At 45.6% G+C, this 276,073-nt stretch overlaps 2 protein-coding genes across 2 annotated transcripts; one reads left to right on the top strand and one right to left on the bottom strand.

Annotated features, from left to right (window-relative positions):
* The first annotated feature begins 104,863 nt into the window (after positions 1-104,863).
* OTULIN (OTU deubiquitinase with linear linkage specificity) lies at positions 104,864-122,557 on the top strand. Its single transcript, XM_056854606.1, has 8 exons — positions 104,864-105,078; positions 106,266-106,589; positions 110,708-110,784; positions 114,340-114,443; positions 116,451-116,594; positions 116,937-117,053; positions 119,437-119,706; positions 122,335-122,557. The coding sequence occupies exons 1-8, from the start codon at positions 104,864-104,866 to the stop codon at positions 122,527-122,529; spliced, it is 1,446 nt and encodes a 481-aa protein (XP_056710584.1). The 3' UTR covers positions 122,530-122,557.
* Positions 122,558-143,015: 20,458 nt separating this feature from the next.
* On the bottom strand, positions 143,016-263,685 carry ANKH (ANKH inorganic pyrophosphate transport regulator). The gene is made up of 12 exons (XM_056854604.1): positions 263,590-263,685; positions 177,282-177,498; positions 169,554-169,672; positions 168,728-168,811; positions 166,835-167,005; positions 164,557-164,691; positions 161,762-161,854; positions 159,802-159,897; positions 149,438-149,567; positions 148,457-148,580; positions 145,311-145,410; positions 143,016-143,132 (listed from the first exon to the last, which is right to left on the bottom strand). The coding sequence occupies exons 1-12, from the start codon at positions 263,683-263,685 to the stop codon at positions 143,016-143,018; spliced, it is 1,482 nt and encodes a 493-aa protein (XP_056710582.1).
* Between the last annotated feature and the right edge of the window lie 12,388 nt (positions 263,686-276,073).

Below are 276,073 nucleotides of genomic sequence, written 5' to 3'. Positions count from 1 at the left end.
GAAGCAAGAACAATGACCAAACATTTGAAAGAAGTCAAGGGGAAAAAAAACTATGAAAAAAGGGAAAATGTGGTTAACGCAGTAGAACAGAGGAAGTCAGGGTGAAATATGGGTATCCGGAGGATTAGGCCCACATTAAGACAATAATCTTGAACTTTTTCAGACTCAGAAACCACCTCTAACCACAAACTCCAGCGTGAGGCCCCCTTTTCTCCAGTAATAAAAATGGAATTGAAAATGCAATTAAAAAATAAAGGGGAGGGGAGGCCTCCGGCATACCACATCTATCCTTCTCCCTTCTTCGGTTGAAATATAATCCATTCGTGGGTCATGGCCCACTAGCTGAAATCCCCATCCCAATTTCTATGGGATGCTGGCAGCCTGGAAGAACCGAATCTGATAACATCTAGTGTGTCCAGGAGGCACTCACAGTTCTCCTCCAACTGAAACCGGTAACAGTTCTGGACTCCCAGCAGGGTTGCCAACCCTCCAGGTACTAACTGGAGATCTCCTGCTATTACAACTGCTCTCCAGCCTATAGAGATCAGTTCACCTGGAGAAAATGGCCACTTTGGCAATTGGACTCTATGGCATTGAAGTCCCTCCCCTCCAAACCACGCCCTCCTCAAGCTTCACCCCAAAAACTTCCCACCGGTGGCAAAGAGGGACCTGACAACCCCCCGTGGCTTCCCCACTCCTCCATATGAAGCCAGCTAAATGACCTTGGCCTAGTCAAAGTTCTCTTCGAGCCCTCTCAGCCTCACCTACCTCACAAGTAGGGATGCTGGCTCCAGGTTGGGAAATATCTGGAGATTTTGGGGGTGGAGCCTGATGAGGGTTGGGTTTTGAGAGGGGAGGGTCTTCAATGCAATAGAGTCCAATTGCCAAAGCGGCCATTTTCTCCAGGGGAACTGATCTCTGTCGCTTGGAGGTAATAGCAGGAAATCTCCAGCCACCACCTGGAGGCTGGCAACCCTACTCACAAGGAGTCTGTTGTGGGGAGAGGAAGGGAAGGTGATTGTAAGCCTGTTTGAGACTCCTTAATGGTAGAGAAAGCCAACATATAAAAATCAACTTCTTCTTCTTCTTCCCCTAAGCAGCTGCAGGCAGGAATAAGAGTCGACTAGCCAGAGTCTCATGACAGCAGAGGAAGGGCTGCTTGGTATTTACTTATAAAAATTCTGTTGTCTTTCTGGCATGCAAGATAACACACAAATGTCAAAAGTCATATTGAAAAGAATCACTAAAAGCAACGGAAGCCACAACAGTAAAATACCTTTGCAAGAGTGTAATGAATCTACCCTCTGAATCCCACACCTTATGTCTGGACAATAACAGTGCAATCCTAAAGAGAGTTACTCCATTCTAAGCCCATTGGTTTAGACTGGAGTAACTCTCTTTAGGAACACACTGTAAGACTTGCTGAGCAATCCTGAGCAAAGCTGACTTCGACGGACGTAGAAAGGCGCAGCTCACCTTAGAATGGCACTGATAGTCCTTTATTGGTGTTTTTTAGACTTTCTACACTTGGGGAACCCTTTCTACAGTCATCCCCCTGCCAAAGAGCCCCACGCACTCCTGAGGTCTCTGGGGAGCATTCGCATACAGTTCGTGAAGGGCTCTGAGCAGCCCTGTTGAGTCTCTCCGTTACTTGGTATAAAGGGAATGAGCCACTTAACACACCCCCTGCAAGAGAAATGGAGAGCGAACCAACCTTCAGGGAAACGGATCTACCACTACAGTTCTCAAAGAACACCCAGTATGCTTCCAAAATACACCGGGTCTCTCCAGACCAAATTTTGAAAATCCCTGCCCTACAGCATATTTTTTTTAAATCCCTGAGCAAGGCCGATAGAAAACAATCTGCTTTTGTCATTGGGGAATGGAGCAAGCAACCTAAACATTCAACAGCCTTGCGACAGGATTCCATTAAAAACTATGATTTAGTAGTTGCCGTGGTCTGATAGATATTATCATAGAATCACAGAGTTGGAAGGGGCCACACAGGCCATCTAGTCCAACCTCCTGCTTAATGCAGGATCAGCCTAGACTAGAGCATCTCTAACAAATGCTTGTCCAGCCTCTTTGCCATGGGAGATCTATGTTCAAATCTTATCAGGAAACAAAGTTTAGACACAAATCCTGCAGAAAAGCACAGGTGCACCAGTACTGGATGCACACCCCCCCCAAGTCAATTCGATCACCTCTTTAGACAGTTTGCCTCATATTCATTTCTAATCCCCCATGAGCAGGGGGCAAGGTTGCCAACCTCCAGGTACTAGCTAGAGATCTCCTGCTATTACAACTGATCTCCAGTCAATAGAGATCAGTTCCCCTGGAGAAAAGGGCCACTTTGGCAATTGGACTCTATGGCATTGAAGTTCCTCCCCTCCCCAAAACCCGCCCTCCCCTCCCCAAAACTTTCCAGATAGTTTCCAACCAAATGCTGGCAACCCTAGCGGTGGGGGGGGGAGTTAAGTTACAGGAACCACCACCACAATAACAAAAGCCTCTAGACTTCAACATATGTAAATCAATAAAAATGCAAAATAACTAGTCATCACATCGTACAACACTAGGGCTAGTCTGCAATTTCCAAGGCATGGAAGCAAGTGACTGACATACACATACAGTTATTTTCATCTGAAAGACAAATACGTTAGGACTTGTGGGAAGAAGCAGGGCAGCGAGATTATTTGTTGTGGGCCCCGTTTCCCTTGAGAGTGCTTTACCCAATGGGTGAGGGTCCCAAGGAGGCACTCCAAACGTTGCAAGAAATCAGAGGGCACAGTACCGAGTCACTACAGATGACGCAGTGGATCCAGATTCAAACAATTGAGGGAGAGGAGGAAAGCAAGCTCACCCACAGCTCTGGGGTTTTTTTCCTTGGGATAATAAGAACATAAGAAAGGCCATGCTGGATCAGGTCAAGGCCCATCAAGTCCAGCAGCCTGTTCACACAGTGGCCAACCAGGTGCCTCTAGGAAGCCCACAAGGAAGACGACTGCAGCAGCATTATCCCGCCTGTGTTCCACAGCACCTCATATAATAGGCATGCTCCTCTGATCCTGGAGAGAACAGGTATGCATCATGACTAGTACCCATTTCTACTAGTAGCCATGGATAGCCCTCTCCTCCATGAACATGTCCACTCCCCTCTTCAAGCCTTCCAAGTTAGCAGCCATCCCCACATCCTGGGGCAGGGAGTTCCACAATTTAACTATGTTTCGCATGAAGAACTACTTCCTTTTATCTGTTTTGAACGTCTCACCCTCCAGCTTCAGCAGATGACTCCGCATTCTGGTATTATGAAAGAGGGAGAAAAGCTTCTCCCTGTCCACTCAGGTCTCAAGGCCGGCAGAAGGAAATCTCACACCCATCACAGGGTTTTTCCTGGGCTGAAGGAAAGATAGGGGCAGGCAGTTTGCTTCTCTGTTGAAACTGTCAGAATTGGCCACCTGACAGCTACATCTGTCCGCTGCTCTCCATTCAGTTATTTCATTTATACCCTGTGTTTCTAGCCAAGGGGGACCCAAGGCAGCTCACATTGTTCTGCTCTCCTTGTTTTTATTCTCACGACAACCCTGAGAGGTAGATCGGGCTGAGAATGTGTGACTGGCCCAATATCACCTAGAAAGCTTCCACAGCTGAGCAAGGATTCAAGCCTGGGTCTCCCAGATCCTAGTGGGACCCTTACCACTATACCCATTGACTCTCTGCTGCCAGCACCCTCTCTCCACACTGCATTCTGTTCTAGTTCATGGGGCAGGTGTGTCTCTCTGTGTGTATACACACATATGCACAGCACTGGGTTCCTGCTGTAAATACAGAAATTATTCATTCATGGTGCTGCCTTTTCTCAACAGCCCCCTAGAGTGGAAAAGGTATCTGAATCTGCAGTATAACTTTCTCTCCGCACGATGAATATCAAAGCTTATTTTCAGGCAGCTTTTCAGTTCCATAAAAGCCTCGGGAAAACAAAAGGCTTTCTACAAGTTGGCCTTGGAGTCCCCATGGTGATGGTCACCAAGCTTCCCAGCCAACAGTAACTGGAACAAACTCTTAAGAGCCTGGCAAATGATGCAAGGGTCTTCCTCTCCAAGGTCACAAGGGGTCAGGTAAAGTTCTTTCTGCAACCCAGATCCGGTAAGAGTGGGAAAGACTCCTGTTGTCTGGGCCGAGGGTTCCCCGCAGCTCTACAAGCATGTTCAGCATCAGCAGGCTTCATATTACTCCTGTTCTGCCTCTCCAGCACATCAAGATCCGAGTGACCAGAAAAACGCTTTCAAGGCTGGGTTTATCTGACAACACCGTTAGGGTTGCCAATCTCCAGGTACTCAGGAAAGAGAAAGCCTATGCTGAAAATAGTTAAGACTGTAGGAAACGGCAGCACGAGGCTCACCAAGTGTCTCTAGGAGATATAGTGAGACAAAGCTTATAGATTGCTAAGAATCAATTTTACTATTAATAAAGAAGAGCAAACAAAAATACAAAAATGGAAAACGAAAAAGCACCCTCTGGTGCGCGTGTTGATGCACACAATTGCCTCGCAGGGCTTAAACTGAAACACCAAACTGGTTTGTACAAAATAGAAATTTCTCAATAATGGCAATTTACACTAATATTCGAATTGAAAGGATAGTGCCTGCCGTATAGAATAATCACAAAGAACGTAGAAACAAAGAAATGGCGGGTCCGTGGCTAAGGTCCGAAGCAAGGACGCGTTTCGAAATCTTCTTCAGCTTGCTGACACAATGGCTGATCAGAGGACCACCGTGGTACACTTTCAGTCAGTGAGGTAGCATGTATATCCACAACTTCAAGAATGGAAAAGCACAAGAGCCATGCTTCATAATTCTCAGGCAGTTTCCGTGGTTCAAGAGAATGAAAGACACCAAACCGGTTTCAAAGAGTTCTTCTATGGCATCGAAGTCCCTCCCCTCCCCAACCCCCCCTTGCTTGTGGCAAAGAGGGACCTAGCAACTCTACCACCAGTGAAGAAGCCACTGAATTCTAGATTGCAAAAGTCTCACAGTGAGAAGAATCGGAAACTCTTCACTACCCAACATGTTTAAGAGTAGACGGGTCAAGCTCTCCCAACTGTGAAGACAAGCATTTGCCCACATAGTATCAAGCATGGTATTTCCAAATCAAGGAAGGGGCTCCATTGAAATGTTCAGTGGTCGAACAATGAGTCTTCCAAGCCTAGCATAACTTACTGACTTTCCCTAGGTGAAGCTGATTAAAAACCCCACACAAGTTATATATAGAAGAAAAAGAAGAGGAGGGGAGGGGGAGGAGTTGGTTTTTATATGCCGACTTTCTCTACCATTTAAGGAAGAATCAAACTGGGTTAGGATCACCGTCCCTTCCCCTCCCCACAACAGACACCTTGTGAGGTAGGTGGGGCTGAGAGAGTTCTAAGAGAGCTGTGACTAGCCCAAGGTCACCCAGCTGGCTTCATGTGTAAGAGTGGGGAAATTAAACCCGATCACCAGATTAGCCTCCGCTGCTAATGTGTAGGAGTGGGGAATCAAACCCGGTTCTCCAGATTAGAGTCGACCGCTCCAAACCACTACACCACACTGGCTCTTAGCACATCTGCAGAATTTGCAGAATTCAGAATTTTATTAACACAGAATTTTGATTTTTTTTTTTTTATGATAATAATAGTACACATGTCCCTGACTTCATCCATCTGTTATGGCTTATCTATCTGGTAGTCAATCAGTGTCTTCAGCTTGGACTACTTCCAGTTACATCAATGTGAGAAGCCTCCAATCACTTGGAATCTAACTTTTCACCACACTGCAACTGAAAGTTGGCAAGATTTCCAGGATCAAATTACAGCAGGATCTCTAACTGGCCTGCAGATTATTAACTGGCCATCTGATCACAGTGCCTCGACTGATGCCATCGATTTCAGTCAAACACGCAACATGGATAGAACTTTTTTCTGCAAATGTCTTCTCTGACACTCATGTCTACAACTATACAATGCGGAAGCACCATTAGAATATTCTGGACTGCTGTTCAACTACTGTAGTTTGATGTTGTTTTGTGACTGTTACACGGCCCTCTGGTCCTTTTCAGACATTATATCCTTACATACCAGGACCCTGGCAACCATATGTATCTGGAGCATGCACCATTCATAGGGTTGCCAACCTCCAGGTACTAGCTGGAGATCCCCTGCTAAGTTGGGTTGCCAAGTCCCTCTGCTCCACCGGCGGGAGCTTTGCGGCGGTGTGGCTGGGGGCGCATGACATGCATACGAACCGCACAAGGCATCGACGTTGCTTCTGGGTTTACTTCTGAGTTTCATAGAGTTTCGGCAGAGATTGCTAGAGCATCTGCACCGCTTCCGGGTAACCTGGAAGGGACGTCGGTGTGGCACATTGTGCATGTTGCGAGCCGCCCCCTCTTTTGCCCACTGACCAGCTAAGGCAGGGGTCGGCAAACTCATTGGTCAAAAGAGCCAAATATCAACAGTACAACGATTGAGATTTCTTTTGAGAGCCAAATTTCTTAAACTTAAACTATATAGGTAGGTACACTGTTTATTAACTTAATAAACTTTAATTAAAGTTTTAAGTCTTAATTAAACTATAGGTACACTGAATAAAACTTGATATCATACTTAATAGTGATCTTATTTATTGATAAAAATTAAATTGTAAGTCTCTGCCATTTCCCCCTCCCCGTCCAGAGTCCTCATCTGGAGGCCTGGTCTACCGCCATAAAAGCCTATTGGTAGACCTGGCCTCCGGCTGAGTCCCATTGAGAGGCCAGGTCTACCCATTGGCTTTCTTGGCAGTAGACCTGGCCTCCGAAGGCCCATAGAAGCCAATTGGTAGACCTGGCCTCTGAAGGGGGACTTCTTCCCCTCCTCGGAGTCCAGGTCTACCGCCAAGAAAGCCAGTGGGTAGACATGGCCTCCCAATGGGACTCAGCCAGAGGCCAGGTCTACCAAAGGAAGCCCACCCCGCCCAACAGCTGATAGGCGGGCGGGGGGGCAGGAACTGCCGAGCCACCCGCCCAGCAATCGCGCGGCTAGAGGGGAGGGGAGGCTTTAGCCTCCCAACCATTGAGGGCAAGGGCAAGGGGGACCCGGCCATTCTCCATGGTGTGGGAGGGGGAAGACAGCGCGCCCGCTCGCCCGCTCTCTCTCTCTCTTTCTCAGGCGTGCCGGCGCCGCAGCCCGGCTGCTGGCGCGAGCAGGTGCGAGAGCAGGGGCTCCGAACCAACTCAACTGGCCAAAGAGCTGCATGCGGCTCTGGAGCCTCAGTTTTGAGACCCCTGAGCTAAGGGGCGGCTGGCAGCCCAGTGGATTGGTGGGCTTTGCCCACCCTCACCAAGCAATTGGCAAGCCTACCTCATCCTCCCCACATAATGTAGGTACTTCAAGCATTCAACTGACCCTGTCTACACTATACAACTTACAGGTGTCATACCAAGTTTAATTCTCATGGTTTTCCCAAAGATCCTAAGAACTGTCTTGGTGACTTGTTGAGAATTTTCTGTCAAAGATATGCTAGAGGCCCTGCTCACAGACTGGCAGCTCCTGGTTGCCTGTGAAGAGGACATAAACTGCTAAACTTGTTTATGTCTGTCACACAGAGAGGCTCCCTGAGGGATGAGGGATGAGTCGATGCTTCATTGACACATGTAAGGCAAATGCATTTGTGGTGTAGCCTAAAGGGCAATTATGAGTGAGGTTATATATGTTTTATAGGAAAAAAATGCCCTCAGATAGCAGGACACCAAGAACAAGGAAGTGAATCGCAGAGCATTAGAAACGTAAATAAATGAACAGCTACATTTGAGTCCAGTAGCACCTTAGAGATCAACAAGACCCTCGGCTTATATGCGGGTGCCTAATTTTCCCCCATTTTTGGGGTGAAATTAGGCACCTCGGCTTATACGCGGGTCGGCTTATACATGAGTATATACGGTATAACTAATCATAACTGTTCAACATTTCCAGCAGGAGTTCTGTTTAACAGGAGAGCTCTTAAAATGAGCATATTGTTTATAAATATTTTCTTTCATACACAAATCTTACCTTCAGTTTTGCAGTGAAGATTTTTGTGCTGTGGTGATACTGGCTGCTAAAGCAACCTTTTACCCTGACCTGGATGGCCCAGGCTAGCCTGATCTCGTCAGATCTCAGAAGCTAAGCAGGGTTAGCCCTGGTTAGTGTTTGGATGGGAGACCACCAAGGACTCATCTACTTAGAGGTCTTACCCAAGAGTTCCTGGCGATTCCTAGAGCTACCTGGAAATGACAAAAGGTAGCTCTAGGAATTGTCAGAAATTCCAGCATCCCTGGCCAATCTAGAGGCAAATTGCTTCCCGACCCCAAAGTGGCGATCAGCACCACCCTGGGTATGCAAGAAAGGGCCACGAGAGCCAAGCACTGACACAACCCTTCCTGCCTTCCCTCTCATGATCTGCCTAAGGTCACAGAATCAGCACTGCTGACAGATGGCCATCTAGCCTCTGCGTGAAAACCTCCAGGGAAGAAGAGCCCACCACCTCCCGAGGAAGCCTGTTCCACTGAGGAACCACTCTGTCAGAAAGTTCTTCCTAATGTTTGGCCAAAAACTCTTTTGATTTAATTTCAACCCGTTGGTTCTGGTCTGACCTTCTGGGGCAACAGAAAACAACTCAGCACCATCCAAGTACTTGAAGATGGTTATATCACCCCTCAGTTGTCTCCTCTCCAGGCTGAACACTCCTCTTGCATTGAGATCTATTCAAAACGGATGTGCGATGAAAATACACGCTCACGCGGGAGCCACTTAATAATCTCAAAGTGAAGCATGTAAACTCCTGGCACAAAACAGAACCACCACATCCCTCCCAGCCAGGTGTTACCTTTCCCAAGGTTTAGGAATCAAGTCATTGCTCCGGCTCCCCAATATTTGTTGTGGGAACAGAGGTTTCTACAGCTTGCAGTCAACGGTGACATTTCAGAGATCTGGAAGGGGAGAGGGGGGATCATATACGACAAGAAACCATGGACCTTCAGAAGCTGCTGAAGCTCTAGTGTGGTCGGCATTCAGGGAAGTTTGAGAGGCCCTCCTGTTTTCGTCTTATTGCTTTGCCAGTAATTCCTGGATTTTTTCTACAAGGTTTTGCATTTGTGATATATAGCACATAAGTTAAAAAGGAGCCTTGCGTGGCTTTTGCAAGAAACACCTATGATGTTTTACCGTAGCTCAGGTTTCAAGAATGGGTGAAAAAACAGCCATTTTCTAGCCCTACCCATTCCTTTCTACCATACATTTTCCCCAAAGCATAGGGTTTATTTGCCAGCGTGGCTAGTGTCGGCATGGCACGACTCTGCAAGTTGGGTTGCAAGTTCCAGTCCCTCGCTCCTCCATGCCGAGAGCTGCTGGGAACCCAACTGTTTAAATCAGATTACAAACTCCTTGAGGGAGGGAAATCCACCTCTGCTGCTTTGTCAAAACCTCACCCACTCCTAAATCAATAATTTGTTGTTATTAGTTCAAGAGTAACTCAACAGTTGTTTCCAGCTACCGCTGTAGTTCAAAAACTCCCATGGTACCTAGGGCTGGATTTGGGGGAAGGAGGTGGGAACTGCCCATTCTCTTACAGAACATTAAAGCAATTAGTGGGATTTTCCAAAGGTTTTTCCAAATATTCAGACGTTACCGAGAAGGCAATTCAGTACATCATACGGAGGCCCTTCTGGGTCAAGTACATACTTTATGTGACCCAAAAGGCATGCTTAGACATGCCACACACCACAGAGCGCAAGCCATCACCCATAACCAAGGTATTTTATTTATAATATTGAGAGGCAGGCATACGTAGCTCTCACCGAGGCACAACCAGCAGGCTTCATTTTATGCCTCATTTGTGACAGTATTTATTTTATTGTAGCCCAAATTCAAACACGGAGGAACTTCCAACCCGTTTATTGTGGCCGAACGCCCAGATTCAACCCCCTCTCCCGAGTTTCACATGCTACTGTGTAAGTGTAAGCCACAAACCGTTTCAGCACCAGCCACATGGAGGTCGAAAGAATCATGGGTCCCTTTAGGCCAGGAGGACTTCGGTAACTTGCCAAGTACAGATTTGTTACTTCAGAATGGCTGTGGGACTGGAATAAGACTTGCTTTACGGGAACAGAAGGCCGACAGACCGTTTTACGCCGGCTGAGATTCCGCCAGCTGAAGCCCTGTTGACTTGGCCACTTCCGCTAACCTTGGCATCCTGGAGCAATTTTAAAAGACAGTTTCATAGTGGTTTGTTCCAGTGCAAAAAGAGCATCTGCGTGCAAATGAGCATTTAGGCATAACCTGAAGATAACTTTCGGCGTATCTTCGAAGCGGCTGTTAAGTAGTAAACTACTGATAGAGTAACAGCCTTATCATTACCAGACAGCAGATAGATTAAGCAGTAGTCACGAGAATATACAGGAAAGTGGGTAATCAATGAGGCAATCAAAGAAGGTCTTATAGAAGAATATAAATCACAACTGAATAAACAACGGGTACGAGTTTCTGTCTTTGCCTTTCCACAGGAGCAAGACTCTCTGTTCGATTGGGATTTTCAAAAATCTGCCAGTTAATTCATTGAGGGGTATAAGGCATTATGTCTGGCCAAGAAGAAAAGTCTGCAAAAAGTTGGAACGGATAGGAAATCTGTAAACTTGAAAGTCTTTTGTCTACTACAGTAATTTGTTTGACGTTATCGGATCTCTTGTGCTTGATGGCTGTGGAACTCAAGCTCAGCAGCTGCCTCTTCACACATTACGGAGGATACAGGTTCAGTAGGAGTTCCTGCCCTGTGTCAGATGTAACACGATCACGTGTGAATTGTGGGTTTGCCTCAATTCCTGCGCATGCAGCACCCGATCAGGACTATGGTGCACTTGGAGATGATGTTTAAGCCTCTCCCCCCACCCCCACCCCCAAGTTACCATTTTCCCAACCTGAAACAGTCGGGGGGGGGGTATTGGGCTTGCTGGTTTCCCCTCCCCAGAAGTGTTTCAGGCTGGGAAAATGGTGACGCAGGGAAGGCATAGTTTAGTTGTGGAATTCCCTGCCCCAGGATGTGGGGATGGCTGCCAACTTGAAAGGCTTTAACAGGGGAGTGGACATGTTCATGGAAGACAGGGCTATCCATGGCTACCAGTCCAAATGGATACTGCCATGATGCATCCTTATTATCTCTAGGATCAGAGGAGCATGCTTATTATCTTAGGTGCTGTGGAATACAGTCAGGAGAATGCTGCTGTAGTCGTCTTGTTTGTGGGCTTCCTATAGGCACCTGGTTTGCCACTGTGTGAACAGACTGCTGGACTTAATGGGCCTTGGTTTGATCCAGCAGGTTTGTTATGTTCTTATGTTCATGCCTGTTCTCTCCAGGATCAGAGGAGCATGCCTATTATAGTATGTGCTTTGGAACACAGGCAGGACAATGCTGCTGCAGTTGTCTTGTTTGTAGGCTTCCTGGAGGCACCTGGTTGGCCAATGTGTGAACAGACTGCTGGACATGATGGGTCTGGGTCTGATCCAGCAGGGCTTTTCGTATGTTCTTATGAGCATGAGTATTATATTAGGTGCCGTGGAACACAGGCAGGATAAATGCAGCTGGGATCATCTTGTTTGTGGGCTTCCTGGAGCCACCTGGTTGGCCATTGTGTGAACAGACTGCTGGACTTGTTGGACCTTGGTCTGATCCAGCAGGGCCTTTCTTATGTTTATGTTCTAAGGCATTTACTCCAAATGTGCCATGGTCCTGATCCTAACCAAGCACCATGCATGAAGGAACTGCGAAGAACCCACAAAGCAAATGTGACTCTATTATATCTGACAGAGGATGGGGGCCACAGGAAGAGGCTGTTATCAGTGCCTTAAGAATTCTGGCTGCATTTTACTTCAACAGCGAGAAGGCAATGGGTACACATGCTTCCCTTCACAAGCACATCTTGCAAAGGGAGGGAAAACACTCTCAAAGCCCCCAAAGCTCAGTCGATGTGGTGGAGCTCCCATACCAGCAAAATGTCCAGGAGCTGGGGTGGTGGTGTGCAAGCTTACAACATTTACCAGCGCACACATAAGACATAGCATTTATTGACCCAAGGACATGAACCAGGATGCTTCTCACTGATGACTTATTCATATTTTGAATCTGCTGGAGAATTCTGGCTTCAGTAACTGTGGACCGTGTAGACTGATGGAGAAATCAAAACAGGAGGTATCAGCCAGCATTCCTGTCTTTGTATTGAAGAATTCTTTGTAATTGAGCTGTGTGGCTCTGCTTATATTTGTTAAGAATCATCACTTACTTTGAATTTATTTCTTGATGCATGACTTTGTAAATAGCTGTTAAGTATTTTCACACATTAGGTACTGGTGTACTGAGGAATTGTCTGTCATATTGTGACAAAAATATAATTATTTTTGTATTTCACTTTTCATAAATTTTATACACATTTTTTAAAAAAAAAACCCCTTTGAATTCTTGTTGTTGACCTCTGGTTCTGTGTACCTTCGCTTGCCTGACATTCTGAGGTCTTCCTTTACCCGATTTACCCGATTTCAGTTTAGCTTACAACGAGTTTTCTAAGAATCCTCGTTATAGGAAGAACCTCCAACGATATTTAGAGAAATAAACAGGAAGTGTCAGCCACCCAATCTGTGAGGCCAGTCAGTTTTCAAGGGGGGGGGGGCTTCCAATACATAAGAGTAATCACATTCTGGGCAGAGACCCTGCTCCACCTGAAGATCTTAACATCTAAGGTAACTCAGAGCCAGAGTGGTACAGCAGTTGAACTAGGATCTGGTCACGCTCTCAGCACAACCACCCTCGCAGGGTTGTTATGATGCTAAAATAAGGAGAGAAGTATAGAATCATAGAATCACAGGGTTGGAAGGGGCCATACAGGCCATCTAGTCCAACCCCCTGCTCAATGCAGGATCAGCCTAGACTCTAGGCCCTAGAGCATCCCTGACACGTCTTCGGCCAGCTGCTGCTTGAAGACTGCCAGAGAGGGGGAGCTCATCACCTCCCTAGGCAGTCAATTCCACTGCTGAACTACCCTTACTTTAAATTCCCACCCCCCATATCCAGCTGGTACCTTTCCTCCCACAATTTAAACCCATTATTGCGAGTCCTATCCTCTGCTGCCAACAGGAACAGCTCCCTGCCCTCCTCTAAGTGACAGCCCTTCAAATACAAAGAGAGCAATCATGTTCCTCCTCAACCTCCTCTTCTCCAGAATAAACATTCCCAACTCCTTCAGCCTTTCCTCGCAGGCCTTGGTCTCCAGGCCCCTGATCATCCTCGTTGCTCTCCTCTGCACCTGCTCAATTCTGTCCACATCCTTTTTGAAGTGAGGCCTCCAGAACTGCACCCAATACTCCAGCTGCAGCCTGACCAGTGCAGTGGGACTATGACATCTTGCGATTTGGATGTTATGCCTCTGTTGATGCACCCCAAGATCGCATTAGCTTTTTTTTTTTGTCGCTGCATCACACTGGCTGCTCATATTTAACTTATGGTCCACCGATAACCCTAGATCTTGTTCACACATACTACTACTCATAAGAGTATACCCATCCAGTATGGGTATACCCATCCAGTATGCATGTCCCTCATTTCTGTTAACTAGGCACTTAATCCTTGTTGAATTGCATCCTGTTCACTTCTTCAGTATGTTCAGATCTCGTTGAATTCTATCTCTATTTTCTGGGGTGTTTGTATATATCACCCCACCTCCTTGGAAGGACAGGGAAATATACTAGATATAAAACCATCCTTAGAAAAAAACAACATACTTCACAAGCTTCAGCAGCGCCGTCCCTAGAAACTTTGCCCTTCTTCTGTTGTTGCAGATATAGACACCCCCCTCCAACTGAAGACCCCACTTATTTGGATGGTCAAGTTCACAACTATTTGCAGTGAATCCCCAGACAAGGACATAGAAAACAAGATACAAATAGAGAATCCTTTTTAAAATAGAAACAAAACCACCAAGTGGTAGACGCCTAGTCTGAAAGAATCCAGCCTCGACTGTTTAAGGTTTTTCACAGTTCCACTAAATCGCACAGACCTCTTCAAGCTGGGCCTCTTCTCTCTCATAAGCACATTGGACAGATGCATTGTATGAAAGGATTGTAGCAATAGTCAATGCTGCAAAGAGTCACTGCCCTCGTCTTCTGAACTATATGCCTGCAGCCACTGAATATAGAAGAGTTGGTTTTTATATGCCGACTTTCTCTACCTTTTAAGGAAAATCAAACTGGCCTACAATCTCCTTCCCTTCCTCTCCCAACAACAGACACCTTGTGGGGTAGGTTGGGGCTGAGATAGCTCTAAGTGAGCTGTGACTAGCCCAAGGTCACCCAGCTGACTTCGTGTGTAGGAGTGGGGAAACCAACCCAGTTCACCAGATTAGAGTCTGCCGCCCATGTGTAGGAGTGGGGGATCAAACCTGGTTCTCCAGATTAGAGTCCACTGCTCCAAACCACTGCTCTTAGCCACTACCCCATGCTCGCTCCTTATCACCTTATTACCAACCCCAGAGGATAAGGAAAGCCCACAGGCTGCTAATCTCCTGCCCCTCAATACCAACACTGGAAAAGCTGCGTGCTTTTTAAGGTAATAAAGTACTAAATAAACACAGCGCTTTCCACCCTCTTGTCTTACCAGTTTGTACTTTCTTCAGATCACTTCCTAGTTGATCCTTCTGCTTGTGACATGACGCACACCATAAGCCACCTCGAACATGGAGTTTGGTGGAAGGACGTTTTAGAGCATGTGCCCGCAGGAAGCGCTTGATTTTTTAATAACATATTTAATTCAGCATCTGGCTGCTGGGGACTTTTCTACTGATTGATAAAGCGGCTGGTCTCTGTGCTGGTCTCAAAAGCAGCAAAAACCAGCCCACCAGCGAAGAAGGCATGGCTCACTTGGTATTTTTGGATGCTCTGGGGAATCCCTCAAGTATAAAGCTGTTAATTAATCAAAGGAAAGGATCTATATGAAACCACCAGACTGATTAGGGCTCAAGGTACTTTAGGACAGCCAGAAAGCGGAAAGCAATGGAGAGTCCGTTAATGGGGAAACGGGAGATCTGCCTGCTCAAACTCAGCATTTCTAGCATCCTACAAGGAGTTGTTGCCGCTCCCCCACTCCTCACACACAAACAATTCCCTGGCACAGCCTCAACCTGTAATTGTATTCCTAAAGAATGAAGCAAAAGTATTTAAAAAACAAATCGGGGACTTTCAGCTGTCAGTTGCTAAACCGTAGCAAGAAAGCAAGAGTCTTCTATACATGGGCACTTTGACTTACTTTCTGTGCCGGTCAGACTCGTTTTTTTGTTGAGGTTATGCATGAGTTTTCCGCCCCTTAGAGATGACCTCACGCCCAGCCTGTGCGATGTCCGGGTCTGCCCGATTCTGTTGTACCACGATTCTTTTATCTCCCCTGAGATCAGCCCGGGTCTAACCATCCCCATTTCCATGCATAAGCCAGAGCATGGGAGAGGGGAGCTGGGGTGCAGACGTGATGTTTTTCTCACAGTAAACACTACAGCCAATTACAAAGCAGCGTTTTCAAGGGGCGGGGACTCAGTCGCTTCCGGATTTCTGCTGGTGATTCTACAGTACTCAGGAAGCCCCGGGACTTTCTCCAGGGCAAACAGCAACATGCATCACATTTTTAGGATTTGAAACAGAAAAGTGTGGGTCAAGAACCCCAGGTAAAACTCCCATGCATAACAGACCTAAGTTGAGGTTGATATGGGTAGAAGAAGAGTTGGTTTTTATATGCCAACTTTCTCTACCACTTAAGGAAGAATCAAACTGGTTTACAATCACCTTCCCTTTCCTACAACAGACAGACACCGTGTGAGGTAGGTGGAGCTGAGAGTTCAGAGAGAACTGTGACTGGCCCAAGGTCACCCAGCTCGCTTCATGTGTAGAGTGGGGACTCAAACCCAGTTCTCCAGATTAGGTCCACCGCTCCTAGTCACCGCTCTTAACCACTACGCCACGCTTATAGAAAAGCTCAGCATCATTTGGAAGGAGATGTTACACAGGTTGGGTCTGCAGTTCCACACCTAGCGTCAGTCAGATGGGAATTATAGGTCCTCTACAGTGTTCATGGAGAAGGCAGTTCGTCTTCCCCCCCGAACTATTTTTTCAACCTGAAATGGGGGGGGGGGGAGGCTACCTAACCCATTGGGGAAGCTCACAAAGTGTACGTCTGTGTTTCCCCATTGAGTAGGGTTGCCAACCTCCAAGTGGTAGCTGGAGGTCTCCTGCTATTACAACTGATTTCCAGCCAATAAAGATCAGTTCCCCTGTAGAAAATGGCCGCTTTGGCAATTAGACTGCATGGCATTGAAGTCCCTCCCCTCCCTAAACCCTGCCCTCCTCAGGCTCTGCCCCTCAGGTATTTCCCAACCCAGAGCTGGCAACCCTACCAATGCGCCAAATAGTGGCCTGTCAGGATCGAGTCAGATTCTTCCTTCCCCCCCTTTCCCTTCCTTTCCTTCTCCCCTTTCCCCCTTTCCCTGGGTCTGATATGATCCTATCCTAAACCCTTCCTTCCCCCAAGTGTCCTGGGTTCATCCCCCCACCACCACCAAGATTGCTAATATGGGCACGACGTTATAACAATTAGCCTAACCATACCATCATCGCTCCCTACATAAGAAACTGGGCGCTGAAGTTAGAATTATAGAATTACAACATGCTAAGGTTTTATTATGTTCTAGAATGCTCTTAAATGTGCTAGTTTTATTTATATCTTAAGTAAGTTTGTGTATATTTAATTGTGTTGGTAACCACTTTGAGCCTGGCCTGGCCAGGGGAGGGTAGGGTATAAATAAAAGATCATCATCATCATCAATAAAATAGCATGTGCCGCAAGGGGCAAATGAACCCCCGTCTTCAAGTGTGCAACAATCGCAATCAGAACTGGGTACCACATGCATGGGAACTGAGAAGAACCAGTGATTCATGTCTGACTGACTGGGTGGGGACCCCAGACCCAATACGTCTACTCTACAATATTTAATTGAGGAAACAGCAGTGTAGACAAACGACAAAGTAATTGTGCTACAACCATCTGGTCAGTTTGTGTACAAACTGCCCCACTGTACAACAGGTTGGTCAACTGAAGTGATGCCCACAGGATGCCAAGTTGGGGGAGAATCTTCCAGCTTTACCCTGCTTATAAAAAAACCCCCTACATTTTAACATAGGAGGGGGGTGGCTCAGTGGTAGAGCATCTGCGTGGCATGCAGAGGGTCCCAGGTTCAATCCCTGGCATCTCTAGTTAAAAGGACCAGGGAACAAGTGATGTGAAAGACCTCAGCCTGAGACCCTGGAGAGCCGCTGCCTGTCTGAGTAGACAATACTGACTTTGAGGGACCAAGGGAGGTCTGGTTCAGGATAAGGCAGCTTCATGTGTTCATGTGTTCATCTTGCAATGCAGGAATGCGGAGAGCACAGAACTTGAACTCTGGCAGCATCTATGCGCTTTTAGAATCTATTTTTGAGTGAATTTGAGAAGAGCTAACCCCGTCAACTTGAGAATGGCAGACAAGATCTTCACAGTTTAAAATAAGCACTCAAATGACTCTTGATGTTGGGTTGCTTTGTTTGGACCGCAAATTATACTGCGCTGGGTTAGTCCGTTCCCCGAGTCCCTCTCCTTTTCAGTTTATTTTTAAGAGTGCCAAGTTACTCCTAGGGCCATTAACCTGAATACCCACCATCCCTCAGGCCAAACAAAACTGGTGTTTTGTTTCCGGTGCTCAAGTTGGCATTCTAGTTTTCCAGATAGCATCCCCTCCAAAACTAAAGAATAGGAAAATGGTGCAATTGTAAACAGAGTTGCACCCTTCTAAACTCATGGATTTAGAAGGGTATAACTTTGTTCAGGTCTGCATGGCAAATCATCTTTCTTGCTGACTTTTAGAGAAAGATTTCTAAAAACAACCCTAATGTTTATGGTTATATCATGGCCACGTCCTTTTGTTTCACCATGAAAGGAAACCCAAGTTTTAAAAAGGGATCCCCCCCCCCTCTAGGTTAAAGGCAGCAAAGATCTGTATCACCAAATCTTTACAGTGAAATCCTAAACAAAGTTATATCTTTCTAAAGTCACTCAACTCAATGGACTTAGAAGAAAGTAACTCCATTTAGGATTTAATTGTAAATGTCATGTTTTATGGCCAGCCACAGAAATTCCTGTTTTACAGTTATGCCCCTGCAAAATTTTGATCATCTTGAAACCTTTTTAATTTGGCATTTAACATTCAGTCTGCATTTTAAGGTGCTGCTCATCATTATGGTCGTTTTAGTTAACTCCAGTCTTTAACTTTATTGCATCTACTGTTCCTATGAAATTTATTACAGCTGCTGTTTTAGTGTAAGGGATAAGAAAGAGGAGGAGGAGTTGGTTTTTATATGCCGACTTTCTCTACCTTTTAAAGCGAATCAAAATTAAGAATTACAATCTCCTTCCCTTCCTCTCCCCACAACAGATACCCTGTGAGGCAGGTGAGGCTGAGAGAGCAATAAGAGAGCTGTGAGTAGCCCAAGGTCCCCCAGCTGGCTTCATGTGGAGGAGTGGGGAATCAAACCCGGTTCTCCAGATTAGAGTCTGCCGCTCTGTTTCAGTTGTTTATATTGTTTTCATTGCCTTGGGTGGAGAAAGTGCCCAGAAACTAATATGTAAATAGTGATTGGTCATAGCGTGGTAAAATGACATGTGAGGGGGGATCTTTCTTGAAACTCATAGAATCATGGAAGGGACCACCAGGGTCATCTAGTCCAACCCCCTGCACAACTTTGCAAGGGACCACCAGGGTCATCTAGTCCAACCCCCTGCACAACGCAGGAAATTCACAACCACCTTACCCCACACACACCCGGTGACTCCTACTCCATGCCCAGAAGATGGCCAAGATGCCCTCCCTCTCATGAACTGCCTGAGGTCATAGAATCAGCATTGCTGAAAGATGGCCATCTAGCCTCTTCTTAAAAACCTCCAGGGAAGGAGCACTTACCACCTCCCGAGGAAGCCTGATCCACTGAGGAACCGCTCTAACTGTTAGAAGTTCTTCCTGATGTCAAGACAGAAGCTCTTTTGACACTTCAGACCTTGCTTAGAAACTCAAGGGGGCTGTTCTTCAATGGATGGAAAGACATTATAGGTCAGGATCAAACCCGGCACATAAAGACACTCAATGCACAAATAACTAATGACGACTTCAGGAGTTACAATTTATGAACCCAAATCTTAGGATACCAGTTCAACTGTGAGGATCCTGATCACTTTGAGAATTCTCAAAATGTGGGGTGGTGGCAGGCACCACTTTACGGTGGTTTCGGTTCTGCCCTGAAGACAGGTTTCCGAGTGTGGTGGTGGGGAACCGCTCTAACTGTTAGAAATTTCTTCCTAATTTCAAGACAGAAACACTGTTGATTTAATTTTAACCTGTTGGTTCTGGTCCGACCTTCTGGAGCAAAAGAAAACAATTCAGCACCATCCTCCATATGACAGCCCTTCAAGTACTTGAAGATGATTATCATATCCCCTCTCAGTCTTCTCCTCTTCAGGCTAAACATACCCAGCTCCTTCAACCTTTCCTCGTAGGACTTGGTCTCCAGACCCCTCACCATCTTTGTTGCCCCCCTCTGGACACGTTCCAGCTTGTCTACATCTTTCTTAAATCATGGTGCCCAAAACTGAACACAATACTCTAGGTGAGGTCTAACCAGAGCAGAGTAAAGCAATACCATTACTTCGCATGATCTGGACACTATACTCCTGTTAATGCAGCCCAAGAACCCATTTGCCTTTTTAGCTACAGCATCACACTGCTGACTCATGTTCAGTGTTTCGTCTACTAAGACCCCAAGATCATGTTTGCACACACTACTGCTAAGACAAATCTCTCCCATCCTATAACTATGCATTTGATTTTTCCTACCTAAATGCAGAACTTTACATTTATCTCTGTTGAAATGCATCTTATTGGTTTTAGCCCAATTCTCCAGCCTGTCAAGATCATCCTGTATCCTGGTTCTGTCTTCTACCATATTTGCTAACCCTCCCAATTTAGTATCACCTGCAAATTTAATAAGCATCCCTTCTGTTCCTTCATCCAAATCATTTATAAAGATGTTGAACAACACAGGGCCCAGGAGAGATCGCTGAGGCACTCCACTAGTATTCCTCTCCAAGTGGAAGAGGAATTATTAACAAGCACTCTTTGGTTGCAATCTATCAACCAATTACAGATCCATCTAACAGTAACAGGATCTAAACCACATTTTCCCAATTTGTTAACATGAATATTATGGGGTACCTTATCAAAAGCCTTACTGAAATCTAGATAAACTATGTCTACAGCACTCCCCTGATCCAGCAAGGTACTAATTTTCTCAAAGAAGGAGATAAGAGTAGTCTGATATAACTTGTTCTTGAGAAACCCATGCTGACTCTTAGTAATCAGATCCATCCTTTCTACGGTAAATGCTCAAGGACTGACTGTTTGATGATTTGTTCAAAAAAAACCTTGGCTGTCAATGGTGCACATCAGGAGCTATCAGGACAATTCAGTCCAGGCATGAGTGCCATTTCCCTGTTGCTTCCCTTCCTAGACTTTTCAAAATCACAAGCAGCAAAAACACCATTGCACTGAGTATCACAAATGCAGCAATACATGTGAGGAAAATATATATACTCTTTGCTTCAGCAAAGCATCACTTGAGAGGAGGATCCTTACCATTCTTTATTTTTTAAATACTTCAAGACAAAAATGCATTTACAAATGTATGAGGGGTATTTTTAAGATGTAAGTTTTCAAGAGGTCTACCTTATCTTGAAAACCACAGAGAGACAAAAATGTCACATGGTTTAGGATGCTAACTGGACAAATATATGTAACTGCATAGGAATTTCCTGTTTTGAGCATGACCATGAGCGACGACTTCTTGTTTCTTTCTTTTCTTAGAAGACTTCGCTAGAAGTACCATCCACCAGTTTCCCCACTGTGTAGGCATGGCAATAATGGCTATGTATGGTTAGTACTTGGATGGGACAACACCAAGGAAGTCCAGGGTTGCTACACGGAGGCAGGCAACAGCAAACCACTTCTGTTCATTTCTTGCCTTGAAAACCCTACAGGGTCACAAGAAGGAGAAGGAGGAAAAGAAGGAGAGTTGGGTTTATATGCCAACTTTCTTGACCATTTAAGGAGAATCAAACCGGCTTACAATCTCCTTCCCTTCCCCTCCCACAACGGACACCTTGTGAGGTAGGTGGGGCTGAGAAAGTGTGACTAGCCCAAGGTCACCCAGCTCATTTCATGTGTAGGAGCGGGGAAACAAACCCGGTTCACCAGAGTCCACCACTCATGTGGAGAAGTGGGGAATCAAACCCAGTTCTTCAGATCAGAGTCCACCACTCCTAACCACTACGCCACAGTGGCTGTGACTTGGTGTCACCTTCCACCTCCATTAAGTGCCCGCACTAAGAACATGCACACATCCACTTTTGCACTTCATTGGAAAAAAGGAACGCGAAGCCGGCCTCCGTCATAAATATACAGCCCAAACAAAGTGTACAAGGCCAAGGCCAAATCTGGTATCTTTCTCAAAGAGAAGGGAGATTATATAGATGCCAACTTCATCATGTAGACCTGGAATTGATGGAATTACATCAATTTACTCTGATTAAAACATTTTTTTAAAGAATCTACACATCTGACATCTTATCAAATTATCAGACATGTAAGGCAGATGTGATCACAGAGCAAGCGACACACCGGTAAACCTCCAGTCATCCAGCTCTGTCCATTTAAGTCTGACATGAATGGTAAAAACTGAGTTAGTCACAAGTAACTTCTGACCGCAGACAAGTAAGCCCGTGGCAAAGGTAGAACTTAAACCCCACTTCTCCCTGACTGAATCCTCTCTTTCTTTGACATGGATAACTATGGCATTATTAAAAATATTTTTAAAAAACACACAGTACTAGCCAGATCTTGGGGGGGGGGGGGGTCTGGGTGGGCAAGCACCCCAGGCGCAAGGAGGGGCACCGACGCAGGCATGGAGAAGAGAGGTGTTGCTGCTGCTGCCCCACAGTACAGGCACAACTGCCCACTCACAGCCTGGCTGGTGCCAGCGCCACCCCCAGCATGTAGCCGCCCGCCCTTCCTCACCACTCCGCCCCGCCTACAATGGCTGCGCACGAAGCCAGGGGGCGGATGAGCACGCGGTGGCATCGCAGTGGCAGCCCCTAGGGCCATCAGGGCCTGGCTCCAGTGCACACTTGCACGCGTGGCACACACCCTCCCTCCCCTCCTGCCCCGGGCACCCCTCCCCCCAGCTCCATGCCTGCTGGCCATAGCTGTCAAAAAAACACTCTGACGACACTCCTGATTCATCAACTGGGGCCCACCAATTACTTCTTTTCCCCCCACCCAAGCTGACAAAGGGGTAGATGTTCATCGAGATCCATCACAGGAGTACTAGTCAAGTAGATTCCTTTGAAATGTGGTGTTGGAGGAAATGTTACAGATACTGTGGACCGCCAAAAAACACAAATCAGTGGGTTCTAGATCCAATCAAGCCTGAACTGACCCTAGAAGCTAAAAGGACTAAACTGAGGCTATCATACTTTGGTCACATTATGAGAAGACCAGAGTCACTGGAAAAGACAATCATGCTAGGAAAAGCAGAAGGCAGCAGGAAGAGGAAGACCCAACAAAAGATGGATTGACTCAATGAAGGAAGCCACAGCCCTCAATTTGCAAGACCTGAGCAAGACTGTTAAGGATAGGACGTTTTGGAGGACATTGATTCATAGGGTTGCCATGAGTCAGAAGCAACGTGATGGCACTTAACACACACACACAAGTCACTGGGCGACCTTGGGCCAGTCTCTTTCTCTTAGCCAAATCTACCACACAGGATTGTTGTGATAACACAATGATGGGGGAGAACCACATATACCACCCTGTTCTTCTCGAAAGGCAGAATAAAAACATATGACAGGATGATACCTATCTACACATAAATGAACATCAATATAAATGATGGACCAGGACTGAAGTTCCACAAAACTATGCATTTGTTATAGATTTCTACCTTCAGGAGGATCTATACTAGAGTGTATGTTTTCTCAATTTCTGTGGCAGAGATGAAAACACAGCTAACAATGGCTTCCCTCCAGAACTCAAATAAAGACGGGTGGCTTTAATTCTTCTGTGCTGAAATAATATTTCTGGCATTTTTACGCCATTCCTGCCAAGTTAAATAAGCAATAACTGGGAAAATAAAAGATGTACACATGACCAGATGTGGCCAGCAGTGCACCCATCCTTTAGGTTATGGTTTTTTAAGCCCCCAACTCTCAGGGGGAGCCATTTACAATAATAGAAGCATAGAGTTGGAAGGGACCACCAGGGTCATCTAGTCCAACCCCCTGCACAATGCAGGAAACTCACAACTACCTCCCCCCACACCCCCAGTGACCCCTACTCCATGCCCAGAAGATGGCCAAGATGCCCTCACTCTCATGATCTGGATAAGGTCATAGAATCAGCATTGCTGACAGATGGCCACCATCTCCTAAGGAAGCCTGTTCCAGTGAGGAACCACTTTAACTCTCAGGAAGTTCTTCCTAATGTCTAGATGGAAACTCTTTTAATTTCAACCCATTGGTTCTGGTCTGACCTTCTGGGGCAACAGAAAACAACTCTGCACCATCCTCTATATGATGGCCCTTCAAGTACTTGAAGATGGTTATTGTATCACCTCTCAGTCTTCTCCTCTTCAGACTAAACATACCCAGCTCCTTCAACCTTTCCTCATAGGACTTGGTCTCCAGACCCCTCACCATCTTTGTTGTCCTCCTCTGGACATGTTCCAGCTTGTCTTCATCCTTCTTAAATTGCGGTGCCCAAAACTGAACACAATACTCTAGGTGAGGTCTAACCAGAGCAGATACCATCACTTCGCGTGACCTGGACACTACACTTCTGTTGATACAGCCAAAATCGCATTTGCCTTTTAAGCTACTGCATCACACTGCTGACTCATGTTCAGTGTTTGGTCTACTAAGACCCCAAGATCCTTTTACCTAGACTGGCTGCTGAAGAACCTTGGCATGTTACAAATTACAGGACAGGCGGTAAGAGCCAGGGCTCCACAAACTCAGTGGGCAGTAGCAACTGCTCTATCATCCCTCTCCCCAAATAAAGATCTTCTTCCCTCCTTTGAGTTTTCAGCAAATTGAACAGGACTTGTCGAAGGCTTTCACGGTCAGAGTTCATTGGTTCTTGTAGGTTATCCGGGCTGTGTAACCGTGGTCTTGGTATTTTCTTTCCTGACGTTTCGCCAGATGCCTGCCACAGCTGCTGGCGAAACGTCAGGAAAGAAAATACCAAGACCACGGTTACACAGCCCAGATAACCTACAAGAACCAATGAACAGGACTTGTTGATAGGAAAGAGTCTGGAACAGGTGAGAAATGTTAGCAAATTCCCACCAATGTGTACCTTCTCTAAATCTCACCACAAATCACAGAAAATGCTCCACATCCTCTAGAGAAGGTCAGAAGAGTTGAGGAAGGAAAGGCACAGCTAACAATGACCACAAATCATGACCAGGCTAAGTTTCATGGGAAGTGTGAAAGTTGTAGAATGTGGATTCCACTGGGGAGGGGTCGTGGAGTACAGCATGGGCATGACATGCAGAAGGTCCCAGGTTCAATCCTCGGTATCTTCAGCTAAAAGGTATAGCAGCTAAATCTTCTCCCCCACTTCAGTCCCCCAGTTGAAACTTCTTCCCCCTAGGATGGGATGGAGGAGCAGATGAAAAACAACCCCATCCGGACCATAAATGGGCCCTACAAAAACATGCGAAGGAAGGTGGAAGGAAAGCCCTGAGGGAGCTCTGCATTTTGACCACTCCGAGGGAATGGGAAATTCTTCCCTCCTGGAGGGGTCTGCAGCAATATGTTTTGGCTACCTGAAACAAGGGGGAGGGGCTGACATGAAGACGGAAGACAGTTCTCCTGGCTCTGGCATGTCACAATTACCAGAAAGAGACTACCAGAAAATATTTTTGTTAGTCTTTAAGGTGCTACTGGACTCTTGCCCTTTTCTACTACTGCAGACAAACTCGGCTACCCACTGTGAATTATCCAGAAAGAGACGATTGATATTCAACTCTCTAGGGCAGGGGTGGGGAACCTCCGGCCACCAGGCCAGATCCGGCCTGCGAGATCATTTTATCCGGCCCCCGTGCTGATTCCAGGAGCTCCAGGGCCATGCCGCTCCAATTCTCGCTAGCTAGGCTCTCTCCTCGGCAGGTTGGGCTTTGCCAATTGGGTGACTGTGGGGCCCTTTCTCCCAACTCTCCTCGCTTCCTGGAGAGACTCACTTCTGCCCCAAAAGTGCAGCAGGTGAGTGGGTGGCGTGCCCTGCTCCTCCAGCTCAGTGGGCCCATACGTGGCCCTCCCTTCGCTCTCCAGCTTGAAGCTGCTTGGGCGCCCGGAGCTTATGCCACCATCTCCCCCCTTGCCTGCCTGCCACTGGCTGCTCCCTCCGCCGGCTCGGTGGGCCCCTACACGGCCCTCCCCTTGCTCTCCCCCGGGCCGAGGACAAAAGGTAAAGCTGGCTCTCCGGCCATGCCAGCTTCAGCTTCAAACTTTCCTCCCCCCCCCCAGCTTGCCTCTGACCCATGCAGCTGGGCGATCTGGTGAGTGCATGTGTGCGTGCACAAGAGAGATCCCCGGGCCGTTGTGCAGCCGGGTGAGTGCGTGTGTGTGTGTTTGTGCAGGAGAGATCCCTGGGCTGCTGTGCAGCTGGGTGACTGCATGTCTGTGCGTTTGCGCGAGACAGAGATCCCCGGGCCGTTGTGCAGCCCAGTGAGTGTGTGCGTGTGTGTGAGAGAGATCCCCGCGCGTGTGTGTGTGGGGGGAAGCCTCCCTCCCTCTCTTTCCTTCCTTCCTTTCCTTCTTTCTTTCCTTCCTTTGCTATCTGACTGAATTGCAAGTTATATACTTATCTCGGGATAAGCAGGTTTTTTTCCTGCCTGTGAAGCAACATAAGCAGTTTGGCTTGGTCCACGTACTGCCGGTCCAGCAGGCTTACTTCGCCCAAAACCATCAGGTTTTCTAGGCTCCACTCGCCTGCAATTCTTCCGACTGCACTTCAGGCTCTGGAACCCTTTTCCAGGGTCTTTTGTATACCCGCTTCGGCAGTGCTGGGAGTGTGAGTTCTTGGGGGGGGGGGGGGGATGATTCTTTTCCTGGCTTGGATTTCACTCACTGAAGCAAGTTCGCCCAGCATTTATTTTGTTCAATTGGGACTTTTTATTTAGCTTAAACATATTGTGTATATATCATGTAACATTTGGCTTAGAATACATGGTGATTTGTTTCAATATGATTATTGTGTGCCATCAGTGCTTGCTTTGTTGCTTAATTCCAATTATTTAAGCACGAGGTTTTCGTTTGAATACTAAACCTCCAGGTGGTGGCTGGAGACCTGGCAACCCTAGCCTCTCCCCGCGCGCCAGGATATCTACACCTGGTATGGCCCCCGAACGATATTATAAATGTGCAAATGGCCCTTGGCAGGAAAAAGGTTCCCCACCCCTGCTCTAGGGCAACAAGGTGAGAAATACAGAAAAACCCAAGCTTAAGAGGGAAATAATTTTAAAGGGCAAATATTTTTGCAGCCAGAACAATACTAAGCCAGAATTTCTATCACCTTTCAAAGATTTCTCTTGGTTCTGATTTAATAAGGGATGACCTTTCCAGCAGCCACTTATATTAAAAACACAAAGGAGGCCAAGTCCCTCACAACAGAGTTCTGTGGGAAACAGCCATTTGAGTGGGGACAGACTGTGCCATAGATCTGAATGCAGGAACGGGGGGGGGGGGGAGGTTTTACTAAAGTGAAATTGCAGAGGTAGCATTTATACAGAACAGCTGGAGTACATTAAACTCTGCCTCTCTCTCTCTTGCTTTGTCCCTAGGGTTGAAAAACTTGCCATCCAGCCAGGAAGCCATCCTGTAGCACACTACACAACGCAGGAATCCTGGAATACCAAGAATAAGGTACAAATATATGCGAGGCTTGTTCAAAAGTCCACAGCAAACGAACATTCGGTGCTGGCCCATCGGAGACCCCCGTGTTCCTCTCTCTGTGAGGCTGCACGGCAGAATTTGAACCAGGGCATAAGCCCGGACTAATCCTTGAACATGACTCTTGCGGATGAGAGGCAGAGGCCTAATATATGAGGTGCCGTGGATCACAGGCAGCATAATGCTGCTGCAGTCATCTTGTTTGTGGGCTTCCCAGAGGCACCTGGTTGACCACTGTGTGAACAGAGTGCTGGACTTGATGGGCCTTGGCCTGATCCAGCAGGGCTCTTCTTATGCTCTTATGAGCATGCCCATTATGTGAGGTGCTGTGGAAGGCAGGCAGGATGGTGCTGCTGCAGTCGTCTTGTTTGTGGGCTTCCTGGAGGCACCTGGTTGGCCAATGTGGGGACAGACTGGTTGGCTTGATGGGCCTTGGTCTGATCCAGCAGGGCTTGTCTTATGTACTTATGTTCTTAGAAGGGCAAGAGATGCTGTGACAGTTATGGGGATGGAAAGGCACGCTGGCATCTCTGTGACTGGGAGAAGGCGGGAAAGGTACATTCTCCAGATAGAGAGCATCCTTTACAACTCACAGGTAGAACCCACCAGCTCTTTGATGTGTTAACACCTCTTGATTGGCGGGCCCACGTTCTGGCGGGCTTGAACCACAGGGCCTGGGACCCAGATTGGAGAAGACCTCGGAAGTCCATGTGGAGAGAGGCCTGAAAAAGAGAGCTGTTCCTTTGTTTGAGTTGTGTTCATTGGTGGAGCTGGTGGACGGGGGTGGGGGCGTCTCACCTGTGTGCGTTGGCAGTGAAGGATGACAGAGAAGAAGAGTTGGTTTTTATATGCCAACTTTCTCTACCACTTAAGGAAGAATCGAACAGGCTTACAATCTCCTTCCCTTCCCCACAGCAGACATCTTGTGAGGTAGGTAGGGCTGAGAGAGGTCAGAGAGAACTACGACTAGCCCAAGGTCCCCCAGCTGGCTTCATGTGGAGGAGCGGGGAAACCAATGCAGTTGACCAGATTAGAGTCCACCGCTCCAAACCACCATTCTTAATTACTACACCACGCTGGCTCCCAGATGTGACGGGGGGGGGAGCATCATGCAACTAACAAAGACCAGATATGCCAGGTCTGAGCCTAAGGCAATGTTGCTTTAAAAAATGTTATCCAAAAAAAGCTCCCCGTGTCCACATCCACTCCCTTCTGCCACACAAACAACCAGCAGAGATCCATAAGAATGAATGTGCATATACAGATGGCCATATCCTACATCAGACCCCTAGTCTACTGAGGTCTATTACCTCCCTCCCACTCTTTCAGCTGGAGATGCCAGGGATTGAGCCTGAGACTTTCTACAAGCAAAGCCTGTCCTGTAGCCCTCAACCGCTACCTCTCCTGTTGATTTTTTTTAAAGATACATACATCAAGCATACTCCTCTCACAAAGTCAATACTCCATGTCTACAACAAGAAGCTAATCAAATACCAAATAGAGCGGAACAAAATCATTCTATACCATCTAAAACTGATCTTTACCTCTAAGCAGACCATTAAATCTTTAACTAAGCAAAAATATAATAATTTATACTCAAACCTACATACAATCTTATGTACTACTAGACTTATTTAATATTATATTATATTAATATACTAATACCCTTTTCTAAGCCTGACTATCAGTATTTCTGACAATTCAGATCTGGTTTCTCTTCAGATCATATAAATCTTTCGCCTCTCCACTTTACTGAATCAGACAAAAGACCCATCCTGTCCAGCATGCTGACTCCAGAAGAGGCCATTCTAGAGGACTCCAAAAAAAGCTCTCAGGCAGGGTATGAACCCTCATTTGGCCCAGTCTTTCATACTCTGGTTCCACAGATGGAGGTTCCACTTAAGTTAATTAATATGTCTGGCAGACTTACAGACTCTCCCCCAGCCCAGGAAATCTGTCTAATAAAGTCAGCTTGCAAAGATCAGTGCGTTGCTGTTGGTAGCGTGCCAGGCTGGAGTCTTGGAGACCCGAGTTCAAATCCTAACAATGCCCTGAAGGCTGCTGGGTGACCCTGGGCCAGTTACTCTTTCTCAGCCCAACTCAACTCACAGGGTTGTCGTGAGGATAAAAACAGGGACGGGAGGGCCATATACGCTACCCTGGGCTCTTTAGAAGGAGGACAGGATGCAAGACGTACTAGGTAGGTAGACAGACCGGATTATCAAAACGCCTGTGAAAAGGCTCACACAACCAAAACTTAGCTTGTAAACAGCCAGTGGAATAGAAGAACCACCAAGCACAGACCTTGAAAAATTGGTTCTCTTCCACCTAATCACTGTCGCAGGTACACACGGCGGGCCAGTAACTTTTAGGGAGTTGTTGACGTGACTGCTTCAGTTCCTTCACTTCGGGGCAAGTTTTGAGAAACACCTCACCCCAGACAAGCACAACCGGACACCTCCTCACCTTGTCACATTTGGCCCTAGAGTCAATGCCTGCCACCATTTGCGCCCTGACTAGGGTTATGCGCACACACACACAAAATCGGTAAATTTCGGGTTTGGGTTTACTGGGCCTGATTTTTTTTTGGGGGGGGGGAACCCAGAATAAGCCAAATACCCATACAGGTAAAGGGTATTTGGGCTTTATTTCTGGGTTTACAAAACAAAAACAAAAAACGGTCCATTATAGTCTATGGCTTCCCCACCCCAAATCTCCTGCGAGGGCATTTTTGCCTTTTAAACTTTACAATGCTTCTCTATGGAGGAGGGGGCAACCCTTTCAGGATCAAATCAAATCAGACCCCCAACCCAATCTTTACCAAACACTGGGGTGCATGCAAGGGGGGGTCCCTTGAAGCTACCCTGAAAATTTGGGAACTCTACCTCCAAAAAAGCCTCCCCTAGAGCTCATTTTAAAAGGGAAAAGCTGAAAAAAGTCGAATACTTATTGGGCTGATTCAACAATCGGCTACCCGGCTTTGGCTGGATTCCCAGGTTTTGGTCTTCGGTAAAACAGAAACCTGAATATTGCTGAAACGGCTAATTGTGGGTCTGTTTTCAGTTCCGGTTTATCGATATGCACAGCCCGATCCCTGGCTCATCTGTTTCAGAAGCAGGGCAGCAGACCTGGTGAGTCTCTCTCCTGTAGCCCAGTGCTGGTCGAGAGGCGCCAGGCCAGATGCGACTAGCAGCCAGCAATACAGCTCTGGGCCAGATGTGACTGGCAGACAGCCAATACGTGTGCCTAGCTGTCAATAATTTGCATGCTTATGGGAAATGCATTGGAAATGCATTGGTTTATGGGAAATGCATTGGAAGAGCTGCCATGAATTGGAGAGGTATTATGAGCAGACTGTGCTAACCAAAAGGATACTAAAGAAGACAAAAGAAGTACTAGCAGTGGTGCTGTTTGAGTTGTAAGACTTTTGGCAAGTATCGGAGCCTGTAAGCTGGCAGCTGACCCCACTGAGAGAGGAAGACTGCTAGTTATTGCAAGGAGAGCTGAGACAGAGCTGGAGCGAACGATAACTGGGAGGAATTGACCCCTTTCTTTCTTAAGAGCTGATCCATTTTAAGAGAAAAGTAGCAGAAATGGCTATCAACTCCTGCCTGTTGACGAGGAGAATTGGGGCAACTTGGATCACACCCAAACCCTACAGCTCCCAGAAGAACTCACTGTGCTGGGACTTGCTAGTGTCGAACACACTTGTTTGATAGCTGTTCTAAAGACTAAGCAGTTACTTCTATTGAGCAGTTCCTGTAATTACGAACAACAAATGTTCACTTCAGAGACTACAAAACTAGATTAAAGCAAAAATCAAGTACCAATGGATCAAACTACGCCACCCATCTGAAGAACAATTCAGTCCAAATTGACAAATTGGCAATTTACACTAATTAAGAACATAAGATCAGACCAAAACCCACACAGTGGCCAACCGGGTGCCTCTAGGAAGCCCACAAGCAAGATGACTGCAGCAGCATTATCCTGCCTGTGTTCCACAGCACCTAATATAATACTCATGCTCCTTTGATCCTGGAGAGAATAGGTATGCGCCATGACTAGTATCCATTTTGACTAGTGGCCATGGATAGGCCTGTCCTCCATAAGAACATAAGAAGAGCCCTGCTGGATCAGACCCAGGCCCATCAAGTCCAGCAGTCTGTTCACACAGTGGCCAACCGGGTGCCTCTAGGAAGCCCACAAGCAGGACAACTGCAGCAGCATTCTCCTCCCTGTCTTCCACAGCACCTAATGGAATAGGCAGGCTCATAAGAGCATCAGAAAACCCCTGCTGGATCAGACCAAGGCCCTTCAAGTCCAGCAGTGGCCAACCAGGTGCCTCTGGGAAGCCCACTAACAAGGACGGGAACCTTGAGCCGGTCATTTCCTCTACACCTGATTACATCACAGGGTTGTAGTGGGAGCAAAATGGAATCAGGGGAGACCCCCGTAAGCCGCCCTGAGGTCCTTGGACAGCAATGTGATCGACACACACAAGGAGTGCTTTACCTTGCACGCTTCACTCATGAAACCTTCAATATAAGTGTCGGACGGCAATTCAGAGCGGAAGCGCTTTGTTTCCTAGATCATAACCGCAGACTTACGGCGTCTGTCGCCTCCCTGACAATGAGAAATAAACACTTCCTTGTCGCGGGTTCCACCGGCAAAGCAGCTGCCTGCCGCCCCATTTCAGGGCAACCGGATCACTACAGCAGAGGTGACCAACTTCCTCCAGGAACGGCCTGGGCTGCTCTCTGAGGAACCCCAACCGTGTCACCTGAGGGGAGACCGGGAGTCCCCTGAGGACAGGAGGGCTGCCCCCTGGCAGGCTGCCTCAGATTCAGCACCCAAGTGCCACTCCACAGTGGCAAGGGAGGAGAGAACCAGCTACACAGAACATTTCGACAAATCGGGGCGCGGAGAATGATCTCCAGGCCTGGAGACGGCTGCAGGACATGGGGACGGATTCTGCTCTGCACGGGTCATAGTTGGGGGGGGGGGGTCAAGCACTTGGGCAGAAGCGAAGCCAGCAGAATGCCCCCGGCCTGGAGAGCTGCCCTGCCAACCCCCTTTCTCTTCACTACTCCCCGGAGTAGACCTGGGGAGGAGGAGGGCGCTGCCTGCGATGGCGCAAAGACCAGCCTGGGGGGACCTGGCAGGGGGTGCCGCCTTGGGGCAAATGTTCGTACCCCCCTACCTGACAGCCTTTGAATAAGCACGCCGGGGGGAGCCAGAAGTGCCGCCCCCCCCACCTTGATGGAAACACCCCCCAGAAAAACACCCCCAGCGCCCTCTTCTCGGCCAACGCAGGTTCGGGTTCAGGAAGCCCTTTTCGTCCAGGCCAGGTTGGCCAGGGATCCTGGGGGGGGGGGTTGTTTTCCATCTTCGGGGCATGGGGTAGGAGTCACGGGGGGGGGCAGTTGTGAGTTCCCTGCCTTGAGCAGGGGGTTGGACTAGATGACCCCGGCGGTCCCTGCCCGCCCGAGGATTCTCGGATCCTCCAGCCCCCTCCCCTGGGGGCCAGTCCGGAGCCCCCCGACGGCAGCCGCAGGGCGGCGGCTCCAGCTGCCAACCGGGGCGCAGGGGAAGGGGAACCCCCCCACCCCGCCCCGTTCGGCGGGGCTCGCCCGGAAAAGGGACGGCGGCTTCGCAGCACTTGGGGGGAGGGGGGACACAAAGACCCCCCCCCCCGGCCGACTCACCCTCGCTGCCGGGCTGCTTGCCGTTGCCGGCGCCCATCCCGCGCCCTTCAGGAGCCCCCCCGCCTCCTCTCGCCCATGGCGCCCCGACGGGGAGGTCCGGGCTGGGCGTTTCTTCCGCGGGACAAAGAAGGACCGGGCAGCCCCGCTGGCGGCGGAGGGGGGGGCTCGGAGACCCCCGTCCCCGGGGGGAGGGCTTGGCTTGCCCGCCCCCTCGAGGCTCCCGAGCGGCGGCGGCGCCTGGGTCCGGCTCCAGCCCCGGCGGAGGGGCGCGGGGAGTGGGCGGCCGCTCGGCAAGCGCCTCCCGCCGGCCGCGCCCCGACGGGCGGACGGAGGGACGGAGGGGCGGAGGCGCCCCCTCCCCGTCGGCTCCGCCCCGCTCCCCGCCCCAGCGCAGCCCGCCCGGCCGGCCCTCTGCGGAGGGAGGGAGGGACGGAGGGAGGGGGGCGCGGCGGCCGTCGGGGCTGGGCGGCCCCTCCGAGAGCCCCGCGGCGCCGTCGGGGCGGACAGCGCGCTGCCCGGCCCGCCTCGGACGCGCCCCCTGGCGGCCGCGCCCCTTCTGGGCAGGCTGGGGTGCGTCGCTCGGACGGAGCGGCTTCGGAACCGATGGGACGGGATGGGACGGGACGGGACGGGCTCACCTTCGTGCTCCGCTCCCACCCCTTCTGTATTTCCAGAAAGCCCTGGTCGGTTTCTGGTCGGGATCCAGCGGGGTGCGGTGTGGTTTGGAGCGGGGGTGCGTCGGATCTGGAGAACCGGGTTTGATCCCCCACTCCTCCAGGCTAATCTGGGGGGCTGGGTTGCTTTCCCCACTCCTCCGCACGAAGCCAGCTGGGGGACCTCGGGCTAGCCGCAGCTCTCTGAGAGCCTAAAGGGAAGCTCCATGTTCAGAGGCAGCACATCTGTGCATACCGGTGCCGCATCAGGGAAAGGCCTCTGCACCCTGTGTGTTGGGTTTCCATGGCCCATGGCTGGCCGCTGGGTGAAACAGGATGCCGGGTTAGGTGGACCCCTGGTCTGATCCACACAGGTTCTAAAATTCTTCTGAGACTGTATAGTCTCTGTTCTTGGTCTGAATACTTCATGGTTAAGTGGAGAAAAAAGCGAACGGAGGAGTTCTGCATGCTCCCAAGTCCATGATCCAAAAGTCCAAGCAGGCAATAAAAGTAGTAAAGACATTAGAAGTCATCACGGTGCCAAATTAAACTGAAAGGCTTTAACCGATCCTCTTCACAGGAATGAGCATGGTTGTCTTTTCTCCCAAACGGCACTCTTCATGTAGGGCACAGAACCTTCAAGATGTAGTCTGTTAATAAGCTTGGCACTTTCTCACTATCTTCTTTCATGACATGAAGAATTTTTGTTAGTGTCTGGAGATCTTCAATGGATGGAGGTCCACTTTTCTTCTCATAAGGAATAACTGTTGTCAAGTATGTTCCAGGCATATGAAATTAAAGTACCGCTGCTGCATGGTGTAGTGGTGGAGAGCCAGCGGGGTGTGGTGGTTAAGAGCGGCGGACTCTAATCTGGAGAACCGGGTTTGATTCTCCACTCCTCCACACAAAGCCAGCTGGGTGGCCTTGGGCTAGTCACAGTTCTCTTAGAGCTCTCTCAGCCCCACCTACCACAGGGTGTCTGTTGTGGGCAGGGAAAGGGAAGGTGATTGTAAGCTGGTTTGATTCTTCCTTAAATGGTAGAGAACACCAGCATGTAAAACCCAGCTCTTCTTCTTCTTCCTTGGAGAGAAGGCAGTGTGGTGTCTCCTGATCTCCTCAGCTCTCACATGAACACATGGAGCTGTCTGATACTGAATCAGACCCTTGGTCCAAGTCAGCATTGTCCCCTCAGACCGGCAGCGGCTCTCCAGGGTCTCAGGCAGGGGTCTTTCACATCGCCTACCTGCCTAGTCCCTGGCATCTCCAATTCAAGGGACTAGGCAGAGGCTCTACCACTGAGTCATGGCCCCTCCCCTCTCAGAAGCTAAGCCGGGTCAGCCCTGGTTGGTACTTGGATGAGACTCCACCAAGGAATACCTGAGTTGCTGTGCAGAGGAAGGCAATGGCAAACCACTTCTGTTAGTCTCTTGTCTTGAAAACCCCATAAGGGGTCCTCATAAGTTCCCTGCAAGTTGACTGCACTTTACACACATGTGGTCAATTTCAGCTTCAATACACTGGGGTCAGGACTCTTCATATATCAGTCTGGAGGAGCGCAGGCCAGAGGCTAGGAAGTTAGAATGAAATTGGCCAAGGCTTTCTTGGCCATCAATCAGCAAGATATCTAGAACCACAATAAGAAAAGGAAAAGGTTCTGTTGCGAAGAACAAGGGAAGAGGAGGAAAAGGGGAACTTCTGTTAGCTGCGCAGGCACCAAAGCAATTCACACAAACTCTCCAGGATCAGAGGAGCATGAGTATTATATGAGGTGCTGTGGAACACAGGCAGAATAAATGCTGCTGCATTCATCTTGTTTTTGGGCTTCCTGGAGGCACCTAGTTAGCCACTGTGTGTACAGCCTGCTGGACTTGATGGGCCTGGGTCTGATCCAGCAGGGCTCTTCTTATGTTCTTATGGAGGACAGGCCTATCCATGGCCACTAGTCAAAATGGATATTAGTCATGGCGCATACCTATTCTCTCCAGGATCAGAGGAGTATGCCTATTATATTAGGTGCTGTGGAACACAGGCAGAATAAATGCTGCTGCAGTTGTCTTGTTTTTGGGCTTCCTGGAGGCATCTGGTTGGCCACTGTGTGAACAGACTGCTGGACTTGATGGGCCTGGGTCTGATCCAGCAGGGCCTTTCTTATATTGTTATTATGTTCTAAACCAGGGGTGGGGAACCTTTTTCCTGCCAAGGGCCATTTGCATATTTATAACATCATTTGGGGGCCATACCAGGCGTAGATCTCCCGGCGAGGGGAAGGGAGGAGATGCTAGGGTTGCCAGGTCTCCAGCCACCACATGGATGTTAGAATTCAAAATATGGCACTTAAACAAAAATATCCAAATCAGGACAGTCATAATGCAAAACTTGCAGTTAAAGCAATGTATTAGAACATTAGAAACAAAGCCACTTCTAACGCAACAAATACAGTTAGAACAGAGTTCCAAAACAATTACTAATATAATTTCTAAGGATATGCCGGCAACGCTCGGCGAGATTCAGTTCGTAATCTGTAGTGTGCTAAACAGTCACTTCATGCAGCACCAGGAACCAAGAGGAGAGTAGCAATGGATATCTGGTAAAATTCCATTTCGTATAGACTTTCTCAAGCCTTTTGAAAGTTCCGTGCAATATTCATTCAGAATTTGAAGGAGTGTGCCTTTTCTTCTTTCTTGGGACAAAAGTAAGACTGCATGAAGTGACTGTTTAGCACACTACAGATTACGAACTGAATCTCGCCGAGCGTTGCCGGCATATCCTTAGAAATTATATTAGTAATTGTTTTGGAACTCTGTTCTAACTGTACTTGTTGCGTTAGAAGTGGCTTTGTTTCTAATGTTCTAATACATTGCTTTAACTGCAAGTTTTGCATTGTGACTGTCCTGATTTGGATATTTTTGTTTAAGTGCCATATTTTGAATTCTAACCTCCTGTAAGCACTTATTAGCTGTTTTTGAATACTACCACATGGATGTTGGCAACCCAAGGAAAGGAAGGAAGGGGAGGGGGAGGGAAAGAAGGAAAGGAAGGAAGGCAGGGAGGAAAGGGAAGGAAGAAATAAAGAAAGAGGGAGGGAGGAGGGACGGAGAAAAAAAGGAAGGAAGGAAGAGGAAGGAAGGAACTGGTAAAGAAAGTGAAGGAAGGAACTGAGGAAGAAAGGATGAAAGGGAGGGAGGAAGAAAGGGGGGAGGGGGAAAGGAAGGAAGGAAGGAAGGAAGGAAGGAAGGAAGGAAGGAAGGAAGGAAGGAAGGAAGGAAGGAACTAACTGGGAAAGGAAAGAGAAGGAAAGAACTGGGGAAGAAAGGATGAAAAGGAGAAAGGAAGGATGGAAGGAAGGAAGGAGGAAAAAGTGAGGGGAGGAACGGAGAGAGAAAGAGGGAAAGGAAGGAAGGAAGGAAGTGGGAAAGGAAAGAGAAGGAAGGAACTGGAGAAGAAAGGATGAAAGGGAGAAAGGAAGGAAGAAAGAGAGGGGGAGAGAGAGTGGGGAGAGAAAGGACAGAGGGAGACAGCAGGCCCTTCTGTGGCAGACGCGCGGCTGCTGAGGGGCCGCCTGGCCCTCCACGAGCGCCCTGAGGAGGAGGAGAAGGAGGAGGCAGGCAAAAACGGCCAGGGAGAGGCGCCTGAGGAGGAGGACGATGGCGGTGGCGGCGACCTGGAGCTGGACTTTTGGGAGCCGCCTGAGGGGGCCGAGGAAGGCGGCGAGGAGGAGGAGCTGCTGCTGGAGCCTGGAGGAGGAGGCCCGGCCTCATTGCTGCTTGCCTCCCCACCTCCTGTCAGCTGTTGGGCGGCGAGAGGGAGGGGGGAAGAGGAAGAAGCCAGCCACATGTGTGCAGGCGAGGAAGGAAGCCTTCAGCCCTGCTGAAGCGCATGCGGGGGGAAAGGTGGTGTGTTTGCACTCTTCCCTGCCGCCCCCCTCGAAGGCCTGCAACAGCAGCACCAAGCCCAGCCCGGGGGACGGCGGCGGCGGCGGTGGGGAGGCCAGCAGCAATGAGGCCGGGCCTCCTCCTCCAGGCTTCAGCAGCAGCTCCTCCTTGCCGCCTTCCTCCTCCTCGGCCCCCTCAGGCGGCTCCCAAAAGTCCAGCTCCAGGCCACCTCCGCCGCCATTGTCCCCCGGGCTGGGCTCGGTGCTGCTGCCGCTGGCGGAGGCCTTCGAGGGGGTCAGCAGGGAAGAGCGCAAACACACCGCCTTCCCCCCCACATGCGCACACCCGCACGGGCCAGTAGGGCTGAAGGCTTCCTACCTCGCCCGCACGCCCGCAGCTAGCTTCGTCCTCTCCCCCTCCCTCTCCCCATCCAACAGCTGATATGCGGCGAGAGGAGGTTTAAAGGGTGCCACAGCATTCCTGCATGCTGCAGCTTCCGGAACAGTTTCGGGAAGGGTCGTGCTGGGCCGCGTTTCAATGGCAGGGCCCTGGAGCTCCCACGGGCCGTTTACCGCCCGGGGGCCTCAGGTTCCCCATCCCTGTTCTAAACGAACAAAGCTGCTTTTTATAAAAGACGCATTCCATGATGACCCTGGGCAGAGCAATCAAGCATCAGTGATCAGCAGCCATGCCAAATCATGCTCCTGATGTACAAATGCGCAGTCTCGCTTACAGTACTGCTTGTGAGCAAACCTCCCCAGCAACCAAAAGAGAAAAGACAAAAAAGCAAACAGCTTGAACAAGGTGACCGTGCATGCCGGTCACAATCCCTGTGATTTTCTCAGCATCCCTGTTGCAAAAAGCTTTCCATGGAAGTTAAGAATTCGGCCTTAGGTGTGCCTAAGAGATCAGTTGGTTTCAGCCTCCCTAATTTTGCACAGTGTCTTTGCTACACAGCTGAAATGCTAAACTCACTTCCAAGGGAATAACTCCTATGAAACCAGCCAAACCTGTATAGAGCCATGCAGACAGGCTCCGGGCCTGTAGATACCTTGAGAATAAGTCCTGCTGAAGTTGGCTTGAGTTCTTTTTGAGTCGACACATGACCTCTCTGAGAGATCCATTGGGATCTCTGTGTTTCTGGCCAATCTTTTACTATCCATCCATCCATGGATATAGCTTGGGATAGATTGGTGGGTGGAAGAATGGGGACCCTTAGCTGTCCCATACATGATAACCAAGCTATCAGAGATGGGATCTGACCGAAGGAGAGATGACATGATGGAAAAGTCAGTATGGAAGACCGAGGGCTGTTTAGCTTGGAAAGAAGATGGTTAAGGAGAGACATGACAGAGGTCTATAAAATTATGCATGGTATGGAGAGAGTCGACAGGGAGAAGCTTTTCTCCTTCTCTCATGATGCCAGAATGTGGGGTCAACTGCTGAAGCTGGAGGGTAAGAGATTCAAAACAGAGAAAAGGAAGTGTTTCTTCATACATTGTGGAACTCCATGCCCCAGGATGTGGTGAAGGCTGCCAACTTGGAAGGCTTGAAGAGGGGAGTGGACATGCTCATGGAGGAGAGGGCTATCCATGGCTACTAGTAAAAATGGATACTAGTCATGATGCACACCTATTCTCTCCAGGATCAGAGGAGCATGCCTATTATAGAAGTGCTGTGGAACACAGGCAGGAGAAGGTTGCTGCAGTTGTCTTGTTTGTGGGCTTCCTGGAGGCACCTGGTTGGCCACTGTGTGGACAGATGGCTGGACTTGATGGGCCTTTGTCTGATTTAGCAGGGCTTTTCTTACGTTCTTATGGAGGACGGGACTATCAATGGCTACTTGTCAAAATGGATAATAGTCATGATGCACACCTATTCTCTCCAGGATGCCTATTAGGTGCTGTGGAAGACTGGCAGGATAAATGCTGCTGCAGTCGTCTTGTTTGTGGGCTGCCTGGAGGCACCTGGTTGGCCACTGTGTGAACAGACTGCTGGACTTGATGGGCCTGGGTCTGATCCAGCAGGGCCTTTCTTATGTTCTTATGAGGGAAGAGTCATTTTGAGCCATCTGTCATGGATTAGCACAGACGAGTGTGTGAGCCGTCAGACCTCCCTTAATGGGGTGCCATTATAGGCACAGGGGCTTGAAACTGGCATAAGAGCAAGACACTTCACACAAAATGGATGCTTCTCAGAGAAGTTCGAAGTTCATCTTGTGTGTGTGACTTGGGCAGGAAGGCAGTTGGCAGCTGGGCATTTCCCTCCTGGCCCTAAGGTGTTCCTTGTTGGACAATGGGGCTAGTTAATCTCCATTGTCTCACTCTCAGGTGATTCAATCAGTGCCCCAAGCAGACCATTCATTGCACTATCTCCACCCATCCTGGCAATCGCTCAGTATTCAGGAGAATGCTCCAAGCATTCTGTTGCATCCTGAAAGCTCATCAGGGATTCATACCTGCAACTATCACAGCAATCAGTCAATATCCAGAAGAGTCATTCAGGTATTCTTGTGCTTCCTGATGACGCATGAAGCGTCTCCTTCCCTTTTGCCTGGTCCCTGCAAAAGTAATCATTTCTTTGTCCCTGGCTTACTTACTAGTTACCTCATGTCTCCTCAAGACCCATTTCATGTATAAATACTGGTCCTTTGGCTATTCATGGTGTGTGTGTGCACCTTGGATCTGACCATACACCCCCTACTTGTGTGTAGGGTCACTGCCATCTTTACCTCCAGAAATGCAGGCAGTTTCTCCCTCTACACAGCACTGCTTTCACCGGACATTGCTCTCCTAGACTGGTAAATATCACCCATTCCCTAAATCTATGTCTCCCACCCCTTCACCCTTATTTTTCTGTAGCTCTTGTTTGAATTGTGCGTATAGTGTTTTCTTTGGTGCTTGAGATTATTATTTTGTAATAAAACCCTATTTTATTTCAGCAATCGCCTCTTTATTGCGAGTTTTCCACGGGACTTATCCTCGTATACACAGGTTAAAAGATCCCCGAGTTATCTCCCCCCCAATGCTACCAAGCTCAGTCTCCAACTCTAATTCCCCCAATAAGAGCAGAGACTATCCGATTTGGGTAACAAAAGTGGATGGGCTCAAACACAGACAACCATGCAGGTTGTGTAACTTGACAAAAAAATCCAAATCCAAACAGTTTGAAAAAGAATACAGAACTTTGTTTCTATGTATGATCTCAACAGCAAGATTGTTACATGCACAAAAATGGAAGAACCCAGCGGTACCCATTTAAGAAGAATGGCTGATGAAACCACTAGAATTAGCAGAGGTGGCAAAACTAACTGCGTTAACTAGGGAAAAGAATCTAAATGAAAAAATTGGAATCCCCTGATAGACTTCATACGGAAATCAGGAAAAATTGGCTTGATGATATGTGGATTTGAAGATTAAAAGAATAAGAGTTTAAGAATAATAGAGGAAAGTAGATAATTTATTATGACAATAAAGACAAAAAGTAAGACATAGAGTATAAAAGGCAACTAGAGAGCTAGAAATAAATTTGTTATTACAGATGTATCCTTTGCAATTGAAAGCGGAAGTCGTATGTATATGTATGTATATATCTTGTTTGTTTTTTCTTTGTTTTTATGTATGTCTATGTTTATGTAGTGAAATAAAAATTCTAAACCAAAAAAAATATGCACACCGACAAGAATTTTGTTGATGTCAAAAGAACTGACCATATTATAAGAGGCAAGTGAGGTTGAACCAATAGGCTTTGAATTTATGCACACTTATTGGACCGTAGGTTCTATTGAATTCAGTGGGACTTACCTGCTAGGTGGGTTGGACTGCAGGTGGTGACTGAAGGGGCAGGGTCTCCTTCCTGAGAAATGCTGGAGACTGGAAAATAGGTTTCATTCAGCCAGACATTTTTTTAAAAATCTGAAACTCCACATTTAAATAAAGGGCAGCCCGACTGAGTTTTCACATAGTTAGTGGCTATATAGCTGACAATTAAAATGACAGGCATGATTGACAGGCAGACAGAGGCAGGATTAATCGGGCAGTAATCCCATTGAAACCAGGCAGTTAATTAAAGCTTCTTCCAGCTGCCTTTGTCGAATCCCATCCTGGAAAATGGGGGAAGGGACTGAGTGTCTTCATGGGAGTCAGTGGAATTGCAGGCACACAATAACTTCCATTAACAAGGCCCCTGATAAATTAGAAAGGCGAATTCCTTGGGAGAAGTGCAAGGAAAATATGCAAGCGCTTGCGAGCCAACTATTTAACAATTTAGGGCAAAATTCCCAATCACTAGTTTGCACAAGAATTTGCTTTGCTAGCCAAGCTGGTGGTCTAATACAGGTTTCTGCTTTTAATTTAGGAGCCCCCCCTTTTAATCTCCATCTTCTCCTGCCGCCTGGGGCTCTGACAATTCTGCATTCTTGAACATGTAGGATGAAGATGTTTAGAACTTCTTAGTTCCCATTGAGGACCTGGGTCTGCAAGGATCCAAGCAAATTAGTTCAGGATTTGGCTTAGCTAATCTCCTCCCCAAAGTGGACTTATACTGTTTAATTAATTTATAATAAGAAAGTTGTCAGAGTTTCCCATCTCCAAAGGGAAGAAAATAAGTTCATATTGAGTTGTTGCAGAAGTTAATATTTTTAGCTATATAAGGAGGGAATACGCCTGCCATTTGCTATAAGCCCATACCCTAAGGAGGAGAATTTCAACAAGTGCATACCACCGCAACAGCATAGAGCATATATGCTTGCAGGGCTAAATGCACTACCCTCATTGATAAAATGCCATTTCCGGATAGAGTTTGCCCTTGCGGGAATGGTGAAATTGAATCCCTTGTGCATGTTCTTTTTAATTGTTCCTTTCATGCTTGTAGCCAATCCCAGTTCATTGACCCACTGTTCATTGAACAGGGAATGGCTCTCTGATTAAATCAAGACACCCTATCTTATGATCACACAAACCCCCAAAATAATTGAATCAGTTTCAAGGTTCTTACAGTTAGCAATCAGATATCGTGAATGGTGTGTAGTTTTCCTTAATGGCTGATTTGGGATGGTTTTATCCAATTTTATTTATTTGGACTCGGGTTTATCCTAATGTATGTTCTTCTTTTTATATGCCAATAAAGGCATGTTGTTGTTGTTGAACAAGTGCGTACTAGCTCAGCCCTGCATGTTCTTCTGTTTGCCATAAAGAGCTGCCTCAGAATCTCAACCTGGCATCTAAACACACTGATCTCAAAAAAATGCAGGAAGGAAGATTATTTTATTGTCCCAAATTCTCCCCAAAAAATCCCCTTCCAAAGCTCTACCCCAGCCTAGATTGGTCACGTTTTCCATCGCAAGACAGGGCAATGGCCAACTTGGAGTGAAGTTGCTTCATACCAAAGGCTAACCTTAACCCAATGGTTAAAGCAGCACTATTCACAAATAAACAATTTGAGGCTCATTGCTTAGCACCCAATCCCAAACATCTGCCTGGAGCATCTCAGGAAATGAAGTTTGGGCTCATGAAAGCTGATGCTGGAATAAATCTTGCTGGTCCTTAAATTGCTTCTGGACTCCTGCTTGAGGGCACTGCACCCCCCCCCCCCAACCATAACTCTCTGTGTTTTATGTAATTAAAGGTAAAGGTAGTCCCCTGTGCAAGCATCAGGTAATTACTGACCCATAGGGTGACGTCACATCCCAACGTTGACCGGGCAGACTGTGTTTACGGGGTGGTCTGCCATTGCATGATATTGCATTGAAATTACACCTTTGCAAATAAAGCAGTGTATGTTATTTATTTATTTATTTATTTTGTGATTTATAACCCGGCCTCCCTGGCCAAAGCTGGCTCAGAGCGGGTTATGTTATGAGTCTTCAGGGCAACCAATTTAAGGGGAATCACTGGCCACGCATGTGTGTGTGTGTGTGTGTGTGTGTGTGTGTGTGTGTGTATCAAGTGCTGTCAAGTCATAGCTGACATGGTAACCCCAGCAAGGGGCCTTCAAGGCATTGAGCCACAGCCCCTAGGGGAGAGGCTGTGGCTCAGTGGTAGAGCATCTGCTTGGCATGCAGAAGATCTGATGAGATTGGGCTGTACCATGCTGCCTCCCCTCCCTATCGCTGGCCTAAAGGAACGTTAAAAGGACACCACCCTCTTCCAGTTTACAAAACCTTCCCTGCCTGGTTGCCTGGAGGCAGTTCATCCTTGCCACTGGCAACTGACTAGACAACAGGCTATTTACAACCTTCCATCACACCAGAGAACTTCAGAAGGACAGCTCTGCTCCAAAGATCCTTTTGCTGGAGCAGCACCTCTCGTCCTTTTTGAAAATGGCTGAGAGAGCAGAGTTGGGTGGGGAGACTGGCCATGGCCAATCCAGGCTGAACTGAGAGAGCCACCGTGGCGTCATGGTTAAGAACTGATCTGGAAAACCAGTCTTGTTTCCCCATTCCTCCACATGAAGCCAGCTGGGTGACCTTGGGCTAGTCACAGTTCTCTCCGAACTCTCTCAGCCTCACCCACCTCACAGGGTGTCTGTTGTGGGGAGGGGAAGGTGATTGTAAGCTGGTTTGATTCTCCTTAAAAGGTAGAGAAGATCAACATATAAAAACCAACTCTTCTTCTTCTTCTTCACATGGCTGAACACTTCTGACCCTGTGACTGATTCATGGCATAGCAAAGGAGACTTTTAATGAAAGCCACCTGCCTTGAGGGCTGATAGCCGGCAGTGAACTCTCCTTGGCTGCTGTTAGATAAGAACCAAGTCATACAGGGGACGAAGTCCCACCTGTTAAGACACAATTCTCAGCAGAGTTGTGAACGGGATTTTACCAAAACAAAGGTGCTCTTCTGGAAATCTACAAGAGACATTATGGTGCTGGGTGGGGTGGATGAGACCCCATCCCACTTAATGTCTGATTTAAAAAACAACAACACAGGTTCGAACTGTTTTAGAGTCTGAAATCAACCAGGCAAAATAGATCTATTCACCTGAATGCAGGCATTTGTCTTGAACGTCCTCCAGAAAAATACCACAATTTTAAAAACTATATGAAATCATTCTTTTTTTACTTTTTCTTATAATTGTCTATTTCACACAATCAAATGGTGCATAAAGAGTCTCATTCCCATAATTCTACAGTCCACTTTGTTAGAACAAAAACTGTTTTGAATTTCCTACAGTGACCACATCCCTGATGAGATTGTAAATTATTGGGGTGGGGTGGGGTGGATAGCTTTTGATTGAGTCATTAAAAATTAATCCCATCAAATTCTTTTGATGTTAACACTTGCCTGGCTATGAATTTGTTTTTACTTTGTAAAACTTCCTGAAACCATTGAAAGAATTATGGATTCCCACCGTATATTATGCACAACTTCCCAATGTGACAATATTTTTATTTTGCTGCATAAGAATTGACAATAGGTCTGTGGGATTATATTACTATTATATAACCATTCAAACATTAGGTTGCAGGGCTCTGGTATTTAGAGAATGTAGTAAGCCTGAAAATTTTCTGCAGTGCTGTAAATATAGTTACATGTTTATGTTTTAATTGCTATGAGGATTTCATCTATTATCCTTCCTTCTTTTTACAGTGTGAAAGTTCTGTCAAGAAGACTAAACTTTCTAAAGACTGTTTATTTTTCATAATTGTAAATGAGTTTTATAATTTCTTTCAGGCGAGGGAAGATATCAGTGAATCCAGAAAAAAATTGCAAGTTTCAAAAACACGTGTTTGATTGTTGTTCTATAGACTAAGCAATTACTTCTATTGAGCAGTTCCTGCAGTTATGAACAACAAATGTTCACTTCAGAGACTACAAAACTAAATTAAAGGAAAAATCAGGAACCGATGGATCAAACTATGCCACCCATCTGAAGAACAATTCAGTCCAAATTGGCAATTTACACCAATTAAGACCATAAGAACATAAGAGCACCTAATCCCGGAGCGGCCCTGAAGCAACTTTTTTTTTTAATGAGTGAATTTTTCAACCAAATCAGTGGAATTTTTTAAAGTTTGTTATTAAAATAAGGCTATTTTAGTGATAAAATGATAAGCCAATGGGTTGAAGTGCTTAATATTGGCCTTAGAATATGCTCTAATACCCATTTCATAAGGCCTCAAAATGTCCCTGTAATTGGTCAGATTTCAAAATTTTCTCAGGGGCTTGAAGCACCCGAACCCCAGCTGTAAGGGCTCCCTGAGCTCACCAGAATCATTCATTCATAGCCTATATTTTGGCACCTGGATCCTTGAATCCTTCGTTGTTGCACTGCTTAATAGACCTAAAGCTCAGCCCTTAGGCTAGAGCCAATCTGAAACGTAAAAAGACATCTGAAATCTGAATTCAAGCTGCACTCATCTCGCTTGTGCATATTAGTACTAAAAATCAGATTTTAACCTCTTTACCCTATCGAACCCCCTCTGATGACTTTCTACCTCTCTATTAAAGAACGAACCAATACATCTACCATAGAACAACCCCACTGAAGAAGATAACAGCGGTTACCCAGACCTTGTTGCTGGTGGAAGGGGCTCACTGTATGGCCCATTTTCAAGGACTCCACCCCACCGCCCTGTTCTCCGGCGTTTGGGCCTCGAGGTCCTTGCAAGGGCAGCAAGGCCCTTTGGACCTTATTGGATATTGTTCTATTGTTGCTGGTTGCAAAGGGCCCCCCGGAACAGTTCAAGCTTCAGGCTCCCAAAAATGTAGGTCTGCCACTAGTTGAGCACGGCCATTAACATCAGCTCATTTTCATGGGAACTGCCGATAACATTGCAATACAGGTCGATGCTGCCCTTGTATATGACCGTCAGTCCCTCCAGAAGAGTGATCTCACTGTCTGTCCGGTGGGTCTTGTTGAAGGTTTTCTTTTCAAAGGTAGGGTTGCCAGGTCCCTCTTTGCCACCAACAGGAGGTTTTGGGGGTGGAACCTGAAGAGGGTTTGGGGAGGGGAGGAACTTCAATGCCATAGAGTCCAATTGCCAAAGTGGCCATTTTCTCCAGGGGACGGATCTTTATTGGCTGAAGATCTGTTATAATAGCAGGAGATCTCCAGCTAGTACCTGGAGGTTGGCGACCCTACTCAAAAGGCCTTTTGCTCCTTGACAATAGGGTATCGTTATAGTACTTGGCAAAGAGACGGTCTCCATCATTGTCCAAGATAAGAACGGCTTTCACTGTGCAGAGAGATGGCTCCAGGAGCAACGCCTCCGTCTTAGTCGCCCCAATGCTGACCAGTCAAAACTCACAGCCGAATGGTTGAAATCAAATACAGACTGGTGGGCCCCGATATTAGCTGTCCTTTTTACATACATCGATCAGACAGCTCAAATACCACAAGACTGAGGCCTTGCAGTGGTAGTACCAATCTTTAGGAAAGGCTGTAAATCTGATCCGTTAAATTATAGACCAATTAGCCTTTTGAACATTATAAGCAAGCTGTATACAAAACACCTTTGCTTAAAATTATGCTCCTGGTTGGACAAAGGTTATCTGGATGAGGCTCAGGCAGGCTTTAGACAGAGTAGATCGACATTGGACCACTGTCTAGTTCTAGAATACCTTACTGAAAAATACGTGCGTGTTGCGAAGGGTAGTCTATTTGCGGCCTTTATAGATCTAAAAGCCTCCTTTGATGACGTCCCCCGAGAACTTCTCTGGAGCAAAATGATGAATTCCACAATGGATAAACGGCTACTCCATCTAATTGTAAAATTACATGAAAATACAAATTTGCAGATAAGAGTCAGTTTGGATGGCCAATTGTCTAACCCTGTACCTACACGGAGAGGTGTTAGGCAAGGTTGCCTTCTAGCCCCTTTCCTTTTAAATATATATATTAACTCTCTTATAACATGCTTGCAGAATGAGAATGTAACTGCTCCATATTTATCCACTCAGAAAAGACTCCCCATTCTTATGTACGCGGACAACAATGTAGTGGTTTTTGCTAAGAAGGGACTAAAATGTGCACTAGAGAAAATAACTTGACAATGCCAGTTGGATCAACTAGTGATTAATTATGAGAAGACTAAAATAATGTGGTTCAATTCACGATTTAGGAAGTCATGGCAAATAATTGAGCAAGTTAATTTTTTCAGATACTTGGGAGTAGTATATTCATATAATAGTAAGAATAAGGCTCATACCCAATCACATCAGCACAAAGGAGTGCTAATGCTATTTTAAAGTTCGTCAGGACAAGGGGTGGGGGATGTATACCTGCAGCCATTAAGGTATTTAATGCCCAATCCCTATCCCAGCTTTGCTAGAGAGCACAATTAGGTTTTTACAATAATTTCATCATCTTAGAAATAGTCCAATCTATCTATCTTAGGGCTCTTTTTAAAGTAAATAACTGTGTACCGAATGTTGTACTTAGATTGGAGGAGGACCTTCTTAAAGTAGAAACAAAGGTATGGCTTATTATCATTAATTATTGGCTGAAAGTGTACCTCAACCCAATTGGTCTATTAAGCTATTTTCTATCAGCTACTCCATACCCACAATGGTCAACTAAGATGATTCAAAAACTTGCCTCAATGTGCATTGACCCTGTGTGTTTGATGGACCTAGGGCTGGACAGAGCAAAAGCTATGGTCCACAAACAGCTGTGTGATATTGAGCTCCAGTCAGAGATTGCACAACTTTCTGGGGTATATAAGAATTTATTATCTGGTGGTGACAAAGCCATGGCCCTGTTAGGATCTGAAACTTACTTAATTAATCTGCTACCATTCAGAGTGATGGATCTTGGGTTTCGCTATCTAAGACCCAACAGGCCCCATATCTCTTCAATATTACTTCACCCCAATTGAGATGGGCATTCTCGAGAGCACGTTTTGATGCCCTCCCTTCAGCTGTTCTCCTGGGTAAATTTTTAAATCATCCTAGAGAGATGAGAAAATGTTTGTGTTCAGCGAGAGTAGAGGAGTCTTTGTCACATATTCTATTATACTGTGAATTTTATGCGGAATTTAGAAGATCTACAGTTGATCCCTGGTTACAACGATTTGGTCATTTGCATCAATCTATAATTGAAGAAAGTTCAATTACGATATCCAATTTCTGATTGAAGATAAAAAGCCCGCTATTTCCTACAATGTAGCTAAATTTTGTTGGAAGGGCATTGCTAAAAGGAACGTGCAAAACAAAAAGAGTTATATTATTAGTGATACATCAGATGATAAGTGACAAGTGAAGTAATGCACAATGTATAATGTGAAATGTTTATTTGATACTCTATTGTGCTGATAATATTCTCAATCAGTTTATTTTATGCTATTTTACTTCATTTTCCATTTTTTTCTTTCTCCTTTTGTTTTTATTTAATGTCATATAGATACTTGTACCGCTTTGTTTTTTTATACTGGCCAATGGCTGTAACAATAAATTGTTATTATAGACCAGTCAAAACACATCTTGAAACATCCCAGCCTTGTGAGGGCAGGCAATTGATTTTTCAAAACTCATTGAGGAACATCCTCACCCTGAATGCACACACCAGAACACACAAGCCACATGCATACTATAAATGGGCAAGAGATATGCGCTTCAGAGATATTATCCAATCCAGCCAGGATGATTTAAAATGTGTGTTGTTTTTTAAAGCCAGATTGACACAAGGATAATGAATAGGGTTGCCAGCTCCAGGGTGGGAAATACCTGGAGATTTTGGGGATGAAGCCTGAGGAGGGCAGGGTTTGGAGAGGGGAGGGACTTCAATGCTATAGAGTCCAATTGCCAAAGCAGCCATTTTCTCCAGGGGAACTGATCTCTTATCGGCTGGAGATCAGTTGTAATAGCAGGAGGCTGGCAACCCTAATAATGAAAACATTAGCCAGTTAAGTGTGATGATTCAGACTTGATCCGGCCCTTGAAACTTTCTAATAAAGAGCGCATTGCATATGTGAAACTGATTGTGTTGACAGCTAGTACCTTGTGGTTTTTCCCCCCCCTTTTGTTCTTAAAAGTATTACTAAAATGTGCACATTGTCTAGTTAACAGACGTTATCCATCCATAACTGGATGTTACGATACACATTTTCCATAGGGGGAAAGACAGTCTGCAAAGTGATTTACATTGCAATCCTAGTTAAAGCCCCGCCTTTCTAAGCCTACCGACATCAATGGATTTAGAAGTGAGTAACTCTACTTAGGTTTGTAGTAGGATTGCAGTGTGATCCCAAGCACTGGTTTCCGTGAGCTCTGAAGAAACCCTGCATAGGATTGCCCAGCCAATCTTCCAGAACAAAAGTCAAATTGTTAAATCTGGGTTGCAGACAGCGAGTTGTGAAGAAGCAAAGAGAAACAGATGCTAGCCCACACCTCCCAGAAATTCCAAAAACCATCTTCCATGAAAGATACGGGCGCATATTTGCACACAGCTGGTTACGTTCGCTCGCAGTACTTAAGAAGGAGATGAACTCTGTCCACACGCTCTGCTTTGCCATACAATTTATAAGACTTTGTTTGGGTACTGTACAACCCTGCAAAGAACAATGCTGGGAAATTATTCCACTACAGCCCAAATTAATTAGAGGTTCCATTCCTTTTTCCCCCAGCACCACTCAAGAGGGGCAAGCTCCTTCCCCCACCCGTTTCAGCCCTTTCAAACCAACCAGGACAGCCCAGGCAACAAAATGGTAATTAAAATATACAGTCATATTAGATAAAACGTGACAGACCTGGCCGTTGATACATATCTTCCTTGTGTTAATGTGGAGCTGACGCCTCATTGCTTCCATTTCAGGACGAGCCCGACCAGGGCCAGATGTATCCACCATATTGGCAAGACATCCATTGGTAGAGCAACTCACTATATGCTTGGTAAATTGTTGGCTGTCAGATAGGGGAAACTAGTTAATATGCATTTTGAAAATCCACATTTGCTACCCTCAGAAAGTTACACTGAAAGAAGGTGACTCCCACTCGCACATATGGGGTGGCCAGCCTCTCCTTTGTTCTGATGAAGTGACAACCCCACCAAAAAGAGCGTGGCAGATGGTGGCTGGAGATCTGCTATTACAACTGATCTCCAGTCGATAAAGAAAATGGCTGCTTTGGCAATTGGACTCTATGGCATTGAAGTTCCCTATACCGGAATCCTCATTTAATTTATGTTATTTTTATTTACATTATTTATAGCCCACCTTAACTCACTTGGACTCAAGGTGGATTACACAGTGAGCCAATACAATCGACGGATGGGATTTTCAATAAACAATGCAATAGGATTAGGGTTGTAGAACCAACCAGAAGTCTAAAAACAGGACTGAAGCAAAGCATAAGTATTAACATGACACATGAAATGATGCAAAATCCCATAGCAGGATCCTAGTTTCAGCAAGCTAAACACAATCCCTAAGGATTGTTCAGCCAGCTAAACACACACACATGAAATAGGGTTTTTTCTCAAAGCTCCCTGGTGTGTAATTCTTATACTTGGAACGAATCTTTCATGAGAGCTAGCCCAGTACAGTAGTTATAGAGTGTCAGAATAGAATCTGAAAGACCCGGGTTCAGATTCTCCTTCTGCCATGGAGCTTGCTGGCTGATGTCGGGCAAGTCACATTACTCTTATCCTGACCTATTTCACGGGACTATTAGAAAGATAAAATAGAGGAGGAGGTGGTGGTAAGACACTGGGGGTTCCCGCTGGGGGGAAAAACAGGGTATAAATTTCTAGAAGAAGAAGAGTTGGTCTTTATATGCTGACTTTCTCTACCACTTAAGGAAGAATCAAACTGGCTTACAGTTACCTTCCCTTCCCCTTCCCACAAGAAACACTCTGTGAGGTAGGTGGGGCTGAGAGAGCTCTAAGAGAGCTGTGACTAGCCCAAGGTCACCCAGCTGGCTTCATGTGGAGGAGTGGGGAAACAAATCCAGTTCACCAGATTAGCCTCCACCGCTCATGTGGAGGAGGGGGGAATCAAACCCAGTTCTCCAGATCAGAGTCCACTGCTCCAAACCACCGCTCTTAACCACTACACCATGCTGGATATCTAAAAAAATTTAACAGATATGACACCAGTTGTATGAAATATGATCAAACATTTGCAGACCTTTCTCCTTGGGTGTTGCTGGGAAGAAGTGCAGGACCCCTCCTTTCTCTTGCTCAGTACACAAGATGGGCTACAACACTGCAGTCGTCTTGGGCTGTGAAGTACACAGTTGGCAAGACTGGTGTACTCACACAACAATTGGCATCTCCTGCAGGTACAGCCGATCCACCCAGGGTGGAAAGCCTTTCTTTTCTCTTCTGAGCCTGATGTCTCTTGTGTGCCATGATTCATTCCCCCAGAAGGGCATTCCATTCATGGGGCATGATGTCAGGCCAACCCAATTAGCATGTGTTTAACTGTTTCCCATAGTTTACGAGTGCTGTAAAAGTGAGTAATTTCTGGCTTAATTAAAATCAGGCTGTCGCTTCTGGACAGTATAGTAATGTTGCTCCATTCACTGGCATCCAAATGCACTTTCTCCAATGTATGCATTAAAATCACTTGCGTGTGTGTGTGTGTGACCTCCTCCCACAGTTTTTAAAAATCTGTTATAGTATTCCTGCAACTTAAATTGACATAGCAATTAGTCAATATGTGTAGAAAGTGAAGGGAGTTCACCATTTGCTATTCTGCGATAATCACATGTGCCTAATAGAATCCATGCCATCGTATTCCCTATTACTATGTACGGGAGTGAAAGCTGGACATTGAAGAAAGCTGAAAGGAAGAAAGTAGATTCCTTCGAAATGTGAAAGAAAGTGGAAAGAAATGTGGAAGAAATTGGACAGGGAAACAAGGAGATCTGCTATCTTAGACTTGATTCTCACCAACAGGGAAGAACTGGCTGATGAGGTTAAAGTAGTAGGCACCCTGGGTAGTAGTGCACATGTCATCTTGGAATTTACAAACTTGGGGAAAGGAAAAACTGTACGTAGTCAGACATATAGGTTGGACTTTAGGAAAGCAAATTTTAACAAGCTTAAACTGATGCTGGGTAGAATCCCATGGTCAGAAATACTTAAGGAGAAGGGAGTTCAAGAAGGGTGGGAGTTTCGTAAAAAATAAAATATTGACAGCGCAGTCACAAACCATTCCTATGAGAATGAAAAATGGGAAGAGCCTAAACAGACCCAGGGTGGCTCCATAAACAGCTTTTTAAAGAGCTGAGAAATAAAAAAGTCTCCTTTAGGAAGTGGAAGGAGGGCTTTATAACCAAAGAGGAATATAAAATAACTAGTGCTTGTAGGGAGAGTGTTACGAAAGCTAAAGCTCAGTATGAGCTTAGGCTAGCAAGAGATGCTAAACACAACAAAAAAGGGTTCTTTTCCTATGTACAGAGTAAGAATAAGAACAAGATAAGCCCATTGTGGGGAAAGTGAAATTGTAACGGGAGATGAAGAGAGAGAAGAACTCAATTCCTACTTTTCCTCAGTCTTTTCTTGTGAGGGAAGCGGTGCTCAACATGGCATAAACAGAACCCATGATGAGGGAAGGGATTTGCAGCTGAGGATTGGCATTGGGGTAGTGCACATACACCTAGTTTCTTTAAATGAAATGAAGTCCTCAGGTCTGGATTAATTGAATCCAAGGGTACTTAAAGAACTTGCAGATGTAATTTCTGAGCCTCTTACCATTATTTTTGAGAATTCTTGGAGAACAGGTGAGGTGCCAGAAGACTGGAGGTGGGCAAATGTTGTCCCCATCTTCAAGAAGGGGAAAAAGGAGGATCCGGGGAACTACTGACCCATCAGCTTGACTTCTATACCGGGAAAGGTTTTTGAACAAATCATCAAACAGTCAGTCCTTGAGCATTTAGAAAGGATGGATCTGATTATTAAGAGCCAGCACGGGTTTCTCAAGAACAAGTCATGTCAGATGAATCTTATCTCCGTTTTTGAGAAGTTACTACCTTGCTGGATCAGGGAAATGCTGTAGACATAGTTTTTTTAGATTTCAGTAAGGCTTTTGATAAGGTTCCCCATAATATTCTTGTTGACAAATTGGGAAAATGTGATTTAGATCCTGTTACTGTTAGGTGGATCTGTAATTGGTTGACAGATTGTACCCAAAGAGTGCTTGTTAATGGTTCCTCATCCACTTGGAGAGGAGTGACTAGTGGAGTGCCTCAGGGATCTGTCCTGGGCCCTGTGTTGTTCAATATCTTTATAAATGATTTGGATGAAGGAATAGAGGGGATGCTTATTACCGTATTTTTCCGCGTAAAAGATGCCTGCATGTATAAGATGACCGGTTCGCCTTATACATGGGGGCGAAGGGGAAAATATGGCGGGGAAGAGAGGGGGGACCCTGCGAAGGCTGGTCACAGGCTGGCCAGGGCCACCGTTCTCTTTCCCCGCCTGCTCTCTTCTCTGCCCATCAGCTGACGTGCGGGGAAGGGAGCGGGGACCCTGGTGAGGCCAGTCACCAGCCAGCCAGGGCAACCGGGCTCTTTCCTCCACTCTTTCCCCTGCCTGTCAGCTGGTGCACCAGGGCAACTGGGTTCTTCCTGCCCTGCATTCCATGTATAAGATGACCCCTATTTTTCTACTTAACATTTTAAGAAAAAAGGGTCGTCTTATACACGGAAAAATATGGTAAATTTGCAGATGATACTAAATTGGGAGGGGTAGCAAATATGGTAGGAGACAGGATACAGGATGATCTTGACAAGCTGGAGAATTGGGCTAAAACCAATAAAATGCATTTCAACAGAGATAAATGTAAAGTTCTGCATTTAGGTAGGAAAAATCAAATGCATAATTATAGGATGGGGGAGACTTGTCTTAGCAGTAGTGTGTGCGAAAAGGATCTTGGGGTCTTAGTAGACCAAACACTGAACATGAGTCTTCAGTGTGATGCGGTAGCTAAAAAGGCCAATGTGATCTTGGGCTGCATTAACAGGTCCAGATCACGTGAAGTGATGGTATTGCTTTACTGTGCTCTGGTTAGACCTCACCTAGAGTATTGTGTTCAGTTTGGGGCACCACAATTTAAGAAAGATGTAGATAAGCTGGAACGTGTCCAGAGGAAGGCAACAAAGATGGTGAGGGGTCTGGAGACCAAGTCCTATGAGGAAAGGTTGAAGGAGCTGGGTATGTTTAGCCTGAAAAGGAGAAGACAGAGGGGATATAATAACCATCTTCAAGTACTTGAAAGGCTGTCATAGAGAGGATGGTGCCGAGTTGTTTTCTGTTGCCCCAGAAGGTCGGACCAGAACCAATGGGTTAAAATTAAATCAGAAGCGTTTCCATCTAGACATTAGGAAGAATTTTCTAACAGAGCGGTTCCTCAGTGGAACAGGCTTCCTCGGGAGGTGGTAAGTGCTCCTTCCCTGGAGGTTTTTAAGCAGAGGCTAGATGGCTATCTGTCAGCTATGCTGATTCTATGAACTTGGGCAGTTTATGAGAGGGAGGGCATCTTGGTCATCTTCTGGGCACTGGGTGTGTGTGGGGGAGGTAGTTGTGAATTTTCTGAATTGTGCAGGGGGTTGGACTAGATGTCCCTGGTGGTCCCTTCCAACTCTATGATTCCAAGGAAAGGAAAAGAGGAAGTCCCAACATGAGATGGATCTACTCAATCAAGGAAGACAAGGCCCTCAGTTTGCAAGATCTGAGCAACACTGTTAAGGATAGGACATTTTGAAGGACATAGATTGAGAGGTTGCTGTGAATTGGAAGCGACTTTATGGCACTTAACACACACAATAGAACGATCTCGTTCCCCCTCTGTACTGATGTGGGTATCTATATGTCTGTCCCAACAGGGCAAATAGCAGCTCCCTGGGAGAATTTGAATCAGGGAAATAGTCTAGAACGGAGGCTTAACCCCGTTCGTCCTGCTCCAGTCCCAACTGGAGTCACCTCCTCTGTGTCTGAGTTTTAAAGGCCAACAGTGCTGGGAATGCCATTGTTGGGAACCCCGGCATCACGTGCTGATCTTCTTAGTGGACCCCAAAATGTAACAGACCTGGGAGTGGTATCCAATAAGATACAAGATGCAGGGACCAGCCTTAGATGGGTTTTGAGGAAGTCTCCACGGAGCAGTGGAAAGGAGATACTATCTAGCAAAAGGAAACAACGAGAATGGCTCTGAAGACGAGCAAGCAAAGAAGAAAGCTACCTGCTACATTAAATTCATGGCTACCACCGAAGAAGAAGAGTTGGTTTTTATATGCAGACTTTCTCGACCACTTAAGGAAGAATCAAACCAGCTTACAATCGCCTTCCTTTCCCCTCCCCACAACAGACACCCTGTGGTAGGTGGGGCTGAGAGAGCTCTAAGAGAACTGTGACTAGCCCAAGGTCACCCAGCTGGCTTTGTGTGGAGGAGTGGAGAATCAAACCCGGTTCTCCAGATTAGAGTCCGCCGCTCTTAACCACTACACCCCGCTGGCTCTCCACCACTACACCATGCAGCAGCGGTACTTTAATTTCTCATAAGAATTTTAGAACCTTTGTGAATCAGACCAGGGGTCCATCTAACCCAGCATCCTGTTTCACCCAGTGGCCAGCCATGTGCCATGGAAACCCAACAAACAGGGTGTAGAGGCCTTTCCCTGATGCAGCACTGGTATGCAGAGTTGTGCTGCCTCTGAACATGGAGTTTCCCTTGAGTCACCATGGGTAGTAGCTACTGATGGACCTCTCCTCCATGAATCTGTCTAAACCCCTTTCTTAAAGCTGTTTTAAAAGCCTGTTTTCCATCACTACCTCCTCTGGCCGCAAATTCTACATTTTAATGACTCGTATGAAGAAGTATTATCTTTTCTCTGCCCTGAATCTACTGCGCATCAACTTCATTGGTTGCCCTTGAGTTCTAGCATTTGGGGAGAGGGAGAATCTCTCTATCCACTCTCATTGTCTCATGCGTAATTTTCTAAACCTCTGTCATGTCCCCCCTTAGTCATCTCTTTTCTAAACTGAAAAGTCCCAGACTGTTCAGCCTTTCTTCATAGGAGAGATGCTTCAACCCTTTAATCATCTTGCTTGCCCTCTTCTGTACTTTTCCCAGGTCTGCCATACAGGGGTGTGCAAAACGAAATTAGGAAAAAATCAAATTTGGATATATTAGACCTGAAAATGTTCAGGATTCTCGAATTTTCCTGAATACCCACACTGGTATGATTTTTCTTTCTTTCAGGAATAAAAAAAATTTGGCTCCATTATAGCCTACGGAGAGTCTTTCTGGGGCTCTGGGGGGCTGTTTTTAAAGACAGAGGCACCAAATTTGCAGCATAGCTGCTGGTGAATCCCCTTTGAAGAGCCCCAAGGTTGTTAAAAATTGAATTGGGGATCCAATTTTATGGTCCCCCAAATAGGACCCCCTGATCCAATCTTTAGCAAACTTGGTGTTTCTTCTAAGGAGAGTCACCAGAAGCTACGCTACAAATTTGGTGCCTCTATGTTAAAAAAGCAGCCCCCCCTCAAAGCTCTGGAAAGATTCCCCATAGACGATAATGCGAAGGGAGGGGGAAAATAAACTTTACCGACCCTGCTTAGCTTCCAAGATCTGATGAAAGCAGGTTATACTATACTATTCCACATCCTAGAAGGGAAATATGTACAAGGAAAAAGAAATTACAGGGCATCTCTATTTGCTTCTTATTACAAAACAGAGTAGCTATATGATTAGACAAGTGTAGTTCAAAGAATCACTTCCTCACAGGAGCCATCTCTCCGGGTGCTTCGACACAGTGACGACACTATGGAGAAAACGTACAATTTTGAAAAGTTTAATGAAGGCAATTTGTCAGCAGTTCCGCACACATTTGCACACAGTTCTTGAATGTCACATTTTTACTGTGCAGTTTGCCCTGTCCCCCCCCCAAGCGAATTGTACGTTGTGTGCCAGTTCAGAGATTCATTAATCATCTTTTCAACACGGCGAAGTTCTGTGCAGCTCTCTCAGTAGGAGACCGAAAGAAGTCCTCCATACTGAAGAGAACGGCACCATGGGGAAAAGTAGAGTGTATGCAATTGGCAGAGTAGCCAGTGAATCCTTCCTGAGAAATAAATGCAGGATGCTCCACCTCTTGGGAGGCAGAAATGAAAATAAAGAAAAAAGGAGGGAGTGTGGAAGAAATGTAAAGTAAGCGTCACTTGTATTACAGACAAAATTAATTACCGTTAGGAAAGACAACTGTCATGGGTTCCATTCAGCTCTGCTTCCTTTAGCTGAGGTTTCTCCAAGCTTGGTTATATCACTTTCCCGGTTATCTTCTCCACCAGGAAGATGGTCCCCTCTCCCAGACAGATGCTACAGGCATTTTGTATTCTTTCTAACAGTTAGAGAGGTTCCTCAGTGGAAAAGGCTTCCTCGGGAGGTGGTGGGCTCTCCTTCCCTGGAGGTTTTTAAGCAAAGGCTAGATGGCCATCTGACAGCAATGCTGATTCTGTGACCTTAGGCAGATGATGAGAGGGAGGGCAGGAAGGTTTGCATCAGTGTTTGGCTCTCGTGGCCCTTTCTTGCATGCCCGGGGTAGTGCCGATCTCCACTTTAGGGTCGGGAAGCAATTTTTCTCCAGGCCAGATTGGCCAGAGATCCTGGAGGGTTTTTGTTCCCATCTTCTGGGTATGGAGTAGGGGACATTGGGGGTGTGGGGGGAATAGTTGTGAATTTCCTGCATTGTGCAGGGGGTTGGACTAGATGACCCTGGTGGTCCCTTCCAACTCTGATTCTGTGATTCTAACCCTCCCCCCCCCACAAATGCTGAGGGCCCTATAACAAAGGGTATTACAGTGCTTAGCGCAGGCAGTGAATTCCTAGTTGACCTGATGACTATGCCAAAATGTGTCCTGAGAACTGGCCCAAAGCTGACATGAAAGAGTACTGCAAGGAAGGGAAGATTTCTGCTTTAAAACAATGGTTTTACTGATCCTGTACATGAAGCCAGCTGAGTGACCTTGGGCTAGTCACAGTTCTTTTGAACTTTCTCAGTCCCACCTACCTCACAAGCATAGGCGTAAACTATGGGGGGGGGGAGCTGAGCGGCTCGAGCCCCCCTGAACTTGGCCGGGGGGGCTGAGCCACCCCGGGCAACCAGTGCCCACATGAGAGACTCAGTTACAATGGCAGCTGAAGCACAGTCCAATTTCCATGATTCTTTGGAGCTTTGTTCCTGTTTGCTAATATGTATTTGTGTGTTTATTAAGAATTTATACATTTCCTTAAAAGACCTGTTCCTATGGCCCAAACAAAGGATCTTGCCACTGAACTCTGCAGGTTTGTTCTCACCCACAACAACTTCAGGGTTGGTGAGGAGTTATACCTTCAAATCAGTAGCACAGCCATGGGCACCCGCATGGCTCCACAGTATACCAATATTTTCATGGCAGATCTAGAACAGCGTTTTCTGAACTCCTACCGATTGGCACCTCTCCTTTACTTGAGATTCATTGATGACATTTTCCTTGTCTGGACTCATGGCAAAGAAGCCCTCAAAAGATTTCACCAGGCTTTCAACAACTTCCACCTCACAACCAATTTAACTGTGAATTTCTCTGAACAAGAAACAAGCTTCCTGGACACCACAGTAAGGATACCCGAGGGACTCACAAGCACCACATTATACTGGAAACCAACAGATCAGCAAACATATCTACATGCCTCCAGGTACCACCCCAACCATGTCAAACAGTCCATGGTCAAGCCCTACGCTATAGTTGCATTTGCTCCAACCCCTCAGTCAGAGATAGTCACTTGAAGGAGTTACAACGAGCATTTTTGCAACTACAATATCCTGCTGATATGGTAAAAAAAGATGATTGGAAAGGCCAGAATGATAATCAGGCTCAGCTTGTGATGTCACTGGCTCCTCCCTATGATGTCATAGCAATGCCTCTTGCCTACCCCCACCCCCTCCCTGGGAAATAGGAAAGTCTACACCCCTGCTCACAAGGTGTCTGTTGTGTGGAGAGGAAGGGAAGGAGATTGTAAGATGGTTTGATTCTCCTTAAAAGGTCACGAAAATCAGCATATAAAAACCAACTCTTCTTCTTCTTTAATTTGTGCTTATGCCTTTGCCACTGGGTCCTGATCCTTCCTCCAGGATGCCAAGGCTTTGGGGGGGGGGGGAAATCAGACGGACCTAATTAGGGTAGCCGGGTCCACACACACACACACACTCTGGCCACTGGCTGGGGATGGGGGAGTAGGATGGCCAGATCTAGGTTGGGAAACTCATGGACATTTGGGGGTGGAGCCTGGGGACCTCAGAGGGGTACAGTGCTATAGAGCCCACTCTCCAAAGCATCCATTTCCTCCAGGGGAAGTGATCTCTGTACTCTGGAGATGAGCTGTAATCCTGCGGGATCCCCAGGTCTCATGTGGAGGCTGTCCCAATGCAGGATCTTACTGCAGTGCTTTGTTTTCTGTTTCTCACACTTTGATAATTCAGTGTTAGGGTGGCTTTTTTACTTGTTTAATTATAAAAAAACAGAAAAGAAGTTAGATGTTCATTCTTAACAGCGATCCATTCTTGCTTGCCCCAGCTAGGTCTCCTTGAACATAGCTCAGTGACGTTGAGCTGAAAGAAAACACTGTGCTCAAATGTATGCAAGGAATGTATGTATGTGTGTGTGTGGGGGGGAGCTATGTATTTGTGTTTGCTTTTAATTAGAGATGGATTTCTCATCTGCATTACTCCAAGCAAAAAATAGAGAGAAGAGAGAGAGAGGCCAACCCCTGAAACTGAGCAGAGTCTGCCCCTTCTGGGCCTCCACTACATTTATGTAAGAGTTTAAACAATGCAAAAACAGAGTCTTATTTGGACACATCAGCTGATCTTATGGCACATGCAAATTGTGGAGATTTCACATTTTGGGGGTATAAATGCTCCAAGCTATTGCTCAGCCTAAGAAAACTCATGCGCAGGAGAAAGTGCCAGCAAGGTGTTTTCAGAACATGCCATTCAGCAATTTCCTTTCCTTTCCTATTACTCGCCAATCAAATACATACATCCCTAATCTCAATGTTCTTTTGTTGGTTTTGGACACAACCCTACTTCCCACTGCGGTGTGGTGGGCCCTGTCGCTTTGCGTTGGATGCCAGGAACTGCCTTGGCTAAAAAAGGACAATTCCCACTCTCAGGTGGAATTAACCTGAGCAGTTTACAGTAGCTGTTAACAGGAAAGGACACCATTTCCCCCCAGCACTTCATGCTATGTAAAAAAGGATTGTGACAGAGCATCCTATTTGTCCAATGTTACATTTTCCACGTTTAAACTAGCTTTTATGGCAGATGGTTTTCAGGCCATGCCAACTGCCATATTAAACAGTTGATTTCGTTGACTCTTTTGGTTCAGCAATTATATATCTGTTGTGCTTCTACATTAAGAGTCTCTTTTACAATATTGCCTGTTCACTTGCTTAACCCAGAGGAGTGTCTAACAGAAAGTCCCTAGTTCAACTCTCAAGGGTTACGGTAAGTGCCTGGACCGGAGACCCTGGAGAGCTAGGGTTGCAAACCTCCAGGTACTACTGGAATTCACAAGCACTTATGGCAAAACAGACAGAAATATGCTGATTCATCAATCACTATATTGTGCATACAAACACAAAATGCAAAACAGTGTTATACACAAATCAATTCCAAAGAAGAAAGTTCAACAGCCCGTATAATTTAAGGTCCTTGCAGCTTGTAAAGGAGTCCTTGCAGCTGTGTAGGTGAACGCCAAAATAGGTTTCTGGTAAAAGTCGTATTTCGCAGATTCGCCATCCATCTTACAAGTGAGCTAAGAGCTTGTTCAGCCAGAACATACGTTCTGTGGATAATGTTATAGTGGACTGCCAATGATGAAAAAGCGGTTTTGCGAAATAGGACTTTTACCGGAAACCTATTTTGAACTTTCTTCTTTGGAATTGATTTGTGTATAACACTGTTTTGCATTTTGTGTTTGTATGCACAATATAGTGATTGATGAATCAGCATATTTCTGTCTGTTTTGCCATAAGTGCTTGTGAATTCCAGTAGTCACTTTTGGGGCACTAGTTTTTGTTTCGGTTGCACAACCTCCAGGTACTAGCTGGAGATCTCCTGCTATTACAACTGATCTCCAGCTGATAGAGATCAGTTCACCTGGAGAAAATGTCCGCTTTGGCAATTGGACTCTATGGCATTGAAATCCCTCCCCTCCTCAAACCCTGCCCTCCTCAGGCTCCGCCCCAAAAATATCCCACCAGTGGTGAAGAGGGACCTGGCAACCCTATGGAGAGCTGCTGCCAGTCAGAGTAGACAATACTGATCTTGGTAAACCAATGGTCTGATACAGTAGAAGGCATCTTCAAGTGTATGTGTTCACCCTTCAACGAACAGATGCTGGTTAGTGGTAGTACTTCCTGGATCACACCCATTTTCAGTAGATCGTAGAACTACAACAGGAGGAATGCATTCTGCTTGCATTTGATTTATTTCATTGGAGTAATATTATTCCATACCTTCAGAAATGAGTATGTCGAAGAAACGCATTTGGCAAAAAGCAAACATTCTGGATTCTTTTCTGTTTATTCTTGGCTGTGACACCCAATAAAAAAGAATGTTTCTCTGACTGACTAATAGTTCATCATTTGTATCTGAAAAATGCAAATGCCAGAGAAGCATTTTAAAAGCTTGTCTCCCTTCCTAGAGAAACAATAGAGCAAGGCAACCCTGCTATATCACAGGCTGGCAGCCGCAAGCAGCCATAGTTGAGTTTCCCATCCTTCCACTACAATCAGGAGCCCTGATCGTTCTAATTCAGAATGACAGTGCCATAAAAACAAGGATACCCCTCAAAAATGGGGTTGCATTGCTGATACTGGAACACTTGCTGCCTATAATTCTGATCAAAGCAAAGTCAACAACAAAACAGTTATTCTAAGCACAATTCCTGAGGAATGTCGGGGTCCTTTAAGGGCAGTTAACTCCTGCAGGCTGTTTTGCTGGGGGCAGAGGGAATCAGTTCTCCCTTGGGCCAGTTTATTGAGATTACAGAGGGGGATTTTAAGAAATATTTGCTCTTCTGGGTTGCACAAAAGGAGCAACCCTCCTCCCAGAGGCTTTTAAGGTGACAACTTTTGACTGCCTAAACTGTTTCTCGCTTTTTGATCTTTCGAGGCATTTTGCAGACTTTGTGGTCTTGCCATTATATGTTGCATTAAGCACATTTTAAACAGAAAGGCTGCTGATAAATATTAAAATACGTTAATTAATTTTTGTATTAAAATAGAGAAGAGATGTCTGAGAGATTTCTGTATTTATTCAAATGGAAGACAACCCTGAATGTAAGATGACCTCCCCATAAGAAAAAAGTTATACACTGAAAAAAAACAATTCTTACTGGACATAACTAACATGTATGCAAATGTAAGATGACCCCCCTTTTTTTGATGGGCTACCTGGGGGAAAAACCAACCTTGCATATTGGAGTAAAGGCTGCACCACCATTCTGAGAAAGGGGGACGAAAGGGGCTTTTCCATTCTGGGAAAGGTTTTTTTTCCAATGCTGCAAAAGCTCTCATCCTTATTGCAAGTCTTCCCTCCTCCCTGTCTACATACCATAAGGTTAGAATCTCTTTTCTGGATCTGGCTCAATGCCACGTATCACCTCAAATGTGGAGAACTCTTGATTGGTATTGGTTGTTGTTTTTAAAGCCAAAAGGTCTCAGGAGGCTAGCAACTGAGAGGACTTATTGCTGTCACCTCTGGCCATTTTCCACCTCACAATGCCCCTCTCCAAGCTGCTTTTCCACCTGTGGGTGAGGGGGATGAATATCCAGAGAATGCACAAGGCCCCTTTCCCCTTGTGGACAAACAAGCAGGTCGGGGAGGGACCTGATCCACTGAAAAACGACTCTCTCCACCTTCCCAACACACAGCTGGTTTTGGCGTTTTTCATTTTAAAGAGGAGCACAAATGTACTTTGAGCGTGAGGCTCTATCTTGTCTAGCATCCTTTTTCCAACTCCAAAGCAGCCATTTTCTCCAGGGGAACTGATCTCTTTAGTCTGGAAATCAATTGTAAATTCCAGAAGATCTCCAGGCCCCACCTGGAGGTTGTCAACCTGGTCTATACATTCCCTTTCATGAAGAGGAGATCAACTCCCTCTTTCACACCAGCTCTCAGTCAAAGCTTTCTTTGATCCTGCCACTTCCTCCAGGGTCTATTAGACAGCACGGGTCAAGTTCACTTTTAAAATATTTTGTCCTGAGTAATAACCAAGCATAAATTAGTGACACTTTAATGGGGAAGAAGCATGCATAGGCTGGCAGCTGTCGTTGGTTTGATTCTTGATTCACTTTCTTCAAAGACCAGGGCTTTTCTGCACACTCAACTTACTCCTAATTTTCTCACGAGTTGATCCACAAGCATTGGAATTGGTTTGGGCATGGTTGTTCTTCATGTCTACCTTCCCTATACATTTTCACAGTTGTGGAGTCAGTATTTTCTTCCAAGGCCAAAGATTATACAATGTACAGGTTATATCAATACAAAATATGTATATATTTATGACAGACTAAAATCAATAATATATATAAGGCCCTGCAATAGCCTGCCAAACCAACATATTCATGTAGACGTACAACACAAATAGACATAAAATAACAGAATTAGACTTTGACCAAACACGTTTCAGCCAAATGGCCTTCTTCTTTGGCCTTGGAAGCTGATTAAGTACCTTTGGGTACTTAATTCTGTTGTTTTTAGGATTACGTTTTTTTCCTCTTTTGTTGTTGCTGTCAGTATTTTCTTCTACCTGTGTCTTCAATAATGAGATTTTTTTAAAGGGAGGGTGGGGTCCTGGTGTCATTGGTAGCATCACAGCACCCCCCTGTCCTTTAAAAAATGGAGCATTATAAGAATAGGCTTAAGAGGTTCTCTGAATTCTCAGATATTTTTTTAAAGTAAGTCTCTGTCCTCTTTCCTTGCAGAGATATGCCTTTTTCCTTATATCTCTGTGTGGGTAGGGACTAGAGACTTACTTTTTAAAAAATGAAAGCTGGGAATTCAGAGAACCTGTGAAGCCTATTGTTACAATACTCCAACAACACATCTTGAACACATGAACACATGAAGCTGCCTTATACTGAATCATACCATCAAGGTCCATCAAAGTAAGCATTGTCTACTGAGACCAGCAGCGCCTCTCCAGGGTCTCAGGCAGGGGTCTTTCACATCACCTTACTTGCCTAGTCCCTTCAACTGGAGATGCCGGGGATTGAACCTGGGACCGTCTGCATGCCAAGCAGATGCTCTACCAGTGAGCCACAGCCCCTCCCCTCTGTATTTCAGGGCTGTTAAAAAAAAGAAAAGAAATCACTTGTCTTCAGGGTAGGGGGGAGGAGAAGGTTTGACCATGACAGTCCAATAATTGAACAGTGGGCAGGAGGTGGGTTAGGGTTGCCAGGTTCCTCTTCACCACCGGCAGGAGATTTTTGGGGTGGAGTCTGAGAAGGGTGGGGTTTGGGGAGAAGAGGGACTTCAGTGCCATAGAGTCCAGTTGCCACAGCAGCCATTTTCTCCGGGGGAACTGATCTCTATCAGCTGGAGATCAGTTGTAATAGCAGGAGATCTCCAGTCGCTACCTGGAGGTTGGCAACCCTAAGGTGGGTGGGAGTGAGTGGGATAAAAACCTGACCGAAACATTGTATGTGTTAAGTGCCTTCAAGTCACTTCCAACTCATGGCGACCCTGTAAATCAATGTCCTCCAAAATGTTCTATCCTTAACAGCCTTGCTCAGGTCTTGCAAATTGAGGGCTGTGGTTTTTTTCATTGAGTCAATCCATCTCATGTTGGGACGTCCTCTTTTCCTGCTGCCTTTCACTTTTCCTAGCATGATTGCCTTTTCCAGTGACTCTTGTCTTCTCATAATGTGACCAAAGTACGACAGCCTCTGTTTAGTCACTTTAGCTTCTATGGTCAGTTCAGGCTTGATTTGATCTGTAACCCACTGATTTCTTTTTTTTTTTTTGGCAGTCCACGGTACCTGTAACATTCTCATCCAACACAACATTACCCACAAGGAAAAAGCCCACTCAAAATCATCTTCCAGAGAAACATTGGTGTAAAAGTGGTCTCAAAAGAGCCATAAGAAAATGTGTGTGTGGGGCGGAGTTAAAGGCACCAAAATGCATGCAGAAATCAGGGGATAAACCGAAGCAGTAGAGGGCCGGAGCCATGCGGGAAAGCCCCAGAACATTTATGGTACTCTGACTAAACTAATTGGCAATAACCATGCACGTCGGCAGACTTTTGGCATCAGATACCTCTTGCATTTGCCAAAGTACTGTCCTCTTTCCAAAAAGCAATCTTTCCTGATTTTCAAGGCAGATATTGGCGCAAAGTAAGTAGCTGTTATAAAAAAAAAAAATCTTAATAAAAACCAGAAAGTAACTGAATCTATACAAAAATCACAAGCCAAGAGGCATCTCAAAACCTGTACAGTCATCAAGCCTGCATCAGTTTTCAGTTGCTGCAGATGCTGTAGACAAATAATGAACAAAAGTACATATGAAAACACACGTGGGGCCCCACAAAACTCATGGGGGGAGAATCTCATCCTCCCAACCCACCCGCTGAGCCCAGGCACAGCTCCCTGCCACAAACCCCTGTTGCTGAACCAGGCCTGGTGTTTCCAGTCTCTGTGTAGGATCACCAGCTCTGGATTGGGAAATACCTGGAGATTTTGGGGGTGGAGCCTGAGGAAGGTGGGTCTTCAGTGGAGGGGAGGGTCCTCAATGCTATAGAGTCCAGTTGCCAAAGCACCCATTTTCTCCAGGGTAACTGATCTCTGCCGCCTGGAAATCAGTTGTAATAGCAGGAGATCGCCAGCTATTATCTGGAGGTTGGAACTGGAGAAAAGAGGCACTTGGTACTAATGGAATTGGGAGAAAATAAGTACCAACACAACGTATATGCAACCTAAGTTTAGTACAGTGAAAAAGTGCACAGTGAACAAACAACAAACATTACAAGCAGAAAAAATACATGGCTCTCAAAGAGTCTCACGGAATCTTCAACAATCTTAACTTTAACGTTTTCACCGCCGGACTTCGAACGGAGCAGCTTTGCAGCGCTGTTAAATTGTCCTGAGATTTTTGTAAACCCTATTATAAAGGAGCCTTGTCTCCCGATATTAGAACGGTGTGCTGATGAAGCCACTTGCGCGGCGGTGAAAACGTTAAAGTTAATCCGGACTGCGTTTCACACAATCCGTTTTTTCCACCGTCCTTCTTATGGACTTTGTTTGTTGAAGCCTTTTGGACTTGAGTAAGAACTTCAGTGAAGATTGTTGAAGATTCCGTGAGACTCTTTGAGAGCCATGTATTTTTTCTGCTTGTAATGTTTGTTGTTTGTTCACTGTGCACTTTTTCACTGTACTAAACTTAGGTTGCATATACGTTGTGTTGGTACTTATTTTCTCCCATTATCTGGAGGTTGGCAACCCTACCAGCCACCACCTTGAGGTTGGCAACCCCTTCCTGGCTGCTTGCTACTGTTCAACGCAGCCACCCCACACAAGCCAGTGTGCAGTGGATAGTTTCAGGAGCTGCACCGGTAGGGTTGCCAACCGCCAGGTGGTGGCTGGAGATCTCCCACTATTACAACTGCTCTCCAGGCAACAGAGATCGGTTCACCTGGAGAAAATGACCACTTTGGAAGGTGAGTCTATGGCACTATACCCCATTGAAGTCCCTCCCCTCCCCAAACCCCACCTGCTCTGATTTTGGGCTCTGCCCCCAAAATCTCCCGCTGGTGGCGAAGATGGACCTGGCAACCCTAGTGGCTGGAGATCTTCTATTACAACTGATCTTTAGGCGACAGAGATCGGTTCCCCTGGAGAAAATGGCTGCTTTGGCAATTGGACTCTATGGCATTGAAATTCCTCCCCTCCCCAAACCACGCCCTCCTCAAGCTACACCCCCCCCCCAAAAAATCTCCAGGTATTTCCCAACTTGGAGCTGGCAACCCTAAGCCTGGCCTGGGAGAGTCATGCAATTTGGGTGGTATCAATTTGCCCAGTGGCTCCGGCCAATGAGTCCTCCTTCAAAGGCCAAAATACCCCGGAAAGGGTCAACCACTGAAGGTATCTGTTCATTAAAGCTACAGACGCTCCTTGAATCTTTATTTATACTTATTTTTGTAGATTTCAGATTTTTCTGCAAACTTGAAAATGTGTTAGGTTCCTTATACCATGCTTAGTTTTAATTTTAATAGCCTTACTTTTAATTTTTTTTGAAAAAAATAGTTATTTGTATGTTTATTCTAAATGAAATAATATTGGTATCGATGTATACTGATGTAACGGTATCTATTTTAACTTTGTTTTATTAGATACCCTGACGAAGCTTATTGTGAAATGTGTTGGAAGCTTATCATGAAATGCGTCCCTTCCAAGGAAACTGATTTCTGCGATCTAGAGATAAGTTGTAATTCTGGGAGAAGAACTCCAGGCCCCACCCGGAGGCTGGCCACCCTATGCTGGTGGCAAGAAGGAAGAAATGGTGAGCATCGGGGGGGGGGGAGATACCACAGAGAATACCTCCAGGTGGACCCTCTGTTGCCCCTGCAGCAATGAGAACGCAATGGGGCATAGCCCCTGTGGAGGTGTGATCTCGTTTTTTAAACCCCAGTGAAACCTGCTCAGTGAGTGACAGTCATGAAGGCGCTCCATGGGTTTGGGGCAGATGATGCTCAATTTCATGTATTTAAAAATCTCCCTCCCCCTCCCCCAGCAAGGAGCAGGTATGCAGAGGTAGCATGTAAAAGCATTTTAGCTGATTAACCTTATGATCTTAAACCATCATTTAGACAAATTCTCCCTATCCTTATTCGTTTTTGTTTTGTTTTTGTTTTTTGAGATGTTGAAGGAATAAACCACAGCTACCCCCTGTTGCTAGAAGGGCATTTGTTAAAATTCCTTATTAAAGCAACAAGCCCAAACATGAGAAAAATATAGAAGTGTGTACCTAATTTTCAGCCCCACTAATTAAAACTGGTCCTCAATGATTAACAGGTATCCTTACTTGAATAATCGATAACAGCCATAATTGATTCATCTACATGCTTAAACCATTTAAAACCTGTAACTGTAGGACATTCTTAAGTGAACAGAAGATGAATTACCTCGGAGTCTCAAATTCTTCAGTCCCATCACTGTCAATGCAATCCTATGCAACATTGTTCTAATCTAAACCCATTGATTTCAATGGATTTAGGCTGGACTAACTCTGCGTAGGACTCCACTGTATGTCGCAGAAGGCAGAAGCAAGCCATTGAGCAGGGCTCTACACCTTAAAGGCACTGGGGGTGGGGAGAGAATCTCAGAATAAATTGGTAGTTTAAGAATTAAGAACCAACATGCGGCATCCAACTATGGCCATTAACGCATGGTCATTTAGTCCGGAAATCTCCTGTGCATGGTGCGAATTAACCTTGTCAAGATACATGGCCTGCGTGTTCGGCCCAGCCCATCCCGGAGCTTCCCCGAGTTTGCAAGTTACTGCATTATTCCAACTTTTACTGAAGCCCCACTACAAACGAGAGAGCTTGCCGGAGCATAAGCTTCCGGGTCGACTCCCCGACTCTCCCCCCAACCCCGTGGCAGCGCCCCCAACCCCATGGCCCCCTTTCTCTCTATCTCCCCTCCCCCTCCACAGCAGCCTCCACTCTCCGCTGGCTTCCCCTCACCTCTGCCCAGGGATGGCAGGTGGAGGAGAGCAGAGTGGCAGCGGCTCTGGCAAGGCGCTCCTTTTCCCCATGCATACAGTTTTTTGGGGAAAGCGTGCAGTATTAAAGGGAAAAATAAATCCACACACGCCCATGCATTAATGGCCCATCACATAAATCCCATCCATCCTCTCGTTCCACCTCTTTGGTCAAAACTTCAAACAAAAAAGTATAATCTAGAGATTCCTGCAAATTTATTTGTTTGTTTATTTATTTACATTACTTATAGTCTGCTTTTCTCACTTGGACTCAAGGCAGATTACACAGAGTGAGTTGATACAATTGATGGATGGGACAGTCAAGAAACAATGCAATAGGGATTAGGGTTGCAGAACCAACCAGAAGTATAAAAACAGAACTGAAGCAAAGCATAAATACTAACAAGACGTATTAAATTATTCAGAATTCCATAGTAGGATCCTTGTTTCAGCAAGCTATAGATCAGTGGTTCCCAACCTTTTTTTGACCAGGGACCACTAGGACTTTTTCGATCGGTGCCGGGACCCCAAGGTTCAAAATAAAAATTCTGAGAATTTGAAAATAAACTTGAATCATAACTGTTAGTTAAACATTAAACTTAGAATAATATTTGAATATATATTTTTATAATAGAGAACTTTTAATTGAAAATATTAATTTATTATGGGTTTATAACTTTGTTTCGCGGACCTTAATTTAGTTCTCGCGGACCCCTGGGGGTCCACGGACCCCCGGTTGGGAACCAGTGCTATAGATAGTAGTATAGATGCTTCCAACCAGGGGTTCCCAAATTTTTTGAGTCATGGAGCACTTTCAGGAGAGAAATTCATCACGGAGCGCTAATTTTCACCTAGCACCTATATGCTAAACCGAATGACAGTAGTATTTTTGTTTCCAATCTCTTCATGTAACAAGATGTTTCGTGGAGCACCAAGTGCTGCCGTTCCATAGCAGACCTCTTTCGAAAGCACACGTTTGCCAAGCAGGGCACAAAGGATCAGCAACCTCAGTTAAGATGTGCCCAGAAGATTTAGCACTTTGGCAGTAGTAAATTCTACAATACAGGCTATACCTTGGGGTGTGTTTTTTCCCCCTTTTAAAGTATGAGAATATTTTTTTCCAGCTTCAGTGTAACTGAGAAGACAACCAGAAAATCCTTGTGAAAATGGTAACAGATGTTCCCATACAATCATGCTTGTATGATTACTCCCCCCTCCCCATTGCTGGGGCAGGATTGGAGTGAGGGTGGGGTTCTAGTTTCCCTTTCAATAGAGCACCTGTTTAGAGATGATTTATGGTAAGGAAAAAAAGTGAGTGGAACCATTTTAATCACATGTCCTCTGTGGATATAAATTATCTGAAGATCTAGCTGGTGGTATCCAAGTTGGAATCACCCTCAAGAGAAATTTGAGATCCTTGAGACACACTTTAGTTATCATTCACCTCTCCTATGGCTCTCTTTGCTTCTACTTATTTCAGCTGCAAAAACTCAGCAAGCAGCTTCAAGTCATGTCTATTTAATGTGAAGCCACAACTATCGTGTTGAGGTGTATTTTCAAAACATAACATGTATAGCCAACACTCTTTGGCCCATAAATCTGAAGAGTCACTCATTGATTTATTATGGAGATAGATCACAATAGTCTGTCTCTAGCAGTAGAAAAGAGCAAGAGTCAAGTAGCACCTTAAAGACTAACAAAATTTCTGGCAGGGTATGAGCTTTCGTGAGTAGGGTTGCCAGGTCCCTCTTTGCAACCAGCAGGTTTTTGGGGCGGAGCCTGAGGAGGGCGAGGGTTTGGGGAGGCAAGACTTAAATGCCATAGAGTCCAATTGCCAAAGCTGATCTCTATCGGCTGGAGATCAGTTATAATAGGTCTCCAGCCACTACCTGGAAGTTGGCAACCCTATTCGTGAGTCACACCCAGAAGTGACACTGTTTCACGCCACTCTCCCTCTTTGTACTCTGTCCACCAAATAGGGTTGCCAACCTCCAGGTAGTAGCTGGAGATCTCCCTCAATTACAACTGATCTCCAGCCGGTAGAGATCAGTTCCCCTGGAGAAAATGGCAGCTTTGGCAATTGGACTCTATAGCATGGGAGTCCCTCCCCTCTCCAAACCCTGCCCTCCTCAGGCTCTGCCCCCAACAATCTCCAGGTATTTCACAACCCAGAGCTGGCAACCCTATCTATGGAGGTTATTTATTCTTAACTCAGACCGGCAGTGGCTCTCCAGGGTCTCAGGCAGAGGTCTTTCACATCACCTACTGCCTGGTCCTTTCAACTGGAGATGCCGGGTATTGAACCTGGGACCTTCTGCATGCCAAGCAGATGCTCTACCATGGCCTTTCCCCTTCTTTACTGGTTCCCATATGAAAATATAGGACTGTCAGAACGTATTGAAAACAAAACCTTCCAGAGTGTACTGATCTCATCACGTCTCTTTGGAGGGGGGGGGGGATAAGCTGCTTGTTCAATGAAATTCTAGCCCATTTCCCTCCTTCCCCAGCCTCCCGTCATACTGCAGTTCTGCGCGTCCTGCTCTTATACAGTCTGTTTGTTCTTGTATAGTCTTCCTTACTGCTGATTCAGGGTTTCTCTCTCTCCACTTCCCTGTCTGTATGGCTTGCAGACCCAACATATGGGTCAAATTAACCCGCCTCCCCTTTGATTATGCAGTTTAAACTACCTTTTCTGCCCAGCAGCTTTGCCACAGCACAGCCGACAAAGGGGTTCACCTGCTGGGCTCAAAGGAGATGACATTTTGAAAGAGGTCGGCTATGCTGTGGCTGGAATAATTGCACCTGGCAGGAGCCGGGCGGGCCACTCGGCGGTTAGCAGGTACAGCAGTGAAACAAACATGGCTTACAAAAAGAAAGAGGAAATCGCTGTTTTTTCTAACAGGCTTTTCCAATTAATCTGTCAGTTCCTTGCCTAAGTGTATACATGTATTTAATATTGGACAGATAAAGGGCACAGAGTCACTGCAAATATTGCAATCTGAGTCTAACTTCTCCAAACAAAGGATCGATTCACACAACCATCTCAAGGTTGGCAACAGCCAACATTTTGCCACAGCCCTGGAAGCTGGGCTGTTTTTAGGGGCTGGAGACCGTAATACTTGTTCCAGTTGTGACTCGCTAGCTCCTGAAAATATCTTTGAAACAGGTTGCACTGAAAAGAAGAAGAAGAGTTGTTTTTTATATGCCGACTTTCTCTACCACTTAAGGAAGAATCAAACAGGCTTACAATCACCTTCCCTTCCCCACAACAGACACCCTGTCAGGTAGGTGAGGCTGAGAGAGTGTGACTAGCCCAAGGTCACCCAGCTAGCTTCATGTGTGGGAGTGGAGAAACAAATCCAGTTCACCAGATTAGTCTCTGCCACTCATGTGGAGGAGTGGAGAATCAAACCCGGTTCTCCAGATCAGACTCCACCGCTCCAAACCACCATTCTTAACCACTACACCACACTGGCTCCAAAGTGATTTGGAATATAATGCATTCATAAGATAATGCCTTTATAAATATACATAACATGGCTATCCATGGCTGCTAGTCAAAATGTCCCCGGGAAGAACCAGACACTATTTAAAGATAACTATCAAAAGACGTGGCTGATAATACAAAAAGATTTGACGAGGTGGTGCAAACTGAAATTGTTGTGGATGGGAAGAATAGCAGCGAAAAATGAATGTATTACCAAGACTGATTTTTCTTTTTGAAATGTTACCTATACACATAGAGGAAAAAACGATTGTTGGTTGGCAAAGACAAATTAATAAATTTGTTTGGGGCGGGAAAAAACCAAGAATTAACTTTAAAGTTATGCAAGATGGGGAAAAAAGGGGGAGGGTTGGCTGTACCAAATTTGAAACTTTATTATCAAGTGGCGGGACTATCTTGGATAATTGATCGGATCAAAGACCCAGAACAAAAAAATTTGAAGATGGAAAAAGGAATATGGGACCGTGGCTTCAATTATTACTTATTTTTTTAATATTTTTTATTGATTTTATTAGGGATACAGAAAAGAAAAGAAAAAGGATAGAGGGGTGATGGGGTAAATTTAACAACATTTCAGGGGTTAATGTCCCGGACAATTCTTCAACTATCCTATCCCTGTTTCACTTCTATCATATTCATTTTTGTCTCTATTATCTATCGGATCTGTTTTAGTCTTATGTCTAGTTTTAACTTCATTTGTCTATAATATTTCACAAGTTTCATACTATAATAATACTGTAATAATATCACTTTTCATTATGTCTATTCATACAAATATCTATAATCTCATCTACAGATTTTGCTTCCAGCACGTTTAACTTAAATTCACTGTGTATCTTTTGTAAAATAGTTGCCATTTCTGTTTGTATTCTTCTGGTGGTTTCTTCTTCATCCAGTTTGAGAGTCTCCATTTCTGCGTATTCATACATTTTTGTAATCCACTGGTTTTGTGATGGTGTTTTTTTGTCCTTCCAATATCTAGCATAAAGTGTTCTTGCAGCTGTCATCGCATATAAAAAAAGTTCTTTATCTGAAGATTTTAATTGTGGAGGAGTCATTCCCAGCAAGAAATATTTGGGCAGTAGGTCAAAGTTCCATTGTAAAATAGCTTGTATTTCTCCATGTATTTCTCTCCAACAGTTCTGTGCCTTTCTGCAATTCCACCATTGATGAAAGAATGTGCCATCTGTCTCTGAGCATTTCCAACAGTTAGCCTGGTTGGATTTGTACATTTTTTGAAGATCTTTCGGGGCATAATGCCACCTATAAAACATCTTATACCAGTTTTCTCTGACTGTTTGAGAACTTGAAAATTTAATGTCTTGTTGCCACATTTTTTCCCATGATTGCAAGGGTATCATTTCTCTGAAATTTTGCATCCATTTCACCATACATACTGTATTTTCTGGCGTATAAGACTACTTTTTAACCCAGGAAAATCTTCTCAAAAGTCGGGGGTCGTCTTATACGCCGGGTGTCGTCTTATACGCCGGATGCTGAATTCCGAGCCGGACTGGAGAATCTCCCTGGGGAGCCGCCTCCGCTCTGTCCATGTCCCCGGGGGTTGAGCCGCCCCAGGAGGACCGGTGGCTGGCCCCAGGCCGCGGACTCGGGTTGGGCCACTCCAGGAGGTCTGGGGGCGGCCGCGGGGTTGGGGCGCAGTCCTGAGGGCCGACCCTAGGCCGTGGACTCGGGACAATCCCAAACTCTAAATTTTAACTGTAAAAATGGGGGGGTCGTCTTATACGCCCAGTCGTCTTGTACGCCGGAAAATACGGTACTTTTACTTGCTCTGAAGCTGTTTCCAGTGCCAATAATATTTTGTAAATTTTTGATAATAGATGATCTTGTGGTTTTTTTATTATTAATTCAAATTCAGTCTGCTTTCTCTGTTTTCCTCTCGAGAGATATTCAGTTCTTAGTGTGTGAGATTTTTGGGATGTATGGGAACCAAGATAGGCTGATCTTCTCATCTATTAACTCCTGAAAGGATTTCACATTGCCTTTTTTATTTTATTTTTTATTTTTGTATTTGTAGCCCGCCCTCCCCCTTGGGAAGAAATAAAGAGAGAAAATAAGAAAATAGGCTGGTTAACATACAACCAAATGATTGAGAAATTTAAACAAGATTGCTATTAATAAGGCAAACTAAAAGAAAGCACAGAATTTGAAACTTTAATAACCAAAGAAGCTGATCACATTTTGGGGAAAGTATACAAATTGTTGCTTAAATATGAGACAGAATAAGAACAAGTTAAAACATGCATGGTTAAATGGATGCAGAATTTCAAGAAAGAGATTCCAATGCAACCATGGGAAAGACTATGGACTAAATCAATTAAATTCACATCTAACAATAATTTGAGAGAGAACTGATACAAGCAATTTTTTAGATGCTATACAACACCAATGGATATCAAAAAGGTGAATGAATCATACGATAGCTGCTACTGGAAATGGAAAAATAAAGATGGGACTTACTTTCATTCGTGGTGGTCTTGTAAAAAAGTAAAGAAATTCTGGATTCAGGTTCATCAAGAAATGCAGAATGTCTTAAAAGTCAAATTTTCTTTGAATCCTGAAACCATGTTATTGGGAATAGAACCAGAAAATTTGGAAAAGAACCATAGGGACCTATTTAGCTATATGACGACTGCGGCAACAGTGGTTCTGGCAATGGTGTGTAAGCAAGAAGACATTCCGGAACTAGAGAGATGGCAACAAAAAATGGCAGAATATGCGGTGATGGCCAAATTAACTAGCATGCTGAAAAAGAGAACGATGGTTGAATTTCAAAATAAATGGAAGTACTATTTTGACTATGCTAACCTGAAAGTATAAAATAAGGTATTTCTGAGGATTTATAGGTGTTAAGATTAAATGTAGATTTGGGAAAACAGATAGTAAAGGTGGAGAGAATTTATAGTAGAGTTATAGTAGGAGGATAAATAAGATTAAACCAGAAGTATCAGATATGGTTTATAATGTTAGAATTTAGAATTTGTAATAATCAGAAGACTGGCAGTCCGAAAGAATAGAAGGCTTATATGAGATATAGATAAAACAGTTTACTATCAAGTAGAAATGATTTTACAAATTAGTGCATTGATTAATTACTGTGTTATTTAGAATGGTTAATTGATTTCCTTGGAAGAAGCTTAATCTGTATGTGTATGTGTATGTTAAGTGTTTGTAATGTTTAAAGTGTTAATAAAATATATATTTTAAAAAAGCCTCTCTACACAGTATCAGTTATTGCTACTGTTGGTTGAAAAAAAATGTTTTAACTGTCATGGCTTCTTCCAAATGACCCCCAAACATGAAGTTTGGTGAGGGCTAGGGTTGCCATTCTCCAGGTGGGGGCTGGAGTTCTCCTAGAATTATAACTGATCTACAGACTACAGAGATCAATTCCCCTGGAGAAAATGGCCACTTTGGCAATTGAACTCTATGGCATTGAAGTCCCTCCCCTCTCCAAACCCTGCTCACCTCAGGCTTTACCCCCAAAATCTTCCACCGGTGGCAAAGAGGGACCTGGCAACCCTTTTAATGGGATCTTCTTTTTGATTGACATTGAGCTACCCCCATTGTTACTAAATGGAAAGGTGCTATAGAGGCACATTGAGGGCATGCCTCTGCTCTGTGGCCAACCTGGTTTTATATTCATTCTTTCTCTCTAGAAAACCCTGGGAGCCACTGAAGGGCTAGGAAACTCTGACAGAGAATTCTCAGCACTAGTACTAAGGTTGCCAGCTCCAGTTTGGGAAATCCCTGGAGATTTGGGGGTAGAGCCTGAGGAAGGCTGGAGATCAGTTGTAATAGCAGGAGATTTTGGAAGCTACAGCTGCAATACTTTGTATCCCTCGAGGAACTTGTTACAGCCATTGTAAGAAGCTATGCATTTAATCCGCTTTTAAATCTCTTGAGACTATTGCACTACTGATTTTTATAAAAATTGAATGTGGCAACACCATGTAGCCACATGAGGAACTTGCCAATTTTTATTGAAGTGGATGCATACACTTATGGTGAAATTTAAGTAAAAAGGTTTTTATTGATATGATGTATACTAAAAATTGATGGTTGTATAGATAGTTTTGTGTATTGTGTATTTGTGAGTAGATGTGGGACTGAAGAAGACTCCGAAACGATCGTATCCCAGCATTCCACCTTGTTCTTCAGTAAGATGAACATCCATCGAACATCTACCTGTATTTAGGACACAAAATATGAACCTATATTGTTGTATATGCAATTTATGTACATAGCACTTCACTGAAGTGATCATTCACCCTTGTATATAGCACTTTGCTGTTGTTGTTTGGTCTTTCCAATACAAACTGTTTTTGCATTTATTTGTAGCATATTCTTGTAATAATTACCTGGAGGTTGGCAACCCTAGCCATTAAGCACATCTGGGGATGGTTTAGAAAACAATGTGCATATTTGTTTGCCTTGCTAATGCTCTGGGTTAACTGCAAAAATGCAAACTGTATTGTAATACATTCACGGCAATGACATTTAAAACAACCAAATTGTTTCCCTGCATCCACATTTTGCACACATAACAGAAAAGAAATGAATAGCATCCAGATTTAGTGGACTTATTTTTTTCTTTCAATAAAAAGAGGTTGTGGAAATGTTTAAACAGCAGGATTATACACATACACCCAGGCCAGTGGACAGAAAGAGAGTGCATGTTAAACAGGAGAACAATAACGACATAGGAAGTCGTTTCTAGTAGAAAATCCTGCCCACTGCTGTCTCTGCCCGTTGCTGCTCAGCTGGGCAGCAGTGGAAAGATACTGCAAGAAACTGGGGAGGCTATTGTCATCATGCCAATGGCATGAAAGGAGTCACTTGAGAAGACAAGAATGCTAGGAAAAGTGGAAGGTGGTAGGAAAAAAGGAAGACCCAACAAGAGATGGATTGACTCAGTCAAGGAAGCCGCAGACCTGAGCAGCAAGGCTGGTAACGATAGGACATTTTGGAGGTCATTAATTCATAGGGTTGCAGAGCCTGGCATTGCCAGGGAGGGGCGGGATTCGAATCAATCAAATAAATAAATAAGTCAGAAGCAACTTGATGTCACTTAACGCATGATCACAGATTTTGTCTGACTGAGATAACATATGAGAAACATTTTGTCTTCTTTTCAGGTCTCTGCACAGGATTGCATTGTTAACATACAAAGGTCAGATGAGAAAAGGCTGAGGGAGTTGGGAATGTTTAGTCTTGAGGTTGAGGGGGGACACGATTGCTCTCTTGAAGTATTTGAAGGGCTGTCACTTAGAGGAGGGCAGGGAGTTGTTCCTGTTGGCAGCAGAGGATGGGACTTGCAATAATGGGTTTAAATTGCAGGTGGAAAGGTACCGGCTGGATATTAGGGAAAAATATTTGTACAGTAAGACTCGTTCGACAGTGGAATCACCTATTCAGGGAGGTGGTGAGCTCCCCCTCTCTGGCAGTCTTTAAGCAGAGGCTGGACAAGTACTTGTCAGGGATGCTCTAGGCCAGAGGTTCCCAAAACTGTGCTCCATGGATAAAACAGCTACAGACACTTTCTGAGAAGTGGATGCGGCTATAGCTGCTGTCAACTAGATCGGTCAATTGTGTGAGAGATGTGACAACTTTTCTCTGTATAGTATCAAGGAAAAATTTAATTTAATCCCCCCCCTTTTAAAGTGTGAAATGGTAGATGATCAGCCAATGGCTGTTAAATCTAGGGAAAGGAATTAAAAGCTGCATAGAAGGAGAATTCTGCCCCTTGTCATTTCTGCTGAAACACTGTGACCTACAGGGACGGCTTTTCACAAATTAATTTGAACTAACATTGACTGTGCAGTTCCAGTAATGATGGTTAATAATAGAATTTAGAGTTCCTTTTGTGTCCCAAGAATTCAGTGAATTGGATAATGCTTGAGTATTGTCTAGGGCAAAGGCACATTAACCCAAACAATGGCCTCAGAACTTCTCCCAGGCTTTATACTTGGGGGTGGGGGGTTACCTTTTTATTTCCTTACTTGCATTATGGTGTAGGAGAATAACGAAGCCTAAATACCTGTGCCTACTGAGGGCTAAGAGGAGACTGGGCAATTTAACACTAATACCAAATAATAAGGCTGGCACTTAAACATCCAGCAAGCCCTGTAGGGTGCTTTTATCCACACAGCCATCTCAAACTGCTAATTAGGAAAAATCCCCATACAAACCCATCCCCTGCTAGGGCTGCTTTTAGTGAAAAAGTGAAAGCTCTCGGGTTAAATAGGATGGCTTTAAGATTCAAACATGCAGAACTTAACAACACTGGCTGATGTCTTCACATCTATATGTCTAAGCTCTGTTGGCTTGTTTTGAAGAATGAACTGAGTTGATTTTCTTCTCAACTCACCTTTTGATTTTGAAAGGGGAATTAAATCAAGAGTGCACATTCGAAAGCTCTGGGCCTTGCAAATGACTCTCTAGGTCAGTTTGTTCTCTTAATGGGTCCAGATGCCCACTGAAGTCAACGCTAAGCAGTGCATTGCGGCGTAATGTGAAGTGACAGCAGGAAAGCAGAGGGGAAGCGGCAAGGGAAGGAAGAAAAGTCGGCCCCTTTTATCCAGCAGGCAGGGCAGGCTCACCTGTCCCTGCTGCTCCGAGCCGCCGGCACTTTCTTATGACCACAAACACTAGCAGGAATGAGAACTAACACGTCATCATTCTTCAACGTGCTTCAACCACATCTCTGTTCACCAAAGTGGAACTTCCACACGGAATAGGATTGCCAAGACCCCTGACCAGGATTGGCCCTGCTCCCCCAGACCTTTTATTCTAAATGAGGTGACGTTATTCTAAACGAGTTAACCTGAACTACTCCCCATTATCTATGGGATGGATTAGAATTTCACCGTCATGTTTTAAATACTTGTTGGATAGTAGATGAAGAAGAAGTGTTATTTTTATACCCTGCTTTTCTCTACCATAAGGAGTCTCAAAGCGGCTTACAATCAACTTCCCTCCACCCACAAGAGGCCCCTTGTGAGGTAGGCGGGGCTGAGAGAGCCCTAAGAGGACTGCGACTAGCAGTCTATTTTATTGTTGTGAGCTGCACCAAGCTGGTCTGGAGGGAAAGCATATAAATTGTCTAAATAAAAAGGCAAGAGCTTTCTAAGAACGCTTCAAAAGGACAGCATATAGAGGCCGGCTGTCTGGCACCTGGGCATAGGCGATCCCACATTAAGGAGGTCCACTGGCCCTAAAATGAACTACCACGGGATCCAAGCAGCATATTCTTCTTCGAATGTTCCTATCAATTCCCAGTGCAAACATTTGTTAGCAAAAAGACTATGTTCAGATGTCAGCATCCCTCAATTTCAGATCTTTAAGTTACAGTCACGCTGAATTTTTATAGCCTTATCTGGATTTATTGTGGTTAAGGCTGCATTTATATGTACCATAAAACCGAGCAGATATTGCCACTGTAAAATGTAATGTTGAATTTTGAGCCAAGAAAAGCATAACTAATATGTGATGCTCTTGTTCTCATGTTAACCCTGCCCTCCCAATTTGAAAAATGCTCAAACCCCACCAGGTGCCATGGTTGAAAGGCAAAAACATAGAGGTGCTTTTGGGGGGCGGGGGGTCAGCCCCATAGCTATGGAACTCCATTTCATTTTATTTATTAAGCCTTTCCATTAAAAAAAAACAACACAGAAGAAAAATGTTCCTAACAGTGTTCAGAGAATCAGACTGGCGGTGCCAGAGGGGCTTTGGAACATTTGTAATATTCCAAGTAAAAAATAATTATTTTTCAACGCCAATTCCCGAATTAGCTAGGAGTTGGAGGATCAGCCCATTTAGACCAGCACTGTTGATTTTAACTGGCAAAAGCTCTCCTGGGTCTCAGGCAGAGGTCTTGCTTTCTTCCATCTCCTTAAACCAAAGATGCAAGACTGAACCCGTGAGCCAGGTTTGAAGACATATGGACTAAATATTTTGATATAAAGGCACACAGAATAATAGGCTTTTACATTTTTTTACCTTGTATTACGTCTGTGTAAATGTCAGGATGTGTATTGTAAAATTAGGCACGTATGGCCACTGATGAAGGCCGTTAAAGGGCCAAACGTGTCTACTCTTATTTTGCTCACTGTATGGACTAACATCAACTGTATATGCGTTGGTAATATTGGTAAACATTTCTGTGCTTTTTAGGAAGCCTTAAGTTAGGCCCTGTTTTTTTAAATACAATTGTGCACAATATATAATAAAATAAATGTATTTTTTTTGCTATAGTAGGTAGTGTTTGAGTGAACCCCGTGGCGCAGAGTGTTAAGCTGCAGTACTGCAGTCAAAAGCTCTGCTCACGACCTGAGTTCGATCCCAACAGAAGTCGGTTTCATGTAGCCGGCTCAAGGTTGACTCAGCCTTCCATCCTTCCGAGGTCAATGAAATGAGTACCCAGCTTGCTGGGGGTAAAGGGAAGACGACTGGGGAAGGCACTGGCAAACCACCCCGCAAACGAAGTCTGCCTAGTAAACGTCGGGATGTGACGTCACCCCATGGGTCAGGAATGACCCGGTGCTTGCACAGGGGACCTTTACTTTACTTTAGGTAATGTTTAGCTCAACCCCTTTGGTTTCCTCTAACTTTTAGGTTGAGTTTCTTCCACCCCTTTTTCTTCTTCTTCAGTTGTTTGACTGTTATTTCAGCCCATTAGATTGTGCCCAAATGCCTCGCTGCTTCCCTGCTGGTCCTAGGTAGAACCGTTGCAAAAACACTTTACAAACTGAATGGGGGGAATTGCTGCAGTTACTTTTGAGTTTAATATTACATTCAGTTTCTGTCAGCAAGGGTGGCTGGTGTTCCATGCGCCTGCTGGCACTGACAGGGAGAAAATGCTGACAACTGGATGGAGTTCAATTTCTTTGCAGGTGGCTAGAGAGAATTCTTCAAATGGTGCCTGTTCCTACACACAGAATCTGATCCACGCAATACAGAAATCTGCGTTTCTCAAGGCTGTCTATATGCATTCGACCAGAGAAGCACAGTGCTCTTCTGGGCAGGGCTGTTTAGGACTGCATCAGCACACTTCGGAAACATGACTGAACCCAGACAACTAGTTATGGATGATGATTACAGTTCAATAAAAGTCATGCGTATTTGTGCCTACGCAATGACTAATAGAAGCGCTGGAGGTCTTGGCTATGGGGCGACTGGGGCAGCTGCCCAGGCCCCCTGCTCTGGCTCTCCCAACTGCCCTGGCTGCCACTGCCCTCTCTGTCACCACTGCAACAGTGACCCAAGGGGCACCGGTGAAGGACAGAAGTTCGGTGCCCACCTGCCTCCCCCAGCATGCTGTGGCTGAGTTGAGGAGCAGAGGGCGAGGGGCTGCCGTGCAGCTAGGGTGGTCAGCTTTCCTCAAGTTCTGCCCCAAAAACCTCCTACCGGTGGCAACCCTAGTACACTTTCAGTGCTGTTCTAGAGAACCAGTTTGATGGGTTTCAAGACATCTCTGTAGAAACCTCACTGCCATCTCTCCCCCTTTTCTTTAAAGTACTTTTGTTCCACGCACATGCTTTGTTTAAATAAACACCATCTGCTAGACATCTGCAATTAAAATCTCCCTTTTCTTGAGGCAGACAAGAAGCCAGGCATATAGCCTATAGTTCCTAACAAAATAGCTTGTACTTCTTTAAGAGCAGAACCCAAGGGACAAATCCACCACTGGAGTCAGATTCGGAAATAAAAGGCCAATTGTAATTCCGGAGTGAATTCAGAGCTGCCTGATTTTAACAATGAGAATAACAGAAGGCTGGGATTCACTGAGATCATCACTCAGGGTTTGTGTTATGTATGCAGCAGGAAGCTGGGGTTGTGCTGAGCTTGAATCCTCGCCAGGCTCCTGACGTGCGTGTCCCAGATTGGACCCCGGGCAACAGCAGCCCAGTCACGGAATGGGGGTGAGTGGCTTTGGGTGGCTGAGCGGGCATTTAAGCAAGGGTCTGGGCACAGTTCAGCAGTTCAGTTCTGTTTATATATATATATATATATATATATATATATATATATATATATATATATATATATATATATAATATTTTTATTGCGTTTTTACAATGAAACATACAAAGAATTCAAAAAAGAAAAGAAAAGAAAAAAGAAAAAAAGAAACAAAATACAGAAAAAAAGAATACATATACAGAGCACTGATTAACTGCTATTACATTATCATAATATCCCATCGTGCCCTGGATCCAAATCCCACCCCCCACCACAGTGCCCTTCACCATTGGACTTCCGCTGGAATGTTGTGACAATACATAAAAATTCTCTTATTATATCGTTATTTAAAAAGCACATTGTACTATAATTCGTTAACTATACTTTTAAGATCCGTTTTTGCCAATGTATCCCAATATGCAGCGGCCTTTATTGTTCACACAATAAAGCAGTTGTTGTTGGAACTCCGTCTCCGGTCTCGTGTATCACCCACACGGACTTAACAGTGGCGACGAAGGCTGGTGGGCAGTCCGGCTATTCCTTGCTGAAATCACTTCATGGCCGGTAAGCAGCCCGGCTTGCTCCACTGAAATCACTGTTTTGCCAGTGGGCAGCCCGGCGATCTGGGGCTGAATCCCTTCCGATACACGAAAGAGAGACACATCGCAACTTGCTATGGCCACCAAGGGTTCCATGGAGGTTTTCGACCCGGCCCTTCCCACCGAGTGGGAGAGCTATGCTGCCCGCCTCGAGTTCTTCTTGGACTCGAACGACGTGGTCGACGTCAGCAAGAAACGCTCGCTTTTCTTCAGTGTCTGCGGGCCACGGACCTTCTTGGTGGGTTGCCAGATTCCAGGTGGGGCCTGGAGATCTCCCACAATCACGACTGATCTCCAGACAACAGAGCTAATTTCTCCTGGAGAAAATGGCTGTTTGGGAGGGGGGATTCTATGGCATTAATACCATTGTTGAGGTCCTTCCCTTCCCCAATCACCGAAAAGTTCCCAATTTGGAGTTGGCAACTTTAACCTGAACCTTCACCCTAAACAACACCTCCATGCAGAAAAGGATAGAAAATATGTCCTTCCATTTTCCTTACTGCCCTGTTATTACAACTGATCTCCATGTCGCGCACAGCTTGTCTGGACTTCAGGAGTTTACCTGGTAGCAACTTCACACCACGCAGTTCTGCTATGTACAGTTTATTTACAATATCTACACAGAGTCCTTTGGCTGTTAACATTCACAGCTCTGAGCATCAGCATGCTCCGCCAGCACGTATATTTCAGGCAAGAAGTAACTTATATTCACTACACAGAATTATATACACATTTATGACCATTTCCAAACAATAAGCAAAACACAGTGTAGGAGGCAATCTTCTGTATAATCGAAATCTAAGCACTTAAGAGTTTCTTCATTCGTGTTAACATTACTGGGGAAAAAAAACTTTGTTATCTACTGCAGCTGATCAAAAAAGCAAACCAAAAACAGCAACAGGGTCATCCTAACCACTGACTGGCCCTTGAAGCCCGAAAGATTAGTCAGTGTTCGCTGCCAGAGAAACGACATCCATAACTTGCTAATGACTTGAGGAAGTTGGAACAGGTTTTCCTCACACTGTAAAGAAGATAGGATTATTGCCTTCTATTAATGTAAAGAAATTAACTTTTAATTGAGGTGAACTGGGAGGCTAGACTGTAGGGTTGCCAGGTCCCTCTTCACCTCCGGTGGGAGGATTTGGGGGCGGAGCCTGAGGGGCAGGGTTTGGGGAGGGGAGGGACTTCAATGCCATAGAGTCCAATTGCCAAAGCAGCCATTTCCTCCAGGGGAACTGATCTCTATCGGCTGGAGTTCAGTTGTAATAGCGGGAGATCTCCAGCTACTACCTGGAGGTTGGCAAACTTATGTGCTAAGAATGTAGCAGATCCAAATCCCATGGGATTTGGATTCAGGGCACGATATGGCTTATAGAGTGATTTGAATATTGTATTAGCGGATAAATAGTGCGCTGAACATGTAACTTTTGTTTTTCTTTTTATGTATATGTATTTTGTATTATTATTTTTTCTTTTTTTTCCTTTTTTTTTGTGTTTATTATGAAAATAAAAAAATTATAAAAAAAAAAAAAGAATGTAGCAGATAACAGACTTCAGATGCTGAAAATACCACCTGCCACACATAAACTCGGGAGCAAGAGAAGGTTTTGATACTTGCCAGATCTGCTGTTTCCTAACATGGAAAAACCATTCGGCACGCACACATTAAAAACCTGCAAAAGTCAAAATGCAGTCTGTTTTAATGGGCCGGACTTCCCCATTGTGTTTATAACCTCATATTGTCTCTACTAATTATTGTGGAAATATTGCTTTGGGTATCATGGAAATAATCACACAGTTCCTGGACTGTAATAGCCTGACAAATGAATTGTAGGAACACACATGCCTCACCTTTGCTTCTGAGCAGACTTTGGCTTCTACTAAAAAAAAATTAAACTTATTTCAAAAACCCTGTTCTTCAAGTTAGTACTAGAAGGTGACTAAAATGTTTCTTGGCAGGAACGATAATTTGTTCTCCATCACCATTTTAGGGCCAGGTCACAAAATCCAAAAGGCTTTTCCTCAAAAAAAACTATGAAAATGTTTGCCATCTGCCCACGATGGATATATCACTAGGGTTGCCAGGTCCCTTTTTGCAACTGGTGGGAGGTTTTTGGGGCAGAGCCTGAGGAGGGCGGGGTTTGAGGAGGGAAGGGACTTCGATGCCATAGAGTCCAATTGCCAAAGCCGCCATTTTCTCCAGGTGAACTGATGTCTATTGGCTGGAGATCAGTTATAATAGCAGGAGATCTCCAGCTGTTACCTGGTAGTTGGCAACCCTATATATCACGGGGGAACCTCTTGTCTGAGGCTGAAGAGAAACACCCAGTCCTCACGTAAGTGTGCCTAGCCTACACAGCTTCACACTGCCAAGGGGGTGCTCACCCCACTGAATTCTCTCATACCAAATTACCTTAATGTAGAAGACTAGAGGACAAAGAGAGGACTATGTCCTAGCCTTCTTGTAGACATGCTATTTTTCTTTGTTCAGGAACAAATATATATTCAGTTTTGCTCCTGCACTCTAGTGCATCCCAGACATGGACTTTTCATCACAGTGAGAAAATGACTAGACTGTTGTCATCCTCATACGACTTGCTCTCCTTCCCCCATCCTGAAGACCAGGGCCAAAACTGGGATGGGCGGCAAGGAGGGCAGCTGCTGCCCCTGTGGCACGCAGAGAGGCGGCAGAACTGCCTCTCCTGTAGGCGCCTCTGTGTGCACAGTGTCTGAGAGTTATCTTTTTAAAAATATATATATTATTATTCATAAAACACAACTCACATACATCACACACTCCTCATACTCCATGTCTACAACAGGATTCTCCTCAAATAACCAACAGAGCAATCCTAATACATTCTGTGTCATCTGATTCTATTCTTTAAATCTACAAAAACAATTATTTAGTTAGGCAAATATATAACCATTTATTCTTTAACCTATATGTAGTCTGAACTGTTTATCATATTTAAGATTATATTGATTTAAAATATTGATATCCCTTACTAAGCCTGACAAGTAATGCTTCTTTATATCAAACCTACTGTTTAATATCTGTATCTGTTCATAACAGCCTATGTAGTAAGCATAATCTCTAATGATAATTGAGATCCATATGTACATGGAAGTATATATTTATTTTTTGTTAATAAAAGAATTATCTAGTATTCTTTTTAATAGTAACATTTTTCTGCCCGCACCTCTACACATATATTAATTTGTTATATAATCAAAATACATCTTCCAGTTCTTCTGAATTCTTCCATGAGCCTTCTGTTCACTATTTTTGTCAATCTGGCCATCACTACATATTCCGCTAATTTTTCCAGCCATTCATCGATCGAAGGTATAGCTTCTGATTTCCAGTTAAATGCAATTGTCACTCTTGCCGCTGTTAACATATATCTTAACAGTTCTGTGAGAGTTCTTATTTGGTAACAAATAGTCCAATTTAATTTTATCAGTTTCATCAGAAATCCTAACTAATAGCAGATTAATAATTTTTAGCCTGGCCACTTTATAGGGAGGACATCTCAACAGCATATGTTCTATTGTTTCTACCTAACGGGCATGAACACAACCTTTTGAGGAACACAATCTTCTTGAATTTCGCTTCAAGCACCGCAGAGGGAAGTCCAGCATACCTGTCAAGGGTAAATGTTCTTCTAGAGTTGTTAATCTCTAACAAGGCCAAGTAGGCTGCTGGAGCAACAACATATTTGGCACTCAATGAACACCTGAAGTCTGGTGATCTAGAGATATCAGATTGGTGTTCTACATCTTCAGTCCTTTGCTGGATAAGGTTTTTTCTTGGTCAAGCCCACTTTTTAGGAGGGCCTGAGGGGATAAGCCTAGATTACTGATACTTTTCTGGACTGCCTTCAACCACTCAGCTTGGTAGCTGTCCTGGAGTATCAGAGGAAGGAGACCCTGAGGATTACTGAGACAGCTTTTCCACATGTTTCCCAGTCCTTTAAGCTGTTTACACAGAGACAATCTCTTCCACTGAAAAGGATCCATTGTATGCATCATGACTTAAGTTGGAAGAGACCAACTTGGGACTCTTCAAGGTGAGGCAGGATCCGATTCACATGATCTTGCCAACCACCGTGATCAGGAGGGAAGCAGCTGTATTTACACTAGCCAGGGTCCCCAAATATTCACATACCTTTCAGCACTCAGAAGAATTCAACTGGCTACCGCTTGTGGATAACACTATGCTTTGTAAACTACTTTGAGGGCCTGGTCCAGGCTATCCAAAAAGCAAGCAAACAAACAAAAAGAAAAACAGAAACAGGTGTGTATAACTCAGTTTAGATGCCAAAGAACTAAGTAAAGACAGTTGGCATTATGGCCATTACTGCCATATCATAGTTCTTGAAGAGAGTTGCATTTCACAGTAAATGTTGGTGAGCTAGGGTTGCCAAATTCTTTTTGGGGAATTCCTGGAAATTTGGGGGTGGAGCCTGAAGAGGGCAGGAGCCTCATTGGGTATAATGCCACAGAGTCCCCCCTACAAAGCAGCCATTTTCTCCTGGGGAATTTATCTCTGTCACTAGTTTCAACTTCAGGAGATCTCCAAGCCCCACCTGAAGGTTGTCAACTCTATGGTGAGCAGTTCTCTAGGTTGGAAAGGGTAACAGCTTTACATCCTGCAGCATTTAATGGGTGGAGAGGGGTATGTTAAAATGCTTGTGAGCTTGTAAAGATTAAGGTAATTCAACGCACATCGAGTTTATTACTGAAGCAATTCCCAACAAAACATTTAGGGTTCCCATGCACTTATACCAAGAAACAAAGTTGAGGATAAACCTCTTAAGAAAAGATGCAGGTGAGAATGGGGTTAGCTAAAGGACTAAAGGGACCAGCTATTAGAAAATTCTTTGTATCTAAGCTCATTTAGGGAATCTCCACAAGGGGGTTGTTTTGTGCTGCTGAATTTTTCTCTTCCACAATCAGCTGGAAACTGAACTGAAACCAGGGTTCCACAAAGCCCTTAATATAAAGTGTATTAAAAATATAAAAATGAAAAATATAAAGTGTATTAAAAATCTATCAACCCCATCTTTTCAGAGAAGATTCTATTTGCTCTATTTCCGTGTTGGCGAACCTATGGCACGCGTGCCACAAGCGGCACGCCGAGCCCTTTCTATGGGCACGTGTGGAGCCGCCCCCCCGCCCCCGCCCCCTCCTCGCGGCCTCGACGCCATCTGCCTCCCGCCGCCCCGCTCCGCCTTAGCAGCAGCAGCAGCGCCGCCGCCCCACCCAGGCGCCGCTCCAGACCCCCCGCCGCCCGCTCATGCTCGGCCCCGAGGGCTGTCCTGCCGGCCGCACAGCTACGCCCGCCGAGTCGCCCCGCCCCCTCCTCCGCCCCCTTGGCTGCCCGTCCCCCTCCTCCGCCCCTCCTCGCGGCCTCGGCACAAGTTTCCGCCGCGCCACAGCCAACTTTGTCAAGGGGCGGGTGCGACTCGGCGGGCGGAGCGGGGCGGCCGGCAGGGCAGCCCTTGGGGCCGAGCATGAGCGGCTGCGGCGGCGGCAGGTCCAGAGCGGCGCCTGGGTGGGGCAGCGGCGCTGCTACTTAGGCGGAGCGGGGTGGCGGGAGGCTTTCGCTTGGACTTGCCACTGAGATGCACATTTCCCCCATCCAGATTCTTAAAACTGCATGGGGGGGGGGTTATTGTCCATTTGTGAATGGGAGGTTTAGCCTTGGACTTGCCACTCAGATGCACATTTCCCCCATCCAGATTCTCAAAACTGCATGGGGGGGGGGTTATTGTCCATTTGTGTATGGGAGGCTTAGCCTTGGACTTGCCACTCAGATGCACAACTCAACAATAAGCCCCCCTGCAGAGTTTTGAGAATGCAGATGGGGAAAAGGGTGTTTGTCAGTCATTGCCATGATTTAATTTTATGGATGACAAAGGATAGTACAGTTAGTTCTGAAAATGAAATCCTTAAAGTGTGGAATTCTTTGCCAAATAATTTTAAATCAATGAAAGCACTTGGGATTGCTTTCCTTACTTTGTTTGGATCATTTTATGCTTGTGAGCATAAGATGTTAACGTATGAGTTGTTTTTTCTAAACTAAAACCTCAGTATTCAGGTTAAATTGCCGTGTTGGCACTTTACGATGAATAAGTGGGTTTTGGGTTGCAGTTTGGGCACTCGGTCTCTAAAAGGTTCGCCATCACTGCTCTATTTGTTCTATTTGGCAATATTCGGGTTTCAGGTCGACTGAATACCAAAACCTGGGAATCTGCCCAAAGCTGAATAGGCAATTCCCAAAAAGCCGAATAGATATTCGGCTTTTTGATATTCGACTTTGCTCAGATGCACAGCTCTGTGTTTTATCCTGTTTTTCTCTCTTTGACTAGTTTTGTTAGGGCCCCATAGTTGGGGCCCTTTTGAGGTAGGCATTGTGTAATCGGAGCCAACTTGGTCAGACCAAACTAGCCTGGAAGGGTCATTTTAAAAGATGGGGCTCACCCAGTCCTCTCCGGAGGGATATACCCTCCAGCTAAAAAACAACCACTTCCATGGCTACTTATTGGGCTTTTGAAGAAGTCTCCTCACCCATGTGGATGAGCAATCCCCTTCACAAGAGCTGCCTTGGTCATGACGTCGGCTGGCTCTGTATCACTACCACCACCACCCGAAAACCTGTTCTCAAACTGAAGGTCGCCCCAAGTAGAGGCTTTGTTTCCCGGCACTGTGGCCATCTCTTGAAATCAGATTTTTATCACCATAATAAAAGACTGTTCACATGATGTAATTTGCCAACAAAAGTAATGTTTTCCATGTCTTATTTTTCTTGCATTTAAGCCTTTTTCCTCAGTTTAGAAGCTAATTTGCATGGACATGCTGTGCACCCCAGATACAAAGGCAGCCCCAGACTTTGATGTGTCAGCCTGTCAATCTGCTCTTTCTGCCAGTCCCTGGCAAAGCTGAACCTGAAAACCGGTGGATAGCTCGGCTCACAAATGCCTGGAGGATGGGGGTGACCCCTGTCCCAAAGTTCACCAAACTTTGATGAGCATCTAAGGACAGTCCCTTGCAGCTATGCTGCAAATTTGGTGACTCTGTCTCCAAAAATGTCCCCACAGGAGCTTCAAAAAAATACCCATAGACTATAATGGACCTGAATTTTTTCAGTAAACTTGGAAACAAAGCCGAAATACCCCTTTACCGGTATGGGTATTCGGCTTATTCCAGGTTTACTTAAAAGTATTGGGCCCAATAAACCCAAACCTGAAATTTACCCCCAAAAATTTCATGACTGTATTTGGGAGCAACATACCTGAAGGACCTGCAGAGATACTGTCTGCAACACATTCTGAACTTGGCTTATCTCAGTGGCAGTTGTTATTAGAGAGTAAGCCGGTGATTCTTTTAGTTTGTCCTACAGAACAATGCACGGAATATTAACTGCTGTGCTCCTTAACAGAGTTACACCCTTCAAAGTCCAAGAGTGTACCACAAGAGCAGTAATATTTTGTTTATGAAACTGCTTAACAAGCTAGTTGGCTTTTTGTTCTGGCAAACACTTTCATCCCCAGTTTGACTTAGATGAAGAATGCATCCATTAAAATCATTTTGACATATTTTGCCACATTCGACCCCTCCCTTCTCCTCTGGGTTTTCTTGAGAAAAAAAGTCTATGTCTATGGCAACCGCTAGATACTAAGAAATCCTAGACTCAACAACTAACAGATCTCTATAAATGAGAAAAGTTATATTTGTTAGCATGGCTAGAACATCTCAAAGAAACAAGAACACAAAATGAAAGCAGGTGAATCAAACAAATGGAAGATAAACACCCAGTCCTGCCATGACTGGACCAAGACAGTGGACAAAAACATGAGCTTTGCGAGGTATGTGTAAGAAGATGGAGGACTGAGCAAGAAAATGTTATGGCCAGGCCATAAGAGATTTCTCAAATACAATGGCCTCAACGATATAAAAAGAGAACCTCAAATAACCAAAAAAGAAATGTCAGGTGCTGCATCATTCCTGATTATGCCTTTCTGAAGCAATTTTGGTGGCACAGACCAGGCAGAGGTTTGATTTAGTGTAGCATGAATACGAGAACCCTCCCACCTTTCTGCATTCAATCCAAGGCAATGCAAAAAAAAGGGGGGTCTCATGTTTGTAACTTCCTCCCCTCACTTTAATCTGAAATGTACAGTCTTCGCTCTCATCGGCACTCCTGTGCATGTTAACAAAAGTCCAGATCCCCCCGCATTTCTTTCCAAAACAGATCTCTTTAATTGGGTTACTTTTGATTCTACAGAAAACACAGGAGACTGATGTAAACACTTCCCCTCAATCTACCTTTAAAAAAAAATTTTTGGGAGGCTCTCAGACCAGAGATAGAACAATTAAATCTTCTATCAATCCATTGTTCTATTGCTGATCTGAGCCTGCAAAAAAAATTTTTTTTAAGGTGGATTGAGGAGAAGGGGGTGGCGCACATTTGCCATTTTGAGCCAACTTCTTCGCTGGGGAGCATGTGCGAGAAAACAAACAGTAGGGGGAAGTGAGGGAAGCCTCCAGCACGATCATCTGTGACGTCACAAATGATGTGTCGCTCCCCACCTGAAAACATTGCCTTCAGAGAAAATTGTGAACAGGATAAAACTGAGATGGGAACACAGAAAGCAACGTTGCAAAGGGAGGCGTGGGGACAAAAACTGTGGAAATCGATTCCAAGCCTCGCAGATTGACCACGTGGAAAATCTGTTGTAAGTGATTCGTGCGGAAACGGCTGTAGTTGCTTGACAGTTAAGCACTTCTCTTCCTTTCCTAAAATAAAGTGTGGATTTTATTCCTGTAGCAGCATCCCCTTGTGCATTGTTGATGGGAATTAATACCCTTGTCAGAGGAAATGGATCGTTGAATATTAATGGTATGAGCGGTAGAAGCTAATTAAGGCTGCATGCACACAATAAAGACTCGCAGTCTGTTCTCTTAGCAAAAATCAACTTTACTTACTAACATCAGGGAAGGGTAACTTGAGTTCAAAATAACAAATTCCTTACTACATTCTAAGTTTCCTATCACTTCCCAGATTCATATCTGGGAGTTTCTATGGCTTAAGAAACACGTGGCTTATATGGTATTATGTGTAGCCACATCTTCACATGGTAAGATCTAAAATACAATGGCGGTGGCTTCTTCTTGCTAAACAAAGAAGAAGCTCCTAATATGCAAATACTTTTACAACTGTGCTGTTTAACCAATAGCTAGTTGACACATACTGTAGGTCACATCACCTTTTGATCTGGTCAGCTTGGTTACAAACAATTTAACCCTTGACTGTCTGAAATACAATGAAACTCGCTACCTGAGACCCAACAAACCCCTTTTCGAGTTTCCATAGTATTCAGGCATACAAACATAAAGCATCACGCAAATATTCAAATTGTTGCTTGTGCAGTGGCTTTGTCAAAATGTCTGCCACCATCTCTTTGCTCTCACAGTACTTCACTTTCAAAAGTCCTCTTTGTTGCTTGTCTCTCACAGAGGCAGTCTTGAGTCGAATAAGTTTTCTTCCTTTCTTGGCGCTTTCGCTGTTCAGTTGCATTACATTTCCACATAGGCTCTCTCTCTATATAGTCACAGATCCCCTTTCTTTGCAAATGATTGACTCTCCATTGGCAATTTTAAGTGTTTCATTGCATAATTCCATATATGTAAAACATTCCCTTTTAGCCCATAGGTGGCAGTCGGCACCGGAGTCAAGTATAATGTCTTTAACATTTTTGGACTCACTTTTAGCCTTTAAATCATCATGAAAAGTATGTTTCACCATTAAAGTTGCCAGGTCATTGGGCCTCTTTGCACTATCATTCGGCCTTTTAGTTGTACTATAGCTCCCTCTTGTGGCTGATTGGCGTGGTTGCTGCCTTTCCGGCCTTTGTCTGAATTTCGCGGGCTTTGGGTGAGAAAGGGGGGGGGGAATCCCCCTTCGCCATATTTTGTCTACATTGAAAAGACCTATGCCCAGTTTTTCCACAAGTAAAACATTTAAACATCTTCCTTTCATGCAGATTCAAAACTGATATCCCATCTGACAATTCACATAAGCGTTTCTGATAATTCTCCAATTCTTTCAATGCATAAACAAGATTGTTTAGACTCAGATCCTTTCTGCCCAAGAGATTCTGTTTAAGCGCTGGTATTCCTTTATTAAACTTGTTCTTCACCATGGCAGCATACGTCTTAAACTTATCAACTACTTCAGTCTTTGATTTCAATAAGTATACATATGCATATCTTGAATAACTGTCTATAAAATGCAGAACGTATTTAGATCCTCCAGCAGAATCTTTGATTGGCCCAACAAGGTCAGAATGAACTTCATCAAGAATTTCTGCCTTAACATCTGTTGAAGAGGTTACAACATTTTGTTGCTTCTGGCTTGTCCAGGAAATTAGATTGTCTTCAAAGAAGAATAAATATCCGCTTGTAGATTTGCAGTCTGATTTGTCTCCACCTAAATCAGCGTCCATGTATCCTATGAGTCTTGGTTAATCATTTGGAGTTATCTTCAATTTCAAGTTGATTTTTTTTTTAGGTATCCTGTCAGGTGTTTTATCACATTCCAATCATGTTCTGTAAATGCGTTAGTTTTTCTGCTCAGAATTCCAACTGCAGCAGCTATGTCTGGTCTACTAACATTACTCAAATATAGTAGTTTTCCTTGTGTAATCAGCGCTGAGTGAATAAATTTGAAAGGGGGTGTCCAAATCCTTTCTCTCTCTTACAATTGTTTGTACACCCTGTCTTGCACTGCTAAAAATATTTATTTCCATTACTAAGGATTACCAATACCCATGTATCTGAAGCACTTTAAGCATTTAGGAAAACTGCCAAATAAATATATTTTAAAGAGAAAGACTCCTCACGAATGTCTAGTCTCTCTCTCTTTTCAAGGACTCAGCTGTTCAATGGCAATCATCATGAAATGAGAGAGTAACCAAACAATGTGTGAACAAGGCACAGAGTTCTGCACTTACAAAGGAGGAGGGTGAAAAGAAATCTTAGGATTCATGGCTAGGAATTCTTGGCAACAAAACTGAAGGGACTATTAATTACAGTTCTCTTTTTACTGGAGGAAGAAGCTAAAAATGAAGATAGATGTACACTTTAAAAGGAAAAATGAAGGAACGGGCCAATTGCCAAAGACTAAAAACATACTTTGGAGGGGTGAAAAACAAAACTCTTTTCATTCTCAATGAGGTGACTGTGATAAACATCAGAAGGATGCTAGACCCTGAGTAACTGTAACAGTGCTAAGCCTAGCTATGCCTTAAAATACAAAGCAGAAGTGTAAACATTGCTTTCAGCATGCTTCAGGGTACACTATCCCATAGCGAGAGGGGTCAGGGGCCACGTCTGCTCATTTTCTGAGCGTAGGCCATAAAGGCCAAAGGAGAGCAGCAATTACTTATTTTGGCGAACTGTTCATGTATTACCAGAGTAGCATAGAAAGTTGCTCTCCTGGATCTTCTACTCGCTCTACTGTATTAACTGATGGTTTGCTCCTATCTCATCTAGCCCGTTAACTTGTCAGGTCAAGATGTGCCTTTTAACAGCCCTGAGGTCAAGTCCTTTGTGAAAGGATCTCTGGCTTTGAGAGAGAGAGAGGAAGAGAGAATATGGAACCTGTGGCATGGTTATAAGGAGCTTTGACCCTTTCTTCTCACACTCTAGCTTCTATTTGCTATGGGGTAGAATCATAGAGTTGGACGGGACCACCAGGTCCATCAAGTCCAACCCCCTGCACAATGCAGGAAATTCACAACTATCTCCCCACTCCACACCCCTAGTGACCAGAAGATGGCCAAGATGCCCTCCCTCTCATCATCTGCCTAAGGTCACAGAATCAGCATTGCTGACAGATGGCCATCTAACCTCTTCTTAAAAACCTCCAGGGAAGGAGAGCTTACCACCTCCCGAGGAAGCCTGTTCCACTGAGGAACAGCTCTAACTGTTAGAAAATTCTTCCTAATGTCTAGACGGATTCTACCCAGCATAAGTTTAAGTTTGTTAAAATTTGCTCTTTTGAAATCAAACCTACATGTCTGGCTACGTACAGGTTTTCCTCTCCCCAAGATTGTAAATCCCAAGAGTATGTGGTCACTACTACCCAGGGTGCCTACTACTTTAACCTCATCGACCAGTTCTTCCCTGTTGGTGAGAATGAAGTCTAAGATAGCAGACCCCCTTGTTTCCCTGCCCACCTTCTGGAATAGGAGGTTGTCAGCAAGACAAGTCAGGAATTTATCGGATCTTGCATTTTTAGCAGCGTTGGACTTCCAAAAGATATCCAGGTAATTAAAATCTCCCATGACCACCATTTCCCGTCTCTTTGAGAACTTTGTGATCTGGTCTAGGAGCATCCCCTCCAAGTCCTCTGCCTGGTTTGGCGGTCGATAGCAGACCCCCATGAGAATATCACGATTATTTCTTATTCCTTTTTTGTTTACCCATAGAGTCTTGACTGCACTACCATGCTCAGATTCATGTACTTCTTCACAAGTGTACACATCTTTGACATACAGTGCTACTCCTCCCCCCTTCCTTATCAATCTATCCCTTTTAAACAAGCTGTACCCCTCAATCTTAATATTCCAATCATGAGTGATATCCCACCAAGTTTCAGAAATGCCTATTAGGTCAAAATCCCCTTCCTGTATTAGGGCTTCGAGTTCTTCCTGCTTGTTTCCCATACTCTGCGCAATAGTGTAAACTTACAGTTGCCAGCCCAGTGCTGGCCATCCTCAGGAGAAACAGGGTGTTGGAGTCCAGCTGATCACCAATGCTGTGATAACACTTCTGGATCAAACCCAAAGGTGACATCACTTCCCAGTTTGAGTCAGAAGAGATGTTGCACTGTTGCAGCGCAGTGCTGATGGTTCCACCCTCCCCTAGTTTTGTCCCCCTACCCCACCAAGCAGCAGTAGGAGGTGGGAGGTTATAGTGGGAGACTTGGCAAGTCTGGGTAAACGTACCGACACAAATGGTCACATACCAGCCAGCGTGAGGTAGTGGCTAAGAGCGGTGGACTCTAATGTCGAGAACCAGGTTGGTTTCCCCACCCCTCCACATGAGTGGTGGACTCTAATCTGGTAAACTGGGTTTGTTTCCCCACTCCTCCACATGAAGCCTGCTGGGTGACCTTGGGCCAGTCACAGTTCTCTCAGAGCTCTCTCAGCCCCACCTACCCCTCAGGGTGTTTGTTGCAGGGAGGGGAAGGGAAGGTGATTGTAAGCCGGGTTGATTCTTCCTTAAGTGGTAGAGAAAGTCAGCATATAAAAACCAACTCTTCTTCTTCTACTTTACAAAATTAGTAATGTGCATCTAGAGATTTAAGGTTTGTCATCTGTCTGTCTGTCTGTCTATCTAAACACTACAGGCTTCCTTTCACAGAAGTGCAAGGCTGGTGTGGGAAAGAAGCCTGGAGACACGGCTCCCACATTAGAACAGTAATGTATGAATTATCCCATAGACACATCCTCACAACCTGGAGTAACTTACAAGGCACATAGATACTCAATAGTTATAAAAGCAAAAAACACTCCAATATCGACCTTGATAGACCAAGGATCTGATGTAGTATTGGACATTCATGTGTGTTCAAGATATATATTGGTTTAGAGAGAGACAATCAGTTTCACATGAGGTGAGTCTTCAACTGGTTTCTTTCAAAGAAACCTACACAGTAGGTGCAGGTTCACACTAAGAACCATTTCATATATGATGTGATAAAACCAGGTTTGTCATATGTTTCATAAAATGTTGTATAAACAAAATTGAATATGGTTGGATATAATTTTAGATTAGAGAAGTAAACAATGGAAAATAACGGAAAAAATAAGTTAGCACTAATATTAAAATTAGTAGAATATTTAGTGAAGGTAAGCTTTGTTATGTAATTACAAAAGTATCAACATCTTAGAGAAAGAACGAGCAAGCCAAAATTAAGAGTATCGGTTATTAAGAAGCTAGAATAGTTAATAATTAAGGAAAAGTATTGTACTATCATCAAATTTTTATATGATCACCCAGAACTTATTTCCTGTTTTTTAATGTTTGTATTGTATGGTATTGTTTTCTATTTTTCAATGTACTTGATTTTTTTCTATTCATTATTCCTGTTTGTGTTCTTACTGTAGGGTTGCCAACCTCCAGGTGGTGTATCAAAAAACAGTAGTAGGCTCTAAATACAAGATGACCCTGTATAATTAGAATAAGCACCAACAGTGAAGGACAATATATACAAAAGCAGTCAATGAAATTGACAAAAAAAATAGCAAGCCTCAAGCAAGCAACAAGGTGTGCCCAAAATGCTAAACCAAAATAATACAAAGTACTGCAAACTATGCTGCACACCAGAAAACAGGTCATGTGTGCTCAACAAAGTTCCTTCTGAGTGGAACATCTCACTCAAAAAAAGCCGTGGGTGTCAGCTTGGCTGGATGCTTTTCCTGGTACAGTTCGTCAGGCAAAAAACGTTGGGAAACACCTTTCCACTAAAAAGTGGCTTCATCAGCCTTCAAGAATAACAATCATTCACTGTCTATTTCATATATATATATATTTTGTATTTTTAAATCCCTTCTGCTGCTCCCATGATGGGCTGCATACCTCTCTGGGTCATCCCATATTGCTGTGTGAAACTGGCCGGGAGGCAGCCCAATCTTTAGTCCCCCCCCCCCCCAGTCAAGCCCCATGTGGAGCTTGCCTTGGGGGAGGGGAGTAACTGAAGATTGGGTTGTCCCCTGGCCGGGAGGCAGCCTAATCTTCATTCCCTCCCCGCCCCAGTCAAGCCCCACGTGGAGCTTGCCTGGGGTTGGGGATGACGACTGAAGATTGGGGCCCACTTTTCACGGAAGATTTTGATGCTCTCTTGCCCCGGAGCAAAACAAAAAAAAGGGATTTAAATTTATTTTTCATGGGCGCGATTTAAATTCATGTTTTTATATCCCCGTCAATCCAGAAGTAGTTTTGGTTTTTCATGGGAACAAAGCAAGCAGTATTCTACAACGGTTTGGTCTGTCCCCTTCTGAAAAGCTCATGGTTTATGCCCGCCCCCAACTCTGCCCCAACTCTGCCCAGCGGATTACCCAGTGCAGTTCACCTCTGTGGACACAGACCCAGCCAAAAAAAGCACCAGTCCCTCCGGTTTCCTTATATAACTTTTCTATTTACCATGCTCCCTGTTCCCCACCCCCATACTTGGCCACCCCCCCTTTCCCAGACTTTGACAGATGGTCATCATTGTGCCCCCCCCCCCCGTAGAGCTCCGGCCATCCATTGCCAGGAACTTCCATCCAGGTAGAGAAGGGAGACCAAGAGCAGACTGGCTGCCCCTCTTCAGAGAAGGGTGACGGGAGTTTTGGCTTGGGTTTGCAGGAGGGAGATCTGTCCTGCCTTGGAGGGAGGCTGTCCCCCGGGCTTGAAACTCTCCCAGCCAATCCCCGTTCACAGGGGAGGAGAAATTAGCCGACATGGGCGGGGACAATTGGTCCGAACCCAGGAACATTTTTCATGGAGCGAAAAAAAACAGGTAGCAACCACAAAGAACGGACCAACACAGGTTTGAGAAGACGCGGCGTTGACGTGGTTTTTCTGCTAAAGCTCGAAGCGTTCATGAAAAATCAAAAATTTGAAGTGGGCCAAAACAAAGGCAAAACCGTGCCAAACCTCCCTGAAAAAAATGACCTATGTTTCTCCATTCCCACCTTCTCCACAGATCCGGTGGGTACGGCTCCAGACAGATTCACACAAGACATTTTAGACTGTGATCTCTAATAGCATAAACACTAACTTTAGCTTGGAACTGCCCCAAAAGCAACAGTGCAGCCTACTAACATTTTATTTCCAGTATTCCCTGATGTAATTCACTGAGCCTGCACAAGCTTTTGGCAAAACGAGATTACGGTGAAGTTATTTTCCCCCTTAAAGCAGTCTGCATCCTTAAGTTTGCTCTTTTAAGCCCACACGTCATACAGTTTTTATACTTTGGTATATAGCCAATGGTTAGATGATATTAGGCGAAGACACCCAGAAGATAACATAGGAGAATGTTAACAGGGAAAAGAGCAACATCCAAAAGAGCAGGAACACAGGAAACTCCTTCACCTTCCTCATTTCCTACTTCCTTTGCAAACAACCAAGTGGTCACGCGTGCGTCTTTACACAGACTTATGTTACCGTTTTTTCTTTCAAATGTCTAATTTCATTTTAATACAGTTAAAAACTGAAATCCAAATTCCAGTTCAGAGGTCAATTAACAGCTGTCGTGACCTGATTAGCCTGTATAGCAGAGTTTAACTTTAAACACCCCAGCAGTTTTTGTTTGCTTGAAGCAAAGGTCTCAGCAAAAAGTCATAAAAAATTCAGAATTACATAGACAGAGCTAAATATAAATGATCAAACTACAAGATCAACAGTGCGTGCCTAAGGAGAGTTACTCGAGTAAGCCCACCCATCTCAGTGGGTTTAGTAACTCTCCTTAGGAATGCACTGTAAGCAGCACAATCTAAGGGCCTGCTGGTTTCACACAGTTTAGCAAGGCTCCTGCTCTCTCCCCAGAAAAAAAAGCTGAAAGGGCATTTTAGTGTAAGTGCTAAGAGTACACACACACACACATGCACACAGAATGGCAGACCCCAGGGAACCCGCTGTTTTTTACCTTTCCAAACCACCATTAATGCCTGAGCAGCAGCAGAAGAACTGAGCGGAAAGCAGACTTTTGTTTACGGGGTGGTTTGTCGTTGCCTTCCCCAGTAGTCTACACTTTGCCCCTAGCAAGCTGGGTACTCATTTTACCAGCCTCGGAAGGATGGAAGGCCAAGTCGACCTTGAGCCGGCTACCTGAACCGATGAAGGAAGATCCCAGCAAAGGATGCATTGTAAATGAATTTCCAAGCTCCAAGGAAAAACTTTGGAAAAACACAGTTTCTCCCTCTTACTTTCCCCATAATATGATATGAAAGCAACTTAGGGAAGAAAAACTATCAGTACGGTAGTGAGGTGTCCGAAGCTGGAATTTAATTAAATTAAAAGAATTTCTAGGAAAAGGAAATCAATGTGTGATTTAGCCTTGTTATTAAAGATATACCTGAGAAAAGCGTGGGCTGCACAGGTCACAGATATCGCCACAGCTGCTTGTGAACTCCTTGGCTTCTCCACTGTGCTACTCACAAGCGGGCAATTCTCATGAGCTGGATGATACCTATTAGGTTCATAAATTACAATATAGCATATATTCAACACAAAAAAACAGCGACAATTTGTTGTTGACAAAGGGCAGCTGGACATATAAAGGGCCCCATTAGCTTCAACAGCTTAGGGCCTCATCAAACCTAAATCCGGCCCAGGACCAAGGAGAGATCCAGCAGGGCTTAAGAACATAAGAAGAGCCCTGCTGGATCAGACCCAGGCCCATCAAGTCCAGAAGTCCATTCACACAGCGGCCAACCAGGAGCCTCTAGGAAGCCCAAAAACAAGATGAACGCAGCAGCATTTATTCTGCCAGTCTTCCACTGCACCTCATATAATACTCATGCTCCTCTGATCTTGGAGAGAATAGGTATGCATCATAAGAACATCAGAAAGGCCCTGATGGATTAGACCAGGGTCCATCAAGTCCAGCAGTCTGTTCACACAGTGGCCAACCAGGTGCCTCCAGGAAGCCCAAAAACAACACGACTGCAGCAGCACCATCCTGCCTGTCTTCCACAGCACCCAAGATAATAGGCATGCTCATAAGAACATAAAAAGAGCCCTGCTGGATCAGACCCAGGCCCATCACGTCCAGCAGTCTGTTCACACAGCTGCCAACCAGGAGCCTCTAGGAAGCCCAAAAACAAGATGAACGCAGCAGCATTTATTCTGCCAGTCTTCCACAGCACCTCATATAATACTCATGCTCCTCTGATCCTGGAGAGAATAGGTATGCATCATGACTAATATCCATTTTGACTAGTGGCCTTGGATAGGCCTGTCCTCCATAAGAACATAAGAAAAAGCCATGCTGGATCAGACCAAGGCCCACCAGGTCCAGCAGTCTACTCACACAGAGGCCAACCAGGTGCCTCTAGGAAGCCCCCAAACAAGACAGCTGCAGCAGCACCATCCTGCCTGTGTTCCACAACACCAAAAATAATAGGCATGCTCCTCTGACACTAGAGAGAATAGGTATGCAGCATGACTAGTATCCATTGTAACCGTGTGTGTGTGTTAAAGTGCCGTCAAGTCGCTTCCGACTCGTGGCGACCCTATGAATGAAAGCCCTCCAAAATGTCCTATCTTTGACAGCCTTGCTCAGATCTTGCAAATTGAAGGCCGTGGCTTCCTTTATTGAGTCAATCCATCTCTTGTTGGGTCTTCCTCTTTTCCTGCTGCCCTCCGCTTTTCCTAGCATTTTCCATTCCAACTAATAGCCACGGATAGCCCCTCTCCTGCATGAACACGTCCACTCCCCTCTTAAAGCCCTGCAAGCTGGCAGCCATCCCCACACCCCGGGGCAGGGAGTTCCACAGTTTAACTATGCGTCGTGTGGAAAAAAAATCCTTCCTTTAGTCTGTTTTGAATCCCTCGCCCTCCAGCTTCAGCAGATGACCCCATGTTCTAGTATTATGGGAGAGGGAGAAAATCTTCTCCCTGTCCACTCTCTCCAAACCACGCATAATTTTATAGACCTCTGTCGTGTCTCCCCTTAACTGTCTTCTTTCCAAGCTAAACAGCCCTAAGACGTTTGCTGACGTTGTGTATGTTCCCCCTCCCCCCCCCCGCAGGGCTCAGCCCCGAGCTCGCGCAGGCGCAGTGCGTCCCCGCGCGCTGCCGAGGGGGAGGGGGAGGGCGCTGCTGCAAACCCTCCGGCCCCGCCCCGCCCTGCCCGGAAATGAGCGCGTGGGGGGCGGCCCCAGCGCGGGGAGCGAGGGATTGTGGGAGGTCCCGGGCAGGGGGGGCGGGCGGCCCCCCGGAAGGGGCGCGGCGGTGGAGGCGCAGGTGAGGCGCGGCGTCTCCTGGCCTGGGAGGACGTGGCGAGGTGTCCCTGGCTGGCTGGTGAGCAGGTCTCCTTGGGAGCAAGCCCCATGGAGGAGGAGGGGTGGTGGTAGTGGTTGTTGTTGGGGGGGGGGCTTTACTCTCTGGGCCAAAGCCCGGCCGCCCCCTTTCCAGGCCCTGGGGAGGACCCCCCCCTCTTGCAATTCCCTACTTGCAAGCAAGCCCCATGGAGGAGGAGGAGGGGTGGTGGTGGTAGTGGTTGTTGTTGGGGGGGTCTTTGCTCTCTGGGCCAAAGCCCAGCCGCCCCCTTTCCAGGCCCTGGGGAGGACCCCCCTCCCGCAATTCCCTAACCCAGAGTGGGCAACCCGGCCTCCAGCAGGTCTCCTTGGGAGCAAGCCCAATGGAGGAGGAAGAGGAGGAGGGGTGGTGGTAGTGGGTTTTTTGGGGGGGTCTTTACTCTCTGGGCCAAAGCCCGGCTGCCCCCTTTCCAGGCCCTGGGGAGGATCCCCCCTCCCGCAATTCCCTACTTGCAAGCAAGCCCCATGGAGGAGGAGGAGGAGGGGTGGTAGTGGTTGTTGGGGGGGGGGTCTTTGCTCTCTGGGCCAAAGCCCAGCCGCCCCCTTTCCAGACCCTGGGGAGGACCCCCCTCTCGCAATTCCCTAACCCAGAGTGGGCAACCCGGCCTCCAGCAGGTCTCCTTGGGAGCAAGCCCCATGGAGGAGGAAGAGGAGGAGGGGTGGTGGTAGTGGGTTTTTTTGGGGGGGTCTTTACTCTCTGGGCCAAAGCCCGGCCGCCCCCTTTCCAGACCCTGGGGAGGACCCCCCTCCTGCAATTCCCTAACCCAGAGTGGGCAACCCGGCCAGGAGGCCGGGTTGTCCACTCTGGGTTAGGGAATTGCGGGAGGGGGGTCCTCCCCAGGGCCTGGAAAGGGGTCGGGGTGCCGGAAAGCCCTCCCTCCAAAGCTTCCCCGCCTCTGGGGTAGGGGTGCCAGCCTCCAGGTGGGACCTGGGGGACCCCCTTTGAATTCCAGCTCACTTCCAGACTACAGTGTTGCAGTAAAACAGGGGTTCGCGGGGGGGGGGGGAGAGGGAGACCCAAGATCGTCATCAAGAAAACAGTTTTATTTATTTGCAGCTGGATCCAGATGCCCTAACGGGCCAAAATCTCTGAGTCCCGATTATACTGGGGAAGAGATATTTATCCAAATTGAAGTTATGATGATACATCAACAAGTTATGCATATCTGCATAAGGGGCCATGGCTCAGTGGTAGAACATCTGCTTGGTATGCAGAAGGTCCCAGATTCAATCCCCGGCATCTCCAGTTAAAGGGACCAGGCAAGTAGGTGATGTGAAAGACCTCAGCCTGAGACCCTGGAGAGCCGCTGCCGGTCTGAGTAGACAATACTGACTTTGATGGACCAAGGGGGGTCTGATTCACTATAAGGCAGCTTCATGTGTTCATGTGATTGTATTGCAGACAGAAAGGCAACTCAGTACAGTTGCAGTTTCATCCAGTTTCTCCTATCCTTGCTTATCGTTCACTCCGACACTCCATGACTCTTAGCCCAGTTACCCAGTGCACAGAGCAGGCTTGTAGCTAGGCAGAAATTCCTTCCCTGGCAGTCTGGAAGCCAATTATTACCGGGAGATCTCTGGGGTACTGTCACAACAGGCATCGGTTCCCCTGGAGAAAAGGGATGTTTGGGCACTGCGCCCCACAGAGGTCCCTGCCCTCCATCCCCAAACCTCCACGAGTTTCCCAACCTGGATCTGGCAATCCTACCTCCCCATCCCTGTGGGTGCCGGGGCGGGGGGGGCAGCAACCCTACTCCAGGAGAAATGATCTCAGTAGTTTATAGACCAGTTGTAATTTTCGGGGAACTCCAGTCTCCCCCTGGAAGTTGAAAATACCTATGCTGGAAATAGTAGAAAATATAATAAAGGGCAGCACGTGGCTTCAAAGATAATATAATGTGAAATATACCAACTGGAAAGATACCCCTTCCTTTCTGCTTGATTCAAGGGATCTTATCAAGCAAACGGAGGGCTTTCACGTCCCCGCGAACGCGGTTCTAGCCACCCTGGACGTGGCAGCCTTGTATACTAACATTCCACATGATTTGGCCCGTTCCATCATTGCAGATAATCTTGATAAAAGATCTAACAAATTGCCACCTACGCACTTTTTGCTTGACTTAGCAGATATAGTGTTAGAAAACAACTTCTTCAGTTGGTATATTTCACATTATATTATCTTTGAAGCCACGTGCTGCCATTTATTATAGTTCCCCCTGGAAGTTAGCGACCTGACTCTCTGGCCAAGTCCCTGATTCTAGCTCTGTAGACTCCCAATTTTTTGGTTTCTCTGGTCACTCGGCACTTTGAATTGTGGGCTTAAAGGAACTGGACTCCTTTCAGAGTTTGGGCCTGGCCGCTGCCTCCGGAGTCCAGATGTCTTCAGAAGCCCCCAGGTGTGGTATGAGGATGGCATGCCCCTTGGAGCTCCCCCCCCCCATTCCCTGTATGGATAAACAACATTTCTCATTTTGTGGTTGTCACTCGTCCATCACTAACCCCGCACCCCTCAACTCTTTTAGTATGGACTGTTGTCCCCCCCGCCCTTCAAAAGTATTTGGCTCGAGATGACAAGGCAGAGCCTGTGGAGATGAGCGCAGATGAGGATGACCTGGGTCGCATGCCTCCCATCAACGGTAGGAACGCTGCGCTCGCTGCTTCCGCTGCTGTTGATGAGAACAAACTGGCTGAACCGCAATCAGGTCCGGAAAGGCAGGTTTGCGCCAGCCCTACCATCACCACTCTTACAGACAGCACGAAGCGATTCAGGCTGAGCGGTAGCCAAGAACCGGCCAGGCCAGAAGGGTAAGTAAAGAGGAAGCCTAGTTTGTGTTGCAGAGCTTAAAACACGGGCCAGTGTGGTGGTCAGGCTACCAGGCTAGAATCTGGGAGGCCCAGGTTTGAATCCCCGTTCTGCCATGGAAGCTTGCTGGGTGACCTTGGATCGGTCATTCTCTCTCAGCCTAGCCTACCTCATATGGTTGTCGTAAGGATAAAACAGCGAGGAGAATGATGTAACCTGCTTTGGGACACAGCTGAAGAAAAAAGAAACTCAACCTAAAAGTTAGAGGAAACGAAAGGGGTTGAGCTAAACACTACTAAAACAAAAAATACATTTATTTTATTATATATTGGGCACAATTGTATTTAAAAACACAGGGCCTAAAATACAGGCTTCCTAAAAGAACAGAAATATTTACAAATATTACCAACGCATATACAGTTGATGTTAGTCCATACAGTGAGCAAAATAAGACCAGACGCGTTTCGTCCCTTTAAAGGCCTTCTTGTCCTGGTGCTGAGAAATTAGTATTTTTGTCAAAAGACTCTATTGAATATTGTCGAAGGCTTTCACGGTCAGAGTTCATTGGTTCTTGTAGGTTATCCGGGCTGTGTAACCGTGGTCTTGGTATTTTCTTTCGCCAGCAGCTGTGGCAGGCATCTTCAGAGGAGTAACACTGAAGGACAGTCAGTGTCTGTCTACAAGTCTGTCTACAAGGACAGTCTACAAGTGACTGTCCTTCAGTGTTACTCCTCTGAAGATGCCTGCCACAGCTGCTGGCGAAACGTCAGGAAAGAAAATTCCAAGACCACGGTTACACAGCCCGGATAACCTACAAGAATCAATGAACTCTGACCGTGAAAGCCTTCGACAATATTTTAGACTCTAATGAGTTTGTTTCTTATAGGACCTCCCTGTTTGCTCTGGCAGCAATGAAAATAAGGTCCAATATGGTTGATAAGAGAGCTGATTCTTCAAGTTGGGTTTAATGGTTGCAACAAGGTCTCACTGGCTGATTGGGACACCGCCACAATTTTTAGTTATTATTGCTCTGTAAGCCTCAATTTAGCATAGTTTTGTTATGCATATTATCAATCTAGCATTTTATTAATCTAGTATTTTACTTTTATTATGTATTTGTGGTATTGTTGACATGTTTGTAATGGCCTAAGGCTATACGCAAATAAAAATATTCATTCATTCATTGCAGCCCTGGGATGTTACAACCAAAAGCCAGGAAAGCACCTGGCCCTTCATTGACTACAGACGAAAAACCTAAAAAGAGTATGTTTTCTCTACGGCTGACTAAAAGTAAAAAAGAAAAACACGCTCCCCACGACAAAACCTCCTCGTCCAAAGCAGACGCCAGCCTCAAAGGGAGGCTTGCCTCAGTGGCCAAAGACGATCGCACATATCGTACGGAGAGGAATCCAACAGAGGTTCAACAAGTGTTGCGACCCGACCGAGATAACTATGGCAAGGGTGAAGTAAAACCATCTGCCATCTCTTTACCTGTGGGATCCTCTGTAGACTAGTGAGTCCATGTCAAAGTTTGGCTGAGGAAATCTATTTCAAATGCTGTTGAGCTGTATATTTTCTTTTCCTGATGCATAATAATACAGTGTGTAAAACATTGTGTTGTATTGGAAGAATGAGCAAGCTTCCATGTCCCATAAGATCTTTCTTTGAGGCAAAAGCAACATTAAAAAATTGTAGCCCTGAGTAGATGCCATTTTGGCTCCTGGTGGCCATGGATTTGGAAATGGGGAGATGGATGCTCTGCTTTTTAAATCTCTAGTGCTGATTTGCCTCTCTTCCGCTGTCGGCCTTCACTATGCTTTAATGCTGCGTGCACCTCAATGCAGTTGACTGGGTTGGCTGTTAGCCAGAGCTTGCCAATCTATCAAATCCTAGTTGCTCCTCTTTACCCCACTTTTTCTTTGAGCAGGATTTTTCTGTATTAGAAGGTAAAGTTGGCCATACAGACTTGTTTCTGGCAAGTCTACCTGCCCTATGCTTTACTCTGACACTTTTTTCATAGAATCATAGAGTTGGAAGGGGCCACACAGGCCATCTAGTCCCACCCCCTGCTCAACGGTGGATCAGCCTAGAGCATCCCTGACAAGTGTTTATCCAGCCTCTGCTTCAAGACTGCCAGTGAGGGGGAGTTCACCACCTCCCTAGGGAGCCGATTCCACTGTCAAACAACCCTTAATGTAAAAAAGTTTTTCCTAATATCCAGCTGGTACCTCTCAGCCCGCAATTTAAACCCATTATTGTGAGTCCTATCCTCTGCTGGCAACAGGAACAGCTCCCTGCCCTTCTCTAAGTGACAGCCCTTCAGGTGCTTCAATAGAGCAATCATGTCCCCCATCAACCTCCTCTTTTCCAGACTAAACATTTCCAAGTCCCTCAGCCTTTCCTCGTAGGGCTCGGTCTTTCCTTGTAGGCTGATCATCTTGCAACAACTATGGTAAGTGTCCTAATGATATATAGAAAGCATGTATTGGACAGGGGGGTGGATCCCATACATTCGGCCAATAGCGCAGTCTGTCTCCAGCACTTTGCACCGAAGGAGGTCTCCCTTGTTGGGCAAACAGATCCCATTCCTAGGCAACCCACTTTAAATTCTTCTTTTATTTTTTCATGGGGCAGACGATACGATTTAAGTGTGTCGTCTCTCTTTGATTGAACCTTTTAAGTCTAAAGACAGACTTCCCTTCATGTCCCCAGCAAAAAATAAAGGAGTACAATTTTTCTAGGCATCTGCTTTTCTCTTCCCTCGCATCATGTTTCATGTGAAGATGACATAACTGACAGAGGTGTTACCCAGTCAGTTGGTTTTTTTCAGATCAGGCATCTGCAGGGTAGATGATAGGAGGAAGTCCTGGAGGGCTCTGGTCTGACTATTATTGGCTGTCATGGGGTGGGGCAGGGAGTGTTCCTGGGGTTCTGTTACTCCTTATAGCACTCAGATATTGTATATTCATCAGTCCTTGATGTCTCTGGTCAAAAGCAGCAGTAGGTTTATCAGTGCATGCAGGAATCTCCATTAGCAAATCATTGTGTCAGAATATTGGTTTTTGGTGTGGGGTGGGTTGGAGCAAGTTTAACACTGTTCAGGTAATCACAGGAGCACCTCTGCTCTAGGTTTTACTCAGTATCAAACAGCCTCTGTTACAATGGAATTGTACTTTACTGAATACAGTATGTCATCCATGCCTTCGATATGAATGCTTATTTAGATCATACTTGTGCATAGTCACTTACCAGATCACGTCTAGGTAGCCTAGCAGTGAAGCTTTTTTTAATGTGGTTCTCTCTTCTAAATAAAAAAATGAGTAACATATCTGTGAGTTGGTGAGCTAGTAAAAGATTCTGTGATCTATTAACTTTGATGTACTCCTTTGCAAGTGATCTAGGTGTAGCAGAGCTCTGTTCACACAGCATTTTCCCTTTGGGGTTATACCTAAAGCACAATCAGGAACAGATCCTGTCTATCACAACTGGGAATATTGCACAGTTAGACAGAGGTGGGGTCTACTAGGCTGGTGATCCGGACCCAATGTCTCCCCCACCCTCACCCCCGCCCCTTTGTTGGGAACAATCCTGCAGAGAAAAGTTGCCTGAACAGGGCCAGAATATCAGTTTCCTGGAATGAATGATAAACAGCTTTATAACAAATAATTGGGAAGGGATTAAATTTCCCATGGATGGGAAGGTGTTTTTAGAGATTGGTCTTATTTAAGTTTTATGGTTTTATTGTTCAAGACCTCAGTCTAAGAACGGGAAAAGAGAAAGGATGTTTAATTAGCTGTACTTTTAATCCCTGGTAGTGTTTGTGAAAATTGTGACCTGGGCCCTGCCACCCTGTTCTACCCTAACTAGCCACGGAAAGTATTTCAAGGAACGGCACTTATTAGAACAGCTTTTAACCCCAGAGTGCAACACTTGGATCGCTATTGTCAGGCGCAGCTGGTAATGCAGCTCGATCACCATTTGCTTATTCTGACTAAAAGAAACCCCAAATACGCAGAGCAGCCAGGTAGCGTAGAGCTGTGTTTCAGCAAACGCAGCCTCATGTTGGAGGAATTAGTGACTCAGGCTGTTGGAAGGCTCAGCAGAGTGCTGTTACCTAAAAGTTACCTTTATTTTTCCAAGCCCCCTGTCTCCTCCCCCCCTCGTGGATTGTTGTCTCCTCCTGCCCGATAGGGTGAATTAGCATGCATTTTGATGGTGGTGATGTGCCTGAACTCCCAGAACTCCTCGCAGTTTGCTCACCAGGCGACAGTAAGTAATTCCTTGTCTAACGTTGGCACTTTTTAAAAAATCTGATAGCCACTTCGGCTTACATGTTTCCAGTCGGAATGTTTTCCCTAAAACCGCCACACAAATTTAGTCAAATCCATTGTGCACGATCCAAAGACTTCTGAGGTTTCTTCCGTACGCGTCCTGGGATTTCTTGGACTTCCTCTCCTTGTAGCAGCCCTAAAAAAAGCCCCCCTTGAAGTCTGGGGGACCTCTTTGCTGGACTCACTGCAAGCTGGATACCCCTGTACTATGAGACTTTCCCTTATATACTTTAGAGTGATATGAAATTGGTCATTTGTAGACTCACATGACCTCCGTTTGTTCTAGAGCAAAGTTCGGAGACTTCTGAGCAGGATGTTTTAATTGCTCTTCGTATTTAAGGCATTCCTCATTCTGGAAGGTCTTTATCCGCCCAAAGTCAAATCAGGAAAACCCCAGACTCACAGCAAAGCCCCTTCAGGTGTTTGCACACGGAGCTCTATGGATCCTTTTTGTATTCTGATGCAAACCACTTTTAAAACACCAGCAAGATTAATGGTGTAAATCTTTGACCTCCCTCAGCCTTGGGTGTAGCGCACGCACAGCTACCCCAAAGTAACCTAAGTTCTATGCCAAGAAAATCTGGCAATTAAAATTCTCCATGTTGCACATCCATGCTTGCTGTGTACGATTTCCTGTGTCTTTGCCAATATCAGAGAGGAGCAAAGGAGTTGTGAAAGCCACAGGTCCCACGCCTTCGTCAACCTCCTCTGCCTTCTCAGACATCATTGGGCGTGGTCTGCTCATTTAACAGGTGTTTTTAAGGGCTAGAAACTTGCTTTTAAAAAAAGACTAGAAAAATAGTGTGTCTCGCATTGAAGTGTTAAGATCTTTTTTTAAGGGCACAACGTTCTTGGACTGATTTTTTGAACCTAATGAGACTTTTGTTTTCCTTTTGTATAATCCCAAAGGTTTTGCCATCACCAGCAGAATGCATTCTAATCAGGGAGGCAACAATCTGTTGCAACAGCTGTGGCAGCCTCAAAGGAGAAAAAAGGTCTGTCTTTTAAATTTATGACTTAACCTGATAAATTCTATCTTGCAAAGATTCAAAATAACATTTTCTTCTTTTTTGAGGCTGCTAAGACAAATGTACTGTTGAGTTACTTTGTCTTTCAATAACAGTTTTCTAACAAATTATTTGGGCAAAATGGATATTGGTGGATTAGGCTTTTTTTTGCGGTTATATGACATTAGGCTGTTTCTCTGTTGCCTCTTCAGAGACCTGCTCGAGGCGGCTTGCAATTAGAACTATGTCACAATGCTGAAAACAAGGCATAATGTTTGTCGATGTTATTACAGTGAGGAGGACATGTACCGGGATGCAGATGAAATAGAGAGAGAGAAAGAGTTACTTGTCTGTGGGGCAGGCTCCTCAGGTACATACCAGTGCTACGTGTGCGCGATGTGATGCCTTAGCTGAACCTGTACAGAAAGTGGGGTTGGCAGCCGTGGCTCTCAGGGTAAATCTGGTCCTCTCGGGAAAGCCATCCCCTCCAGTTGCCTTTCCCAGAGGGGCATGGATCCTTTGAGGGAGGCTTCCATTCACCCACTCCGAAACAGAAATAAAAAGCTCCATCTGAAATTTACTCTCCTTCTTTGAGAGGATATTAATTTGCTCTAGAAAATTAACTGTGTGGGTGTTCTGTAGCAGAATCAAAATCAATGTCTGGAACTTTTGAAAGCTGGAGTTCGGTTTCTCACGTGAACACTTGAAGCTGCCTTATACTGAATCAGACCCCCACCCCCACCCCCGGTCCAACAAAGTCAGTATTGTCTACTCAGACTGGCAGCGACTTTCCAGGGTCTCAGACAGGGGTCTTTCACATCGCCTACCTGCCTAGTCCCTTTAAGTGAAGATGCCGGGGATTGAACCTGGGACTGTCTGCATGCCATGCAGATGCTCTAACACAGAGCCCCGGCACCTCCAGTGCCTGAAAGGGTCTAGAACCGTGTTGGCGAACCTACGGCACGCGTGCCAAGTCCAGCATGCGGAGCTCTCTCTGCAGGCATGTGCCCGCCGCCCAGCTGGGCGGCGGGGGCTTTGAACCACGCTGCGCTGCTTGCAGGCAGTGCGGCATGGTTCAAAGCCCGCCCCTTCCCTGGACTTCCCACCGCCCACCTGGGCAGTCCAGGGAAGTGGCGAGCTTTGAACCGCACTGCTTGCCCCCCCACCGCCCCCCCTCCCGAGCGATCCTGGCCCCGGAGAGGGCCAGGCTCGCTTTCCCCGCCGCTGCCCCTCTTCCGTGCGATTCTGGTTCCGGAGAGGGCCAGGTTCGCTTTCCCCGCCGCCACCCCCTCTCCCGTGCGATCCTGGCCCCGGAGAGGGCCAGGCTCGCTTTCCCCGCTGCCCCCCCCCTCCCGTGTGATCCTGGCCCCGAAGAGGGCCAGGCTCGCTTTCCCCGCCACCCCCCCTCTCCCGTGCGATCCTGGCCCTCTCCCGTGCGATTCCCCGCCGCCGCCCCCCTCTCTCGGGCACAGTCAGGCTGCCGCTTTCTTCTCCCCCCCCACCTCATGCAGGCCAGGTCTACTCATTGGTTTCTAGGCGCATAGAAACCAATGGGTATACCTGGTCTCCTTGGGGGGGGGGTCTCAGTCAGGAGGCCAGGTCTACTGCCATGCAAACCAATGGGTAGACCTGGCCTCTGTGGGGGGGAAACCCATCTCCATCCGGAGGCCAGGTCTACCCATTGGTTTGCATGACAGTAGACCTGGCCTCCCAACTGAGACCCATGGAGACCAAGTCTACCATTGGTTTCTATAGAAACCAATGGGTAGACCTGGCCACCGTGATGGGGGAAGCTTCCCAATGGGGACTCCCCCCACCCCCACGGAGGCCACCCATCTTCAAAGCCCCCCCCTTCCCTGGACTGCCCGCCACCCAGCTGTTGGCACCTTGCGATAAAGAAGTGGGTTTTGGGTTGCAGTTTGGGCACTCGGTCTCTAAAAGGTTCGCCATCACTGGTCTAGAAGATGGTCGCCATATGCAACAACAGGACAGGTGTTTCGGGAAGTCTGCTTAAGGAGTGTTCTCGTGTGGTGTCAGTAACACGACAACAGCAGATAGTTGTTCAAGACCCACAGTGCGAGAACCTGCTATAAACAGTCCTTATGGATCCTGCTGCAGCCAGTTTGGCCTTTCATGGCTATCCTGTACGCTGTGAAGGAAGAGATTCCCCTTGCAGCTTAAAGCTGGGGACCACAACAGATGTGCCATGTGTGGCCCAGCAGGCCCGTGTTTCGGTCCACACCGCCTCTCAAATGTGAGTCTGTGTTCTGATATGCACACAAACTCCTGAGTAACTTCCTACCATGTCTCAAGAAGAAGAAGAAGAGTTGGTTTTTATACCCCAATTTTCTCTGCCTTTAAGGAGACTCCAACTGGCTTACAATCGCCTTCCCTTCCTCTCCCCACAACAGACAACTTACAAAGTAGGTGGGGCTGAGAGAGTTGGGAGAGAACTGTGACTAGCCCAAGGTCACCCAGCAGGCTTCATGTGTAGGAGTGGGGAAACCAACCCAGTTCACCAGATTAGTGTCCGCCGCTCATGTGGAGGAGTGAGGAATCAAACCCAGTTCTCCAGATTAGAGCCCACTTCTCCTAACCACTACACCAAGTTGGCTCTGATCCCTCCTCAGGGAAACTGCTTGCTGTGTCCTTGTTGGGAACCAGCAAGCGTTACACTCCGGTCAGGGGGGAAAGGCAGGTAATGTAGTGGACACTGACTTTTCTTTCTTAACACTACAACACTGGCGGCAGACTTCTGCTTCAGTCTACTAACTACCATCTCCTTTCCCAGAATGCTACTTGGCTATGTCTTAAAAAGGGAGTGGCATATAAACAAACAAACCTTCCCTCATCTATCACTCCCTCTCACACAGGGAGCTTGCTGGGCAGAGTGCGAGAGAGATCAGGATGCTGACTCCCAACCGGAAGCTGGCATTTTGAGTCCTTCTTCCCAAGGAAAAAATCTCCCAACATCCCTGGAGGTAATGTCAAAGGAGGGGGACCTAGAATGTCTGGTACTGTCCCCCCCCCCACCAGGTTTCTCTGTTGCGCCCCATAGACCACTATCAGAAGCAAGATTTTCTTCCATGTTTTGGAGGATGATGTTGCCCACGCCCTGCAAACAATGGCTATTATAGGTCTTTCGTTGCTCCCTCCTGAAAACGGAGAGAAAAGACCATTGGTGAACCCGCATCAGTTACCAATTGCCAATGAAGGATCTAAGCCAAATTGCTTCTGAGGCTCTGGCAGAGTTGTTAGACCTTGGCTATGCTAGGTTATGCTTGGTCCAGCGTGGTGTAGTGTAGTAGTTAAGAGCGGTGGACTCTAATCTGAAGAACCCAGTTTGATTCCCGGCTCCTCCACATGAGCGGCAGACTCTAATCTGGTGAACTGGGTTGGCTTCCCCACTCCTCCACTTAAAGCCAGCTGGGTGACCTTGGGCCAATCACAGTTCTCTCTGAACTCTCTCAGCCCCACCTTTCTCAGAGGGGGTCTGTTGTGGGGAGGGGAACGGAAGGAGGCTGCAAGTGGTAGAGAAAATCGGTATATAAAACCAACTCCTCTTCTTCCTCCTGGTCACCGCCAGGAAATTTCCCTGTAAAAAGTGGCCAGTCCGCCCCTACAAGAGATAATATGTGTTAACTGGGGAATGACATTTGGAATAGTTAACAAAGCAACTAGGCTGTGTGTAAAGTTAAATAGATGGGATTCGAATAGAGTTGAATCTTTTACTGATATTTGGTACCCAGACTCTCACTTTTACCAAGCATCTCCCACTTGAATTTAAGTAAACCTTGGGTTCCCAAAGTTGAAGAAAAAGGTTTGTAGTTTCTGAATATGTACACAGATTACCTTCTTTATGCTGCAGAAGAACTGTTTCAGGACTTACCCCTAAATTTCATTTTCTTGTCTTAATTGCTAACAGTTTTTACAGAAAGTAAACTAAGTGTTGCACCAGAAGTAGATATCATGGATTACTGCCGGAAGGAATGGAGAGGAAACACTTCAAGTGCCAAGCGTATGAGAAAGGTCTGATCTCCCTTTCTTTGTAGTAATTTCAAGAGAAGTTATAAATGTGAACTGGATTTATCTCTAAAGGAGTGCTGTCCAGACCCCAGGGTTGATAATAATATTCCTTCTGTATATCAATCAGTGTGGGGTCTCTCAAATTTACGATTACCGAAGCACACTTTTTTCTGAACTAAATTGGACGTATAGTTGTTAGAATCATAGAGTTGGGTCATACAGGTCATCTATTCCAAACCCCTGCTCAGTGCAGGATCAGACTAAAGCAAAAACGACTTGACCACAAGGAATCCACTCACCTTTGCATGAGTAAAACTACCTCATTTCAGCCAGGACAGTTACACACTTGTGTACCAGGAAAAACTCCAGCCATCTTGATTTAAAGTAACAGCTGTGTTTGATGGTGATACTTTTTCTGGGGTTCAAGTACTATAAGCAGGTATTGTGTATAAGAGGAGAGGGGAAAAAACAGTCAGTCTGTCAAAACTGTTTATAATGTATCTGATTGTGGATCAACAGATAAGTAAAATGGAACTAGGGACAAGTAGAAGAGATTTATCTACAAACCTAAAGTCAGACTCACATTTGCAGAAGACTCTGAGATGTAAAAAAAAAAATACATTGGGGGATTAAAACTCCCCCAAATAAAAACAATGCCTGTAGCTTTAAGAAAAGAAAGCCACCGAGCTGTCAGTGGCCATTCCAAGAATGGGTTTCTGCAACTTCGAGGCCAAAACAGCACTGGAAAAGCTCCCATCTCCCTTCCCCATTGTGTGCCTGATGGAGGAGGACTCACTGGGGACAGACAGAACAGTGCTTGGCATTTCCCAGAGAAAGGCTGCCAGGGGGAGGGAAGGAGGGAATTCTGAAGACGGGGGCGGGGGCAAGATAAAGTTGGGTTGGCTGGTGGGTGGAAAGGAGAGAAGAAATCAGGAAAAGGGGAAAGGTTGTGGAGGAAGCCGTAGAGGAGGGGGGTACAGGGAAAATGAGATGCTCCCTATGAGTCCTCGCAGGTCCACCACTTGCAGTTTTGTATTTTTGATGTACTTTAGCTATTCCTAAAAACTATAGCTGTTGATCTTCCAACTTTGTAAGTTCTGAGACAAGCAATTGATATAAAACATAGGTATTTAAATGCTTTTGCTGATTTCCTCCACCCCTGGAATTTCCTCCCCACAGCCTTAGTGTTGAATGTCTGTGAAGAAGTGTCCGTTCTTGGCTAATTCCTTTTTTCAGCCTCATGAGAAGCTGGCCGGAGCCACCACAGGCAGCAGGAGAGAGCAGGAATAAAAGACTCCCCCTCCCTCCACACACACACACTTCAATCCATTGATTAAACTTCCTAGGTTCTTCTGTAATGAAGCCAATGCAGGGTTTTTTTTTCGTATGTGGTGGGGTTGCATAAGGGCATCAGTCTTTTAGAAACAGGTTGTAAAAATTATGTCAGTTGGGTTGAGGAAAAAAATTCCATTTAAGCCGGAAACCTTATTGTTGAACGATCTTCCCGAAATTCCAAAAGACCAACGGATAGTAGCATTACATATGCTAACTGCAGCTAGAATGGCCTTTGCTAGGCCGTGGAACCAGACAACCTCCCCTAAAGATACATGATTGATTGTCAAAAATAAAAGAGGTGTATATTTTAGTGAATCTAACCGCTTACCCAAAAAATAATGATATTAATAGTGTAGACCTGTTATGGACAAGAACCATTCAAAGAATGGAAATGTCCATTTTATAATAAGATATGGTTTTGGTTAAGTGAGAAGGGGCTACGGATACAGGGTTGTAAAGTATTTTATGTGATGATGTGACTATTTGTTTTTTTGACACTCCATTTTTATTAATAAAACTTTTTAAATCCTGGGTTCTTTTTTCTTTTCTAATCTTGGGGGCGGGCTGGATAACGTTTTAGAGGCTTATAAAATTATAAATGGTGGGGGGAGAACAGGTAGAGAACAATGACTTGTGCGCACAGCTAAAATATTTTCTTTCTTTTTTTAAATCTAGGGCTATGAAGCAGTTTCACAAAAATTCATTTCGATCAGGAGAGTGCGAGGGGACAATTACTGTGCGGTCCGGGCGACGTTGTTTCAAGTGCTCAGCCAAACGGCCCAGCTTCCTGACTGGCTGCAGAGCAAGGAGGTTATGCTGGTAGGCCTCACACTTCCGGTCAGTCCTTCCATGGAAGGAGTGAATACGTTTGCATAGCAGGTGGCTATTTAGGTTCTCTCCCCAGCTGTAGGGATAGTCTCCAGTATCTATAAATTTGGGAGCCCATGGAAGTACCTGGGCCGGTTCCCACCACCACCAAAAGGCGATCCGGGTGGTTTCCATCTCTCCTCAAATGGTATTCCAAAGGACATGCTCAATTAGGTAGTTATTAGTGGCCGGGATAAAGGATATTTTGACTCAGTAACATGACCTATTAGACACTACTCTGTCTTTCAAATTTCAATAATGCTCACCTTCTCTCTCACACACCTAAAATTTTAGCTACCAGAGAAGCTGATGGCCAAATACAACTGGATCACGGAGTGGCAAAAACTAACCGGGAAGGCAGAAAACTGGAGCAATGAAATCAAGGAATGCTTACTGTTACTGAAGCGAAAGGTCGGGAAAGCTGCATATTCATTCTTTAACTGCGTGGCTGTTTAATACAAGCTCTATAAACATGTAAAACTAGCGGCTGTTTTAGAAGTAATTGGATTGTGGCCATCTTGAATCACCCTACCTCAGCGAGGCAGGTATATGTAGGGAAACAGCCTTGTGTGCCCAGTTTGAGAACCATTCCTGTGGGCCCACAAGGGCAATGCACAGAAAAATCCTCAATCCAGTCCTCAAAATGCTGTTCTTATGCACAGAATGTTGATTGGTGAGACCCGTCAACTCTGAGGGTGTTGTTCATAGGTGTTTTGCAAGGGTAATGGAAGACTGAGGATAGAATCCTCTTCCTCCTTCTCCTGACAGGTAGTCCGAGTGTGGTCATCTGTTTGGCAGAAGAAAGCCGCACAGTAGCCCTGTGCAGACAACCTGTCCACACGACTCGCCTCACGGGGAGGGAGAGCAGGTATACGCGTGCTGGCTCCACCTCCGCATAACTACTGAGTCGTTTACATGGTGCAAACATGTGCAGGAAGACACATAAACACATGAAGCTGCCTTATACTGAATCACACCACCAAGGTCCATCAAAGTCAGTATTGTCTACTCAGACTGGCAGTGGCTGTCCAGGGTCTCAGGCAGAGGTCTTTCACATCACCTTACTTGCCTAGTCTCTTTAACTGGAGATGCCAGAGATTGAACCTGGAACCTTCTGCATGCCAAGCAGATGCTCTACCACTGAGCCACAGCCCCTCCCTTTTTCTGTAAAAATAAAAGTATGACCCTGCATGTACATCCCTGCTGATCCCAGGGAGGCTATGTGTACCCAGGCAGTTTCTGTGAGCATTCACGCTGTGCAGATGACTTGCTGTCATGCATCTGTGGGGGAGGCGTGCCTGCTCTCCCTCCTTGTGCGGAGAGTCAGCCCACAGAGGGGCAGGCTGCACAGGGCTAGACGCAACTCTCATTATTGCATGGTGAGGATTTCTGTTTAGGGGGCTCGTATTGTGTCCCTTAGCTAGTCTTTGCCTCGGAGGGATATCAAATTGGGAAGAAGGGATTTGTTACACTTGTGCCCAAATGAAGCATCTCTTGCCATAAATCTGAAGGTGGCTGTCTTTAATCTCTGCCAGTCAGGAATCCTGGCAGTTCAGATTGACCGGACTGTTGCGTCTTGTTGGCTGCCACCTGTAGCGTATAGCTGGGCTTGCTTGCAATACCCCTGAGACTCTTGGTTCTGTGCCTGCCCTGCTAATGGCCTGGATTGAATTGTGCTTTAGGTAGGCGTGGGGATGCTGCTGATTCATTCAAGACTCAGCTGGCATAGGGAATTAGCTCACACCTGTCTCCACAGGCATATTTTAATGCCTTTCCTATTACATCAACAAGAAACTCGGCTGTGCCAAAGAAAATTAAACCATGTAGGGCTCTCAATCAAGTGAGTGTTTAAAAAGCTGGTGATCAATCAGATGACTGAATCACCAGGTTGATCAAGTATCTTAAAATGTGTATGCTACCAAAATGTCATACATGCCTTTGTTAGCCAGTGTGGTGTAGTGGTTAAGAGCAGTGGACTTTAATCTGGAGAACAGGGTTTGTTTCCCTACCTGTCCACGTGACTCCTGCTGGGTGGCCTTGGGCTAGTCAAAGCTCTCTTAGAGCTCTCTCAGCCCTGCGTACCTCACAGGGTGTCTTGTTGTGGGGAAGGGAAGGAGATTGTAACCTGGTTTGATTCTTCCTTAAGTGGTAGAGAAAGTCGGCATATAAAAACCAACTGTTCTTCTATTGAAATTAGTACAAGGTTTAGCAGAAGCTGCTGATCGTTAAAGAAAATAGTATAAATGGATTTCTCATTTCCTGTTGTAAGAATAAACCACAACCAACTTAGCTCCACCAATTAAAAATTGACCTCCTCGATCAGTCAACTAGAGCTTCAGTTCTTGGTGATGTTACTGGCTTGAATCCAGCAGCACGCAGGTGGAATCATGAATGGACTTAATGGTGTTCTCTTGTGCAAGGTCTTGTGCTTTCCCTCCCACTTTCCCCCACATATATATTTTATAGTACCCGGAAATTGTTTGCCCAAGATCTTGCACAAGTGGAAATACAATTCGGGATATAAAGTTTGACTTTTTGGAAGTGGCTCCCATGTCCTTTCTCTTGCTTTTCCACCAGCAAAAGAGCAAGTGGAAATATGCTGGATCCAGCCTACTGATTCAACTCTCAGCCCCAGTTTTAAATGCAGGCATTAAGGTTGTGTTTTTCCCCTACTCCAGACGCCACTTGTTTTGAAAATGTGGCAGTTCTTCACCCCAGAAAGGCATGTCCTGCCCCCCCCCCCGATTCTCCTTTTGCTCCACCCATCTGATATCCACACAAATTTCTTTTGCAGTGGGAAAGCCTATGTGAAATGAAGACCCTCGCAGAGAGGCAAGCGGCCTGCGATGAGCTTTTTAGAGGCGAAGAGGACGAGTACAGTCTGTATGAAGCTGTGAAGTTCCTCATGCTCAACACAGCTGTCAGGTTGTACGAAGACAACGAAAAGGGGCTGGAGGTTCCCGAATTCTCCTGGCTTCTGTTCGCACGGGATACATCCAGCGACCCTTTCCAGCTCATGAAGAACCACCTGAATCAGCTGGGGCACACAGGAGGCCTCGAACAAGTAAGCCGTGTTCCTCGCTCATTCGTCTGAAACTTGTAGTGTTAACTCTGTTTAGTACCTGCTGTGTGCTAGGAGCTGGGTAACCAAGAACATTGACAAAAGGCCAAATAACAATAAATACTAATAGGTTACATATGTTAAATAAACAAAGCTTTAATGCGTAACAAATAGTAAAAAAAATTCTAGCGCTTACAAAATGTTGTGAAATGTTTGCATGTCTGTGTCATTTCTGGTCTTTACCAGAAGTGACATCAGCTTGTGCTCCCCCCCCCCCCATTTCCTTCCACTAGCCCCTGAGGCACCTGCGGGCAACCTCAGGGAGGGAAGGGGCCATGGCTCAGTGGTAGAGCCTCTGCTTGGCATGCAGAAGGTCCCAGGTTCAATCCCCGGGCTTTTCCAGTTAAAGGGACTAGGTAAGTAGGTGTGAAAGATGTGAAAGACCTCTGCCTGAGACCCTGGACAGCCGCTGTCGGTTTGAGTAGACAATACTGACTAATGGACCAAGGGTCTGATTCAGTATAAGGCAGCTTCCTGTGTTCATGTGTCCTGCTGTAGCAGAAGGCCAGGCATCCTTAGGGTTGAGACAGTGCAAGATTATTGCCAGACATTACAGGGGTCAGGAGTTGGAGGAAGGAGGTAACAACTGGAGCTTGATGAATCTGGAAAGACCCTATAGAGCCTACAGTATTTGCAGAGTCCTGGAACTGATTACTTAGTCACTTTTTACAGTGGAATTATAGTTGATGGGCAGGGTTCAGAACAGGAAGTGAACACATGAAGCTGCCTTATACTGAATCAGACCCTTGGTCCATTCAAGTCAGTATTGCCTACTCAGACCGGCAGTGGTTCTCCAGGGTCTCAGGCAGAGAAAGTCTTTCACATCACCTACTTGCCTAGTCCCTTTAACTGGAGATGCCAGGGATTGGACCTTGGACTTTCTGCGTGCCAAGCAGATGCTCTATCAACTGAGCGACGGCCCCTCCCTAAAGTGAGCCCGGGGGAACTAAACTACCTGGTTGGGACTGGCCTACATCTGAATTCACTGAGTTGTGGGTTCTAGTAACAGGGTATTATATGTTTAATGAATTGGAGTTGAGAGGAGCTTTAAAAACTACATTTGGCTCACACGCGTTCTGGAGAGCTTGTGTGTATGTTGGGATTTTAGTGTTTGTTTACTGTTATCCCTTGGACATTTTTAATCTCTGAAGAGTGAGATTAAAAACTGCTCTAATCCCGATACCATGCCAGGACTTCAGGCAAAATGACAAATGTAACTCTATGAATAATTCAGGCTTCCCTGGTACGGGGGAGAGCTGTTCCCCTGTTGGCTTTTGAACAAGTTATATTGTAGGGCCCCGATCTAGCAGTTCCACAATCAGCGTGCGCTCATGCCTCCCTCCACATCAGGACCAAAGCCAAATCCCTGCCTGCTGAAAGAGGCTAAGAATAGCCACAGAGACCTTGGGCATGAAGGTAAAGCTTCCAGCTCATAGTTGTCTGGTGGTAGAAAGGGTAGATTGAGTTTTCTTCTTTCTTCCGGCAGAGCTGACCAGTACAACTCCAGTTTAAAAAACCAACAACAGGTGTGCACATGCAAGTCTTGGCTACTGGAATGCACTGTGGTGTTTGCACGCATGGCTGCCCACCCTGATGGAGACCTTATAAGGGAAGCAGGCTTCCAAGGACCTGTTGTCCTAAGCTTCAGCAGGACATCTAAATGCTTGCATGGTGTAGTGGTTAAGAGTGGCAGACTCTAATCCGGAGAACCGGGTTCAATTCCCTGCACCTCCACATGAGTGGCGGACTCTAATCTGGTGAACCGGGTTGGTTTCCCCACTCCTCCACATGAAGCCTGCTGGGTGACCTTGGGCCAGTCACAGTTCTCTCTGGTCTCTCTCAGCCCCACCTACCTCACAAGGTGTCTGTTGTGGGGAAGGGAAGGGCAGGAGATGGTAAGCCGCTTTGATTCTCCTTAAAAGGTAGTGAAAATTGACATATAAAAACCAACTCCTTCTCCTTCTCTTCTAAAAAGTATTTGTTCAGAGCATTTATATGCCATCTTTTCAGAGACCTGCTCAGGGCTGCTCACAAAAGAAAAACACAATGACATAATTAAAGCTGACAACTTAAAAGCCAGCCAATAAAATCCCAGAAGCGTAAAACGTTTGGTAGCCTAAAATCCTTGTAACAATGCTCAGACAAGAAGCAAATTGTAAAAACAAGTCACAGATAAGACCTCTAGTTGCATGGATTTTTTACTCAGGCTTTTTTGTTTGTTTGTTTCTTGTCTAAATAGAAGGGTGAGGCTCAAGCGGGAGGACTTTCCACAAACATGGTGCCGTTGCTGAAAAAGCCCTGTCTCTGTTTACTACCTGCCTTACCTTTATAGGTGGAGGCCCAAAAACCAGGGCTTGTGAGGAGGATCTTAACTGGTGGGATGGATAGGACGAGGAAGTCCCAAACAATTTGTGACCATATATTTTTATTTATTTGATTTATGGGCTGCCCTTTCCTGGTCAAGGCAGCAACCAGCACTTTGAATTGTGCCCAGAAATAGATCGGCATCCAGTGCAGATTTTTTTTTCACCACAGGGATGAATAATGCGTCTGTTTTGTTTCCCCGTTTAGGTGGAAATGTTTCTCCTGGCCTACGCTCTGCAGCACGCCATCCATGTTTACCGACTGTATAAGTACAGCACAGATGAATTCATCACTCTTTATCCCGGTCACCCAGAAGAGACCTGGCCGGTGGTGACCCTCATAACCGAAGATGACAGACATTATAATATTCCTGTCAGGATGTGTGAAGAGACTAGTTTGTAAAATGACGTTGTGAGCAGGTACATAAACTGAACAAACAATTACAGGGCAGGTTTCGTCGTTTTTCTTATCATATTTATAGCAGTAAAAGGAGCTGTGTGGTTAAATTCACAATAACTTGGCAATGCAAATTTGATTCATGAAAATTCAAGGCCCCCTTCCCTTTCTCCCAAGGCAGGCTGATGCTTGCTTCAAATGCGAAGTTTGGCAAAAAAGGATTCTTTAGACATATATGGCAAGACACAAACAGAATTGTTTTCTTCTCGACTGAGAAGGGGACACTCGTGAGTTCTTACAGGATCCCAAAGGAGTTGAGAATGTTCAGTCTGCAGAAGAGGAGGTTGAGGGGGGACATAATTGCTCCCTTTAAGTATTTGAAGGGCTGTCACTTAGAGGAGGGCAGGGAGCTGTTCCTGTTGGAGGCAGAGGAAAGGACTCGCAATGATGGGTTTAAATTGTGGGTGGAAAGGTACTGCCTGGATATTAGGAAAAACGTTTTTACAGTGGAATCAGCTACCTGGGGAGGTGGTAAGCTCCCCCTCCCTGGCAGTCTTTAAGCAGCACTTGTCAGGGATGCTCTAGTCTAGGCTGATCCTGCACTGAGCAGGGGGTTGGACTAGATAGCCTCTATGGCCCTTTCCCACTCTATGATTCTAAGTGCCTCCACTTTGTGTGCCTATGCAGGTCAGTGTTGTAGTGTATGCTGTACACGGGGGCTTGGATCCTGAGCAGGAAGGGAGGTTTTTGCTGATTTCCCCCCTTCCAGTCAGTCCAGCTGAATTCAAGGGAATTTCCATGCTTGCGTTCGGAGTGCAACGTGAGGGTTGCTTTGCACTGAATGGAAGGTGGTTAGGAAAGATCTGAGTTGTCCATTCTGTTCAAAATTGCTGTTGTAATGCCAGTCCTCCAACAATGCTATTTGGGTGACTTGCCAACAGATGTCACTGCAGGCAAGAGAAAGTTAATGTGAAAACACTTCCATCCTGGTTCCCTCTTTCTTTCAAATGTTAATCTTGTAAATTTCCATGGAGGGATCATTTCTTCGTCATCTTTTTAAAGCGTGTTTCCTTTTGAACCTAGCCAGTCAAGAGTTTTAGATTTTACAGTGCTTTGGGGCTCTAAGGGCCTTGCATTGAGCAATCCTGGCTGGCTCCTGTGCTTTTCAAATGCATATCTGAAGTCCTCCTCAAGTCCTATGTCTAGAAGATGGGCTGCTTATCCCTCCAAGTCCCTGTTACTGACTGCTGTTTCTCATCTAGGAAATCTGCATATTATACAATGAGCATGTGTTCAGATATTTTCACTGACAGATCAGCCATCAAGTCATGGGATCACCATCTTTGTTGCCCTCCTCTGGACACATTCCAGCTTGTCTACATCCTTCTTAAATGGCAGTATCAAATGGCAGTACCCAACACAATGCTCTAGGTGAGGTTTAACCTGAGCAGAGTAAAGCAATACCATCACTTTGTATGACCTGGACACTATACTTCTGTTGATATAGCCCAAGATCTCATTTGGCTTTTTGGCTACTGCATCACACTGCTGACTCATGTTCAGAGTATGGTCTACTTAAGAAGAAGAAGAGTTGGTTTTTATATGCTGACTTTCTACATCACTTAAGGAAGAATCAAACCGGCTTACAATCACCTTCCCTTCCCCTCCCCACAACAGACACCTTATGAGGTAGGCGGGGCTGAGAGAGCTCTAAGAGAACTGTGACTAGCCCAAGGTCACCCAGCTGGCTTCATGTGTAGGTGTGGGGAAACCAACCAGGTTCTCCAGATTAGAGTCCACCGCTCCAAACCACCACTGTTAACCACTACGCCACGCTGGCTTAGGACCCTCAGATCCTTTTCGCACATACTACTGTTGACTTTCTGTTTTGAGAATGCAGCTTCTTGGACTCTTAACAGGTAAAAATGCACATGCCCTAATTTAAGTTAGAATCTTGTGTTCGGGTGTGTGCGCTTTCTTGTCAAGAGTGTATTGCCTGCGGACTCCTTGGGGGTTGAAAAGAGCTTCAGGGTCACCCATGACTGACTGGAGAATTTGGGGCTGCAAAGGACATGGGTGTGAGTAGGCTCCTCCCATGTTCATCCGAGGAATGCTCCTATCCAAGAGCCCAGTTTTACCCACAATTACGGATGTATCTCAGGAATGGGAGTTTTTGCATGACTATGACAAAGCATTAACTGGCGTTTTTATCTCTGCACAACATGAGCTGACTTGCTGGGGCAGCAATTTGGCTGAATGTTGGGGACTTGATAATTCCCATCCTTGAGTTTTAATAAAAATGGCAAAAGGATTTTAATTCTTAACCCCTATGCAATTAAAATGCATCTGCCCAGGCCCCTGGACTCCCAACAGTCACCCTCCCAAAGAAGAGGTCCCTACCATCACAGAAGCCCTCTGAGTAAACCTTCCCATCTTATAACTGTTGTGCTGTAAGACAGCTCTGTTACAAATAAGTTCCTCCTCCTTTCTGAAAAGGAAGCGCGATCTCACTTCTTCCACTAGGGCACAGCTTATCATAGAATCATAGAGTTGGATGGTGCCATAGAGGCCATCTAGTCCAACCCCTGCTTAACGTAGGATCAGCCTAGAGCATCCCTGACACGTGCTTGTCCAGCCTCTGCTAGACTGCCAGGGAGTGGGAGCTCACCACCTCCATAGGGAGCTGATTCCACTGTCAAACAACTCTTACTGTAAAACACATTTCCTAATATCCAGACTGTAATTTATTCCCCTTTCTTGCGAGTCCTGGCCTCTGCTGCCAACAGGAACAGCTCCCTGTCCTCCTCTAAGTGACAGCCCTTCAGATATTTAAAGAGAGCAATCCTGTCCCCCCCTTGACCTCCAGATGGAACATTCCCAACTTCCTCAGCCTTTCCTTATACGGCTTGGTCTCCAGGCTCCTGATCATCCTCGTCGTTCTCCTCTGCACCCATTCCATTCTGTCCACATCCTTTTTGAAGTTAGGCCTCCAAAACTGCACAAAATACACAATTGGTCAGGTGCGGCCTGACCAATGCAGTGTACAGTGAAACTATGACATCTTGCAATTTGAATGTGATGCCTCTGTTGATACACCCCAAGATTGCATTAGCTTTTTTAGCCGCTGCATCACACTGGCTGCTTGTATTTCACTTACTGTCCACCCGTACTCTTAAGATCGATGCGTTCTGAATGCCATTTCGGCCTTAATTGAGTGTTCAGAGATATGATTTGCCGCAATGGACAGGACATCCCAGCCCTAACATCGAAGATTGATATGCTGATCAGAGTTTTTGACACAGTTAACAAGCGAATCATGATTCAGTAAGCAAGAAGGTGGAAGAAGGCTGCTTAGTATTCAGATTGATCAATATTATCCTCTCATACAGACCGGCTTGAAACCAGAGTTACATAAGAAAGGCCCTGCTGGATCAGACCAAGGTCCATCAAGTCTAGCAGTCTTCACACAGTGGCCAACCAGGTGCCTCTAGGAAGCCCACAAACAAGACGACTGCTGCAGCATTCTCCTGCCTGTGTTTCACAACACCTCATATAACGGGCATGCTTCTCTGATCTCGGAGAAAATAGGTATGCATCATGACTAGTATCCATTTTGACTAGTAGCCATGGATAGCCCTCTATGAACATGTCCACTCCCCTCTTAAAGCCTTCCAAGTTGGCAGCCATCACCACATCCTGGGGCAGGGAGTTCCATCAGTGACTGAATACTATTTATTCCAACCATTTATATCCTCAATCCAAAACTTGTAGCAGCTTATAGCAAACAATAGCCCAGTCAATATAACGGTTCACCTATTTATGATGGCGGAGTGGGATACAAGTCACATGCTACTGCACTTACTCAAAAAGAAGACAACGCTGAATGTAAGACCCCCTTAAAAATGTTACTCGCATTAAAAAAATATATTGGACATGACAGTAAACCCCTCTTCTTTGATGGCATACCTGGGAAAAGGCCTAGTAATGCATTTCAGTAAATACTGGCTGTAGGAATAACATATTCATTTTGCTCTGCATAAGTTCCTTCACCATGCTGAACTTTTAAAAATTATATGCCACTTTTCTGCCCCAATGAACATTCAAGGAAGTCCCTAATAAAAAGTGAATATCATCAAAACAATATCACCACATAGCAGCAGCAGCGTGTGAAAATAGCAGCACAGTTTTGTGATGAACAATGAAAAACTATAAAAGTGAAACAAACTTGGCACCATTGTGTGGCAAGATGGGAAAATTCATCAAAAGCTCAAAAGAGCAGGAGAGACTTTGCCTGAGGCCAAAGGGAGTATCATGCTAGAACCAGGCAAATTGCCACCTGAAATAAGTTTCATAAATGATATGCCAACTAGGGGTTGCCAAGCCCCAGGCGGGGCCTGGAGATCCCCAGAATTGTAACTCATCTTGCGATATCAGTTCCCCTGGAGAGAACAGCACCTTCAGAGGGTGGTTTCTATAGCATTATACCCTGCTGAGGTCCCTCTCCTTCCCAAACCCCACCCTCCCCAGGCTACCCCCCCCCCCCCCGCAAATTGCCAGGATTTTCCCAACCCAGAGTTGTGAACACAGAAAAAGCCCTGTGTGCAATAGATGCCCGTCCAGCTTCCAAAGGCAGAGCACCCAGAGAAAGGCCTCTGGTTACTTCTGTTTGCACTCAGGCTGCCCACGTTCTGGTTCAGCTGATGTTTCAGCAGACTTATCAATGGCCGTCTCTTTTCCAGCACATTTGCGGTAATAGTGCCTGGAGATTACGCAGGCAGTATTATTATTATTATAATGATACATGAAATCGTAAGAGTTGGAAGGGGCCACACAGGCCATCTAGTCCAACCCCTTGCTCAATGCAGGATCAGCCTAGAGCATCCCTGACAAGTGCTTGTCCAGCCTCTGCTTAAAGACTGCCGGTGAGGGGGAGCTCACCACCTCCCTAGGGAGCTGATTCCACTGTCGAACAATTCTTACTGTAAAAAAATAATTCCTAATATCCAGTCAGTACCTTTCTGCCCACAATTTAAACCAATTATAGCATGTCCTATCCTCTGCTGCCAACAGAAATAGCTCCCTGCCCTACTGCACTTACAGCCCTTCAAATACTTAAAGAGAGCAATCATGTCCCCCTGTCAACCAGCGTGGTGTAGAGGTTAAGAGCAGTGGTTTGGAGCGGTGGACTCTAACCTGGAAAACCGGGTTTGATTCCCCACTCCTCCACGTGAGTGGCAGACACTAATCTGGTGAACTGGATTTGTTTCCCCACTCTTCCACATGAAGCTGGCTGGGTGACCTTGGGCTAGTCACAGCTCTCTCAGCCCCACCTACCCCGCAGGGTGTCTGTTGTGGGGATGGGAAGGGAAGGTGATTGTAAGCCGGTTTGATTCGTCCTTAAGTGGTAGAGAAAGCTGGCATATAAAAACCAACTTACTTCTTTCTCCTCCTTCCCTTCTCCTCCTCCTCCAGACTAAACATTCTGGTAAGATCATTCTTTTCCAGCTGGCGTACCAACCAAAGTTGGTCAAAGAGGTGCTCCAAACTTTGGGCCCCTGTCATGAGTCAGCCTGCAGAGACCTCCTCTGACGACGAGGGACATCCTCAGGCAGAAGTCCCACAGGAACAACCACAGGGCCTACAGCCTGCCAGAGTGGAGGATCAGCCAAGGTCCGGAGATGACTCACCATGTCTGCAGCCAGCCAGCTCAAGGACTCCAGTTGGACCTGACACCTTGCAACATGCAGTGTCTCCAGAGGCCTCGCCAGGGCCACTGGAGCAGAGAAGAAAACAGGTCCGTCTGGCAATGCAGCAGAGACGGCAAAGTGCTAGGGCAGCTGAAGGCTTTACAGAGGAACCTCCCCAGTAGCAGTGATGAGGAAGAGCAGGGCTGAAGCACCACCTGTGAACTCAGCCTCATCAGCATCAGCTGGCTGCTACAGCAGCAGGGGAAGGGATTTAAGCCATCAGTTAGGCTTGGCTGTTGTGCAAGCAACTTGTCACCAACCTTCTTGAGTACCTGCCTTGTTTACCTGCGATCCTTTGGATTCCTGGTATCCTGACTTCTTGGACTGGCTCTGACTAACGCTTTGGACTTCCCTTGCCTGTATTGATATCTCGGATTCTGCCTTCACTGTGAATGACCTTAGACTGTTCCCCAGACTACGCTTACAGCCCTCGCTCCTCGCCTGTACCACGACAGCCCCACTTATACATCTGTATACAGTGTGGGATGAAACTGCATCCCACACTGCAAACCTGATCTTTTATGGGAAGTGCCGCCTTATCCAAGATCGGGGACCTCCGCCTGTTATCATTACTGCATGTTCCAGCAGTGAGACAGGCAGAGCTTTCAGGATTGGTAGCTGCTGTTTTTTCATCTACAGGAGGAGTGAGAACTGGAAAGTGTTCAGTTGCTAATCACACCAAAGTCCTGCCCTGTATCTTCCAGCAGCTGCTTCGTAAGTGATTAGTCCCTTGTTAAGCACACGGGTGCCTCAAAATTCAGTCTAGTGTTCCCACAGCGAAGTTTGCATAGCCTTGCTACTGAGTAAGCTCTTTGCCTGAAAGTGACAACTTCAAACTGGAAATGTGAGTCCTGGTACTTCTTTTTCAAAAAACATTTTTACCACAGATGGCCAGGTTTCTAACCTAGGGATTGCAATAATCAGAATTACAAGCTGCACCAAAGCCGTTCCCCCACCTTGAGACCTTTAAAGTGAAGAGAGATTGGCAGAACTTCATTTCTCTATGGAGCTCTTAAAATATTTATTACAGAAGCCACCACTGAACTAAAAGGGCCTGCTAACAAGGACCCAAAGGTACATTTAGATCATGGAAATGGTGATTTATTATTTACCGGCTTTTTAGTCTTTTCCGCCTGATGTAACTGAGTGGGCCTTGCTCAGCTACGGTTGCCAGCTCTGGGTTGGGAAATTCCTGGAGATTTGGGGGTTGGAGCCAGGGAAGGGCAGGGTTTGTGGAGAAAACTCAGTGGATAGGTCTGCCAGCTCCGTGTTGGGAAATACCTGGAGATTTTGGGGGCGGAGCCTGAGGAGAGTGGGGTTTGGGATATAATGCCATAGAATCCAATTGCCAAAGCAGCCATTTTCTCCAGGTGAACTGATCTCTGTTGACTGGAGTCCAGTTGTAATCCCAGGAGATTGCCAGACACCACCTGGAGGTTGGCAACTATCAATGGAGTATAATGCCATAGATTCCACCTTCCAAAGCAGCCGTTTTCTCCAGGGAACTTTACTCTGTGACATGGAGACCAGATCTCCAGCCACCACCTGGAGTGGTTGGGAGTGGTTGGGAAATACCTGGAGATTTTTGGGGCGGAGCCTGAGGAGGGTAGGGTTTAAAGAGGGGAAGTACTTCAATGCCATAGAGTCCAATTGACAAAGCGGCCATTTTCTCCAGGTGAACGGATCTCTTATCGGCTGGAGATCAGTCGTAATAGTGGGAGATCTCCAGCTGCTACCTGGAAACTGGCAACCCTACGTTGCTCACTCCCCCTACGTTGCTCACTCCCCCTCCCCTCCGTTAGCAATTGTGCCCGTTCTCTACACCTGTGTTCAGGGAAGTGTTTTAAATACCATTCCTATCAAAAAGGTGAAAGCACGCTTTGATCACTTTCATATTAGAGAATGGGGGCAGAGAACAGCCTGTAACGAGAGCTAAATATAGCTCCGCAGCTAAAGCCAAGACGTTCTGGACAGAAGGGACCATTATGAGCTTCTTGAAGGGAGCTGGATGCACACCTAGCCAGTCGGTGCTACCAGGGCAAAGCTGGCAAAGGTTTAATGTCTTTCTATTTGCCAGGTGACTCCTTATGGCCGGAGGCACTTCAAGCAGTCAGAAGCAGAGGAGACAGGTGGAGAATGCAGCAGAGCCTGAAACTCTTATCGCACGCGGTGGCACAGGTTTGGCCGTCCAAAATCACCTGACTTGGTGATTGGCAGGAGGATTCTGGTGAACTGGATTTGGATCCTTGCTTGGTTGGCCTGCAGTTCCCCCGTCCATCTATTAGGCACGGGGGACTAGGAAATTGCCATGACCTGGATGGCCCAGGTCTCGTCAGATCTCAGAAGCTAAGCAGGGTCAGCCCTGGTTAGTATTTGGATGGGAGACCACCAAGGAAGACCAGGGTTGCTGTACAGAGGAAGGCACGGGCAAACCACCTCGGTTAGTCTCTTGCCATGAAAACCCCAAAAGGGGTTGCCATAAGTCGGCTGCGACTTGACGGCACTTTACACACACACTAGGAAATTAGTCACCTGTACTCTGGTGTTCAATACAAGCCTTGGTTCTCAAAGTGTGTGTGTGTGGGGGGGTAGGGTTGCCAGGTCCCTCTTTGCCATCGGTGGGAGGCTTTGGGGGTGGAGCCTGAGGAGGGCGGGGTTTGGGGAGGGGAGGGGCTTCAGTGCCATAGAGTCCATTTTTATTACTCTGGGGTACACTGTAATTGTAATCACCCAGGGAGAATGAGTGTGAGAGAGAGTCATGAGGATGAGGGTCAGGGTTGGCATTACATGCTGGACTGTCTTAAATTATGTCAGGTTTAAGAGGCATTACCCCCCCCCCAAAGCATAGCTTACCAAGCTTGGTATTTTTAATTGTTCAAATGTTATTGTGTTCACTGCCTTTTGGGCCATGATTGGGTGGAAAGGTGGTATAAAAATGTTCTAAATAAATAAATCCAGCGCTGGGGAAGTGTCACGGTCTACAAACCAGAACACAATCAAACGTTCATAAATTGAGAGGGCACCTTTGAAATTTTGACAGAGCAGCCACAAAATGGCCAGCATGGGGGTGCAGCCAACCACAAAACTGCCACTGTGAGAGGCACACCACACAGAGAAGAAGCCCAAGTTCAGGGGACAAGAAGAGTAATTTTTAAAACTGGGTAAGAGGAGAGAGAATAAAACCAACACTGTGGCGGTAGCTGCCACCACTGCAGGGTTATTTTAATTCACATAGCCAATCAGAAGCCCTGCTGGGCAGGAGCCCCACCTGGCCCCACCCACTTTCTAATAACACTTGGTGGGCTTCAGGAAAGCTTTTGGCGGGTGCTATGGCGGAGACCCCTGCACGAATGAGTTGATTGATATCTAGGGTTGCCAGGTGGGTGGTTTTGGTGGGCAACTGACCGCCATTCCACCCGGCCGCTCCGGAGCGGCAGTAGTGTGCACGCACCTGTGATGACATAACTTCTGGTTTTACTTCCGGAAGAGCCGCATCACTACGGCTGCTTTAGCAAATTTTGGGACTTGAGTATTAAATCGGCCACGGTGATGCGGCGCTTCCAGAAATAAAACGGGAAGTGACGTCGTCATGTGTCGATTGCCATGCATTGCACGCAGCCACCGCAGCCCCACCCCCTAAAACCTCCTGCCGATCAAGAAGAGGGACCTGGCAACCCTATTGATATTACATATTGGTACACGTTCGTAAAAGGTGGGATATTCCTTAAGGGGAAGATGAGTTGTGCCTTAGCACTTACTGGGGGCCATGTCATCTGTTTCTACTAGTATCTCACAATTTCAGGCTTTAATCCAAGGCTAGGTGTAGTTAAATACACCTAGGTGTAGTCTACCTAGGTGTAGTCTGGCTCCAGATAGGGACAGACAGCAATGGACAAACCGCTGCGTCACTCAACTCGAGCCCTCTGCAGTAAGGGCACACTTCTGCAACCCCGGCGACTGTGCGCTTCCACACCCACATCTCCCCGCTGGACTAGGGTGTGTCTGTCTTCGATTTCCATGCCAGCATTCAAGGCTACGAAGCCAGATGTTACAAATACGATTCCACTCTGTGAGAAGGTATTTAAAAAGTTTTTAATCACTGCATGACTTGATATTCAGTCAATGTAAGGACTACATTTCTTTTTGTCCTAAGGAAAGCCATACAGTACAGAATATTTTACAGGAGACCTCCTAAAAGGAGAGCGAAGAAATCGAAGACCCCCCCACCCCGCCAATACACAATAAGGAACAACAAGTCTTTTTAATATATATTAAGCTATCCAGTCAGGGGGAAATAACTGTGAAAAGTTCCTTATTTTGAGAGTGTTGCAAGAAACTGTAAAAACAACAACCCTGTAAGCAATTCAGTATCTTGTGCACATATTTTGTAGCACTCGATAGCTATGGAGAATGATTTGCATTCTCTAATCCACAGCCAAATGCTCCTTTATGTATCCTTGTAAAGGTATCTCCACACTGAAGACTGAAGAACGCTTTTGTGTACACAAGGGTAGGTTTTCTTCCTTCCACAACTTTACCCGTGTTTCGCTTTGGGCCTTAAGGCATTGCAGAAAGACCAGGTGGTTCTTTACCACGCATCCCTTTATCTTCTTCTGCAAATGCCTCCTCCTAGCCATTGTTTTATTGTTTTTGATCCCCAATTTGGTTCTAAGAGGGAAAACTTAGCTTGGCAGTGGAGGGGCGGGGGAGCCAGGTCCAGTGGCAGGCCTCCTGGTAGCTGTGCCCCTAAAAACACCAGCCCCTGATCATATTATCAGTGTATGTCTTTGTAGTTTATTGAGAAAATAATTTGCACATTTAAGACTAGCCAACTTTACACTCCATAAGATTTTGCAGGATACTTCGTCACATGATTGGATTCACATATTACAGACAATTCTGAGCCAGAGGAACCTCGGACTGTAAATAAGACATGTTTATTCGTGCTTTCACTCACTTCTAGTCCGCATGTCTTCAGGAGCAGGGTCCCACTCCATATTCTCAATTTCCTAATCATCATTGCTTCCCCTGTGGAGCCACAGTAGTAGTTAGAAGAGTTGTTTTTTATATGCCGATTTTCTCTACCTTTTAAGGAGACTCAAACCGGCTTACAATCTCCTTCCCTTCCTCTCCCCACAACAGACACCTTGTGAGGTAGGTGAGGCTGAGGGAGCTCTAAGAGAACTGTGACTAGTCCACGTTCACCCAGCTGGCTTCATGTGGAGGAGTGGGGAAACCAACCCCGCTCAACAGATTAGCGTCCACCGCTCATGTGGACGAGTGGGGAACAAGCCCGGTTCTCCAGAATAGAGTCCACCACTCTCAACCACTACACTAGTGGACATTGCAATGTTTATGATGTGGCTTCTGCTTGGTGATGAAAATTAGGCAGGTAACGTCTGTGACCAAGGAGAGACTTGATTAACAAGTTTACCAAATAATCATTAGTCGGAGCCCTGCTGAATCAGGTGGGCCATGTCAATATCAAATACAGGACTTGAGCTGCCAATGTTGTTACAATAGAAAAAATTGCAGCCACTATGGCTATAATTTTTTGTACAAAAACAATAATGACAAATTAATAGAATAATAACCAAACACAGCTTCAACTTGTTTCAAAGCTCACTGAGTTATAATTCTCATATGTAGCTCAGTTTACAAGTGGTACATATCACAATATAGTCAATGGGTCAACTACAATTAACTTCTTGTTACACCCAAACATACAGAGAGTATGCAGACACACATACAATGTAACAAACCCCATACATATACACGAGTCAGCAGAATAATTAAGGTGGCAAAAGTCGGGGTGGAACAGGCTTCCAGAAGAAAATTCCCTGTTTGCGCAAGTCTTCTTCAGCCACCCATTAACTCAGCTTGTTACATTGTATGTGTGTCTGCATACTCTCTGTAGGTTTGGGTGTAACAACCAGTTAATTGTAGTTGACCCATTGACTATGTTGTGATATGTGCCACTTGTAAACTGTGTTACATATGAGAATTATAACTCAGTGAGCTTTGAAACAAGTTGAAGCTGTGTTTGGTTATTATTCTATTAATTTGTCATTATTGTTTGTCATTATTGTCTGATAAAAATCACTGGGTATCCAGACAAGTAGCTAAATTCTGTCTTGGGATATGTAAGACACAGGGAAACTATACTAAAGTTGATGCAGAATTTTAAACCCTTTGATTAGTTCAAATGTTCATGTAGCCATTTTTTTGTTGTACTGAATTATTGTTTTTTTAACTTTGTGATACCGGTCAAAGACCACAATACATTATTATGGATCTAAGAGGTGGCAATTGGCAAGGGATACAATCACACCAATATGATAAAAATATTTTCATCTCCATCTACCCTCTGTCTGCCCATGTGGAATAACCAGAGTTAAGATTACTTGGCCACTATTAAGTGGACTTCAGGACAATTCATACTCTAGCATTTCTTAGGAGCCACGCCTTGGTGGATCGATGCCATACCTACCCAGGAGCTGATCAAATACTTCAAGGATCAGGGACCGAGGATATCTGCTGCAGATGGTTATCTTATTCAGGGCCCAGTAGTCATCCAGTAGCCCTGACCTGGATGGCCCAGGCTAGCCTGATCTCGCCAGATCTCAGAAGCTAAGCAGGGTCGGCCCTGGTTAGTATTTGGATGGGAGACCCACCAAGAAAGTCCAGGGTTGCTGTGCAGAGGAAGGCACTGGCAAACCACCTCTGTTAGTCTCTTGCCATGAAAACCCTAAAAGGGGTCACCATGAGTTGGCTGCGACTTGACGGCACTTTACACACACACAGTCATTACAAAGGCAAAGCTTTCTTTCTGACAAAGAGGCTGGGGGCTGCTGAGGGGGAGACGGAAGGCTGGATAAATCCTCTGGCCAGGTTCTTTTCAATGAACTCTCTCAAGGCGGCCTGTTGGCTGTGAGAGGGAATAGTTGCCCAGCTGGAATTGGCGCTCCAGGGATCATATTAATGGTGCAGCCGTAGGGTTGGCATGGAGGAGGTGTGTCCGCTTCTCTGGGACCAAAGACGACAGCATAGTCCTAGTATTTGGGTGGGAGGTCTTCTAGGTCCACAGAGACCTCAAGGGCAATGGCCCCAGCAGTTTGGATGGCACAAAGGACTGGAAGGCCACAAGTCGTTGGCCCCAGAAGATTGCGGGTTCACGCAGGATGAGCCTTGGCATTCCCAGAACTACTGGGAAATGGGGGGAGGCAGTCAGGCTGAAAGAGATCATCTCCTGATGGTTCCCCATCATCCTCTTCAAAGCCACCATTTCTTGAGTCACAGATGCTGATTGTAAGGGCCTTCCATCAATGGTTTCTACACCAAAAATGGGCAGTTCCTTGGGCTGGGATCAGATGCAGTTGGGCAAAGCTGGTGCCCATGAAGTTGCTAGAAGCCCCAGAGAGTCAATCACCACTGTGGGTTGGAGCGTCTGATGTCCCAAATGGAAGGTGTTTGGGAGAATCAGATGGGTGGAAGACTGATTAGGGAGGAAGAATGGCTGCTGTGATCACCCCAGGCCTGGTATTGTGGACCAAGGCATCCTAGCTGAGGTCTGTGCATAATTTCCCAGGTTTCCACAGTACAAGCGGAGGTTGAGTTGCCTCCACCAGCTCTTTTCTTTAGTTGTTAGTTTTGGCTGGGTGCCACCCACAGTTGCATGGGTTCCTCTGCAGGTTGTGTCACCACCAGTGCTGGGGAGGTTGGTTGAACTGGGTTTCAAGGCCTGACTGGTGGGGTCAGGCCTGACCCGGTTACCTGGAGTTTTCGAGCTGCCCGTTGTTTCTCAAGCCAGGCATCAATACAGAGACACAGATGGATGAGGAACTCCCTGCCCCGGGATGGGGTGATGGCTGCCAACTTGGAAGGCTTGAAGAGTGGAGTTGACATGTTCATGGAGGAGAGGGCTATCCATGGCTACTAGTCAAAATGGATACTAGTCATGGTGCATCTCTATTCTCTCTAGTATCAGAGGAGCATGCCTATTCTATGAGGTGCTGTGGAACACAGGCAGGAGAATGCTCCTGCAGTCGTCTTGCTTGTGGGCTTCCTAGAGGCACCTGGTTGGCCACTGTGTGAACAGACTGCTGGACTTGATGGGCCTGGGTCCGATCCAGCAGGGCTTTCCTTATGTTCTTATGAGATCCTGCAGGCTTCCTGGCTGGTCAGCCTCAGCCAACTCATCCAACACATCATCTGACAGGCCTTCCTGAAACTGGTCGGCCAGCGTGGCGTCATTCCAGGGAAGGTCCTGGGCTAGTAGGCAGAACTCTGTCACATGGGCAGCAGCATCCTGTTGGAGCCTTCGAATCTTCCAGTTTGCACTCTCAGCCTTCTGGGGATCTGCAAAGGCAGTCTGGAGGGGTGGGCACAAATCCCTGGAAGTCCGACGGGAGTGGGCTATCTTGTCACAACAGAGGCACACCCATTTGGCTCCGGCTCCTTTTAAAAGACTGATGAAGAAACATACTTGGGTACGGTCATCAGGGAAACCTTCCTGCCTCAGTTCTATGAACCGTTTGCACTGGACCAAGGAGAGAAACATATTTGGATCCCCCTGGAACTGGAAACGCTCCTCCAGGCCATGTCTCTGGCTCCTCAGGGACTCCTTGGAGGCCTCTAAATCCAGAGCCAGCCCAGAGAGGGTTGAGATGCCCAGAACAAAAGCATAAAGTATGAAGCATGTCCCTACGCGAAATGACTACACATTTGGGAGCAGCAGAGAGGTTCTAAAGCCCATGTTCACGTGGCTAGGTTCCAAAGCTAGGTTCCAAAGCACTGTCAGAGGATTTCAGCATTAGGGCTTTTTGGGTATCCTGTGTGCCTCTCTTGGCCCTCAGCCACTCACGGGGGTCTATGAATGCTCTTGGGCAGAAGTGAGCACGGTGTGAGGACTTGCGGTTGGAAGCTCTCAAACTTGGCCCCCCTGAACCTACAAGCTGAATGTTTGCGGACATGCTTATCAAAGGGGTAAGTTTGTGCAATCGCAGCAAAAACAAATGCTGCCATTGAGCGCAATATATCCTTGATCAAAGTTATTGTTTGATACAGCAAAAACTGAGGTTTTTCTTTGTGTCAAAAAATTTAGGAACTCAGCTAGGAAACACTGTCTCATAACGCCACAAGTACCAAGTTACTCCTAGGAATCTCCTCTGTATATTACATATTTGCAGTCTTTGCATATTTAAATGTCAGGGTACAAACAAGCGTTGTGCCCCCTGCATGTTTCATTTAAATGATACGAAGCTGTCATGTAAGCTTTTTTTTTTTTTTAAGTTACAATATAATCTCTGAGCATTACTTCTTTTGTATACTGACTGAAGTTAGTCTGGATAGACAGCCACGCAAAGAAGTTGAATCGGGCCCATTAGGGGTTCACCAAAGGACATTTAGGTATTTTATGCATGGCTGTTTCCATCGCGGTCACCCCTCCAGCAACTTCAGCTCTTTGTTTGGATTATGCATACCGTTTCCAACCATCAGAGGTTGCCTCGCCCTCCCCGTGTTTTGCCCTCGTTTTCAAATTCAAGATAAAACAGGACCCTGAAAACGCGGGCAAAACGTGGGGAGACGCAGGGGGAGAGCGAGGCGACCTCAGACAGTCAGAAATGGCATACATAATCCAAACAAAGACTCGAAGTCGTCAGAGGGGTGACTGCGAGGGAAACAGCCAGGCATAAAAGGCATTAGAGACAAATCAAAAGAAATGTGTTTTTGCTTGGTCAGATAATAAATATTGTTCTATAAATATTCCATAAATGTTTCAGTAATATTTAGAAAGGAATGTTCCAATTAGGGTCTTGATTAGGAAAATTTATGAGAAGGAAAAACAGAAAGATCTTAAAGAAGCCAGGGTGGATCCATAAACAGCTTTCTAAAGATTTGAGAAATAAAAAAGAGTAGGTTTTTATACTCCGCTTTTCTCTACCAAAAGGAGTCTCAAAGTGGCTTATAAGAGCCTTCTCTCCCCGCCCCCAACAGACATCTTATGAGGCAGGTGAGGCTGAGAGAGTTCGGAGAGAACAGCGACTAGCCCAAGGTTACCCAGCAGGCTTCATGTGCAGGAGTGGGGAAACAAACCCAGTTCTCCAGATTAGAGTCCGCCACTCTTAACCACTACATCACACTGGCTCATTTAGGAAATGGAAGGAGGCCTTATAACCAAGGATGAATATAAAACAAGAGGGAGGGTAGGAAGGGTTGTGTCAATGCTTGGCTGTCATGGCCCTTTCTTACATGCCCAGGGTAAGGCCAATTGCCATTTTGGGGCCAGGAAGCAATTTCCCTCCAGGCCAGATTGGCCAGGGATCCTGGAGGCTTTTGTGTTTTTTTGCCATCTTCTAGACATGGAGCAGGAGTCACTGGGTGTGTGTGTGGGGGGGGGAGGTAGTTGTGAATTTCCTGCATCATGCAGTGGGTGGACTAGATGACCCTGGAGGTTCCTTCCAACTCTGTTTCTATGATTCTAAAATGCTTGCATGTCATCTAACAGCATAATGATTTGAAGAGTGCTCAGACAAATGTATTCATAGGGTTGAGTTGTTGAGGCTTCACAAATATTGGACTTAAAAGTTCCTAAAAAGGAGAAAATTTGTTTAGTGAATCCGCACTTGGTCAGAATATGCACAGCCAACTGAACAATAAAGATTTTAAATAGCGTATGAGTTACAAGCCACAGCTTGTGCAATTTATAACATCTCCAGTGACAGTTATCAGACTCTGGTGCATCTTGAATTCTGTTCATTGTGCTGGATCTAACTAACTTATCCACCAGTGAAACAGGGAGGGGCCCCCTTAGATCACTAAAAAGCTATGCTGAAGACCACAAGGCCTGCGTGGACAAAAGAAGAAGAGTTGGTTTTTATATGCTGACTCTCTACCTTTTAAGGAGAATCAAACTGATTTACAATCTCCTTCCCTTCCTCTCCCCACAGCAGACACCTTGTGAGGTAGGTGGGGTTGAGAGAGATCGGAAAGAACTGTGACTAGCCCAAGGCCACCCAGCTGGCTTCATATGGAGGAGTGGGGAAACCAACCTGGTTCACTAGATTAGAGTCCGCCACTCAGGTGGAGGAGTGGGGAATCAAACCCGGTCCACCAGATTAGAACCACCGCTTTTCGCCACTACACCATGTGGCATGTAGTAAAGAGCAAGATGGAGTGAAAAAGCTGGCTAGATCCAACCCATTATCAACAACAAACAATAATATAACATCTGCAAGGAATTAGCTAAGAAAGAAGCTAAGAAATACTGGAGTTTAATTTTTTTATGGCTCTAAGCTAAAATAAATATACTGCAGCATACATTTCTAAAGACATACCAGAAGAAACTTCCCAATTAAACTACTCTTATTTCAGAAGAAATGCAGGGTTAGAGACCTAGTCAGTATTTGGATCATAGAATCATAGAGTTGGTAGGGACCACCAGGGTCATCTAGTGCAACCCCCTGCACAATGCAGGAAATTCACAACTACCCCCACACACACCCAGTGACCCTTGCTCCATGCTCAGAAGATGGCGAAGATGCCCTCCCTCTCATCATCTACTTAAGGTCATAGAATCAGCATTGACCTTAAGCAGATCATGAGAGGGAGGGCATCTTGGCCATCTTCTGGGCGTGGAGGGGTCACTGGGGTGTGGGGGGGGTAGTTGTGAATTTCCTGCATTGTGCAGGGGGTTGCACTAGATGACCTGGTGGTCCCTACCAACTCTATGATTCTATGATCCAAATACTGACTAGGCAGCCAACGGCAAACCACCTCTGAAGATCTCTTGCCTTCAAAACTCTCCAGGGTCACCATAAATTGGCTGTGACTTGACAGCAAAATTAAACTAAATTATTATTTTTTAATTCAGCAACTCATTTTAGAAGTCAGTCAGTCATTTATTAATACAGCACATAGCCAGTCATATATTTTAGAAGAAGAAGAGTTGGTTTTTATACTTTTTAAGGAGAATCAAACCGGCTTCTCTCACAATAGACACCTGTGGGGTAGGTGGGGCTGAGAGCTCAAAGAGAACTGTCACTAGCCCAAGGTCATCCAGCCGGCTTCATGTGGAGGAGTGGGGAAGCCAACCCGGTTCTCCAGATTAGCGTCCACCACTCATGTGGAGGAGTGGGGAATCGAACCCGGTTCTCCAGATTAGAGTCCACCACTCTTAACCACTACACCACGCTAGGCTCATTTTGAAGCTAGTTTTGGGGGAAGTACAGCCTTCTTTCTTTCCTCGTGGTAAGGTACTGGCAAATGTCATTACCGCCAATACTGCCACCAATACGGCCTTCACTCATGCCTTTGGAATGGCATCAGGAGTGGACATCGCTGGGTACTTGTCAGTGACACACCGCCCACTCCTGACCAAGGGTGGTCTTTCAGCCACTGCAAGCTGCCCTCGTTCTCTGGATTGCAAGACTTTGTGGGCGCCCGTTGGGATCATCCAATCTTTGGTGCGGAACCACACTGCCAGCCTGGGGATGAGAGCGCTAACTCCTCCTCGTCCAGATTCAGAAAAGTTGCCCCAGTGGTCCACCAAGATGGGTAGCCAAGTGAGCACATGTAGGCAGTACTGAGGAGCAGCTGCTGCTCAGAGAGAGATGGAGGAAGAGGAAGAGCTGTTTAGTGGGCGGGGCCTTCTGAAAGCTACCTCTCGCCTGGAGCTCACTAACCCTGGAGTCCAGTTGGCATTCCCAAAGAACCAGATTTGATTTTGGAGCCTTTAGGTGCTAGTCCATAACCTAGCCTACTATTGACAAGCCTTGTCCTTTGAGAATATATTCATCGCATTATCCTATATATTGCATTTGTACATGGGCAAAGCTGAATATCAACTTTGCCGAGATGTAACACTTACCAGTACAGTACACTTCTTTAGACTTAGTTTCAGCACACAAGCAAACCTCGTATTATAGTAGAAATTCTTTACTGAGCTTTGGAAAAATAAGAAATTTACTGCAGCCTAAAATAAATTACACATAATATACAATATATATATTTATACACTTACATGTGTATATATACACATATATTGATCTAGGATTGCAATCTTATTATTAAAGATTTCATCTGTTCTGAGCTACTTGCTCTAGAAATCTAGAAAATGGATTTGTGCAAAATAAAATAAAATAATTGTCACCATTCTAAAGCATATAGAAAAATATAATTTGGCTAAAGAAACCTTGAAATATTTTTATTTCAAGATATTTCCTCTAGGATTAAAATGACATCACATGGCCAAAGCCAACCCCTCTATGGCCACTGATGTGCCAGCTGGGCCCTTTCAGTGCACACATGCATGGCTACTTCCAGAGTTCTGGATTCGGGAGTGTGGCACACAACCAGAAGTCTAGAAAGAGGGCAAATATTATTCCTACACCAACTGTAGACAGCCAATTAATTGTGTAAGTACAACCTGTAGAGGTCCTACAGCGGTACCTATGGTTGGGAGCCCAGTGAAGCCCAAAACCTTGTCCACACCAGGCATCTCTGATGCACAAGCGCATTCAGTCGTCCGAGTGCAGATCGTGTGTCCCTGCCTTGTGAGGTTAAACTGATGCGTGATGGATGAACCTTGTATTCCTTTGCTCAATACCTCTGCAGATCCCCTTTACATGGCATGGAAGGATTCTGTTTTTGAAAAACATGCCTCTCTCATAGGCTTGGATTTATTTATATTATTCGGTCTTGGAGAAGTGTTGAAGCAATAGCCCTATCCCAAGTTCTCTACATCAAATGGATATACCATGATATTCTCTGAATAAGTTAGCAAGTATATTTTTGAATAGACAGTACAAACAGCCACACTTTCAAAACACTGGATTAGAACTTTGGTTTAAATATTGGTATGGTTTTTTTTGTCATCTTCCTTTTTAGGAAATAATCTCAGAAGCAATTTCTTACACCACATCTCAGCACAGTATCCCGCATACCAGGGGAACAAAAGGCTCTTCGAGAACGGGCTTTAGATGGGACTAATATTCTACATAAAGCTTCCAATTTAAATACCCATAATAGTCTTTAGAAAACATTTATAAGATTATTGTAGAACAGATGATAAACCAGAGATTCTAAAAGCCCGTTGGGTATCTCAGGTGATACAATGATCTCTAAACAGAAAGATTTGTCTTGTATTTATTACCGTCTATTTAATGTATTCTATTATTCACTTTTTCTTGACTCCTTGCCTCGGTACCTTGTTTTGTAGCAGTATACAGTACATCACATTGAACGATAAGAAATCCCAACTCAGGAGTCCACCATGATACATGTCAACAGAGCAAAGTCTTTTTTAAGCAGGTAAAATAAAGCTAATTTTTGCCAAATGTTGCCTTTTCGATCATTCATTCATTAAAAAAGGAAGTTGTGTGTGTGCGTGCCAGAGTGGAGGGAAAGGATCAAGGAGGTTGAGAGGACGGCAGCGGAGTCCACAAATAAACAGCACGACTTTGGTTGATAAACGGGAGACTGCCCAAAGAAAGGAGGTTCCCTCTAAGGCGTAGCAGCCACAACTTTTGAGTCGGCATGGAGTGAGAGAAGAAATTCAGCTGAGGAAGAAAAAGCAGAGACTGTTCCTCTAAGTGCCTCAACCGTGCCAGCATACTTGGTATGCTAGGGAATTCATTCTCTGAAACCTCTGGAATCAAGGCCTCTTTATTAAAAATAAACGAAAGAAAGTATGAGAGAAGAAAGATGCTTCCAGTTGTCCCACAGAGAACAGTCATCCCAGATCTGTCACTCGTTCTCGTCTCTCATTTCTACGATGTCCGTCATTTCCTCTGTCTGAGGCATGTCGGTCATTGCTGAATCTTCACCTTCTCTAGCGGTCTCGTTGTCATTCCTCTTCTTTTTCTAGGTTATGGAAAAAAAGGGCAATGTGGCAGATGGCCGGCACTCTTGCTGGACTTTAAACCAAGGAAACCCCCACTCCCAGAGACTCCCGGAACGTGTTCTCACTGTGGTGGCAAACTGGTCTCCAGGCTGTACCACCTTGGCTGTACCACCTGAAGCTCCTACGCCAAAACAATTCAATGCGCACAGAAAAACTAGATGTCAGGGAGAAAGCCAGGCTAGAACACTTCTTCCTGACATCTAGCAGTATGTGGGGAGTTAATTTTTGTTTGTTTTGCTTGGAGAACCATTCAGTCATATGAACCTTTCCCTATAGCCTGAAGAGTACAGCCCAAACACAGGTTCATCATCTCAGAAGTATGTCCAAACATAGGTCTTTTATGCATGGCTGTTTCACTCACCGTCACCCCTCCAACGACTTCGGGTCTTTGTGCTGATTATGCATGCTGTTTCCCACCGTCAGAGGTCACCTTGCTCTTGTGCGTTTCCCCGTTTTCAGGAACCTGTTTTATCTCAAATTTGAAAATGTGGACAAAATTCAGGGAAACGCAGGGGGAGAGCAAAGTGACCTCTGACACTGGGAAATGGCATACATAATTAACATGTTTTCAGAGGGGTGACAGAGAGTGAAACGGCCATGCATAAAAGACCATACTTTATTTATTGTGCTTTACAGGTTGGGAAACTTCCTATGCACACATAGGTTTGTGTACATGTAAATGTAGCAGAAGCACATTCAGAAAAACTCCAGCTTGTCTCTGAGACCTGCTCCCGCCCTCCTTCAGGACTGATCCTTTTTCTACGACTCAGACCCCTTTCTTTAGATGTCGCTTCCTGAGGGGAAGTAGGGCCACCTCAGTTTCCTACATTACATACAACTGTGGTTTACAAGTCAGTCCCTTAACAGGCTCTTCCATGGGGTGAGAACATATGAAGAGCCCTGCTGGATCTGACCAAGGCCCATCAAGTCCAGCAGTCTGTTCTCACAGTGGCCAACCAGGTGCCTCTAGGAAGCCCACAAGCAAGACGACTGCAGCAGCATTAGCCTGCCTGTGTTCCATGGCACCTAATATAATAGGCATGCTCCTAAAAGAACATAAGAAGAGTCCTGCTGGATCAGGCCAAGGCCCATCAAGCCCAGCAGTCTGTTCTCACAGTGGCCAACTATGTGCCTCCAGGAAGCCCACAAACCAAATGACTGTAGCAGCATTGTCCTGCCTGTCTTCCACAGCACCTAAGATAACAGGCATGCTCATAAGAACGTAAGAAAAGCCCTGATGGATCAGATCAAGTCCAGCAGTCTGTTCACACAGTGGCCAAACAGGTGCCTCCAGGAAGCCCACAAGCAAGACCACTGCAGCAGCATTATCCTGCCTGTGTTCCACAGCCCCTAATATAATAGGCATGCTCCTCTGATCCTGGAGAGAATAGGTGTGCATCATGACTAGTATCCATTTTGACTAGTGGCCATGGAAAGCCCTCTCCTCCATGAACATGTCCACTCCCCTGTTAAAGCCTTCCACGTTGGTGGCCATCACCACATCCTGTGGTAGCCAGTTCTACAATTTAACTATGCCCTGTGTGAAGAAGTACTTCCTGACCTGAATCTCCCACCCTTCAGCTTCAGTGGACGATCTCGGGTTCTAGTGTTATGAGAGAGGGAGAAAAGTTTCTCCCTGTCCACTCTCTCCATACCATGCAGTTAAGAACAGCTATAACATCCATGAACATGCAGAAATGTGAACCGATTCAAATATGCAGAAATTACGTCTCATAGTCCTTCCTGACTCAAATTCAAATATTTCAACTCAGTTTGTAAGACTGCTGCACACTGAAATGTTCAATAATAAAAAATGACAATTAACAAAAGGGGTGGGGAAAACCCGTTGATTTGTAGATCAGAATGCCTCAGATGTGGAAAAGAAAATCCAGCTGTTAGCAAAAGCTCTCAAAGGAGTTATCAATTATTATAAGCCAAAACAATATCTAACCGTATGAAACAACAAGCTCTTAAACAATAAAATCAAGGTAGAAGCTAAGGGGGGGAAAACCAGGCCTCAAGTCAGCAGTCTGAATTAATGTTCCTGGAATTCAAGAGAAATCTTCTTTAACTTCATCAAACAACAGTTAGACAAAAAAAATTGCTCAGCTAACTTCTCTATGCAAGTCGCCACTTACCTCTTTCTGATAAACGTAACACGCAGCTATTGCTACCATGGTGGATTCCCCCACAAAGCCAGCTAGAAGGGATCCAACTCCCAGGGTGGCTCCGTGGACACTAACAGCATTGAAGGGAAAAGAGACAAATCCTGTATTAGCCTTAATAACTGTGATGCTACAGCAGAGGCTCTCTACACACGATAAAGTGGACTCGTAATGGACACAGACATTAAAACAACATAAAACCTTTCACGTCCGTACAGTCGCGTGTACTGGGAGCCTGGCAACTGCATGCATTAGCAGCATGTGCTACATGCTATTCTCCCAATATGCATGATCACCATTTTGTATGAAAGGGGAAACACACATATTTTCAGCTTTTGTACATGTGAACCGGAACCCTGGCAAATGGGGTGGGTGGGATGTAGGGCCAGATTGGCAGGAGACCTCCTGCTGGCAGCCCTCTTCTTCCACCCATGGTGATGTCACTTCCAGTGTGGACCAGAAGCGATGTCACTGCATGGGGTGACACCGTACCATTTACCCAAAACGCTATGGTTAAACCACAAAATGCTTGAATGCTAGAACTGCAGAGTTCCAGTAACAGCACCGTTTCCCTCACCAGCATTGCCTCTGAGGTCACAAAGTTGGCTCTCAGATAGCAATACCGAAGGAACTGTATCCCATCAAGTCAGCCGTGGCCCTCAAAAACCACTTACAGGCCTACCTGGTTCTCCATCTGCTAGCAAGAGTAATACTACAGGTTGAGTATCCCTTATCCGGACTGCTTGGGACCAGAAGCGGTCCGTATTTCGGATCTTTCTTTGTTTTGGAATTTTTGCATATACGTAATGAGATCTCTTGGGGATGGGACCCAAGTCTAAAAACAAAATTCATTTTTTTTATATATATACTTTATACACATAGCCTGAATGTAATTTTAAACAATATTTTTAATAATTTTGTGTACGCTTAACCATCAGAAAGCAAACTGGCGTGGTGCTGAGGACCTGTGAGTAATGTCTGCGTGCCAGCTCAACGTCTGGTTTTCGGGTCAGTCCAGATATCGGATGTCCGGATAAGGGAAAGTCAACCTGCAGTATACATCAGGGCAGGGTGTCAGAGCTGGCTGCCGCTGCTGCATTCTGCAGGGATTTGAGTCAGCAATAATCTTCTTGGCAGACAACTAAGAGCTCCTCACCCCCCACCCCACCTGTACATTCTTGGGTAGCGAAACCTGCACAGAGGCCTCTCCAAGCAGGAGAAAACACAAATAAACAGGCTCATATTCCCAACAAGTTGAAGGGAGCGCAATGATCAGGTCTGGGCAATGAAATGGCACCTTTGGCTGAGCTAGCTGGAATCGATTGGAACGGACAAAGATGATGAAAGAAAAAGAGGGGACACAGCAGAACTGAAGGGGGGGGAAGCCAGAAAAGCCCCAAAGTACAAAACGCAAGGAAGACAAGTCGGAACTGGCCGAGGCTGATATGACAAGGTAAGTGAACAACGGACAACTCTGGGGCTACGGGTGGGACTGGGCACCAGCTGGACACTGTCTAAAAGGACACCACTGTAGAAACAGGATCCCATCATGGCTCGTTCTGGCAGGGCCAGGTCACAAAATGTGTGTCTGGCAGCACGTGGCACAATCCTGGGTGCGCTTAATTGGCTTTAAGTCCCGTTGAGCTCGATGGGACTGACACTCTAGTAAGTGTAGTGCAGGGAGCCAGTGTAGCGTAAGGGTCAGAGTGTCTGAATCCCCAACTCTGCCATGAAAGCGCACTGGGTCACCTTAGACCAGCTGCACACGCTCAGCCTACTGACCTCACAGGGCTGTTGTGAGAGTAAAATGGAGGAGAGGAGAATAATGTAAACTGCTTTGGGTCCCTAATGGGGAGAAAGGTAGCGTATCAGTGAACTAAGTAAGTAAGTAAATAAATGAGTGTGCTTAGTATTTCAGCCTGAATTACAGTATAATCATAAATAGCTGCTGATTTAAGAGTAGCAGTTCTCTTACAAAGGGATTTCAAAGGGAGATTAAAAAGAGAGACTGCTGAATTACAACTAATAACAAAACTCACGACTATGCATTCTCCAGGACTTAATAGAGATCTGGAATTCCAGTCTTGTTACCAATGCTAATTTCTCCATGCCTACCCCTCTGCATATCACACCTGATCCAATCACACCTGCCAATGTCACTTACCTGGTATTGACATTCCCATGCTATTGCCATTGGGTGTGTCTCTAAGGATAGATGGACTCACATTCTAGCTGTATCTGAAGAGGTGAGCTGTGGCTCATGAAAGCTCACACCCTGTCAGAAATTTTATTAGTCTTTAAGTTGCTACTGGACTCTTGCTCTTTTCTACTGCTATTGACAGGCTAACATTGTGGAGTATACTGTATACAATATACTGTAATACTGTACATGAACAATACAGGTTTAATGGGTTGTGTCGAAGTGTCTCATTGATAAATTAGGGTACGGATGACTTTCACCTCTCCTCCTATCTGGCCCAAAACAGAACATGTGCATATTACATGCAAAGCGATGGATAATATTCTTGGTTTATGCTGTGTGTGTTAAGTGCCGTCAAGTCACTCCTGACTCATGGCTTCCCTATGAATCAATGTCCTCCAAAACATCCTATCCTTAACAGCCTTGTTCAGGTCTTGCAGACTGAGGGCCGTGGCTTCCTTTACTGAGTCAACCCATCTCTTGTTGGATCTTCTTTCCCTGCTGCCTTCCACTTTTCCCAGCATGATTGTCTTTTCCAGTGACTCTTGTCTTCTCATAATGTGACCAAAGTACGGCAGCCTCACTTTAGTCTTTTTAGCTTCTAGGGTCAGTTAAGGCTTGATTTGATCTACAACCCACTGATTTGTCTTTTTTGGCAGTGCAGGGTATCCATAACACTCTCCTCCAACACCACATTTCAAAGGAATCTACTTTCTTCCTATCAGCTTTCTTCGTTGTCCAGCTTTCACATCCATACATAGTAATAGGGAATACGATGGCATGAATTCACTTGGTCTTGGTTGCCAGTGACACATCCTTACACTTAAGAATCTTTTCCAGGTTTATGGTACATATTTGGACATGGGATGTGTGTTGGAACGCCAGGAAAAAATGGAAGAGGAGAAGGAGGGTGACTTACCCCAAGTACGGCAGCACAATCAGGCTGGTGATGAGAACGATGATCCGCAGTACAGAGCTCGGGGCCAGCACAAAAGTCTTTTTTAGGGTCATCAGCCATCCTGTCAAGTGCGCCCTTACCGTGACTGTAAAACAAAACAAAACAGGAGAATTGTCAGATGTCATCCTAGGAGGGCCTCCGCTATCATTCGACAGCAAGAGCTTGCTTGCATCTTCTGCCTGTAGTAGAGATAATTTTAACTCTCTGCCAAAATACACACCCACATTTGGGTCGCTGTGGTGCTAAGATATCATACGTGTTTTAAGACACATGGACTATTTTAACATAAAGCCACAATAAAAGGTAAACATGTAATTTCAATATTGGGGTGGGGAGTTTTTTTGGGTTATATTATTTATTAAGGCAATATTAATTGGATTTTTCACCCCTCTTTTTTCTCCTTCCAAAAGGCTTTTATTTTTTTCACCTTGTACAACATTTGTGTGTATGTCAGGATGCATATTGTAAAACTGTGTATGTATGACCACTGAGGAAGGCCTGTAAAAGGCAAAAGCGTGTCTCATTAGATTTTGGTCATTTTATGTACTAACATAAACTGTTATGTGTTGGTAGTATTTGTAACTATGTTTGTGCTTTTTTAGGAAGCCTGTATTTTAGGCCCTGTGTTTTAAAATATAATCGTGTACAATTGACAAAGTTCAAATTAATCGGGGTTATTATTAATGGTCCGGTTCAATGAAATCAGTAACATGGGTGAGATGTGAACACCCCAGGCTAAGCCGTTACACAGAATGATTGCGATGTCTGTCTACAAACCAAAGTGTGATGTGGGAGCCAAACTCCAATTCCCTGTATTGCAAGTCAAAAACAACAAAGTTGGACCCGTCTTGCATCATCTGAGTTAACTGTCATGGAGTCACAACGTTCTCTCCGGTTGAACTGCATTAGGCAAACCCACGCACACACATATTTCCCCCATACCTGGAACTGGGAAGAAGGAGAAGATACGCAAAGGAATGACACAGAGCTCCGCAAAGGCAAAATCCACTCCAATTATGTCAACTAATATCTTCTCTGACACGTTTGGAGTCCAAAACATCACAAAGCAGAGCTGGGAAGAAGGACCAGAAAGGAAACAGTTAGAGCTGGACAACATCTCACCCCTTTCAATCAAGCCCTTTTATGCATTTGTTGCTTCCGTCACGTTCACCCTGACTTCTTCAGGACTTCGTTTTCATTATGCATGTTTTTCTGGACCTTTGGAAGTCACTTTGGAAGCTCTCCCCCCGCACTTCCCCTGTGTTTTCAGGATACTGTTTTACCACGAGGTTAACACCTGCGTTGAGGCCAGTTCAACTGCTAATCCAATGCATAGTTTTAATTTGGGTTTGTCTTCCCACGCCCACATTCTCACTTCTCCCTCCCACTCATCCTCTCCTCCCTCCCACTCATCCTTCCCCTTCCTCATCCAATCCCTCCCCTCGAAGCCATTTGAGAGTGCAGGTCTAGCAAGAGAATGCTGGAATACTAAGAGGCTGCTTATTTGTTCAGTTTCACAGCGAGTGGTCAGTTTCAGTCCTCCACTGGATGGAACAGCCAGATAGAACAGAGCCAGTCTGATTTGCCACTCCCCCCTTCTATGCATCCTCTTATAGGCATGAAAACTTTCTTGTTTGTTTGTGTGTGCACTAGCAAGAGAACGCTGGAATACTATGAGGCTACTGATTTGGTCAGTTTCACAGCAAGTGTTCAGTTTCAGTCCTTGGAACAGAGCCAAGCTGATTTGCCAGCCTCCCCTTATACATGTCCTTCTCTGCTTTGGCTGTAAAATGGCTACTCGGTTCAGCTCAAATGAAAAAATCCAGCTGTGGGGCTGGTAACGTTTTTCAAAAAAAGACACTACCGCCAATTATAAAGCAGCATTTTCAGGAGGGAGGGACTCGTGTCTGCCGGCCTTTTTTTTTTTGGTAGCGTTCTCGCAATTTATCGCTAGTGCACATGCGTGAACAAAAAAAATCAAAAGAAAGGGGGGTGGCAAGCCACGTAACAACATCAGTGACCACTCCCCCACTGGTTCAAATGCTCCACGTTTTCACTGGGGATGCATAACTGATCACAAGGTACTGCTGGAATTTCTTCATGGCAAAAAGCCCCTGTGCATAATGTTTTGAGAATTCGACTGCAAATACTGTGCAGTTAGAGAGCAGCAGATCCAGTGGAAACAGACCAGGCATAAAAGGCCTAACTCTGACTTTGACACAATTTATTTGCTTATACAGATGACCCTTAAAAGTCTCCTTCATTTTCACAACAGGTTGCTGCATTTTTGGCACATTAATTGTCTCATCAGAACAGCTACCAACTCTTGTCAGCCCCCAAGACCAGGTCAACTTGCACACAGCTCTCTATAAATGGGAGAGACATTGGCCATATACTCCATGGTTGAATGGGAATGTGACCCTAAGTCTCCAGGGTCCCAGGCAAACAAGTTACTCACTACATTTCACTGGCTTTCCTATACCATGCTTGCAAGGGACAGCAATACATGCTGTCCAGTTCTCACCACCACCACTCCTAGAGCAGCGCTGTGAACATTCTCCTTTTCCGTTATGACCTTAATTATCCAGCTGTTCCACTGGAGCTAATGCACTTTTTCTTCCTAGGAACTGATAATATGAGACCTAAAAGCTGACCTTGCTATTGAAAGCAAAGACTAAGCTGCGGAGAATCCAGATTAATGGAAGTTGAGCGCACCATTTTCCAATTAAAAACTGCTTTGGGAATCACTGTGATCTTATATATATGGATATGGAGAATTAAAATAAGTTCAAAGGCTTTTTAAGCTCTCTTTTTATTGCTCTAATTCTAGAAAGAGATTTTATGGTTGAAGAGAAAACATTTGAGAGAGACAGGATTTGTGGGATGACGAATACCTACAATTATAACAGCGCAGTAGTGTGCAGATTTAAAGCTCAGTATATTCAGAGGAGAATTAACTAATGTTTGCTTGCACAGACAAGTACTTATGAAAGTCAATTCCCTTTATATATCAGGAGATTCACTTACATCTCTAAAGGCAACAGGGTGTTGGATTTGTCATGCAATGTATTTCTCTTGCTCATTAGGGGGTCTGAACATCTTTATGTTTAGAAGTAACAACAGCTCAGTTACTTTAAGGTCTTGCCACAGAAGCTGGGACACAGAACACATTTATATGGTAAATTATGCCTACATGTTTGGTAAGTTACACTTCAATAACTTTCTTGTTCCCACACTGAATATAAACACCAGCAATTCTTCTTTGTACAAACACAACTCCCATCGAAGTGGCCCCCTGCTAACTCTGCTTTAGGTGTACCCGGGTAATGCAGAAAAACATGCCTCTGCTCAAAAAGACCATGTGTAAGTTTGCTCTAAAAGAAGCAAGGAAGCCACACAAATGACATTAAATGTTGGAAACAGTTCACACAGTTAATTGGAGGTTACACCATAGCCGGAGTTGAAAGTCTGAAGCAGAGTTCAGGGCTATATTCAGAGATCACACGGAAGCTGGAGTTTGCTCACAACGGGCACATACCGGCTCCCTCCTTCCTCCCCTCTCCCCTTGTGCAACATGCCGTGACTGAAGAAAGAAGTCTAACTCCAGTTTGTGGTGACATCTACATGTGGCCTTAGTAGGGTTGCCAATCTCCAGGTACTATGCAAAAATATAAAGAGTTGCTTTAGGGAAAAGCTTATTTAGAAATTGCAACTATTATGGCTCAAAATAAGAAATGATATTACCCTTTTTGTGTCCTGGTTCATGCTTACCACGTTTTTTTTGTTATATGTTATATAACAGGTTTGTAACAAGATGCTCATTTATTTGTCCTATTGACCCATTGTAAGAAGCATTACATTGGCTATACTCCTATATTTATTTGTTAAACTATTTGTATGAGTTTAATACAAATGAAATAGTTTATTGTCAGTTTCATTTTACAGCGGTATAATTTAATATATTTTTCACCAATATATCTAATCTGCACTATTATGCACACAAACTAATATCATTTCTTATTTTGAGCCATAGTAGTTGCAAAATCTCCAGGTACTAGCTGGACATCTCCTGCTATTACAACTGCTCTCCAGTCGATAGAGATCTGTCCACTTGGAGAAAATGGCCACTTGGGCAATTGGACTCTATGACATTGAAGTCCCTCCCCAAACCCCGCCCTCCTCAGGCTCCACCCCAAAAACCTCCCACTGGTGGCAAAAAGGGACCTGGCAACCCTAGGTCTTAGCAAACGGAGGTTTGCTTTGGTTCTTGAATTGGGAGGGGGGAAAGGAGGGTGGTTTCACTTCAAATGAGGCCAAACTCCATTTAGCTTGTGTTTCATTCGCCATCCTTAGATGTACATCTGATGAGTAAACTGTTTGCTAACCAGCCTGAATTTCAACCTCATTACAGTCACTTATCAACTGTTCCCAAGAACAGATTTATTATAAACGGAGTAAACAGAAAGGATGAATGTGGTCCAATATTAGGCACTGCACATCTTTAAAAGAGTTTCCAGATATTTTTGTTGTGCATTTTGTTTGCACTTCTTCCCTGCAAGGACAGGACAAGCCCAGCGGAGACTGTTTCCTAGCTTTGGCAAAAGCAGAGCTGTTTGTGAGTGGGGAGAAGTCAGCAAACACAACACAAGCAGGCACTTGGAAAGATACTTTTGGGGACTTCAGCTATTGAAGAAAAACAAGCCGTCCCTTGCCATCAGACTCCCAAAAACATCTCGGTGTATGCTTCTCTTAGGGTTGCCAACCTCCTGGTGGTGGATGGAGATCTCCCGCTATTACAACTGATCTCCAGCTGATAGAGATCAGTTCACCTGGAGAAAATGGCCGCTTTGGCCATTGGACTCTAGCGTGGCAACAGTCATAAAATATGTTACTGACTATATTATTAATAAGGTTGCCAACCTCAAAGTACTAGCTGGAGATCTCCTGCTATTACAACTGATCAGCAGCCAATAGAGATCAGTTCACCTGGAGAACATGGCCATTTTGGCAATTGCACTCTATGGCATTGAAGTCCCTCCCCTCCCCAAACCCCACCCTCCTCAGGCTCCACCCCCAAAACCTCCAGGTATTTCCCAACCTGGAGCTGGCAACCCTAGTGATCCCAGTGGCCTGCATCCTCATGCTATGCCAGTAGGAGAGGCTTAGCATGGCAACTAAGTTGTCTACTGTGATGCCAGCATGATAATGTCACATGACAGTTACTCCAGTGCCAACATGGCTATACTGGTGGCCAGCACTCGGGCAGCGTCAGGGTGCTAAGTTTTCTCATCCATGGTCCCTTAAGTGAAACCAATCTAAAGTGACGCCAGTAAAAGATGTGACAGAAATAACAACACTCCCGCTCAACACAAGCAGAGAATAGAAGTAATTCCCATCCCCAATCATAAGAACATAAGAAGAGCCCTGTTGGATCAGACCCAGGCCCATCAAGTCCAGCAGTCTGTTCACACAATGGCCAACCAGCTGCCTCTAGGAAGCCCACAAACAAGACGACTGCAGCAGCATTATCCTGCCTGTCTTCCACAGCACCTAATGTAATAGGCATGCTCTTCTGATCCTGGAGAGAATAGGTGTGCATCATGACTAGTATCCATTTTGACTAGTAGCCATGGGTAGCCCTCTCCTCCATTAACATGTCCACTCCCCTCCTAAAGCTTTCCAATGTGGCAACCATCACCACATCCTGGGGCAGGGAGTTCCACAATTTAACAATGCACTGTGTGAAGAAATACTTCCTCTTGTCTGTTTTGAATCTCTCACTCTCCATCTTCAGCAGATGATCCCGCATTCTGGCATTATGAGAGAGGGAGAAAAGCTTCTCCCTGTCCACTCTCTCCGTACCATGCATAATTTTATACGCCTCTATCACGTCTCCCCTTAACCGCCTTCTTTCCAAGCTAAACAGCCGTAAGTGTTTCAACCGCTCCTCATCTCCCATCTGGCTACAAGGGAGTACAGGATTCCAACTCTCTGCGGTGAATCCCAGCTCATCTATAGCAGCCTGCAGCCGTCTATCTGTCCTCACAGTGTGCGCACTCAGAGCACACATAGCGGGGACTCTGTCGATGGGAACTCTGGAGAAAAGGCACTCTGCACAAAAAAGGAGAACTCCCAACCAGAACAGCCAAGGCTGACAGCAAACGTTGTTAGAGCATATTTGTCTTGTCACAACCCTCACAGGTACTCCACCTTGGGCCCGATGAGTTTTTCTCCATTATTACCACCACCACCATCACCACCACCACCACCACCTCCTCCTCCTCCTCCTCCTCCTCCTCCTCCTTATTCTTCCTGGCACCACTTGCTCTCAAACTGTGTGCTGTCTATTGTAACACCTGCACATTGCGCATTGCTGTACCTGTGCCTCTCTTGGCTCATTCCAGGCAGGCCTCCAACAGATACAAGGTTGGATATTAGTTTAGTTTAGAAAAGTAAACAATATAAATTAATTCGAAAAATAATAATGTGGCAGCAACGTTAAAATTCCTCCCATCTTCCAAGTCTGAATTAACCTACTGTCAGATTTAAAAGTACACCTTGCACCTTCTTGGGGAAAAAAGGAAGAAAGAACGGAGCGTACAAAACAGGCAATGCCAGATATACCCAAAGTGGCAGAGCCGGCACACAAATCAATGAAGTGAGCTGATCACAACATCGCAAAGATGTCCAATAGATCCTGCGTCGCTCAGTTCTGCTACTTTCTATTTATACCTCTCTGGGAGTCTGAGTCACAAAATGACTGACCTCCTGGAGCCCGCACAGAAATCTCAGCTGCCCTGAACCAAAGGCCCTGCTATGTGAGCACGTGATGCCCCGACTTTTGCTGAAGCTTCTGCTTCTGCAGTTCCTCCGGCTGATGAGGCAAGCTCTTCTACAGCCAAAACCACAGCTTGATACAGGAGGTGCTCAGTTTGCACAGGTCCCTCTGCGCGTGACCCCTTCTCGTCACTGTTTCTTCCAGGTACAAATCTTTAAAAGTGTACTGCTAACGAGAAGTGAATTCATCATACAGGGGGAGTCAGATTAGCTACAAATGTTACAAACAGATTCAAATGTTACAAACAGATTAGCTACAAATGTTACAAACAGATACAAACAGATTTTATGCAGGGCTGTTTCCCTCGCTGTCACCCCTCCGACAACTTTGGGTCTGTGTTGATTATGCATGCTGTTCCCGACTGTCAGAGGTCACCTCACTCTCCCCCAGCATTGTGTGTGTGTTAAGTGCCGTCAAGTCGCTTCCGACTCATGGCGACCCTATGAATGAAAGTCCTCCAAAATGTCCTATCTTCGACAGCCTTGCTCAGATCTTGCAAACTGAAGGCTGTGGCTTCCTTTATTGAGTCAATCCATCTCTTGATGGGTCTTCCTCTTTTCCCCCAGCATTACCCTGCGTTTTCAGAGACCTGTTTTATCTCAAATTTGAAAATGCAGACAAAACGCAAGGAAAGACGGGGGGGGGGGAGAACGAGGCGAGCTCTGATGCTGGGAAACGGCACGCACAATCAACACAAAGACCCGAAGTCGTTGGAGGGGTGAGCGTGAGGGAAACAGCCATGCATAAAAGACCAGAGTCGCACTTCCCCCAATGTAGGGTGTTCTCAACACAGAAAATGGCATTGGTCCAAACACTCCGCCACATGTCCTCCTCTCATCTGGCATGTCTCTCACAAGGTAGCAAAAAGAGTGTTTGCAGAGGCATTCCCAATTGGGAAATGAGTCGATGGGAAGCATCACCCTCCAAAGGTGAAGCCCTCAGGGTGTTTTGTTAGCTAAGCAGCAAAAGAAATTCAAAATCCAGAAGCTCATGTGATTAGGAGACATTCAGACACTCTCGCCACCGTCCCGCACGCAAACAGGACGTTGGCAGGGCTGACCGCCGCTTAAATAGGTGCGGGGAGAAGTGAGGGGGCCGGGCGGCCAGCCTGACGTCACTCCCCCACGCCGCGCCCCGATCGCCAGGAATCCACAGGGCTAGCGGGGCCTCGCGAGACGAGCGGCGAGCACAGCCCCCTGCCTTGAGGACACACACCCTTCTCCTTCGGAGCCAGCCTGGGTAAGGCCGCAACGCGCAACTTGTTTAATCAAGTCGTGTTTAAAGTCAGTATTCAAACACCCCAAAAAGTACAAAATAGTGACGGCGGTCCATTACCTGTGCCATCATAAGCAAGGGCCAAAGCTGCTGTTTGGGGATGACAGCCCTCACACTATGTATGAACCTGCTTAAGACTGACTGTAGGTCCTCTGCGCTCAGTTCTGTCTGCTCTGCCTGGTGGTGGCTCTCCACATTCCCAGGCAGAGAAAGCACCTGAGACGTGAGATCGTTCAAATCAGAGAGGCCGGTGACTGCACCGAAGACGACCTTGTCCGTGCAAAGCAGATACTGTACCACTGAGTCACAGCCCTTCTTTTCTATAGATGCGCCACAAGGTATCATCATCCAGTTTCTTCTAGCTTCTCCCTCAAAAAAAACAACAACCCCAAACCCATAGTTCCATGAAGAACAAACAAGCCAGCGTTAGACACAAAACAACCACATTTCTGAAGCTGAAAGGATGTGTTACGAACTCAAGGCAAAATCCAGTTACGGACTTTCGAGCCCCATTTGCCCAAACAAGAGAGTTGAGCGGGCATTTCAATCTGTCCCATCAAACAGGACTTAAAGTGGATCCTCTGTTTGATTTGATTTGTGTGTTCTCTGCTGTTCAAGGCTATTTAGCGCGCATTCATTGTGACGATTCCATAGCAGTTCAAAAATGAAAATTTGGCATATCTAATTAGATATGCCAACGTTGTATAACATTAATACACGTATTTATCTCTCTTTCTATATATATATCTTTTCTTTTCTTTTAATTTTATTCCCCTGCCCCTTTTTCCTTCTGCATCCCATTTTCTATTAAAAACCAATAAAAATATTTATTAAAAAAAAATGAAAATTTGCTTTAAAGGTATCAGTTGAACTCTTTTCCTCACCACTGTCTTTCTCTGCTTGGCTAACTTCTCAAATTTGGTTTGGCTTTAATGAGCTGTCCTGCCTTTCTTCTGGGTTCACGAGTCCTCTCTTCAACATGTGTGAAACTGACAAAAACTCTGGCAGTTTTCCTCACATCCCAGCCAAGTGCCAGAAAAAGAATTTGCGGGATGGAGAAAAACCGAGTGATGCCACTTCTGGGCTTAAAAAATGACAAGAGCCCAAGGTACTGTGGAACTCCCTGCAACAGGATGTGGGGATGGCAGCCAACTTGGAAGGCTTTAAGAGGGGATTGGACATTTTCATGGAGGACAGGGCTATCCATGGCTACTAGTCAAAATGGCTACTAGTCATGATGCATACCTATTCTCTCCAAATTCAGAGGAGCAGGCCTATTGTATTGGGTGCTGTGGAACGTGGGCAGGATAATACTGCTGCAGTCGTCTTGTTTGTGGGCTTCCTGGAGGCACCTGGTTGGCCACTGTGTGAACAGACAGCTGGACTTGATGGGCCTGGGTCTGATCCAGCAGGGCCTTTCTTATGTTCTTATGAGGATGCCTATTCTATTAGGTGCAGCGGAGCTCAGGCAGGATAATGCTGCTGCAGTCATCGTGTTTGTGCACTTTCTAGTGAGTTGGCCATTGGGTGAACTCAATGCTGGACTTGATGGGCCTTGGTCTGATCCAGCAGGGCTTTTCTTATGTTCTTATGAATACTATTAATGGTGCATACCTAATCTCCAGGATCAGAGGAGCATGCCTATTATATTAGGTGCTGTGAAACACAGGCAGGAGAATGCTGCTGCAGTCATCTTGCTTGTGGGTTTCTCAGAGGCACCTGTTTGGCCAGTGTGGACAGACTGCTGGACTTGATGGGCCTGGGTCTGATCCAGCAGGGCTCTCCTTATATTCTTGAGAATCTCAAACTGCTGCCATTTCTATCTGTGCTGGCTTCTTCCAGGTGGTGTGTGTGAAACTCCATGTAAAAGCACAGAAGCATGCCTCACCTCTCAGACCTCTGCCACGTGACTCCCCCATGAGCAAGAACAAACAGGGAGACGAGTAACGGCTGAAAGAGGCAGGGTAAACAGACGGCCTCCAGTGATTCAGTGCTGTTGCAAGCCCTTATGCAAGCACCCATCACTTCTAGCACTGGAAGAGCAAGGGACGGATATGCAGATGCTGCCGATGGGACTGTTTACATTAACAACCGCTGCCTTCAACCAGCTGACTTATTACCGATTGAGCAGGAAGCAGGCCTCAGGACTTGCATACATCGAGGATAGCATTTTTTTGGAGTGCTCGCACAGATTATGCAAGTGGGAGGGAAGGCCATTTTGGCTGGGGGAAACAGTATGGGAGGGAAGGCTAAAGCCTCTCCTTCTCCAGCTCCAACGCTCCTTAGCTGAATGGGGTCCCAAGGCACTTGGGAGTGGCAGTTCTCCGATGTCACGCCTGACTGTAAAAGCAACAGACTTGGGTCAGGCAAACCCTGAACCCAACTTGTAATGCTCAACTCGAGACTTTCTGGCTCACTGTTTACACCCTTACAGTACCATCCTAAGTTCAATGGATGCAGAAGGGCATAACTTTGCTTAGGGTTGCACTGTTAGTCAACTATACAACACCGCATCATAGAATCATAGAGCTGGAAGGGACCACAAGGGTCATCTAGTCCAACCCCCTGCACAATACAGGAAATTCACAACTACCTCCCCCCCACATCCCCAGTGACCCCTACTCCACGCCCAGAAGATGGCAAAAAAAAAAAAAACCCACCAAAACTCCTCCAAGATCCCTGGCCAATCTGGCCTGGAGGAAAATTGCTTCCTGACCCCAAGTGGTGATTGGCATTACCCTGGGCATGCAAGAAAGGGCCACGACAGCCAAACACTGATGCACACATTCCTGCCCTCCCTCTCATGATCTGCCTAAGTTCACAGAATCAACACTGCTGACAGATGGCCATCTAGCCTCTGCTTAAAAACCTCCAGTGAAGAGCCCACCCCCTCCCGAGGAAGCCTGTTTCACTCTAACTGTAAGAAAGTTCTTCCTAATGTTTAGCTGGAAACTCTTTTGACTTAATTTCAACCTGTTGGTTCTGGTCTGACCTTCTGGGGCAACAGAAAACAACTCAGAACAATACATGCTCTCTCTCATACAAACGGCAGCACACATGCATGGAAATGGAAATAAGCATTTTGTTGTTCTTCCCTGTTCTGATACCATGTGAAGACGAATACAAAGTTCGATGTTCCTATGGCAAAGTCAAGCCTTTCCTTTGATTAGTGCTGCAACAATGGATTCCTTACCGTTAAGGACAGGGCCATGCAGACGAAAGTGAACTTTTTGATATGCGTTGCTGTGACGGTGCTGCTGGTAGTCACCATTTTATTGCTGGGGTTATTCTAGGGTGAGAGATGGAGGGGAGGAGAGAAAAGAAATAACAGGCATCAACATCTAGAAGAGCACCTGTGAGAGTCTACAGCAGCTAAAAGGCATGAAAAGCTACTGCAATTGTTGAAAGGAGCAGAGCTACTGTGGCATGCATGGATTTGCCCCGATGAGGCAGTACAAGTACTTTTGCTTACACAAACATTAAGAACATAAGAACATAAGAAAGGCCATGCTGGATCAGACCCAGGGCCATCAAGTCCAGCAGTCTGTTCACACAGTGGCCAACCAGGTGCCTCCAGGAAGCCCACAAGCAAGACGACTGCAGCAGCATTCTCCTGCCTGCCTTCCACAGCACCTCATAGAATAGGCATGCTCCTCTGATACTAGAGAGAATAGAGATGCACCATGACCAGTATTCATTGTGACTAGTAGGCATGGATAGCCCTCTCCTCCATGAACATGTCCACTCCCCTCTTAAATCCTTCCAAGTTGGCGGCCATCAACGCATCCTGGGGCAGGGAGCTCCACAATTTAACTATGCATTGTGTGCACATTGATTTGGCTGCTGAATGCTACTGAGTTTGCAGCATAGAGGAGCTAAGTGGGGGATGGCTGGAGTTTTGCTTCATGCAGATACTGACCCCAACATGTCCTACCAGAGTTTTCCCATTACTGGGAAGCGAACTGGAAGGCATCCTATACACTTGGAATACCCCATCTGCCATGGACCACATTTCAGCAACGATAAATGTGTGTGGTTTGTATGTTCAGCTATGGTGTTGTGTGCATGGATCCTTGCAGTCCCACAGGTGATAATTCAGAGCCAGTGAATTTGTGGCTAGGTTGGTTATAACCAACTGGGTGCAGCTTGTGGAGAGGGACCCCCACAAGGGACAGAACGTTTTTTCCATGTCAACAGCTGCTGTACATGTTGGCTCTGAGTTCATTAAACCTGCTCCGTTTGGCCAGTGTGAGCACTCTCTGCCCCTTAATGAGAGTTTAAACAAGCGAACCCAGGGATTTAAGGCAATAAAATGCTACTGGGGGCGTTGAACACATGAGAAGCGTCTGCATTTCTGCCTCGCTCCCAGGAATATAGACTGGCACAGCTCACAGGATTCGTGTCGGCAGCTCCTGGCTCATTACCTCTCCAATTAGCACAGGAAGCTGCCTAGAGAAACCAAACCTCTGAACACCTGGTTCTTATGCACTCTAATGATTTGTACACAAGTTAAGTGCCCAATGTTCTGTCCTGCACAGAGATGCCACACAGGCTGTGTAAACATCAAAACCCACACTTCCTATAAGAACCTAAGAAAGGTCCTGCTGGATCGGACCCAGGCCCATCAAGTCCAGCAGTCTGTTCACACAGCGGCCAACCAGGTGTCTCTAGGAAGCCCACAAGCAAGATGAATTTGAACAGGGGAGCTAGCCATGCCATAACTGCTCAGTGTGCCCTAGAACACTCTATGGCATCCTGAAGGATGTGTGTGTGGGGGGAGTGTTCTCAATTTGCACATGGAGCCTTCAGTATCAGGCGTGCTGCTTCAGGAAGGTCGCCCTCCCTTGCTCAGGGCCACCTCGGATGGCTACTTAGACTGCCTGTCTGAATCAAGCCCACCCTTCCTGCAGCCAACACAAGTAATGCACTGGGCACGGCCTTCTCGTTCCCACAACAGAAGTTCAGCATCACCAAGAGATGGAAAGGCCATCCCATCCTTTACACTGGCTGCCACAAATATTCACATCAAAACCCTCCGCTTTTTTTGCAACCTGTTAATAAATCCCCAGGTTTGTTGGAGAGCACACTTGGCAGGGAGGTGTTTGAAAGAGAAGTGAAGGGGCTGCTCTCCTGACAAGAAAAAATGAGCTCACCTTGTCAAAGGCAGGATAAACAGCTCGGATCTCTGTCAACCAGCCGTATGGCATGTGTCCCACTGGGTATGTAGCCGTCAGAATTGCCACTGCCTAAGGAAGAGGAAGAAAGAGAAAATGACAGGTTGCGCCGTCAAGAGAAGCTCACAAGACTTGATGATCAACCAAAATTCAGACAACCCTATCAGAGTTACCCCCAGCAGCATTCGATGTGGCTTAGTAAGTCACAACTGGAGCAAAATAAAGCCAGGATTTGCAAGTTTGGTTCTTTCCTACAGCACATCTGCCCAGTCCACCTTCTTGGCCATTTGGTTTCATTTACCGGCTTTCCCACTCCTCTCATGAGCCTTCCTGCTTTCTGAGTTTAGGCGGCTGCTGAAAGACACCGCTGCTCCATCCACAATGGAGCGATAAGCACCGTATCCTCAACTAAAAGGCATAAAAAAGGCTGCCAGTCTGAAAGCCAGGGAGACAGCTTTAGCCAAGACAATCAAACAGCAAAGAGCGGATACTTCCACAACTAATCCAAAATGTACCCTAAATTACTTGCTCTGGTTTACTCTGGTCTGGCCTGATTCAGGTACAGGCAGGCCCTTAGGTGTGACAGTCAAAATGGCCCAGGCTACCCAGCCAGCCTGTTTCTTCAGAAGGGGTGCACTTATGCTGTTTCAAAAACCATTTTGTACAGACCTTCACTTCTGTCTTCCAAAGCTAGTTGTCAAATGTGTTTCACTACATGATCTCAGGCTTGGTAAAAAACAAACAAACCACACGAGCACTTAAAGAGTAAGTTACCTCATACTGTTTAGTCACTCACTCATTCATTCTCTCTCTCATCTCCTTTCTTGTTTATTGTTACATTTTCATTAAAAATTATAGGAAAAAGGATTGCCGTTATTAAGGCAAGTGATTACACAACTGTGAAAAGTTTTTGTTTCAAATGATGAAATGCTTGTGTATAATGAGTATTTTTAAAAAATAGGATGTAGTCGATCTTAGCATTTTATTTAGGTCCTCATACTAGAATGGAAAAATACTTTATTTAGATACTGTTATTCTCTCTCTCTCTCGCTGCACTGATGTTAATGCTAAATATGTCTAGATTCAAACTGCTGTTTTCCACAAGGTCAGGAGCAGGTTTGGCAACCCTGGTTCAAGATTACCAAGCTTAGCGTTAACACTGATGCAGATGTAACGCTGAGCCATGGCTAGCTCCAAAAAGGGAAAGGGGTGAATTGGCACCCGAGCAGGTAGAAGAAGAAGAGTTGGTTTTTATATGCCGACTTTCTCTACCATTTAAGGAAGAATCGAACCGGCTTACAATCTCCTTCCCTTTCTCTCCCCACAACAGACCCCTTGTGAGGTAGGTGAGATTGAGAGAGTTCGGAGAGAACTGTGACCGGCCCAAGGTCACCCAGCTGGCTTCATGTGTAGGAAACCAACCCGGTTCACGAGATTAGCATCCGCCACTCATATGGAGGAGTGGGGAATCAAACCCGGTTAGAGTCCACTGCTCCAAACCACTGCTTTTAACCACTACACCATGCTGGAAGGAGAAAAGACAGAACCCAGTGCATGCTCATGAACGTCTAATCATGATTGGCACAAGATCAGTAATGGAGCAATCTTAAGCAGGTCTACTCAGAAGTACCTTTTCTGTGCTCAACAGGACTTACTCCCAGGTAAGGGTGCAGAGGACTGCAGAGTAACAGTGCAGTCCTAGCCAAAGTTTCACTTTTATGCGCCCATGGATGTAGATGGGTGTGGTTCTGTTTAGGATTGCAGCGTAAACCTCCCCAAAAGAAAATCCAGGAATCAAGTCCAGCGTGCAAGCTAGTTACTTTTCATAGCAATCCTTTTCTTCTCTCCTGCCAATGTCAAGGGATACGGGCAGCACCATGGGCAGAAATCAGCAGTACCCTCGGCTGCCTGGATTTCCCAATTGTCGGCTCTGCCAGTGCTTTCTCTTTCAGCCATTAGGCTTTCAGAAATGGAAGCAGAAAGAACAAGTGAACAATGGGGCACTAATGAAGCCAGTTATCAGCAGATAATATAAGAGGCATTCACGTTCAAGTGAATGCATTCTTTGCACTTAGCAACCCAAGCCGTATTAAAGTGGTGTACTTAAATATTAATTACACAAAATGTTATGGGTGGAAAGAGAAAACTGTGCAATTAAGTATTTCCAGATGCATGAACTCAGAGATTCATTTACATAACAGAGTTCTATGATGCAGTCAAGGACAAGAAAGAACAATGCATAAAACCCAGAAACCATCAAATCGATACTAGAATTTATTGTTCAGGGATTCTGTAATTGTGTAAGCTTTGGTATTGGAGGAAACATTCTGAGAATCTTAGCTTTCATTTTGGTGGGGATAAAAGTGTCTAGTCTGTAGGAACTACAAAAATAGGTTGGAAAAAGCATGTGGGAAATAATGCAGAAATTGCAGTCTTTTTCACACACACACACACACACACACACACACACACACACACACACACACACACACACACACACTGAGGTCTTGGAACTGTTCCAGTGTGGTGTGTTCTAAATCTGCAGGGGTACAAGCATGAACAGCATGACTACATGGAAAGGAGCAACCATGAGTGAAGCTCAGGTTGTGAGACAGTTTCATGCACAATTCTGCAGCTTTTTTATTCCCTGGGGAAACCTGAGATCTTCAGCACAACCTTTCTGAAGAAGGGAGAGGGGATACAAGCGGTTGTCGTGTGCAAGTTTGGGTGCCTGGCTTTTCCACACCCGCAGGCCATCCCAAAGAGACTCGTACCTCTGTGGCTGCTGAACTGCCTCCCAGATCCCGAGACACAAAGAGGTTGACGATAGGCCGGCTAATTCTCTGAGTGGCCAAAATTAATGCCAACGGCCACCAGAAGGTCAACATCTTTCTTATCGTAGCGTCTCCCTGAATGGCAGAATGGAGAAAAAGTCTTGTGAATCACAATAGCAGAGCCAACCCTCCCACCAAAAAATAGCTACAGGTTTTTCTTACCTAAATACAGTATTGAGCAAGAAAAAAAAAAACCCAAACACAAACCAATGGCAAAAAAAGCAACAGATTCTTAACAGTATGACAATTTTTGCATAATTCTTGCATTGAGCATTTATCTCATGAGACTAAGGTTCTAGTTGCCTACTGAAGGTATTATTAGCAACTATGAATTTATAGTGAACATAGAACATAAGGAAAACCCTGCTGGATCAGACCAAGGACCACCAAGTCCAGCAGTCTGTGCACCCAGCAGCCAACCAGATGCCTCAAACCAGGTGCCACAAACAAGACGACTGCAGCAGCATTTGTCCTGCCTGTGCTTCAAAGCACCTAAGATAATAGCACCTAATATAATAGTGCTACAAGATATTTATAGAACTGGGTATTCTGACATACTTCTCTGCAAGTCAGAAACTGCAAGTGAGAAATTTTCTATGCCTCATCACTATTTCTGCAGTACTACGTATATACTAATTTCCTGTGCTTGGAGCTGAGCATTACACACTTCTTCAAATGGGTTACGATCAGCAGAGACAGAAACTGGGGAAACAATCTGTCAGGTGCAATTCTGCTGCAACTCAGGAAAAAAATGCCATAGTTATATTCATTTACTTCATTTTATATCCCATTTTTCTCTCCGATGGGGACCCAAAGTGGATTACAACATTCTCCCCTTCTCCATTTTATCCTCACAACAACCCTATGAAGTAGGTTAGGCTGAGAAAGAGTGCCTGGCCCAAAGTCACCCATCGAGCTTCCATGGCAGAGCAGGGATTTGAACCTGTGTCCTCCAGATCCCAGTCTGACACTCTAACCACCACACCATACTGGCTTCTCTTCTTACAAAAGTGAGCAGGAATGAAGCTAGGATTGAACGGGCCTGACAAAGTCATTTATTTGGCCATCCTAACAGTTACTATGCAACAAACCACTAAAATACACAAAGAAGGTAAGAAAAATAAATTCTGCTGAAATCAGTGGGTCTTACTGCCAAATAATGGGTACAGGATTGTAATGTTATTCCACTTCTTTAAAAAAAATGACTGGATTATTTACAAATTTAGTAATATCAATCCATTGCAGGCCTGTAAGCAGTATCTTACCCAGTCGTCTGTGGTAAAAAGAGTACTTTTCTTGCTGCAATAACACATAAGTAAGAGTATAATTTACCATTTCCATCTAAGGTACTTCTTTTGAGTTATCTTAAAAATATTATCTTAGACAAGGACTTACAACTTATTTTGGGTTTGATAATTATAGCTCATATTTGCACTTCTGCAAGCAGGAAAATAATTATTGTTCTGTTTTGTTTGTTTTCTGTTCGATAGATAGATAGATAGATAGATAGATAGATAGATAGATAGATAGATAGATAGATAGATAGATAGATAGATAGATATAGATCTATATATATAAAACAAATCCACCATCATGAATTGACTGGTATAAAGTGAACAGGGGCTTTCATGTTAAAGACAAAATTGACATACTATAGTAGAACAAAACTGAACCCTGGTAGTAATAATTTTTTCATGAAGTGGGCACTATTTGTCGTGTGCTGGAATAATATGCTCCAAGATAAAAGAGAATCACATGTCCTTTCCTCACTGTTATGATTGGAAACTTTGATGGATAAGATATGGATTAAAGATGGTGGGATGTATTATTGGCAGATATAGTGTTTAATTGTGCCTCTGTTATGATTTTATACATTAAGAGAAAGTTGATATTGTTGTATCTGTAACTATTTTGTCTTTTTCAATTTTAAAATTAAATATTGTTATTGTTTAAGAAAGGAGAGCTTCCTAAGAATCATATCTTTTGAGTTTTGATTATTTTATTTATGTTCTCTTCTCTCTGAGTGAGAATTGTTTAGTAAAAGTTTTAGATGGGGGGAAGTGTTTTTTTCTTGGTGACCAGGTAGGAAAGCTATTGAAACTTGGAAGATTGTAATTCTTTTTTTTTTTTAATGATTAGTAATTCTGTGGGTCTGTTTGCAAGGATGACTTATTTGAGGCAATCATACAGTTAGATCCATGAATGCATCCAGACATACCCCCATCTCTGCCCCACAACTGTCAGGAATCATATCATGAATGTTTCTGTAGTAACCCAGGCATAAGGTGGTACATCGGACGAGCGCCCCCATGTACAGGGACAGGATGGGGATCAGGAGGGGCTCTCTGCACTCCAGGTGGCTGTGCAGCAATATGGCTACGAAAACAACCTGCAAAAAGGAAAGGGAGAAAGAAGAAAACTTAAACCACAGAGGACACAACCAGGTCACACAGAACGGAACGCACACTTCCGATGGTGATTCAGAACATAACGTATACTTTCGTTGCTATTCAGAGGTGCTGGCTGCTAAGTAATTAAGATCAGACCATTGGCTCTTTTGGTCCAACCTGCAGCTTTCACAGGAGAAGGCAGACAGTCACAAACGTCAGGCTGTCTGATCCACATGCTATGGCTCGAGCAGACCAATCTCCCTGTCTCTCCTCTTCTTCCCTTCCCCCTTTCCATTGATGCTTAATTGTCCTCAACATTCCTTGGCTCGAAGAAGAATTGGTTTTTATATGCTGACTTTCTCTACCACTTAAGGAAGAATCAAACCAGCTTACAATCACCTTCCCCTCCCCTCTCCACACCAGACACCCTGGGAGGTAGTTGGGGCTGAGAGAGCTCTAAGAGAACTGTGACTAGCCCAGGGCCACCCAGCTGGCTTCATGTGTAGGAGTGGGGAAACAAATCCAGTTCACCAGATTAGCCTCTGCCACTCATGTGGAGGAGTGGGAAATCGAACCCAGTTCTCCAGTTCAGAGTCCACTGCTCCAAATCACCGCTCTTAACCACTATACCACACTGGCTCTCCATAAGGCAATCAACATATTCCATGCTTGTCAGACCATTCTCTTCTTCCTCTGTTTTAAAACTAATACTTATTAGTTTATTATGTATTAATTTATTGTTATATTTACCAATATTTTATAAACTAATGTTTTTTTCTGTATAACTGGTTAGAAATCCCCCCTCCTCCAGAGCATGCACCCTGTTCATTGTTTGCTTCCCTGTTTCCATGCACTACCGAGAGGCAAGTGACCATCCTGTCTGCTGTCGAAGGGATCTGCAGCTCTACAGCGAACATTTAGCAGCACATAATCAACAGTGTGATGCCGCCAGTAAACTTTCAGTGTAATTTTAAGGAGAGTTTCACCCTTCTGAGTCCACTGAAGTCAATGGGGTTAGAACGGTATAACTCTGCTTAGGATTCCACTATTGAAAATCTATAACATAATATTTATTTAGTGACAATTTCTAAGAGCTGATGTTGGCCCAGCATAAATTCACACTCAATTATAGACAAGATGTGTGTGCGTGTAAAGTGCCGTCAAACTAAAGCCAATTTATGGCAACCCCAGGAAGGGGCTTTCAAGGCAGAGATGATTTGCCATTTGCCTTCTTCTGTAGAGCCTTCCATGGTGGTCTCCCTTCCAAGCACTAATCCTGCTTGGCTTCCAAGATCTGATATCAGGCTATACCACACCGCCTTCTCTCCCAGTTAGAAGAAGAAGAGATGGTTTTTATATGCTGACTTTCTGTACCTTTTAAGGAGAATCAAACCGGCTTACAATCCCCTTCCCTTCCCCCCACAACAGACACCTTGTGAGGTAGGTGGGGCTGAGAGAGCTCAGAGAGAACTGTGACTAGCCCAAGGTCACCCAGCTGGCTTCATCTGTAGCCTGGAAACCAACCTGGTTCACCAGACTAGAGTCTGCTGCTCATGTGGAGGAGTGGGGACTCGAACCCAGTTCTCCAGATTAGAGTCCACCACTCTGAACCACTACACCACACTGGCTTTCTAAATCTAAGTTTTGCAAACACAGCATGTTCCAAGTACAAGTAGGGTGTAGGCCTAACCTGCAGTAGAAATACTGGATTGACTCCTTACCTGAGCAATGACATCTGAGATGGAGGCACAGCCCACCAGGAAACTGTATTTGTGTTTCAGAAGAATGCCTGCATGGGTCCAAGCCTGAACAGGACAGAACAATGACATCAGTGAGAATGACCAAAATGGATGCTTTTTAACCTCAGATTGCCACAGAGAACAGTGGAATGGCTTCAGGGCTGTATGAACTGCATGCCCTGCACCCATGAAGCTACCAAGGCCAATAATGTTTACTCCTGATGGGGAGCAGCTCTGTAGAGTCTCAGACAGAGGTATTTCGCATTAATCCTTTCAACTGGAGATGGTGGGGATTGAACTGGGGACCTCCTTTATACAAAAGCAGATGCTCTATTACTGAGCCATGACCTATCTCTTGCCTACCCCCATCAAATGCTGCACCAATGAAGCTGCCTTATACTGAATCAGACCCTTGGTCCATCCAGGGCAGTATTGTCTACTCAGACGGGCAGGGTCTCAGGTGGAGGTCTATTCACATCACCTACTTGTTTAGTCCCTTTAACCTGGGACCTTCTGCATGCCAAGCAAACGCTCTACCACTGAGCCTCAGCCGATTTTCTCAACATTTTAAGGAGAACCAAAGTGACTTACAATCTCCTTCCCTTCCTCTCCCCACAACACTTTGTGAGGTAGGTGAGGCTGAGAGAGCTCAAGGTCCACCGCTCCTAACCACTACACCCCACCGGCTCTCTGTGGGTTCCAAATGCTACATGCCAAGCCCTTGGGTAGACAAATGACATTCTGTGACTTCATACAAATGTGCACAAGGACAAGGACCACAGTAAATGTACCCATGCTGCAGACTCACCATGGCGTCCATGAAAGGGAAGGCAGCAAGATAAAGGAAGGCCTTGCGTGTTTTGCTTCCCACCGATTCATCCACATGGTGCAACTTATTGATAATGTAGTATCCCAATTCACTGTATGCTGTAGAAATAATAGTGTTTCATTATTATATTGTTGTTGTTGTTGTTGTTGTTGTTGTTTTAAATCAAGTGTTTATTTAACACACACACACATATCTCCTAAAGCTTGGGATGCTTCCAGATAGAACAGGCACAAATAATACCAGTACCTTTGGAATGTTTTTTTTTTTTTAAGAAAATAATTTACAAGCAAGCCAGCTTAACAATAATTTTACACATCTAATATCATTTACATTAAATGACATCAAATTGTAACCAGAACAATAAAAATAACCATTATTTAACCAAATTAATTTAGTGCCACAGCCATCCCCCATTGTTTCCTATGGGGAAAAAAACCCACGCTTTCTCCAAGGTAAACACACAAGAGCAAGCAAACTCTGGCCAAAAGCCTCCTATTGCAAACAGAACCAAGAAGCCCAACAGAACCAACATTAAAAGAGGGAATCCCAGTGGAACCAACCTGGCAAGCTCCCCCTAACATGCAGTCTGTTTTGCCCGTGAGAGCTGCCTCCCTCCCTCCTGTTGCCTGAAAAACCTGCAAAAAAGCAAAAAAGCAAAAAAAAAAAAAAAAAAACCCTCAAGTTTGGCACTGTAAAATACCAGCCCCAGATATTCCTAAACATTTCCAGGAATATTCGGGATTGGGATACTGGTACTGACTGTGATTCTTTAATGTGTATCCAGTTCCAGAATATACCCAGAATTTTCTGGATATATTTTTGGACCAGATATATCTGAGTGCATACCCTTTCTTTCCATAGCTCTTTCTTCTACCTCTCCTTAACCTTCAACTTTATCAAGCCTACTTTTTCCTCTTTAGCTTCTTGTCTGGCTTTCTATTGGCTAAATTCAAAGTTACATCTCCAGGGCAGAAACTAGGATTGAAATGTTCCAAACAGACAACTTTGTTTTTCAATATGTTCCTCTCTTGCATGTTATCATTATGCATTAGAATATTTTATGAGATTTAAAATACTGACATGATCAAAGACTTGCTGAAGTCCTCTGTGTATTCCAGGGAAATCAAGGTCAGCCAAAATTGGTGGATACAATTTTAGGGGAGGGGCTGTGGCTCAGTGGTAGAGCATCTGCTTGGCCTGAAGAAGGTCCCAGGTTCAATCCCCAACATCTTCATTAAAGAGACCAGGCACGTAGGTGATGTGAAAGTCCTCTGCCTGAGACCCTGGAGAGCCGCTGCTGGTCTGTGTAGGCAATACTGGCTTTGATGGACCGAGGGGGGTCTGATTCAGTATAAGGCAGCTTCATGTGTTCATCCCTGATCATTACAATACGAAATTGTAAGCTATAATAATAATAGGTTGCAGTATCTGCTTTCCTCTCTTTAAGAACAAAACTGGATAGCTCTAAACAGTGGTCTTGGGGTTTTATTAGATTTTCCCTGCAATTTTGCAGAAGGTATTTATGAACGTGAACAGATCTCCAGCCTAACCTCTGGAGGATTACGTTTAATCCAGCTGACTTCATCATTGCATCACCTAAAGAAAGTCCTCCTTGATTAGGTTATTACTGTTTGTTTCCAAAGACCTTATCAAGTAACTGAATATTGCCAAATCTTCTCAAGTTACTCTGGACAAAAGTGTTTTCCCAGACACAATTTCATAGGCTTGGTGGCAAATCTGAAAGACTTCTGAAGGCTTACATAATGCAGAGGTGGCAGTTGAGAGGGGCACAGGAACACAAGGCTGCATTCCCTTAATTTGCTCAAACTAACCTACTTTGGGAGAATGGATCGGTCCCACAGACATGGCGGTCCCTCGTTAAACTCACCACGTAGGTCAAATGTGACTTCAAGACATGAATGCAAAATGGTAAAATCCAAACATATGTGAAAAACATTTTTTTTCTTTCTACTAGTTTTGAGAAGAAAATACTCAGGTAGCTTAGCACCAATAACAGATTTTGCTATGTCATGCAAAGCTTGCATTGAGGATACCATCATTATGTAAGGCTTAAGAAGAGGTAAGAATATATTATTACAATCATTTTAATAACAAGGTAAGTGACCTGCATCATCCTAAGAAGAGGAGGAGGATGATACTCAGAATCCAACTGTACCTATGATGCAGCCTAAACACAAAACTGGGACTTGGGGCAGATCTGCACATTACTGTACGTACATAATATCACTGGCATGTATGTTGACGTTATAATGTGAGAGTTTTCCTATTGGGCCAATTCAAAAAGAGGATTGGTCTCAACCATCAGCTAGATCAGTGGTTCTCAACTAGTGGTACACATACCACTGGTGGGACACAGAGTTCGTCTACGTGGGGCGCAGAGTTTTCCGAATGATAGTTAAGAATTTACTTTCCCAGCATTTTTGGAAAAAAAATTATGATCTTTATACCCCACCCTTTCCTAGCCAAGCTGGGCTCAGGGCAGCTTCCAACAATAATAGAATACAAGAATAAGTATAAATACAAGTATAAAATATACAATTAAAACATATAAATTAAAACATCAATCCCAGTTGCATTTAGCAAGATGGCGTCTTAAACTACGTGGCCACCTCATAGGTAGAGTTTTCCACCTGGAGTTTTCTCCTGCATGCCAGATTTTGGCTAAAACAGCCTCTGGGAAACACAGGCAAAACGCATGGGGAGAGCGAGGCGACCTCTGACGGGCGGAAAAGGCATGCATAATCAAAAGGAAGCTTCGAAGCAGTCGACGGGGGTGACCGGTGGGAAATGTCCCGTTCTCTTTCTCACACACACACACACACACACACACACACACACACACACAGGGCACAGCCTGCAGTTGTTTTTCCTGTTCAGGCAGTGGGCAGCCTCACACTGAGTTTTTGGGAGGTATGTGGGGCGGCAGACATGTGTGTCAGGATCAGGCGTCTGTCCCTAGCACCCCATAAGCAAACTCATCCAGACAGGTAGCTCTGAAGCAGTAATACTTCATTAGGAGCCAAAAGACAGATTAAAGAACTGACTACCTACAGGCAGGTAAGGCTGATAATGGCGAACACAGGCAAGTTACATGCTTAAAGGCACTATGGGCTGAAAAGGTAAACATCGCTAGGCAACCCCGAGATGAGCGGTTCCCAGGAAGACAGACTAAACAATACCACAGCTGCAGTAAACAGGACAAGCGAAACTGTACACAGACGTTCACAGGCATGAGAACCAAGGACTCGACGTGTAGCCAAAACCTGGCCTAACTCATGTCAAGAGCCTTTACTCCAGCTAAAAGGCAAAAGTCCTGACATTCTGCTCCCCCTATGGCCCCCCCTCCCAGCAACCGGGCGAGGTTTTTGGGGGTAAGCATCGTGAAAATGGCAAACCAGATGGGGGGCAGTCACATGGTGCTCAGCCACCCACTCATCATGACCAGGACCCAAGTGTTTCCAGCGAACCAGGTAGTAAAGAACCTTATTGCGGACCCGGGAATCTAGGATCTTGGAAACTTCGAAATGTTCCTTTCCCCCCACCAACACTGGGGGCTCGGCAGCAGGATTGGGATGCCATTCTGGTGCGTGCACGTATCTCTTTAGCAAACTGATATCAAACACTGGATGGATGCCCCTCAGGGACTGCGGAAGGCTGAGTTCTACTGTGACTTCATTTATGAGCTGTGAGACTGGGAAGGGTCCCACATACTTCTCACTGAGTTTTTTACACGGGCGTAGGGAGCGAAGGTTTTTAGTGGACAGATATACCTGGTCCCCCACCTTGATGTCCCACCCCAGAGATCGGTGTTTGTCTGCTTGAGCTTTGTACTTGCGCTTGGCCCGTTCCAAATTTTTCTGTAACCAGGGCCAAGTATTTTGCACCACGTTCACCCATCGTTCAGCCACTTCAGCATCGGCGCCCCCCCCCTGAACGATACACACTCCCAAACGGCCCGAAGTCTTTTCCATACACTACCTGAAACGGGCTGAAACCAGTGGACTGATGGGAGGCATTATTATAAGCATACTCAGCAAATGGCAAGAGATCCACCCAATCATCTTGATGGTAGTTTAGCATCACAAATAACATTCACGCTCAGTCTGACCATCGGTCTGGGGATGATAGGCACTGGATAACCCTTGTTTCACCCCCACCAACTCAAGAAAAGCTTTCCAAAATTTTGCTACGAATTGTGGGCCCCGATCCGAAATCATCTTGCACAGAAAACTGTGATATTTGAAGACATGCGATACAAACAATCGAGCGAGTTTTTGAGCCGTGGGAAGTCCCATGCAAGGAACCAAATGAACCTGTTTTGAAAAAAGGTCTGTGACCACCCATAGTACCATCTTCCCCCGGCTGGGAGGACGATCCGTGACAAAATCCATGGCAATAACTTCCCAGGGAGCCGAAGGTGTTTCCAAAGGCTTCAAAAGTCCGGGTGGCTTCCCCACCACCCTTTTAGCTGTTGCACAAGTGGGGCAACTGCGAAGAAAAGAATCCAAGTCCGTTCTCATCCCTGGCCACCAGAACTGCCTGCACATAATATGCAGGGTTTTAACAAAACCAAAATGCCCTGCCACCTTGGAACCATGGCCCTGATCCATCACCTTCCTCCGAAGAGAAACAGGAACGTACAGTTTATTTTCTTTAAACCAGAACTCCCCCCGCTGAGTCATTTTGTTGGGCAGACTATTTGCTCCCTCTGCCTGGCAGGCTTGAGACAAGGCAGTTTTGAATGAGTCCGGAATCCCTTCCAAGGGAGGGGATTCTCGTGCTTGGGAGCGAGTAAGAACGGCCAGGCTAGGCAAATTCCCCTGCTGCTCGGGAGTAAATAGCGAGTCTGTGGGACGATCCACCTTGCTCTGCTACTGGGAGAGTCGAGAAAGCGCATCTGCCAACTGATTCTGCTTGCCGGGCACATGCTTTAAAACAAAACAGAACTTAGAGAAGAATTCGGCAAGTAGGTAGTCAGTTCTTTAATCTGTCTTTTTGATCCTAATAAAGTATTACTGCTTCAGAGCTACCTGTCTGGATGAGTTTGCTTATGGGGTGCTAGGGACAGACAGCCTGATCCTGACATTAGGCTGATAATGGCGAACATGTAACAGGCAAGTTACATGCTTAAAGGCACTACGGGCTGAAAAGGTAAACATCGCTAGGCAACCCCGAGATAAGCGGTTCCCAGGAAGACAGACTAAACAATACCACAGCGGCAGTAAACAGGACGTTCACAGGCATGAGAACCAAGGACTCGACGTGTAGCCAAAACCTGGCCTAACTCATGTCAAGAGCATTTACTCCAGCTAAAAGGCAAAAGGCCTGACAGTGTGAATGGTTTGAGAGGCTCAGTTGTGGTGAGGAGTCTGGATGAAGCAAAAACCCCTTGTCATTTCTACTTTCCTTCTTTGCACCCAGAAGAACATTGTGCTTACTAGTGCCAGCTACGGCGTCGCAACAGATTCAGTTCTTCCTCTCCTTGCAGGCTTCATACAGACATGAGTTAAAAAAGCAGTGCGGTCATTGTGACTGTAATATTAGGCAGGAGTCGGGATGCTTCCAGAATCCATGACACCATCTAGTACCGAACACAATACTTTGCTTAGTGTCAAATCGTTCACTCATTGTAGTGTTTTATTCAGGAATCTGCCTGCCTCGAGCCCTACAGCAGGTTAGAAAGCCGGAACAAATTATAAGTGGGAGTGTTTTGGGCGATGTTGTATTATCAGGTATAGAAGGGAGGTGTGGCAGAAACAGACAGTGGGGGGGGGGGGCGAGATCCCGCGTGGAAAATGGGGAAAATGTTAATCTTTTTGTCCTAGCAAATGCTCAAGAGGATAAAACTGCTGCTATCATACTGCCCTTGTACAAATGTATGGTGAGACCATACCTGGAATATTGTGCACAGTTCTGGTCACCACACCTCAAAAAGGATATTGCACAGCTTGAGAAGGTGCAGAAAGAGCAACCAAAATGATCAGGAGACTAGAGCAACTGCCCTATGAGGAGTGCTTAAAACACTTAGGGCTGTTTAGCTTGGAAAGGAAGCGGTTAAGGGGAGACATGACAGAGGTCTATAAAATTATGCATGGCATGGAGTGAGTGGACAGGGAGAAGCTTTTCTTCCTCTCTCATAATGCTAGAACGCGGGGTCATCTGCTGAAGCTGGAGGGTGAGAGATTCAAAACAGATAAAAGGAATATTTCCTCACACAATGCATAGTTAAATTGTGGAACTCCCTGCCCCAGGATGTGGTGATGGCTGCCAACTTGGAAAGCTTTAAGAGGAGAGTGGGCATGTTCATGGAGGAGAGGGATATCCATGGCTACTAGTCAAAATGGCTACTAGTCATGATGCATCCCTATTCTCTCCAGGTTCAGAGGAGCATGCCTATTCTATTAGATGCTCTGGAACACAGGCAGGATAATGCTGCTGCTGCAGTCGTCTTGTTTGTGGGCTTCCTAGAGGCAGCTGGTTGGCCATTGTGTGAACAGACTGCTGGACTTGGTGGGCCTGGGTCTGATCCAGAAGGGTCTTTCTTATGTTCATATGTTCTATAGTTCTGGACAGGCAACATGTCTCCAAGCAGATTTGGCTGACTAGAGTCCAAGCAAGGGTCTCATTCAGCTCCCATGAATATTTAATACCTTTTCCTGAGTTTCTTCATTCGGCTTTTGTTCAGCTGCCAAATTTGTAGAATTTATCCGCTAATAAAATGTTTATTGCTTTTTGCTTCATAATTAGGCTTGCCTACCTCCAGGTGGGGCCTGGAGATTACCCGCTATTACAATTGATCTCCAGACGACAGAGATCAGTTCCCCTGGAGAAAATGGCTGCTTTGGAGGGTGGACTCTATGGCATAGTAGCCCACGGAGGTGGTCCCGCTCTTCCACAAACCACGCCCTCCCCAGGCTCCACCCTCCACATCTCCAGACCCAGATTTGGCAACCCTATCCAAGTTGGACAAGACTGAGTTTCTGAAGTTCAGCTGCGTGTCCTGTTTCCTGCCAACCTGTCACTGTCCCACAACACTGCTTATGAGTAAGTCAGCACATGGACCAGCGGGACAAGGTCCTGTAGGAGTAGGGTTGCCAGGTCCCTCTTTGCCACTGGTGGGAGGTTTTTGGGGGTGGAGCCTTAGGAAGGCGGGGGTTGTAGAGGGGAGGGACTTCAATGCCATACAGCCCAACTTCCAAAGCAGCCATTTTCTCCAGGTGAACCTATCGCTATTGGCTGGAGATCAGTTGTAATAGCAGGAGATCCCCAGCCACTACCTGGAGGTTAGCAACCCTATGTAGGAGACATCAAGCAACAGATTGCATTTTGTGTCATAAAATCCTAAGCAATCTAGCCCTAAGACCCTACCCAGTCCCTTAAAAACCAAAATGAACATATATGTAGGAAGTAGGGTTGCCAACCTCCAGGTAGTGGCAGGAGATCTTCAGCCATCAGAGATCAGTTCACCTGGAGAAAATGGCCACTTTGGCAATTGAATTCTATGGCATTGAAGCCCCTCCCCTCCCCAAACCCCGCCCTCCTCAGGCTCCACCCCAAAAACCTCCCACCAGTGGCGAAGAGGGACCTGGCAACCCTAGTAGAAAGGCAAGTTTTACAACACAGAGGGAGGAAAACGATCAACTGGTCTATGCAAGCAATAGACCTACAACAGGTAGGAGGACTTACCTATCAAAGTGTGAAATACAGCAGCCACCGCACCAGCCACAACCATGCACAAAACTGCTTTGGTTCTGTCTCTTTTACTGTTGACAAACACCAGCCCCACATTTTTGAAGTCACTCATTGGACCGGTGAAGAACTTCATGAGGGAGTAGGCCAACCCATAGCTGGCGAGCATTTCTACAGCATCTTCTTTGACGGCCGCGATACCTCTATTTAAGGCCTGTGGATCAAAAGCAGAGGAAAATAAAGTGTAATACACACTAAGGATTTTCAAAAACTCAAAAGGACAGAAAGTACTAGTCTACTGTGCTACAGAGCGATGACAAATAATAAATACATGCATGCATGATAAAACTAATAGCCCTAATATATTTTTTAATTTATTAGAGCTACCGCAGATATTTATTTATTTGATATATGTAAAACATTTCAACGCCACTTATCCATCCCACTTAGATTCCCCTAGGCAGCAATCATAACAAAACAATATTTACAAAGCAAATTTATAACTTGAACTGGAAGGAGGGTCATGAAAGTCAATAACGGAACTCCAAACAATGTGGAAGTCTTCACCCACAAGTGGGAAGACAATGAGAAATTTTCTTTTGGAGCCCTTATCATTACAAGAATATAAACTTTTGCATGCAGCCTGCTCTGAATTGAAAAATAACTGTAGACTTATCCTTGTAGGGCCAAGACACATCTGGTTCAGTGGTTTATGTGTGTTACTAAAGTGTACATATTTTTATATATGGTGACCTTAATACCTCTGTGAGGCTTTGGTTTTTAATTTTTTTATGAATTTGTGCACACAATAAAGAAATTACTATTTTATTATTTGATGATAGCTCAATCTGGGCCTTGTTGAACTGAATGAATTGTGTCTTGATTTGATCTATCCCCATCCAGACTCCCATGTAGCTGCAAGGTGATTATGATTGGATTGGGGCCTTAAAAATATTTATAATGATTATAATTATTGATAGAGTTGCCAATCTCCAGGTGGGACATGGAATTACAACTGATATCCAGACAACAGAGATCAGTTCCCCTGGAGGAAATGGCTGCTTTGGAGGGTGGACTCTTTGGCATCATACTCTGCCGAGGTCCCCTCCCCAAACCCCAATGTCCCCAAGGCTCAACCTCCAAATCTCCAGGAATTTCCCAACCCGGAGCTGGCAACCCTAATGATTGACCTCACAACCAAACCCAGCAGTCATATTCTGAAGAGCCCACCCCATATCACCATCAAATAGGGTTGCCAGCTCCAGGTTGGGAAATACCTGGCGATTTTGGGGGCGGAGCCTGAGGACGGTGGGGTTTGTGGAGTGGAGGAACTTCAATGCCATAGAGTCCAATCGCTAAAGCGGCCACGTTCTCCAGGTGAACTGATCTCTATTGGCTGGAGATCAGTTGTAAAGCAGGAGATCTCCAGCTAGTACCTGGAGGTTGGCAACCCTACCATCAAATCAGACAAAATTCTACCTCCCAGTTCCAGGATAGTTGTTTTGTTTGCCACTTGGAAGAAGTGGTGGTGGGGGAGCGTTCAAAGTTTTCCTGCCCCTAAAATACCCACGTGAGAGTTCACACAGAAACATGGCACATACTCAGTATCTATGTGTTGATTTCTGTCTGGCGCTCAGCTTATCTCTGTTTTATTGGAAATATTTTAATGTTGCTGTGTTCAATTTTGGGGGCTCTTCTGCATAAAGCCGCCATAAAGCAAGATATAAAATAACCATCCTACAGGATTCTACAGGATCTGCACCCAGCTGGAGAAAGGACTCTTATCTTTTCCCCTCAAGGCCTCTTCCCTGTAGCCTTGTCAGCCTTAAAATAAAATAAAATAATTAAGACACCTACTACGTTTGCTAACGGCAATTATTTTTCTTTCCTTTCGTTATCTGTCTGGAGAAACAGTGGCAATAAATGTAACCACATCCAAAAAAAATTTTTTAAAGCACTTATGCTTCCTAAGATTTCTTCTCACATATGCAAACAAAGCTATGGATATTGTACCCGCAATTTACCACTGCAGGCATTTCCCTTCCTGTCAAAAATATGATTAACTATCGAAGGAAGTGAAGGTGAATTTATCACCAAAAGGCTGGTGTTCTGTCATCGGCTTGTGTGTTCCTCTGACACAATCTTCTCAGGCTCTGATTATCTAGATAAAAGAGATGATTTAAGAAATCTACACTAAACGGGATAAAGTGTGAGAGAACGGACAACGTCATGAAAACGACTGACTCTAATAACCATGTTTTGCCAAAAGCAGCAGAAGTGTCACCGGGGTTGAAGAAAGTTGCATCCAAAGAAGAAAGCCCGAAATCCAAATTTGGCTGCAAGATGCTGCAGAGAGACTTTCACCTCTGGCTGCCCCTGAGTTTCCAAAAATAAAAAAGCTAGTTCGAAACTCCCAAGTAACTGGATCACATACAACGGAAGAAGCACATTCTTCCTGAGGAAAAGCTAAAATGCTTTTGGCTTTTTAAAATTAAGGGAGCAAACAGTGACTAAGGGTAGATGCGATGAAGGTTTCGGGACATTCTGCATAGTAGAGAGTGAACAGAGACATTTTTCTTTCATAATATTAGACCATGTGAACACAATCACACAACTGGTAGCAGATTTTGAATGGACAAAAGAGATTACTTCTTCAGACAACATACCAAGATGAGCGTCCTACGTTAATTTTAAATCTTGAAATAACCATGTCCATAGGGCTGCCAGCTCTGGGTTGGGAAATACCTGGAGATTTTGAAGGGGGGGCGGAGTTTGAGGAGGGCTTGGTTTGGGGAGGGAGGAACTTCAATGCCATAGAGTCCAATTGCCAAAGTGGGCATTTTCTCCAGGAGAACTGATCTCTGTCACCTGGAGATCCGTTGTAATAGCGGGAGATCTCCAGCCACCACCTGGAGGTTGGCAACCCTACATATCCACCATCTTGAAAAATGGCAGCCACAGGAAAAATATCCCAACATTGGAATGTCTACCCAAGAAAAACCTAAAGCAATCGTGAACTGAAACACTAAGAAACAACAACATTCTCTATACACACACCACACACATATTTGCAGCGGTCTATTGTGGTGGCAAACCACCTCTGTTAAGTCTCTTGCCATGAAAACCCCAAAAGGGGTTGCCATAAGTCGGCTGCGACTTGACGGCACTTTACACACACACATATTGTGGATCCAGGACTAAAGGATGTGTCACTTTTCCACTGATGAGAAGTTCCTATATCACAAAGCTGTTCATGTACATTGCCTTGTGTAGTTTCAAAAACTGTGGGATCAGTAAGACAAATTGGTGTGGCTTAGCCCATGTTTTCAGTGGCCTGTTTTAACTCGAATTTGAAAACGTGGTCAAAATGCAGGGAAACGCAGGGGGAGAGTAAGGTGACCTCTGATGGTCGGAAACGCCGTGAATAATCAACACAAAGACCCGAAGTCCTCGGAGGGGTGACTGCAAGGGAAACGGCCATGCATAAAAGGCCGATGAATAAAGTCAGCCCCTACTGCAATTATACCAATTAAAGTATCACTTGAACCAATTAAAGATTACAGGCCTAACTTTTTTCCCCCAAACTTTTTTTGTACCCATTTGCTAAAAGAAAAAGAAAACAAACAAACCCACACCTTTGGATGCAGACTTGGTGTTGCAAAGTCATTCCATGACGTAGATTAAAGTAATGAATTAGTTATTGTCTGGGAAGAGGACCAGCCAACCAGAGAAAGTCTGCATGCCAGGAAGAATGACTGTGGTAAGCATCTTAGTGCACCATTGCCAAAAATAAACTGTTATCCCAATGTAATGAGTAAATGTCAGAAATCTCCCTATGGATATGAATACCGTAAAATGGAAACCAGACTGAACTCTACTTATGACAGCTCGGGCCTGAAATAAGATTCCTACATAGTGTGATGGAGGAGATGGGGGTATCTCTGTAGGAGATGCAATTAAAGGACTTCGGCCGAGATTCTAGACAACTCTAGAAAACTTCACAGCTCTCAGGAAGGCCCAAGGAGATGTTCATGAGTGTAGAAGAAATTCCTTTGTTATGTCTTAGGTTATAAGCAACCCCATTTCCAGCACTGGCAAATTCTCCCTGTGTGGCAAAAACACAAGTCACAGCAGGGCCTTGTGATTAGGGTTGCCAACCTCCTTGATGAACTTTGTTTTAGTAGCACTTTTTGCTTTTGTTATTTAGGTCAGGCTGAGACCAGGGCGTTTGCACTCTTTTGAGTTTTATACTGAGATATATGGTGATGCAACCTGTATTTGTTTCGTTGTTCAATTTGTGTTTCATATTGTAAGAGCGTTCTGTACTCTACTCATTTAGTAAGTACAATTTGCACAAAATAGTGTGTAATTTGCTTTATGTGTATTTTTCCCTAGAGCTGGTGCTCCGCCCCCAAATCTCCAGGTATTTCCCAACCTGGCAACCCTACTTGTTACAGGTATTAGCATTTTAGTAGCTGTGTTTGCACCTACTCTGGAGTTGGACAGCAGTACTGGTCTTCTGATCCTGCCAGGACAAGCATGGGTTATTTTCTAGGAAGTCCAAGAGGCAAAGAGTGGGGATGGACCTCAACGCTCTAGCACAGGGATGTCAAACATAAGGCCCGTGGTCCTGATCTGTCCCCTTGAGAGCTCTTGACCAGCCCATGAGCCAGCCGAGGCAGCCACCCCCCACTCTCAATCTGGGCTGGCGAGGCATGGGCTGGCCCAGCCAAGTGACATTTATGTCATATCCGGCTCTCGTACCAATTGAGATCGACACCCCTGCACTAGCACTTTTATATTTATGAAACCATCTTGATAAAGCACACAATGAGGTTATACTATAAAACAATAACAATTTAATCTTTTCCAAAACCCTCCAGAATTCCGATTCCTTTCTCTTCAACCTTGCCTGCCCTTTGTCTCCTATCCAGCTTACATTTCACTGCTCAGGCCCAACCCCGTGAAGCTATGAACTGCCCTGATCCTACAGTGGCTTTCATAAGATTGGGCTTTTAGATTTTCCTTTCCCTGTTTTCCTTTCCTTCCCCCCCTTCTCCCTTTCTCTTTCCTCTCCCTCCTCCTTGTTGTCCTCTTTGTTCATCTGTTATTAGTAGGGGCGCTGCTTGGAATTTTAATGTTAGCACTGGAAATTATTCTAAATGTTGACCTATACATTGTATAGTGTATCTATTTTAAACTTTATGCATTTATTGGTTGCTAACCGCCCTGAGCCCGACCTTGGTTGGGAAAGGGGCAGGGTAAAAATCAATAACAATAACAATAATAACAACCAGATAAATTGTGATTTAAACTTTGGTTCAACTACTGTGATAGTACACCGGTGAAGCTAACAGAATAATCACTGGAGAAAACCATCCTGCAGTAATTATGGGATACACCTGCGAGGAGAGGTGCAAAAGTTTGCATTCAAATATTCTGGCACTATGGACTGAATACCGCTGAGCATGTGCAAGGTGCCTTTCCTTTGTGAATGCGACTAGTTAGAAAGGGACCTATGGTAGAGTACCTTTTAAAAAGATGTGCAGTGTTCTTCCTCTTTGACAGAAAGCAACTTCTAAACAAAACCATGACAAGGGCAAAACGCCTCTGGTTTCTATGGAGAACACCTTGCTTTGAACAATACTATCTTTAAAAATACAGATTTATACCCTGGTTTCTCTTCAGATAGTATAAAAATACAGATTTCACCGAATGTAGGATTATAATGAAATCATCAATATGTTTCTGGCTTTATATCCCCAATTTCTGGCCATCTGCCCAGGATGATGAAATTCTAGTTGTCTTAGTATACTCAAAGTGACAAACCGCTGTTAGAATCATGGTTTCTCCCCACCGAGCATTTCTAGGGAAAATTACTGATCATGCACACTTCTATATGAATGTCAGTGTGGTGCTTCTTCTACCACATGCACAGGACAATTTCGCACAGTCGCCAGAGGGAAACCCAGCTCTGCTGCGGAGTATCTGCTCCGCAGGGAGCTGCAACCAATCAGTGCTTTCTTACAAGTGTACCTATGTAGAGGAGAGATGCTCACAAACATATGCATTCATACTTTATATCTGAAGATGCATTTACACCTAAGGTGCTGAACTCCTAGAAACTGGTTTGCAGAAAGCCGCTAGAGAGGAATAGGCAGGTATGATCGACTCTGTTCCCCTTTTTCACACCCACACTTCCATTGTAATGCTCTAGTACCAATCATCATTTTACAGGCCCAAGGTTGCTTGAGAACAGCCAAAAAGTGGGGGGAAACTCAACCAAATATGTAGAGAGAGCTACAAATTACATTATAACAAAATAATTGGCAAATTTGATTCATCACAGGTTGATGTACCTACATCTGGAAGCATTGTTAATTCTGTATCAGATTGTGTCAGCAACTGTCCATGAGGCAAGACCCATGATTTGGGTTAAGAGTTTACATCAAGCCACACAAAATATCAGATGAAAATATCTCATAAGGTTTATTTCCAGATTTTTTTTTAACCTTCTGTATTTATGACCACTGAGGGAGGCCTATTCAGGCCAAAACGTGTCTGGACTAGGGCTGTTGAATTAAAAAAAATTCGGTATAGTTCGGATTCGGCTGAATTCGGCCCGTTTAGATTCGGGAATTCAACGTTCGGGGAAAAAATTCGGCCGAATAAAGCCATTAAAAACACAACCGCGCCTTTCCGCGGCTCTGGGAGGCATTTTTGGGGGTAGAGGTCCCAAACTTTGAGCAGAGCTTCAAAGGACGCTTCTTGAAAGACCCCCTAAGTTTTGTAAAGATTGGGTCAGGGGGGGCTGAGATATGGACCCCGAAAGGGGTCCCCCCCACCCTTAATGTGCATCTCTGAGCAGAGCTTGCCGCCCACGCACAAAGCTCCCAGCCCCGACAAACAGCTGATATGTTTGCAAAGCACTGCAGCACAACTGCAAGCAACACAACAGCAAAAGCAACACAACCTTGTAAGCAACACCTTGGCAACTGTGCAAAGCAACACCTGACACCTGGGAGTTTGCAAACCATGGAAAGAGACAGAGGCAGCTAGCTATGCATAATGAGCAGGGGTGGAATTTCCCCTTTTGCATCGGACTCCAAATGCATTCTTTAAGTCACCATTTGAAAACAAGTTTTGAGCAAGCATCCAAATAGATCTAACCGCTCTTATGAATGAGGGAAAATCTGAAGACACACAACTGAAACCCCCCCTCAAACCAGGGAGAGAGAGACTCGAGAGGGGACACACCCCCAGGCAGAACCGGCAAAAGCCCCCTTTGGCTTCCCCCCCACCCACAGAAACTGCTCCCTCCCCCCACACACACAGACTCTGCTTCCCCCCCCACACACACACACACACAGGAGAAAAATTATAGATTAAAGCCCCCAAAGGGGTCTTACTGTGGCTGTCGTCTGTTCCATCAGGAGGGGCTTGGGAAGACTTGTAATCCAAGACGATTCCAATTAGGCATGGGACGTTTTGCTCTGGAGATGCACAGGATCAGCTGATCCATTCATCCCAATAGGGGAAAGGGGAAAGCCCATATCTCGGGACCCCCTGACCCAATGTTTACAAAACTTGGGTGGTCTCTTAAGAAGCCTGAAGCTCCGCTCAAAGTTTGGGATCTGCACCCCCAAAAATGTGCCCCCTGCAGCCACGGGGGAGCCGATATTTCTGCCCCCACTGAACCCATCGTTAAAAAACTTGGGTGGTATCTTAAGAAGGATTGTCTGAAGTTATGCTGAAAGTTTGGGGGCTGTATCCCCAAAAAAGCGCCCCCTGCAGCCATGGAAATGGAAAAGGGGGAGGGAAAAGGGGTGGAGCCCATATCTCGAGACCCCCTGACCCAATGTTTACAAAACTTGGGGGGTATCTTAAGAAGGCTCATCTGAAGCTCCACTGAAAGTTTGGGGTCTGTACCCCCAAAAATGCGCCCCCTGCAGCCATGGAAAGAAAAAAAGGGGGGAGCCCATATCTCGGGACCCCCTGATCCAATGTTTACAAAACTTGGGTGGTCTCTTAAGAAGGCTTGTCTGAATCTCTGCTGAAAGTTTTGTGTCTGTACCTCAAAAAATACGCCCCCTGCAGCCACAGAAAGGAGTGAATGTGCACAAGCACCCCCCACACACACACACACACAAGGATTTCCCTTTCTCTCTCTCTCTCCCCGTCCAGGCCGCACACCAGCTGATTCCTCCAGTACTCAATCCTGACTGATTGGCCAGAAGAAGACCCAGCTTGGCCACCGATTGGCCAGGGGAGGAGAATGCTGCTTACTGACGGTTATGCTGCTTACAGACCGCCGAATTTGCCGGATTTATTTGTGAACTCCCGAACTCGCTGAACTCGCCCCCCCCCGTTGCCCTCCATTTTTGAGTTCGGTTCGTCCCGAACTAAAAACCACCGAATCAGGGGAAATTCGGCTGTTTTTCAGTTCGGGCCAAACCGAATCGACAGCCCTAGTCTGGACTAGCATTGTTCATTTACATTGAATATATATCAACTGTGTATAAGAATTTTATAACTGATATTTTTATATGTAGCCTGTATTCCAAGCCCTGTGTTTTTAACAATTTTATAGTGTACACCTTGTAATAAATGTACGGCAATCATTTTGTTATTGTGTATAGTTTGTAGCTCAACCTTTGAAGCTCTCCCCAAGGGTGCTTCAACTTGGCTGACATTCTTAGACAAGGACATATGAGTATATGGTCCAAAATTGGTGAATCTCTCTCAATACTCAAGAGGAGAAAAAAAGAACGATCTTAGAATGGATTTCCTTGTGGGAAACAGATTACACATCATTACTGCAAATCCAAAATCCTATACCGTGTTGGACAACTCTGAAGTTCTTTTCTAGCCTCTTGTGGTGCCATATCCTTGTATTTCCGAGACCATTTTTGTCAGCCTCAATCACTTTCCTGTATACGCAGACGTCTCAAGTGGAATAAATCTCCAGACCATTACTGAACTTTAAAAACCTTTTTCTTACTAAGTACACTGGAGCACACTTAGCCCACAGACGAGGCTGTGGTTTTCATGAAAGAGCAAGAATACTAAACAAAGTCTCAAACGGCACAACAGGTGACTTATGACCATCAGAGGATGCCCAACGCTGCCAGAATCAACAAAATGACTACTGCTCAACCAGAAGTTCAAGAGGCAGATCGAGAAATCACATATTGTACGGTTGTTCATTTTTTGGGGGGGGAGGGGGCTTCACTACTCACACTTAAGCCCAAGATTCCTCAAATCTCCCATACGGACCAATAACTGATTGATTGATTGATTGCTAAATGATGTTTATTGCTAAATGATGTTTACAGGGTTGGTTTTATTTGATCGACTGCTTGATGGTATGCCAATAAAGGTATAGAAATTTGAAATTATTTTGTCAAAGGCTTCCACAGTCAGAGTTCATTGGTTCTTGTAGGCTATCCGGGCTGTGTGACCGTGGTCTTGGTATTTTCTTTCCTGACGTTTCGCCAGCAGCTGTGGCAGGCATCTTCAGAGGAGTAACATTGAAGGACAGTGTCTCTCAGTGTCAAGTGTGTAGGAAGAGTAATATATAGTCCTTCAGTGTTACTCCTCTGAAGATGCCTGCCACAGCTGCTGGTGAAACGTCAGGAAAGAAAATACCAAGACCACGGTCACACAGCCCGGATAACCTACAAGAACCAATTGAAATTATTTATTTATTTATTTATTGGACTTGTAGCCAGCATGGTGTAGTGGTTATGAGCTGTGGTTTGGAGCAGTGGACTCTGATCTGGAGAACTGGGTTTGATTCCCCACTCAACATGAGCGGCCGACTCTAATCTGGAGAACCGAATTTGTTTTCTCACTCCTACACATGAAGCCTGCTGGGTGACCTTGGGCTAGTCACACTCTCTAAGCCCCACCTACCCCACAGGGTGTCTTTTGTGGGGAGGAAAGGGAAGGCGATTGTAAGCCGGTTTGATTCTTCCTTAAGTGGTAGAGAAAGTTGCCATATAAAAACCAACTCTTCTTCTTCTGCTCCCTGGCAAAAGTTCAGGGCAAAAGATGGATACCGTTTGGTTTCTAAATATCAATTTATCAATGACTTCCTAAACACAATGAATGGGCACGCGCAACCGTCACATAGAGGGGACTGGTGGAGAAACTGCCATCTGTCTTGGGAATAGACCAGACATGCACAGCTGGTGAGCTACCAAGCTGAACACTACCACGTATATAGGGGAGTCTGATGAACACTCCCTGTTTTGACGCCTGCCTGGGTCTACAAGGTAAGGAATTCAGGTCAGATATTACCAAAGAACTGTAGCCCCCAATTCTTGGCTTTGACACATTCACAACATCCGTGTGCATACCCATTGTCATTGCTAACCCAGATGCAGGTACAACGAACCAATCGCCTTAACTTGCTCAGCCGTCTAGCTTATTCCAAGGTCATTACTAACCTACTCGTGCAGACTGATTTTCCTCTTCTGACTCACTGCTAATGGCCCCATGTTTTCCCCAATTTGTTTTCGGTAAAACACTTCTGTAGTGTTTGATTTGTGTTTAGCTAGGTTTTTTGGGGGGGTGGGGAGCAAAGTAGCTGTTTGACCACTACTGGTCACACAAAGAAGTTTTGTTAGCTGTGAGAGACGGTGGAGCCGCAAGATTAGCTCATGTCTTAACAGTTCTGAAGCGAGGATTAGAGGTCACCCATATTCCCAGCTCATCATTTCCAAAAACTTCACAACTTCAACTACACCAAAACACACATGATTAATGATCCTTTCCATTTTGGTATTCCCCGCCCCCCCCTTTAATCTTTCCAACTGTCTATATTTGAAACTGTCAGGGCAAGCTAAAAATAGATTCCTTCTCAGTAACGTTTCCTCTGTAGATGCAGGTTGCAGCTGAAAGACAGGCAAGCAAGTCTGGTCCTGGTGATGCCAATGAAATTCACCCATGTAATTAAGTTCTGCTTTTCATGAAGAAGGTCCCGGGTTCAATCCCTGGCATCTCCAGTTAAAAGATGTTAGGTGAAACTCCACTGTCAGTCAAAGTAGACAATACAGGCCTTGACAGATCAACAGTCTGACTCAGTAGCTCTGTTCACAAGTTACATTGAATACACGTCCCATCTATGTACAGTGTACGCTTGCATTTTCTTTCGACATGCATCTCATGCTACATTCAGGGCATGTTAAATCCATGCATTAACATGCATGAATATAACATGCATTAATTTAACATGCCCTGAATGTAGCATGCAGTTGAATGTAGCATTCATGTTACATTCAATGCATGTACACATGAATGTGCGACTTAAACACCACATTTCTCCAAGTACCTGTCTCTGGTTTCATTTGTACAGTGAATGCGCACTGGCTGTTTGTATGTGTGTTCACTGTAACATGTGAACAGGGCTAGTATAAGGCAGCTTCATACATTCAAGTCCCTGTACATTTTTAAAGGGATGAAAGACTGTGTAAATCGGCCTATGTGCATATAGCGTGCAAACGCCCACCCTTTTCTTCCATGAGCTCAGTTCTGACGTACCACAAAAGTAAGGTTTATTTTAACCATGGTTTGTTTGTGAAAGTAGGATTCAGCTTGCCGGACTGCTCAGATCCTCGTTTGCCTTGACTGAAATTAGGGAGTGTGGCTCACCGCATTAACTGTGGTGGACAAAACAACTTCAAACCATGGTTTCATGGTTCAGCAGAAGGCGCTCACTGTTGTGGACCTTTATCCGCTTTCCCGTCATTGTGGAAGTTATTCCTGGGGTCTTGGGACCTGTGTGGACTGACAGCCATTCAGATTAGAAGGCCGCAGAGGAAAGGAGAAAGCAGATGAAACCGTCCTTCTTCCCTCTTCCATCAGCAGAGCTCACTGAGGGAAAGGGAACAAATGGATGCCGAGACGAGGGGGAAGTGAGGAAGATCACGATCCTTCCCAATCCTTGTGCTGAGTCCAATCCCCTGACCTGACGAACCTTCACTGTAGTCGGTAGCCCACATTCAACTTGTTCTGCTCATGTACTAACTGTCATTACTTTAATTAAGCCAGGCTTTCATCTGAGTTGAGCCATAATTTCAATATGAGTGGCTGGAATCACAGCCAAGTTTTTTTCACTCAACCGGTGATCCAACTTTGACTTTTACCTGAGATTGACCTGCTGTCGGAACGTTGTCCTGCAATTGAATTGGATTGTTTAAGAAGAGAAAATTGTGTGTTATGGAAGACCTGGATTCCTGAACTTGGTTTCTGCTTTGTTAATGGTACATTATTTGCTTATTCTTGGAGCTTTTTCAACTGTATTTTTGTTGTCATTTACTTGGTATTATTTAACACATTTTGTGTAACCAAGATTAATGGTTGTTATATAGCCAGAGTGCTGTATTTGTTATTTGGAGGATTTATCTGAGTTGAGCCATAATCCCAGTATGAGTGGCTGGAATCGCAGCCAGGTTTTTTCCACTCAGCCTTGCCCAGTTCTCCTTCTTACTCCATCCCACCTGGCTTGTGGGACCTGGGGTGGGTCCTCAGGTCCTGGGGTCCTGGCTTGTGGGTCCTCAGGTCCTAAGGTCCTGAGCACAGCCTTTCTTGCTGGTGAAATGGGACCCCACCTTTCACCCGCACTTGCAGAAAAGCCCGCTAGATCCAACCCATCGTCATTCTTCCACTGAGCGTACGGGTTCTCAGTCAGCTTGATACCATGTATCTGAAGTTTTAAATATGACTCACTCTATGTTGTGAGTCATATCTGTCATGAGAAGAAAAGACTCACTATGAAAAGGTGAAGGCAGCAGTAAAAGAGGAAGACCCAACACAAGATGGCTTGACTAAATAAAGGAAGCCACACCCTTCAGTTTGCAAGACCTGAGCAAGGCTGTTAAAGATAGGACGTTTTGGAAGCCATTACTTCATAGCATAAACTGGAAGCAACTTGATGGAAGTTGTGGAGGATTCTGTTTAGAAAAAAAGTTGTGGAGGATTCTGTTTAGAAAAAAAGTAAAAGAAGACATACGTGGTATAGTGGTTAAGAATGATGGTTTGGAGCGGTGGACTCCGGAGAACCAGGTTTGATTCCCCACTTCTCCACATGAGTGGCGGACTCCACATCTGGTGAACCAGGTTGGTTTCCCCATTCCTCCACATGAAGCCAGCTGGGTGACCTTGGGCTAGTCACAGCTCTCTTAGAGCTCTCTCAGCCCCACCTGCCTCACAGGGTGTCTGTTGTGGGGAGGGGAAGGGAAGGTGATTGTAAGGTTGGATTCTTTCTTAAGTGGTACAGAAAGTCAGCATAGAAAAAACAACTCTTCTTCTTCTATGTGATACACACAGGTTAGATATATATAGTCCTCCAGACACAGGATAGTAATATTTATGGGATATTAGTCATTTCTTTTTTAAAAAATCTGTCCGGTGTGAAATACCCACATTTTATTTGTCTAGTTCATACACTCACACTAAGATGCAATCAAACAGAAGCACCAGTAAAAAGACAAAAATGAGGCATTTATTTCCTCCATGCAGTCATGCACTTAAATGTATGATGGTGTGAAGAAGCTTTTAATGGGAACCAGAGCCCTCCTATGGGGCATAACTGGTCACACATGAACACATGAAGCTGCCTTAGACTGAATCAGACCCTTGGTCCATCAAAGTCAGTATTCTCTATTCAGACCGGCAGCAGCTCTCCAGGTTCTCAGGCTGAGGTCTTTCACATCACCTACTCGCCTGGTCCCTTTGACTGGAGATGCTGGGGATTGAACCCGGGACCTTCTGCTCTACCCCTGAGCCGTGGCCCCTCCCCAACTGTTTTTTCAATCCACAAAGGAACAGGAGTGGCTGTAAACAGCTGTTCCGTTCTCAGTAAAGCTTCTCCTCAAGGCTATATTGTTGACTGCATGTTGATATTGAATAAATATGCTCTACCTGTTGCCATACGCTCTCATGATCTTCCACCCCAAATTGCACCTCTTGATCTTAAAGAACCCAAGCTTGCATGGTAACCAAGAGAACACGCCAAATGTCATTTGGCAATCCTAGAATGATTCTCACAGCACGATAAATGTGCGCCTACATTTGCTATGATGATTAAATCCATGTTTGCAGGCTCTCTCTCTCCCTTTATCTCTCTCAGCAATCTCATCCCATAAACCTGGCAGGAAATTAAATCTTTCATCCCTACCCTCCCTGTAAATCTTTCACCCACACATGATGAGTACTAGTTGACCAGAAATAGCTCTTTTGCTTCCCGAAAGAATGTTGTGTGGCTGGTTCAATAAGCAAAGGCCTAGAAAGTCTCCCGTCACTTTCATTCTACAGTGAGCTAAATTGGGTTTTTGACAGCATTTGATTTTCGGTGCCTTCTAATTGTCTTTGGGTGGCAGCTGCTGGCTTGGGAGCTGTTGTCCGATTCCAATACCATTTTTCATTCCCCATGTTTTAGATATTGTTTTAAATAGTATTATTTGCTGCTTTGGGAGACATTTGGCCAAAAACATGGGGTAAAATATTTTAAATAAATTGTCATGTCTCTGTCTTGGTAAGTCCTGGTAAGCCAGCGTAGTGTAGTGGTTAAGAGTAGCGGACTCTAATTGTTCTATTTTTCAAATGTCCCCCCCCTTCTTGTGTTTTCCCTACCCCTTTGCTCCATTTAAAAAATAAAACATTATTTTAAAAAAAGAGCAGCTGACTCTAATCTGGAGAACCAGGTTTGATTCCCCACTACTCCACATGAAGCCAGCTGGGTGACCTTGGGCTAGTCACAGTTCTCTGGAACTCTCTCAGCCCCACGTACCTCACAAGGTTAGGGTGGCCAGGTTCCCACTTCGCCACCAGCAGGAGATTTTTGGGGTGGAGCCTGAGGAGGGTGGGGTTTGGGGAGGGGAGGGGCTTCAATGCCATAGAGTCCAATTGCCAAAGCAGCCATTTTTCTCCAGGTGATCTGATCTCTATCGGCTGGAGATCAGTTGAATTAGCAGGAGATCTCCTGCTACTACCTGGCAGTTGGCAACCCTACACAAGGTGCCTGTTGTGGGGAGAGGAAGGGACTGCGATTGTAAGCCACTTGGAAACTCCTTATGGAAGAGAAAAGCAGGGTATAAAAAAAACCCTCCTCCTCCTCCTATACCAGTCCCTCCCTTGGGAACCACCCCTGGGGTGAGGCCAGACACTGGCATGCAAGGAACCTGCTGTCCAGTCTTGCAAGACTCGTTTTCTCCTCCCCCATCAGCATCCATCAATGGCAGAATGTGCTTTACTTGTTAGACCAGCCACTCTTAAGTTTTAATCCATTAACACCCACCAAGTACGTAACATTACCATTGAGTGCCCTACCCAAGCCACGAGAGAGAGAGAGAGAGAGAGACAGAGAGAGAGAGAGAGAGAGAGAGAGAGAGAGAGAGAGAGAGAGAGAGAGAGAGAGATGCTCTCTCTGGTCCCACGCAACACCTCCAATCTTTCGGCTGCCACCTTCAGTTTCCCTCTTAAGGTGGCCCGCCTGGCATCCACACGAGCCCGTTTCTCTTTTACAGGGGCCTCTGCTTTGTGGGAAGCCAACAGTGGGGAAAGTGCCATCTTCAGAAGTTTTTTAGAAGATGCTGCAAAGGGGCATTTAACAAGGTTTAAACATCAGGCATTTTCTTGGAAGTTTACTGCACTTTGCATGCTGTTAACTTTGGGAATTGCAAGCCACTTAAAGCCATGAAGGAAAGGTGGTGTATAAATAACTTAATAAATATGCATATCATACATACATACATACATACATACATACATACATACACACACACACACACTGAGTCTCTTGTACCTGCGGTACATTCCTAAATGATGTAACTCCTAAATGTTAACTTTGGTTCCTGTTTGCTGTGAGTCACTTTCTCAAGGGCCTGAAAGAGAAAGGTAGGATTTGGGACTTTGTCCTTGGGGTGGGGGGTGAACAGCATAAAATAACTACTGACTTTTGGCAGCTAGTGCCCGTGGGGAGAAGCGGGATGCCTAAAATCCCAAATACTCCAATCTACCTTTCCCCCCCCCCATTCTAAATGCCCTCCAGGATCGGTAGAGGGATGTATGACCCCCATTACGACTCTGGACATACAGGGTCAACAAGCAACTGCAGAGCAGCTATTCTGCTTAATCTACTACCCTCACTCAACCTCTGAGCAAGTGGCTACATGTTTAGTATTTCATCTGCCATCTTATAAATGCCTTTAATGAAACCACCTAGAAGATACCATCTGCATTAAGCAGGGGGCCTGTATGGCCCCTTCCAGCTCCATGATTCTATGATTCTATAAGAAAGCATTAGATGATTGAACACTATTGTGAATATTGTCGAAGGCTTTCACGGTCAGAGTTCATTGGTTCTTGTAGATTATCCGGGCTGTGTGACTGTGGTCTTGGTATTTTCTTTCCTGAAGTTTCGCCAGCAGCTGTGGCAGGCATCTTCAGAGGACAGTGTCTCTCAGTGTCAAGTGTGTAGGAAGAGTAATATATAGTCAGAAAGGGGTGGGTTTGAGCTGAATCATTGTCCTGCAAAAAGTATCAAAGGTAATGTGCTAATCATTGTCCTGTAAGTATCAAGATAATGTGCTAATGAGGGTGTGGTATGTTAATATGGAACCATTGTATCCTGAAGTGATCTGTTAACATGTGAAATCCAAAGCTAATCCGCATGGCTATTGTGGACTGTAGTCTTTGTTAGTCTGGAGGTTTTCAGGACAGGAAGCCAAGCCTTATTCATTCTTAAACTCTCTTCTTTTCTGTTAAAGTTGTGCTGATGTTTATGAATTTCAATGGCTTCTCTGTGCAATCTGACAAAATAGTTGGTAGAATTGTCCAGTCTTTCAGTGTCTTGGAATAAGACCCTGTGTCCTGTTTGGGTCAGTCCATGTTCAGCCACTGCTGATTTCTCAGGTTGGCCAAGTCTGCAGTATCTTTCATGTTCTTTTATCCTTGTTTGTATGCTGCGTTGTGTGGTCCCGATGTAAACTTGTCCACAACTGCAAGGTATACGATATAGTCCTGCAGAGGTGAGGGGGTCTCTTTTGTCTTTTGCTGATCGTAGCATCTGTTGTATTTTCTTGGTGGGTTTAAACACTGTTTGTAGGTTATGTTTTTTCAAAAGTTTCTCCATCCTATCAGTGACTCCTTTAATAAATGGCAAGAATACCTTTCCTATGGGAGACTGTTTTTCCTGATTTTTGTTTGGTTTAATGGCCCTTCTGATTTCTCTCTCTCTGTCTGTCTCTCTGTCTCTCTCTCTCTCTCTCTCTGGTCTCATTTGGAGTAACAAACAGAAGTTGCTCTGTAATGAAGTACTGGTCTGCCCCTGCTGAAGTTAAAATTAATTATGGTTTTGCCCCCTGAAGATCTTTTCCTCCTCTCATCTTGCCCCACCATCAGCTCAACTTGTCCCATGTCCACTCATGTCCTCCTGGAAGTAGAACCTTGCTTTAAAGGCAATGCCAAGGAGGACTCATTATGACCCAGGTAATTCTTAAGAAAGAACTTAATAGTCACCATCACATTTTAACACAAAGGTGTGTCAACAGCAGTAATTATAATTGCGGCTTGCTTGTCACTACAAAGCCCACACATTTCAAGTAAACAGCACGATGCCAAAGAGGAAACATTGATTTTGTTCTCTTTTTAATCACACTAATCAATTTCAGTCTGAATTAGAAAACACATTAGCCAAATGCAGCAACCGTGCGCAGAAACATCATGAATGATACAATACTACCTCTCTTTGATCAATGGGGCATTCATAATGAACTGATAAAATGCCAAAGTTAAATTTAGCTTGGAATGTTTTCACCAAATGATTGGCATTATTCTTCTCCATGTGAGTAAGCATGATTAAAGTTGAACATAGGACAACATACGTTCCCTGCTAACAAGCAAAAAATGGAAATCAGCTACTCTGGCAATGTTTCGGTTTCATTATAATCCCAACCGTGAATATACAATTCAAATATATTTCTGTGGATAACTTTTCCATTAGATCTCCTATGAAACTGAGACACACCGGCTCACCAGAAGACACCTTGGGAGTTTATGGCTCATGGGATTGTAGCTTAGTGGTAGACCATCTGGTTTTCATGCAGAAGATGCCAAGTTCAATCACCAGCATATCGAGTTAAAGGGATCAAGTAGCAGATGATGTGGGAAATCTCTTTCTTGCCACCCTGGACAGCGGTTGCCAGTGAGGGTATATAAGACTGACCTTGAGAGGTCCGGAGTCTGACTCAGAGGCAGTTTCATATGTTTACATTTAGAAGTAGGGCACAAATCTTCTAACCAGGTCATAATCTCTCCTCCCAGGCTTAAGAACCACTCCTCCCTCCCAGCTCAGCCATTACAAATATCCAAGACAGAGGGGAGAGCTTTGTGCTAGGTGTGACGAACCAAATGAGGGACATGCATACTGGATAGGGGATACACTTCTGGGCAGCAGTGTGTGTGAACAAGATCTTGGGGTACAGGTGGACTGTAAGTTAAATATAAGCAGCCAGAGTGATGCAGTGACAAAAAAAGCTAATGAGATCTTTGGGTGTCTCAATAGAGGCATAATATCCAAATCGCAAGATATCATACTTCCGCTGTACACTGCGTTGGTCAGGCCGCACCTGGAGTATTGTATGCAGTTCTGGAGGCCTCACATCAAAAAGGATGTTGACAGAATGGAGCGGGTGCAGAGGAGAGCGATGAGGATGATCAGGGGCCTGGAGACCAAACCCTATGAGAAAAGGCTGAGGGAGTTGGGAGTGTTTAGTCTGGAGAAGAGGAGGTTGAAGGGGGACATGAGCACTCTCTTGAAGTATTTAAGGGCTGTAACTTAGAGGAGGGCAGGGTGATGTTCCTGTTGGCAGCAGAGGATAGGGCTCACAATAATGGGTTTAAATTGAGGGCAGAAAGGTACTGCCTGGATATTAGGGGGGGAAATTTTACAGTAAGAGTTGTTTCACAGTGGAATCAGATGCCTAGGGAGGTGGTGAGCTCCCCCTCACTGGCAGTCTTTAAGCAGAAGCTGGACAAGCACTTGTCAGGGATGCTCTAGGCTGATCCTGAATTAAGCAGGGGGCTGGACTAGAGGGTCTGTATGGCCCCTTCCAACTCTATGATTCTAAACCTACCCTCTTTCCAAATCCTCTGGATTTAGCTATTCTGGCAGATATGCAGAGCTCATGGAAGAGATGGGCCAACCTCTCATTTCATGCTGGGTTTGAGATGGAAGTAAAGGAAGCCAGGACACTCACAAGGCTTCTGCCTTCTGCACAGTACAGTGCAAGGGGAGGAGAAGGACCCCTTTCCAAGTCACAGATTGGAAAACTAAGGAGAGCAGCAGCAGGGCCTTTTCACACTGTGCTGAACTTTGAATTAAGACTACACAGCAAGCTTCCCTTTCCTTGCTTCTGCCACCCCCTGAAGTCCAGTGTAAAGTGAAGAAGAGGAGGAGGAGGAGGAGGAAGAATCAAACTGGCTTACAATCACCTTCCCTTCTCCCCACAACAGACATCCTGTGAGATAGGTGGGGCTGAGAGAGCTCTTAAGAGAGCTATGACTAGCCCAAGGTCACCCAGCTGGCTTCATGTGTAGGAGTGAGGAAACCAACCCGCTTCACCAGATTAGCGTCCACTGCTCACGTGGAGGAGTGGGGAATCAAACCTGGTTCTCCAGATCAGAGTCCACGGCTCCAAACCACTACTCTTAACCACTACACCACATGTAGAGAGGCGCTCCCTCCCTCTCCCAAATTCTCTGAGCATTCCTGAAACAACAGAGAGGGTAAACGATGATCCCAATTAATGGCCGACAATTAACCCAAGCCAGCATTGGGGCAATTCTGAACCAAAAACTTTTAACACTTACCCACTACACTACACCAGCTCTACAAATTGTTGGCGCGTTTCTCTGCTCATGTAGTAACATGTATCTTAGATATTCATAGTATCTCTTTTTAAAAATACTTTGAACAAAATTGTTCATCGAACAAAGCATTTATTAAAGTCAATTCCATTTAATCTCCGGGATTTTCTTAATGACATTGTTTGAAACTGCTTCCTGTGTAATTGGTGGGTTTCTACCTCTTACACTTGTATTTTTTTAAAATGAACATAACATCTCAGGAGTTATTTACTAAGAGGTAACTTGGTCACCATCCCACCAAGCCAGGTACACCAACATCAATGTCACCTGCCTGCCTGTGTGGAGCTGAAAAACAGGGGGCTTATCTAGCATCCCGTCAACAAGTTGTATGTCTTTGCCAACCAGATCTTGTTTGCAGCTGGAGGACACAAAGGGATGGATCCAACCATCGTTCCCACTGCTGATAAAGAGAGGAAGAGGCCCCTTTCCACCACCAAAAAGGCTGTGCTGGGGATCTTGGGACCTGCACGGACAAATGCCACAAGAGATGGGAGCTGTAATAAGAAGAGCAATTGAGTGAGATGCTCTAGGCTGATCCTGCATTAAGCAGGGGGTTGGACTAGATGGCCTGTATGGCCCCTTCCAACTCTATTAGGGTTGCCTGTTCCCTCTTCGCCATCAGCGGGAAGTTCTTGGAGCGGGGCCCGGGGAGGGAGGGACTTCAATGCTATAGAGTCCAATGGCCAAAGCAGCCATTTTCTCCAGGTGAACTGATCTCTATCGGCTGGAGATCAATTGTACTAGCAGATCTCCAGCTAGTACCTGGAGGTTGGCAACTCTAAACTCTATGATTCTATGAGATGGAATGAAAAAGTTGTCTGGATCCATCTCATAATGGCCACCTTGGTTATTTGTAGGATTTGTAATGAACATTAACATGAGCTTTGCATATTAGCATATAGATCACGTTTCTTATAATGTCTTTCCCTCCAGGCATTTGGAATTTCTTTCTTTACCTCAGTGGATTATATATATATATATATATTTATTGATAAGGTCTGTTCGACCAGCCAAAGGTTAATACATAAAATTATCTGACTTAATAAAACTGTAAAACTAGTATAAATTACAAAATTAGATAAAAGACTAATGATGTTAAAATGAAGGATATTAAAACAAATCAAAATCTCTCTCTGCCTAACGTCCCTCAAAGAGTGGTTACAAAAATAAAATGGAAGAGTGGAGAAGATCGTGTGTTCTGTCCTGATGTCCTTGTAGAGAGGGCGGTTGAAATGTACTAAAATCAGTAATTCAGACCAGTGTTTGATGAAGGCTGAAAGCCAGAACTGGTATGCAGATTTGCATTCCTTGGTGAGGGATATACCTCTTGACGAGGCCAAGGATACAGCCATTCCTCTAGAAAACCAACTGTGACTCCAGACAGAATATAGCTGCCAGTTTATAGCACAGGGTAGCTACAGCAAGCAGGCCCTGAGAGCACTGTGGAGAACCAACTCACTGAACTTTCAAGAAATGCAAAAATAAATTGCTTTTACAGCAGTTTTCCTGAATCATTGAGTCCTGCTGAGGCCAAATGTTCTACACATACCTGGAATATACAAGGCCCATCATCATTTTGTGGATTATGAAAGTTATGAAATACAGTGATATCTGAAGGTCAGCCATTAGGAAGAAGATGTGATCAGGACAAAGTATAACCGTGTCTCTATGAATACAAGGGTAAGTTGGATCTTGATGGAGAGCATGTAGCTCAGTTGCCCATCTCACTGCTGCGACTGCTGCGAGAAATACTGTCTTAATTGTAAGAACTGATCCATTTACTTTGTTTACACCCCACTTTTCTTCCTGAAGAGGCTTACAACATTCTCACCTTCTCCATTTCATCCTCAGATCAACCCTGTGAGGTAGGTCAGGCTGAGTATGTGACTGTCCCTAGGTCACCCAGCAAGTTTCCATGGCTGAGTGGGGATTTGAAGCTGGGTCTTCCAGATCACCATCCTCTAACCACTACACCATGCTGGCTCAGATCACAGAAGGTTGATGGATCAAAGGGTTTCTACCCAAACCTAGACACAACTAAAGATGAACTCTAGGCTCATTTTATGGATGGGAGCAAATTATGGAGATCCTGTAAAACTGCTCTGCCAGGTGAACTGGGAAACAAGCACTTCAAGTAGAGAGTGGAAAGGCAGAAATTGCTGCTAGATAAATATATAATGAAGACAACAGATTCTGAACATTATAATGCAAAATGTTGTCAAAAATGGTCAGGAGAGGATTGTAAATGGGATTGCAATTATGCCTTTTTGCTTCACTTATAAGCGTAGTATTTTCTGTAGTATATGGTGAACATTTCTAACATGAAGCATTGGCTAAAGAGATTTGGAAACCCTTCTTAGGGGTGCATCCTCCAGGTCTTAGGTGTACTTTGCGAACACTGTAGTGGATAACCCTGCCGTGGTGTTGGGACACAAAATCTGGCTCAGCAGCATTTGTAAGAATGCATTTCTTGGCATACCTAAAAGTCCAAATTACCAGGATTTACAGAGCCACTGTGGAACAGTTAGGACAAACTTGGGTGGATCTTTGAGAAATTTCCAAAGTACCCTAGGGATCAAAAGTAATAGTGGAAATGCATACATAAGTAGCCCATTGACGATCTCATGAAAATATCTGCATGAGAATGTTAATCTAAAATGCCATCAGCTGCTAAAAAAAAAGAAAAAGGAAGAAAATTGTTTATGACATTTGCTGACACTGAAACAGATCTACTTGGAGGCGCTGCCAGAATCTGAAGAAATTGTGAACAGTGAGGCTATTGGCTATTGCCTACCCTAATAAGGAAGGGTGTCTGCCATCAAGTTCTGGAGACTCACAACAGATATGGCCACAGGGAGGATAGTGTGGGGTAGATGCCAATCCCACAAAATTACTGCTAGGCAATGAAGAGTTTTGGAAGCTGTGCCACCTTCTCTGCTGCCATAAAACTTGGTAGTTATACTCTCTGTGGTTATGGAGACAAGCCTTGGCCTGATGAAAAAGGAAGGAAGGAAGGAAGGAAGGAAGGAAGGAAGGAAGGAAGGAAGGAAGGAAGGAAGGAAGGAAGGAAGGAAGGAAGGAAGGAAGGAAGGAAGGAAGGAAGGAAGGACAGCAGAGTTCTGTGGGCAGCTAACATTTCCTGGCAGCTGATAAGCAGTGTGACAGCTCAGGCTCAGTTTACACTTCGAGAATGGGCTTGTGTGTGCATGCGTGTTAAGTGCCGTCAAGTTGCTTCTGACTCATGGCGACTCTATGAATCAGTGTCCTCCAAAACATCCTATCCTTAACATCCTATCCTTAACAGGTCTTGCAAACTGAGGGCCGTGGCTTCCTTCATAGAGTCAATCCCTCTCTTGTTGGGTCTTCCTCTTTTCCTGCTGCCCTCAACGTTTCCTAGTATGATTGTCTTTTCCTGTCTTCTCATAATGTGACCAAAGTACGACAGCCTCAGTTTAGTCATTTTAGCTTCTAGGGTCAGTTCAGGCTTGATTTGATCTATAACCCACTGATTTGGGGTTTTTTGGCAGTCCATGGTATCCACAACGTTCTCCTCCAACACCACATTTCAAAGGAATCTACTTTCTTCATTGTGCAGCTTTCACACCCATACATAGTAAGAGGGAATACTATGGAATGAATTAACTTGATCTTGGTTGCCTTACACTTAAGAATCTTTTCTAGCTCCTTCATGTCTCCCCATCCTTAAATGGAGCAGTCTGTGTTAATGGTAATTTGTGGGTATCATAGGATTAAGAGAAAGGCTAATAATGGGTAATACTGCCCATCTTGCTACCGGTACTGTGAGTCCAAGATATGGAAAGAAACCTACCCTGGCAGTCTCAAAAAGGAAAAAGAGATGCAGAGCAGCAACCTCAAAATCCCATACAGAACAGGTGCCAAATGTACTGGAAAGCACTGTGTGTCACAACAGCACATTGAAAACTGACGGCAAGGGCAGAAACTGACGGAGGCCAGACCCAGACAGGCCCTGTCAACAAGATAAGCAGATCACAGGAAGGAGTGGTGGGAGGAGGAGAATTATGTGCAGGCTTGCTGCCGGAACTTCGATCTTCTTCAGCTTCTGCTGTGTAACTTTAGCAGCAAGGGGAGAAAGTGAATCCTATTTCTCATCTCGATCTTTGGGCATCTGCCCAGGAACCAATCCTTTGGAAGCAGGCCATGCCCCAGAGGTGGTAGAAGGGAAAATGGGTGGGGGTTAGCTTCTTCCCCAGGAAATTCATACCTTGGTTGGAGGTGCTGACAACCAATGCTCTTTCCCAAAGTAACGTTCCGGAAGAGAAATTATACCTTGAGTATTTGGTGAATTTCTGGTAACATGGGCAAAAGTATACCTTGTCCCCTCCACCAAAACTATTCAAACACCTTGTCATGCCCACCTGATGAGGAGCCCAGTCCCCCTAGCCATTACAAGCAGGAAAGGAACATAGAAGAGGAAGAGTTGGTTTTTATATGCCGACTTTCTCTACCACTTAAGGAAGAATCAAAAAGGTTTACAATCACCTTCCCCTTCTCTCCCCACAACAGACACCCTGTGAGGTAGGTGAGGCTGAGAGAGCTCTAAGATAGCTGTGACTAACCCAAGGTCACTCAGCAGACTTCATGTGGAGGAGTGGGAAAACCAACCCGGTTCACCAGATTAGAGTCCACTGCTCATGTGGAGGAGTGGGGAAACCTACCCAAATTCTCCAGATTCGCATCTGCTGCTCACGTGGAGGAGTGGGGAATCAAACCCAGTTCTCCAGTGGTTCTTGTAGGTTATCCGGGCTGTGTGACCATGGTCTTGGTATTTTCTTTCCTGACGTTTCGCCAGCAGCTGTGGCAGGCATCTTCAGAGGAGTAACACTGAAGGATAGTGTCTCTCAGTGTCAAGTGTGTAGGAAGAGTAATATATAGTCAGAAAGGGGGGGTTGAGCTGAATCATTGTCCTGCAAAAAGTATCAAAGGTAATCATTGTCCTGTAAGTATCAAGATAATGTGCTAATGAGGGTGTGGTATGTTAATATGGAACCATTGTATCCTGAAGTGATCTGTTAATGTGTGAAATCCAAAGCTAATCCACATGGCTATTGTGGACTGTAGTCTTTGTTAGTCTGGAGGTTTTCAGGACAGGAAGCCAAGCCTTATTCATTCTTAAACTCTCTTCTTTTCTGTTCTCCAGTTCTCCAGATCAGAGTCCACCACTCTAAACCACTGCTCTTAACCACTACACCACGCTGGCTCTTAACATTCTTTAAGAACAAGAAAAATGGTTGAAGACCTTATTGAGAGATCCGTGCAGAGAAAGTTCCCATCGCTGTGGTCATGTCAGTCAGAAGACAACTGAACACTCACTCAAGGTACCTGTAGGTAGTTTAACAATTCCCTCTCGACAAAAGGCAGTACAAGTATCAGAAACCAAACTAAAATTCTAGTATGTCCCTGGAGTTGGTTCTGCACAGATACAGAACTATGTGGCGGCACACAGACCTCAAAGAAGTGGGGGGGGGGGGGAGAAAAGCAGGGAGAGCACTCGAAAACAAGACTAGCTCTAAAGGGCAGGAAGAGCTGAAAGACCCTTTGACAGGGATATGTCAAACCATCCTCTTAATTTGGCAGGTGCCTTCACCTCCCCACGTGCCAGCACCGCCTATTTGGCACTTAATTTGCCAAAGGGACAGTGTGGTTTTGCAATGCCTAACCAAACTGACCACAGTGCCGTCACAGCGCTCATTCAAAACATGAAAACTTCTCCAAGCAGTACAATGGAGTTGGCGATTAATCTTGTATACCACTGACTTCACTGCATACTTTAAGAAATAATTGCTGGCCATTGTGTGTGTGTTGTTTGAAGTTGGCTTAATATGGGGCATCGTCTTTCCTATTCAAAAGCACCATTGTGCATCACCAATTTAATCGTACCTCTTGCAGAATCAGGCCCACGTCCAGGATACTTTATCCACCGTAGCAATTATGCATGTCTCTCGTCAGCATGAAAACACAGATTTATTTACAGCATCCCTAATCTCAGACTAAAAAAAGTGGTGTTTGGCTTTCAGGCCGGGGCACAGTTCACCCTTTTCCCATTTCGACCCAAGACACAATCCTTTTCTCCCTGATTTTCGCGCAAAAGTCCACAGCCCGTGAAGTTATTTATTAAGCAGCATCTAAGCAAAGGCTCGGTTCTGCCTCTCGTATATTTCTTCTTTTCAAGGGAATCTTGCAAAGCGCCAAGGAACACCACCCAGCCAGTGGGAAGCGGGGCTGCTGTTAACCACCGTCACAGGGCTCTGTGGGTCTCTCTGAGTCACCACGTGGGCGGGTTCCTGGAACGAACACTTCAGTTGCATTCAGATGGGCGACATACTTTATACCCACGTAACAAGTAAACAATTAAGCTTGTGCAACAGAGCCATAAGGTACAACAACAAAAACAAGGTGCCTGAAAAAGGGGGAACTTTCAGATCATAGAATCATAGAGTTGGAAGGGACCATCAGGGTCATCTAGTCCAACCCCCTGCACAATGCAGGAAATTCACAACTACCTCCCACACACACACACACCCAGTGATCCCTACTCCATGCCCAAAAGCTGGCCAAGGTGCCCTCCCTCTCATGAACTGCCTAAGGTCATAGAATCAGCAGTGCTGACAGGTGGCCATCTAGCCTCTGCTTAAAAACCTTCAGGGAAGGAGAGCTTACCACCTCCCTAGGAAGCCTGTTCCACTGAGGAACTGTTCTTTCACCCTGGGTAGCAAGAGACATTCTCTACCACTTTTCTCCATCCTTTACTCCTCTGCAGGGAGGTGTCCAGTGGGGTCCCACAGGACTCTGTTCTGGGCACAATACTTTTCAATATTTTTATAAATTATCTGGATGAGGGCATGGAGGGACCACTCATTAAATTTGCAGATGACACCAAATTGGGAGGAGAAGCGAATACCCTGGAAGTTAAAGATAGAATTCAATGAGATCTGAACACACTGGAAAAGTGGGTGGATGTGAACAAGATGCAATTTAACAAGGACAGCTGCAGAGTTCTGCATCAGGGAAACAAAAGTGAGAAGCATGCAAACTGGATGAGGGGGATACTCTTCTGAGGAGTAGTGTGTGTGAACAAGATCTAGGGGTACATGTGGACTGTAAGCTGAATATGAGCAGCCATATATATGCAGTGGGGGGAAAGGCTAATGCGGTCTTGAGGTGTATCATCAGAGGCATAACATCCAAATCGCAAGTTGTCATAGTCCTGCTGTATACCACATTGGCCAGGCCACACCTGGAGTGCTGTGTGCAGTTCCAGAGGCCTCACGTCAAAAAGGATGTGGACAGAATGGAGAGCAACGAGGATGATCAGGGGCCTGGAGACCAAGGCCTGCAAGAAAAGGCCGAGGAACTTGGGCATGTTTAGTCAGGAGAAGAGGAGGTTGAGGGGGGACACAATTGTTCTCTTTAGGTATTTGAAGGGTTGTCACTTAGAGGAGGGCAGGGAGCTGTTCCTGTCGGCAGCAGAGGATAGGAATCACAATAATGGGTATAAATTATGTGTGGAAAAGTACTAACAGGACATCAGGAAGACATTTTTTTACAGTGAGAGTAGTTCAGCAGTGGAATCAGCTACCCAGGGTGGTGGTGAGCTCCCCCTCCCTGGCAGTCTGGCAGAGGCTGGACAAGCACTTGTCAGGGATGCTCCAGGCTGATCCTGCATTAAGCAGGGGGTTGGACTAGACGGCCTGTATGGCCCCTTCCAACTCTATGATTCTATTATCTTTCTGCAAATTCAATTTTCACAGGAAATGAATTTTGTTATAATAATCTTCCTATTTTGGTCTGCTTTTCCCCTTTGGGTTCAGGAGGTCAGTATCCCAATTTGAAGGATTCCCCCACCCCACCACACTCTCTTAACCACCAACTGCCCCGAAAAGACACCGTTTATCTTCACTAATCCTTTCCCATAAGGCAGCGAGGTCAAGGAGTGCAATAAGGCTGCTGCCTTGGGAGCATTCCTTCCCGAAAGCCATGGTTTTCCAAGTGGTCTTTTAATAGATGTTTATTTGCCTGCCTTCCTACACACTACGGTTATGCCTGTCACCTCTCCCCTTTGGTTTGTGAGGTCTTTAACGCCTATACAGCCAATGTCTGGCAATGCAGCTGCATTTGGGATGGTCCCTTAAGAGAGAGAAAGGAATAACAGAGGAGAGAGATGTCTTTCTTCCAGCTTCTATCAAGAGTCCTCATTTTCTACTGTTGTGGAACAGAAGCACACCACAGCTGTTTAACTGCTCTTTCTGCCGTCAAAAGTTCTGTCTGTCTCCTTATGCCAATCACCTTTCCATAAATAACACGGGTCTCCTATTCTTTTAGTAATTACATCATTTATTTACGCCTGAAGTATAAATAGACGATGTCATTACTGAAAGTCTTTCTTGCATCTAAGTGAGCTGGGGCTTACAAAAGCTTATGTTTGGAAGTGTGGTCAACTTGCAAACAGCTTAGGGTGACTCCAGCAGGGGACTTTCAAGGCAAGAGACAGGTGGTTTGCGTGTGTCTTCCCCTTCTGAGATCTGATGAGACTGGGCTATACCGTACTATTCCACATCCCCACAATAGCTTACACCACCATAGATTTATTGCCACAAGATTCATAGGTATGTCCCCACATCTATGGTACTGTTGGACGGGACTCCTGAATGGCCTCCGGTCACACAGGCAGAAATTAGGGCTCATATAAGGCAGCTTAAAAACAGGAAGGCCCCCAGAGAGGACGGTATTTCACCGGAGCGCCTCAAAAATGTGTAGACTTGTGGGCCCCCTTCTTGTCTGCACTGTTTATATATATAGACTCTACAGGTCATGTTCCACAAGAGTGGGGTAGTGCAGTCATCATTCCTTTCTATAAGGAAGGGAATAGAAAAGATCCAAGCAACTATAGACCGATTAGTCTTCTAAACATAATTGGAAAGCTTTACGCCAGGCATTTACTGGAAAAGCTAATGGCATGGCTAAATCAAGAAAAGATAACTGTCCAAGCCCAAGCAGGGTTTAGAGAAGGCAGAGGCACGGGGGAGCATTGCTTAATCCTACAACGTCTCACAGGTCATTTTTTCACGGAGGTTTGGCACGGTTTCACCTTTGTTTTGCCCCGCTGCAAATTTTTGATTTTTCATGAACGCTTCGAGTTTTAGCAGAAAAACCGTGTCAACTCTGCATCTTCTCAAACCTGTGTTGGTCTGTTCTTTGTGGTTGCTATGCGGGTTTTTTTTCGCTCCATGAAAAATGTTCCTGGGTTCGGACCAATTGTCCCCATCCATGTTGGCTAATTTCTCCTCCCCTGTGAATGGCGATTAGCAGGGAGAGTTTCAAGCACAGGGGACAGCCTCCCTCCAAGGCAGGACAGATGTCCCTCCTGCAAATCCAAGCCAAAACTCCCGTCACCCTTCTGAAGAGGGGCAGCCAGTCTGCTCTGGGTCTCCCTCCAGCCGGTGCGATCCTATGTGTGTGTGTGTTGGGGGGGGCATCCTGAGAGCGGCAAATCCAAGCCAAAACTCCCATCAGCCTTCTGAAAAGGGGCAGCCAGTCTGCTCTGGGTCTCCCTCCTGCTGGTGCGATCCTGTGTGTGTTGGGGGGGGGGGGATCCAGAGAGCGGCAAATCCAAGCCAAAACTCCCGTCACCCTTCTGAAGAGGGGCAGCCAGTCTGCTCTGGGTCTCCCTTCTCTATCTGGATGGAAGTTCCTGGCAATGGATGGCCGGAGCTCTATGGGGGGGCACAATGATGACCGTCTGTCAAAGTCTGGGAAAGGGGGCGTGGCCAAGTACAGGGGGGAACGGGGAGCATGGTAAATATAAAAGTTATATAAGGAAACTGGAGGGACTGGTGCTTTTTTTGGCCGGGGCTGTGTCCACAGAGGTGAACTGCACTGGGTAATCTGCTGGGCAGAGTTGGGGCGGAGTTGGGGGCGGGCATAAACCATGAGCTTTTCAGAAGGGGACAGACCAAACCATTGTAGAATACTGCTTGCTTTGTTCCCATGAAAAACCAAAACTACTTCTGGATTGACGGGGATATGAAAACATGAATTTAAATCACGCCCATGAAAAATAAATTTAAATCGCTTTTTTTTTTTTTTTGCTCTGTGGCAAGAGAGCATCAAAATCTTCTGTGAAAAGTGGGCCCAGAGAAATATAGCTCAAAGCACGCTACCTCCCTCTACGCCACTTTTGTCGACTTCAAAGAGGCCTTCGACTCAGTCTCCAGGACCCGATTGTGGAATAAACTAGAAAAATCCTCCATTGATAGGAGGTTTCCATACCTTATTCAGGCACTGCATAGGCACACATCCATTAGAGTAAGATGTAGCAGAAATGGAAGCCTTACTGTGCCTATTCCTTCAACTAAAGGTGTTAGACAGGGTTGCCTTCTTGCTCCTGCTTTGTTTTCTTTTCATATCAATAATATCATGGAGCATTTAAGTTCAGAGGATTTGCACCCCCCGAAAATAGCACAGCACCATATCCTGCTATTACTTTATGCAGATGATGTGGTGATCTTATCCAGAACCCAGGTTGGCATGAAAAAAGCATTGGGAAGACTAGCTAATTTTTGTAAAGCTGAAGCGCTCTCTATAAATTATAAAAAAAACCCAAAGTGTTAGCATTTGGAAACCATCGGAAAAGGAGTAAATGGCTGATGGATGGGTATAGTATTGAACAAGTTAGAGCGTTCAAATACCTGGGGGTGACCTTCCAGATGAATGGCCTGCGTAATGAACACCATAGACATGTGGCCTTGGCTGCAGAGAGGTTCTCATTTAATATTCTAAAGTTCTTTAGGACAAAAGGAGCTTTTTCTATTATGAAGGCCCTCAAACTTTTCCAGGCGAAATCAGTCAGCCAAATGGCCTATGGTACAATCCTGTGAGTATGTTAAGTGCCGTCAAGTCGCTTCCGACTCATGGCGACCCTATGAATGAAAGTCCTCCAAAATGTCCTATCTTTGACAGCCCTTCTCAGATCCTGCAAATTGAGGGCTGTGGCTTCCTTTATTGAGTCCATCCATCTCTTATTGGGTCTTCCTCTTTTCCTGCTGCCCTCAACTTTTCCTAGCATGACTGTCTTTTCCAGTGACTCTTGTCGTCTCATGACGTGACCGAAATACGACAGCCTCAGTTTAGTCATTTTAGCTTCTAGGGTCAGTTCAGGCTTGATTTGATCTATAACCCACGGATTTGTTTTTTTGGCAGCCCACGGAATCCGTAACACTCTCCTCCAACACCACATTTCAAAGGAATCTATTTTCTTCCTAACAGCTTTCTTCACTGTCTAGCTTTCACACCCATACATAGTAATAGGGAATACGATGGCATGAATTAATCTAGTCTTGGTGGCCAGTGACACATCCTTACACTTCAAAATCTTTTCTAGCTCCTTCATGGCTGCCCTTCCCAGTCTCAATCTCCTTCTGATTTCTTGGCTGCAGTCTCTCTTTTGGTTGATGGTGGAGCCAAGGAATAGAAAGTCTTGAACAATTTCAATTTCCTCATTATCAACCTTAAAGTTGTGTAATTCTCCTGTAGTCATTACTTTTCTTTTCTTGATGTTCAGCTGCAGTCCTGCTTTGGCACTTTCTCTTTTAACTTTTAGCAGTAGTCGTTTCAAATCATTATTTTCTGCCAATAATGTAGTGTCATCAGCATATCTCAAATTATTAATGTTCCTCCCTCCAATTTTCACTCCACCTTCATCTAAATCTAATCCAGCTTTCCTAATTATATGTTCTGCATATAGATTGAAGAATTAGGGAGATAAAATACATCCTTGTCTGACACCTTTGCCAATTGGAAACCATCCCGTTTCTCCATATTCTGTTCTAACTGTGGCCTCTTGTCCAGAGTACAGGTTGCGCATCAAAACGATCAGATGTAGTGGCACACCCATTTCCTTTAAAACCAGCCATAGCTTTTCATGATCCACACAGTCAAAAGCTTTGCTGTAATCTATGAAACACAAGCTGATTTTCTTCTGAAATTCTCTCGTATGCTCCAGTAACCAGCGTACATTTGCAATATGATCTCTAGTGCCTCTTCAATCCTAGGCTCCTCAAAAACAAGTTATAGCCCACTGGAGAAGGTCCAATTCCTTAGGGGGGTGTTACAGGTTCTTCGCCTAGTCTCAAATTCCTGGGCTCGCCTGGAAACAGGCATGCTGAAAATCGAGGCAAGAATTACCTTAGCCTCTATTTTACTATGGTTGAGGGTACATGAGACCTCAGAAGGTTTTTTACCCCTGCTTGGGCTGGATCAGTTCAAATCTAAATGGTGGAAGCACTCCATTGAAAAAAAATAGAAAGACTAGGCTTCTCTCCACAATCCCTTTTAGACATCAGCAGAGAGCAAGCAAAGGCCTCAGTGAAGCAAAGGATATATGACATTCAGAGACAAAACAGATCTTAGGAGCTCCCCGGCTTATCTAGCTCCTTCCAGTATACGCTACCGTCTGGTCCCTGCTATGTATTTATTTACACTAGAATCAAATAGGTATAGGCGAGCTTTAACCCTCGTGCGAGGATCTGCTCTGCCCTCAGCTTTATCAGAGGGAAAATTCAGGAAGCTGCCAAGAGCCCAGTGGGAGTGCCCATGTGGTGCGGGAGAAATGGAAAACACAAACCATGTGCTCCTGAGATGTGGTTATTACGAGGGTATTCGGCGGAACCTGATCCATCCACTTATTAATTTAATGGAATCAGAGGAAGAGGTAATGAAACTTCTTCTTTGGGACGGTCGGGGACTCTTTTTGTCTCTCTCAAGTTGCCAGATTTTGCTCTGCTGCAATTAAGATCCGTACAGGAAAGGTAATCACTGGGACTGGCTAATTTTTATCTGGTAAATTATTGGTTTTAACTGTTTTTAAATTGTGATATTTTAAACAGGAGAGATCTTAATCTCTCGCAAGTTGTGGTTGGACTTTTATTCTGGCTTTTGCCGTAAATAAATGTATTTGTATTTGATTCATGGGTAACTAACCTCCCCCACACACACACACACACAAAAGAGCAGATTGTAAACTCTTTGGGGCAGAGGGTTTTTTAAATGAGGGCTTTATTTTTAAAATGGAGCCATTCATATTCCTTTGGCATCAGGTGCTCTCAACTATGAGGACAAGAAGAAAAGGGCCAAGTAACGCTCCTGCAATGTGGATGAGGACTTTTTTGCACCAAGTGCTTTGACTCATCTGGCTGGCCAACTCTTCCCATGACATCATTAGCTCCTAAATGTCTGGAGACTGGGGGGTGGGGGTTCACTCACTGCAGATATCTGCATCTCCAAGCTTCTGAAGACCATCCAAGTTATTCCAGGAGGAGGAGGAGGAGGAGGAGTTGGAGGAGTTGGTTTTTTTATGCTGACTTTCTCTACCTTTTAAGGAGAATCAAACCGACTTACAATCTCCTTTCCTTCCTCTTCCCACAATAGACACCTTGTGAGGTCGGTGGGGCTGAGAGAGCTTGAAGAGAACTGTGACTAGCTCCAGGTCACCCAGCTGACATCATGTGGAGGAGTGGGAAACCAACCCGGTTCACCAGATTAGAGACCTCCGTTTATGTTGAAGAGTGGAGAATCAACCCCAGTTCTCCAGATTAGACCCAACTGCTCCTAACCACTACACCACAGTGTCAAGTAAGGCTTGGCATTCCATCTGAACCTGTCCACTGTCTCTGCTGAACACATGTAAATGCAGAAAGCACCTGCCACTAGGATGGGATTCAGCGGCACAGGCTGTGCTTAATAAAAGGTGCTGCTGTGCAGTACAACGGGTCAGCTATTCCGAGAGATAGCAAAAAGAAGATTGGTAAAGCAGCTGGCTCGAATGAAAACGTCAATGCGACATTCCTTCCCAACTGATTAATTCTGGTGTGCTAAAAATACCCCACTGCAGCTCATAATCTTCTGTGGTATCTGATAGTGCAACCAAAGCTGTACATGTTCCTGGGAATGCAGCCATAGGAAAATGTCCCCAAGCCCCAGTGGTGGTTACAGGTTGTTTGAGAACAGGTGCAAAGTAGCTCAAGAAATTAGCCTAGGTTGGTTTTGGATGCCAAAATGTCAACTGAATTAAATCCATTTGTGTTCCCTAGAACATCATGTCCCTTGGTTATCTTTCCCTTTTTTAAAAGACCCAAGTTATATCCAAGGTGACACTGCAAGCCAGGATAAAGATCCCACTGTCAATACCGGACTAATTTAGAACCACAACAGATGCCACCCTAGCAATTTGCCTTTTTTATTTACACAGCTCGCTTGCTTCAAAGGCTGTTTCAGGCTTATCTCAGATCAACAACATTTATTCAAAGGTGCTGGGACCTCCAGATGATTCAACCAGAACTCTGTCGGTAATAACCGCAATAATGAGGCGCTTGTAATACAGACAAAGCTCCATCTCATCAGCATAGCTGAGACGGTTATCAAGATGGATTTTGCAAGGTCACTCATCTGAATAGGTAAAGAAACCCGTCAAGAGACCTGAATTATTCCAGGGCTTTCTGCTGGTTTCATCTTTCTGCAGCTTCTGATTAAACTTGGCATTTGGTAAATAAATCGAACATGGAAGTTAGTTAAGGAGTTTTCACATTCTCGGTTCAAAAATTTTGAAGGCCTTCACTGAAGAAGAAGAACTGGTTTTTATATGCTGACTTTCTCCACCACTTAAGGAAGAATCAAACCGGCTTACGGTCACCTTCCCTTCCCCTCCCCACAACGGACATCCTGTGAGGTAGGGTGGGCTGAGAGAGCTCTAAGAGAGTTGTGACTAGCCCAAGGTCACCCAGCTGGCTTCATGTGTAGGAGTGGGGAATCAAACCCGGTTCTCCAGATGAGAGTCCACCACTCCAAACCACTGCTCTTAACCACTACACCATACTGGCTCTCAAGTTGTGAATAGGTAGCTTTGAATTTCTTGCATTGTGCAGAGGGTTGGATTAGATGACCCTGGTGGTCCCTTCCAACTCTATGATTCTATGATTCCAAGTTACTCAGAAATGGCATTTCTCTGTACATTTTTAGTTGTCCAGCTCCTTCCAAAACTCATGACACACACTAAAAAAAGCAACTGAATAATACCCTAAAGAGTCAGTCCAAGGAGCACAGGTAAACACATTTCTCCCCTCCTCCATTTTATCCTCACAACGACCCTGTGAAGTAGGCTAGGCTGAGAGAGAATAACTGGTCCAAGTGAGCTTCATGGTTCAGAGGAGATCTGACTTATAGTCAAAAGATATCTCATGTGGGCTGAAGAAGAGATATCTGAAGAAGTGAGCTGTGGTTCACAAAAGCTCCTAACCTGCCAGAAATTTTGCTAGTCTTTAAGGTGCTACTGGGCTCTGGCTCTTTTCTACTGCTAGTGACAGACTAACACGGCTACCCATCGTGATCTATCTTCATGTGGGCCGAGAGCTGGAGAATCATATGCACAGGGTCCAGGTGCTTTCGGCATGCTTTAAGTAAGCCTAACTGTAAGATAGTGGTTTACAGGGGAACATAAGAACATAAGAAGAGCCCTGCTGGATCAGACCCAGGCCCACCAAGTCCAGCAGTCTGTTCACACAGTGGCCAACCAGGTGCCTCTAGGAAGCCCACAAGCAAGACGACTGCAGCAGCACCATCCTGCCTGTGTTCCAAAGCATCTAATTTAATAGGCATGCTTCTCTGATCCTGGAGAGAATAAGGATGTGTCATGACTAGTATCCATTTTGACTAGTAGCCATGGATAGCCCTCTCCTCCATGAACACGTCCACTCCCCTCTTAAAGCCTTCCAAGTTGGCAGCCATCCCCACATCCTGGGGCAGGGAGTTCCACAATTTAAGTATGTGTTGTATGAAGAAATACTTCCTTTTGTCTGTTTTGAATCTCTCACCCTCCAGCTTCAGCAGATGACCCCGCGTTCTAGCATTATGAGAGAGGGAGAAAAGCTTCTCCCTGTCCACTCTCTCCATACCATGCATAATTTTATAGGGATTTGGAGACAGTGTGGTATAGTGGTTAGAGTGTCAGACTAGGATCTGGGCTTGAATTCCTTGCTTTGGCATGGAAGCTCACTGAACACATGAAGCTGCTTTATACTGAATCAGAGCCTTAGTCCATCAAAGTCAGTATTGTCTACTCAGACGGGCAGCGGCTCTCCAGGGTCTCATAACTCTACTGGGTGACTTATGGCCATTCATTCTCTTTCAGTCCAACCTGATTTACAGGATTGTTGTAAGGATAAAAGTAGAGGAGGGAAGAATGACATTGTGAGCCCCCACAGTGAAAAAAACCAGGGTATAAATATCTAAATAAATGTTAACCCATTTTAATAGCTGAATAATTTCTAATATGGAAACAATGCATGTCGAAATACCCATTTCTAGACAGCGAAACTGGGTTCTTAAAAGAAAAGGGAAAGGACTGGAATAAAAATTGTCAATTAGTTTAAACTTCATGAGTTAAGAACTCTTAGTTGTCTGAGAGAATCTAACACGCTATGGAAGTAAAGCGAGGCACACTTTTGAGGACTGAGGGGGCAGCCGATCAGACGGGAAAACAAAATCTGTCATTTTGTTTGGGCTTGTGAGTAACTATCCCTGAAGCCAACTTTTCCAGAAAGTACCCTCTCTTGGTTTGTGTGGCCAGGATGTTTTGCCACCAACATGAAGGTGGAGTTAAATAAGAATTTGTTCTGAGGCTTTTGCGGTACGTTAACGTGTTTTCTAATTTTAATTTTTTTTTTTCACTGGGCAAGAGGCTCCAGTTCCTCTGGACCCTGGCTGGCACTTGAGTTTTCCTGTTGTTTATGCCAGCTGAGCCCAGACAGAAAGGAAAGCTCCTGGGCTGGAATTGGCCTGGACTAGAATGAGGCCATGAATCCAAGCTGTTCTAGCTTCGGTTCTTCTGCATTTACAGACGTGCGTGTGTCAGACAGAACCATTAAGGTTACCTCTGTGGCCCTAATTTTAACTTTTCTGAGGAATCAAATGGAGTTTTGCAAGAAATGCGTGAACTCTGGCAGTTCCAAGAAGACTGAGTTCTTGTCAAAAAAACTTCACAGCAGACACAGCCTGGCAATCCAAACTTCTTCTACCTTCACGGGAGTATAAAATAGGCACTACAGTCTTTCCCACTGAAATTAATTAAGTAGGAAGTGCTTGGCTTCAGCTGGGCCATGCCCCTCAAGGTTGGCAGCGGTTCTGCACAATGCCGAAAATCTCATGGGAGTCAGTGGGATTCCATCAGTCCAGCTATGTGCCTACAGCCTTTCAGGAGAAGTAGCAAAGTTGTTGCTTTAGGTATGAGAACAACGTAGGCAAAGATGTGTAATTAGAGGAATATTCCCTAGTTGTAAGGGTGCCAGTCTCCAGGGTGAGTGTAGTGGTTAAGAGAGATGGTTTGGAGTGGTGGACTCTGATGTGGAGAACAGGGTTTGATTTCCCACTCCTCCACATGAGCAGTGGACTCTAATCTGGTGAACTGGGTTGGTTTCCCTACTCCTCTGCACAAAGCCAGCTGGGTGACCTTGGGCTAGTCACACTCTCTCAACCCCACATACATCACAGGGTGTCTACTATGGAGAGAGGAAGGTCATTGTAAGGCGGTTTGATTCACTTCAAAAAGGATGTGGACAGAATGGAGAGGGTGCAGAGGAGAGCAACGAGGATGATCAGGGGCCTGGAGACCAAGGCCTGCGAGGAAAGGCCGAGGAACTTGGGCATGTTCAGTCAGGAGAAGAGGAGGTTGAGGGGGGACACAACTGTTCTCTTTAGGTATTTGAAGGGTTGTCACTTAGAGCAGGGCAGGGAGCTGTTCCTGTCGGCAGCAGAGGATAGGAATCCCAATAATGGGTATAAATTATGAGTGGAAAGGTACTGACAGGACAGGAAGACATTTTTTTACAGTGAGAGTAGTTCAGCAGTGGAATCAGCTACCCAGGGAGGCTAATGTGGTCTTGAGGTGTATCATCAGAGGCATAACATCCAAATCGCAAGTTGTCATAGTCCTGCTGTATACCACATTGGCCAGGCCACACCTGGAGTGCTGTGTGCCGTTCCAGAGGCCTCACTTCAAAAAGGATGTGGACAGAATGGCCTCCACCGCTCATGTGGAGGAGTGGGGAATCAAACCCAGTCCTCCAGATCAGAGTCCACCACTCCAAACCACCGCTCTTAACCACTACACCACGCTGCCCCCCCCCATTACTTGTTAAACATGGGTAATACTTCAGTAGCCGCCAGCTACACAGTATGAAATGGCAGGCCATGCGCTATAGAGTGCCCAATCATGTATGCACATATGCAGTAGAGCGAAGATGTATGTCCTCCACTTTCAGAAATCCACTTTCAAGAGATCAACGGCAGGGGGCCAAGATGTCTAGCGTGTATCGTTTTAAAAAAGCATCTCCAAAACCTTCCCCAAAAGAAAAGCAGGAACAGTTGAAGCATATAAATTTGCCACATAGTCATTATTTTCATGGAGTACAGAAAGCTTTAAGTCTCTGAGCATAGTTAGCAATTAGCTTTTAGACATCAGCAACACTCTCAGGGCCAAGGCGAGTATGGTATTAAGGGGAAAGAACGTAAGGTCAACTCAGCATCTTCTTAATTGGCTAAGAAGACTGAATATGAAAACACTTATCTAAAAATACCTGGACAATCTTTTGAAGGTTGCAAACAAGAGAGATGCATTCTTACATATTTACCAGAGATAGGGCTGCCACCGGCGGGAGGGTTTTGGGGTGGAGCCTGAGGAGGGCGGGGTTTGGGGAGGGGAGGGACTTCAATGCCATAGAGTCCAATTGCCAAAGCAGCCATTTTCTCCAGGTGAACTGATCTCTATCGGCTGGAGATCAGCTGTAACAGCAGGAGATCTCCAGCTAGTACTTGGAGGTGGCAACCCTAGAGAGGGCATGGCACCCTCCCTGCAGTTCTTAAAGAATGGGCTGCCAGGATCCATTTGTTCAGACACCGGTTTTTGGCCTCTAAGTTTCTGGAACAAACTCTCCTGTCATTTTCATCAACACTGTTTGTCAAGATAGAGACCCCTAAAGACCCCAAATGACCTATCCATTTTCTGACAACAAAGACAGCAAATAACGCCTGTTGTCCAGAGGTCAACCACAATCTACTTTTGCATACTTTCTTCGTTACAGTCTTTATGGTTTTTTTTTTTAATGTTAAGTGCTGAGCAGATCAGGAAACATATTTTCAGTTCTGTGCTTCGCCTGTCAAGTGCTGCAGTGTTAAACCACAGTCTTAATTTGCTTTCTGGCTCATCTCCTTGCTTTGGGTCACTATAGCAACAGGAAGTCTGGAGGAGAAGAATGGGAAAATATATTGCGGCCAAATGAAAGCAGGTGCACAGGCAACGCAGGCTCACCATAATTTTTCAAGAAACTATTCTTCCATTCCCCCCACAAAGAAATCCACTTGAGCAAGAATTGCACGAGATCCATCATGCCGCTATTTTGACATGAAACATGACATACATTCCTCATCCTTTGAAGCAGCACTGGAAGATTTTAGCTCGTCCAAATTTCTTTCCCTTCCACTCGAACCATTCCCACCTATGGCAGTTGAAGGCTGCAAGAAGGCATCTGCTGAGGAGCTGAAAGGCAGCCAACTCTAGATATTTAATTTAGAAAACATTTCGTATTCAGGAGCCCTGCTTCATGCCCCCCCCCCACCGCACATACACACCTTAATAATAAGATGGGCTTACAAGCAGCATAGCCAACAAGGGGGGACCAGACAGACAGAACCACATTTTATATTGTTTTGGAACGAGAAAATAACTCTGGGATAGCCAGCATGATTGCACTTGTGTTCCTTTATCTTCACACACCCCCAATTGCTTTCCATTGAGATGCCATGGTATTTGATAGTCCTGTGAGCGCATGGACAAAGGCTGTGTGAAGGCAGAGAAGGAGAAGAGTTGGTTTTTATATGCTGACTTTCTCTCCCTTTTAAGGAGAATCAAAGAGGCTTATAATCTCCTTCCCTTCCTCTCCCCGCAACAGACACCTTGTGAGGTAGGTGGGGCTGAGAGAGTTCGGAGAGAACTGTGACTAGCTCAAGGTCACACAGCTGGCTTCATGTGGAGGAGTGGGGAGTCAAACCTGGTTCTCCAAATTAGAGTCCGCTGCTCTTAACCACTATAACACGCTGGCTCTCTGAGGAGGATGCTAGATGGTTTCTCTGATCACGGACGCCTGCCCCCGACTTCCAGGTGGAAGTTTCCCTTCCTCTGGGGATCCTGAGGCAAAAAAAATCCCCTAAGCCTTAGCACATCCAGGCAAGCAGGTTAGCTTGGCTTACGGGGAAAAGCCATTTGCTCTGAATGCCATTAAATGAAGAATTTGGAAAAAGGCTGCTTCTTGATGGGTTGGCGAATGTGCTCAAGTTTGTTCAATCCTTCCTGTGTTTGCATTATTATTTTTTATTAAATTTTTAAGTTTAAATCCACACAAAACAAAATATACAACATAAAACAAACACCCCTTGTGCGTACATATCTGCAACAAGACCTCCATCGATTACTATTTGGAGTGGATCTCAGTTAATCTATTTTTGCATTATGCTAAAAAAGATTCTCGAGCTAAATAAATTGCCATACTTAATTATTATCATTCTACCATTATTAATTGTTCTCTAATAGAGCCCGGTGGCGCAGAGTGGTAAGCTGCAGTGCTGCAGTCCAAGCTCTGCTCACGACCTGAGTTCGATCCCGACGGAAGTCGGTTTCAGGGAGCCGGCTAAAGGTTGACTCAGTCTTCCATCCTTCCGAGGTCGGTGAAATGCTGGGGGTAAAGGGAAGATGACTGGGGAAAGCACTGGCAAACCACCCCGTAAACAAAGTCTGCCTAGTAAACGTCCGGTTGTGACGTCACCCCATGGGTCAGGAATGACCCGGTGCTTGCACAGGGGACCTTTACCTTACTTAATACTAATAGTATACTATACCTCTCAATCAGTGTATTTATGTATAACTCTGCAAACTTATTATAGTTAACACTGTTAACATAATATCATCTGTTTGCATTATTATGCAACTTATTTTTCAGTGCTCACATTCTCCGCAACTCCCCTCCGAGCAAAGATGAACGGTTTATTTGCGGAGCCCACCCGACAACTGCAATTGAAGCCTCAGCGGCTGAGTGACGCAGCAAAACACTCCCCCCCCCACACACACACACGCACAGGAAACAAAAAACAAACAAACCCCAAGGCAGGGTGGATGGGAGCTTATAGCCTACACAAGGACAGAAATAACTTTTTGTATCACAGAAAATAATCACCTCTCCCACACAGATTACTCATGAAGACTTAGGCTCGGTCCTGGCATCTCTGAAAACGGCTTCTTGGCAAGCAGAGCAACAAAAAGAGGGGGGAACTCAACCAAATATGCAGGGAGAGCTTCAAAGGTTGAGCTACAAACTATACAATATAACAAAATAATTACATTTATTGCAAGGTGTACACAGTGTAATTTTTAAATCGACAAACACACAGCCTGGAATACAGGCTACATATAAAAATCAGTTATAAAATTCTTATGCACAGTTGATATACAGACAATGTAATGACCAATGCTTGACCTGACTCATTTTGGACTGAGTAGGCCTTCCTCGGTGGTCATGAATACATAATTATTATTATTTTTAAAAAACATACATCCAGAAATAAACTTTATGAAATAGCTTTATCTAATATTTTATGTGGCTTCATGTAAATTCTTAACCCAAATTGTGGGTCTTGCCACATGGACAGTTAGTTGCTCACACAATCTGATGCAAAATGAACAATGCTTCCAGATGTGTGTACATCAACCTGTGACGAATCTGAATTGGCCAAGAATTGCTTGCTTCTGGCTGTTACCGCACTACGTATTCCCAGCGATGTATTAAGAGTTTGAAAATGTTATAAAAAACATCGCTTTAAAAGGGGTTTTGGATGCCACGGCTAAAAAATGGTTGGAAGACGTCTTCACAGCTAAAGGGGCCAAACAAAGTGCGAACAGTATTTTTTATAACAGTTTCAAACTCTTAATACATTGCTGGGAATACACTGAAAGTGCGAACAGAATTTTTTATAACATTTCCAAACTCTTTATACCGCTGGGAATACCTAGTGCGGTAACAGCCTTTATTTCACTACCTCTGGGTGGGTGATTAACCAAAAACAGGGCCTTTTCCATGGTAGCGCACAGACTTTTGAATACTCAACCCCAGCTTTATCTATTAAGAACTCACAATGCTCACTTTAGGCATCTTTAATTGGAAGAGCATTTGATAGTATCTGATCGGTCGGTGGCCCAGTTTGGTTTTATGTACAGCTAATTTTTTTGTTTGTTTTTGTTTCGTTTTTTGATCCTATAACTCCTTGAGATCCATCGTGGTGTAGTGGTCAAGAGCAGTGGTTTGGAGCGGTGGATTCTAATCTGGAGAATCGGGTTTGATTCCCCATTCCTCCACATGAGGCCAGCTGGGTGACCTTGGGCTAGTCACAGCTCTCTCAGCCCCACCTACCTCACAGGGTGTCTGTTGTGGGGAAGGGAAGGTGATTGTAAGCCGGTTTGATTCTTCCTTAAGTGGTAGAGAAAGTCAGCATATAAAAACCAGCTCCTCTTCCTCTTCTTCTTTCCACAAAGAGAGAAGTCTTGCAATGGCAGAAGGTGTATTGCTCCTGTTATCTTTTTATTTTTATGGGAAGATAATATCATAGAGGCAGGCAATGGCAAACCACCGCTTGCCTTGAAAAACCTTTGGGGTCGCCATAAGTGACTTGATGGTACTTTCCTCCACCAGATGATGTTATAAGCTGCCTTGTAGGTAGAAAGGTGGGGAAAAATATGTCTAAAGTCCCAATTGTTTTTCTCCCTGTATATTTATTTATTACTGAAAAAATTTTTAAGAAAAGAATAAAAAAATAAAATAAAGTCAGGGGTGTCAAATCAATTGTTACGAGGGCCAGATATGACCTCACCAGCCTAGATCGAGAGTGGGGGTGGCTGCCTTGGCTGGCTCACAGGCCAGATAAGAGCTCTCAAGGGGCCGGATCCAGTTATCTGGGCCTTATGTTTGACACCCCGTCTAAAGTGGTAAAGGGGGGGGCATCCCAATCCGAAGTCGCCTGCTCCCTGCCTGTCCCAAACAATCCACAGTGTCAGAAGGAACAGTACAGACTGTACCAGGGCTACTCAGGTGCTAAGACAAGGCACCTGAAGCAGATGGTGTGGCAGGCTGTGCAGCTGGGTTCTGATCCCGTCAGGTAAAAGAGATAACGGCAACGATCTCTCAGACATTCAGGACCCAAGCCAATGACAGATGAAATTCCTAGAAGTCTAACAGGGCTGCAGAATTTAGCAAAATCCGTCACTTATTGCCTCGGCATTCAGAAAGGACAGAAACTGCTCTTGCTTTAAGAAGAGGTTTGTTTAGTGCAGGGTACAGCTATAGCAGCTCACCCGTCTATAGCTCTCTCCCACTCAAAGAAGCCTGTGCTCTTACCCGGGCTTATAGAGATTCCTTTAGTAGGCATCTAAGAACGACTTCCAACACATGAACACACAACATCAGGCTGCAAGATTAAATTAATAACAGTGCGGCGGATTAGGTGTTTTCTGTGATCAACAGGGAGCTAATGCACACCTATCCGTCTTACCTAATGCCGCTACCTGGTGGGGGGGAAATCTCCATCAGACAACAAAAAGATTCACTCTTAGCATACAAGTAGCTTAGAAATACCTCAACACATATGACCACACATGAAGCTCCCTTATACAGTACAGAGAGCCAGCATGGTGTAGTGGTTAAGAGTGGCGGACTTTAATCTGGAGAACCAGGTTTGATTCCCCGCTCCTCTACATGAAGCCAGCTGGGCGACCTTGGGCCAGTCACAGTTCTCTCCGAACTCTCTCAGCCTCACCTACCTCACAGGGTGTCTGTTGTGGGGAGAGGAAGGGAAGCAGATTGTAAACCGGTTTGATTTTCCTTAAAAGGTAGAGAAAGTCGGCATATAAAAACCAGCTTCTTCTGTCAACTCAGACTGGCAGCAGCTCTCCAGGGTCTCAGGCTGAGGTCTTTCATATCCCCTCCTGCCTGGTCCTTTTTAACTGGAGATGCCGTGGAGTGAACCAGGGACATCACTTACCACGGAAAGCTTAACAGCGAGTCATGTGGCAGAAGGCGCAAGATAAATAAATGTGCAAATCAGTCAAAATTAAAAACAAACACATCTCTGATTGAACTTTATTATCGGACTAAATGAGAACTTGCAATTTAGTACTGATACGGGAAACGTATTTTTTTAAAAAATCATGAGTTTTTTCATTCTTAAAAAAAAATTAAACTTATTGTAAATCAACCCCCCCCTCAAACAAAAGAATCTGCACTTGAATACAAGATGCCATTAGAAACACCTCTTGATATCTGGGACCAATATCGTATGGTCTATCAGGACAGATGATCCAATCATGAGGATTTCACACCCCCTCCTGTTATTATCCAACAGCAGGAGAGAGACCAGCAAGCCTTGTGTGTCCCTCAGCTAGAGGAACTGCCCTTGCCAAGACATTATTTACCATGATTGAAAGCATAGTAGAGACCAGCCTGAAAGCTACGTGATCTCTCTCTCTCTTGGCGAAAAAAAAATTGCCAAACAAAATAAGACAGTATCCTGAGGAAGAAAGGAAGTGGTTTGGCATGAACATCATGGCAGGATTGTGGGAAGCGTTTTTAATTTCATTCTAAGTCATCTGACGTCAAAGGCAGGGAGGAAAAACAGGTTTTTGAACCAAGCCTTTACTGCTACGTAAATGATGTGCAGTTTCATTCACTTGTGAGAATGAAGGATGGCCTTTGCTGCCATGTTAGAAAAACAGTTAAAGACTCAAGCGTTAAATTAAATGGCAACAGCTGGCCGAAGAGTCACAAAGGAGAGAATAGTGAAGAAACCACCAAAAGAAAAATAAGATTCTTGGGTTCTAAACACACATAAAAATCCATGATTGCTTCTCTCTCCACATAGGAAGGCAGGGCAGGATACACGTGAACACATGAAGATGCCTTATACTGAATCAGACCCTTGATCCATCAACGTCAGTATTGTCTACTCAGACTGGCAGCGGCTCTCCAGGGTCTCAGGCAGAGGTCTTTGATATCACCTACTCGCCTGGTCCCTTTGACTGAAGATGCCGGGGATTGAACCTGGGACCTTCTGCATGCCAAGCAGATGCTCTACCACTGAGCCACAGCCCCTCCCCCTAAAAATAAATCACAAAACATTTATTCTAATATCAATTATAGTACCAAGTACAAATTAGTACTACACATGAATCAGACCCTGGGTCCAACAAAGTCAGCACTGTCTACTCAGACTGGCAGCGGTTCTCCAGGGTCTGAGGCAGGGGTCTTTCACATCCCCTACTTGCCTAATCCCTTTAACTCATGGGTTCTCAACAAGGGGGGAATTCCTCCCAGGGGAATTTTAGGGTTCCAGGGGGGGATTGGGACCACTATTCAGCAAATGTGAATATTATTTGGAATGCACCTTTTGAGTTAGACTATCTTGGGAAGGGGGAAATCATATTCTGAACAATGGTGAAAAGGGGGAATGGAGCAAAACAGGTTGAGAACCACTGCTTTAACTGGAGATGCCAGGAATTGAACCTGGGACCTACTGCACGCACAGCAAATGCTCTACCACTGAGCCACAGCCCTTCCCCGAGTAGAAATATCTTAAGTAATTAAGTGAACACTTCAATGTACAGGAATGGAGCATCATTATCTTACCATAAATTCATCCATTGGAAGATATGATTAGGATAGAATATGATCTCATTTAAAACGACACTGCAAATGATCCATAAAACTAGCCCCCCCCCCAAAAAAAGGTAACTCTACCTGCCCACAAATAGTCATTTCATAGTAACGACTTGAAAGTAAAACAAGCACTTCTGTTTGTCATTTGCAGGCGATTCTTAGTCATCGCAAGCAGTCAGGAGCACCTATTTTACAAGGTTGATTTAAAACATCAACAACCAATATATTTTTGACACATTTCTATCTTCTTCTGGACCAAAAGCACTGTATCTTACTGACCTTCTTCTTCTTCATTTAAAATATAAGAAACTCAATGCAACAAGAACAAGGAGATGCCATCCACAGAAGGACTTCAGAATCGGTATTTTTAATCTTTTTTTGTCAGCTGGGGACCCAAACCTATAGTTCTGCAAGCATTAGCAGCAGCAGGTTCCTCACTGACTGCAGGGTCCATGCACAGGTCAAGTTATACACCCATAATTCATTTCTTTTCTAGTGTTTAGGATTATGTTGGTAACATTAAAAGATCTCTGCTCCCTCCATTAGTCTTTGTTACATAACTCTGCACATTTGTCTGATCCACTGTGCATTTAATTATCACTGAAAAAAGTAATGAAACACTATTAACTGAAACGAAATGGAGTGGAATCGGCCTTCCCCTGAGGGAAGATGCTCTGAGCATCTTATGTCAGGGAAAGATCCCTTCCACTAGGGGAAAATGCCTCCACTAGCACAACAGATTCCCGGAGATCCAACCAGACTGCTTGTCATACATAGTGCGCCTTATGTGCAGTTCCACTGCCCTGTCAGCATCAGCCAGTGCTGACTCGTGGAAGTGCGGGAAACAAATGTGATATCAGGACATAGTCCGAGTCTTAATACATGTTACAGAATCGACGGGAGATAAGAAGCATGCCATTTTCAACAGCTGTGCTGTTTTTCTCATAATACAGTTTCAGCCACACCCCACGCATTCTGTTACAGTAATACTGAGATTGCGTCACCTTGTTCACAAGTATTCCTACAGGATCCAATTTTATTTACTTCAATTACGCCCCACCTTTCTGCCTAATGGGGACCCAAAGCAACTGACTTCATCTGCCGCTCCTCCATTTTTATCCTCACAACAGACCGGTGAGGTAGGCTCGTCTGAGTGCATGTGACTGGCCCAGCAAGCTTCCATGGCAGAGTGGGGATTTGAACCTGGGCCTTCCCTGACCCCAGTCTGACACTTGAACCCGCTACACCACATTGACAATTGTTCCCTTGGTACCATGGAACTGCAAGCTGCCATAAGGGTTAAACTGGGGAGAACCATTCAGTATACAAAAATTAAAATTAGAACAAAGGTGTCCTGCCTGATTTATGACCTGATCTTTTGATTCTCTTGGTATTAAAAAAGGAAGTGGGATATAGTCTTCATCATACCAGTTCAGAGCCTTCCCCAGCTCATTATTATTGGTACCTAGCCTTGCATTGAAGTCGCCGGTCATAAGAAGAGCTACCCCCGGGGAACCTATCTATTATTGAGTCCAAATATTCATTTATTGAGTCCCATAGAGGTTTAGAGATAATCTCAGAGGAGAATGGGGGCATATAAACATTAATTAACAAAAGTTGGTGATCCTTAGAACATAGATGGAAGGCTTGAGCAATGGGGGGCATGGTTCCAATAGGCTTATATTGAACTTTAAAAAATTATTAATCAAACAACATAGGCCAGCCTTACACCTGCCCTTTAGATTAGATTTCAATGCAGGTAGGGCATAGGAACTGAAGCCACTGATTAAAATATCCCTAGGAAACCATGTTTCTTGTAAAAAAATAATATCAAAATCCTTAAAGAACCCTATTAGATCAGGATCTTTCCCTTTACTACCCCATCCAGCAATATTCCAGGACATAATGCAAACTGCATGCTTCTGCTTTTGTATAGGGCTGGCTAATCAGTCCAATTCGGATATTAAATTGAGAGACTCATTCTGTTCTGAACAGATACAGCCATTTTTCAAGGATTTGACAGGATAGTAATCCAGTTAATGTGAAGGATGTATAATCCTCCTAATGCAATCCATTTACTTTCTAGTTTTCGCCTTGCAAAGGCCCGGCAGGTCATTAGCATCCAACTTCACCAGCCCTGGCTAGACAATTCCACAAGGAATGTAACGATTAACTGTAATGGTAGTCATACAGCACACCTTCCCCCAGCCCCAAATTGGTGCGTCTCTTCTACTGAAATAACTGGTCTGGAATTTATCTCAACCAGTACCATAAACACCAAGACATTAACACCTGTAAAGCAATTTAAAATGGATGTTTGGTAAGCAGCAAAATACAAACTTCCGGCACTTGTGACTTCTGCATAAAAACCTGTACATCCTTCAAAAGCTACAGGTAACCTGGGATTGCCTACTCAAAATCACACAATACCTCTTCCCACCCTTATCACATACACACTGTTGGGGGTTATTAACAGCAGCAGCAATAATATTATTATGCAGATATTTTGCCCATCTACCTCTCTTGCTGTATAAAGGTAAAGGTAGTCCCCTGTAAAGGAAAAGGTAGTCCCCTGTCATTACTGACCCATGGGGTGATGTCACATCCCAACGTTTACTAGGCAGACTATGTTTATGGGTTGGTTTGCCATTGCCTTCCCCAGTCATCTACACTTTACCCCCAGCAAGCTGGGTACTCATTTTACCGACCTCGGAAGGATGGAAGGCTGAGTCAACCTTGAGCCGGCTACCTGAAACCAACTTCTGTCGGGATCGAATTCAGGTCACGAGCAGAGCTTGGACTGCAGCACTGCAGCTTACCACTCTGCCCCATGGGGCTCCTTGATGTATATGCACACATATTTCCTCTTTTCCCTGAATAAATTTCTAAGCAAATACGTGGCATTTCACAGCTGTTCAGAAATTAGCATTTTATAGCATTTACATTTACTTACAAAGCCTTTATTGGCATAAGATAAAATGTACAAAAGCAAATACATAGAATCCATACAATAGAAAGATCTCCATAGTTTTTACAGTAAAATCAATTTAAGTGCATTAGGTAATTTAACAGTACTAGGCTAGCCTTATTTGGCACACAAGCGCTCACATTCTTGAATTGCAAAATGTAGGAATCTTGCTACCGATTCAATTTTTTATGGGGTCCTGGGTGGTCATAAGGACAGACACCTTAATTTTGGTGGGTAACCATCCCCCGTCCACAAATAACGGGTCAATAAATTTAGAGCGGCCCCTAGAGTAAAATGGACAGTTAAGGAGGACATGAAGAACTAATTCTATTACGCCCTTCCTGCAAGGACAGGCCCTATCCGAATATGAGACCTTATTGAATCTTCCATAGAACAAGGAGGAAGGAAGGGCATTAAATCTAGCGATCATGGAGGCCCTTCTCTGTTGGGGGTCGGTTAAACATGAGAGGTAGTATGCTAAGGACTGATTGTATGTCCAGGGCTTCCAGTGTATAGGGGAGCATCTACTGCAGGTCGCTCTTCTAAGCTCCTGCAGATCTATATCCAAAAGCCTGTTCTTAATCAGCTCAAAAGCTGATTTCTCTGTAAGGCAGAGAAAAGAGTCCAAGGGGATTCTAATTGATCTAATTTTGCTTTCAATATAGTCTGTCCAACCAGCTCGTTTAAATTCTGTTAACATATGATGGACAAAGCTGTTGAACTCTGATTTAAAATGCCAGCGTAACCAGAATTTGGTTGTCATGTTAACAGCATTTTATAGCCATAAGACTGATGCTCCCCATGAATTAATTGGTCTGGAAGGGAACTTTGATTTCAGTTGTGATCTCACTGAACTTTAGAATGCAGCCTTGGATCAAAACCTATCCAAATACTGCTAAAGCTTGATCAGGGAATTCAAATTAAAAATCTTGTTGAACTCAGAAGGACTGAGTAGAGGTTTTGATTTCTTGGGTTATTAGATTGCTCTGTGGTTCCCTCCAGACCAATGTGTGTATTCAAGTGTTAAAAGTGTTGTGACATGCCACCTGAAGTAACAAAAGGCCAGCTTAGCAGCTGAGTTAACACACTGTACAGGTGGGGGTGGGGGCATCTCACAGAAATACTGTGCATGCATGAGACAACGAGATCTCATCAGGAAGTTAGTGGACAATCGTGTTTAAAATACCTCTTCCTATGCATTTTTTAATATCCTTAATGTATGTCTCTGTTTATTCTGTTCTTTAAAATTGTTTATACTTTCAATTGTCTTTACAAGTGTTTTTTTGTAATTGACTTTACAAGTGGGTTTAGAGTTGGGGTTACTGCTTTGTGGTAATGACACAGTAGATGCCCTAAAAAGATGTCTAGAGACAAGACCCTCTCTCCCAGTGCCCCAGTGGTCTGAAATGGATCCAGAACCGAGGCGTTCGCCAGGAAAAGTCTGAAGCTGTTCAGCTACCACACTCTCAACTACCTTACCCAGAAATGGAAAATTTGAAATTGGGCCTTAGTTGGCTAGATCCAAAGGAACTAGAGATGGTTTGTTTCAAGAGTGGTTTTATCACTGCCTCCTTCAGTCTACTCAAGAAAACTCCCAAGCTTAGGGACAGGTTGATAATGTCCCCCAAGGGCCCCCCCTGCATTCCTCCAGCAGTTGCCTTAACTAGCCAGGATGGGCATGGGTCGAGGAGGCAAGTGGTTGGCTTCACAGCAGACAGAATCCTGTCTCCATCAGCTTGAGCAAGTAATGAAGTCATAGAAAATAGGTCTATCTGTGGCTACCAGCCATGATGACTAAAGGGAATCTCCACATTCCAAGGCAGTCAACCTCTGGATCCCAGTGCCAGGAAGCAACATCAGGGGAAGCCTTGGCCCCTATGCTCTGTTGTTGGCTCTCCAGAGGAACTGGTTGGCCACTGTGTGAGACAGGATGCTGGACTAGATGGATCACTGGTCCAATCCAGCAGGGCTCTTCTGATGTTCGAATACTCGGTTGGATTTTCTTTTTCTGCACTGGAAACGTTTGCTATTAAAACAGAGTACAAGGGCCTTCCCAGCTTCACAAGTTCCTCTCTGAAACATCAGCTAGCCTGATCTTCTCTATTGTCTGCAACTATTATATAATCTTCCTTTATAAACATTCATGAAATAATGTGATTTGTTTTCAGACATCATTGCATTTGCTCACTGCCAGTTAATAACTCTGGCTAGACGGGCTTGCACGGTGCTACTGTAACTTGTGCAACTATTCGGCATCAGCAACAGCAAAGTATGATTCTGCACCAACACTTCCGCTGCCTTTATTTCAGTGCCCTCGCACCTGTCTCACTTAAACCGGTGGGACTGTTTAACTTTGTCTGGATGTTGACAACGCAGTTTTAGAGCCAGGGGGAAGTAAATCCTGTCCTCAGGCATAACGGTTGGGAATGAAAAATGTAGACAAGCTGGAATGTGACCAGAGAGCGACAAAGGTGGTGAAGGGTCTGGAGACCAAGTCCTATGAGGAAAGGCTGAAGGAGCTGGGTATGTTTAGCCTGAAGAGGAGAAGACTGAGAGGGGACATGATAGCCATCTTCAAGTACTTGAAGGGCTGTCATAGAGAGGCTGGTGCCGAGTTGTTTTCTGTTGCCCCAGAAGGTCGGACCAGAACCAACAGGTTGAAATTAAATCAAAAGAGTTTCCATATAGACATTAGGAAGAATTTTCTAACAGAGCGGTTCCTCAGTGGAACAGCCTTCTGCAGGAGGTGATAAGCTCTCCTTCCCTGGAAGTTTTAAAGCAGAGGCTAGATGACCATCTGTCAGCAACGCTGATTCTGTGACCGTAGGTGGATCATGAGAGGGAGGGCATCTTGGCCATCTTCTGGGCATGGAGTAGGGGTCACTGGGGGTGTGGGGGGGAGGTAGTTGTGAATTTCCTGCTTTGTGCAGGGGGGTTGGACTAGATGAGCCTGGTGGTCCCTTCCAACTTTATGTTTCCATGATTCTATTAATGTGCAGCAGGTCTGAGCACTCCTGCTGCCCCTTCCCTCATGAACTGGACTTCTGGTGGAGAAACTGGTTTCTAGATACACTTTTCATATACCAGCTATCAAACTGAAGCTGTCCTCCAGATGAAAATATGCTAGAGCAGCCACCTTCCCAAAAAAAAAAAAAAACCAGCAACGTGTTTCCAGGGAGCTGTCCTACATCCAGCGTCTCTTCCAAAATACTACACCCCAGCCTACTAGATGGGACCACGCATGGCCCAGACCCTTAACAGCAGTCTTGAGGGAAAACATCTCCCTTCATCAATGTTTCCTGCCTTCAGCAGTTCATGAAATGTGTCGGAGGGACGAGTTTCAAAGCCGCCTTGCCCACTGGCTGCTCCTAACTGACACTAACCACTGCCCCCCCTTGCAAAAGTCCCAAAGCAAAATTCTGCATTCCAAGTGTGGGGGGAGAGGGGCTCTTTTTCTCATGGAAAGGGAAGAAGAACACCCATACTGAGGAACGCGGGGAAACACAGTGGAAACGCAGGGGGAGAGCAAGGCGATCTCTGATGGCGGAAAACGGCATGCATAATCCAAACAAAGACCTGAAGCCGTTGGAGGGATGACGACGAGTGAAACAGCCATGCATAAAAGACCTTAGTCGCAGGTAGATAGTAAAACCACTAGATAAACTTATTAAGCCACTTTATACTGAGTCACGCCTTTGATCCATCTACCTCAGTATTGTCTCTTCTGACCGGCAGCTGTTCCGAGGCAGAGAGGAATCTTTCCCAAACACTTGATATATAATCTTTGACCTGGAAATGGACAGGATTGAAACTGGGACCTTCTGCATGGAAAAAAACAGGTGTTCTACCAGTGGGACATAACCCCTGCCTACGCCCTTTAGCAGGTCACAGGGGCCAGAACAGATACAATTCTAAGTTCTTAAATGAAGAAGAGTTGTTTTTTATATGCTAATTTTCTCTACCTTTTTAAAGGAGAACCACATGAACCCATGAATCTGACCCTTGGTCCATCAAACTCAGTATTGTCTACTCAGACAGGCAGCGGCTCTCCAGGGTCTCAGGCAGAGGTCTTTCACATCACCTACCTGCCTAGTCCCTTTAATTGGAGATGCTGGGGATTGAACCTGGGAACCCCCTGCATGGCTAGCAGATGCTCTACCACTGAGCCACAGCCCCTCCCAGCCCAGCTTACAATCTCCTTGTGAGGTAGGTGAGAGTGTTCGGAGAGAACAGTGACTAGCCAAAGGTCACCCAGCTGGCTTCATGGGGAAGAGTGGGGAATCAAATCCGGTACTCCAGATCAGAGTCCACCACTCTCTTAACCACTATACAATGCTGTCTTTCCTGACTAGAAACCACTGACGAGAGACCCTGGTCATCCCAAGGGGCCGCTGCCACCTGAATGCACAGAACGGCTGGCATTGCCACATCCTGAGCACTGCGGTGGTGTGCGAGGCGGCGCTGAGCCCCTCTTCCTCCTAGTCTCAGAGTACCTGACGGGAGCCACTTAATCATATGTTACCCAGGTAGCTGCCGTGGCTGCCAAGTGTAGCCTTATGCCTCCTTAATTGCACATTTGCCTGGCAGGGGACCCAACCAGTGCTTGGAGAACGGTATTATCCTGAAATTGCTCCTGTATTTCTTCTTTTTGCCTTCGCTTACCAGGCATATTCTACATGCCGTAGCTGTATTTTGCATCCTATATAATGAGGTCTTTGTCCTGAAGAGACTGAGAATTAAAAGGGAGGGAGGGGGCTCGCTGCACCAAGGCTGAGCCGCTCGACTAAGTGACTCCTTTCCCCTTCCGAGACACCCTTCTCTTTCTGTCGTCCTCTTTTGGAGTGAAATGCTTCCCTCTTGAATTCGGCAGTGTACACATCAACTCTCCCTCTTATCTCAGCAAGACTTGAGGGGGGGAAACACACACTATTGAGAAGTGTAATTGGAGTAGCTCACGTTCAGTGCCTGTTGAACATTTGGGGCAGTGTTGTTTTTTTTTAAACCAAAGGCACTGTGTTTGTTCAGAGGAAGACTTAAATGGAAAGGACCTTCTGCCAGTGCAAAGATACACAGTGTGTTATTTGGACTGAGACCTATTCCTTTTTTATTATATTGAGGGTCTTGACCCATGAATGTTAACTGAATGCCCGTAAAGGAAAGTTTGTGTTTGAAACGCAACCATTTTTTTCTGCAATTCTGTGCCATTCATGTGGTGAACTATTATTTTAGCCAGCTCTCTTTTGCATTCAGTTCTTCAACACTTCTGTTCCTCATGACTCAACTCTCTGAAGGGAAAAAAACTGAACTACACTGGAGAATTTTAAAAACCCACGGGCGTAGCTGAGGAAGGACAGAAAAAGGTACTTTCCTGGGCTCAGGAAAAGACACAGGGGAAAACACTCTCCAAGAAATACCTGATCCTGCTGAAAGCTCAGCAGTGAAGAAACTAAGGAAAGAGTTTGCTAAGATTATCTCCAAAGACTTCCCAGTATCTCATCTCCTGCCACAAGAAAAGTATCTTGTCTCTGCTAGGCAAGACTGTCATAAGAACATAAGAAAGACCATGCTGGATCAGACCAAGGTCCATCAAGTCCAGAAATCTGTTCACAGAGGCCAACCAGGTGCCTCTAGGAAGCCCACAAACAAGACGACTGCAGCAGCGTTATCCTGCCTATGTTCCACAGCACCTTAATATAATAGGCGTGCTCCTCTGATCCTGGAGAGAATAGAGATGCGTCATGACTAGCATCTCACCCTCCAGCTTCAGCAGATGATCCCATGTTCTAGTATTATGAAACAAGGAGAAAAGCTTCTCCCTGTCCACTCTCTCCATCCATACCATGCATAATTTTATAGACCTCTGTCATGTCTTCCCTTAACCGCCTCCTTTCCAAGCTAAACAGCCCTAAGTGTTTTAAGCACTTCTCATAAGGCAGTTGCTCTAGTCTCCTGATCATTTTGCTTGCTCTTTTTCGCATCTTCTCAAGCTCGGCAACATCCTTTTTTAGGTGTGTTGATGAGAACAGTACACAGTATTCCAAGTGTAGATTTGTACAAGGGAAGTATGATAGCAGTATGATAGCAGCAGTTTTATTCTCTGTTCCTCGTCTAATTATGGCCAGCATTTTTTACAGCAGCCGCGCACTGGGTTAACATCTTCATCAAGCGATCCACTACCACCCCAAAATCTATTGCTGCCAGCAGAGATCCCATCAGTGTATACGTGTTGGGGATTAGATAGCGAGCTTCGTTACATGTCAGACAGACAAGGGTTAATATTGATTGTATAGAATGCTGACCAGTTCTAGAAGATGATGTAATCTCCAATGGGTTAATTAGCTATTGGTCAGTGAGGGATTCATTGAATACATGCTTGTTGTCATGTACACAAGTAATCTGCATTTTACTGCTTTCCTGTTTCCTTTGTGTAGAAGAGAAAGTAGTACCCAGTTACCTTTTGAATCTCACCCAGAGAAGATGGGATATTTCTATCTTTTTGAAATGCCGTATGTTTAAGCTTAGTAACTGCCAGACCATTCTGGCATGTTTAGGAAACTTAGCTATGTAGAGAGAATTTGTTGTTTTAACCTCCCGTAAACCTTTTCCCTAATTTTAGCAAGTAAAGATTGTTTTTACTAAGACAAAAAGGACTTTGTCTATTCTTGAGTGCGTGTGAATTAATTGACTTTTGCTAAGCCATAATCAAACGATCCTAAACCTCTGATTAGAGACCTTTTCCCTAAGTGGAAGGTCAAAGAATTCAACAATATGTTAAGTTGGGTCTCTGCCCCATCTGCAGAAAGCCCCTCCTCCCCGGAGGCATGCCTGCCTTTACTAGCATCCTTTAAGACACCGAGGCATTTGAGAGCTGCAAATCTGGTTGGTTCTGTAACTAGGGCAAACATCTGCTTTAGGCAAGGTTTTCCTTTGGTTGTTTAACATTTTGATATTGTATTATCGCTAGAATTTTGTAATCCACCTAGGATATTTGTTGTAAAGGCAGAGGGCAGGGTACATTTGTTTTTAAACAAATAGAGAGTGAATGGCACAGATCTAAGCAGATACAGTGTCTCCAGGAACACCACTGCCACCTGACGAATGGAATTCCCGGTTTACAAATGCTGGGGGGTAGGGTTGCCAACCTCCAGGTACTAGCTGGAGATCTGTTATTACAACTGATCTCCAGCTGATAGAGATCAGTTCACGTGGAGATAGGGTTGCCAACCTCCAGGTACTGTGGAAATCAAGAAAGTAGCACAAGACAATTCTTTCTATAATAAGAAGACCAAACGATAGCAATAATGCTATTAAGAATATGTATTGGAAACATACAAAGAACAAAATTCTGGAGCAAAAAAGTATCACATAGGTAGTTAAGACCCCAACTTTCAATAAGGGCTTTACAATACAAATATGAGCCCAAATTCTCAATCCTTATTCAGTCTACATAAATGATTTCATAAAGTGCATGAGTGAACCATGGGAACAATACTCAGTCCTTATAGAGTCCGCATGAATAATTTCATAAAGTGCATCAGTAGGTCGCAAAAGCAAGATGAAGGGCAATGGAAATCCGGTATAATTCCATTTCGTGCAGTCTTACTTTGCCGTCCAGATACAAGGAAAGGGTACACTCCTATGTGCATTGACTGAATAGTGCACAAAAAGATTGAAGGCTTGAAAAAGACTGCACGAAATGGAATTATACCGGATTTCCATTGCCCTTCATCTTGCTTTTGCGACCTACTGATGCACTTTATGAAATTATTCATGCGGACTCTATAAGGACTGAGTATTGTTCCCATGGTTCACTCATGCACTTTATGAAATCATTTATGTAGACTGAATAAGGATTGAGAATTTGGGCTCATATTTGTATTGTAAAGCCCTTATTGAAAGTTGGGGTCTTAGTTACCTATGTGATACTTTTTTGCTCCAGAATTTTGTTCTTTGTATGTTTCCAATACATATTCTTAATAGCATTATTGCTATAGTTTGTCTTGTTCTACTTTCTTGATTTCCACACTCCCTACTTAGCACTTGCAAGCCGTTTTTTGATTACTAACCTCCAGGTACTAGCTGGAGATCTCCTGCTATTACAACTGATCTCCAGCCGATAGAGATCAGATCACCTGGAGAAAATGGCCGCTCTGGCAATTGGACTCTATGGCATTGAAGTCCCTCCTCTCCCCAAACCTCGCCCTCCTCCGCCCCAAAAACCTCCTGCTGGTGGCCAAGAGGGATGTAGCAACCCTATGGAGGGGCTGAGCCACGTTGGGACTGTGGTGCAGGGGAAGCAGTTGCAGTTTTCAGGAGCTCCAACCCCCCTCCTGAAAATGGCTCAGGGAGAGACAGGAACCTTTCCTCCCCCGGCGCTGTGGCCCCAAGCACAACTGGGGTCCTGAGACATTTGTAGAGTGAGGGAGGGCCAGCAGAAAAACGGCAGGGCAGCCGTGGGGGAGACACGTCGTCTAGTTTGGCAGGTAGTCCAGTCAAGTCAGAGGGCTTAGGAGGGTATAACTCTGCTTAGGATCACACTGTTAAGCGGAACATTTTTCAGAGCATGCAACGGTAGCTGGATGACCTGGTCTCTCAATACGAACGGTCTGGGACCTTCATATCTTCAGGACCGTCTCTCCTGGTACACCCCCCCCAAAGGACATTACATTCTGCTGATACCAACTTGTTGGTGGTCTATGGCCATAGAAGTCTGCAGTTGTCCTCGACAAGGGCCAGGGCCTTTTTGGTCTTGGCTCCGGCCTGGTGGAACTCCCTTCCCAGTAACATCAGGGCCCTGCAGGACCCTAAAGAGTTCCGCAGGGTCTGTAAGGTGGAGCTTTTCCACCAGGCCTATAAGTGAGGGTGACATCTGGCCTCCCTACCCCCCACTTCTGGCTCTGCCAGGATATATATTATTGGGGGGGGGGAATCTGTCTGACTGCCAAACGTCAGCAGCTATTAGACTTTTAACTGAGCGCCATACATTGTTTTAAGGTAACTTTACTGGATCTTGTTTTAATGATATTGGATGTTCATTCATTCATGACCTTATTTATTGGCATGATAGCTAAAACATCAAATACAAAAATGGGACATCCAGTGCAAAGATATTGGAAGTTTTTAATGAAGGAAGGAAGGAAGGAAGGAAGGAAGGAAGGAAGGAAGGAAGGAAGGAAGGAAGGAAGGAAGGAAGGAAGGAAGAAAGAAAGGAAGAAAGAAAGAAAGAAAGAAAGAAAGAAAGAAAGAAAGAAAGAAAGAAAGAAAGAAAGAAAGAAAGAAAGAAAGAAAGAAAGAAAGAAAGAAAGAAAGAAAGGAAGGAAGGAAGGAAGGAAGGAAGGAAGGAAGGAAGGAAGGAAGGAAGGAATAAATAAATAAATAAATAAATAGGGGGGTATAGCCAACCATGGCGTTCCCCTGGCAAAACAGCATTTCTGTTTGACAGTGAGGATGTAGCCACCTCTGCCGGCAGCCTCAATTTGCACCTCCAATGCTGTTCCTGAGGTTTTGCTGTCCCCAGAACAAATTTTTGGGTGGCCAACCAGGAGGAGGAAGCAGGAAAGTCCAGGGGTTGTTGGACAGACCACAGTTCATTACAGCTACAGCAGCTATGGAGAGCTGTGGGAATATAGAGAGCCCCTAAAACTACTTTCATCATTCAACAAATCTTTTGAGTCAGGACAGAAGGACTTTGCATTGAATGGCTGTGTCACAGCAATACCCACGGAGAGGCAGGCAGACGCACAGCGAGCCCATACTGACACCCCACAGTTATCTGATGATCGGTATCCAAACATCCTTTTCCTCTCATTTCCAGTACATGAGTGCCGTAACTAACAATAAAAATGCTACCACTCCCCCCCCACCCCAGAAACACATAGTCTTACTGTTGAATTTGTCTGCAGGATTTAACTATTAATTTTCTTCAGGTCACGACAATTCATTATGCAAAACTTCCTGCTCTAACCTGTTGTTGTGTGCAGAGATCATGAATACACTTAGGGTTGCCAACCTCCAGGTGGTGGCTGGAGATCTGCTATTACAACTGATCTCCAGGTGACAGAGATCAGTTTCCCTGGAGAACACGGCCACTTTGGCAATTGGACTCTATGGCACTGAAGTCCCTCCCTTCTCCAAACCCCACTGTCTTCAGGCTCCATCCCCAAAATCTCTAGGTATTTCCCAACCTGGAGTTGGCAACCCTATCCCTACCGCAGATCGCTATTAAAAATGTTAAATAAAGTAGGCCTTAGTATGCATCCCTGACGACTCCAGAAGTTACTTTTCTACAACCAGAGAGTCTTTTCTCGTTTAACCTGTCTCATAATGTGCAGACCTGATATCCCGCTTTCTCAGCCTGAACCAACTTCTTATGCCGTGCTGCACTGAACACACTGCTCAAATCCAAGCAGATTTAGACCTACTACGTCTCCTCGGACTAGAATGCCAGTTAAGTTCTCGGAAAGGCTTATCTGCATTCGGTCACCTTGGTCACCAAGGTATCTGGCAACCAGCCAATCCACACAGATACTGCAAAAAAATAAATAAAAAAACCCTTCAAAAACATATTCTGGGCCAGGATAGGCAGAGATGACGCATCAAACACTGAAAACCATCTTCGATGCATCATTAGCCCGTGAACCAACAGGTGATCCAGTGTTCAAGGGCAAGCCCTGTCTCCTTCCTCATGCAGCCTTTTGGCTAACTCTTGAAACATGCACTCCCGACGAATTCTGCCTGTTTTCCACATCCTCCTTCTCTCCCCCCCCCCCTGCAACCAACCGGGAGTCTTCAACCCCCTCTCATTCTTTCCGCAGACACTGAACAGAGGCCTGCTTGTTCGCCGGCTGGAGCATCGGCGGTCCGGGCGGCCCAGGCCAAGGAACGAGCCAGCGCCTCCACAGCCCTGGGTGCGAGAACAACCCACAGCTCTTCTGAGAGCCAGGACAATGCTACTTAAGAGCAGTTCTCTGTTAGAACAAAAATGCTTTTTTTTTTTTTTTACAGATTTCCCACATAAACAAAAACTAATAAAAAAAACTTTTCTTTAAAGCTTTGACAGATTTCAAAACACAAAATTCTATCTACATAATTTCCAATTTGTTTTGAACTCTTCGCCGGGTCTTTATGTAAAACTAGAAACGAAAATGTTTACTCATGATACTATACAATAGCGGTTCCCAAACCTTTTGAGTCATGGAGCACTTTTCAAGAGAGAAATTCGTCATGGCGCTATTAGCCTCTCTAGGAAACGGGCATCATCTGCTAAACAAATTTTCTGGCTTTGAAGACTTCTCTGAGACTTTGAAGACTTCTCCTAACACAAAACGGCCACTGAATAATTCCTTGTATGTATAATAATGTTAGTAACCTTTCGTTCTTTTATAAAGAAGTTTTTCAAAATACCTTTTTATCCTCATTTGATAGAATCATTTGCGTCTTGACAGGACTTAGGGTTGCCAACCTCCAGGTACTAGCTGGAGAGCTCCCGCTATCACAATTGATCTCCAGCCGATAGAGATCAGTTCACCTGGAGAAAGTGGCCACTTTGGCCATTGGACTCTATGGCACTGAAGTCCCTCCCCAAACCCCGTCCTCCTCAGGCTCCTCCCCAAAAACCTCCTGCTGGTGGCCAAGAAGGACCTGGCAACCCTATGGGGGGGGGGCTGAGCCTGGTTGGGACAGCGGTGCAGGGGAAGGAGGGGCAGTTTTCAGGAGGTCAAACCCCCCTCCTGAAAATGGCACAGGGAGAGACAGGAACCTCTCCTCCCCCTGGCGCTGTGGCGCCAAGCTGCCAAAACAACTGGACTGTTGTGTTAGGCAGGGGTTCCCAATCTTTTTTTTTTTTTTTTTTGCATGCATGCATGCATGCACCTTTGGAAGTTGGTGAGAGAGTGGTGAGCGCCACTCCAAAATGTTTGGCACAAGAAGTGGAGCCAGCACTCCCAAACAGCTGCCTCAGGAGGCGCCGCCAATTGGAACACCTCCCTCCTCACACTGCCTGGAAAGAAGGCAACCCGAAGGGAGAATGAAACCACACACTGAGCAAGGAAAGCCCAGGTGCGGACCAGCCCTCCTGGTCCTCAAGTGGAAAACCCTTTCAGTTTCAGAGGACAGCCCATAATAAGCCCAGCCTTACAATGGCCCCGGCCACTTTCCGAAAAGCTCAGCAAGCGCCAAGGGAAGTATGGGCAGGCACCCTGGCACCCGTGATGGAGATGATGGAGGATTTGCGATCTAACCTCCTGTGGTTTTTCTTCGAATTCCGTACCTTTTTCTGGAGTTTTTCCCAATTCACATTCAAATAAAACATGTAAATATTTAAATAATGTTGGCAACATTTTAAAAGCATAAGTGAAAGACAGCAAATACACCATGTCTGAGCCTGGACCACGTCTATCCTTCATATCCCACACTTCTAACAAGATTGATATGTATCACAACAGGCCTGAAAACTATAGATCGGTGTTGGCGAACCTATGGCACGCGTGCCGCACCCAGCATGCCGAGCCCTCTCTGTGGGCACGCACGGACCCGTTGCATCTGCCTAGGGCTGTGCCGTGTTGCTGTGGTGAGGGCGCTTAGGGGGGTGCTCCTTCTCCCCAAGTCTATGCTCCCCAAGCCGGCGCTGGTGCCCTCCCTCTCCTTGCACCCAGGGCAAGCCCCTCCCTCTCCCTCCCTTGTCAGGGCCCCGCCCGTCTTCAGTTTGGACGGGAAAGGCTGTGGCCGAGCACCTTGCCACGCCCCCCTCTCAGCTGAGCTGCAGGGCAGCTCAGCTGTTTGTCGGGGCTGCCCGTCTCCAGTTTGTCTGGGGCCCCGCCCATCTAAAGAAGCATTTAGAAAATTCTACAACATTTGCAGACAATCCTACAAGCCATCAGGAAATCTACAAGGAATTCTCTAGCATTGTAGCAGCTGCAAAGGTGAATTTTAGTAACAGATTTTTACAGTTCGGTAAGATGGAGACAACCCTGTGTTTTCTTACTTCTCCAGATAAAGCCAAATTTGAAGAACTTGATCTTTCCTGCCTACACTGAATAGATTTAGAAAATCTGGAAATGGAGCTAATAGAATTTCAAGAAAGCTCTATCTGGAAAAATAAATTCTTATGACCTGCGTGAAACACTTGAGAAAATAGAAGGGATGCCAAAGGACAGCACAGTTAGTTCTGAAAATGAAATCCTTAAAGTGTGGAATTCTCTGCCAAATAATTTTAAGTCAATGAAAGCACTTGGGATTGCTTTCCTTACTTTGTTTGGATCATCTTATGCTTGTGAGCAGCTGTTTTCAGCTTTGAATTATATCAAATCTGACACCAGAAACAGGCTAACAGATGACCTGAGTGCTGCATGTGTTGCTCTCAAACTTACAAAGTATGAGCCAAGGGTAGACAAATTATCAGCATGCACACAACAGCAAAAATCACATTAATTGTTCAAAAAATTTGACAATGTCCTCAAAGATGTCACAAAAATGGTGAATTACATCATGGATCGTGCTCTGAATTGTCGACAGTTTCAAACACTTCTTGAGGATGTTCAGGCACAGTATAATTGTTTACTTATGTACAATAATGTACAATAATGTACTTATGTACAATAATGTCCGGTGGCTGAGCAGAGGACGAGAGATGCATGCCAAACGCAAACTTTTACCTTTCAATAAAAAGTTGTTTGTATCATTGAAAGCTCTGTTATTGTGTTTTTCTTTTAACGCAAAATATGTGAATGTATGAGTTGTTTTTTCTAAACTAAAACCTCAGTATTCAGGTTAAACTGCCGTGGGTTTTGGGTTGCCCCGTGGCGCAGAGTGTTAAGCTGCAGTACTGCAGTCAAAAGCTCTGCTCACGACCTGAGTTCGATCCCGACGGAAGTCGTTTTCAGGTAGCTGGCTCAAGGTTGACTCAGCCTTCCATCCTTCCGAGGTCGGTAAAATGAGTACCCAGCTTGCTGGGGGTAAAGGGAAGATCACTGGGGAAGGCACTGGCAAACCACCCCGCAAACAAAGTCTGCCTAGGAAACTTCAGGATGTGATGTCACCCCATGGGTCAGGAATGACCCTGTGCTTGCACAGGGGACCTTTACCTTTACTTTGGGTTGCAGTTTGGGCACTCGGTCTCTAAAAGGTTCGCCATCACTGCTATAGATGAAGACAATATTTACATCTAAGGGGGATGGGAAATTTCCCATGGAAAAATATAGTGTCCGACAATTTTCCACCCCACACCACTGCTCGCCACCTCCCAAATCCAATTCCCCCTCCCTCTCACGGGGGTTGCTTTTAACTTTAAAAAAAGACCGACTTTGCAGGGGAAATTACCTACCATTATTATTCTCCTCAGCAAAAGAACCTCAGTATGAATCAGGGGGGCCTCAGAGCCCCCTGAAACGATCTGAAAACCAATGACCTACAGGGAAATTTTTACTATAAATTTTTACTATAAATTTACCAATACTGGAATGACCTTCTTACATAATACAATGACAATTTTTGACAGCTTATTTCACTGTTTGACAAACTACACAGATTCTAGTTGCTTCTGCATCGGTAGTTACAGGAAACCCACATGTGCGCATGAACTCTAACCACATGTGAACTTTGTTGTGAATAAGAGTTAATGTGCACAGATGCCTGTTTGAGTAGGTCCTGCTCATTGAATCCATTCACACTTTTCTCCCAGTGGAAAGATCGCGTGAGTAGGGCTGCCAGGCTGCCTGCTATGGAGGGCTACCTTCTGCCATCCAGATCCCTGTTCCCTTTGCCACTTGATGGAGCAACAGAGGCAAAAGATACTGGCACTGTGCCATGCTCTACGAATCTGCCACGTCTCTAGGTTAAAGAAATTCCTAGTGCACCGTGTGACGGCACGGTGTTGCCTCTGGGTCTGAAACTGGAAGTAACATCACCCAACCAGTTGCTTTGGTTTCAAGGTCTCTGGCCCCCTCATTTCTCCCGAGAGTTCGCAACTGGGAACTGGGAGCCCTATGCTTGAGCGAAGTCTGCTTGTGAAACCACATGTATGTATAAGCCCCAGTCGTCATCCACAATTGTATTCATAGCGTGGAGAGAGTGCAGGAGCCTGAGGCTTGCTTCCACATTCTGCCACATAGACAACTTGTACATGGAGGTTGCATACAGACCTGACATTTGATTCCCACACATTGACTTCTCCAGCAACTCAAATCCTACATCATTCACTCAAAAGAAAGAGCGGGAACTACAGATTTCTAGCTATGAAATTACATCTTGATCTTGACGTTGCTTTTGCTACAGCAAGTACGAACACCAAGAGAGAAGATAAGTATTTAAGCCTCCAGCTTTTGAGAATTGAGGGCGCATATTGCCTTTCATTGCTTTGTCCTCCTGCAGCTATACTAAGCAGAGGTCAGAAGGTTACGCTGCATTCGGAAGTCACTCATAAGAGCCATTTCTCAAGGTACGACTTGGTATAATAAGACATCCTTAAGGCAGATGGAACGGCCTTCTCAGAAAACCTTCTATCTCTAAACTCTCTTGTTTAGTTATTACCGCTTTGCTACCAAGCAGCACAAAGATAATATATGAATGGATGAGATGTTAAATATAATCAAAAAAAAAAAAAAAAAAAACCCTACTTTGACTCTTGTACTGGTCCAGAAGAATTTAACCCTGCTTTTTTCTGAACCTATCACCCACCTGCTGTATCCCAAATACTTCTGAACTCCCTGTTCAGTTTCAAAGAGGTTTCCCATAGGAGATGAGAGGGCTGCTATTTGAGAATGTTATGTCTCAAGTCTCCCTGGGCTTGTAGAAAGAGGACGTAGAATAGGTTGATCTGCGTGTATAATTTTAAAGAAAAGACAAACTTTTTATCGCCTTAAATCACTCGGTTTTCTCAAAAACAAAACTAGAAATTATAGCAAAGTCCTGATCAGGCTGGGAAAGCCAGTATGATATTGCTTTCCATAAAAACAACAGAACACTGAGTTTTGAACATCATTCTCTGGTCCCCAAGACCCCCCCCCCTCCCTGAGCTGCATAGATTTTTTGACGGCAACAACAGTGCAAGATTTTGTTACATTGTGTCACAGCAGGCATAATTAAAGCTACTGCAACAGTTTCTTTCAAAATAGGTTCAGCCCTCCTACATCAAGAACCTGAAAAATAGGAAGCAGAGAGTAGGAATCAATGGTCACAATGGCGGGATGTGAGCAGTGGGGTGCCTCAGGGATCTGTGTTGGGACCAGTGCTTTTCAACCTGTTCATCAATGACCTGGAGTTGGGGTTAAACAGTGAAGTAGCCAAGTTTGCAGATGACACTAAATTATTTAGGGTGGTTAAAACAAAATCGGACTGTGAAGAGCTCCAGAAGGATCTCTGCATACTGGAAGAATGGGCATTAAAATGGCAAATTAGATTCAATGTGAGTAAGTGTAAAGTGATGCATATTGGGACAAAAAATCCCAACTTCACATATACACTGATGGGATCTGTGCTGGCAGCGACAGGCCAAGAAAGGGATCTTGGGGTGGTAGTGGATGAAGATGTCAACCCAGTGTGCGGCTGCTGTAAAAAAGGCAAATTCTATGCTGGCCAGGCATAGAAAATAAAACTGCTGATATCATACTGCCCTTGTACAAATCTATGGTGAGACCACACTTGGAATACTGTGTACAGTTCCGGTCACCACACCTAAAAAAGGATATTACAGAGCTTGAGAAGGTGCAGAAAAGAGCAACCAAAATGATTAGGGGACTAGAGCAATTGTCCTATGGGGAGCGGTTAGGACGTTTAGGGCTGTTTAGCTTGGAAAGAAGGCGGCTATGGGGAGACATGATAGAGGTCTATAAAATTATGCATGGTTTGGAGAGAGTAGACGGAGAGGTTTTTCTCCCTCTCCCATAATACTAGAACACGGGGTCATCTGCTAAAGCTGGAGGGCGAGAGATTCAAAACAGATAAAAGGAAGTATTTTTTCACACAACGCATAGATAAATTGTGGAACTACCTGCCCCAGGATGTGGTGATGGCTGCCAGCTTGGAGGGCTTTAAGAGGGGAGTGGACATATTCATGGAGGAGAGGGGTATTCATGGCTATTAGTTAGAATGGATACTAGTCATGCTGCATACCTATTCTCTCTAGTATCAGAGGAGCATGCCTATAATTTTGGGTGTTGGGGAAGACAGGCAGGATGGTGCTGCTGCAGTTGTCTTGTTTGTGGGCTTCCCAGAGGCACCTGGTTGGCCAATGTGTGAACAGACTGCTGGACTTGATGGGCCTTGGTCTGATCCAGCAGGACCTTTCTTATGTTCTTATGTAACCTGAGTTTCTGAAATTGTGTCCTTTCAATCCCAGTTCCACAACCAAGACCTCCCGATATCAAACATTTGATAGTGTTGCTAAAATACAATTTGCCAAGCTGCTATGTACTGCTATAATAATGAAACATCATATTCAGATATCTGGTCTAGCCGGGGGTGGGGGGTGGGGATCATATCATCAATTTATGTTCTAATAGCGAAGTTGTCCAAATCTTTGGATACTTAAATCTGGTGACTGGAGCTGTGAACAAGCAAGACAGATCTTTCTACAAACTTCAAAGGGGGTCCAGAAAAAGTGTGAATTCTAAAAAAGATACATTGGGGGTGGTTAAAAAAACTAAAAACGATAAAAGGAGCAACTGTAGCTTTAAGCAACAGATTCCCTCAGTGGCTGTCACTAAAGATGGCAGGTAGATAAAAGGTAGATTGGTGAATGGCTGAGAAGAAGAGAATGATGCAGGGGAAAGGGAGAGGATATGGGGGTTCCCAGGAGGAGGGAAAGAGGAAATAGTGTGGTGAGGGGGATAGAAGGGAAAGTGAGGTGCCACCCCACAAGTCCTTGAGGGTTTCTTGCCATGCAAGTGGGCCTGGCCCAGTGGCCAGCACCACAAAACTGGGCTACAGTTTTCCTAGGTAGAGGCTGCCGGGGGAGAGGGAAGCTGAAGACAGAGGGGCAGGTAAAAGGAGATTGCCTGTTGAGTGGGACGAAGAGAAGGGGGCAGGAAAAGGAACACTATCATAGCTTTGACAAACTGAAAGATCATGCCTCCTGAAATCAGTGCCCCTGGTGGAAGGGTCCTACAAATGACCCTTTCAGTCAACGTGGTTCCACACAGATGCTACTACACTGCACTGACCATGCTGGGAGTCTTAATGGGTCCTCTGCAAAACCAATGTCCCCTTTCCCAATGAATGTTTCATTTCATGATGTCACCACCACACAAAACACATCTCCATCATGGCACCCTGTAATAATGGTCATCTACTAAACTGGCCAACAGGTCAATTCATCATTGGACACTCTTTCCTCAATGCAGAAACAGGGATCAGCTGGTCCTCAGGGTGAGACACAGCATGCAAAAGTTGAGATGAATCATGTCCCTTTCCCCATTACCTCTTTTAAATTAAGTTTCTGCAGAGAAGAAGAAGAGTTGGTTTTTATATGCCAACTTTCTCTATCTTTTAAGGAGAATCAAACTGGTTTACAATCTCATTCCCTTCCTCTCCCCACAACAGACACCTTGTGAGGCAGGTGTGGCTGAGTTTGGAGAGAACCGTGACTAGCCCAAGGTCACCCAGCTGGCTTCATGTGTAGGAGTGGGGAAACCAACCCGGTCCTCCAGATAAGAGTCCACCGCTCAGGTGGAAGAGTGAGGAATCAAACTCAGTTCTCCAAATTAGAATCCACCACTCTTAACCACTACACCACACTGTTAATTGCTTCCATTTGTAGCCACTTAGTGTTGGATAGATTTGAGGGCATTAATCTAGAATATCCGATGAGTTGCTTGAGGTGGTCTCTGACCTGGTGTTAAGATTCTCAAATTTTTTTAGTCCTTGGGATCTTTAATATCAATTGTGAGTCTTCTATTTCTAGAGCAGCTCAGATTGGGACTTAACTTTCCCACCTTTATAAGTTATTGCCTGTTAGTTAACCCCTCCACCACACATACAGATTGGGACAGAACACGGAAATGCGCACTGAGGCATCCTGAAGGGTAATGAACAACATAACCTGAAAATGACAGCTGAACGGGATGGCTTCAAAAAGCGCTGCTCAAAAGGAATCTCATGCCATCGAGAGAGGGCTTGTTTGTAGAATAAACATCTTCGTAGATCTACACAACCTTCCCTATGTGGTACTTTCTACAGCCTGTTAACAATGCTGGAACAGGGCCTAACCACTAGACCATTGCCTGCTGGTCAAAAACTTGTGTGCTTGTTCTTCTTTTTAAAAAGATAGCAAATTAGAAAAGTCGACATGCTTTCATGACTAGAAAGAAAAGTTCTGCTATGTTATACACCAACTCAAAGTTTTAATGGCTCTGAAGAATACATTTATTTATGTGGCCTTTATTAGCGCGTTTATGGACATCTTTTAAGAGGCTGGGGTAAGCTTGAATTGCAATAGTGAATTACAGGTGCAAAATTACCATGATTGCAGGCTAACTGTACACATTCGCAGAGTTATACTCTTCTAAATCCATGGAAGTCAACTGGCACTGTAAGTAGGGTGCCAACCTGCAGGTAGTAGCTGGAGATCTCTCGCTATTACAACTGATCTCCAGCCGATAGAGATCAGTTCCCCTGGAGAAAATGGCTGCTTTGGCAATTGGACTCTGTGGCATTGGATTAAGCACTGTTCGACACAGGCAGTTTTATTGAGCAATAAAATGTACATTTGTTTTGAACTTGTTAAATACGGTCCCTCGCATATTCCTGCAGGTTTGCATGGGCTTCTGTTGTGGGGAGGCTCGAACCCCCCCGAGCAGAAACATTTTGTGCCTGAGAAAATGCGGTAGTTTCCCTCAATGGCATTACCTCCAATCCTGTTGGTCACTGCTTGCAATGTACACAGTGAAAAGCAGAATTCTGCCCCCTTTTGCTGGGGTTTGAAATTGTGGAACTCCCTGCCCCAGGATGTGGTGATGGCTACCAACTGAGCCGGCTTTAAGAGGGAAGTGGACATGTTCATGGAGGAGAGGGCTATCCATGGCTACTAGCAAAAATGAATACTAGTCATGAGCATACCTATTTTCTCCAGTATCAGAGGAGCATGCCCATTATATTAGGGGCTGTGGAACACGGGCAGGATGCTGCTGCTGCAGTTGTCTTGTTTGGGGGCTTCCTGGAGGCACCTGGTTGGCCGCTGTGGGAACAGACGGCTGGACTTGATGGACCTTGGTCTGATTCAGCATGGCCTTTCTTATGGCCTCGGGATTATGTTTTATTTACATTTTCCCATAGATACTGTGTGCTCCCCATGGCATGATTCCAGTCAAGCTTTCGTCTACTGATTTTTGAAGTGGCAAACGGCATTAAGAAGCACACTTTGTTGGGGGGGGGGGGCGTTGTTTGCTTGTTTCTTAATTCTCAGGCGTCTGTGTGCTCCCATCTCCAGTGCCAGAGAACAGTTTTTTTCTTTTTCTAAAGCAGTTTCCCACAGCAAGGCTATCAAAGCCAATCATATTTAATCATCTCGTCGCTATAGAACAAGCCTGCAACCCCCACCCATGTATTACCACCTGCCAGGTACTGCAGTCCAAGTTTACTGAACCCCAATACGGTTTGTGAGTTGCGTTCAGATAGATGGGTGAAAAGTCGAGCAAATGAGCTTTGACATTTCAAAGCAGGTTTGAGCGACTTTTCACCCATCTACAATATCCCTTTGGATATTGCACAAAGGATAGAAATGTGGATGGGGCACACTTTAGCCAATAATTCTGCAATGCCCTAAGGTAATATTTGCTTTTAGCTAGCTTCACTCTTTAACTATCTTGCTGGCTGCTTTACTTACTTTAATGGTACTGCTCAGGCAGCCAATTCGTCCTTGAACAGTATCACACTGAGACTGAAACTAAAGAAAAAGGAACTATATATATTTTATATTTATATATAAATTGATATCTAGATAACTAGGGTTGCCAAGTCCCTCTTTGCCACCGGTGGGAGATTTTTGGGGCAGAGCCTGAAGAGGGCGGGGTTTGGAGAGGGGAGGGACTTCAATGCCGTAGAGTCCAATTGCCAAAGCTGCCATTTTCTCCAGGGGAACTGATCTCTACCGGCTGGAGATCAGTTGTAATAGCAGGAGATCTGCAGCTAGTATCTGGAGGTTGGAGACCCTACTAGATAACCAATAAAACAACTAATTATTTTTTAAATTTTAGTTGACTGGGAAAGAAACTTGGCAACTGCCAATGTCATATTAAAATCCACCCCTGCTAAAAGGACCCTTAGATTATCCAATTCACACACAGGGTCCTGGATAGAAGGTTTATCTAGCTCGCTGCTTTGTCGTCAACATTTAGGAAATTGACCTAAACACACAGCTAGGGGTGAGGTGTCTCCCCAATTAAATTATGCAATTGAAACCCTCCACCTTTCAGCTTGAAAGAGGCTCTCGCTGTGGCTCAATGGTAGAGCATCTGCTTGGCATGCAGAAGGTCCCGGGTTCAATCCCCAGCATCTCCAGTTAAAAGGACTAGGCAAGCAGGTGATGTGAAAGACCTCTGCCTGAGACCCTGGAGAGCCGTTGCCTGTCTGAGTAGGCAATACTGAGGTTGATGGACCAGGGCAGCTTCATGTGTTCAAGATCATTTTACTTTCAGTTCTGCTCAATGTCGACCTTTAATTGGTAATGGGGTGGGGGGGTTGGTTTGGTTGCAGAAGGATAAGGCCAAAGATCAAAGGCACTAAAAGTGCTGAAGCAAACTGTTTTGCTACACTACAGAGATATTTTTTTTAATCCACTGGGTAAGAGCCAAAGTACATGAGGAGCAGAGAGAGGCGCAGCCGGCTGTGACTCCAGAAGACTCAGCGACTCTCTCTATTCGGGTGGCTTCCCTTACCAATGTGACAGCGGCAGGGTGGTGGGAAAAGGAAACCTGGAGCAGGTGTCTTAAAATATAGATTACCTAAGCGGGTTATCTATGGCTGGAATTACCCATCACCTAGCTGACGGCACCTTTTAATACCCCACCTGCCTCTTCCAGTTCCAAGCACCACACAGTCGCAGGAAACGCTGGTTTGTAGGGGAGAGCTACTGAGGACAAGCAGTCAACTGAAGGGGGGGAAACACAAAGCTCCCCTGCTGCCCACAAATGCCCTGCTGCAAATCGTCCCTTCCTGACCCAGCCATTCCGAGAAGAACAGGGAGTCGGTTTGAAAAAAGCGAAGTTGGCCACCTAACGTGTAATTCCAGCCACAGATAATACGTCTCACTCGTCTATATTTTCAGGTACCTGTGCCAGGTTTCCCCTGGCCACCATCCCATCGCCTGCTCCATAATTTTAGCTGCTGCCTCCAGGACCAGCCCTTGGACAAAGATTCCCTTTGGGCGCCCTCAGACCTGACCCAAATAACATGATGCACTCTTCTCCACGGGCCCCAGGAATTTTGTCCCCCGAATCCCCTCCTCATCAGTTCTGACTGCCCACCAACACATGAACACAAGAAGCTGCCTTTTACCGAATCAGACCCCCTTGGTCCATCAAAGTCAGTATTGTCTACTCAGACCGGCAGTGGCTCTCCAGGGTCTCAGGCTGAGGTCTTTCACATCGCCTACCTGCCTAGTCCCTTTAACTGGAGATGTCGGGGATTGAACCTGGGACCTTCTGCATGCCAAGCACATGCTCTACCACTGAGCCACAGCCCCACCCCCCATCCTATTGATAGCCAGTGTGATATAATAATGATTAGTGCCAAACTAGGAAAAAGAGCACCTGGGCTCAGATGCCTGAACTGCCAGGAAAGACCCAAGGGATGCTTCCCACGTGGGGACTTTTTCCCTGCACAGGAGCCACAGATTTAAATGGGACCATCTGCACAAGGACTACTGGGGCTTTCCCACTTTGTGTGTTAATTTGCCATCAAGTCGCAGCCGACTTATGGCGACCCCTTTTTGAGGTTTTCATGGCAAGAGACTAACAGAGGTGGTTTGCCAGTGCTTTCCTCTGCACAGCAACCCTGGTATTCCTTGGTGGTCTCCCATCCAAATGCTAACCAGGGCTGACCCTGCTTAGCTTCGGAGATCTGACGAGATCAGGCCAGCCTGGGCCATCCAGGTCAGGGCTCTTTCCCACTTTAGGCCCAATCAAAGAAAACCCTTCCTTGATCCAGTTCCAAGGGGTAACTGGAGTGTGCCCGGGGGGGGGGGGGTACATCCATGCGGACGCCACCTGCAGCCACAATGGGGGGGAGCTCAATGCCACCTTCAAAATATCTGAAATAAGCTCCTCATTCCTCTCCCCCCCCCCCGCATGGCCATTTAAAGGTGTTTTTTTCCGCCAGCTGTGACGTAGCTCTGCAGTGCAGCTCAGCTGGAAAAGGGAAGGGACAGACATGGTAAAAGGATGATGACAACTGTGAGGGATGTCAGGACAAAGTGTGTGCAGGTCATTCCCGCCCGCTCCCATGCTGCTTGCTGCCGCCCCCCGTGGGGAACACCCATTTTCACACCTCTTGTGGAAGCAGCCTGGTTTGAGTGACCTACAACTGGTTATGCTTTCTAAAGCTAACCTGCCTCACAGAGCTGTCATGAAGATAAAATGCGGCGGGGGGACAGACATGCTGTCCTGGCCTCCTTTGAGGAAAACGGGAATAAAAATCATGTTGATAAGGAGAGCCAGCGTGGTGTGGTGGTTAAGAGCAGTGGTTTGGAGCGGTGGGACTCTGATCTGAAGAACCGGGTTTGATTCCCCACTCCTCCACATGAGCGGCGGAGGCTAATCTGGTGAACTGGATTTGTTTCCCCACTCCTCCACGTGAAGCCAGCTGGGAGACCTTGGGCTAGTCAGACACTCTCAGCCCCACCTACCTCACAGGGTGTCTGTTGTGGGGAGGAGAAGGGAAGGTGATCGTAAGCCGGTTTGATTCTTTCTTAAGTGGTAGAGAAAGTCGGCATATGAAAACCAACTCTTCTTCTTCTTTGTTGATAAGGAAAGCCTCTAGGCAGAAGCACACAGTTCTGATCCATGGTACGATCTTTTTTTTTAATTGACAATGTGAAATAATCTGAATATACAAATAAATGCAGACCAAGCCAATATGCTTATGAGTCATTCAAGGTGAATTAGGGGATGTTTAGGAAACGTTTCAATGATCCACACAACCCTTTTGCACATGTCACTGTACCCCAAGTTAAACAGCTTAAACCCAAACCACCACACACACAAAGATCATGCTCTCTTAATCTAATCCAATCAAGATATTGCAAAAACAAAAAGCGAAACCACCCCGCACACAATTCGGGAAGGGAAATCGAGCGCTTTCATTGGGTGCTGCTGGATTTGCACTCTCAAATCGAATATTGAAATCTCAATATTGTGAGTTGTTATACCTAACACAAACCTGAACATGCAACCCCACCCCTCTGCACGTTGACTAAATGCATGGAAAGGAATAGGGGGCACTGGCATGCTGGCCCACCCCCCACTTCTGTGTGAGCACAGCCCCTCCACACGTAGACATGGTGCTCAAGAGCCGGCCCGGCCAGCACTCTCTGCATGTTCAGTCAACGTGAAGAGGGGTTGTGGGCACAGGACTACTGTGAGCATGAAACATAATGATTACTAGAGTAAGACATCATAAACTGCGATGGCATAAACAAGCACAATACGGATGCAAAATTAGTTGGTCCAACTACATCAGCAATGATTATCCTTCCTAGAAACCACCTAGGAATACCTTAAAAAGCTGCCATGGAACTGAAACCAGGAGAGATGGTGGACAGCGGAGTAGGCAACGAAGGAATGTTCCATAATGTTCAACACTGACGTCATTATTATTATTATTACCCAGTATGGTGTAGTGGTTAAGAGCGGTAGACTCTAATCTGGTGAACTGGGTTGGTTCCCCCACCCCTTCACATGAAGCCAGCTGGGTGACCTTGGGCTAGTCACAGCTCTTAGATCTCTCTCAGCCTCAGAGGGTGTCTGTTGTGAGGAGGGGAAGGGAAGGAGATTGTAAGCCACTTTGAGACTCCTTAAAGGTAGAGAAAATTGGGGTCTAAAAACCAACTCTTCTTGTTCAATTTGATTCATTTATTTCATGGCACACATCCAGCTTTTCTTCCATCATGGAGCTCAAGGAAGCACATATAAGATTCCCAGGTCTCTCATCCACCCACCAAGGCCCACTTACCTTCAGCAGAGCATCATTTGGAGGCTTGTTGGGGGCATTTACAAGGAAGAATCAGTGGGGAGGCTTAAAAGATCCCCTTCTACCAATCCTCCCCTACAAATGCACCCTGCATCTAGGGAAATTGGACTGGGGACCACACATTGGGCTGCATCAACAGAAGTATAGTGTGATGGTATCACTTTACTCTGCTCTGGTTAGACCTCACCTACAGTACTGTGTTCAGTTTTGGGCACCACAATTTAAGAAGGATGTAGACAGGTTGGAACATGTCCAGAGGAGGGCAACAAAGATGGTGAGGGGTCTGGAAACCAAGTCCTATGAGGAAAGGTTGAAGGAGCTGGGTATGTTTAGCTTGAAGAGGAGAAGACTGAGAGGGGGATATGATAACCATCTTCAAGTACTTGAAGGGCTATCATATGGAGGATGGTGCTGAGTTGTTTTCTGTTGCCCCAGAAGGTCAGACCAAAACCAAAGGGTTGAAATTAAATCAAAAGAGTTTCCGTCTAGACATTAGGAAGAATTTTCTAACAGAGCAGTTCCTCAGTGGAACAGACTTCCTCGAGAGGTGGTAAGTGCTCCTTCCCTGGAGGTTTTTAAGCAGAGGCTAGATGTCCATCTGTCAGCAATGCTGATTCTAAAACTTTAGGCAGATCATGAGAGGGTGTGTGTGGGGGAAGTAGTTGTGAATTTCCTGCATTGAGCAGGGGAGTTGGACTAGATGACCCTGGTGGTCCCTTCCAACTCTATGATTCTATGATTTCTTATATGAAATACAATCTAATCTGGAGTCCTCTTGAGTTTCTGAAGGACTACTGGGGAATTACTCAACTCTAAGGCTGACAATGAGGAAATAGAAATTGTTCAAGACTTTGTATTCCTTGGCTCCCTCAACAACCATAAGGGAGACTGCAACCTAGAAATCAGAAGAAGATTGAAACTGAGAAGCTATGAAGGAGCTAGAAAAGATTTTTAAGTATAAGAATGTTTCACTGGCAACTCAGATCAAGTTAATTCATACCATATAACTATGTATGGGTGTAAAAGCTGGACAATGAAGAAAGCTGACAGGAAGAAAGTAGCTTCCTTTGAAATGGGGTGTTGAAGGATACTTTTACGGATGCCATGGACTGCCAAAAAGACAAATCAGTGAGTGCTAGATCAAATCAAGTCTGAACTCTCCCTAGAAACCAAAATGACCTAACTGAGGCTATCGTACTCTGGTCACATTACGAGAAGACAAGAGTCACTGGAAAAGACAATAATACTAGGAAAAGTTAAAGGCAGCAGGAAAAGAGGAAGACCCAACATGAGATGAACTGCCTCAATGGGCGAAAACGCATGGTCGCTTTAGCCTCCTTTAAACGCATGCATTCGATCCTGGCTGAATCCTCGCTGAAACAGGGAATAAAGGAGGCTAAAGCGACCATGCGTTTTTGCCCCATAAAGGAAGCCAGAGCCCTCATTTTGCAAGACCTGGGCAAGGCTATTAACGACAGGGCATTTTGTGGCACATTGATTCATAAGGTCGCCATGCATCGGAAGCAACTTTATGGCACTTCACACATACACCAGTGAGGGCCTGACTATTTTAATAGATATCAGTTAAATAGATAACAACATTAACTGTGGCAATAAACCAACAGGGAATGACAATGTTTAGATCTTAGTCCTCTGCCCTCCTCTGATACAGCGCAAAACGTTCACCAAGGGAGGGATCCACAGTTTCTATAGGGACAAAGGAAAGTCCAGCCTACAGCCTGCCATTTGAATTTAAAAAACCCTCTGCGGCTGGATGGTTACCCATCTATTTTAGGACCAAAGAGCATCAAAAGTCACAGCTCTTTATATTCAAGGGCCAATCGCCATCAACATAGCCAGAGTTTGCTGGGTGTCGGGACGGATGAAAAGCACTGACGGGTGGGAGACCAGTGACCCATCCGAGTCAGTGTAGTGTTTTGTTTCCAGATCATTCTTGGAGCTCGTAAGCAGGGCACAGAGGCTACATCACCCCTCGTTCTCTGTTTCAGGCCTCTTGTCATTCAGAGATATACCGGCTACAACATGGAGGTTTCATTTTGCTATCATGCTAACAGCCGTTCATCCTTCATACATTTGACTGATCTTTTCATTAAAGCCATCCAGGTTAGCTGCAACCACTCGCCAAGCATGTTACTTGTAAGACATGTAATGCCCCTGCCCACCCCCCGAGTCTTGCTTCCTGTTTGTGCCCCCCCCTCGCCTGCAGAGGGGAGACAGGTGGCAGAAACCGAGCTTTTTCACATGGTGGCATCTCACCTGGGGAATGCCCTTCCATTCAAAGCTTGCCTGGCACCTACCCAACTCTCTCTTATGCACCAGGCCAAAACATTCATTCTTACCCAGGCTTTTCACTAAGGTCTTTTATGCATGGCTGTTTCCCTCACGGTCACCCCTGCAATTACTTCAGGCCTTTGTTTGAATTATGCATGCCGTTCCCAACTGTCAGAGGTCGCCTTGCTCTTCCCCTGAGTTTCCCCGCATTTCCCCCATGTTTTCAGAGACCTGTTTTATCTCGAATTTGAAAATGCGGGCAGAACGCAGGGGAAATGCAGGGGGAGAGTGACCTCTGACGGTGGGAAACAGCGTGCATAATCAACACAAAAACCCAAAGTCGTCGGAGGGGTGACCGCGAGGGAAACAGCTATGCATAAAAGATCTTTTAAAATGTTTTTCCCCCAGTCTGCTTCTAGCCTGATGATCGTTTTAAAGCCTGCTGAATGTCTCATGCTCTTTTCTGGTTTGTTTCTTTTAGTTATTTTAATGCTGTTTTATAATTTTATCATGTTTTCACTTTGTGACAGGTCTCTGGAGAGGCAACATATACGTTTTCTGAATAAATAATATTGTCAAAAGCCCCAAATTTATCAATGTCACGAGCTGGCCTAGAGCAGTTGAGTTGGGCAGGATGTTTTTGCAGATAGGCCAACAGCCAAGGTCTGGTTACCGAAGAGGTGTCTACAATGTGAGCTCGTGACTGAGAGCACAACCAGATGCTCACGAGGAGACAAAAATGGCATTTCTAGAAAAGGAGAGACGGAGGCTAACCCAGAAAAACATGAGAAAAAATGAACTGGACCAGCTCCTAACGTCCATAGAACTTCAGCTCAATTTACATGGTTCACAGCAGTCTCTTCTTCTATCCTTGGCCTAATTTATGTTGTCCCCCGCCCCATGTTATCAGAATACACTGCAACAGAATGTAACATTACAGTTCAGCATGTATCAGCGGGCCAAAGGAAATGTAATCGAGTGACCCAGTTGCGCATTAACAAAAAGTCTCATTCCACTACCCCGAAGGATAAGGTGACAAGTGACCCATAACTCCACAAAGGGATGCAACGACAACTAGCAAAGCGCATCACCTCTTTCCAAGCAACAACAAGAACCCTTCCCCGGCTCTGAACTCTCCACGGGGGTCTGCCACTGATCTGAGTTACAACTGGTTAGAACACCCCTCTCGCTGACGGCGACTTCAGTTCCCCAAAGGGTTAGAGGAAGGTTTCCCATTCAAAACTGGGAGAATGTTTCACTGATAGTCCCCAGGGTTTTCTTTGGAACATGTCAGAATAAGAATTATGCTTTATCAGAGGAGCCCTCCCCTCCACCTCTGAATGAGTCACTGATCTGGGCGTGCCTCCTGATTCGGAGGGAAGCCCAGAACAGAGTCCTCAATATCTCCATACTGGGTGTGACCGAATGGCCTGACCACGCTTCGTGTAGAGATGTAGCAGAATCACAAGCCTAGGCCCCCGCAGAGGGTGGTTCAGACACGACAACGCCAGGGCCATGCCTCGCCAGCCCAGGTCGAGAGTGGGGGGCTGGCTGCCTCGGCTGGCTCGCGGGCCGGATAAGAGCTCTCAAGGGGCCGGATTCGGACCTCGGACCATATGTTTGACACCCCTGGGCTAACAGGTAGAGATCATGAAAAGCCTCCTCTGTGTGTGAAAACATTTGCCACCACTCTAAATTGGCCCGCGACCCTCATCAAAAAGAAAACATTCTGCCTTGCCTATTTGATCCCATGCTCACCTGGTTGATCTGTAACCTGCCCATGTACCCCTATTCATACCAAGACACAACACATACATACTCCGAGGCTGCAATACTATGCACACTTCCTTGACAACGAGTCCCAGAAAACTTAAAGGGACTTACTGAGGAATAAACGTGTTAAGGATCTTATGGCCTGGAGTACAAAGCACAGAAAGTTGTGAAGGAAGGAGAAAGAGAAGCCCCACCGACTCTAGATGCGTTCTGAAAAAAATTCAGCACCGCTGCAAACATTTTTATCTTGTGCTTCCTGCAAGGAGCTCACAGCAGCGTACAAAGTTCCCTGTTACACCACGTTATGCACCACGTAACAGCCTTAGGCTGAGACAGTCACCCAGTGCATCGTGAACAGCCCACAATGTATGCTACACTGACCTGGTCCACCCAGACGGGGGACAGGGCTGAGATCAAAAGAAAAAGGAAGAACATGCTATCAAGTCACAGCTGGCTCAAGGTGACTCCACCCACAGGGCATTCCAGGCAAGGGACAAGCAGAGGTGGCTGGCCGTGGCCCGTCCCAAGTTCTAACCGTGGCCAGCCCTGCTTAGCTTCCAGGCTCTGATGAGCTCAGGCTAAAAATTGGGCTATTCAAGATGCTAGGAGGAAGGAAGGAAGGAAGGAAGGAAGGAAGGAAGGAAGGAAGGAAGGAAGGAAGGAAGGAAGGAAGGAAGGAAGGAAGGAAGGAAGGAAGGAAGGAAGGAAGGAAGGAAGGAAGGAAGGAAGGAAGGAAAAGAAGAGTTGGTTTTTATAGTCCAATTTTCTCTACCTTTTAAGAAGACTCAAACCAGTTTACAATCACCTTCCCTTCCTCTCCCCACAATGGACACCTTGTGAGGCGGGGCTGAGAGAGTTCAGCAAGAACTGTGACTGGCCCAAGGTCACTCAGCAGGCTTCACATGGAGGAGTAGGGAAACCAACCCAGTTCACCAGATTAGAGTCCGTCGCTCATGTGGAGGAGTGGGGAATCAATACCAGTTCTCCACCTTAGCGTCCAACACTATTAACCACTACTCCATGCTGGAGGAAACGGCAGGAATCTGAAGGCAAGCCAAGCTGGCAAAAGAACACCATCAACGTGGCAGCTGCTTTGAAAACTGTCTTGTGACTGCTTTACTCCCCAGCTCTGAATTCCTATTTGAACAGATCTGCACATGGCCGCCCTTTAGAAAGCAACAGAGAGACCAGTAAGGCAGAAACCCTAAAGTGACAAGTTTTCGTTTTGGTTCTGCTGCTAGTTGAGGCCACCATTCCTAGCCAGTGTGGTGTAGCGGTTAAGAGCGTTGGTTTGGAGCCGTGGACTCTAATCTGGAGAACCGGGTTTGATTCCCCACTCTTCCACATGAGCAGCGGAGGCTAATCTGGTGAACTGGATTTGTTTCCCCACTCCTACACATGAAGCCAGCTGGGTGACCTAGGGCTAGTCACAGCTCTCTCAGCCCCACCTACCTCACAGGGTGTCTGTTGTGGGGAGAGGAAGGGAAGGTGATTGTAAACCGGTTTGATTCTTCCTTAAGTGGTAGAGAAAGTCGGCATATAAAAACCAACCCCTCTTTTCAACTCTATGCTCTTTTTGGGGGCTGCTCCATCTCTCCTAGCCTTTTCCAAATGCCCCATCCATCCCCCCCATCCCTCCTCAAGTTTGTTCAGATCATTCAAAGTACGGTAACTAAAACCAACTTAGCACATTTTCCTGTTGAGAACTTCTAGCTGCCACCCACTGCAGCCAAACTATCGATAAATATTACTATAGCAAGCTCATTTTTTTCAATATGTACTCATGAACCAAAAACTAATATTTCCGTGGCTACTGGATTAATACCAGAAAAGCCTCCTTGAGAACTGTTCCAAACTGGCACAACTCAACTGGAAACCATCCCAGTGTTTTACTAACATTTCATTCCAGGCTTCGCTCGACATTATACATACTGAGGTGTTCTCTTTATGGCGACAGATACAAAACAGGTAAGGTGATACCTTTGCTACAGGGACATCTGGCAGGAAAAGTATGAAAGCTCCTGCTTCGAGATAGAATCTTTCATTAGCCAGGCCAAAACCGCATCATTCAAAAACAGCCCTGTCCGTTGCCAGTAGGATTTGTTTCCAAATGAACACCCTTAGGGCTGCAGCCTTAATCTCCCCTCTCCAAATCCCACCCTCCCAGGCTCCACCCCCAAAATCCCCAAGTATTTCCCAACCTGGATTTGGCAGCCCGATTATTACAGCAAGCACTATAAAGCAGAACGACAACAAAACCAAACAGGAATCCAGCAGCATCTTAAAGAGGATCAACGTTGGTTCCAGCATGCACTTCCGCGAGTCACAGCTTACTTCTTCAGAGGCAACAGAAAGAAAGAAAATCATTTCCCACATATGATCTGGAAAATTACAGAAGGGGAAAAGGGAAGAAGTGCAGCTGGAAGGTAAATGTATACAGTTTTGGACATCTAAGAAAGAAAAGATGATCTTGGGGCTGTAATACAAATTTATTTATTTTCAAGACTTTTCACACTTCTTTTAGAAATAGTTAAGCAAGCTGCTATGAGATCCTGGTCTATTTTCTTTTGTCAAATTATGAACGGTATGTGCTCACGCATATCCTTCCTGTGGAATGCCTGATACAGGATAATGTCATTTGGTGTGACATTAGTAAGACCACCACCAATTATAAACAGAAATGAGTGTACGCGTAAAGTGCTGTCAAGTCGCAGCCGACTTATGGCAACCCAGTAGGGTTTTCAAGGGAAGAGACGTACAGAGGTGGTTTGCCATTGCCTTCCTCTACATAGCGACCCTGGACTTCCTTGGTGGTCTCTCATCCAAATACTAACCAGGGCCAGCCCTGCTTGGATCAGACAAGATCAGGCCAGCCTGGGCCATCCAAGTCAGGGCATAAACAGAAATAAGGGTTGCCAGCACAGATGTTAATGTGACCCAAACAGATGTTAATATCAGCAAAAAAAACCTACACAAATTGTACTTAGTTATCCACATAATGTCAAGTCAAGTTTATTTAAAACAGTCATAGACCAGAATATAAATAAGAACACAATTAATCCATAAGTAAAATAGCTTACATACCACCAATATACATCTTATTAAAATACGAATTTACATAAGGCATCTTTATATGCCACTCCGCCTTTTCTTAATTTTAAGAACCATCCAACCAAATTTGGCAACTTTACAGGTAATCTCCTGCTGCTTATCCAATAGCAGGATTGAAAGAAGAGACCTTCTATTTTCATGAGGGTAACATGCAATTATAGGCACAATCAGGGATTCTCTAATCTGCCTATATATTCTACACTCAAAAAGAATATGTTCTAAAGTCTCTACAGAGCCATCACCGCACTCACATAGACAACTTCCATATGGCACGCCTCTATATCTTCCCTCTAGAACAGCTGTGGGTAGCATGTTATATCTTAACAAGGTAAAAATCCTCCTATATTCCTGGTTATCCAATAACTTAATATATGGCATCATGACCACCCTATTCAACCCACTTATATCATAAAGAGGGCTCCTTAGCCTATTCATATCGTGCTGTCTTTCGACATCCAATATACAGAGTTTAACAATTTCTCTTGCCTGAGCATAGTCATTTGTTTTGTAAAGTTGTTTTGACAGGCCATAGTAGCTCAGTTTTTGCTCAATCATCTTACTCCAAGGGGAGACAAAGGTATCTACCAGGGTAAGTGAAACAAGTCGCCCAGGGAAGTAAATCAGCTTAAGCCAGTAAAAAATGGCAGCGATCCAAACTCTAGCCTCGACCGTAACCATTCCAACCTCCAGTCGAATGGCAGCATTTGACACTCCAGTAGATACTTGGAGGATATTTCTTAAAAATTTAGATTGAGTTTTTTCAAGTAACATCTTATTTGCCATTATACAGAGTGGGGCTCCATATAATAATTGAGCCAAGGATTTCATATTAAAAAGCTTAATAGCGGCTGCCACATTCCTACCCCCCTTAGACCAATAAAATCTTTGAATAGCCCCCGCACTCATCTGAGCATTCAGTGAGACATGGGCTAAGTGGGCATTCTTCGAACCAGACTCTTGTAAAGTTACACCTAGATATTTATAGGTATGTACCTGTTCTATCGGGGTAGTGTCTATACACCATGAGTGTTTTTTTGGCCTCTTAGCAAAGGCCATTATTTTTGTTTTTGAATAATTGATCTCCAAGCAGTTCTCCTTACAGTACTGGTTAAATGCATGGAGGGCCCTTCTGAGACCAATGGGAGTTCTAGATAATATTACTGTATCATCAGCATAAAGAAGAAGATGTAGGTGTTTGTCAGCTAACTTAGGGGGATGAAACGCTGGACTTCTCAAATAATCCACAAGATCATTAATGTAGAAGTTAAACAATAAGGGAGCCAATATACAGCCTTGTTTCACTCCCTTTAGTGTTCTTATTTCCTTGGTCAGCTGACCCTGGGGATTACATCTTATTTTAATAGAGGTGTTTTCATGTAGAGCTCTAATGTCACCCCTTACCGCACACTTTTCCCATGGCAACTGTTGCTACAACTACATGCATAAAACTGCCACAAACACAGACTACCGGTCCATCTTGCTCAACTCTGTCTATCATGACTGGCAGAAACTCAAGCGAAGAAAGGCCTTTCAAGCTATCAGAAATCCTTTAAGTGGGAATACCAGAGATGGAAATATCAGAGATGCATTCTACCACAGAGTTAAAATCCCTCCAACGATGCCTGTGGCTACTGATAATAATATCTGTAGCACTTGGTTCTGCAGGAATAATATCTAGCTCCTGCCTCCCATCAAACTAAAACATAGTATTTCAATAGGTGTTCAATGGTAATGAACTTATTTCTCTAACATCAGACGTGCATACAGCTACCAGTTTAGATGGCTTCAAAAAGGATTAGAGAAGACATGCAGGATAGGTCGATCAATTGCTTAACCCTGATTGTAAGCTGCTTTGAGAGTCCTTAAAAGTAGAGAAAAGCGGGGTATAAAAACCAGCTCTTCTTCTTCACTAAAAAAACTTGTCTAAATACATGGATTTCTAACCAGCAGAAATAATCTGGCAAGGCACCGCTGGTTATTATTCTGCCTTTTATATGCATTTGGTCTTGGCTTTTTACCTCTGCTGTCTTATACTGAGTTAGGCCATTGGTTCACCAATGCTGATATTGTCTATTCAGATTTCAGGTGCTTAAGATCTTTCCCATCACTTACTCCCAGATCCTTTTAAATATAGAGAAGCTGGGGATCAAACCTGTGACTGGGATCTAACTTAGTCTCCAGGGATCGACATGTTGAAAAAGAAATCTTGGATTGTTGGCCATAACAAGAGTCCTCCAGGCAACCAATATGAATACACATTTCTGGCGCATAGTGCACTGATGATGATCAAGGGACTTGGGGAAGAAAAAAAAAAACATACTCCTGTAACCAGGCTTGTATGTCTGTGTCTGGCTTCTCTTTAGAGATCAGTTGTTTACTATGCTTTTTTTTTGGGGGGGGGAATCAAGAGTCCTTCAGTCCTGCCAACCGAAAAATGAGGTGTGCATGTATTATTCAATACATATAATTGTACTGGGGAAAGCTGAAAGTTTAAAGAACCACATAAAAACATCCTGATGAAAGAAGCCAGCTCAAGGACCCCAGGGATCCTTATTTTGGTGCTACTGTGAACATGGTGCTGATAATATACCATTGTCTCTTCTAAGGGCAAATAATAATTAAATGCAATCAAGTCACAATCAGAAGAACATAAGAAGAGCCCTGCTGGATCAGTCCAAGGCCCCTCAAGCCTAGCAGTCTGTTCACACAGTGGCCAACCAGGTGCCTCCAGGAAGCCCACAAGCAACACGACTGCAGCAGCACCATCCTGCCTGTCTTCCACAGCACCTAATAGGCCTGCTCCTCTGATCCTGGAGAGCATAGGTGTGCATCATGACTAGTATTCATTTTGACTAGTAGCCATGGATAGTCCCATCCTCCGTGAACATGTCCACTCCCTTCTTCAAGCCTTCCCTTCATGGGGTTTTCAAGGCAAGAGATGAGCAGAGGCAGTTTGCCCTTGCCTGCCTCTGCATAGCACCCCATCTCTTGCTTGGTGGTCTCTCATCCAAGTGCTAACCTTGGCTTACTCTGCTTAGCTCCCGAGGTCTGACAACCTTGGGCAAGCCGGGACTATTCAAACTGCTAAGGGCAAATACTCAGCACTAAGTAGTGACAATTCAGCACCCTGTAACTACCATTTCTTAGTTGCATTTGGCTCGGCAAACGGATGGATCTTGCCCGTTTTTGCTTCATTCTTCGGTTAGGTGAAGAAGGGATGCCAATCCATATTAGTGATTGAGTTTAGAAGACACATGAACACAAGAAACTGTGTTATACTGAGTCAGAGCCTAGGTCCATCAAAGTCAATATGGTCTACTCAGACAGGCAGCAGCTCTTCAGGGTCTCAGGCAGAGGGATAGTCGCCACCCAGAATCAATTCAAGCAGAGCAGAAGGGTGTGTGTGTTTGTAGGAGTTCCCTCGTTCCCAGCACGTTACTAGAAAAGGAGATTGGGAACCAGAAGTACAAATCACCATCATTCCCTTTGCAAAGATGCACCCTCAGGGTTTTTTTTTTTTAATATTCGTTTTTCATTCATTTTCTTGGACTAACTGGCAGCTGAATCTCAGCCACTCACTAGGTCTTGCCCAACTTGCAGAGTGTCTATGCAGAGTTTGCCACGGCCCTGAGGGTACGATCACCGCCCCTTCAGCCTCAGACACTCAGAGGCTGTGCCCGGCTGGTGACAATGCCCTGGGCTATTTAAGGGGAACTGAGGTCAAAGGACCATGGCATTCATCAGCCCCGTGGGAACAAAAAAAAATTAAATAAGGCAAGGCCCTTTGCAAATCTCAGTATTTTAATTAAACACAAGGGTGCATCCAGAGTACCTACACCTATGATGTAGCAGCAACACCTGGATTTCCCACAAAGCTCTGGATCCATCCTGGGGGAGGGGCTGTGGCTCAGTTTGTAGAGCATCGGCTTGGCATGCTGTCCCAGCTTCAATCCCCAGCATCTCCAGTTAAAGGGACTAGGCAAGCAGGAGATGTGAAAGACCCCTGCCTGAGACCCTGGAGAGCCACTGCCAGTCTGAGTAGACTTCGATGGACCTTGACGGTCTGATTCAGTAGAAGGCAGCTTCATGTGTTCAAGCACCAAGTGTTGCTTTACGACCTGCTTGTTTTCAAACATCTGTTTGTGGCATAAAGCACCTTTTTAGAGGAATATTTAAAAAATAACGTAGGTGTGCGCCTAACAAGGGGAAATAAGTGAAACAGCTTCATCGAATGTTTTTTTTTTTTTTAAATACTCAAAACGTAGCATAGCGCCTGCACTACCTTTTCCAAGCGTGACACTAGAGGGTTTCATTGGTGAGAGGTGGTGCCCAGGGAGGGCGCAGAGGCCGAGTGAGACCCCCCACGCAGAGCCCCCACGCAGGGCCACCCAGCTATCATTGCTCAACCACTAAAACCGATTTGTGCGCTTGTGGGCCAAAAAAGAGCAGGCCGCAAGCAGAGGGTTTAAAAAACACAAGAGCCTGAAATCGACCAGAGACACTCTTGGGAAGACAAGTTGTCCATCCCCGCCACGCCGGCCTCCTCCCCACCCCCTTTCCCCATCAGGGGCATCTCCAGCAGCATCTCCAACAGCGCAAGGGATGCTTCTGTGGTTTGGCTTGTTTTTTGTACATTTAATTTAGGCATGGAGGCTGCAGGGCCTGACACCTTCCGGCCAGTGATGGAGAAAGAGGCCGGAGAGGCCCCTGCTTTCCGGCCGTGTCGCATGGAGAGGGGGGTCACGGCCGGACCCAAAGGGATGCAGCCAACGGAGCCAAAGGTTCACAGCATCCGGCACTCGGCCCCAAAGCCCCCAGTGAAAAGTGCATCCCTCCAGATGGGGGCTGCCCTCCTCTGCCCGCTTCCCAGGCCAACAGCCCTGTACAGCCAAGCGGCATTGGGAGCGCAGGCCTTCCTGCGTGGGGTTTTCTTGCAAAGAGCGCCCCCCCCCCATCCCCACCTGAGCCCCGAGGATGCTCTCGCGAACAGGGCGCCCGGCCCCCACCCAAAGACCCCCCCCCCCAGCCCCCAGGAGTCCCAAGGGCAGGCGGCTCCTGCAGGGGCGAGGGGAGAGAAAAGGCCCCGCCGGCCTGGCGGGCGACGCGCACGGGGCTCCAGACCCCACCTGCCCCCCCAGCCGGGCGCGGCTGCGGGGGAGTGGGTTTTCTGCCCCCCCATCCTGCGCGGAGCCCCAGGCGGGGCGCGGCGCGCCCTTACCTGCTCGCCGAAGTCGATGGCGATGTTGGTGATGCCCAGCGGCACCAAGAAGCGCACCAGCGGCCAGTAGTGGGTCAGCGCCGGGAACTGCACCATCCTGCCGGCTGGCTGGCTGGCTGGCTGGCTGGGCGGGCGGGCGGCCGGCCCCGGCGCCCCGGCCGCGGGGAGGCGAGGCGAGGCGAGCGGGGGGCCCCGGCGCAGGCGGCTTCCCAACAGGGGCAGCGGCACGGGCGCATCCGACGGCGGCGGCTGCTGTGGCGCGCCGGGCCGTCCGCGCGGCGCCCTTTAGCCGGCCAGCCCCGCGCCCAAGGCCGCCCCTGCCGCCGCCGCCGCCGCCGCTCCGGCCCTCCTCCTCCTCCTCCTCCTCCTCCTCCCCCCCGGCCGCCCGGGGGAGCCGGCGGGGGGGAGGCGGCGCGGGGAGGCCATTCCCAAGGGCCAGGCGCGGGGGGACCCCCCCTCCCCGGGGACGGAGGCGCGCCCCCGGACGACCCCCGGCCCGGCCCGACGCCGCCTCCGCTGCGGCCGGGCGGGGACGCGGAGGGGGCGAGGCTGCGGGAGGAAGGCGCCCAGACGGCCCGGAGGAGGAGGAGGAGGATGGAGGATGGAGGATGGAGGAGGCCGGCCGGCAGACGCGATGCCTCCGTGGCCCGATCCAGCCACCCAGGAGAGGTTATGGGGAGCCCGCGGGTCGGGGATGGGCCAACAAAGGGGCAGCGCCGGTAGGAAATGCCCCCACGGCATCCCAGCATTGCCCACCCGGAACAAAGGGATGCAGCCTGTTGTGTTCAAGGAAAGTGAATCCTTTCCTTTCCTCCCTTCGAAGCTCCTTGATCCATTCATCTTGAGCAGCATCGATCTAGTGTTGGAGGGATATAAGGACTGGAACAAATCTGGCCACTGACAATGTAGCCTTGGGGTCCAAGGCAAGTGAATCAGGGTGGCGCAGGACAATCGGGGCCAATACCAGTTAGATTGGCATGCACCGTCGCTTGCATCTCCTCCAAGAGGGGTCTTAAGGCGTTCCCTTTAGGGGGCCGACTGATCCCTAACGTCGCTTTCCTTTCGGACACTTCTGGTGTCCTCGATCCCTGGTTCTTAGGCCTTGTTAAGGAGCCTGGTTGCACCAGCGCAGAAAGCATGATCTCTCTGGCACCTGATAGCGATGGCTGCCAGCTTATGCTAACTCATATTCACACTCTAGCGAACATGAACCAACGATTAATTCTTTTGCCCCTTATACATGATGGGGCAGTGCCTTTACATGTGTGTGTAGAATCTATATGTGCCCGGTGCTTATGCTCTCATACCTGAGCATAGCACCTTATAATTCTGTGAGTGATCATACATGTGAATGAATATATGTTTTCCCATAGAAATGAAGTTTATTGGCACTTCACCACGAGGAATCACTTCACCACGAGCCCTGGCCAGCTTGGAGCTGGGGGGGGGGGTTGAAATTGCGCCCAGGCAGGGGTCTTTGGGGCAAGGCAGGAAGGCCATGGCAGGGCCCTCTTGCTGGATATACTGCCTCTGAACATGGAGGTTCCATGAACTCAGAGCCATTTGGGAGCACCGTCTTCCATCAACAGGGCCAGTTTTTAAACAATCCATCCTGGAGGCTGCTGGTACAGCCAGCCAAGGGTTTTCAATAATTTTTTTAAAAATAAAGGGTTTTTTTTTAAATCCTTTGGAACTCTGTGTTCCCGAAGGCAGAGTTTGTATGTTGGGGGGGGGGGTTTCCTCCCCAGTGTGCCTCGAAAAGGACAGATGCTTTTTAAAAAGTAAAAAATTGTTCGGTCATTAAGACAGATGGAAAGCCTCACCTGGAACAGCCACCCTATCTGAAGGGACTGGTTGTCCCTCCTGGAAGCCACAAAGCAAAATCCCCCACAGGTAAGGCAGAGAGGTCTGTACCTGCTCAAGAGGCTTCCTGAGTATGCAGAATAATATGACTTTGAACATCATCAACAACAAACCAGCATGGTGTCGTGTTTAGGCCAAGGGGATGATGTCTGTTGCTTTGAGTCCCCATTGAGGAGAAAGGAGGGTGTAAATGAATAAATACATAAATAAAATCAACCAACAAATTCTGGAACCACAAGGAAGGAAAATGCTCCAGAAAATGACCAAATGATGAGAGAGCTGAGAATCACTTGCGGTGGGGGAGGAATCACAAAATCACACAAGGTTGGAAGAGACCACAAGGGCCATCCAGTCCAACCCCCTGCCATGCAGGATCCCACAATCAAAGCACTCCTGACAGATGGCCATCCAACCTCTGCTTAAAGACCTCCAAAGACTCCCCCCCCCCCCGAAGCTACCTTCGTGAGCCTCTGAAAAGACAGGATCTTGACAAAGGGGGAATCTTGTCCCTTTCTATGATTTGTTGTGTCCCCCCAGTTTGTACTATCAACGAACCCACGTAGCTGCCGTTGACTAGCCCTGGTCTAAGTTGCAGTGAACACACAGACAATCTATGTACAGTTGACAGTTGATTTTCTTTATTCGTGTGAGTCAGATCAATGGTGTATCAGGATCAGTCTTGTCTACTCTGACTGGCAGTAGCTCTCCAGGATCTCCAGAAGAAGTCTTTTCACCTGATCCCATTAACTGGAGATGTTGTGGGTTGAACCCAGGACCTCCTACATGCAAAGCAGATGCTCTGCTGCTGAGCTCCAGCTCCTTTCTACTCACACAGTATGAACGGCAAGAAACAGACAGGTTCCTAATAGAAGCATCGTAATTCTGTAACTCAGGGAATAATTCAGCATCGCTGTACATTAAGAACTTAAGAAAGGCCCCGGTGGATCAGGCCGAGGCCCATCAGGTCCAGCAGTCTGTTCACACAGAGGCCAACCAGTTGTCTCTAGGAAGCCCACAAACAAGACAAATGCAGCATTATCCTGCCTGTGTTCCACAGCACCTAATATAATAGGCATGCTCATAAGAACATAAGAAAAGCCCTGCTGGATCAGACCAAGGCCCATCAAGCCCAGCAGTCTGTTCACACAGTGGCCAACCAGGTGCCTCCAGGAAGCCCACAAACAAGATGACTGCAGCAGCATTCTCCTGCCTGTGCTCCACAGCACCTAATATAATGGGCATGCTCCTCTGGTCCTGGAGAATAGGTATGCATCATGACTAGAATTCATTAGGACTAGTAGCCATAGGACTAGTAACCCTCTCCTCCATGAACATGTCCACTCCCCTCTTCAAGCCTTCCAAATCCTGGGGCAGGGAGTTCCACAATTTAACTATGTGTTGTGTTAGTTGCCACTCAGCAAAACATGTTCTAAAAGGAGACTGCAGAACGAAGCTGCTGAGTCCACGTGTAGATTTGACTCTGCACAGAGACTGGGAGAGGCTAGCTGGTGATGGGAAGTAGTTGTACTTCTTAAGAGATTTGTGCGCACTCTTCAGCCAGCTTAGTCAGTACATCAATTGGATTGTTTGCGCTTTAGCCTAGCTGTTGTTATGGTCTATAGCAGGGGTGGGGAACCTTTTTTCCGCCAAGGGCCATTTGGATATTTATAACATCATTCACGGGCCATACAAAATTATCAACTTAAAAATTAGCCAGATGACACACACACCCCGCGCGCACGGGCAACCAGGCAGGCATCCAACCAGTGGCGCACTTGCCCACCTGGTGGCACAGAATGGTCTTTTGCACCAGCCGGGCCAGATTCTACAGCTGGCTCCTGCTACCTCCACCTGCAGGGATGAAATGAGCACACACTGGCTAAAAACGCCCCCTCCCCCATGCGCATTCTGTCCCTGCCCCCTTTAACCCCCCCCCATTGTCGCCACTTCCGCCCCCAGCCCTCTTGTAGTACAGAGGGAATACGTTTCTCCATGGCCCGGGAGGTAAAGGGTTAACACAGTTTCTTTGACGGTCCTAGCAGCTCCATAGCTAAAGACTCTTCTGCAAGGGGGGAAAAAGGTTCCTTTTCTTGCAAAACAAACTCACATCCGCCTTGAACAGAGGCTATTCCTGTCTGCGGGAGGAGGCGGATCACCAGTGTCAGATCCTTCTGAGCTAGAGATCTGCCAGGACCCACAAAGGGCCAGACCAAATGATTTCGTGGGCCTTAAATGGCCCCCAGGCCTGACGTTCCCCACCCCTGGTCTATAGGATCGTGGGCCTCTGACTTCACTTGTAATACCATTTCCTTCCTCCTTAGGCTACCTTCTAATTGTACCCTGGTACGTGTTTGCACACATGCCTGCCATCTGAATGTAATATGCTACATGCAGCAGAGAACTGGGCTCACAATGGCGTGTGCCACAATAAGTATTGAAGATGCCACAAAACCGTTGTGTGGTCTAGCAGTGTTTTTTTTTTATTGATGCTGAATATTTGAGACCCTCTTACCATGTTTGTGGGCCCCTGTGTTGTTGGTGATATGAGCTGGCATTTGTGTGGTGGAGGAGAATCAAAGGAGTTATTATAAAATGCATGGTATGGAGAAAGTGGACAGGGAGAAGCTTTTCTCCCTCTCTCATAATGCTAGAACACGGGGTCATCTGCTGAAGCTGGAGGGTGAGAGATTCAAAACAGATAAAAGGAAGTATTTCTTCACACGACACAGAGTTAAATTGTGGAACTCCCTGCCCCAGGATGTGGTGATGGCTGCCAACTTGGAAGGCTTTACGGGGTGGGGGTGGACATGTTCATGGAGTCAAAATGGCTACTAGTCATGATGCATCCCTATTCTCTCCAGGATCAGAGTAGCATGCCTATTATATTAGGTGCTGTGGAAGACAGGCAGGATGGCGCTGCTGCAGTCGTCTTGTTTGTGGGCTTCCTGGAGGCATCTGCTTGGCTTCTGTGTGAACAGGCTGCTGGGCTTGATGGGCCTTGGTCTGATCCAGCAGGGCTCTTCTTATGTTCTTATGAGCAGGCCTATTATCTTAAGTGCTTTGGAAGGCAAGATGCTGCTGCTGCTGCATTTGTCTTGTTTGTGGACTTCCTAGAGACAACTGTTTGGCCTCTGTGTGAACAGACTGCTGGACTTGATGGGACTTGATCTGATCCTGCCGGGCTTTTCTTATGTTCTTAAAATATAAAATATTAAATTCTACTGTTTCAGTTTTGGGAAGTATTTTAAGGCATGCTTCTTTATCTAATCTTTTGGGAAAGTGCCAGGGATTCTTTTGAGCTAGGTATCAGGTCCAGAATGTGGGTTTCCAACCAAAGCAATAGGAGCCTGCGAACATGTGCAGAGTGCCTCTCTCTGACCAAAGGGAAACCAAAAATCAGCTTTCTGTGCTTTAAAATAGAGTGGCAAACTCCAGGCTAAAGAGCTAACCTCAAGGCCTTTCATTCAAAATGTTAAGAAGAAGGTTTTTATCCCCTGCTTTTCTCTACCTTAAGGAGTCTCAAAGCTGTTTCCAATCTCATTCCCTTCCTCTCCCCACCACAGACCAGTGGGGCTGAGAGAGTTCGAAGAGAACTGTGACTGGCCCAAGATCACCCACCAGGCTTCATGTGTAGAAGTGAGGAAACCCACCCAGTTCTCCAAATTAGAGTCCGCCGCTCTTAACCACTACACCACACTGGCTCTCACTGGATATTGTCCAATATATATTTATATATTGTATGTAAATGTTTGTGAAATCAATGTGTGTGTTATGTGCCATCTAGACACTTCTGGCTTATGGCAACCCTATGAATGAATGACCTCCAAAGCGTCCTACCATTTACAGGCTTGCTCAGGTCTTGCAAATGGAAGGCCAAAACTTCCTTTATTGAATCAGTTCCATCTCCTGATGGGTCTTCCTCGTTTCCTTCAACTTTTCCTAGCAGCATTGTCATTTCTAGTCTCATCTTAGGGTTTTCCAGGAAAGAGATTATCAGAAGCGGTTTACGATTGCCTTCTTCTGCGTAGTACTAACCAGGGTTAGCTGGAGTGTCACCGTCATTGTCTAGGAAAGATCCTCCACTAGGGTCCCCTTCCACCCAGAAGTTACCCTTCAAGCCTCCCTCCCCCCTCCCCATCGCAACGGTACATTTTCTTCTGATGTGGTCGACCCCAGTGGGAAGCTGCAAAGTTGAAATTTGTATATCAATTTGACATTATCAGGCTTGGGACAAGGAGAGGTTGGCTCACAACCTAAAGTTATCCTCCTACATAGGCTTACATACACTGTGTTACTCGGCAAATTCATCACCAATGAAGAGTGGTGCACGTGTACATGATTATTTTTAACTTGATTTTTAAATCTTCATCCTACTTAGATCTCTGCTCTGCATTGTAATGTAACACTCCTACATCTTGAAAAGCTGAGTCTTCTACCCACCCTTTACAATATCTTCTGCCCTTTTCTGCCTGTACATTTGTATCACATACCCACACACGCATGTATACATGTTTCCATCCTTGTGGTACAACGGTGTGTGACCATGCATCTCAGGAAGCTCACAAAACTAGTTAATCTTTACAGTGCCACAGGATTTTAGTGGCAACAGACAGACAGGGCTACCCTTCTAATCAAATTATTTCACTGGGACTAAACGTGAACTAAACAGTGCAGAACCACACTTGAAAATCCTGGTGATTCTATGGTACTTTCCACCTTACATGCCATTTATGGCTGAAAAGTCTTACAGCAAAGTTACCTGTTGCGTTGGGGATGAGGGGTTGGTTCCTGTGGCACATAGTTAGCGTTAAAAAGCAGCCGGCGTGGGGGTGATATTGACAAATCTGGTGGGCAGCACTCGTAAAAAGAGGACTGGCTCTTGACCTTACAAAGGGATACACATTGGCCATTTATTCATGGAAGGTTTTGCATTGGATTTCCCCCAGAACACTTGTAGGAGAGACATAGTGGGAAGGAAATGCTGTTCAGCCCTTTCCCCGCTCCTCTGATTCACCTCTCCGCATCCTCCCACCAGGCTGTTTTGAACCGATTTTCCCCCAGAGAGGATCTGAAACCAAAAGAGGAGAGGAAAAGAAAACCTGATATTTGTGGGAGGGAATTACTGTTGTATGAGGGGTAAAGCATCCGTCCCCAACTGCCAGTCCCCTGTGTAAATGCCCTCTGCCTCTCACTTCCCCAATTTTTAAATTATTTTTCATTTTCCTTCCTTTGTATCCTGCCTCTCTCCACAATGAGGCCCCAAAGCACCTTATATCATTCCTCCATTTTATCCTTTGAGGTAGGTTAGGCTGAGGGAGTTGAAAATGTTCAGTTTGGAGAAGAGGAGGTTGAGGGGGGGGGGGAAACATGATCGCTCTCTTAAAGTATTTGAAGGGCTGCCCCTTAGAGGAGGGCAGGGAGCTGTTCCTGTTGGCAGCAGAGGATAGGACTCGCAACAATGGGTTTAAATTGCAGGTGAAGAGGTACGAGCTGGATATTAGGCAAAAAGTTTTTACAGTGAGAGTTGTTTGACAGTGGAATCAGCTACCTAGGGAGGTGGTGAGCTCCCCCTCACTGGCAGTCTTTAAGCAAACACTTGTCAGGGATGCTCTAGGCTGATCCTGCATTAAGCAGGGGGTTGGACTAGATGGCCTCTATGGCCCCTTCCAACTTTATGATTCTATAGTGTGTGAATGGCAAGGTCACCCAGCAAAAATGTTTTGGTTTTGGATAAAAGCATTTGAGAGATAATGTATACACAGAATATGTTGGGTTTATGCAATATAGAGGGACAAAAGCCAACTAATGCTTATATTATCCGATTATTATTTTTTGCCTTGCCAAAGGGTGGTGTTAGGCCTGATTAATGTATTTGTATGGAGCTCAAAGACAAGGATGCTTGCAAAACCAAAACATTGATGATATTTGCATTTGAATGTTTTTGTTGGCCAATGTCCCACACCCTGTTTGTTATAATATAGATAAGATAGGCCTGTTATACTCCTCTGCATTGGACACTGAAAAGTCTTATCTAAAAAATGAATATTTTAAGGTTACTTAAAAAAAAAACTTTACATCCACTAGAGGAATGTTTTGTTCTTAATGGAAAGAGGGGAATTGTTTTTCAGTCCTTTGAAATGGTGACAATCTGAAGTTAGATGGGTTAGCTGTATCTGGTTCCCTCTGGGTATCAGCTGACCATGAAACAACTAGCAAGTCCCAGTAATTTCAAGGATACTTAAATGCAACTCTCTGTCTCTGATCGATATCTTTAAGTCCCTCTCTTAATACCATTGTTGGAATTCAACAGAAACATTTCTGCAAACCTTGTATTTTTTTAAAAAAAGTTTTATATTTCATTACAGGATAACGTTAGCAACAATTTTCACTGAGTCAGAACTCTGCATTGACAATCCGGTGATTATCACATGCATGAAAAGTTCCCCTGTGGATGCATTTACTCTTTCTAAGACCAAATGGAAAGGGGACTCTGAGAAAATGCTGGAAATAGTATCTAATTTGCCCAACTTGGAGCTCATCGATTCACTGCCATAGTTCCTCAGCTTTTTAAGACGAGAAGAATCCAAGAAATGAATAGAATTCACTTATTGGCTGGAGATAGTACACTTCTTGTCAGGGGCAATTCAAGGCATTTCCTTGTTCCAAACTCACATCACCTATTAGGCACACGTGACTGCCGGCAAGGTCCAAACCAAGTCTTTGCGGCGGCACATCCGTGGTTACAGGAATGACCCCTAAGGTGCAGAAGACCCTCCTTTGGTTAGCTGGACATGGCAATGACTTCAGCGGACACTGCAAGATGACTGAGAGGTCTTTGTTGACCAAGGACGCTGCCTCCTCATTCACTCTCTGAGCTCTCGGGGAAGATTCCTGTCTTTCATGAGTCTTGAGAGCCTGTCTCAATTTTGGTGATAACAAACCAGCCAGCCCAAGATTTGGGCGGGGGAGAACATTGGCGTTAACATGCTATCCCTTCCGTTTTTAAAATGCAAGTCTAGGAACACCTACCGTGACATTAATGGCTCTGTTAATTCTCAGAGATCACACCCCTCTGTTTCAGTGTGGGTACGTATATGCACAGTTACCACTAAGTTGTTCTTTGGCTACAATGAAATCTAAGGTGAATTTGGAGGTTGTTGCACAAATAAAATATCTGAAAGATTTTAAAGGAGGATAAAAAGTTGGATGGACGGCATTGCTCAAGTTTCCACAGTTTTCACCAAATTTTATTAATCGCACAATTTTCATGTCCAGTGAAATTCAATGCAAATTACGAGCTTCCTGCTTTGGCCAATTATCTGGGGAGAGTTTCAGTGAGACGAATAATATTTATCTAAGGGGTTCTACACATCCCTAGGCACATGGAAAGAATTGCCATGCCATTAAACTGGATCAGTCTTTAATAACAAGAAACTTCAAGAAACCAGAGACTCTCTCAGCTGTTCCTGCCTTCTCAAAGTCTCTAATGACCGAATTGCTAAGTCTCAGGATGAGAACAGCAATCTGTTCTACCTCTGCCATCACAATGAAGAAGGAATTTGTGCCCAGAGCTGTTTGTTTAGCCCAAGCTTTCTTTCAAGTTAACTCTGAGGATTATGGAGGACCATTTGAATTCAGCCAGGCAAATGAGGATATTCAAATTGTCACGCCTCAGCCTGGGTGACAGAGCGTGCCCTGAAATTACTAAGGGCGGAACCCAATGTTAATTGACTGCTTTATAAAGGCAACGTACCCTTCAAACATGTTTGGCTGGGTAGCCTTGTAGGATATATATAGTTTCCAAAGGGAAGTTCTACGTACACTTGTCCCACTCTCTAAACCAGGGGTCCCTAACCCTGTTGAGCTTGTTGAGGCTTTGGGGATTATGAGAACAGGCAGAGGGCTTCCTAACAAATTGGTTGCCAAGGGGGCTGGATCTAGGGTTGCCAGCCCCGGGTTGGGAAATACCTGGAGATTTTTGGAGCAGAGCCAGTGGAGGGCGGGGTTTGGGGAGGGGAGGGAATGCCATTCCGTCAGGGAAGCTATTGGGGGCCGTTTAAATAAGGTGCCGTATTCGGAGCGAGTATGTCAATGTGTTGCTGGTCAAATAGACACCCTCCAGCATTCTCTGTTCAGCTGTGACCTGCTCAATGTGGCAAGAGATAGATGGATAAAACCTTTTATCCAGGACCCTACATGTGAATTGGATAATCTGAGGTTTCTTTTAGCAGGGGTGGATTTTAATATTACATTGGCAGTTGCCAAGTTTTTCCTCAGTTGATCAAGATTAAAAATTATTAATTTTCAATGGTGTGTGTGTGTATATATCTATATCTTCCTTTCTTTTAGCCTTACAGCCCATTCCTGAGCCAAAAGAATGAAAGTCCTTAGGAGACCAGGAAGGGGCTGCAGTGTCTGGGCCCCCTGCACCGGTGCCCGTGCCACTGATGCCATCCAGGGTGGTATGGACGCCGACGGAGGGCATGCATGCCATCGCCCCCGGTGCTACTGCAGCAGTGCCACCCAGGAATGCCAGCACAGCCTCGAGCCAGCATCCAGATGGCACACCTCTGTTTGCTGTCCTCTCGGGGGTGTTCCCAGTCTGGTCCTGGGGAGGAGCCACATTTAGGCAGCCTCCTAAGCCCTTTGTCTGGGAACGCCCCCTTTGCCCTTACTTGCACTTATGCCACCTTTTGAGGTGGTGTAGCCCCATGGAACCCTATGGAGCAGTTCCACAGGGCTTGCAAGTGAGGGCAAGGTTTCAGCTTCAGTGGGGGGAGAAACCTCCTTTGGAGGCAGCGCAGCTCCAGCCACCAGTGCAGCCCTCCCGCTTGTTTCCTTTAACACACACGTCCATGAGAAACATCACATAGCAATGATATAATAACGTATGAGACCCAATAACAGATTGAAGGACGAACAAGGCAGGACATTGTAATTCTGTGACTGGAGGTACAGGTTGGTCCTAAAATGCACGCACAGAGGAGACAAGCAATCTGGATCAGGACCAAGATGTGGGGAAAGGGTTGCCAGTTCCGGGTTGGGAAATACCTGGAGATTTTGGGGGGTGGAGCCTGAGGAGGGTGGGGTTTCGGGAAGGGAGAGACCTCAATGCCATAGAGTCCAATTACCAAAGCGGCCATTTTCTCCCGGTGAACTGATCTCTATTGGCTGGAGATCAGTTGTAACAGCAGGAGATGTCCAGCTAGTACCTGGAGGTTGGCAACCCGTCAGGGAAGAGAGGTTAACTGTTTCCCACCTCAACATTCGCTCTGTTCAAAATGCCTTCTCCAGGATGGTTTAAGCCTCTGTAAGAAAAGAAAAGGGATAGACACAGTACCTCTTCTTAATAACTCATGGGGAGTTATTTTTGGGGATTCGATGTGGAAAGGAAGAATTAACCCTTTCTTCTGCAGCGCCAGAGCCCTGATGAGGTTTCTCCACAGCTGCTTTGGGGGACCAAGTTTCAGTGATCCACATGGTTTGTCCCTGATGCCATAATCCAGGATTTGGGGGGCAACCCTTTATTGATCCTCAGTCTGGAAATATCTTCTTTAACTGAGGACATTGAAATAATTCAGCAGTTCTTGAGATTGTTTCTTCTGCTAACCATTTCACCTCAGCTTACTCTAATTTGTTGAACAGACTATGTGTATGTGTTGAAATAGAAGATAACACTTCAGCTATTTTTTTAAAAATAGCTATTAGGCCTTGAATGAGTTAACCAGCAAGCTTCATTCAAATCTCAACCCACTCACATTCCAGCAGGTGATGCAAGTTTTTATTCCTTAAGAAGTCCTAGCCTGTCCATTTTATGCCATCAGCTGTGGGGTTGGGTTCTGTGCCTTGTTAACTTAAGAATTTGTTAGATACGCACCTTCCTCTGAATTAGGCAGGGATGCTTAACCCTTCACCCACTGATTCTCCCTCACAAGCCTTTCCCAAGACTTTCTCCCCCAGTTCAACTTAATACCAGTTATGGAATCAACTGGGGAAAAACAGGAAAAAATGCCAAGGTTTGGAGTTTGGGAAATAACTAACAGAGAACTAACAGACAGGGTCCTACCTGTCAATTCTCTCCTGCAAACACCAGCTCCTACTTTGGAATAAAGCTATGGTACAATATCAATACCAGCTTGCTGGAGGTAAAGGGAAGATGACTGGGGAAGGCACTGGCAAACTACCCCGTAAAAACAAAGTCTGCCTAGTAAACGTTGGGATGTGATGTCGCCCCATGGGTCAGGAATGACCCTTTGGCACAAGCCGAGGGGGCTCTTAACCTGGGGTAACCAGAAAAAAACTCACTGAAAAATGCCCACATGAAAATTGCTCACAGAAAAAAACCCACGGTCATAAATGCACACAAGAAAAAAGCCCATCTACTTTGAGTATTTTTCCATGTGGGCTTCTTTCTGTGTGGGCTTTTTTCCATGTGGGCTTTCTTCCATGTGTGCTTTTTTCCGTGTGGGCTTTTTTCCCGTGTGGGCTTTTTTTCTTCCGTGTGGGCTTTTTTCCATGTGTGCATTTATGACCGTGGGGTTTTTTCTGTGGGCAATTTTCATGTGGGCTTTTTTCATGTGCGTTTTTTTTTATAGAACCTTAACCTGGGGGTCTGGCCTGG

This window comes from Euleptes europaea, chromosome 8 (genome assembly GCF_029931775.1).
Source record: "Euleptes europaea isolate rEulEur1 chromosome 8, rEulEur1.hap1, whole genome shotgun sequence".
In the NCBI taxonomy this organism is placed as follows: domain Eukaryota; kingdom Metazoa; phylum Chordata; class Lepidosauria; order Squamata; family Sphaerodactylidae; genus Euleptes; species Euleptes europaea.
This window is presented reverse-complemented; position numbering and strand designations above follow the sequence as displayed.

Excerpts from the sequence above, each read along its gene's own strand:
- OTULIN (XM_056854606.1), top strand. The coding sequence starts at position 104,864 with ATGAGCGCAGATGAGGATGACCTGGGTCGCATGCCTCCCATCAACGGT. Across the intron at positions 110,785-114,339 it reads CTGTGGGGCAGGCTCCTCAG|TTTTTACAGAAAGTAAACTA; the intron begins GTACATACCAGT and ends AATTGCTAACAG. Across the intron at positions 116,595-116,936 it reads AGAGCAAGGAGGTTATGCTG|CTACCAGAGAAGCTGATGGC; the intron begins GTAGGCCTCACA and ends CTAAAATTTTAG.
- ANKH (XM_056854604.1), bottom strand. The coding sequence starts at position 263,685 with ATGGTGCAGTTCCCGGCGCTGACCCACTACTGGCCGCTGGTGCGCTTC. Across the intron at positions 177,499-263,589 it reads CCATCGACTTCGGCGAGCAG|GCCTTAAATAGAGGTATCGC; the intron begins GTAAGGGCGCGC and ends TTTGATCCACAG. Across the intron at positions 168,812-169,553 it reads TCCCTTTCATGGACGCCATG|GCTTGGACCCATGCAGGCAT; the intron begins GTGAGTCTGCAG and ends TGTCCTGTTCAG.